The following is a 288358-nucleotide window of genomic DNA, read 5'->3' on the forward strand; positions in this document are numbered from 1 at the left end:
CGAAAAGAGTTATGACTGCAAAATCATTACAATTAATACTGAACATTAAGAAACTTACAAAACATAACAGAACTTCATAAAATTTAACCTTTCACTTTATAAAAGTCAGAAGTTCAATTGTCAGAACGGCACTACCTATCGGATTTAATTCAAACTACTCTCTAAACACAGTAGTCCGTTAAAAATACGAATTTTAAGGTAATAACAACACTAAGCTACGACGCAAGCAACTGATATGAGAAAAAGCAACAAAATAAAAATATTTCGTAGAATCTGATTGCAGCACCAACTACTGGGTCTGACTGATATGCCAAAAATTAAAAAATAAAACGCGATCGCAGTGCTGCCTACCGGATCCAGCTGTGAACCTTAGCCACCCCAAGATCAACAACACATGAATAAATAAATAATTAAAAAAACATTTTCTATCGTATCAAATTGTGAATCACAAAATTACGAAATATTTTTCTCAATTTGATCGCAGCACCAACTGCTGGGACCAACTAAAATTAAAATATTATATTATTGAATATTCGATACTGCGATGGTGGTGCAGTCTGCCGGATCCAATGTAAAACATTCCAAAATCAACAGCTACGTATAAATAAAAAATTAATTTAAAAAAAACATTTTCCAGTGGACCAAATTGTGAATCTAAATCATTCTCAAATCCCCTTGAACACACACAAAAAATTTCATCAAAATCAGTTCAGCCGTTTAGGAGGAGTTCAGTGATATACACACGCACACAAGAAATATATATATATATAAAGATAAAGTTACTCCAACTTTCCTAAGTAATAACTTCAAATTTCATATTATGAAACATACCAAATTCGAGAAAGTTGAAAATTTAAAACAAATTTTTTTCTCGAATTTTTCCTAGTAATTTGAGAAGAATTGTATTAAATTCTTCATGTTTCTAAATTAGCTTAAAAGTCGTAACATTTTACTTGAATCCAGCGCCAAGTATATGATCCCTGAACCCCCTCTTTCCTATATCTCTTTCAGACCCGTACCCCACCTTTAATCCGCAATCCAACTTTAGGTGGATTAATTTGCCATATTTATAAATCACCATACCAAATGCTAAAATTTGTTGGTCTAGTCAATTCCAAATTATCCTAGTTCAAAACGATCCCATTGATTTTCTTGAGTAGATGTTAAACTTCCTCCCAATCTTGTTAGTAACATTGACATTTCGATTTGAAAAAATAATTACAAGATTTTATTTAATACACATGCAACTATTTTTTGAGGATTCTGACGTATTTTTATTTTATTATAAAATGTCGACGTATTGTATCCAAAATCCCCACAAAACTTTCAAGGTTTCTAAAATCAAGGTTAGTTTTTGATTAACCATTACCTAAATAAAATTATTGTGTTTTATAAATTTAAAGTATTTTGTTGCTGTGTAGATGTACGAATAAAGTAATAATAATATTATGGATGCCTGTCGGAGAGTATTCTAAATAGTTCAAATGACAGAATAATTTGTTTGAGTAAGTGTGTGTGTTATCAGTTGGACAGCAATGATAGAGAAGTTGCGTGAAGGGTGTGTTCAACGAACACTAATGGATCCAAATATAAGGTATGGTTGGTATGGATATAAAGAGGAATTCGCGTGGTTTACATCGGTTATAGTTTACTGATGACGTCATATTCTAGGGTCACGCCCCATTCGCTGTCCGGACCCTCTCGCACCAACCCTAACGTTTTATCACAAATATAGTAGAAATAATAATAGCAGCAGAAGAAGCAGGTACCAGGTAAAGCTAAATAAGTTATACCAGTAATTAATGTTACCATCCCTTCCATAAACGGTACGCTTTATTTTATCATACATGTTTGGTTTCGGTTAAGTAACGATGTTAGGGAATTATTTAGTAATGAAGTATCTGAAACTTTCCTGTAAAACATTTTTTCCATTCGTTTAGCCCTTTTTTTTTAAATAAAAAAAATATATATATATATTTGTTAAAAACCATTATGATCTATATTATGTTTTTAAGAAAGAACCGTAGAATTAAAGACCGTTTACTTGCATCAAATAAACGCTAAATGTACTATAACCAAAAACATATTATTTCTTTACATCACGTAGCTATTATAACTGAAAATGTTAGACCCGGTTTTCTTATTACCTCAGCTTTCGTTTTATCTCTTTCGCGGTAAGAGAATGTGTGTGAAAAAAGAGGTTTCGTTAAGATACGCGCATCTACGCACGATTGCGTACTTTCATTCTTTCGTGTATAAGCTACGTGTCCTGTTTTCTAATACGTTGCATTTTATAAAATTTTGTACTGCCTAAAATGGGTTGGACATTGTAGGCTTTAAGTCCTAAAGGCAAGATATGTTGTTGCCTTTTGGTAGTTGGATCAGATTTTTTTACCAGTATTGTGGAAACAGTTGTTGATTTTTGTTTAATTTTTTATGATTATTGAATATTAGTTAACAAATTTGTTGTCAATGGATTGCTTATCGTATCTTTTAAAAACTGTATAATCCTAATTACTATTTTTTTTTTTTTTTTGATTTATGTAAAGCGTGTATACCTAATAATGCATGATTATTATTATTATCATCGTTCTTAAGAATACTATTGTTATCCCAAATCGTGCGTTGCTAGTAGATTTAATAATCGCAACATATAAAAGCTAAGCTATTTACGAGTACACACTTTTATTAACATCATATAAATAATTCGTATTGTTCCTGTTTGCTAGATATAGTACGGGTAGTGGTAGGGATCTACCATTTAATCAGTGATTGAATAGGTAATTGGTGTTGATGAAAATTTCACTTAAAACCAAAAAAAACGCGGAACAAAGTAACACGAATATGATGTAGATACCCATGATGTGGATGCACCTTCACGCGCACGTCAGTTTTATTTGTTACGAACTGTTCCTGAGACTTTTTTAATTTTATTTTTTGTTCCTGTATTTTACTTATAATTAGTCTTAAGTTTATGTTTTTTCTTTCGTTATACTTATGAACTGTGCAGCTGTACAAAAAACTTATTTTTTCGTGGAGTGAATAAGCAAAGTCGCTTGTGTGGGTTTCTCTTCTCAACCGCGAAACGTTTAATATAATAATAATGATAATTATAATAATTATAATGATAAACATTTCTTATCTGTAATAAAGTTTTTAGAATAAAAATACGGGCAAAATAAACTAACGGATTTAGGCTGTACAGTTCCCCTAAATCAGTGATTCTTAACCGGTGGTGCGGGAGAATCCTCTAACAATATACATATATTATTTTTGCGATATTTGAAAAGTAGGTATTTGAATTTTCGATGACATCAACCAATTGTTTTTTGTTTAAAAACGGTTAGATAGATTTAGCTGCGTCCGCTCCCACTGCCTTACTCTCTACCTGAGTTTATTACTGTTTCTGTATCATCGCCAGTTTGTTGAAAAACGTCTTGAGACGGACACGTGTACGCATTTAAATATCTGATTATTTACATTACTTACCTATTTAATACATTCGTATTGATCAGTGACTCAAGCCCAAATAGGATACATCGATAATACAAATGTAAGAATTTTTCTCACTAATTTAAAATAATACACCCGAGCCACAATTTATTCATCCGTGCTATATAAAACCGTGTTATACGAGGTTAGGGTGTATTTTTGTTATTTTTTATACGTTATTTCTAAATAATTTAATTGATTGTAGTGAACCCTGCTATGTCAAAAAAACGCCAATGGAACGACAAGTATGTTGCTTATGGATTCACTTGTACAACAGAAAAAGATGGTACGCAACGACCTCAATGCATCTTATGTTCCAAGATATTTTCAAACAGCATTCTCAAACCATCAAAGTTATTATAGCATTTCAACAATCTGCATGGTGGTGAAGGTGCAGATCATAGCATGAAGTCAAAAAAGGCTCGATTTGATACCAGTGGTACTATCTTAAAATTATGCCAGCCAGCAATTCAAAAGCCCCTGTTAGAAGCGTCATATCAAGTGGCATATTTGTGTGCAAAGAAAAAAAACCCACACGATCGCTGAGGAGTTAATAATACCTTGTGCATTAATATTAGCTGAAACTGTATTGGATTGTGAAGCGCATAAAAAAATTCAGCAGATTCCGTTATCGAACGATATAATTCGATCGCGAATTCAAGATCTCAGTAAAGATATTTTACTACAAATAATAGAAGACATAAAAGCCAGTCCAATAAAAGTAAGCATACAACTGGATCAGTCAACCGATGTTGATAATTGCAGCCAGATCTTGGAATTTGTGCGATGGGGGTGCGGAGACCTTTTTTCAGATTCCAAAGGGTGCGGCTCACTTAAAAGGTTAAGAAACACTGCCCTAAATCATTGGAATTTTATCGACCACAGCGTTTCAAATGATTTTCAGCTTCCCTTAATTTTTTTTCTAATGTTCCTTGTTTGATGTGAGACGTAAACGTTTAAACTCGAAAAATAAACTTATTTTTCCAAAATACCTTTTCATTATTGTCATCTTGAACAGTGTCAGCCGTAACGTCAACGCAGAACAGACGATCAGCCTTCGTCGTTTTTTCATTATATATTAAATGTTGAGGATTCATTAAATTTTCTTTAAGTAAAATAAAATAAAAATCGGTACTTGGCCCGAATTAGCCGTTACACTGTTAGTACTGTAAGTAAAAATTTTTAAAAACGTACGCGGCGATTTTTTTTTAAATTTTCTTCCGTATATGTTTTTATTAAGTAATCAAAGTATATTATGTATGTCATCGTATCAATTATTCTGTTCGTCGAGAAGACATATCGCTTTGTTATATTTGTGTGCTTACATGATCATACACACACAGCCTATTTGATGTTTAGGAAAATTCAACTACAAATCTTGTTGATTGTTAGCCCCCATGTGTGTTTGGATTGTGTCATTCCTACCTAAAAAGTACTGTAATTTGCACACTCATTTCACTAAACATGTTTGTGTTTAATCGTTGACGTGTTGGTTTGCAAACGGTTGTGCAATGGGAATTCGCGTATAAATAAACGTAAAATTTATTCGTAAGTTACCGAAATAATTTGCATTATGTGTTCTCAGAAAGATAGTCTAGAAAAATTATTCTCATATTAACTTTTACATTTTTCTTAATTTATTCGGGACCTGTAACTCGCATAACAGAGATAATTTGGCTGTAAAATATTTCCGTAGGGAATTTTTGTATTTTCTGTCTCTTAATTTCGAATCTGTAAAAATGCCGAGAACGTTCAGTCGGGCAAAAATGGACAACGGAAGAGAATTGTTATGCAACTACTAATGCAGCAGGTAATAATTTTCCTTATATATGCTTTACGTATTTGTAATGAACGTTTGGACGTGTCTTATTTACTTCGATTGTAATTGAAATAATCTTAATTATTTACAAAACTATATTAATTTCATTGTAATATTAATAATGGTCAATGCATATTGTCCGTTTTTAATACAAGGTGTAATATCTATTACTTCATGCAATTACTTCTCTGTTCGATTACACAGAACATTGCAATTTAATTTTTAAAAAAATAATTAAGTTATTCCAACTTTACGTTCAGTTTGTTCTGAAACGGGAGATGCTCCCGTTTTTATTGGTAATCAAGAGATTTCATTTGATTCAAACGTCTGGTGGAAAATTTACTGTTTGTCTTGATGCTTTTTCATAATAGTCTGAACGTGTAAATTATAAATTTATGGAGTTTGATTGCTTTTATTTTAAATATTGAATCGTTACAAATTATTTTCAGATATATGCAATTTATCGAGTCAGCTTCTATCCGGGAATAGTTTTTCACATGCTTTCCTTCTGATTATGATCACACGGCACTTTGTTACTGATGTCACTACATTAATCTATACTGGAGACATGGGCTTCGACGTCTCGGTATGGCAAGAATTTTAGTTCGGCTTCGTAATATCTTGAGTAATTTATAGCTTTTGAGTTTAATATTCAAATTCCTAGTAGTAGTTCATAATTCAATTTTCAAGTATTTATATTACGTAAAATAAAAAGTATAAATAACAATCCTGGAAGGTCAGAATGTTTTATCGTGATTTTGAACAATATTAAATTATGTAAGAGTGTTCTTTTTACAAAAAACCTTTTTTACTTATTAAAATATTTTACCGGTTGAAATTGTACGTAAAATTTTCCTTGTTAACCACAGCTTTTTTAGCATTACAATTTGTACAGTTTTTTCTGATGAACATGTGGCAGCATTCCAGTTCTAGTTGCTTGCACTTTATGTTGCACTTCTTTTTTTTAAATTCTGTTCGCTAACAATGTGCTAAAAATTATGTTTTTAACTATGTACTAAAAATAGGAAAAGACGGAATCCTTAAATCACATTTAATTGAAAAATATCGATTCTATTAGAAATGTTTGTTTATGTATTTTTCAAATAAATCTTAAACTAAATTAGATTTATTATAAGTAAACTATAAAATAAAATACGTAAATAATTTTTTTCATAATTGACATATTATCTGAAGTAGAGGGTGTGTATTTAACGATATTAATAAATGAATGATTAATTTTCTTTATTTTCGAATATACCATAAAGAAAAATACCCGTGTATTTTCTAAATAATTTGTTTTTCTTTTTTCTGAGTGATTTTTTCTGAAAAAATATAATCATCTAGAATATGTCATTTCAATTATAAAAAGGTTCTAAATATTTAATGAATATTTGTAAGATTCGAACCCTTGTAAGTTATACTGCATTCGTCATTTTAAAAGGAACGACTACACCACTCAATCATTAAAATAAAATATTATTTGTTCAGCTTATATTATAAAACTGTTAAAAGTAATAGCATAAATGAAATTTCATCCTTCAGACTGATACCGAAAATCTCTCTTCCGGACTCTATAAAAAGAACTACTGAGAGCAAGGTACTTCGATCAAGCGATTTTGTTTTGAATAAACGAAGTTTGGCTAATTCAAAAAAATCGAGTAAGAAGTTATTCTGCCAGTTATTACGAATTTATTAGAAACTGTATTTACCCAACAGGTTTGATATTGTTCCATATTTATATCTTTACTTATTCGCTCAAATTAGATATTTTTCTTGTCAATTTGAAGAAAAAACCAACTAACTCATAAAGCGATAAACTGAGAAAATTCAATAGTGTTGGAAACCTTAGCTTGTTCATAAATAAATTATTTGATCGTATAAATCGATCGATTTGTTAAATTGTACAAAATAGTCGGTAAAAAAGTGAAGATTTTTCTAATATAATAAATTACTTTCATTGCAATACGGTTTTCCAAACAAGTTATTCATAGATGATAAATCTATTCTCCGATCGACTGAGAGATGCTTAGAAACCTACTGAAACACTTACATGTTAGTTTTTTCAGATCAGATTACACATTGATCGGTTAATTTAAAAATCCTTTTATCTATTTCGGTTACAACTTTTACTAATTTTAGTTCCGGACTCTTTTACGGGTAAATTCTGGAATACATCGTCTGGATAATTAAGGATCATACTTTCTCGATATTGTTAATTAGTTTTATCACTCTTTTTTTAATTCAGTTAAAACTTTCGTTCACTGTTTTGTATTGACGATTCCAGTTATGTATTGTTTAATACTTCTTCCATCGACTAGCACTGGTTTTCCTTTTACTCCATAACGGTTTTACGTTTAACAGTAAAATGTACTTGGAATATATCTCAATATTTTGCGTAACGGTTTGTGTAGCTGCGCCTTTTAGATGTTATTGTAGTGTACCAATATTATGATTATAAAATAAATGAAATAAGTTCCTTAGGTTTAGATTAAAGAAGATTAAAGAAAAACAAACCAACATACTCAGCGTTTATAGACCTAGAAAAGGCATTCGATACCGTAGACTTGAATAAAATGTTCAGCATTTTAAAAAAATTAGGGTTCAAATACAGAGATAGAAGAACAATTGCTAACATGTACAGGAACCAAACAGCAACAGTAACAATTGAAGAACATAAGAAAGAAGCCGTAATAAGAAAGGGAGTCCGACAAGGATGTTCCCTATCTCCGTTTCTTTTTAATCTTTACATGGAACTAGCAGTTAATGATGTTAAAGAACAATTTAGATTCGGAGTAACAGTACAAGGTGAAAAGATAAAGAAGATACTACGATTTGCTGATGATGTAATAATTCTAGCTGAGAGTAAAAAGGATTTAGAAGAAACAATGAACGGCATGGATGAGATCCTACGCAAGAACTATCGCATGAAAATAAACAAAACAAAAGTAATGAAATGTAGTAGAAATGTAGTAGAAACAAAGATGGACCGCTGAATGTGAAAATAGGAGGAGAAAAGATTATGGAGGTAGAAGAATTTTGTTATTTGGAAAGTAGAATTACTAAAGATGGACGAAGCAGGAGCTATATAAAATGCCGAATAGCACAAGCTAAACGAGCCTTCAGTAAGAAATATAATTTGTTTACATCAAAAATTAATTTAAATGTCAGGAAAAGATTTTTGAAAGTATATGTTTGGAGTGTCGCTTTATATGGAAGTGAAACTTGGACGATCGGAGTATCTGAGGAGAAAAGATTAGAAGCTTTTGAAATGTGGTGCTGTAGGAAAAATATATAAAAATATACAATATATTTGGAAAAATATACTTAAAAGAAGAGACAGACTTATAGGCCACATACTAAGGCATCCTGGAATAGTCGCTTTAATATTGGAAGGACCGGAAGAAGGAAAAAATTGTGTAGGCAGGCCACGTTTGGAATATGTAAAACAAATTGTTAGGTATGTAGGATGTAGAGGGTATACTGAAATGAAACGACTAGCACTAGATAGGGAATCTTGGAGAGCTGTATCAAACCAGTCAAATGACTGAAGACAAAATAAAAGTTCCTTAACTGCTTTTTTAAAAGACCGAAATCGCTGTTTGGTTAGAATTCCTGTTCGACACGTAAATCATACACATTGACCCATAATATCATTATATAGCTTTTATTTATTGATTACTTAATGTTGCAAGTTGTTACGTGAACATATTTGTTAGTTTTTTAAATAATATATCTAAAACGTATAGAAAATTTATGTTTGAATCTACCCTTTTTATTTTATTCTCAATTTTTAAGTTGCAATTTTTTCAACCAGTGAACAATAACCAACCCCCTATTGCCCAAAGAGATAAGAATGATATTTATGGCATGTTCTTGTACAAACTCAGGCCGATCATTCTTGAAAAATGCGGTTAATTGAACACCAACACCAAAGTATACCGGTATCCGTGTATTTTTTATTAGTATTAAAGTCGTGTAAAAGTAACTAACGTTTACTAGGATCTACATTAGCACTGCAATTTTAATTTACCTACTTATTCAGATGCTCATATTTATTCAGCATTAATTTAGTTACGGTCTCGTGGATCTTAGCTGTTCGTGTTGGTAAGTTATTGTGCTATTAAGATAGTATGGGGTGGTTACAAAGACGTGTGGAACGTTTTGAACGCAAATTCAAGCCGGCGTTGAGTGACGCGCCATGAATAGGAATGGATTCCATAACTAGATAGTTATACGAGGCGCCTCGGTTTTGTAGCTTGGTCTAGCCATTGCCAACCACTTTCGTGTGTAATCGTCATTATTCAAAATTATTTACCACACTTAATTGCATTAAAACAAAAATAGAATCAAATTATATTATTTAATTGAAATATTATTATTCCACGATATTGATATGATATTTTTTTTTTTATTGTTATTTATCACTGGTGAAAGAATTGAAATAAACCTAACGTGTTTACATGGTATAAATTAAATTATACATATATTTCTGTGTTTTTTTCTCTCTTTCCGCGATGCAAATATAACAGGTAAGTGTATTTTCTCGTTATAATTTATAAAACAATCAGTATTATAACATAATGTACAAGTAATTTATTCTAATAATTCCTATTATTTATTATCGTGTAATACCTTATGTTATAACCAGAAATTCAAGTGGCACAAGTTATAATTTTTCGTTTTTTTTCCTGTTTAGTTTCCGGGAATCACCGTCAGGTATTATTACTTAAGAGAATGCTATGTATGAGTGTAAGTGAAGTGTAGTCTTGTACAGTTGACCATTTCTGAGATGTGTGATTAATTGAAACCCAACCACCAAAGAAAACACCGGTATTCACCATCTGGTATTCAAGCCGGTATAAAAGTACCGGTACGTGAAAAAAAGTACCGGTATCGGTAAAGTAAGTGCCTTTACTAGGATTTGAACGTTGCAATTCACGAGTTCGAAATCAGCTGATTTGCGAGGACGAGTTCACCACTAGATCAAACCGATGGGTCAAGGTACTAATTATACTGATTTTGATAACGTAACCTTTGACTTCAAATCAACCAATTTTATGGCATAACCGTGCAATGCTTATGTTTTTTACGATGTTAATTTTTTCTCTTTAAATGACTTATATTATTTTGGTAATGTTTACTTTTACAAAGATTTCTCTTTCATTATTCATAAATTGTATTTTTCAGCTAGTCTGTATTTAATTCGCATCAGTTTGATCGACTATACACTTTCTTCAACGTCAATAAAAAAAAAATTGAGAAAATGTTGTTTAAATTGAAAAAAACTTGTTAAATAAGATTATTTCCCTTAGTGCAGATTTAGAAAAAGCAGGTCAGACACTTAATTTAAACAAAAATCTTCGCATTGCACAGTCAAATAAAAATATTGCAGTAATCTTTGCAGGCTTCAAGAAAGCATACCACTCAATAAATAGACAAACCCTTTTCAACATCCTTACAAATTTGGAGTAGAAAACAAATTAATTATTCTCATAAAGGAAACGCAAATAGGGACGAAATCCAAAATAAAGTTCAAAGAGAAACTTTCAGAAGCGTTCAGACTCCAAGCAGGAGTAAGACGGATTAACACTCGTGTTGTTTAATATAATACAAGAAAAGGTAATTTGGAACGGCAAAAACCGTTCAAAGAAAAAAACCAGTGAAAAAAGTAAGATTAGGACCCCAATATTAAGACTTCTCAGACATTTCCAGACATTCTCAGATGATTTAAAAAACGGACGAACAAATCAACACATTGATGGAAATGGCTGAAAAACGGGTCTACGAATATCTTTCTTTAAAAATACTCTGCTAATATCTTTTCTTGAAATCCATGTCACTCTTAGTTTCTTTTGTCTCGGCTTCTATGATTTTGCACATTTTTTTTATTTTTTGGCTCCACATAAATTAACATTTTATTTTTTATAACGGTTACCTCGAATTGTGAATTTTATTTCTGTGAAAATCAAAAATTGTGTTTTGAAGTTAGATTAGAAAATTTTTGAAGCTCGATGACATTAAATTAAAAATTAGCCTATTAGCTCCATCCGTAGCGGAGTAAAGCGGCAGTCTTGTTTTTCGGAAATAATAACTTCCAGGTTATTCTGTTAAAAAGAGGTCTCCCGTTTAGGTAAAATGTGATGGAACATACTGTTAAATATTAACCCTCCTCCTATGTAAATATGGGTCATAGGTCCATAAGATGTGTGGTTACTTACACTCATAATAACCAGATAGTTACTCATATTGTCTGTGCGCCAATTAAAAAAAAAAGAAATTTGAGACCGTGTTGAAATTAAAATTCAGTATTTATAAAACTTTTGTTGCAATCGTAATGTTTCCTTTTTTAATAAAAGTAATTTACTTCTTGATGTAGTTCGATATAATTTAGCGATTTAGTGAATGAACGTTTCCAAAAAAAGGGGAAAAAACAAAAAAATAAACATCAAGCCCGATTAGATAATTTAAAAATAAATAAATAAAAAGAACATATCTGCGTACTGAATTTAAAATTATATGATTTCACCTCACAACTTTTAAACACCAAAGTTCTGTAGTTAGTCTTGCCCAGTATTAACCCAACCCGTATCGAGAAAGCGATCTCAAAGAATCTCTACGACCAAAGTTCGCTATTAACAAATTTAGTTATAAGTAATGATGTGTATCAGCAGATTGTAGATTTGGAATGGCAGCAAAGATGGCTGGATGCAGGGGTAGCTAATTGGACTAGATGATTAATATTATTAATATAAATCAGCCTATGTGTATGTACTGTGTAGAACAAGATGATTTTGAGCATCCCATTTTGAGCTGCCACAAATGGCTGGAGTTAAGGCAGTATGCAGGTATTAGAGGGAAAACGCCGAAGGAAACAGTCGATTATATGCTTGACAGTGAGGTAAAATGGAAAAAGGTTGCTGATTACATAAGAACAGTTTTAAAGCAAAAGAGCATAGATGAAAGAAATATGGGGTACTAGTTTGTTAGGTGGGGCCTCAGCAGTGAGAGGCAGCATGCTGAGGTGTGCTGGTTTCAATGATCTGCTGAGGATTCCTTGGGTGTGTTTGGTAGGAATAAAAAATAACAAAAGATCCATTGGCCACACCACGGCATTGAGGTATGGTGTGGTGCCATAAAGGACAAAAATGAAAGAAACCTCAAAAGAGCCACCGGTTAGCCCGACCTGCCATGCCGGTATATTGCCGGTAGGTGGGGAGGGCTAATTAGAGTAACGGACACTCCCCTGGGTGGCGTAATACCATCAAGTCGGTCCGGCCCAGGGGAGTAGAGGGAAGATAAAAAAAGAAGAAGATTGTAGATTTGGAACCGGTAACATCACAAAACAGCTGTCATGACAACCGATCTGGTAATTAGTTCACTTATCCGATCGCATAGTTAATATTATTAGTATTATTGCATGTATTGACTGGAACTCTGTCTCAAAATAAATTTATAAATTTTACCTTATTAAAGGTTTCACGGTAAGTATAAATTACGTTCTGTAGCGCTTTCTGAACAGCATAAAAGTCATTTTTAAATTCTAAAATTTCGCGACATGCCCCATGGAAAGAGTAACATACCGGTTGGGAACCACTGCACTATATTATATCAGGGTTGAATCGACTAAACTATAGAACGTGCATGGTGTTATGTGTAAATATTTTCAGTCTTAAACTACTCGTATTTTATCGGAGGGTTTTTCAAAGGGCTGTTTTCCTGTATTTTTAAATCTCTTTAAATATTTATAATATTCTTTAGATAATAATATGGTTAATAATAATAATATATACAGCCTTCCTACTTATATATATATATATATATATATATATATATATATGTATACGTACACACACAAGTATATATATTTCTCCAATATAAATTTGTCTTAACGATTTTTCAAACGAAACTATACATTAAAATTAATCCCTTAGAAGGGATTTCTGAAAGCTTAGTGAAATTTTACTGTCTTAATAATTAATTAGTAAACATGGTTGCATCATGCATGAAATGAGTGTTTAGTAATTTATCCGATAAAAGTTATCGGATGTAGCCTATAATTCAACTTTATTTTTTCATTCAGTTGGATTTTATTATTCTTTTATACAGAATTTCTACCGACGAACAAAAAGCTTGCCTTTGAAATGATTCGCATACTTACACCAAGATTTACGAGATATGCTTAATAAAGAAAAATAATAAGCAGATTAAAACTTTAGTGTGAAATAAATGTTCATGTATTAATAAAATTTTTTATTTGTAAAAATATAAATGTCATTCCTTAACTATTTGAAACAAACTGTCAAGCTTATCGGATACTCTTTTGGATAGAACCGCTCATCTTTTTTCTACTTATTTTTTTTTTGTCGTCAGCAATAATGAAATCACTTATGCATTTGAATCATCCTGGTCAAAAGAATGTTATCAGAATCTTAATCAGAAATTTCAGATGAATGTATCTTGTACTAATTTCGTCCGGAGGAAGATATCTAGAAAAATTTAATAATAATTTTCTGATGTTCTATGGCTTAAATTTTTTAATTGGAAGGTGAATAAACAAAACGTACTTTTATGTGAGGGTTTGTTCTCTAAACTCGATTTCGGTATCGATACTTCTTTAACTGTATTTCATAAGAAATAAATATTTCATGAATGAAATTGTAACTGATTTTTATACAGTATAAAAAAAACCACGATGACATTTTCTGTTATTTTGATTTTCAAAAGTAAGTTTATATAAATTTTATTTGGTAAATTTTATATAAATTTTAATTACGTTATAAAAAATATCGGTATTTTGTCGGTTTGTTGTTAATTTTTGGGAAATATTAAAGAATAATGATATTGTACACTTAATTTTAGTTTAATATTTAAGTAAATAACTTACATTTTTTAAAACTTTTTAAACTTAAGTTTTTTTTCTCACATATGTGAGAAAAAAAACGCAAAAATATATTTTAGTGGTTATAATACTTTAATAATAATCCTAGTGACAATAATAACTTTCAAATGTTAACTGTAAGATTTTTTTTATCTTTTTTTATAAAACCTTTTTATTTCTTTATATAAAGCTAAGCAAAGTAAAAACACGAAGCAAAGCTAAACCGCTCATATTTAAGTTCAGCATTCTATTTACTTTAACCTCCACCATATTTTGCTGGATTTATAATGCAGAAAATAAAAATTACCGAGATGTACGTGTATATATTTGTTTTCAGTAATCTTTTTCGATATCTGTTTTATAATTTACTGAAGGAATAAATTATTAAATATATATTTTACTTTCTGTACCTACAACTTCGTCCCTTTGTAATTTTTTTTTAAAGAAAAGCCTTTGTAAATATAGTGGAAAGGCCAATTTTTACTCCTAAAGCAAATAGCTTACGTATCCACTAGACTGTTGACGTAAACATGATCTAGAATAGAGGACAGGTTTATGATTGGCAGCTGTTACCCCGTAATCGCCATCATTGTCCGAAAGGTCAAATTTGACTACGAACAGTAAAAGAGCAAGCGTTTACTACATAAATAATGATGAAATATATTACTTATGAAATTATATTTTATTAATATATCTACTTATTGGGTACAGTAATAGTAAACCCCTAGACTGCCCTAGCATTGTAAATAATTGTTTGTACTCAATTATAAACTAACGTTAACATTATGAACTTAATGTTTATAATATTTTATATATATATATATATATATATATATAACTATAAATTAACGGCATAGATGAAGTCCTACGCAAGAACTATCGCATGAAAGTAAACAAGAACAAAACAAAAGTAATGAAATGTAGTAGAAATAACAAAGATGGACCGCTGAATGTGAAAATAGGAGGAGAAAAGATTATGGAGGTAGAAGAATTTTGTTATTTGGGAAGTAGAATTACTAAAGATGGACGAAGCAGGAGCGATATAAAATGCCGAATAGCACAAGCTAAACGAGCCTTCAGTAAGAAATATAATTTGTTTACATCAAAAATTAATTTAAATTTCAGGAAAAGATTTTTGAAAGTGTATGTTTGGAGCGTCGCTTTATATGGAAGTGAAACTTGGACAATCGAAGTATCTGAGAAGAAAAGATTACAAGCTTTTGAAATGAGGTGCTATAGGAGAATGTTAAAAATCAGACGGGTGGATAAAGTGACAAATGAAGAGGTATTGCGGCAAATAGATGAAGAAAGAAGCATTTGGAAAAATATAGTTAAAAGAAGAGACAGACTTATAGGCCACATACTAAGGCATCCTGGAATAGTCGCTTTAATATTGGAAGGACAGGTAGAAGGAAAAAATTGTGTAGGCAGGCCACATTTGGAATATGTAAAACAAATTGTTAGGGATGTAGGATGTAGAGGGGGTATACTGAAATGAAACGACTAGCACTAGATAGGGACTCTTGGAGAGCTGCATCAAACCAGTCAAATGACTGAAGGCAAAAAAAAAAATTATAAGTAATTTTTTGTTCGTAAGTAAGATAGGTGAAAATTGTAGACGTATGTACGAGTGTTGGCGTACTTCAAAATTAAACATATTTTTAACATTAAATTAGCTACTTTAATTAAAAACTTTTGACCGGATAAACTGACTGATTTTAATGAAATACTTTATAGACACTCGTGTAAAAATTTGTTGGTAAAATTTTGGAGCCAATATCTTTAGGGAGTTAGGTAGAGTTTTTTGGAGTCAATTTTCTCACCGTTTTGCAAATACAACCTACTTTATATTAAGTTCAGTACGTACATAACTGCTTATCTTACCATTTAAACAAAAAAAGTCCCAAAATTTCCCTTTTCCCATAAATAGAAAAAAAGTTATTTTTTTATTTCTTGCATATTTTTTATCCAAATATTTGTCTTCCTAGATATAGTAGTAGTAGTACTAGGTTGCTAGGGTTGCAAGTAAACCCTCTCCCCCCCAAAAAAAAAAAAATTAAGAGCAATATTGGGGACGGAGAAGTAGATCAAAGTTTAAAAACATCGATTTTTTTTTTAAATTTCTAAAAACGTTTTTTGGTTTATTTTCATATATGTATAATAGTTTATTCCTCCTATATATAACAACAAATAACTAAAGCCAAGATTACAATTTTGTTGTCACCTTTTTTAGTAATTTGGTTAAAAAACCAGATTTAATAATCCATTTACAACCGTACAATGAAAATTGCATTATCTGCATAACATTTACAAGTAAGTAAAATTGTAAACATAATTTTAAATCTTTACTGTATTTTTGGCATCGTCATGAATAACCGAAAGGTTTAATTTGATTCCGAAAAATACGAGAGCAGGTGTTTACTACATAAATGCCTCACCGCCAAACGGCCTTTGAGGAGCATCATCGTGGTCTTCACCGCGCTGAACGTCATCTTATGTTGATAACCCCACAGTTCAAGTATCCTGCAAGGCTCGGAGTTCAGTCTCCCTCCGCGAGCATCCCTCGATCAGCAGGATCCCCTCGTTAGCATAAGCCACCACACTACACCCACCGGGTGTACCTCAGCCGAAGAAGGGAGTCAAACTCTACCATCCACAACAAAGAACCCAACACGCTGTCCTGGGGCATCCCTTAGACAGTGTCTTGCTAATCTCATAGTCACCCTCGCGGAGCAGCACATCGTGATGTCTGAAGTAGCTTTGCATTACCTACAATTCACTCACAGTACACCCTCTTTTCTGTAATTTATTAATGGCAGAGGGCCATCATAGATTGTTAAAAGCTCCGCAAATGTCCAGGAAAATACCCAGGACTTAATTCACCAAACTGAAAATACAGTACTCAATGCCTTAAGCACACCATCCACCGTTATGTCATCAAAGCCAGGGGCCTTGCCCCTCCCCAAACCGCAAATGGCCTGACGCACTCAGCCCCATAACCTCCCCACTGCATCTCCGCAAAATAGGGCAATCTCACGTCGAACTCGCAGATGATATGCAGTCTCCCCAACTTCGTTGTCATCAGGCAATCATCAGGTCATCTAAACGTCTGCGTAGAATTTCAGTTTTATCTGAATGGACGTAAAATTTCAGTTTTCTGTGCCAGGACGACAAAGCGGACAGAAGAACGTCCTTTCATGTCCTAAAACCTTATACACCATCCCCATGGATCCTTGTTCCTTTGCTCATTCACAAAGGGACGTCATGAATCTATCTAAGCAGCACGAACTGTATGAAGATAGTGGGACCTTCGGTCGCTATACTCAGCAACGAGCACCGCTCGTCGTTCAGGATCACCCTCGCGTTGAGATGCTCTCCCTAAACGACAGATGATTCGTTTCAATTCAGTTAATTCTCCCTACTCCACGTTGGTGCGAGCCTCTCACGACCAGAACTACGGGGAATAGAACACTCAGCGGCATCTATGAAGGCCGCCGAAAATCTTTCTGCCAGATCCTGTAAATCCAACTTCTCCAAACTCCGATCCAGAACACGAAGCCGGGCCGACAGAAAATCAGCAAACTTTCTCCAGTCGGTATGCCTTGTAGGAAACGACCCCACTGAACTGGAACATTACAACGATAGCTCCTACTCAAGTCACCAGCAGTCTCATATATAATCAATCGATGATCACTTGAGAAATAATCAACCACCTTCCAGTAACAAACATTGACAGGAATAAACCTACCAACGGTGACATCGATATTTGTTCCACCAAACGACCTACGTCCATCAACCATACCTGCGTGTGTGAACAACTCACCAGAAACATTAAAAACTCACCAGAAACATTAAAAATTAAAGCATAGGATGCAACCTATGCTGGAATATGAAGCCCTCAGTTAACTCACGACCATTATCAGTAAGTCCGCTATGCCACAAGTGAGACTTGGAATTTGCGTCCGTACCAATTTTGATGGGATTCAGACCAAAGAATCTCAGGATCCTGCCCCAGACCTCAAGAGTCTCAGTCAAATAATTCTTCCTTTCTAAAGGATCGGAACGCAGCAAATTACTGCGTCCATAAATCAAACAAAATAAATATAACCGCCATTCCAGAGAAATAATTAACTGCCGTTAAAAGAAATATACATCAGCAAGGTAGTTTCATCCAGGTTCTGCGATTGGTAGGGAGATACATAATTCTCCCGCTACCTTACGTTCCGTCCGTCCCAAATTAACATGAGCTGAACTGGTACCCACCCGAAGAGAGTTTAATAAAATCTCAACACGTTGATATTGCTGTCTACAATATTGTTGTTATGTCTCATAACAACCTTTTTTTCTATCTGACATCCCTTTTTTCGCGCTTATGACCTAAAACTGGTTTTCCACTATTCTTTTGTACATGCATGATAAAGTATTTTATACCAGCAGTCAGGCCCGTGATGTTTTTTCGTTTGAATGTAGATTATAAAACTATTTTCAAGGAATGTAAACTAAAAATTTATCATTCTGTATGCAATGTCGGATGTGTACGAATTGTTTTAGATACACAAACGATTACTTATTTTGTCGATCGATAAGTAAAATAGCCATCTGAGTGTATTTACTGTGCTTAAGTATGTAATATATACTAAAAATATATAATAATTTACAACTATTGTTCAGTAACGTCATCCAGTATTCGATATTTCTTCAGCATCAGAGTACATTCTTACAGATAACGTATATACTGAGCTCGTTTACCGCCAAGCAGTTATCCAATGACGTGAGTGTCTTATTTTTTCTCTTTTGTGTTTTAGTTATTTTTTATTACGGTTTTCTTTGTATATTTTTTTTATTAAAGCTCTTATCATTTGTTGAAATTGTTTTTTTAATATTTCCATAATTAAAAAACCGGGAAAATGAAGTTATACGCGCTATCTATATATCAGTCTATCTCTGTATAAAGGAACTAAAAATAGATTTATGTGATTTTCTGAATGTTTTGATAATTCTTTTGTCCACATTACAAAATGGTTAAACCTAACATTTTCCTAGGTAATCGATTTGAATTATGTAGCAGATTATTAGATTACGTATAGTTGTTTGTTATTAGTTTAATGAAATTTATTTGAAAAGTCCTTGTGTAAAAAGGAAGTGCAATGTGTCCGTTTGTCCTTTCGATTCAATTCGCCTGTCATGCGACTGACTGATGGATGAGTTGCAATCGCTAAATTAAATTGCTATCAATTCGGTATACAGCTCTTTTTGGTGCTTTATTCAGAAGGTCGATTATATTATAGCATTGAGGTGACAAAGAATGAAACTCCCTTCTCATTCTGCCGTCCATCCTGTGTAGGATCTGAGTCGTTTGATTTTTAGCCGAAAGAGTATACTCATGACTCTTTTACATACCGGATCAAGTATGAAATTCACTATTTAATCCGCTTACTGGTATGATGTACCCGACAAAAAGATGAATGAACGAGAGAATGAAACGGAAACCTTTTTTTCATCATTTACGTGTATTATTTTAATAATTAACTTACTTTGATATCATTATAAAAGCTATTTTAATGATTTTAATGGTAACGGAACTGTATAAAGCTTTAACGAATTGTTCTTTTATTTTAGAAAAAGAAAAATGTAATTTTTTTATTCTATTTTCATTCGAACTAATATTCGAATAGCTTATTTCTTTAAATCAAGATTGTATCCTCTTAATTAAAATAAATACGTTTTTCCGCGCTTGCGTGTCTGTGCCGTGTATTGATGAATTATTTAAGAACAAAATAATTTATATTGTAATACGGTGAATTTTGTGGAACTTATTCTGTTCATCTTTTCTTTTTTGGGTAAAAAGTAGGTACGAAGGAAATGTTTATTGTTGAACGGCGAATTTTGCTGAGAGGAAACTTAGCGAAAATTTGCTTCACCATAGACATCGGCTGTCTTCGTAACAAGCCACTACTACCATTTAGCCGGATGAAAATTACAGAATCGTCTAAACTCTTACAGTTATTTTTTACAGTGTGAGGAAGCTTGCATGAGATGGACGTATTGCTTTCCTTGTTTGAGAGTGAAAGTACTTATATGCAGTCCGGTAATTGTATTTCAGAAATACAGGAATTGTGCATAGAATAGCTAACACACAGGAATTTAATTATACTCGGTTCTTATTTTTCTTAAGCAGTCGTATAACTTACATTAAAAGGTATCACGTTTATTTAAAATTTACGAACTTCACAATTAAAATTTGGTTAAATTTAGAGAACCTTATTTATAATATTTGAACGCAGCCGTTTATGTTATTCTGTGAAATAACTTATTTCACACTAACTCTATTTCACAGCAACGGTAACTTGCACAACAAAAAATCGATACTGTTCGAAACTGTTTAGCCACCGTTTTGCCCACATGTTAATTGGTGTAAGAAAATCATGGATCACCTTTTGCATGTAAACTTTATTCTCAGGTGAACGGTTTATAATTTTGATACTTCCATACTGCACGCTTACGGGTGAGGTTTTCTTTTACGAACCCTTTATTTTGTCTAGGGGAACAACTTTAATTTTAGATAAAAATGTATTTAAGCTGGTCAACGCAAATTCATTGAACATTAATGACAACATATTTCTTAAGACTGTGAATAGGATGGGCATTCAGTGCTTAGAAGCGTGCTATTTTACTCTTTGCTTCGTTCTTAGGTTCCTTCATATCTTGTTTATTCTCTCATTATCATTATCTTCGACCCCTTGTTTCTCATTTTTGGGCCATGCTGAAGATGTGGGTTCCTTTAGAGCCAATGCATTATTATTTGTATTATTTGTAGGAGGGAGTCTGCCTGCGGACTGTTCCAGGAAGTCCTTTCCTGTCGGGATGGCTCCACTGTACGTCTAAAATGCTCTGTATTATTTAACGAGTACTGCCTATCCGACCCAGTAAGCCGGCCTCATCCTTCTTAAACTCCAAAAAAAATCTTATATCCACTTCAAAATTTTCCATTTTTTTACGTGAAATGTCTTCATTTTCTCTTAACTGAAGAGGTAGTTGAATGGTAGTTGATAAATATCGGGTCAGATACTTATTGGAAGCGTGGAATCAAGAGAATCAAACGTTTCTTCAACTGTCTCCTTTAAGTCGCTAGCTTAAAGATAGAAGTAGAAATTGTAACCACATTATTTGTGCATTAGAGGAAAAGTCAAGTAATGCCATAATTTAAGGGGGCATATTAACCGATCAGGATGTACTTTAGGGTTGGGTATTTAGGCTACACCCACAAAATATGAGCATGAATATGACGTAAATATGAGCGTGAAAGTTTGATTACCCGTCATTACACTTATTAGATCTTTATTCTACTACATGTTATATCCAGTTGAACGTTTATTGTTCAATTACGTACAACCACTTGTAGATATATTCCAGGAATGGACATGGGTCTTTAAAAAAACTATACATTTTAGGGGGACTTATAATTTTCTTTTAGGATAATAAATTTTTGTTGCGGCTTCTAATTTTGTTTTTCTTTGAAAAACCGTTAATTAAACCGTAAATCCCATCCTCGCTCTGGTCCTGGTCCTGGATAAAAATACTCCCATTTTCTGAGGATTGTAAGCGGGATCGTCGTATCTGTCGATACGTTTCTATGCCCCTCTTAACATTACGAATTAACGGCCCATCCGAATTTGTTGAAAGATTTTGTTTATGTACATAAACGTTTCGGTTCGTATTATAATCGTAATTGTTGACCCACCATCCATTTACGGAGCTTGGAATTAGTCTTGGCTCTGCAGATGTCTGTAAAAACAAGTTATAATGTTAAAGGATGTTCATCTTTCTGTTGAAATTAGAAATCTCTGTAATTACGATCTCAACAGCACAAATAAAGCAAACATCTGACCGTAATCTACGGTTTACATATTATTTTACTTTAATAAGATTAATTATTAATTCTAGTTCAGTTATGATTAAGTAACTCCTACATTAAATTTTTAACTTTATTATTTTAAGTGCCTTGATACATGTAATACATTGGAAAATTATTACACGTTTTAAAACCTTTCCTAATTTCCATAGCGATAGTCACTATCTTTGAATCACTTAGTCGAATAGTGTGTATTCTTGATTATGGATATTTTATCTTCTATTGCTTTTTATTTAAAAATTAACATATCTGTTATATTTATTTATGTAAAACGTAGCGGTTTTGTCTTTAATGTTTTAATGTCTGCAAAAATAGAAGATGAACCGCTTTCTAGTGAATGTTTGAGGACAGAGGTCACGACCTCGAAATAGCACGTGATCTTCAGCTGAACACGCGACTCAACAAAGAAAAAAATAAGAAAGACCTCCTACACAGACATCAGAGGTCATTGTACCTAATGATTTTTAACTGTCAAAATCTTATGTTCCTATTACGAAAGTTTAACAAAATAGATTCGTTTGTATAACGCCTTTTGTAATTATAGTTATTTTATTTCAAACTATAAGTTCTTATAAACATTTTTTATTATATTTATTTTGGTTAAGCTTTTAGGCTTAACCAAACTACTATTATTCTGTTGATGAACAATTTTCCAATTAATTAAATTTTTTTAATCTCTGTTTCTTCAATTCATAAAGACGTATGATAAATGATAGCTTTTAAACTTCGTATGTTCTTTTAGAATATAATTTTTTTTTTTATTTTGACTTAGAAACGTTTCCTTTATTTTTTGCTAGTAAAAATCATACTTTTATATTAGGTTAGTATACGCTTAGAATTATCTTTGAGACAAGAATTAGTCGCTTCTACGTAATCAGAAGACTAGAAATTAGTCATTGATAGGAAACAAATGCTGTATTTTAATCAGAAAGGTTCTTTTGGCACCTAATCTTTTCAACACGTAAACCATTGTCGGTAAAATGTGAAATTAGTGGCAGATTTAAAATTTAATTGGTTGTGTTTTTTTCTTTATGTAAATGTTGGAACTTGAATTTATAATTGCATTGATTTCCCGCAAATAAGTTGCATCAATAAAGATGACCATCTTATAAAAATACATTGTTTTGTTTTACCCTTCTATTCGTATTGTACGTAATTTCTACTCGTGTAGGTTGTTAATAAAAGAATGTAATTTTTATGATTACTGTGATGTATTATTTACTAATTTTTAACCAGCATAATAAAAGATAGGCGACCATCGTTAAACTTGAGTTGAGCATAATGCATAACATTATTTTTGCAGGAATTTAGATTCTTTCACAGCTCGTGTTTATTATTTTTTGTTCTTAGGAAGTTTTACGGGACTTTTGTACAGTATTATTATAATGCTGATATCATCTACTGCTTCCAGTATAACAGTAATATTATCATCAACACAATCAGATTACATTGGTAAAAATATTGATTTTATATTCTGCAACTTACAGAATATATATTTTTTTACAAATCCATATAAGTACTGTTTATTTTTCAATGCAATTTATTTTAATGATTATGTATTCATGACTTGTCTACATAAAAAAAACTCACTTTAATTCTACAACCATTAACTGTATACTTTTATTTACAATTGAAAATACAGTTCAGTTAGACAATTTTACTAGTAACTGATTATGCATATATTTATATAAATTCTTTACTGAGCTGATTGTTGTTTGTAGCGTACATAATGTAACTAAATGTCAAAATATTGATTAATTACAATAATCTGCGTTTTATAAATGTAACCTTTTTCAAAAAAAAATAATAAATTGACATAAAAAACTGTAATTACTAGAAAAGAATAGTACTTTTTACATTTTTTGTTACAAATTAACTATTATAGTGAATTTTGACTTTTAAATGTTTTGTATGACAGGATGGGAATGTATCAGAGCTGTTTAAAAAAGTTAAGCATCCAGTTTATATAAATTTAAACAACTTTCAAACCGAACTCTTTTTTCTCTATAGGGTTCTACATGTAATCTATCCATTTTTACATGATTCTGTTGGAAGATTCTATTGACCATTTTCTTTCATCTGATTATTTAGTTAAAAAGACTAACTTTATGTATATAAGATTTAACCTTATACACGAGTTATTTTTTTGTAGAGTAAGAATTAAGTCTTTGCCTAAAATGGTACAGAATTATTTTGGTTATTAATTTTTAATGAAAAGAAACGTAAAAAAATAGGATATAAAAAAGCAAAAAATTGCTGTAATTCTGCAACTACGTTTTGGTACTGATGTTTATTAAGATTCGAACAGTGCACTCGTTGGCCATTACATTGTACCATTAGAATTATGTGTTCATGCATGCGCGTGTGTGTGATTAAGTAACTATAGAGCTTTGTCTGCCAGGAATAGGTAAATGTTTCATTATTATTGCAAAATAACCAAATAAATTATTTGGTTGAATTACAACTTATATTATAAAAACAATAATAATAATAATAATTATTATTATTATTTTCACCAACACAATCACATTAATGAAAAAAGAAAAAAAAAGGAAACTGTCTAATAACTAATTACATTTAGTGTTTTTCTGCTATTAATTATTATTTGGGTGCCTTGCACATATTCGTGTTTTTCAGTAATACTGAAAAAAATTTTCTTCAAATGCAACTAAATTCACCGGACTATAAAAGATGATTCTGGGACTTATCAATGGCGAAAGGTCATACGGTAGACTGGAGTGTTGAAGATAAATGTTGAATTCTTTTAGTGCTTTTATTTGAGGAGGCTTAATGTTTAGTTAAAATGATAAAAGAGCTTTGGAATGATCGTGTGAGAGTGAGTGAGTAAGCGAACGAATCAGGTTTTAAATTAATTCATATTGGATTACTATGTTGCACGCTTTGTTAAATGAAACAAAAAGGTTTGATCACATTTAAATGTGATGATACGATTCAGTTAAGTGTATGAAAAAGTGGATTTTGTTGAAGTGGCTGACAGGAAGGGTGGAGTCAGGGGATTGCAATACTACAAAAAGCTCAAAGCTCAGTTTACCTTTGAATGGGTGATATGGAGAGGGATGAGTAGCAACGTCCTAAGCAGATTAAAAGCGATTAAAATTTCCTGTCTTCATCTCCTCTTAGCTTTCCTTTCTCATCCGGTCAGATGTTTACGTTGCTGCATATTTCTCAACAGCTGCGTGTTAACTGAGTAACTTAGGCCTAGGCCTCTTGGTATTTATTTATTAATTTCTATAGATTAATTCAAACAATGCTACTGTTAGTATTATAAATAATGATGATATATTTTATTTTTTATTGTAATGCCATATTTATGGTAAAACTATTTATACAGATATGTATGCTGTTTAGACTGGTAGCCACCTTGAAACCAGTAATGTTGACAACACCTTATATTACAAGACTTAGCAGCTCTGGAAAGATTTACTAGGCTGTGAGTTGATTTGACTATACTACTTACATTGAAGACAATGGGGTTTAGCACTTTGTACCTAATCGATGCAAATTTTTAAAAAAATTGATAACTGTATACTTTAAACACAAAATGAATTTTCTAAAACAAGAGTTAAGATCACCTATGTTAAAAACGATCTTTGTTCAGTAATTTAAAGAAACAAGTAAAGCCAAAACAGATTAATAATTGAAAGTGACATTCATTTCAATTATTAATTTTATTGTTGTTTATTAAAGCAAAGGTATAAGAAGATAGATAATAATAATCATTTGAGTGGTGGTATTTAAGCATCAGTTAACATCTAGAATAACTGAATAGGAAGAAGTAACATTTCAGTCAGTCCATATTCAAATGTGTTTTAACAATTTTCCCACAGATCTTGAAACAAATAAATTTTTTTTTTTTTTCTAAAAACTTGCTTAAACTTGTGTACCCCTACAAAAAAACTTAAATTTTTCTGATACACTCAAAAAAATATGTGAAAATTATTTCCGGTGAAGGAAAATTCATTTATTCTAGGCATTAAAATGTAGATGCTTAGTTACCATCATTGAAATGATTATTATTATCTATCTTCATATGCCTTTTTTTTTTAATAAACAACAATAAAATAAATAATTGAAATGAATGACACTTTCAGTTATTAATCTGTTTTAGCTTTACATGTTTCATTACATTATTGAACAAAGATCGTAATTTTAACCTTGGTGATCTTAACTCTTGTTTAAGGTATTCTGATCTAAGAAGATAATTTACGTATCTGTTTTCCAGGAACGGAAGCTGTCGGGTTTTACTGTCAACAACTTCAACCATTACCATTGCAGGATGATGATAAGTATTATCTTCTACACCATTTTTTTTTCTGAAAGCGATTGAGCAAAGGTTTAATAGTCACTTGATTGATTTTTCAAGAGGATCAGAAAATATATGCAAAAATATTTATTGTGTTATTCATTCATAATTATTTAAAAAAATTAAAAATAGACTAATTTTAAATTTCTACATCACAAATACTTCTCAAAACAATTATAACTTGACTGTTTTAATTAAAGGACTTGGAAGTTTTCTATTAAAGAACTTCATTTTTTAAAACTATGACATGATCCATGCTGTGAACACCTGCAGTTATTACACTGGCCCAGGTGGCGCAATTAATGAAGATGCATAAAAACTATACTGCCCTGCATTGCATACTATTCATTATAAACTTTTTTTAATTATTAAAATTATTTTGGTTGATATTTTTGTAAAAAATTATTGAAAACATTGAATGTTTTAGTCAAAACACATACAAGCCAATTTCCATGGCGAAGTAGTAGCATCTCGACCTTTCAACCAGAGGTCCTAGGTTTGAATCCCAATTAGGGATGGTATTTTTCATACGCTATAAATTCCACTTTTACATGCTCACATACAAACTTCTTTGTAAGCTTCTGTGGTAATTAATTCATCGGTAAAAAAAAACTGTGTAAATAGAACATTAATGTTGAAAAAGAGTTTCCTCTTTTGTCACAATAAACCTGATCGTACTAACATCATATTATGCAATCCATTGCAAAGAAAATGTTAAGTTCAGAAAATAGTTGTAACTAAATCTTGATACAGTAAATGTATCTATTAATATAAAAAAATATTGTTATTTAACATATATTTAAGGAACATCATGCAGATCTTTTTACACAAAATAAACAATAGAATGCATTTTTTTTTTTTTTTTATGTTTATTCCATACTAAAATCTATTTCATTATACTTCCACTAACTAACTATCAATTAAAATGATGTCAGTAATTACTAACTTTTATATATTGTCAACGGAAATGAACTATATTCAAAATTTTGAGTCAATAAGTATTTGATTTTTTTTTTTAAATTCGATTGATTTATGATGTTAAAATTATGTTTCTTTATAGTATCAGTCATTTTATTTTTACCAATGATTACTAGTGTTCTTCATTCTATTGATATCAGATATGATATTATGGAAAATGCACTTTGGATCATATTGTTATTTTGTTTCATGAACATGAATATACGTGTGCATGCTCATTTGCATGTTCAAACTGTTTGTAATCCATCTTAATCTCATTAGTATTAACAAGTACTTTGCATTACATGAATGTAATTATATATTTATAATTTTTTATTTTCTTTTAGTTGCTGTGTTGATACTACAATATGCTCTTAATGGATGGAAGGACCACTACGTAGAAGTACTGTAATGGATTTGGAAAGAATTCCTCAAATTTTAAAACTGCTGTCAGCTTTGACTAAATGATTATGAATTTTCTTTAGCACTAAATTTAGTTACAATGTTATTCCCCTTTTTCACTAATTTTTTATTCTGTTTATCCAGTTTTCACTAATATAAAGTATTGTTTCTTTTTTTATGTTTTATGCACTGGCAAAATTTTGAGCACTTAATTAGCCTAGTGGTTCAGTAAATGAAGAAACAACATTTTTAAGATTTCATGAAACAATTTAATACTGAATATTCATTGATATATGTTTTGTTTTGAATTGGATGCATCACATTGTTTCTTTATTTACATTGTTTTTTATCTTTTTTGTTTTCATTCCAATGTTTTCATTGCATGATTTTTCTTATATATGTTAAATAACAATATTTTTTGTATTAAGATATATATGCTGTATCAAAATTTAGTTACAACTATTTTCTGTTAATAACATTTTGTTTGCAATGGATTTTATAACTTCATTATTTACTTTACTGCTAATTTATTAAAAAAAAAAAAGTCCTTTTACGTATAGTTATGTATATACTTGTTTTGAGTATTTTACAAGATTAGAGAATATATATAGTAGTTCGTATTTAGGGATTGTAATATTACAATATGTTATTGTAATATTACAATTAGTGGGAGTAAAAAAATTGATAATTGTATAAAATATGCAGCTCAGATTTTTCACATTTGTTATTTACTGAGATATTCAAATTTCAGTATTACAAATCCCTAACTCAGAATTATCAATAAATATGAATTCTAATTTTTCCATACCTCATACTATGCATTTACACCAAACTGTATATTTTAGAGATCTTATTTTAATTTTTACCGCAACATTCATAAGTTTGGTTAAATAATGGAGGTTCATATTTTATGCATTAATATTCATATTTTGTTATTTTTAATTGTTTGACATTTTATGGTTATTTACTATTGAACCTACTGTATAAAATATTGGTTATTGATAAGGTTTAAATTGTAATATAGTAACATTTTATCAATAGCTTTTACTGTTGATTTATTGCTGAATATTTCAGAAACAAAACTAACATTGCTTCTTATCGTAAGATATTATTACTTGTTACTAGCAATTGCAGGCTAACCCCCAATTACTAACTGCTTATGAGAAATGAATTTAGTAGAATATAAAAAATTTGTACCTGACTGGGATTTGAATCTAGGATCTGCCTAAAAGGCAGAAATATTGCCATTCTACTATGTTTAAAAGCAAAATTTAAACACAGAAAGTTACACAACAGAAGAGACAGAAAGGATGAATGATGTCACTGTATTTAATAACATTATATTCCAGGCATTTTTATTTTGGTGGCTGTGATCATATAATACTTTATCGATCAATTTTTGATAGAAGAGAATTGAAGTTGTTGCCCAGCCATAATTGATTCATTATAAAACCACAATTGAAAAAGTATTAAAATACCCATTAGTTTATTAATTGTGAGAATATTTATTAGAGTGCTATTGACTAATAAATGTGAAATATCAATGGCCAGAAATTCAAACACTCAGAAGTGTATATTTCCCCAAATGGTAATTTGATATCATTAAAAATGAATGTTAATTAATAATAATACAAATTTTAGATATTGCAATGAATACCATGTACATTATAATTACACTGATAAACATAATTTTGTTTCCTAACACACGATACATGATTTTAATCTGTTTTTTTTTATGCTGAAAACAAATATAAACTCAGAATCTTACTACATACTACTCACCCTTTTTGAAAAATTTTTAAATTTTAATTTTAAAATTTTTTCACTTTTCAAAGTATAGTTAGCATTTTAAGCTCCTATATTGTTATTTGGTTTTTTATTGTTTTACTTTGTTAACTTAATTTGTAAGCTATAAATAAACAAAACTAGACAAAGAAGTAAATCATATCATAGTCACATATTATGACATCATATCTAATACTGATGAGTGAGTACAAATATAATTTGTACTTTCACTGTAAAATTGGTGATCAGGATAAGATGTGGGCTCCTCATATAGTATGCATTAATTGTTCTGTTTATTTAAGAGGATGGCTAAAAGGTATACAGAAGATTTTGCCATTTGGTGTACCTATGGTTTGGTGTGAACCAAAGGATCATGTATCCAGTTATTACTTTTGTTTAACAACTGTGTCTGGAATTTCTAAAAGTTCTAAACATACTGTAAAATATCCTTCATTGCAATCTGCAATCAGGCCTGTACCTCACAGTGAAATTATTCCAATTCCTTAGCCACCTGTGAATGTATGTTTTGAAAGCAGCATGAAGAATCAAGTAATACTGAAGAAGACAATGATTTTGATTTTGAATTATCTTCCAATAAGCCACATCTTATATCACAAGGTTATCAAAAAATCAAGCTGAACTGTTAGGATCAAGACTGCAAGGTTGGAATTTACTTCAAATACAGAAATTTCAGGCTTTCAAAGCTGATAAAAAGAACTTTCTCAGTAATTTATTGATGAAAATAATTTGGTTTATTGTACTAATATTGATGAGCTTATGTTGCACTTAGAATAATTTCATAAACCTGAGGACTGATGCCTTTTTATAGATTCATCCAAGTATAGTTTGAAAGTGGTTCTATTACACAATGGTAACAAATAACCTTCGATACCAATTGCTTTTGGTATTAATTTGAAAGAGACATACGATGTGATGAAAGACGTTCTTGAAAAAATAAATTATAAAAAACATAGCTGGAACATATGTGGTGATTTGAAAGTTATAGCTATTTTATTAGGCACGCAATTAGGCTATACTAAGTACATGTGTTTTCTTTGCAAATGGGACAGCTGAGCTAGGGATAAACATTATGTTTATCTACCAAAGAGTAGAAGAAACGAGACAACGTAACTCCAAATGGGAAAAAATATTGCTCACAAGCTCTTAGTTGAACCCAAAAAAATTTTACCCTCTCTCCATATCAAGCTAGGATTAATGAAAATGTTTGTAAAAGCAATGAAGAAGTATATGAAGCCTGGATTTTTGTACAGGCAAAAATTTCTGAACGAAATAAAAATGAAAAAGTAAGTGAACGAAAAATAAATGAAGGAATATTTTTTGGTCCTCAAATAAAAGAGTCGGTCAAAGATGATGTATTTAACTCGGATTTTAAATAATGTAGGAAGTGCAGCTTGGACTTCATTTAAAGACATGTGCGAAAATTTTCTCGGCAAACAAAAATCCGACATTACCACGATATTTTTAATCAACTTCTTACTTCATAGAAAACTATAAGATGCAATATGTCTTCGAAGATACATTTCCTCCTCTCATATCTGGATTTTTTCCCAGAAAACCTCAGAGATGTAAGTGACAAACACTGTGAACATTTCCACAAAGACATTTCGGTGATGGAAAACTGATATAAAGGGAAATGGAAAATTAACATGCTAACTGATTACTGTTGGACATTAATCATTCTAACACAGGTATGTCCATGCAAAATTTATAAATTTTACAGATTTCAACTATATTTTCCCTTAATTTTTTTTGAAGCGTAATTTATTTAAATTAAGTTGATACAAAATTTGTATTTACAGATCTGTAATATATGCAAAAAGCAATTCTAGAAATGATATCACACTTAGATGAACATTAAAAATTTTGTATGGGAGAGAAATTTGATTAATTTTGGTTTGATTATTTTAAGAATATCAATTTTAATCAGAGGTTAGTAAATTTATATATATCTAACTTCTTCCAAGCCAAACCTGAATAGTATAAATATTGTACAAAGAGTTTAAATATTTAGATAACCATTTATTTGTTTCGTATAAATATTTTTTGTTACATCATTGAAAAAATTATTTTGTTTTGATTGTTGATGTGTTACCTGCTGATGATTTGTACAGTGAATAGTTTAATAACTATAGAAATATTCAATTCTATTCACACTGAAATTCAGATTCATATAGTGAGCAATACGAGGAAGATTTTAAAGTAAAAGTATGAGTAGTACTGATCCTCATGGCAGGACTAGAATCGAAGTGAATAGTGCAGTGTGTTGTACGAATATTGAACTCACTCACTCAGTAATCATCTTGACTCACCAAATGCAATTCAGTAGTTTCATTTATTTTCTCCCTTTAACCTGTTAAGATATGAACTCCCTTTCCCACAGATTTAACTTTAAAGAAGTCCAGTTATCTCATTCTATGATATGCCTTTACTAATTTTGAAAAATTATAATACAGATCATACTATCAATCTGATAAGATCAATGAAGATTCTTTCTACAAAATATTTTGTTATTTAAAATAAAACATTTAATTTTTTCTGATAATTATAAATTTTATTAACTATCACTACTGTTTATTTTTACTAGTACTTCATTTTCATTGAATCTGATTGTTAGTCTTGAAATCTTTGTGTGAAAACAGGTTCCAAAATTTCAATATCACATTAATTTTCAAATTATTGCCATGTAGCAGTCAGGATGGTTGTTTCTCAATCAACCATCTTTAATTTGGCGAAATATTTTAAAGATTGAATTACAAATATTGAGCATTCAATAATAAATAAATACAAAATTTAAGTAATTTAAAAGTTACATAATTTGTAACATAAAAAAAAAAGAAAATGTAAAAAACTTCTAAGGTGTAAAACAATTCGATACTGATATCCTTTGTAAGATACATAGACCAAACTTGAGCAGCTGTAGCTTACAGTTTGTAAAGGAAAATATCTAATAAAGATATAATTTCTTACAATGTGATTGAATAATTTGTAATTCTGTATTTAGTTTCAGTTTCTTTATTGTGGTTTTACCTGTGTCTGGGTCTTGTGAAATATTTGTTCTGTAGTTTTTTATATTATTTTATTTATATCCAGTCTTACAGGAGCATTGTAATGAACAGCATCTGAATGTTCTCATTTCTTACAGTTAAATTTTATAGAAAGACTGGTTGTGTAATTCAAATTATTTAGTAAATAAAGAATAATCTAAATTTGTTGATCTATAGGTCGTAATGGTTCCGAATGTAAACTAGGAGATCTAATTTCTCAGCAGTTTTATTAATTTTTATTTTAATAATGGACTTTGTTTTTATTGCAATAAACCATGTATGATTTTTTTTCTTTTGAGAGGAAAATCTGTTAATTTTGTTATTAATCTATGTTGTAAATCTTCAAAAAATGAAGGTGCAGTTCAAAGAGGTAGACAAATTCTTCAATTCTATATAAAGTGTGCTATTACTCATGTATTCAGTGAAAGGAAAAATACTTCTTCAAATTGCATAACTACGGATTTATTTATATTATAAAACTCTTAATAAAAAACAAATGTACTTTGAGTACTTAAGACTTTTTATGAAGTTGTTTTTGCTTTTTACTTTTAGAAATATTTATGTATATAATGTTGAATAATATTGTATTTTAAAATTATATTTTTTTTAATCAAGAAATTAGTATTTAGATTCGAGAGTTTATGAACTCAAATACACGATTTAAAATAGATATGTATAGTGCATACGATAAAAGTGAATGCTTGTGTTGGGAGAAGGTCAAGTCTGCATTACTACCAAACCTGAAAACATTTACACACATCTAATAGAACTACAATATTAATTGTGTTCTTTTATTTATGCACATTTAATTTATTACTGTTTTCATGTTTTATTAGTTATAATTCACTATTACTATTCATAATTAGTATTAATAATTCAATAAATAAAGATTGCAAAAACAAGAAATTTAATGTAGGTGTATTTTTAAACTAAAAAAATGTTAACTACTGCCTTACTGTATATTGTATTCATAATTACAATAAATTAGATGTACAATTTTTACAATATTTAGAATTTTTCAAATTCTTTATTTTTTATAAGATTGTGTTCATTATTATTTATTGAACACATTTATTTTATTTGTTGATTGTCTATTATTATTATTATTATTATTATTAACACTTACTTGAAATTTGCATTACATGTCCAGTTCCTGTGCATGTTCACCATCTTCTCTGTTTTCATTGGAACAGTCACTTCTACTACCACTGTCTAGATATACGATAAATTTATTTATCATTTTGCTTATTAGCATTTATTATAAGCTTATTTTGCTTTTATCCATCTTCTAATATTCAGTTTCAGCTTTTTTATATGTTCACAGTATGGTTTCCAATCATCCTTATTCATTTCATTAATTTATTCCACAGCTAATTTTTTAATATATGACATTAAAAATGTTGTGCAACATATTTTTTCAGAGCTGACCATACCATGTCAATTGGATTTAAATCAAGACGGTAAGGTAAAAGTCGCAGAACCTGATCTGATGCCCATTTTTTTTTTTAAGGTCATCAAAATGGTACTTAATTTTTGAATTTCTATGTGATTTAATTGTCATATAATTTTAGTTTTAACATTACTTTATTAAACTGAATTTGTTCTTTTCTAACCAGTTAATCTTGCCACCTATCCTATCATTTGAATTCAGATGCTTCTCTGTAGTGAACTGTAGTATGGAGCATTATTGATAACAACCACTGACTGAGGGGGAAGATTAGGAATTAAAATTTTTCAGATGCCCACTTCATGAAATTGTTGTTGACACTGTCATAATAGTTACTACTTTTTGAGCTCATTTCCTAAGTTAACATCGCGTTCAGAATAAACCCCATTTCTCCTCCAGTGTGGATTATGATTAACCAATTACCTTTATTAATTGGCACTTTTGCTCCTGCACCATTGTCATTCGACCAGGATTTTGCTGTCGAATGGGATGTTAATATATATGATTTGTCCAAATAAACAATCAAAGAATTTTCTTTTCGGCAATTGGCCATTTTTCTTAAATCCTCTTCCACCGGATGTCATCTTTCTCAATCAAAAGTTTCGTATTATTATCAGTTTTACACCACTTAAACTTTTACTCTTTCAGGATAGCTGCTAGTATAGTTCTAGAACCTTTAAATTGAATATTCTTTTGAAGTTCTTCGCACAATTTATTTAATGTAGGCAGTTTATTATGTTTTGCTTTAAACTCGTTAACTGTTCTTCTTACAACGCCTTGATCAAAACTGTCTAATCTGCTGACTGATTTTGAATGTTGTTTACACTTTTTTGGTGTGATGAATGAGCACGACTGCGATTCAGATTTAAGAAGATCCTGCTTTTCTTTTCAAAGTTTTTGAACTTATCTTGAAATCCCACAAGCTGCAGCAGTTCTTTCTTCACATTTTTGAATGCAAATTAAATGTTTATTATCCTCTTATTTTACTAACTTTATCTCTTCTTTCCTCCTAAAGTCGTATACATTATTAACGGTTTCACAAGCTTGACTACAGAGTTTTTTCTTCTTAACTATGGATTTAAATTCTGTCATTGTAGAAAAAAATTTACTAACAAAAAACATATGAATTCATTAACACTCAAAATACTAACCAGCACCCCACACATTACAGAAGGAAACAGCTTTACCATTCACACCAGAACACGCAAAGAATTGAACTAAATCAGTTTATTGAAAATGAAAAGTAAACATTAATATTGAAAATTATGCAACAAAGTGAAAAAAAATTATTAGCTTATTCTATGAATACATATAAAATGACTATGCTATTAATAAATTATTATAATTTTTAGTGTATAGGCCTATTGTTTAATGATTATTACTATAAATATCATCAGCAATATATTTTAGCTATTTGATTTTGCTATCTCAGTTTTAGACAAACACCCGGCGCAAGGCTATGGACAGTTTGCTTCAGAGCGTTTGTTAGAGGTTAGTAATAGCGTGTGCGCATTTTATTCTGTAACTGGGTTTGTGCTGTCAACATCAGTGCTTGTACAGTCAGCAAAAGAAGTGAAACACATAATTGTGTTTATATTAGGTATTTATATTGTGTATATTATAAGTATGTAATTTATAACATAAATTTATTCTATTTATATCAAATTGTAAATATTTCCCCTAAAATATCATGCAACTAGAGAAGCTCTTTTTAATAATTCTGACTATGACTGTATCATCTCTGTAGCTGACTGAGTTTTTATCCTTGATGAAAACTATTGATCTCTATATAACTAGATAGGGAATCCTTATGGCCTAAAGTACAATTAAGTGTTCAATATTGAAACACACTCCAGTGCCGCAGAATGAGCGGCTGGGAACTAAATAAAACCATTGTACGCTTGCGCAACTGTAATCGTGATGGTAGGGATGTTTATTATACTCAAGTCAGATAACCAAAAGAACAGTCATTTCGCAACACAAGCAGAAATTTAACAGACAGTTGTAGAAAATTTATATAGCGATCAGTTATATAGTTATATAGAGATCAGCGTTCAAAATAAAAATCAGAACACTTCTACTGCATTAGTTTGAAACGGTAAAACGTGGTTCTATCTATACTCTTACACTTACCTCTGCGCATGCACCATTTTATTTTATTTCGTTTTATCACTCATTTAGTGGTGCTAGTTGCTTCAAATTTACCAATTCCAATACATGGGATCCCCTATTCAGTTATATAGAGATCAGTAGTAAAAGCATATGCATACTCCTCCTTTTGGAGGGAGTAATTTTAAAATTTACACAGCTATGTCCAATTGCCAATAATAAATGGCCGAAGTATAGTAATACACATTACAAGTGGATATAAATAAACTCAAATGAAATATTTTGATAACCTTTATTCATATAACATGGTCATTCAATTTATGATTCACTTGATGGCAGGAGTGTAATAATCTATTAATACAAGTATAAACCATTCGTTTCTGCACTATATGTAGTAAGAAATACAAGTACACAGAATACTTTAAAGAAATTATTGTCTGAAATTAAACAAAATAATAATAAATTTTAATTGTGAAAAGAATTTTTGCTCTTTATAAAAATAGTCAAACACACTGTATTGCAGTATACTCAGTTTCTGAACAAACTTAATGTTAAAAGAAAAGAGTAACATAATGCCCTGCACAGTGACTTGTGTACCTCATGCAAGCAAGCTTTTATTTTCATTGTACACACTGTATGTATACAGGTATGTAATTAGATCAATTTACTGTTGATATTTAAACATTTTATGTAATTAAAAATCAGACAAAAAGTTTGTTATTTATTTTACTTTTTATTACTAAAAATCAAAATTAACCATAACTGTTCTTATAAAACACATTAATTATTTATGCAAATTTGAAGATAGATTTTCCCATCATGAATTCTGTTCTATTATTATCTCATCTATTAAATGAGTAATTCTTGTTATCTGACCAATATTACAAAGAAAAGTAAATTTCAAAATAATCCTGAATGTTATATATTTTAAAACTGACTGATTGTGAATCAGTTGCAGAATTCCTCCGAGAGAAATTAACATATTTTATTGTTTTATTAAACAAGACAACTGTTATTAATGCTTAGCAAGGATTCAGTGCCTGTTCATGTGACAGGCACCTTCTCACAAATATGATTTTGTATTTGATTACTTACAGAATCTTCCTGCTAGCTTCTAACTGAATCACTTCATAGTTCACTTAAGCTTATATCTGGTGACCTTATGCTTCATCCATAATAAGGTCATTAATAACTTAACTGGTTTATTATAGTCTTTCCGTATTACCATAGGGTAGAAGATTCTGTGCATCAGAGTTAATTATATATAGTGTTTTCTAAAAATTTATAACAGCAAAAATGGGTAAAGTTAACTTATGCTTAGGGAAGTTTTTGTATTTAAATAATAATGTTGAAATCAGTGTTTGCTAACTGGTAATGTCAATTTAATAATTTGATATATTATTATTCTATTCTGGTATTATTATTCTTTTACTTCCTTAGTTTATATGTATTATCACATATCTTGGCTGCAGAAGTGCTTTTGTTTTTGGATGCAAGAAATCATGATTCGTACCTAAAATTTCATGATTTATTATTTATTTTCATTAGTTTTCATCCATATAATGACAACATCAATATTATTGGGCACTTATTGATTAACTATTGGTTATTAACAAACTGTTAATAAGCAGCAGTTATGTACGAGGTCTGTAAATAAAGTAATGAGACTAGTTTTTTGGGCAGCCAAAGTGGCTACACTGTAAAGTTACTAGTTAACATAGTTATATGAACAGTTGATTTATATAGATATTAATATTTATAGTCTATTGTTGCCATGCAAGACGTAAACAAACTTTTAGTGAAACGAGTTTTTGTTTGCGTTACAAAAAGGAGTGATACTAATTATGAGCAACGTTGTGCAATCCAGTTTTATGTTAAACTCGATGAGAATGCTACTGAAACTCTTTCAAAATTGAAAAGGGCGAATGGAGATGATGCTCTGTCATGAGCCCAAGTTTTTAGGTGATTTAAAGTATTTTCAGATGGCTGGGAATCAGTTGTGGATGATCCACACACTGAAACGTCAAAAAGTGACGACAATGTTGAGCGAATCAGAGACTTTATACGATTCAACCGGAGATTAACTGTCAAAATGATTGCAGAACAATTGAATTTAAACCATACTACAGTTCATGAAGTTTTGGCAAATGAATTAGACATGAAAAATGTTTGTGCAAAACTGGTCACAAAAAACCTCACTGTTGAACTGAAAAACAACAGGGTGGAAGTGTGCTGCAATCTTCTAGGGTGAATTGAAACTGATTCTGATTTTCTAAAAAATGTTATTACCGGTTATGTATCTTGGATTCGAGTATTTGAGTACAACCCAGAAACAAAACATCAGAGTAAGGAGTGGCACACTTCAAACTCACCATGTCCCAAAAAAGCAAATCAAAACCATACTAATTTGTTTCTTTGATAGTAATGGCTTTGGCCATAAGGAGTTTTTGCATACAGGACAGAGTGTAAATCAGTAAGTTTACCGAGAAATTCTTGAAAGACTACAGAAAAGAGTTGCCCGCGTGAGACCAGTCATCAAAGATAACTGGATCATGCATCATGACATTGCACCTTGTCACACTGCACTGTCAATTAATGAATATTTGGCAAAGAGAAACATTCCTGCAGTTTCTCAGCCACGTTATTCACTTGACTTGAGTCCCTGCAACTTTTTCCTGTTCCTGGCTATAAAAAAACACCCCACAGGACACCATTTTAGAACAGTAGAAAACACAAAAAAAAATGTAACCGACCATCTGAAGGATATTTCGGTTTCTGAGTTCCAGCACTGCTTTCAAGAGTGGGTGAACTGTTTGAAGCGTGTGTGGCTTTTCAAGGGAAGTATTTTGAAGGTGATAGAGTTCATGTTAAATTGGATTGTAAATAAAAGGTTTTTCTGGACCATTCTCATTGCTTTATTTATAGATCTCCTGTATAACAGTTTGCTTATCATCAGTTTCTTGATAAGCAAACTGTGACTTTAGTCAGCTTTAAGAGTCTAAACTATAATTTGCAAAACTGTTCTGTCATGCACTTAGTTTTTTGAATTTTACATATAAAAATGGAATTAATTGATGACTAAAATAGATTAATGTTAATGTAAAATTATTTATGTATTATAGGAATACACTTTCAAAGATTGAATTTAAAAAATAATCATTTGATATTTTAAACTGAAGCTCTTAACTTAATTTTGCACATTGAATCCAGTTAACAATGATGATTTGTTGAATATTTGACTGTTGGATACAAATTCTCAACTAATGTAACCATTAATAGGTAATACGTTTAGAATTATTAATAATTATTTATGAAATAGCAATACTTTAGTTATTAATGAACTAATTGTGTCTGTCAGCCCATAGATCAAGTTTGCTGAACTACAGACCTCCTAAAATCATTTTTAAATAATTCTTATTGCTTTCAAATTTGTGGTTTGTTATCAAGTTCTGAAGTTTTATAGAATTTTTATAAAATAATGAGAAGGACACTGAAAATTAGCTTGCTGAATTGTTGGGACTTCATCAAAGTATTAATCTTTTATGCAATTGAAATCGAAGAATTCCTTATCTGCACCAGTGGTTATGGCATTATTACAGACAATAATATTTTGTTACAAAATGAATCATAAATTGGCAATCATAATTTCAACTGAATAACAACACACAGTTAATATACATCTAGCTAAACTTAACAAGAAAGCTGTATTATTATAAAAATAAATATTTCTAAAAAAAAGACCTTATGTATAAAATTTTATTGGAAAAAAAACAGTTATATATATAAAATATATAAATATATTTATATTGTTATTTTCTCCAGTCAATTTTCCTGCTACTGTCAGGTCTCTCTCTCTCTCTCTCTCTCTCTCTCTCTCTGTGTGTGTGTGTGTGTATTGTGCGTGTGTGAAAATATAATTACTTCTATCGGCTTGCCAGGCCTGATGTAGTTGCATTCTTATTGCAATGTAAGTAAATGTACCAGTATAAACATGTAGTCTGGAACAACTCAGGTCGACCACTCCTGAGACTTGTGTATAAAAATATACTATATGTATATATATACTTAAATATAAAGATACCATGTATATAAAAACATTTTTAAAAATTTAATATGATCAAGCAGGTTTTTTTTAATTTTTTACACTCTTCAGACAGAATATGAGGATGACAGTATTTTGAAAGCTGCAGTAGATGGCATCACCATCTATTTTGATAGTTATGCATAATTTAATGTATTTCAATCAGTATAGTAAAGTAAGTTCAGTTAGATGAACAACATCCATAATTGCTTTACTTAAAAATTATTTGACTTTAATTTTAATTTTTGATTGTTAATTTTAATTTTATTTTATGTCTTGATGATGTCATATTTTTACATATGTAAAAATGTTTACAATTTAATTTTAATTTAATTCTTAATGTTAATTCAATTTTGATTAATTTTTCTAACTTTTAAATTTGTTTTAATATTTAATTTAGTTGAATAAAAGTTTAAAAAGATTAAAGATTTGAAATTTTAAATAAAATAAATATATGCATGATACATTTTTATATTTTACGAAGTTTGTAATGTAATTTGAGATGAATATATAATGCTGTAAATTGTCAAGAGATGCTGCGAGTAAATTGTCAAAACGCTCCTTTATATGTAGTGGAATAAGGTAAGTCATCCTTCTTTATTTATTTTGTACTTTGGTTGCAAAAAAATAAATATATTTGTATATAGTACAGAGGAGTATGATTCTTGAAAGAATTAATTTAAAAAATAAATAAATAATTTTATGTATATATATATATATATATATATATATATATATACATATATATAAAGTATATTATTTATTTATATATATATATATATATATATATATATATATATATATATATATATATATAAATATTTTTTTTTACATCTTATATATATATATCAGATGTAAAAAAAAATAATAATCAGGCTTTTAATTTATTATATCTCTTGAATGAGGTGTACAGTATTGATTTTAGACTTGATAAAAGCAAAAAGGACAGTTTTAGTTGCACTCATGTCCATAAATTTATTCCCTACTTTTTCACTTGTAAGTGGCACTAGCAAAGATGGCGACTCCTGAATGAAAAGCCTTCTGTGCTTTGAAACTTGTCAACTGTGCTACGCATGCTTTCACAATCAAAATGTTACAGCATGAAGATGACTCTTGATTCTATACTGCTTAGTTATGAGTCAACATTAAATATTAGTGGAAAAGTTAGCGCACATAATGCCTGTATCTGGAGTAAGAAAATCCCCATGAATTCTTACAATATGAATTTGGCACTCCAAAATTAAATATTTTCTGTTCAATATCTTGATGTCAAGTTTACAGGATTTACAGTTAAACTGGTTGTACGAGTTTACAGCGTAACTGGAGTTGCTTTTTTGGACATGCTGCATACAGTCTCTTTCCTCAACTGCAAGGTGGACCAAAAACCTTTATTTGGCAACAAGATATGGTGCGCCTCTTCACTGACATAATTCTCTGTGGGATTGGTTGAATGATATTTTCCCCAACCACTAGATTAATCTGCATGGACCCGATGATAGAGATTGTTTGTAGTGGCCTTTAAGGTTACCCGATTTGAACTCACGTGATCTTTTTCCTTTGGGGTTTAATAAAGGATCTTTAGTATGCACTTCTACTACCTTACTGATCTACCTGATTTTGAGGCACAGGAGTGAAGCAGCTGTAACTTCCATTACTCCAGACATACTGGTTAAAGTATACATACAGGTAATACATACTGGTTAAAAGTATTGGACAAACTCTCCTCTTGGTTGAATGTACTGTGTGATGAAAGGTATTCATATTGAACACTTGTAGGGAAAAATTATAAAATTACTCTTTAATTTTATTCATTACTGTAAGAGTTACAGAGATATAAATACTTGTAAAAAAATCCCAATATTCTTTTTTCTTTTTTGTAAACCGTATACAAAAAAAAAAATTATATATATATTTAATATTTAAATAAATTTATATGTATTTTTATAATAAATTTAAATATATGAATAAAAATAAATAAAATAATAATTGCTTTGACATATTTACCTCACTGTTTTATGTTTACTAGCCTTTTCAGTGTGAACTATTTATTTTGTCTGTTTGGTTTTATATATCTAATCTTTTTTCTTAAGCTTTTATTTGCCTTTCTAAATGGTCTTAACTGATCATATTTTAAGAATTATCAGTATGAATTATATTAATGTCAGGCGTGATATATGTGAGAGTTGTGTATTGGGCATGGTAATTAATTTTATATGTGTTAAGATATTTGGTGAAAACAATTTTTGAGTGAAAATATAAATATAAAATATTTTGTATTCTTTAAATTCTCTGTAGATTAAAGCTTGTAATTTAAAATATTTTGTAGCTGATTGTTGCAAAATAAAAATTCAAAATTAAATGAATTATTTAAGATTTTATTCCCAGTTTTAATATCATTTAGTTTCAAGTAGAAAAACTATTGCAAGTGAATATTTTTAAAAAATCACAAGTTTGCAAAATATTACATTATGTTATACAATCAGTGCTCAGTAGGAGTCAAACATACTACATTGAAATCCTCTATGGTAATAATGTAATTTGAAGAAATTAATTTCAGTAAATCAGTTACCATTTAATTTAAAAAGTTAATGTCCAACTTTTAAACATACTAAGAATCATAAAAAAAACTTATTTATTTTTTATTGTTCTCTTATGTTAGCAAGCTAAACTGACATGTCACATCCTTATGACATGTCTATCCTTTATCTGTTAGGACATGTCATATCCTTATTTTTTTTGTCTTCAATCATTTGACTGGTTTGATGCAGTTTTCAAGAATCCCTGTCTAGTGCCAGTCATTTCATTTCAGTATATCCCCTACATCCTACATTCCTAACAATTTGTTTCACATATTCCAAACGTTGCCTGCCTGCAAAATTTTTTTTAACTTCTACCTGACCCTCCAGTATTAAAGCGACTATTCCAGGATGTCTTAATATGTGGCCTGTAAGTCTGTCTCTTCTTCTAACTATATTTTTCCAAATGTTTCTTTCTTTATTAGTTTATCGCAACACCTCTTCATTTGTCACTTTATCCAACCATCTGATTTTTCACATTCTCCTATAGCACCACATTTCAAAAGCTTCTAATCTTCTCTTCTCAGGTACTCCGATCATCCAAGTTTTACTTTTTGTATTACTTTTGAAGCTACGCTCCAAAAATATACTTTAAAAAATGTTTTCCTGACTTTTAAGTTAATTTTTTATGTAAACAAATTATATTTCTGACTGAAGGCTCGTTGCCCCTGTGCTGCTCACATTTTATGCTCAGCATTTTATATCGTTCCTGCTTTGTCCATCTTTAGTAATTCTACTTCCCAAATAACAAAATTGTTCTACCTCCGTAATGTTTTTTCTCTTCCTACTTTTATATTCAGTGGTGCATATACATTATTTCTACTGCATTTAATTCCTTTCATTTTGTTCTTGCTTATTTTCATTCGGTAGTTCTTGTGTAGGACTTCATCCATGCCATTCATTGTTTCTTGTAAATCTTATCCTTATAAAGAATATCAAAAATTTCAGTTTTCCAGCATTTTCAGAAACTGGTTTAGATTTTCTTACTTTCCACCTCTAGTTCTACCAGTTTGTATTAGTTTTTTTTTTTTTGTGTGAAATATTTATAAAGAAAGAATAAAGATGGAAAAAAGTCATTTAATTTTTGTTGATACCTGTAGTTACATCCAAAGTGGTTTGTTTGTTTTTCCACCTCATAATATACTTTGTTGTACGATTACATCAGCTGTTTTTCTCTTTCATTTTTAAGAACAAAGAACTGGAATTCTTCATTTTTAATTATTCCTATTATCTGTTTCCAACTTAAAAAAAAATTTCCTCTGTGAATTTCATTCCTTTTTTTTATTTTGTTGAACCTTCAACAGTGTATGTTAATTAGATCATGTAATCGATCTAATTTCTCTAAAGAACTATTGTTTTAAATAAATATAATCTTGTGTTATTTGCTGACATGAGAATAATATTTATTCTCCTGTTCGTGTGTGATATGAATGTTAGATAAACTTAGATATTTTTACCTAGATTTTCAAGAAAATTTGATTTAATTTATCCCACTCCAAGAAAAATTGCATTATTATTCAATTTTGCCCAATTTTTTGATCATCTACATTTATTATAAGTACTAGTAATGAAAAAACATGGTAGTTGTTTTTCAGTTTATGCATAATAATTTTGTACTGTAGTAGAACATTTATGTAATTTTCATTGTTAAAAGAAAATAGATATTTAATTTAGTAGCTATTATTTATTTATCCATTTTTCTGAGGATTATCAATTATTTCAAATAAGTTTATTTTTTAATTGTTTTTTTTTATTTTTGTTTTTTGTTACTTACAATAGTATGTTGTTTAGTTTTTTCTTTAATTAGTATGGACTAAATAAGTGTTTAATTTTACTTTGTAAAGGAGAGAATTTTAATTAATTTTCAATTTGATTAGTGAACTATAGGAAAAACATTGATGAAAATTCTGTACCTTGTTATAAATGGGCCTGAATCCTTGCTCAACCTGTATTCAACAAAGGTGAGCAAAGTTTCAGGTGTGTTTATTACATGTATCAGCATCTGATGATATTCTTAAGGCTGCAAGAAATCACCATTAAGTTTTTGAAAGCAAGAAGCGCCTCAACAAGTGTTAGAAGACTATAATCGGATTCACTTTTTTTTTTTTTATTGTTTTACTATAAATATATTTGTTTTTTCCTTGTTAGAATCATTATGCTCATTAATAATAACTTGTGAAGAGAATTGTGTTCTATAAAAACAACATTTTAATTTTTCAGAAAATATTACAAAAAGTTAATTACATATCTTTAATAGTTATCTATATTTTTTTTGGTTGTATTAAGTGGTTTGATTTAATTTTAATTTTTTTAAATATTTAATTCAGTGATGAATGCATATATTTAAAAGTACAGAGTGATTTTTTAGTCCTGTTACCCAATTTTAAATGTAACTTAAGAAAGTGAAATTTAGGTGGAATAAAAAAATGTATTTGTTACTTACAAAAGAGATTTAATAAAAAGCTATTACTTACATAATTGTTAAAGAATATGCTCAAAATGCCCACCCCTTGTGGTTATACACACACGGACTCTTTTCAGCATATTGGCAGAAACCTTTTTAATAGTTGCATTGGAAATATTCGTGATTAAGTCTGTAATATTGACTTTAAGTTCATTATCAATAGTGTGAGGATTGTTTTTGAAGGCTTTGGACTAAATATAGCCCCACAAAAAAGTAGTCAGCAGATGTGAGGGCTGGGGACCTTGGAGGTCATAAGCCCTTACTTATTATTCAATCATCAAAGAACTGTTGCAGAAAATCCATGGTTTCTCGAGACGTGTGGCATGTAGCGCCATCTTGCTGAAACCAGCAATACCATTCTTGAGGTTCCAGGAAGGACACAAATTGGCGCACAATATTCCTGTATACTTCACCATTTACTGTCTGTTCGAAGAATATGGGTCCGACTATATGAGACAAGATATCGCACACCACACACCAATTTTTTCAGGATGCAAAGATTTGTCTTGTAAAGCGTTAGGATTTTCAACCGCCCAAATTCTACAGTTTTGACTGTTCACATAACCATCGAGATGGATCCAAGCTTCATCATTAAAGAGCACTGTGTTTAAAAATTTGATTCCGTTATCATTTACGAGAGACCTAAACCAACGGCAATATTGCAATTGCTTGTTTAAATCTGGAGGCTGAAGCTCTTGGACCAATCATACACGATACAGATACAATTTCAATTTTTTAGCGGCTTTCTGAACACTCGAATATGACAAACCGACTTGCGTGGAAAGTTTTCGTAAACTTTTCCGTGGAGAATTGAGCAATCTTGTTTTAACATTCTCTAAAACGTCATCTGTCAAGCGAGTTGGTCGACCACTATGTTTTCTGTCGCAAACACTACCTGTCTCTCGAAATTGGTTAGCTAGCCTAGAAATTGACATTTTTTCTGGCGGAGGAATACCAACAAATTTAATTTGAAATAATTCTTTTACACTCACATACGATTTCGTAGCAAAATATTGTTCAAGAATGAAAACTCGTTGTTCTATGGTAAAAGACATTCTGTTCGTAACACAACCAGAAACGTCACAAAAGTTTACACAGCTCAAGGAGAATCAACGCACACTGCCGTATCTATACCGGTTGAGTAGCACTAAAAACTTTGTGTCACAAAACAAAATTTCCCTTCTTAGAAAAAAATTGCCAGACATTAACAATTGGGTAACAGGACTAAAAGTATTATATTAAATTTGATTATTAGTTTAATTTTTTTTTAAATTCAGTTGATAATTAAATTAGTAATTCTCTATGTTGCGATGGAATTGGTAATGATGTAATTTACTCAGAATTTTCAGGATAATTATTTTAGTGTAAAGTTATATTATTTGAAATAATTATGCTGAGAGAATATGCATTACCAGAAATCATAGGAATTGTGGATAGATTACACATTGTTATTAAGGTGAGGAAGGTTTCTAGATTATATGATTAATGAAAGAAGTATTACTACAAGTTATAACTTCATTTTTAAATCAATATTTCTTTCATCAGCAGTCATTTTTTTACTGGCTTGATATGCTATTCTGCAATTCCTTCCTTTTTGTGCTATTTTTTAATGTCCAGATATGTACATCTGCATCTTTGATCACCTGTTATGTATTCCACTTTAGCCTTCCTCTTTATAATAACTCCTTTATGAAAAAATCAACTAATCCTGAATGTATTAAGAAATTAAATTTGACGAGAAAAAGATTTTTGAAATCTTTGTTTATTTTGAAATAAATAGAAGTAATGAATCAATTGACTTACAATTCAAGAAATAAATGAATAAAAAAACAGTTTTTGATCCAAACATTTTTGTTATAGAAAATTGAAAAATAAATGAAAACTTTTTTTTATCAGTTGACAGATTATGCATGAATCACTTCTTAGATGATTTTTCTATAAATTTTTTTGTTCCATTGATCTTAAAATATTTTTATTTTCTACTAACATCAGCGTAACTTAAATTCACAAATATCTTTCTCCAAAATTCCAAAAGTCTTAATTGTTTATCCATTTTTACTTCTTACTGTCAGTATTTTTCTACTGTATATCATTATACTCCAGACAAACATTTTAATAATATTTTTCTTATCATAGATCTAAGTATATATTCATGGTAATTTCTTTCCTCAATGAAAACTTTTGTTCTGCCAGCCTGCTTTTTGTGTATTCTTTGTTATGTTCATATTTTATAATTATACTTCTTAAATAAAACTATTCAGTGTTGTGTTAAATTCTCAGTTTACTTCCTCACAATTTAGTAATTTTTTAATTTTTGGTCAAAAAATATTGTTTTTTGATTGTTAATAACTGTAGCAAAATAAAAATAATTAGCAACTGTAGATTCTGATAATAAAAACAGTTCACTCTGAAGAAGAAGAAATTACAGTCACATTAATTATTCCAAGCACAAAAAAGAAGTGATAAATTTCCATTAATTTCAATAAATTGGTATATACTGATCTTAGAATGCAATTTGTTGAATTATTTATCACTTTGTAAGTTGTTATGAATAATGTGAAAAATCCTTTAAATTTAAAAAAGTTGATTTTCATTAATATTATTAGTTTTTTTAAAGGAGGAAGAATTCAAATGGAATTAATGAGTAAATGTGCTGTATCTCTGATATCTATATAAGGTTGATTAAATTTTTTGTGATTTTGTAAAAAAGAGAGGATTGATTATAAAGTGTTATTAGCATGATGAATTTACAAATAATTCCTAGTAGAAATATTTATTGCCACACTGTTAGACGTTAAGAGAATTTAAATGTTTAAAAGATATTTGTATAAAATATTGTATCTGCTGTATAAATTATATTCATTTATTGTCTATTTTTAAATTAATTAATATTACTATTATTATATTGATATCTTCGTTAAAGTGAATTAAATTGAAGTACTACTCATCATCATTTGCTTAACACTTCCACGCATCGCCTGATACTTGCTTCAAACCTGAGATGATTTGAATGCAAGGTGAGCAAAGTTTCAGGTGTGTGGGTGCGAATTGTAATGCTTCAGTAATATCATCAAGGATTGTTTGATTTTTTAATTTTTATTGTGTTGAATTAGATTTAGAAAACTGTATAAATGTATTTACTATAGAGAGTATCAGTAGAACCAATCAAGGAACAGAAAGTAAAAATTAATGAATATTCATCACTTGGTTGGATTTTTACAATTTGTAAAAGAGATATTTTGATGAACTGTGTACAGTACTTGGTTATAGTTCTGTTTTTCTCTACTATAGTTACAATTTGAATATTTTACTGTAGTACTTGGTTATAGTTCTGTTTTTCTCTACTATAGTTACAATTTGAATATTTTACTGTATCATTATTAACCATAAACCTTATGCATCAACCTGTATGAAATTCATCACCCACTGAGTGAAGTGTTCAATAATATAGCATTTTCCTACAAGGTTATCACAAAATGGTTTAAAGTGTTGTAAAAATGGACACACAAATTGAGTATATAACTGATAGGGAAGGCCATCAACTTTGATACTGGATGGCAATGTTAAATGCGTACACAATATGTTTCTTGCAAGTAGATGATCTCAGTGAACAAAATTGTTGCCGAATTGGATATTTTGAACAAAGTGTGGACAGCATCATTTCTTAAGTGTATGAACTGTTAATGTGTGCTAGGTGAGTGTCTTATTTATCAACAGAAGAGCACAAGGAGAAATATTTTCATACAACTCTAGCATTTTTGATTCATTATGAAGGAAGACAAAATTGTGACCAGAGATGGGTCCATCATCCTTCAAATGAAACAATCACTTGTTAGAAGTTTCCTCATTTCCCATTTCTGAAAAAGTAATAAAATTTTGAGATATTTGATATGCTGAAGAGAGATGTTATGCATATTGAGGTCATGTCAAAGGGTTCTATGATAAATGCTGAGTCATGTAGAAGAGATTATGTAGAGACCATATAGAATCATCTTGAAGAAATGAGAAAAACAGTTTAAGATTAACACCTTAAAAAAACCATTGAGTTATTTCAGAGATGGTAGACTGTACTGTATATGTCAAACAACAGGGGGTTTGGAATGCCTATCACTAATGGCTTGCAAGACATTCATGGAATCTGAGCTGACAAGTACATGTTGGAATGTTGGGCTAAGTCTATTTAAGGCCTGGTTAATCACAAACAGCTCTGTGATAAAAACACTGATGATACTGGGAAGCCAACACATATGTCCTGTCGCCAACCAACAGAATTATCGTGTAAAGCGCCTTCTATGTAAACTGTAGCCTCTGGATTTATGCTATTTACAGTATTAAAAATTTTTTCATCAGATATCCGGATTCGTGTCCTTCTTTTGAATTTGACCCAGACTAAAGCAGTAATTCATGAGAAAAGGCTGCCGAGGAGGGTAATATCATTGAGTAATAAGCGATAATGGAGGTAATTGTATGTCTAAAGCCAAGAAAAGGTGCTGAGCTCTGATGCCTAGTGAAGCAGTAGATCTCAGATGTTCCTGATATTGATTGATATGTGAGTTGGTGAACACTACATCAAAGGTAGGATGATTTGGTTGCACTTTAATGCATACTATATGGGAGTAGATCATTTGGGTTTGTTTATTCCACAGAGATGGCTCCCACTTTCCACTAGTAGACTTGCCACAGGACTTGAATGAAACGCACATCTAGTCAAACAGATAAATGAATGGTGGACTGCATTGAGCATTTTTAGAACGCCTTGGAGACGAATATGCCAAACATGTAGTCTATGCAGGAATGGACCAGAGAGACATGATCAGCTAACCAACAAGTATTAGATAGAACTATCAGAATGTCTAGAATTTTTAGACATTTTATGTTCAGCTTCTTTAAATGTGTTACTCATGTCAGCTGTTGGTCAAACCACAATCCAAGAAATCTGGTGACCCACATGCGCGGCACAACTGGTTCACCATGTAAAAGCAGTTGAGGGTCAACATATTTCCTCAAGCATGAAAAGCAAATGAATTTCGTTTTCACCCAAATAAACGTGAATCCAGTTGTTTAACCAAATGATTCTAAACGAGTAGTATTTGAAGCAGCCGTTCACCAGTAGCTAAAGCTCTAGATGTTATGTAAATTGAAAAATCATCTACAAATAAAGAACACAGAATAGGCTTTCACACACAGTATGTTATAGTATTAATGGCTATGGCAAAAAAAAGGAACATTTAGAAGACTTCACTGTAATATTTCATATTCTAGTGTGAAATTTTCAGATACCATCATTCCAACTCAAACTCAAAAGGACCGACTATTGAGGAAAGAATAATTAGTACAGTAGTATCTTATTTTCAAAACCATGACATAGAATTCTTCTGCTGTGGTAATAAATGTAAGAATAATGATGTTGAAGCAGTTACAAAAAGAAAAGATGACAATCCTGTAATTAAGAGGTTTGATATTACTAATCAAATTTTTTGAAGACTCAGAAAGACAGCAAAGTTCATTATTAGAAAAAAAATTTCATACATGATATGAAAAACAGCATTAAAATCTTTTTTGTTCTTCCTGTTATTGGTATTATACAAGTTAGGCAAATCACTTGCTTAGGAGTTATATTTGGTAGGAGGCTGTTGTGTATCATCTGCCCTGGATCATAGCATTGTACTCACTACACCTAAAGATAATATTTGATCTAGAAAAATCTACATTTATTAAAAAATTAAATGTAACAGTTAAATGTTAGAAGATATATACCTGAGAATAATTTATTAGATGTCCCAGATTCAAATCCAGGTAGGGCAAGGCAATTTTCATATATTACAAATTTCCATTTGGACTAATAGCTGTATCAGTTGAGCCTTAATCTCAAAAAAAAAATTGTTTAGATGGAGCTGTAGCAATCTTTACACATCCACTCGAGAACAAATTGTTGGATTTTTACTTGCATCTACTTTTATAATAAAGAGACATTAATCTAAAGTATAAGTTTGATCTACAAACCTTATCATAATTAAGAAACTTAATTTATTATTTAAATCAGTTGTAATAATTATTACTTAAGATATGTTAATTAAATACTTGTGTTTATTGCTAATGTTAATTAGCTTCTATGTTAATAAATGACTTTATTACAGGTAGCTGTGTTTATTGCTAATGTTAATTAGCTTCTATGTTAATAAATGACTTTATTACAGGTAGCTGTTCAGCTACCTGTACATGGAAATTATGAAGTTAAGAGTAATTTTTAAGATTTGACTAGAGCACCATTTAAAATTATAAGTTATAATTTGTTTATATATGTGTACGCATTATTCTTTTCATTTACATTTATTTTATTTGTATGTTAAACAGATTTTGTATTATTTGTAATATAAAAAACTGATTGGTAGAAGAATAATTTGAAAGAAAATAATTATTCATTATTATAAAAAGCATTAAACTTATTAAGTAGGTTATACTGTAGGCTTACTGTACAGTGCCCAAACCTAGTGGATGTGCCCCCTTTGTAGTCAGCAGACATACAGGGGGTGAGCCTCCCTTTCAGTCACATCTTCTACAACAGGCAGAATATTGTAGGCCTACTCCACAATGCCCTGATCTACAGAGTGTAAGCTCCCCCTTTCAGTCATTGGACCTACTGGGGGTGAGCCTCCCTTTCAGTAGACTCCAACAAGCAGTCCTATTCTACCAAACCTGGAACTATAAGGTGTAAACCTCCCTTTAGTCACCTTGTACATCAGGCAGGGAATACTGTAGGCCTATTCTACAATGCCCAGACCTACAGGGTGTAAGCCCCCTTCTCAGTCTACCAAGGGTGAGCCTTCCTTTTAGTTGTCTCCTGTGACAGGCAGTGGAAAAACACTAGTTCTATTCTACCGTACCTGGAAGTACAGGGTGTAAAACTCCCTCTTAAATGCCCCATACAACAGGAGGAAATACCATAGGCCAATTCTTAATACCCAATCCTACAGGGTGTGGGCTTCCTTTCAGCTTCCTCCTATGACAGGCATTGAATATTATGGGCCAATTCCTCCTACATTTAGGTGAAATTAAAGTTATTCACTATTACAGTTTGTAGAACAAACATTAAGGATTCATCCCAGTTACCAAAAAAATAATGAAATATTAGTGGGTGTAGGAAAGCTGTCACCTATGGTTCAATAGCAGTTGTTTCAAGGATTTACTATGGAGGGGTACAAAGTAAGTTTAAAAAACTTATTTTGTCCAAAATACTTTTAGAAGATTCATTTGTACAAATCAAACAAAATATTAAATCGTAATATTGTTAATTATTCTAAACAAAGGAGGCCAAATTGTTACAAGTAAATAGAATTCTGAAACAGTAAATTTATTTGAATATGTAACTGTTAAACAGGGTGTACACTAGAAAACGAGAATTGAGGTTTGTGCAGATATAAAAGACAGAGAATTGTGCATATATAAAAAATGAAAACATGGAATTTATCATTTCACCTTTAGGAATGATAAAAGTAATAAAAGAATATTCAGTTTTTATAATTTTCAATACTGTAAATATATTGTTGAATTTTAATATCAAAGAGAAGATTTTATATTAAATTTTCATTAGTTAAACAACACCTACATTAAAAAAAATAAATTTACAAAGAGAAATGAAAGTAAAGGAAATCATGAAAATATCAAGAGGGAAATTTTAAATTTATACTTGAACAAATACTGACATGCTAAAAAAAAAACAAATATGTGTTTTTATTATGATATACCAACTGTAATAAAAGAGAAATGATTCAAATGGATTTTTGCAGAAAATTATCTAACTAATCATCATTAGGTCCTTTAAAGCATCTTTTATCATTGCACACTGGTGTTTGATATAATTCAAAGGAAGGTGGGAATAGTGCCATTAAATCATTAGGTTTCTTTACAGTTTCAATCAATATAGACCATCAGTAGTCACACCATATTTGGATATGTTTTTCATCCAGACTTACAAGAATGTACAATTTAATTTCTCAGAATACAGAAACTGAATGAAACAAACATTTATTAAAAAATATTTTCCTTCATATCTTGTGAAATCAAAATATGATAGGATTTTTCTAAAGCAAGACATGGAAAAGGTATGATGGATGATTTTGAGCAGCTGTAAAAAGAAAACTCACAATCCTGTAACTAAGAGGATTGATACTACTTCATCAAATTTTTTGAAGGCTCAGGCTGGAAGCCTTTGCTTTCTGCCTGAGCCTTCAAAATGAATTAGAAATTGAAGAAAATATCATATCTGGTATGAAAAACAGCATCAAAAACTTTGTTACCCTTCGTATTATTGGTATGTAAGCTAGGTAAGACATTTGCCTAGGAGTTATGTTTGGTAGGAGGCTGTTGTGTATCAACTGCCCTGGATAATAAAATTGTGGCCATCATACCTAAAGATAATTTGGTCCAGAATAATGTACTTCCATTAAGAAACCAAATGTTACAACTAAACAGTTGAATGTCAGAAGATATATAACCTCATCTAAGGATAATTACTTAGATGTCCTTGGTTTGAATAAAGGTATGGCAAGGCGTTTTTCATACACTGCAAATTTCCATTTGTAGTAATACTTATACCAGTTTAGCCTGTAATCTCATAAAAAATAAAATGCTTCAATTGAACTTTTTCAAGTCGATTTACAAACCACTCAAGAAACAGTTACTGGATTTTTACTTTCCCCCTTACTTATAATAAAGGGGTATGAATTTAAAAATTAATGTATAAGTTGATCTATAAAACCTGTCATAATCAACAACCTTAATACATTTTAGTTTTTTAAATATTTTATTAAATTTATTGTCATTTAAATTAGTTTATTTTAGGTAAAAAAATTATTACCTAAGAGGTATTCAGAATTTCTCCATCACAACACCTTTTTGTTATTTTAAATGTTTTGTCATCCATTGGTCCATTGTAACGTAAACGCTTCTAGAGCACTGTAAATATGATTGAACCAAATGAGCTAACTCAAAGGGTAGTGTTGCTACTGTTATGCAGGTTCAGAGTTCAGACATGTGTAGACATATACAAATGTGATCTAATGTAGGACACATTCATCAGAAGAAGCCAGCTGTGAGATAGGTGAACCAGTAAACACGTCATTGTGAGTGATTTGTGTGTCTGAATTATTGTGTATTAAATATTTACAACTTTATTTCTTTTAATTAGTCGTTAGTTACAAAATGCCTAGAGTTTGTTTAAATCATCCTGACAATTTTTGTTATGTATGTGATGAAGTGACGTTCAAGTCCCAAAAGGCAAAACCTAAATCCATTAGTAAAAAAGTGTTATGAATTTTATTTTGGGTGTAAAGTTGAGGACCAATTAAGGGCCTGGGTCGCACATATCTGTTGTTTATCAGGTAAGCACTCGCTGCATGGAAAAATGGAACACGCGATATGCCATTTGCTATCCCTGAGATTTGGAGAAAACCAAAAGATCACTCTTCTGACTGTTATTGCTTCTTAACAAACATTAAAGGGATTATGGCAAAATCAAAACATACAGTGGTGTACCCTAACTTGCAATTTTGCAATAAGACCAGTTCCACACTGGTCTTATCTTTGGTATTTGGCCATACCAAAGCCTCCAGAACATGTGGCATTAGATGAAGAGAATTCAAGAGTCTGATGGACGTAAGGAAGAAACAGAAATAGATTCTGGTGATACAAATTTTGAGCAAAGCAGTTCATCTGAGCTCATTTGCTGATCAAGAAAATCTTGATCTCATACAAGATTTAAAGTTATCCAAAAAACAGTCTGAAATGCTTGCTTCTTGGCTAAAACGATGGAATCTTCTTTAAAAGAATACAAAGATATGTATGTATTTATCGTAATTGTCATTCTGAATAAAACAGTTTAGTGTTCTGTACGCTGGTCGTACAGAACAAAGTGTCTCTCATGGAGACTGTGTAATGAACATCACCCAACTGAATTGCGCTTGTTCATTGATTCCTCTAAGGTTAGTTTAAAAGTCGTGTTTTTGCATAATGGCAATAAATTTCCATCAGTACCTGTGGCTCTGCTAGTATGAAAGAAACATATGAAAACTTTAAATTTATATTGGAAAAGCTTCAATATGCAGTGTATGAATGGAATATTTGTGGTGATTTGAAGGTAATTGCAATTATTCTTGGTCTGCAGCATGGTTACACAAAGTGTTGTTGTTTTTACTATGAATGGGATAGTAGGGACAGAAAAAAAACATTTCCTTAGAAAAGAATGGCCTTTCATTTCATTAGAAGGCGAATCACTCATTATTGATCTGAAAATGTGAAACATGACCCATTGTATAATACTAAAAATGTGCATACACCTTTGTACATATCAAACTAGGATTAATGAAGAATTTCATCATCGCCATGGAAATGTTACCCAGTTTTTTGGTTAATCGAAAGGCCAAAATTACCGTGACATTGTCAACGATCTCATAACATCTTATAAAAATTTGGGTTGTAATATGTCCTTAAAAGTACACTGCCTGCATTCACACCTGCATTATTCCTGGAAAATCTTGGTGTAGTGAGCGATGAGCACAGGGAGCACTTTCATCAGGAGAATTCAGCTATGGGAAAGAGATATCAAGGCTATTAGAATCCTAATATGCTGGCCAATTACTGTTGGCCTATCACATGGGACACTCCACAAGTGAAATACAGCAGAAAATTGTCATTTCTTACTTTATATGTGAGTCAAATGTTTGAATACTGTCTAGTTAAGATTGCATAAAGTATTAAAATGTTTGAAATTTTAAATGTCTGTCTCTCAGAAACCTTGCATGATGAGGAAAAACCGATATCATATTTGAATTCTGGGAAAAATATACTAGCAGAATCACAAAAATAATCAGAGGCAAATCTATCAGAGGCAAAAAAAATTATTTTCCTTCTCCAGTATTACTTGTGTTTATTATTAATATTAATTGTTATGTCATCTTCTATGTTAATAAATTACTTCAGTCTTATCAATATTTTGGTATCTGTATATGGAAACATGAAGTTATAGAGTAGTTTTTAAGGTTTGACTCTAGAGCAAAATATATACTTATACGTTATAATTTGTTTTATTTTTATTTTACACTTTATCCTTTTTTTTTTTTTTGTTCCCTCTACTCCCCTGGGCCGGACCGACTTGATGGTATTACGCCACCCAGGGGAGTGTCCATTACTCTAATTAGCCCTCCCCACCTACCGGCATGGCAGGTCGGGCTAAGCGGTGGCTCTTTTGAGGTTTCTTTCATTTTTGTCCTTTATGGCACCACACCATAAATCAATGCCGTGGTGTGGCCCATGGATCTTTTGATATTTTTTATTCCTACCAAACACACCCAAGGAGTCCTCAGCAGATCATTGAAACCAGCACACCTCAGCATGCTGGCTCTCACTGCTGAGGCTGTCCACCCCACCTAACAAACTAGTACCCCATATTTCTTTCATCTATATTCTTTTGCTTTAAAACTGTTCTTATGTAATCAGCACCCTTTTTCCATTTTACCTCACTACCAAGCATATAGTCAACTGTTTCCTTCGGCGTTTTTCCTCTAATACCTGCCTTAACTCCTGCCATTTGTGGCACCTCAAAATGGTATGCTCAACATCATCTTGTTCTACACAGTACATACACATAGGCTGATCTCTTTTGGCAATTTTATAAAGATATGCATTGAAATAACCATGCCCTGTTAAAAATTGTGTAACATAATAATCCATTTCACCGTGACGCCTACTTGTCCATATTAATATGTCAGGTATTAATAATCTAGTCCAATTAGCTACCCCTGCATCCAGCCATCTTTGCTGCCATAAGTTATATATCTCTTCTTTTACTTCATTATCTGTTCTGCCTAAGTATTTCTCAACTCTGTATTTAGCGATAAGATCTATAGGGAAAACTCCAGAAATGACACAGAGGGCCTCATAAGAGACCGTTCTGTAGGCCGATACAACTCCTAAGAGTACCCCTCTGTGTATCTTCTTCATTCTATCTCTATTCCTTCCAATATTGAATGCTGACCACCATGCCGGAACGGCATACAACATTGCAGAAGTCACTGTCAACGCAAGAAGTCTTCTCTTCGAAGCCCTTGGTGCTCTCTTCTTTGACATTAACGCATTCAAACTTCTCATCATTCTTTCTGCACTATCACATATTTTTAAAACATGCTCATACATGTTCTGTATGAGCATATTACACATTGTGAGCAAGTCACAATTACATTATAAATGTAATGGTGCCATCATCACAGTCAAAATTGATTCTAGGTTATGGGACAAATAACTAAATATTTTGTTAAAATACGTAAATAGAGTTTATGTTATAGGTTGAGTTGTTTACATTATTTCTTTTATGTCGCTGAAAAAATTTTTTATTTAAATTTTTGTTATTAAGGAAGAGTCATCACAATTAACATTGTCAATGGATTATTAAAATGTTTCCAAGATTGTTATATAAATGAGTCAATTAACTAGGTAGAAAATTTTTTATTCAATTTATGATAATTATAAAGAAAAAGTGAACTACTATATCTTCACTTTAATTAATTTTATCTTCACTTTTATTTTTTTAAATGATTTTTATGCATGCCTGATATTTTCGTGTTGATCACCAAGAATATTTTTAAAAAAATTTAAATACTTAACATTCACTTCTGCAAAGTTATAAGGTTGATCTACAATTCTTTTGATACATGTTTAAACAATTAAATCAATAACATTTATTTTTTGTGAATTGTACCTATTCAGTATAATTCAGTTGGCATTTTTCTCTTATACATTGTTTGTATGATTATTATGTCATATTTCACCTCTTTTTATGGATCTATCTCGCTGTTTTACTGAAATATTGCTTTCATAAAATTTTATCACACCTTTTAGATCTGTGTTTCTTCATATTCTCTTTTTAAATTTTTGTATATTTTTTTTTATTTCCTAATATTTCTTTCTAAAAGCTAAACAAATTTTTTTCTATATTATGTTCAGCCATTTTAATGATTCTCTGTTTCTCACTTTTTTCTTTTCTGCCTCTGCCCAAAACTCAATTAAAACACCTAGTCTTAAACTTCATCATTCAGGTAGTTATTTTTTTAATGTTAAATGTCATCCCAACTTCTTAGAAAGATATATCTAACCATGTTCATGGTTAGATATTTTTCATTGCTGAGTATGAGAGAGCAGAAAATATTCATGATAAAAGAGAAAGTATGTGACTTAACGACTAAAATTAGTTTCTATTTTTTATTTAACGGTAATAGTAGTTCTATTTTTAAGGTAAGAAGTTAAATGGTTAAGGGACTGTGATTTCTATTTATTCCTAAAGGAATGAAATAAAATATCTGAAAATGTAAACTAGAATGCAGGATAAATAGATGTAGTCAAAACAGTAACAACTAAAAAGAATTTTAGATTCACATGAATGAAATCTTATTTAAGATAAAGTGCTGGCCACAACTTATCTGGAAACAAACTTTGATTCTGTATTTTCCATTTCATCATCTTGTTCTTCATACTGTTTTTCATGCACTTGATGTTGTTTACACTGCTGTTTTTTTTACTAATGTACTTGTTTTTGCATTATTTGTTTCATTTTGTTCTCACTTGCCTTACTAATAAATGTTATTAAAAATAGACCAGTTTTACAGTTTATCAATTTTTCTGGTTTCATTTTTACTTCTTTGTACAAAGTAAAGGAAGTATTGTGATTGCAAAAAAATTCGGTTTCAGATTTCAATGGAAATATCCATTTTGACTAGTTTCAGAGTGACATAAGTAAGTATATACGTATATATCTCATATAACTAAAAAACGATTAATTGTAGAATATCGAAATTTGGATTTAGGACTGTTGTAGCATCTAGTTGTACACCTCTCCTTTTGATTGCAATTGACTGGACCAAAAGTGTCCAAAAAGCCCAAAATCCAAAAACTTTGGATTTTTTACTTTTTCTTAACTGCAGTAATAAGCCCTCATTGAGAGCTTTTCAATGATGTATTATAAGTGGTACTTATTTTCATTGGTTCCAGAGTTATAGCCTAATGAAATATTTCTTACAAGGGGAAGGCACATCGATTCGAATCCAACTTCATATACATATATTGTTTATTAACCTTTGTTTTTTTTTTTTTTTAATTTAAAAGTATTGATTTATTAATAATTATTAACCTCTGATTGTAAAAAAAGATTTTACAATAAATAATAACAATAAAAAAAATATGAAAAAAAATCACAAGTTATGAGTGAAATAAAATTTTATGTACTTTTTATTTTAATTCAAAAATGTTTACAGAGGTTAATAATTATTAATAAATCAGTATATTTAAATTAAAAAAATTTTTTTTTTAAATATAGGCATATGAAGTTGGATTCGAACCATTTTGTCCATGGTTACAGATCCAACATGTTCTCACTTACATCACATAATTACTTGAGCAAAGTGATACAAAATTAGTATATAAACTAATATAAAATACTGATATGGACACCACAAAAAATGTGATGCAATGTGGTGTCCACTACAATGCAATTGTGTAACTGTCGTCCACCTTATTAAGAATTGGTGGATTTTATCTCATTTTAAAATGAAGTAAGGTTCAGTGCAGCAGAAAATGTGTATATGTAATTTAATAGGCATACATGGAAGTCATGTGATGTCCACATCAGATTTTTTTTATTAGTGGTAAATCATATAGTTTTAAAGCATTAGTAGTAATCTTTCTTTCTCTTTATTAAAAGAGCTTCCAAATTTTTCTGCTTTAATTTACAGCAACTTGTGTAGTTCATCATTCAAATTATTTTTCTATACAACAGAGAGAGAGAAAATGAGTTTTATTTACTTACATATTTATTTTTATTGTTTACCATTTCACTCATTTTCGCTTATTAAAAAATTTGTGTCATATTTCCCATAAAATCTGATTGCATATTGTGTAATTTTCTATTAAATAATAGTTGATTAGTTATATTTTACAATTTATCGATTATGTTTATCTATTATCCATTATTTTTAATTTAATTATATATTCACAGCCTTTATAAGACAATGATGATTATGAATTTGAGTGTAAATAAATGCTAGTGTTATTATTTGGCATATCATTTAAATAGAATGTTTGAGTCCTCCAATAAAATAAAATACATATTGAAAGTTTCTCTTGCTTATCAATGATCTAAACTTGTACTCTCTAAATTTATTATGTTATTAGCTTCCTGTTGCAGCTTCGCCTGTGCTACATGGTTACTTGCATTTCCCATAACGGTCAATCTTTTTATTTTATGTTTATTAGTCAATTAACTGGAGGAAGATGCAGCCAGTCACACGTAGTAATGGTGGCAGTGGCAGTGGCAGTGCTGGTTGAGCCACATACCTTCACACCTATTAAAAAAAATTGAAATTAAAAAAAATCCTAAAAATGGTTTTTACATATTTATCTGAATAGCATCCAATTTACATAGTATCTGATTTGCAAATCCAAATCTGCTGAATATCATCTCATTTACTATACTTGGGATTGGTAAAATTTACAATCATTGTTCAAAAATGTTTTTACCTTTCTTCATCCCTTTTCAAGATTGAATTTCAAAAATCTAGAAATTGGTTTATTGGCATGAAGATTACACTCACCAAAATTCAGGTTGATTTCTTCATTTGTTACCAAGAAATTAAAAAAATAACAGGTTTTCAAAAAAATTTCAAAAATCAATTTTAATCTTTGAAACTCGAAATGAAACTCAAAAAATCTAGAAATAGGTTCCGGTTCAGAGATGATGATAATCCATTTCAAACCCAGCTCACACTGTGACAGCACTCACAGTTGACAATTCATTAAAGTTTCTGCTTCAACCAGCAAATTTTCATAACTACATTATATAAAGGAGTCCAAAAAAATGTACTCACTGTTTGCTAGTCTATATCTCATAACAAATTTAGAGTTTTATTAAGGTACAACCTGACATCTTGATGGTAGTGAGGCAGGGCTGCGTCTTGTTGCTCATAAAAAGTTCATCACCATACAGGTTTTGGATGGCAGGCAAAATCCTTATCTGAAGCATATTAAGATACACCTCACCAGTTATGGTACCCTCAAAGAAGAAGGGACCAATCAAACCAGACAGATAGACCAAAGCATACAGCAACCCCCAGTAGATTCACTGCCCTGTCCACATGAGTGTGAGGATTTTCAGGGGTCCAGTAGTTACAATTGGGTGGTTCACAGTACCATTAAGTTTGAATTGCTCCTCGTCAGTCCACACAAACTTTCCTGCAAATTCCTCATCCTCGCCAACCATGTGCTGAGATCATTCACAGTACTACATCCTTCGATCTGGGTCATCCTCATTCATCGCATGTAGCAGTCTTCGAATGTACACTTTCCACCTTGCATTCTGAAGAATGCATCTTACACTTGACAGCTCATCCCACTTTTATGCACTCCCTGGTTCACTGATTTTTGCGAAGGTTGGGTGAAATGGTGCAACACCGTAGCACTGGATGCCGGACTTGTAGCTGATCGTGGTCAGCTGGAACTTTCTTGTGCACAACTTTTAACTCTCTGTCACTGCCATTGTACCTTGTGAATGTTCTCGTACTTCCAGTACAACTTCAGTTACAGCCTTGCGTTCAACAAACGATAAGCGAACCTCAGCCATTGTCGCTTCTCTTCTCTCTCTTTTTTTTTCTGTTTAGTCTCAAGAACCACCGTAAGGTATTACTTCAGAGGATGAGTGAGTATGATATGTGTGAATGTAAATAAAATGTAATCTTGTACAGTCTCAGGTCAACTATTCCTGAGATGTGTGGTTAATTGAAATCCAACAACCAAAGAACACCGGTATCCATGATCTAGTATTCAGATTTGTATAAAAGTAACTGCCCTTAGTAGAATTTGAACCTTAGAACACTTGACATTGAAATCAGCTGATTCACAATGATGAGTTTAACCACTAGACCAATCTGGTGGGTTGCTACTCTACTGTCTTCTGTTGCACTGGTTAAGATGACTGGCTCACTCCACCACCAACCACCCACACATGCGCGGCATATTGCCAGCTCTGCCTACCACAACAAATTTAATGCCTTACGCTACATTACATATTAGATTAAAAGTCTTATTATTTAATTACAAACAGCAAGTACATTTTTTTGGACTCTTATATATATATATATATATTTTTTTTGTCTTCAGTCATTTGACTGGTTTGATGCAGCTCTCCAAGATTCCCTATCTAGTGCTAGTCGTTTCATTTCAGTATACCCTCTACATCCTACATCCCTAACAATTTGTTTTACATATTCCAAACGTGGCCTGCCTACACAATTTTTCCCTTCTACCTGTCCTTCCAATATTAAAGTGAATATTCCAGGATGCCTAAGTATGTGGCCTATAAGACTGTCTCTTCTTTTAGATATATATTTCCAAATGCTTCTTTCTTCATCTATTTGCCTTAATACCTCTTCATTTGTCACTTTATCCACCCATCTGATTTTTAACATTCACCTACAGCACCGCATTTCAAAAGCTTCTAATCTTTTCTTCTCAGATACTCCGATCGTCCAAGTTTCACTTCCATATAAAGCGACACTCCAAACATATACTTTCAAAAATCTTTTCCTGACATTTAAATTAATTTTTGATGTAAACAAATTATATTTCTGACTGAAGGCGCATTTCGCTTATGCTATTCGGCATTTTATATTGCTCCTGCTTCGTCCATCTTTAGTAATTCTACTTCCCAAATAACAAAATTCTTCTACCTCCGTAATCTTTGCTCCTCCTATTTTCACATTCAGTGGTCCATCGTTGTTATTTCTACTACATTTCATTACTTTTGTTTTGTTCTTGTTTATTTTTATGCGATAGTTCTTGCGTAGGACTTCATCTATGCCGTTCATTGTTTCTTCTAACTCCTTTTTACTCTCGGCTAGAATTACTATATCATCAGCAAATCGTAGCATCTTTATCTTTTCACCTTGTACTGTTACTCCGAATATAAATTGTTCTTTATATATGTTCCTGTATATGTTAGCAATTGTTCTTCTATCTCTGTATTTGAACCCTAATTTTTTTAAAATGCTGAACATTTTATTCCAGTCTACGTTATCGAATGCCTTTTCTAGGTCTATAAACGCTAAGTATGTCGGTTTGTTTTTCTTTAATCTTCCTTCTACTATTAATCTGAGGCCTAAAATTGCTTCCCTTGTCCCTATACTTTTCCTGAAACCAAATTGGTCTTCTCCTAACACTTCTTCCACTCTCCTCTCAATTCTTCTGTATAGAATTCTAGTTAAGATTTTTGATGCATGACTAGTTAAACTAATTGTTCTGTATTCTTCACATTTATCTGCCCCTGCTTTCTTTGGTATCATGACTATAACACTTTTTTTGAAGTCTGACAGAAATTCCCCTTTTTCATAAATATTACACACCAGTTTGTATAATCTATCAATCGCTTCCTCACCTGCACTGCGCAGTAATTCTACAGGTATTCCGTCTATTCCAGGAGCCTTTCTGCCATTTAAATCTTTTAATGTTCTCTTAAATTCAGATCTCAGTATTGTTTCTCCCATTTCATCCTCCTCAACTTCCACTTCTTCCTCTATAACACCATTTTCTAATTCATTTCCTCCGTATAACTCTTCAATATATTCCACCCATCTATCGACTTTACCTTTCGTATTATATATTGGTGTACCATCTTTGTTTAACCATTATTAGATTTTAATTTATGTACCCCAAAATTTTCCTTAACTTTCCTGTATGCTCCGTTTATTTTACCAATGTTCATTTCTCTTTCCACTTCTGAACACTTTTCTTTAATCCACTCTTCTTTCGGCAGTTTGCACTTCCTGTTTATAGCATTTCTTAATTGCCGATAGTTCCTTTTACTTTCTTCATATATATATATATAGAGGTACTTTATTATAAAATATATATATATATTTTACAAATTTTCGAGATGAAATATATCTAGAAACATTCTCAATTATGCCACGAAACATGGGTAAAAATTTAGTAGCCATAGATCAGGTAGTTTTTCTTTTATTTTTTTTTACATATTTGATCACTAATAGCATCCATAGTATGTTTCTTTTTTGTATATCATGCAACTATGAAGACTAAATATTCACCCTATATTATTACAAATACAACCATATACATTACATATACTACATAATATTTAGTCACTCAAAATTTTGATCCAGAGCTATAAGTAATAAGACTGATAAATAGTGTTTCTGATTTGTAACTCCTTAACTTTGCCATTGTGTAATTTTACTTAAATAGTCAAATTTGAAACAATCATTTGGCTGTTACAGAATTATTAAATAAAATTTTTATTCTATAGAAACAATAATCTAACTAGAGGTTATTTATTTATATTTTTGATTGAATTCTTTATATTTTAAATGAAAAATATTTGAAGTTAAATTTTATAAATAAATGTATAATATTTATCATAATGTTTAACTGCATATATGATACAGTATTTTAATTAAAAATAATTATTTAATACTTTAATTAATCAGTGTATCACAGCATTTACAAGCTTAACTATAATATTAATATGTCATCAATTTAAAAGGAATTATTCCAAATCAGTATAAGTGTCGAGTTGACGATACATGTCATAATGTATTGTTATGGTAGTTCTTAATGCAGACATCAATAATATTGTAATGTGTCCACAGTTTGACAGAGATATTGAAAGACAGCATGTAAACGTTTTCCTTACACAGTTTATTATTCTTAAGGCAGTCCAGATTAACTATGATCTTCATTCTTGGACTGCGCTGAATTCTGTAAAATACGTCATTGATTCTGTTTATTATGGTGTAAAGTCCTTCCCAATTGGTCTGAAGTTAAAGACATCTTCCGATTGTATTTCTTGGATGGTAGAGATACAATGTTCTTGAAACCCCGACGAATTTGCCTTTGGGTCAAATCTTGCTTCACTGGCCTTCAATTATTGATTGCACTTAACTGTGTGATATTTCAAAAAAAAAAATATTTTTAACTCAACAGGAGAAATTATTAATTCTGTATAAATATGATAACAGAAATAAAATAAAAAAAGAATATTATTTGTGAAAAAATAAATTATTTTACTATTAGTTTTATTTTACCGAGAATTTATTGGAAATAATTAATATTTAATAAATTCTTCGTATTTAAAAATATAATCCACAAATTAGTGAGTAAAAGTTATAAAAATTGTTTTAATTCACTACGCAAACAGAACAAAATTTTTAAAGAAAACAAGAAAATGGAATTTAAAAAAATAATAATAATAAACATACAAATAAATCTACGAGAGGTTAGCTCCAAGGTAAAGACCGTTTCATAGTAAAAAAATTTATTCTGAAAACTTTATAAATATTTTTTATTTCTCTTAAACTATATCTGTATATAATCGTCACATGAATTAAGACATTTATTGCAGTGATACATCAGCTTCAATATACCCTCTTCATATTCTTCTGCCGCCAGTCCATTTAGCCACTAATTAACAGCATTTTTAAGTTCATCGACACCCGCGAATTGCTTACGACTCAAAAATTCTTTCAATTTCTCAAACAAATGGTAATCAAAAGGAGCTAAGTTTGGACTATACGGTGGGTGATGATAAATTTCCCATCCAAATGTTCTCAGTAGATCACGTGTCGGACCCGCAACATCTGGACGTGTATTATCGTGCAGCAGGACGACGCCGTCGGTCAGCCGCCCACATCGCCGATTTTGAGTGGTGCGTCGTAATTTTTACATAGAGTTTTACAGTAGGCTTCTGCATTTATAGTCGTTCTACGTAACCCACCGGGTTGGTCTAATGATTAACGCGTCTTCCCAAATCAGCTGATTTGGAAGTCGAGAGTTACAGCGTTCAAGTCCTAGTAAAGAAAGCCAGCTATTTTTACACGGATTTGAATACTAGATCGTGGATACCGGTGTTCTTTGGTGGTTGGATTTTAATTAACCACACATCTCAGGAACGGTCGAACTGAGAATGTACAAGACTACACTTCATTTACACTCATACATATCATCCTCTGAAGTATTATCTAAACGGTAGTTACCGGAGGCTAAACAGGAAAAAAAAAGAAAGAAAAGTCGTTCTACGTGGTGATATCAATTAGCACACATCTCAGGAACGGTCGAACTGAGAAGGTACAAGACTACACTTCATTTACATTCATACATATCATCCTCTGAAGTATTATCTAAATGGTAGTTACCGGAGGCTAAACAGGAAAAAAAAAGAAAGAAAAGTCGTTCTACGTGGTGATATCAATTAGCAGTATGCCAAACCGTCTCTTACAGAGCGGCATGCAAACTGGTCGAGGAAAGAATAAGAATCGGATGGATTAGTTGCCGGGCGTACATCCGGGAAGATGAAGACAGGTGCTACCGTTGTTGGGGCACGGGCCATAGAAGGCACAAATGTAAGGGCCCAGATAGGCTCGATTTGTGCTTCAACTGCGGTAGCAGAGGTCACAAGATAGCGGATTGTCTTGAACCTAAGCAATGCCTCGATTGTAAGAGCGGTGAACACAGGACTGGAGCATGGCAATGTAAGAAAAAATTGCATGATTAGGACTATGTTAGCGAATGCCAATAGGAGTATTCTCGCTCACGACTTAATTAGTCGTGTTGTTGCAGACAAGAACGTAGACCTCCTTGTGGTCACCGAACCCAATAAATATGAAGCTGCCAAACTTGGATGGACTGTTGATATGTCGGGAGATGTTGCCATTATGGACGTAAGTCATAGTATACAATGGAATTTCAAGTTTAGAGGTAGTGGCGTGGTGTCTGTTGAGACCGAAACAACTCTATTCGTGGGTGTGTACAATTCGCCCAACATTGCGATCGCGGTCTTTACTAACTTCATCGACACTTTACAAGGTGTGATTACCAATTCAACCAAGAGGATCGTAATGTTGGGTGATTTTAACAGCAAAATGGTGGCGGCTGGCAGTCGACACACCAACAGGAGGGGACAGATCCTTGCCGATCTCCTGGAAACTGCCGGCTGCATCTGCATTAATGACGATACGCCCACGTACGTAGCGAGAGGTCATCGGTCGGTGCTTGACCTCACCATCCTGGACTGTAGATGGAGGAGGAATCAGTACCAGTGGATGGTTCTCTCAGAAGATATAGCGAGCGATCACCGCGCCTCTATCTTGGATCTGAAAGACGTAGATTTCAGGCGTGAAGTGCACTACCCCCCACCGAGATTCTCATCAGTACAAATAGAGCAAATCGTCAACAGGACTGCAAGTAGACTGTCTGATAGACATCAACAAACCTGAGGCTTTATCTAATATAATAAAGCAGGAAATGGACAGAATGGCAGCTAACAATACAAGGAGGCGCTCCGTATATTGGTGGACTGCTGAAATTGAAGCAATGAGACAAGAGCTCCAGTCCCTTAGGAGAAGGAAACAACGTATTCTTAGAAATAACAGAGAAGGGTACCAGGAAATAGCCAATAGATACCTCGAGGCAAGAAGAACGCTCAATAAGGCTATTAAGAGACGTAAAAAGGATTGCTGGATCAGGCTCTGCGAAGAGCTTGACAGCAATCCCTGGAGCCAGGCATATCGTATTGTGACCAAAAAGTTCGGGAGACGTATGCCTATCCTCAATAAGACCAGTGTTGCAAGGGAGGTAGCCAGGTTGTTCCCGCATACAGTGCCTGATATCGTGAGATCCACACCTTGCGACAATAGAAGATTCACCATGGAAGAGCTACAACTTGCGGCGAGGAGTTTGGCAACCAAAAAGAGCCCTGGTCCGGACAAGATTCCCGCGGCAGTGATCAAGGGGCTGGTTCAGAAGGCTCCCTGGGAGATGCTCGAGATTGCCAGCCATGGCATGGAGAACGGAGACTTCCCCGACTGCTGGAAGGAGGCCAGAGTGGTATTCCTACCTAAAGGCACCTCTTCGGAGGAAGATATAACCTATAGACCCCCTGAGCCTCCTTAACATGATGGGGAAGCTAGTAGAAAAGATGCTGGCTCGCCGCATCATCAAAGAACTAGAAGAGGGAGCCGGAATCAGTCCTATCCAGTACGGGTTTATGCGGGGGCGATCCACCGTGCAGGCTATCTGCCGAATTTCGGGATGGGCCGACGAGGTGAAGAGAGGCACTTGGCGAACCAGGAGAATTCCACTGATGCTGTCACTAGACATAAAAAACGCGTTCGGGGTTATTGGTTGGGGTCATGTTAGTGACGCAATTGCGGCTAGGGGCCTCAGCCCGTACCTGCGTAGGCAAATTGAATGTTACTTGTCCAACAGAGGATGTCTGGTGGAAGCACAGGAAGAGACAGTACATTTTCAAATGCACGGTGGAGTTCCGCAGGGCTCTGTTCTGGGGCCGTTGTGGCTGGTGATTATAGATGAACTCCTTCAGAAGGAGTTTCCTGTCGGCGTCCAGGTCCTGGCTTATGCAGATGACCTTGCAGTCCTCGTAGAGGGAAGGACGGTTGGAGGTGCAGGAGAGGGTGTATGCGGCCATCGACAGTATACAGGAGTGGTTGAGGTCCAGGGGTCTGCAACTGTCTACGGATAAATGCCGGTGTATTGCCTTTACGGGTAGAAGAGTGCTAGAACCGTTCAATATTTCCATCAACGGTCATGCTATAGAAGAAGCGAATAACATCAAGTACTTAGGAGTTATCCTCCAGAAAAACGGTAGATACACCGAGCACATAGTCAATGTATGCAACAAGGCAGAAAGGATGATAAAAAGTTTAAACATCATTATGTCATCGCAGAATGCCCCTCGGGCCTCAAAGCGCCGTTTACTGGCGACCACCGTCGTGTCTTCGCTTATGTATGCCGTTCCGGCCTGGTGGCGCTCTATCGCCATCAGGCGCAACAAAGAGACTGGCGAGGACGCACAGGTGTGTGCTCCTAGGTGTTGTGTCCGCATACAGGACAGTGTCCTATGCCGCCCTGTGCGTGTTATCGGGTACACCTCCTATTGACCTAATCGCAAAAAAGAGGGTGGAGAGGGCACAAGGCAAGCCAGAACAAGAGGTCAGGGATGCCGTTTATAATATCTGGCAGGAAAGATGGTCGCAGGAAGCTGTGGGTCGATGGACGAGAACCCTCATCCCCAACATCAAGCCACGGTTGTCGAGAAGATTTGGTGAGGTTGATCATCACCTATCGAAGTTTTTTACAGGACATGGTTCCTTCAATAACTACCTGCACAAAATAGGCAAGAGAGAAGAGCCAATTTGCAACTACTGCAACGAGATAGATGATGCTGAGCACACCTTTTTTGAGTACAATAGGTGGGACACACTTAGGCACTCACAGGTATAACTCCAGAGACAACAATAGACTACATGCTAAGAAGCGAGTCAAACTGGAATAATTTTGCTAGTTTTGTTAGACAAGTTGTTCTACAGAAATACTCCGATGAGAGAAGACAAGGTGTTGGCTAGAATAGGACTGGGTGGACAGCCTTGCTGGTGAGGTCCAGCATGCTGCGGTGTGTTGGCACTGATGAGCCACCAAGGACTCCACGGGTAACAGTCAGGCAACAGCACACTGAATACTGAAGGGACCCGGCGCCGCGTCGCGGCGAACTGGGTCTGGCGTGGTGTAATAATGTGGTGTATTAATTGCCCTTTTGGGTCCCCAAAGGGGCAATATTGATAAAGAACTCTCAAAAAGAGCTAACCGGTAGGCCGACCTGCCTTGACGGTATATAGCCGGTAGGTGGGGAGGCCTTTCTTTTTCCTGTTTAGCCTCCGGTAACTACCGTTTTAGATAATACTTCAGAGGATGAATGAGGATGATATGTATGAGTGTAAATGAAGTGTAGTCTTGTACATTCTCAGTTCGACCAATCCTGAGATGTGTGGTTAATTGAAACCCAACCACCAAAGAACACCGGTATCAACGATCTAGTATTCAAATCCGTGTAAAAATAGCTGGCTTTACTAGGACTTGAACGCTGGAACACTCGACTTCCAAATCAGCTGATTTGGGAAGACGCGTTCACCACTAGACCAACCCGGTGGGTTAGGTGGGGAGGCCTATTTGAGCTTAAAGACACTCCCCTGGGCGGCGTAATACTAACAAGTCGGTTTGGCCCAGGGGAGCTGAGAGAAAAAAAGTATGCCAACCCGACTGCGGCCATTCAATTGCATCGAAGTGGCATTCACTTGACTGCTGTTTTCTCTTTGGCGTGTAATACGAAATCCACATTTCATCGCCGGTAACAATTGAATTAAGGAACTCATCACCTTTTTCTGTGAATCGCATAAAAAATTCCAAAGCAGATCCCATTCGCATTTTTTTGTGACGTTCCTTTAAGAGGAAGGTTTGTGCACGTTAGGTACACAAACCTTTCTGAAGCCTGTGCGATCGGTAACAGCTCTTGAAACATCAGGAAGAGGAAGGGCCAGGTCGGAAATCGTTGAGCGACGAATTTTTTTCTTATTTCATCATCGCCGCGTTTCAACAAGTCCTCTGTGATTATCGAGGGCCTCCCCAAATTTTCTTCATCGTGCACATTAATTCTGTTATTTATACTCTTAAAAAAATAAAGTAGCCCGTTGTTAAAACGAGCAACCCCATCTATGATAGTGCCATTTCAGTTCTTGTTTTCTCCATATGATTCTTGAAACTGCATACGGTAGTATGTCTGGTACACCACATCGAGGCTCACGCATGAAAGCGATGGTCTTACTGTTTAACTCTCCATTAACCGGAAGACGGAAAGATTCTTGAAACAATCTTACGGCATCTTTTACTGCTTTTTCATCAGTTAGGCTAACATTATCTCCTTTGAGGTATCCATAGTCTAATAGAAATTTATTAGAATCAAATTCATCCGCAATTACAAAAATGTTTGTGACGAAGAACGTTATGAAGTGAATGATGTTCATCTTACTGAACTGGTTTAAAGAATAAACGTTGCAAATGGAACGTTTCATTTAAATACGTTCCTAAATCTTATTGCTTAGAGGAGAAGGGATAATTAAACCTAAAATAAAAACAAGTATTTCTTTTAAAAGTTATTTATTGATCTTTAATAAACAAAATACAAATACATATTTTATTTGACGTTAAATTCTAAATACAATTTTATTTCAAATTAAAATTTATTATTCTTCACTCCAGTCTTTTTCATCTTCAGGAAACATTTGAAGAATCTTGATGTCCGGATCTTGTTGCATGTAGTTGGGTAAATCTTCATAAATTTTAGGCGGAACGTATTTTCCGTAATAGTCAATAATAAACTGTTTAGGAAGGTGACGGAGAACGTCACGTCCGGGACTGTTTAAATAACACTCTTTCGCTTTTTCCATAGAATTTCCCACCGTTTCCAGCATATAATAAAATTTACTTTGCTCACTCCACCACATGTGTAACCATATAGCTTTTTTCATAGCGCAATCATGTTTTTCACCGAAAGGACACACTTTATTTATTGAAGAACCAAATAAATCTATAGGAGGGCAATCGTAACCGTCAAGGTCTTTTACTACACACCGTTTATTGTTTATTATTTGTTCTAACACTTTTTTCTCTTAATACCATATTCTCTTAAACAAAGTAAACGAAAATTTTAAAATACATCAGCTAAAAGAAGAACATCACATTTTAAATAAAGATCACTATATTCACCTAAATTTTTTATATTGAAATGACTCCAAACAGTTTTAGCATGAATATAATCGTCTTCATCAATATTTTCTCCTGTAAGCGAACTAAAAAATTTCTCTTTAGGTGGTAGCTGAGTATCTTCTAAAACTTCCCAAGAGCTAGTATACTCATAAGGATAAACTCCTTTTCGAGTTACAAGATGGAGTTCATCTGGTTTAAATGATTTTTTTAAATGAAAAAACTTTTCGGGTTTTTAGTTAAATGTTTTAACTAAATAATCTAAACTAAATGACATAAATCGGATTGAATCAACGAAACGAATAGACATATGGTTACCGATAGTTTTTGTAAATGAAATATACTTCTCAGTAGTATTCGGGATTAGATTTATTCTTTTTTCATCATATCCTAACTCTTTAACAATAAAATGCGAATCATAATTTGAGCTGTTATGAAGAAAAACAGGAAGAGATGTTTGATTACGTCTTTGTAAATTGCATTTGTTACAAAGAGCAGCTCTATATTGACCTGTTAAATGGCAATGATCGCGAACTGGAATAACCTGCGAACTGAATTTAATTTCACACATCTGACAAGAAACTGCAGAATCGAATGCGATTTTATCTTCGTCAGTAAATATAATTTTTTTATTAATTTTTAAATATTTATCAATTTTTAAACAAATATCTCTAAGCACCATCATAAATTTTTTAGTGGCATCTTTTCCTCTATATAAGAAAGGAGTCGAAGGTAAAAAATTTCGAATAAAATCTGGAACTGATGGATTTGAAACAAAATACAAACAGAAACTCATTGGAATATGGTGTTCTGTAGATACAGTAAAAGATTTTTCATTGCTGGGATAACATGTTGAAACAGGTTTTAATATACATTCAAAATCAGGATAACAAACAATTGGCACTGCAAACTTATGATGAAAATTTTTGAATTTTAACATAGGAGGGCAGCCGTTACGTTCAACCTCGGGGAGAATAATTTTTGCTGGTGCATTTACTTTACATTTTTCTATATGTTCGTTCATTTTTATAGTTGAATATTTATCAGTTTTATAAAATGTAAAACATCTTTTGCAAATAGTAATCCTATGGTTATTCTTGGTTAATTGGAAACCGATCAATCTTTCAAAATTGGTTATATAACAATAATGAAAAACTTCATTGTTGGTTAAAAGTAGCAAATCAAAATGTTCATTGCGTTCTTTTAAACACACTTTTAATGGAAATATTATTCCTTTCTTATTAAATGAATATACATTTATAGAAACATTATTTTTCTCTTCAAAAATTTTTATTTCTCCTAATGGTGTAGGAAAATTTATTCCGTGAAAATCGAATTTACCTAAAAGAGCCTTATATCGCGTATCTACTCGCTCTCGATGAGTACCTTTTACAAAACGACAAAGAATAGACCATTTAAAACAAAATTCATCATTATTCTTAATATTAATAACCGCATGATTTTGTTGCAGTTTGTTTGGTAATGGAATGTAACATGAGCCTCTTAAAGGACGAAATTTATTTACTCTTACTAATATTCCATCTAAAGTAATAAGAGTCCATCCACTCTGTTTTCCTTCAAAACTAGCTTCCTCCTCAAGCAACTGTTTGGTCGCGTCCTGAATAGCATTATCTATATCATTTATACTGTATATGTCGAAATTACTAGTTTTAAATCCTACATCTTTTATATCACCTGTCATCGGCTTTTTGTACGTTAATTCTATCAATATATTAAATTTTACAGAACCATAACGAGTTAATGATTCTATTAATATTAAAACAATATCTTCACTAGCATTCTGCAATGCTAACCATACATCTGAACACACATCATTATCATTTTTATAATAATAGGTTAAAAGATTGCATGCAAATGCATTTTCAATTAGAGTAAACTGTCCCATATGCTGAACTGCTTCCAACCTAACTCTTTTATATCTATTATCAATTTTCCTGTTTCAATCCTGCAAAAAAAAGAAATTTTTTTAATAAAAAATTAATTATAATCAAATAAACATTTAATTTTTTTGTTGCGTATGAGAAGAAACCTTTACAACCGGTCTAACTACTTTTTTATACCCGTTTTCAGCTTTAAAATTATCACATGCCTCCGAAATAATATCATTAATTAATTCAAAACATTCATTATTTTCATTAATAACCATTTCCAATTTAGTTTTGATTCTTTTGTACCTATCCTTAAACGATAAACCTTCAATATCATCCGTCTCAAACAACTCTAGCCTCACCAAATATTTACCTTTTTTTGCTAGAGTCCATGCTAAAAATTGTTTGTCATTTAATTTTATCTCAATTGATTGAGAATAAGTAAAAGGTTCACGTTGCGGTATGGCCTCCTCGTTAAAAGTGTCTTCGATTGTTCTTTTTCTATTACAAACTTTCATATAATTCCAGATTTCATCCACATCAGATTTTAAAAATTGTGGCTTTTCGGAATCATTCAATCCTCTCGCCCCTACAAGAATCTCACTACAGGGTAATGTTTTTTGTAATACATCTAAGATACCAATTTGGTTATCGTCATAAGCACATGGTAACATTACCCTAGTTCTGAGTCCTTGTATATAAATTTTTAAAATTTGAAATAAGGATTTTATTTTTATTGATGGATGTGTCGTCACTTTCTCTTCCGCCCTACGTAAAGCTTCTTGCCATAAGGTGACAGAAATCAAATCGTATGAATAAAATAGCATAATAACATCAATTAATGTTATTGATAGTTCATTCGGTTCTGGGTTAATCTGCAAACCAGCTGAAAAATGTTGCAAACCGGATGGGCCCGGTCTAGCTTCATTTTCTGCAACTTGGGTAGCTTCTACGCCGTCGTTTACTAATTGAATATCCTCTTCATCATCCGTAATAATCACCCTTCTTGCTCGACTCATCTGTTTAAAAACGAATTCATTGTTTAAAAATTTTTTAAATAAAATTTCGTATATTTTTCGAATTTATAATTTGTTCAATCTCATCAATAAGAAAATTAAAAATATTTTTTGAAGAAATACAAAAACTAAGAGAAATGCAAACTGATACTGCAGCAAGTTCGCTGGGTAGAATATTATCAAACTCAACACATATCAATTCATTTATAATAGCATGTGATAAATACATCATATTTCTTATATTATATTCACTTATGATCTTACTCTTAATCACAATTTGAAGTACAAAACTATGTGGAGTAACAATTGCAATTTTCCATTGTAAACACTTCAAAATTTTTAATTCATAATTAAAAATATCATTTTTACTATATAATCCAAAAGTTAAACTAATTAATTCGCTTACTGAAAAATAATTGTATGCTTCAATATATTTCGAACTAATAAATAAGCAAACACAAGCTATTAACTTTAGTTTCGCACTTTCAACTTTTTCTTTCGATAAAAACTCATTTAAATAAATAATTGCATTAGTAGCTACACTGAAATATGAATTTTTCTTATAACAAAGATCTCTTATCCAATTTTTGATATTAACTACACTGTCTATATCTAAATTTTGATCAATTCTTGTGGTATATAGCAATTGGTTTTTAATTAATATTGAAAATACCCTATTTGATGTTAAATTTTTATCACACATTGCTAAGACTTCATCCTGACATGACTCTAGACAAAATAGCATGTTGCTGAAAATAAAAAGTTATATCATGAATATTTTAATTATGATTGAATTTAAATTTGATTACATATTAAAAAATAATGCTGAAAAAAGTTAATTTAAATTTGATTGTATATTACATATTAAAAATAAGCAATTCCATTCCAGCCTTCACAATGCAGAAGATGATATAATGTAATGAATGGAATGGAATTTTCCGCTTCTACTATTACTGCATTAGGGGTATTCTCTTTCTCTTCATCATCACTAAGATCTAATGATTCCCCAACTACATATACAGAATAGTCAGGAAAAAGTCTTTGACAATCATCAAATATGTCCCCTATTTCAAGAAATTCAATCGGAACAATGTGCCATTTGGTTTTAGATTCGGATACGATATCCTCACATTCACTACACACGTTTTCATCACTTTAATCAACCTCGTCTTCATCACTTTCATCAACCTCTTCGTCAATTTGAAACATATCTTTAACGATAAATTCTTCTTTTTTTCAGTAAACACATTCCTAAACTTACCTTTATTTACAATAAAATAGATTTATCTGAAAAAAGGATAAATAAATTCTGTTTAAAATATATGAATTAGAACAGAATTATTTTTCATTTAAAATAACTAGTACTAAAAATATTTTAAAATAACTATTTAAAATAAACTCACCGTTCAAATATAATATTTTCTCCAATATAGAACAAGTTATTGTAATATGTAATATATTACTGTTTATTATATTTCAATTTGAATTAATAATTTTATTTAATCTGCAAAGAAAACAATTACATTACTATTTATTTTAAACTGGAATGTAAAATAACAATTTATTTAAAATACATAGACTGGAACAGAATTATTTTTCATTTAAATATTGTCTGAAAAAATAATCTAACATACAAAAATATTTAAAGTACTGGAAGCTTATTATTTTAATTTTATAATTTAATATTTAAAGTGCTGAAAGCTTATTTTTTAATTATATAATTAAATATTTAATTAATTTTAAATAAGTTTTAGTTACCTCTTTAAATGAAGATAGATGATGATAAAAATATAATAGCGAATAACGTAACACAGTCACAATATAGAAAAACTTGGTATGAATCCGTTAAAATTTTAGCGGTATTTATATGCATCGGTTATCATTATCATTGCGATAACTTTGAAAATAACAATGCATTGACGCAAATGCATTATCAGTTGACTTTCAAACTAGTAAACAAGGTTAATGCAAAGTCAGCAAGCACGTGTACATAAAAAATATCACGTGACTATCACGCGGTTATCACGTGATAAAAAAAATCACGTGACTGTCACGTGACTATCACGCGGTTATCAAGTGATCCAAAAAAATATCACGTGACTGTCACGCGGTTATCACGTGATCCAAAAAAATATCACGTGACTATCACGCGGTTATCACGTGATCAAAAAAAAATTGGTGACGTCAGTGACTTTTGTGACCTTGTCCCAGAACTGGCATTTCTACACTACTAAAGATTTTGTCAAATTCAGCAAAATAATCTTTTCAACACAAAAGAAGAGCAGCATCTGGAAAAGAATGAAACGAAATAGGTGTTCTACTTCGATAGTACGAAGTTAAAAAAAGTTTAAAAGTTTTAAAAATATATAACTTTAATGTAACTGTGACTGCGTCTAGGAAATTAACCTCTGTTTTTGGAAACAATAAAAATAAAATTAAACCCGTGGAAGGAATTCGTATTTATAAAATAATATGTAAAAATAGAAATTCAATTAAGGATATGTAAGACTGATACAGCAATATAAAAGGGTTTGGCTCATTATAAACGAAAAAGACTAGACAAATATATCTAATTCTGCATTTTCCTTAAAATTAATCACAAAATAAACTTAAATAAATTAATCGATTAAAATTAATTAATTTAAATAAATAATTCGCAAAATTAAAATTAATTTATGGAAATAATGGTTTTAAAAAAAAGTAATCTTATTTTATAATCTATTATAATCTTATTTTACTTCGTATTACAGAATGTCTTATTTCAAAACGATAGGAAGCCAATATTTAATAAACTTTTCAAATTTTGTAGCTATAAAAATCTGATTGGAGAAATTTTCAATCGTCAAAAAATTTCTTTTTTTGACGCAATTAAATATTTACAATCTCTTCCCGAAGAAGTTAGCCAAATACCATGTATGGAATGTCTTGTTCTACAGAAGAGAAGCATGAACAATGAGAAAGTTAGAGAAGGACTGAATTGAAGTTTTAGAGATGTGGGTATGGAGAAGAAGGATAGATAAAGTAAAATAGAAGTGAGGAATGAGAAAGTAATAAACAAGATGAAAGAAAAAGACACTAATGCGGGATGTAAACAAAAGAAAAGAAAACCGATTAGGATATATGATTAGACAAAGTATAATTTTGATAACTGCACTGAAATAGTCAATTCAAGGGGAAAGATGAAGTTAACAGATGAAATGAAAACTGGAAACTATAAGGGAACGAAGAGTGAAATGAAGGTAATAGTTGTGCGAGGGACCTGCGAACAAGCAGAACACCAGATGATAATGATGATGTTGAAGTTGTTCCTTCGGAATAGTGAATCTGTTCCGAAGGAACAATGATTTAAAGGAGTGAAAATTCATCAGCAATTAACTCCACTTTATTCCGTTTATTCTGACTGGCACCTTGTAACATTTGTTGTTACAGTTTGTTTTGGATCGCTTCCCCGTGCTGTAAAACTTGTATTTACTGCTATCGGTAGCGATATATTGCTTCAACAAGTACAGCGTGCCTACGTTCACGTCGTCGGGGCTGACAACGATCAGCGGCTGTCAGTCAACCTGCGCTGCTGTGGGGTTTAGGCAACACAGTTGAGTAGTGTGTCGCAGAAGTGCCACTGTCGGTTAAATAAGGACGTTTCCTTTGTTTGGATCGTGTCCCCATTTGAATAGGTTCGTGAGGCCAGTAAAATTTTCTGATCATCTGGAACGTTTGGGAAGCGATTTGACTCCGACCTCACCGGTGGTCTATATTAGGAACTTCTAAGCTTTGACTTTTTCGAGTGGGGTTGCGTGAGAACAGGCTGTCTTCCTCAGAATAATAAGCCGAACGCTCAACTGTCTTGTAGTAGGTGTTAGGTTTCATTCAAACTGCAGCTGTAGTGCCTGGCAGTGCAGTAGTTCTATTGTTTTAATAAGCTGCGATGAAGCAATCCGGGGGGAGATTGCCTCAAGGATTTGGTTGGTTTAGTCAAGGACTTAGTTACCGGTGACCCCTTCCTGCCAAGAAAGTCACTAGGCAGGTCTCCGCCGAGGCCACGGTCCTCTGTTAAGGAGGTTACGTAGTTCTCCACGAGAGGGGAAGCCCTACCCTCTTGTGTACCTGCGGATTGCAGGAAAAATCCGACCAAACCTCTGTGACAAGCTGTGCGGGAAATACTTCGGTAGGAACCGCGCAGGAGGACAAGGCAGTGGAGGGCAAGCCAAGGCTGAGAGGTAGCTCCTTGCGAAGTCGAGGATGGTGGAGTACAACGGTGCGGTGTTCGGCTCTGTCCCGGAGTACTCCGGGGCGAAGCCTCACTTGAAGCGGTCTAGCTCGGGATCCGAAGGGATAGGGCGGATCCAGGGTATACGGTACGCATGGGCCAAAATATCCTCAAAAAAGAAGTCAAGGATTTCGGTCGAGTTAAGACAGCTGTGGACTAGTACCTTTCGGAATGTTCCTTGATGATTGCTGAACTGGCGTTGAAAAACGAAAACAAACCTCCAGGGCACAAACCGAGCCCTTGATTTAGTCATTTCTCGACTGTCGGGCAAGGTGGATCAGGTGGTAGAAAGAATTAAGGCCTTCAAATCAGAAACGAGGAGGGTCTTTGACGAGATCCACATTTCTCTGAAACGGGTGGAAGAGAAGGTAAAAAACCTGTCTCCTTCGCTGCGGTAACAGCTGCACCGGGGCCTAAGCGGGTTAGTTCCCCGCCGCCAGTTCAGGCGCCGGCTATCAAATTTAAGCGGGCCACGTCAAGGTGGTCCCTGTGACGCCTGGTCCGGGAGCTTCGTCTGCGATGACGGAGCTGACCCTGAAGAAGGTTCTGTACCCGCGGAAGGAAAGGTACCAGATTTCCCGGGTCACAAAAACAAGGGACCATAGAGTCACCTTAGAGGTTGTTAATGAGCAGCAGGCGAAGCGGCTGCAGGAAGCCGACGTTCTTAGGAAGAACGGGCTGAAGGCTCAGTTGCTGGCCGAGTGGAGGCCGCAAAAATTGGTCTACGATTTGCCAAGGGCAACGAAGGTAGAGGAGCCCGAAATCCTCAGGGCTATACACAGCCAAAATCCTGTGTTGGATTTCGCTGTCGAGGAGTTCCTCAAGAAGACCAAGGTGGTTCGGCAGTTGGGTTGGAAAGAGACCGCAAAGAGCCACTGGTTAATTGAAATCTTGCCAAAGATCCGGCAGGTCTTGGTGGCCGGTGGTCGGCTGTTCCTTGGGTAGACCTCTTGCAGGGTTGTCGACCATACAGAAGTACCCTGGTGCTTCAAATATCAAGGCTTTGGGCACAATTCTCTCCGCTGTAGAACACAGTCGGAGATATGTGGTAATTGCTCCCTTGCTGGGCACAGGGCAGTTAACTGCCCTAATAAGACCGCGCCAGCAAAGTGCGCTCCCTGTGCCTTGGTGAGAGGCTTTGATGCCGGGCACCGGGTCGGGGGCAAACAATGAAGATCGCATGATATAACCCGGGCGAAAATGGTAAACAATACGGAGTATGGCGACGCCTGAATTGGGGAAAGCTTTTGAGGACGGTCATCTCCATGTTGAATGCTTGCGCCTAGGGCAGTTAAACATGCATCATTCCCGAGCAGCCACCAATTAAGCCATGAGGATCCTTGAGGAGTACGATCTCGAGGTTCTCTTGGTCTAGGAGCCGTACGCGGTCGGGGATAGGGTGGTCGGCTTCCACGGGGTTGATGTTATTCAATCTCGTGGGGGACGGCCACTCTCTGCGATCGTGGCCGGCTCGGTCTCGTTGGGTATCTTCTGGATGCCCCAGTTTTCTGATGAGCGGTTCACCGTTGTGCAAGTCACGAGGGGTACGGTCGATGTCGTACTGGTGTCAGGATACTTCCAGCTTGGATAGAGTATCGATGACTTGTTGGCCTGTCTGGGGTTCACCAATCACTGACCCCAGAAGCGCTGGTCTCGCACAGTTCGTTGAAGCCAGGAGCCTCTACTCGCTTAATGAGGCAGAACAACCGCCTACTTTCTCTTCCGAACTGGGGGAAAATTACACCGACGTCACCTTGGTGACGGGCGATCTGCTTAGGTGAACAAGTAGTTGGACTGTTTGGCCCGAGGCCAGTGTGAGTGATCATAGACTTATAACCTATGAGATCGCTTACGATGGCGGTCCAAGAGCTCCAGATTCGGATCGCTATAACCTAAGGGGCCTGGATCAGTACAGGCTGCGGCTGCCTTCCAAGAGTTGGAATGGCGCATGGAGCACTGGGAGGAGGTGGAATTTGATGGCTGAACAATTAGCCCGGGCCATCAAGACTGGCTGCGATAGGGTCTTACGGCGGCCTCAGCCAATGGACGGACCCTGATCGGAGAGTGCCTGGAGCCATCATGATCGCTGTTTCCGGGGAGCCGTCTGTTAAACGCAGGCGGAAACCCGGGAAAAAGTGGTGGTCCTCCAACCTTAGCGTGCTGCACGCAAGAGCTAGTTCTGCTAGAAGAAGATACCAGCGTCGCCCCCTAACGGGGATTATCGTTGATGACGTGCACGCTGAGGATCTGCGGATCTACCGGCGCGCCCGTAATGAGTACGTTTATGCCATCAAGGAAACCAAACTCAAGTTTTGGCAAGACTCCATGCGTGAGTTACAGCGCAATCCCTGGCAGTTCGCGAAGTCATGTTGCCGGCCAAAGCCATTACACGTGCTGTCCAGTGTTCGATGCGGGTTTGGTGGTTGTGACCACACTTTTTGTGGTGACTTCAGGCGTTCTTGGATACATTTTTCTAGATGCTCCGGAGGGTGAAGCAGAAGTCGATGTTAGGGCGGGTAAGAAACACCATTCTCTGGGGTATGGGCTGAGGAACCCGTAGATATAGACCGAGTGGTTTCTCGAATGGCACTGTGAAAGGCACCGGGGATTCACTAATTTGACTCGGATATTTTCTAACATCTGCTGCCTGTCATAAGAGAGCCGCTTGGTAGACTGTTCCTGGGGTGTCTAAACTGGGGTTGCTTTCCGGCTTGCAAGGTGGCTTTGGTGAGGGTGCTCTTAAAATTAGGAAAGGATCCGCGTAACGTCAGCAGTTATCGACTCGTCAGCCTCTTGCCGGTAATCGGCAAGTTGCTTGAAAGGGTGGTTGTGGAACGGCTCTGGGACGGTTTATCGATATGAACTCATTTCTAAATCGAGGCCAGTATGGTTTCATGAAAGGGGTTGGCACCGAGGATTTCATCTTAAATGCTCTTGCCGAGGTGGATAGCGCCGATTGTAAATATGTTTTGGTAATTTTTATTGACATAGAGGCAGCATTTCCTTCCTTGTGTTGGAGTTCTGTCCTCTATGAGTTGGAAAGCCGCAATGTTCCCGTAGCCCTGCAGGCCGTAGTACGTGACTACTTCTACTTTTCGGATCTCACGGCTTTGTTTAAGGATGCGCATCTAGTTGTGAAAAATCCGTCACCAGGGGAAGCTCGCAGGGCTCCGTTCTCGGTCTCTTGCTGTGGAACCTGTTATTCGACGGATTTTTGTGACTGACATTCCGGAAGGGGTCACGGCCCAGGCTTTCACCGATGACTGTCTCCTGTTAGTTCGGGATAATTCACACCGCAGCTAGAAGATTGAGCGCAGGCGGCTTTGTCAACCGCAGAGGGCTGGATGGACACTCAAAATTTAAAGATTTCTGTGCCCAATACGAAGTTTATGTTTCTCAAGGGTGCAGACAAATTATCACACAGTCGTAACCCCCATATTAAGTATAAAGGCTGTGTAATCAGCCGAGTTTGAGTTCATAAGTAACTAGGTGTTTTGTTTGATGAGAAGTTGCTGTTTAGCAACCACAATAGGCAAGTAGCGGCGGACCCCGTCTCTGTGATTCACAAGCTTAGGAGGATTGCTCGAAAGGATTACGGACTGTAAGGCCGTCATTTGTACATGGTGAACCAAGGTATCTTCGGAAGTATGACCTCTTATGCGGCGTCCGTTTGGGCGCATAAGTTGGAAAGAAATCAAGCACTTATTCAAAATTTAAGGAATGCCCAGCGTAGAGCCTTAATTGTATGCACTGGTGTTTTTAATACAACCTCCTACGAGGCTACGGCTACCACTGTATTTGGAAAGGCTCTTCCAATCGATTTAGTGGTGAAAATTCGGGCGGCCATGTGGAATTTGCTATCCGAGAGATATGGCTGGCTACCAGTCAGATAAGGCTCCAAGCGCTTTAATAGTGGACAGGTACTTGCTGGCATTCAGCGGCCTAGGCGTGGAAGCGAATTGCTGTCTTTGACAAGATAAATTTGGTTATTAATTGGCATATATGTTTTAGTAGTTGACGGGGTGCGCCTATCCATTTTAGTGATATATGACAAGTGGGCGATGGGACACGCAATCGATTGGTGTATGGTATCACGCTTTTTCCGCTCACGCTTTTAGGTTAGCTCTAGGAGCTAGTTAGGACACTGATCGCTAAACTGTTTCGTGGCTCAGTAGTCGTTTATGGCACAGACATTCGGTCTTACGCTTTAGGGCGACCGAATGGGGTGGTGGCGAGAGAAATGCCAAGCAAACCAAACATCTGTTGTTGGATTATAACGAAATAAACACTTCGTAGCGTGGAAAAAATACAATATGTGACTGGGACTCGAACCCAGAATCTCCGGATGAAAGGCAGAAAACATTAAATTGTTATTACAAACAGTATTACATTTTGTTCATGTGAGAAAAAATGTATTTGTTTAATTTAATGTTCATGCCATCTTTGTTTTTCTTGAGATAGGTTTTATATATTCAATTGATATAAGAGGCATGTAATCTGAATTATAGATGTTTTAACCTAAATTTACACTTTCTTAGATTGCCAAAAGCCACAATTATTGTTTGCATTATTGACTTTTATTATAAAAATAATGATTAAAATACTCGATTTTGTTATATTTTGTTAGATATGTTTATCTGTAAATTATTTATTTTTCTTTTATTTATTTTCTTAGCTCATGTATTAAAAAAACAAGGATGAAAGTCTATTTTCAATCCATGTGGGCGTTCTACTGGAGGGATCGGGCTGATTTTTTTTATTGTGCTCGGGATGACCCACAGATTTGTCATCAAGCGTCATCAGACACCTAACTTGAGTCATCTCTGATAAATTCATCAAAAAACCCTCATTTATTTCTTAATTGAGGAACTTTTCGAGGTTATTAGTCACAGAAAAATCACTTTGAAGGTCTATCGATGCTTTCTGACATATCTGCGGGCCATTCTAAGCAGAATAAAAATAAATCAGCCCTATCCATCAAGTAAAATGTCTGGATGGGCTGGAAACAGGTTTTGAGCATGCATTTTACCTGTGGTAGGAAATAAAGAAAAAAACAAAGGGGGTTGGGGGTGAGACGTATTGTAAAATGGAATAGATTTTTAGCCGATTTAAAAAAAAAATATATAACATTACTCTGTAATAATAACGGTAGCAGCTAGGGGCCACTAGTACGTATTATTTTATTATCTGCTAAAGATGATTATTTAACAATTGAAACGGGAATGTAATTTTAGATATTTTTTAAAAAGCTTTTTATTAACTTTTTATAGTTTTTTCAAAGTTACTTCTATTTAAAAAACTAACATAGATCCAAAAAATAAATAAATAAAAAGATCGAAAACTTTTTTTTAAATTTATTTTAAAAAAATAATACATTTTGATATTTTTGCAAGAAAATAGAGTCTGTATTAAAACGAATCACTTAGACTAATTTCCGATGGTTTAGAGTCTACACAAGTACGCGTTTCATATTACCATAAAAATAAAACTGTCTTTTATTTTACCAACAAAAAAAGAGACATTAACTAGCTTAAATAATTAATCTAGTCATAATATTTAAATTAAGAAATTGGTTTTATTTTTAAAAAATCTGATGTGGACACCACATAACTTCCTTGTTCGCCTATTAAATTATACATACACATTTTATGCTGCACTTCATTTAAACTTATTTCATTTGAAAGTGAGATACGATCCTCCAATTCTTTAAAAATAATTTTTTATATTTTTTATTTCATATATATATATATATTATTATTGAATTATTATTTATTGTAAACTTGTTTTACAATTATAGGTTAATAATTATTAATAAATCAATATATTTAAATTAAAAAAAAAAAATGAAGTCAGATTCGAACCGATCTACCTTCCCCTTGTAAGATCCAAATATTTCATTAATTAAACTTTTATTCTGCTATAGCTTTGGAACCAATGAAAATAAATACCACTTATATTGTTAAAAAGCTCTTAATGAGGGTTTATTACTGCAGTTAAGAAAAAGCCCAAAATCCAAAAGATTTGGATTTTGGGTTTTTTTGATTCAGTCGATTGCAATGAAAGGGAAGGTGCACAACTAGATGTTACAACTGTCCTAAATCCAAAATTTTAACATCCTACGGCTAATCGTTTTTGAGTTATGTGAGACACATACATAGTACATACAGACTTCATGCTGAAACTAGTCGAAATGGATTCAGGGGTGGTCAAGTGGATATTTCTGTTGAAATCTAAAAAGCGAAATTTTTTGCAATCACAATACTTCCTTTACTTCGCACAAGGAAATAAAAAAAGAGTAATTTATATGATAAAAATATTAAATAAAACTCATTCCTCTATACATGTACAATCAAAACCACACCACACCCTGATGTGAAGTGGTCACCATGTAATAAACTAATTAACAACTACGAAACTTAATTTGCCTTTGACCCTCAAAAGTTACAAGTTTTCCGACAAATTGCTTGATAATGGAGACTTTATTAAATAATAGTTTAATTTTAAGATGTTAAAACGTTAAAAGTTAAGATGTAGTTAAGTAAAAGTGCGTTAAAAAAAAATAATAAAAAATGGCATTGAAAATTTCATACAGTCTTTCACACAGGCAAAATAAACATTGTGTTATTCAAAATATTAAACATTAATATGGAAAACTCAGATTTTCCGATATTGTGTAAATCTTATAAAGTGAAAATTTAAGTCCATTTTATAAACATAAAGGTAAATATTGAAATAAAATATAAAATAACTGATTATCAATTAAAAATAATTGTATAACTTTATGAGAAATAAAGTATTATTTTTAACAAACTTCAGGGGTATTAAGAAAAAACACTTAACCATTTCGAACACCCGTGCAAAACAAAAAATAGGTTCCGAGTATAAATGTTCTATAAAAAATAAGAAAAAGAAAAATGTTCTGCAGGTAAGCCAACAGAATGTGAAAACTGAAAGAGGGGACTATCGGTTCCATGAAGAATGTTGCGGGGGGTGGAGGTGAAATAGCAATCAAAACCAGTTAATGCCTATCAGACACTCACAATCATCAATTAAATTCTCTATTACTTATATATTAAATATTTCGGCTACTGTGAAGTAACGGAAGAGGAGTCAATTTTCGTTTGTGTTTAAATTCTAGATGACATTTGTATTGGATACTCATTCTTTTTTAATAGGAGATATCTTTCTTCCAGTTTGATGAAAAATTGCTTGAAGTATTCAAATTCATTGTCATCATGAGTTTTTCAAACATGTGAATTTATTTAATCAAATCTATAACAGTTTTATGATATTTAAGGTTGACAATGGTTGTAAGTATAGAACTAAAGGCAGGGTTGGGGATTTTAGTTAATTGTTAATCAGTTAAATTAGGTAATCAGGTAAAATAAGATGTGAAGAAAAAGGATTATAAAAGTATGTAATAAAAGAATAATACACTGTGACGGTTAGAGAAACTTCCAGAAAGAATAAGAGAGAAAAGATGAAAAAACAATCTAGAAGAAACGAAGAAGAGATTCTTTCTAAGAAGGACTTACAGAAAAGCATAGAAGGTGTGGACAATGAAAATTACTACACTGGAACAAATAAAGGATTGACACTACTGGTCAGGAGATATAAATACTGCTTGAGATCAGTGAAGTGACAGTTTTTTCAAGTTCAAGTTTGGTACAATGTGCGATAAAAGAGATCATAAAAGTGTTTAGTAACAAACGAGTGAAAAGAGCAAAATGAGTATTCCATTTTGGACAATGATTGAAAACAATCAGCCATTCATTGAGCTATTTATAATTAGGAGTGAAAGTGACAACCCACTGGGTTGGTCTAGTGGCAAATGCGTCTTCGCAAATCAGCTGATTTAGAAGTCAAATCCTAGTAAAGGCAGTTACTTTTATACAGATTTGAATACTAGATCGTGGATACTGGTGTTCTTTGGTGGTTGGGTTTTAATTAACCACACATCTCAGAAATGGACCTGAGACTGTACAAGACTACACTTCATTTATACTCATACATATCATCCTCATTCAAACTCTGAAGTAATACCTGATGGTAATACCTGGAGGCTAAACAGGAAAAAAGGAAGGTTATATGTTTACTATTAAAGTTTGGTAACTGGAAAAGGTACTATTTTATTTCATTTTGAGAAGTGTCAGTGGTCATATTAGTTGCTCAGCCTGCATATTACAAACAGGAGAGGGCTCTCTAGTGACAGTCCAATTGAAGTAGTTTGCTAGAGTACTAATAAAATGGCTATCATCTTTTGGTCTCTACATATGTGGCAAGAATACTTTTCATAGTTAACATAATCAGTAAAAATTTCATATTGTCATATGTCTAGGGTTACCATATTCTGAAATGCCAAAATACTGACTCACTTTCAGCCGACTAGCTCATTATAAACATAATTTTTGCCACAAGAATGTTAAGTTTTACCTGTAACTTTAAAGTTTGCTCTTAAAACATTATAAGAAATGTACTAAATTGCATTAAATGTGATTTTAAGCGAGAGTACTCATACAGTATCATGTTGAATTCATTTATATTTTTCAGTTGATCTGATACTTTTTAATAATTCTTTCTTTGAATACAAATAGCCTGAATACAAATATCTTTACATATGAAATGTCTAAAATTGAATTTAACAAGAGCAAGTCTTTTCACAGATTGTATATTTAGCATGTTTCTTTCCTTGGTTCATTGCAATTTTTTAAGAGAAAAGAGTCTTTCAACATTTACATTGTGAGCTGGTATAACAAATAGGAACTAAGGCAATCTTCACAATCTCTGTATACTGTTCTTCACTTTTACAAAATTGAATATTGTCATACCATTTTTTTGACTTGACACTGCTTTTCCATCATATGAAGCAACAAATTTTACAAATTAGAAAACTGAACAAAACATATCAATTTTATACCACCCTCCATCAAAAAAGCTATGCATTTCTCTACACTGCCTGAAGAAAATTCTTGAACACTTAACCATTTAAAACAGGAAATTTTGTAAAATGATTGCATCCACATGTTTAAATAGTCTAACAACCCTGATATAGTGATTGTTTCCTCATTGGATTCAAACTTTTAAATTTTGGATATTTAACCATCATTTTCCATTTCCTTTAAAATATCCTTCACTCTTTATGGGATGAAATTTTGGTTTTTTTTCTTAAAGGAGGTTATGCAAAGATGACGACAGTATTTTCATCACATCAATACCACTGATAAACATAATTTCTCTTACATAGCAATACATGATTTTAATCTGTTTTTTTGATGCTGAAAATGAATATGAACTCAGAATATCTCTCACCACCATTTTTGGAAAAATTTTAATTTTTAATTAAAGAATTTTTTTGTATGTTTCAACGTATACTTAGCATTTTAAAGCTTTTAATTGTATTTTGTTATCTCATTTTTTATTGTTTAACTTTGTTAACATAATTTGTAAGTTACAAATAAACAATACTAGACAAAGAAGTAAATCATATCATAGTCACATATTATGACATATCTAATACTGAAGATTGAGCCTTCATGGACAAGATTAATTATGTTTGTGCAAGTCAAAACATGTAACTGAAAACACAGTTGTGTTGTTTTTATTAAGCACTGGATTTAGGAATGAATTAATATTATTCAGTCTTATTGCTGTCTTAAGTTTGTTAACAGTGCAGTGTCATAATGCCTCAAAATTGTGTAAATGATGTGGATGCCTTTTGTTATGTATGTTGTGAGTTTACCATAAAATCAAATAGAAAAACATTACACCTTTAATTAAAAAAACATATCATCTGTACTTTCAGTGTAAAATTGATGATCAGGATAAGACATGGGCTCCTCATATAGTATGCATTAATTGTTCTGTTTAGTTAAGAGGATGGCTGAAAGGTTCACAGAAGATTTTGCCATTTGGTAAACCTATGGTTTGGCGTGAACCAAAGGATTATGCAGCCAATTATTACTTTTGTTTAAATGTGTCTGTTATTTCTAAAAGTTCTAAACATACTGTAAAATATCCTTCATTGCAATCTGCAATCAGGCCTGTATCTCACAGTGAAATTATTCAAGTTCCTGAACCTGTCAATGTGAATGTATGTTTTGAAAGCAGCAATGAAGAATCAGGCAGTACTGAAGAAGACAACAATGATTTTGATTTTGGATTATCTTCAAATAAGCCACACCTTATATCATAAGGTGAATTAAATGACTTGGTTTGGGATTTAAATTTATCAAAAAAACAAGCTGAACTGTTAGGATCAAGACTGCAAGATTGGAATTTACTTAAAATAATACAAAAATTTTGGGCTTTTGAAGCTGACAAAAAGAACTTTCTCAGTACTTTATTGATGAAAATAATTTGGTTTATTGCATAAATATTGATGAGCTTATGTTGGACTAAGGACAAGTTCATAAACCTGAGGACTGGCTCCTTTTCATAAATTTGTCGAAGTATAGTTTAAAAGTGGTTCTACTGTACAACAGTAATAAATATCCTTTGATACCAATCGCTTATGGTATTAATTTGAAAGTGACATACGATGTGATGAAAGACTTCTTGAAAAAATAAATTATAAAAAACATAACTGGAACATCTGTGGTGATTTGAAAGTATAGCTATTTTGTTAGGTATGCAGTTAAGCTGTACTAAGTACATGTGTTTTCTTTGCGAATGGGACAGCCGAGTTAGGGATAAACATTATGTTACCAAAAAGTAAAAGAAACGAGACAACTTAATTCCAAGCGGAAAAAAATATTATTCATGAGCCCTTAGTTGAAACCAAAAAAATATTTTTACCCACTCTCTATATCAAGCTAGGACTAATGAAAAATTTTGTAAAAGCAATGAAGAAGTATCGTTCCAAATTTTTGTACATCAGGCAGAAATTTCTGAATGTAAGTGAAGGAAAAATTTAAAGAAGGAATATTTGTGGTCCTCAAAAAAGAGAGTTGGTCAAAGATGATGTATTTTAACTCAATGTTAAATAATGTAGAAAGTGCAGCTTGGACTTCATTTAAAGATGTTTACAGAATTTTTTTCAGCAAACAAAAATATGACAATTACCATGACATTGTTAATCAACTTCTTACTTCATACAGAGCTATGGGATGTAATAAGTCTTTGAAAATACATTTCCTCCACTCACATCTTGTTTTTTCCCCCGACAACCTCAGAGATGTAAGTGATGCACACGGTGACATTTCCACCAAGACAATCCAGTGATGGAAAGCCAAAATATAGGGAAATGGAATACTAACATGCTAGCCAGTTACTGTTGGACATTGATTTGGGATGTGCCTGAGGCTATTTATAAAAGAAAAGCATCAGCGAAATCATTCTAACACAGGTATGGCCATGCAAAATTATAAATTTTACAGATTTTACCTATATTTTACCTTAATTTTTTTTGAAGCGTAATTTATTTAAAACTAAGGGTAATAGAAAAATTGTATTTAAATATCTATAATGTATGCAAAAACGCAATTCAAGAAATATCACACTTAGAGAAACATTAAAAATATCCTTTTTTTGTCTATCAATGTAAATAGAACTGTCTTTTTTCAAGCCTGCTGATATTTAAATGAAACAAACTAATTGATTGGTAGATTTTACTTAAGGGGTCATTAAAAAATTAATTACTTTGGAGGTTTGTTTTGTGATAAAAAGAAAGACTTCAGAGCAGGATACATTTTAAGTAGTCTTTGAACTGGAGGGTATGAGAATAACCATTGTGTTTTGCTGTGATTCAATAGTTGCTGTTATTCTTTGTCCATAAAGTGAAATAACTCTTTGAGAAACCAATTATTAAAAATGACTGCAGGACACCCTACTCTAACCAGCGACTAATTGTTAGACTTCTTTAAGTTAGAAATTTCCATTACCTCTTGCAAGACCCCCAAACATTGTATTGTAGTTATTAAAGGCAATACATTTACTTTAAAGCCGCAGAGTGGTTAGTGTTTCACTGACATATGTAGAAATAGTTTCTGCAATTTCATTCTGTTTACTTTCCACACTGACCACTTTAATCTGCAAACCATCATTTTTGTAATCAAAATAGTAAATCATGACTAGAGCACTTTTACACTTCCATAGTTACCAGCATCAGTTTAAACACATATAAAGGGTATGTCTGCTAGAGATTTTATTGTAGTTTCTATGGAATGTGGAGCTGAAACAGAATGTACGACAGCTTCTGTTTTGCAATATGACACTTTGGCTGCAATTTTAGAACCAGGAAACTTTTTTTCAACAATCCTGGTACAAAGTCCATGGAAGTACAACTATTGTGATGTATAACTAAGTGGAATGCAGGGCACCTTCAGTAGCAGTAACACTCGGTTCTAATTTTATATTTAGCTTTATAAAATAGTTTGTAACTTCTTGTAATGAACTTGCTCCCCTAACGCACTTTAAATGTTTCTCTGTGTCCATATGATCTGTGTTCTAAGTCTGATATTTCATACTGTGCAACTGAAACATATGTTCCTGAACTAGATATGGTGCATTCAACCTCCCTTGATGGCATTCTTGAAAAAGCATGGGAATCTTTCCTTATATTTGTCACTAAAAATTAACAATTCCTTTACTCATTTTCCAGATTATCTGAAATAAATATCAAAACTGAAAATTATAATTGTAATCCAAATAAAATTTTAGGCTAAGTAACATGATCATGAAACACTACAATAGTTGAATAATTAATTTTACCCTGGATTTATATAATGCTTTCTATTTAGAATGTATTGACCTTCTTGGCTGGTTAATATGAAGAAAGCATATCGTATAATGAGAAATAGTATCACGTTGCACATAGATTTAACCATTTATATATGCTCACAATAGACTAGCATAGCAAAGCTTGGCAGAAAGAATCGGAAGTATAAATACGGAAGGAAGGAAAAGAAGCCATCATGATGCAGGACTACGAGAGCAATTGTCATGCCAAGATACCCAACCACTACATTTCTCATTGAGGGCTGTTACCAATGCTGTAGACCAAATTAGGAAGACAATAGATTTGAACTTAGAAAATGTGGATAAATCAGAGAATTAAGGAAAATGTATAGACTGAAATTTTTACTTCAAAATGCAGACATATGTTAACCCTACATACACCTCCTTCATTTGTTCTGCATTAGCAACTGGAAGTGATGGTTTCTGATTTCCAAAGTAGAGGATGGTCTTCAAACTGTTCTTAGAGAACAATATCCACTCTGTTAAACAATCACCATGCGTAGCATTGTGATGCTTTCCTAGTAATTATAATATATAAGTTACATCATTGCAATACACAATTTTATCTTTATATAACTTAATTTTATTACAGCACATTTTATTGTACCTTAAAATGAGATACAGGGTTCTTGGACGGATGCTAGATGCATTACTTAAATTTAAGAATATTGTGTTTAATTACAACTGACGAATCGTACATTCCTTTGCGACTTAAACTTGAATAAAGTGTTTTTAATAGTCAGGTTAACCAAAACAATGTATAATCGAATTCAAAATGCCTATACCTAAAAATTATATATATATAATACAAAAAAAAAAAACTTTACGTAGTATTTTTTGGGGAAATTCAGGAAAAAATTGAGCAAAAGACAAAATTCCCGCACGCTTAAGAAGATAAGCTGATAACATTTCCAGTTTTAGAAAATATAATAAATTAATATCTAATAGGTGTTTTTTTAATTATCTTAATAATTATATTATATATTAATTGTAGCCTAAGTATACAATCATTTAAAAACTGTGTGTTGTTCCAAATAAAAACAAAATTAAGTTTGGAATACGACTTACTGGCGAATATTTCTTTACAAGCGTGTAAATTATCAAATCACATTAGCTATGGTGCATTAATAGTTTCTTTCTCACGAGGGACTATTTCGAGTCCACGGGTTGGTAGAAAGAATTTTGTTTCCGTTCATTCATGGTATGTAACGGGTATCTTATTGCAACTTATATTACAAGAACTAATTTTCAATAAGACTACAATTTGTTGGATGATACCTGGATTTTTGTCCAGTGCAGGTAAAAATCTTAAATATAATCTGAAGTATTAAATGTAATTTACATGATAGGCTTTAATTTTGTTTTGTAGTTAAATTGCATGTTTGCATTCAGTCGAATGGATGGGTTATAAATTCACTTAAATTTTGAATCGTTCGAAAAATTGTTTTCGTAAAAGCCATGTGTTGTATTTTGATTTTGTTAACTTTGTTTTTTTAGCCGTAGTTGAAAAATGAAATTTTCATTATCTATTATATTTGCATTTTTTGTCCAGCCATGTGTTACGAGTTTGGTCAATTACTATGTTTGTCCCTACAGTAATCACTTTATATGAAGTGAACCGGTGACGAAAGTTATTTAGTGTAACCTTTTCTTTTTCTGATTAGCCTCTGGAATCACTGGAAGGTATTATTTCAGAGGATGATGTGTTTGAATGTATTTAGTGTATCCAGACCAACTGAAAAGCTTATTGTAAATTTTTTCCAACATGCTCGTCCAGTTATAATATCCAATTTTAAAAAACTTAAAAATGTTTGAATACACTCAATAATCAGAACTTTTTAAATTATCACTTCTCATGTCAGTTGCTCCAGACTAATATTTTGCAAATATTTTGTAAGGCTCAATTTGGAACAAGAATTACATAATTTTACAGGCTTAATTAAGGAATTAATTAGAAATTACTTTTTGTATTTATAAGTGATGGTATGGAAGTATATGAATTTTTTAAAATTTATAAACATATACATGATGTACAAATGTACAGAACTACAATTTAATCTTAAGCTAGAAAAAAAGGAGGATAATGTTTTTAATTATTTGCAATTTTTAAGATTTCATTAATCAAAAGTTTTGGTAGCGCTTGGTTCTTTTATAAACTTATGCAATTGTTGCTAGTTTTGATTATACATTACACAAACTATTTTCACAGCTGAATACCTACTGGTTGAGTCATCAGTTGTGGTATGTTCTGTATCAATATAATTTAAATATTGAATGCTAAATTACAACTGTTATTGAAGCATGTTTTTTATAATAATTCAGCATTACAGTGTTTGAGTTAAATCATTTTGATTCTATGATTATTGATTGACCTAACTTAGAATTTATAATAACAATTATCATATTTAGTTGGTCGATTACATGCCACACATGTAATAGCAAAATATCTGCTAATGATTTTTGAGTGAATTTAAAAAAATTAAATTTGAGGTTTATTATGAGGAAGCAGTCGTTATATGCTACAGAAACTTGGAGTACTTCCTTCAATGCTCATATGTTCATACTAAGTAGTAATAGTACAATATCCAGCAGCTTTTTTCTGCAGGTATCGTGTTTTTTAATGAACTAGATTTAAATGAATGATTAATGATAATTAATACATACTGCTGGATTCTCTAGCAAAAATTAGCCACAATTACCTTTAATTAAATATATTGTAATTAACCTATTTTAATGAATTGCAACTATATTTTTTTTAAGTGAATTAAATGTCATTTGAAAGAAAATGATGTGAAGAATGTAAAAAAAATGGTTGCCAGCTCTTGTCAGCTGCAACCTCACAAGTTGCCAGGTGTAAACAGGTATGTTATTGTTAATTATCTACATTCATTGTGTTTGTCAAAAAAATTATTTACTAAATTGAAGTTTAATTTTTTCTGATTTAATTTTTTAAACAATAACACGTGGTTGCCTTTAAAAAATGGCTGCAAGTAGTGGTTGCCATTATTTGAACTAATTTCTTTGGATGAATGTGAACGAAAGAGAAGGAATGCACATATTGTTTCATGTTATAAACAAGAACATAGCGCGACTATCGTGTATGGAACAACTAAACTTCAAATTTTTTTGAAAACACGTTGAGCGTAAATAATTAACAATAACATACCTGTTTACACCTGGCAATATTGAGGTTGGAGCTGACTGAGAGCTGGCAACCATTTTTTTACATTCTTCGCATCATTTCTTTCAAATGACATTTAATTCACTTAAAAAATGTAGTTGCAATTCATTCAAATAAATTAATTACAATGTTTTTAATTAAAGGTAATTACAGCTAATTTTTGCATGGCAACCCGGCAGTAGTGTATTAAATTATCATTAATCAATCATTCATTTAAATCAAGTTTCATTAAAAAAAACAGATACCTGCAGAAATCAGCTGCCGGATCTTAAACTATAATATTTTATTTATTCTTACATATTATTTTGTTAATTAACTTATGGAGATATATTATTATAAATTAAAAGTTAGGACAGTTAATAAATGATAATAAAAAGTCATAAAGGGCAACTGATTAACTCAAGCACTGTGCTATATTATTTTACAAGCCTCAATCCCAGTTGTAATTTACCATTCAGTATCAGTGTTATATTGCTGACAGAATTATTATTGACAGAACATGTCACAGTAATTTTTAGCAATTTATCAACTTAAATATTTCAACATTATTTTATCATACTTGATATGCTTAGGGTCAGGAAAACACAAGATCTGAATGTCAGAAAGGAGTTTTGGATATTGGATGACTCAAGCAAGGTCAAAGTCTGTGTTGTGTTATAAATCTTCTAGTCAATTAGCAATCATTTTTTGAGTTATGATGACCTGCACAGATGCTGATCTGTTCTGTGGAGACATAAGAAAAGAATTAGAATTAAGGGTACTTACGTATTAACGCCACCGCAGCTACAGCTTTTTTTAAAAACAAATTAGTCAATCGGATTTTGGTGGAAAATGGGCCGATATAGAGTTTAGCATAGATTCAAAACAGTCTCTTTATGAATTTTAATAAATGGTTATTTTTATTTAATTTAACCAAACTAAACCTACGCTCGCTTTGCTCGCTAACCTTGACTAATCAACATTGTAATTTTTTGAGTATTTAATAAATTCAGTAATTATTGTTATTTAAATAATAAATAATTGCGTAAGTTAAGTTTGGTTATAAAATAAATAAATATAAATAACCATTTCTTAAAATTAATAAAGAGACAATAAAATAAATACTAAATTTTAAATAAATCTGTAGCTGCAGTGGTGTTAATACGTAAGTACCGAATTAAGATTAAGGTTAGGATACTAGAGTGAAAGAGTAAGAAAAGTAAACCATTAATAGTCAGTATGGAATCTGAGTCAGTCGTTTATAGCTGATGGTGCTCTCATAAGGTATTATATTAACCATTGTACTCCTAACTAATACTATGGAAAATGTGATAGTCTCTATATCAATCTGCAGGTTCATTTTTTCCACTCAACTGGACTGTGTACATCATTTCAAAATTCTCAACAAGACAGAGGGTGGATATTCATCTGCAAAGCCCTGAGAAGGTTGACATCATGAGAACTAACTACAGTGACGGGTCGTTCTCATACAATTTACAGAGAATTATCAGAAGAGATATGACAGCCATTTAATAACCACACTAAATAATAAACTTTCATTGCTACAAAAACAGGCTATTTCATTGAAGAATAATTAAAATTTTGCTACAATTTATTTTTTCTTTGATAGTGTTTACAACCAATATAAAAATAAAAATGAATTCTTGTAAAAAGATGTAGGCTACTCATTGAAATCTCAGTTTGGGTAGGTTTTACAAGCATTTTTGAATCAAAATTTTTAGATTACTGGTATTGGTTAAGTTATCATTAAAATACGACCTATCATTAATAATTTAAAAAAAATGTTTTAAAAATATTGAAAACGCCATCTTTTACAACATGGGGCTAAATATAAAAAATGATAAGTGCAAAGAAGACAAGAAACAACCCCCCTTGGAGTTCTTATTTAGCGATTCAAAATGGTATCCGTTTTTAACAGGTTTTTAATGATTTTTGAGACGTTATAATTTTTTTATTAGTACAATACACAAGAAACATTTTTATTTGCCGTAAACATGTACAAAAATACTATAAGTTGTGCAAATTTGAGATTTTATCACCAGTCCCATCAGAGTTATTTGAAGCCAAAATTTGAATTTAAAAAAAAACAAAAAATAGTTTTCAAAAATTCATAAAAATTCAGGGGAAGTGTATCACCATTAATATTATTTATGGTAAAATTACTAGCATACACAAACATATAAAAAAATAATTCAAACTGTTTGCCATCCCTACCTCTAGAAAAAAAATTACCAAAAGTGAATTTTCACAGTTTTTCTTGTTCAAATTTATTGGTAATTTTACCATAGAAAGAAGAGAGGTAGGTAAATAAACCACTGGACCAATCTTTTACCTTTTTCAAAATGAATAAATTACTTTTTGTTTCATCCTTCCAGGACTAATAATTTTTTAGTGATTTTTTTTCTTTAAACCCTACAATCACAAAAATAGGTGTGCACACCATAACAAAAATGGCCACCACAGGTAAACTGGTGAAATAAAAAATAAAAATAAAAATAATAGTTTAAAAGTCCTGAAATGTGTAGGAAACAAGTGGGTAAGTCAGTTTTTTTAAATTGGTCAAGCAACCAGCTTTTGTTTTTTGGGACACTTCAGATGAATTGACCTCATGATTCATAATACCATAATGACTAATAAGTAGGTATCCAGCTGTGAAAGTAGTTTGTATAATCAAAAGTAGCAATTATTTCATAAAATTGAGGAGGTTGTCTTCAGAATCCTGGCAAAAGGCATCTCAGGTTTGTTCTTGCCTCTGTAAGGAGGATGCCACTAATGGGCATATCACATGCATTCACATTGGTGTACTACCAGGAAACGAACTCTTTAAAACAAAACACATCTGTGTCGAGTCTTCATCTGTTTTTTTAAATTTTGATATAAATATCAGGGTATGAAGTATCACCATTATTAATTTTTTATAATTGCTTATTACAATGCGCCAAATTCTGCTTACATAAGAGTAATCATACTCAGTGCAATAGTTGATATTTATGTTTTTAAGCCTTTAAAATTAAAGGCTTGATTCTAAAGCCACAAACAATAAATCTTATAATTTTTAGAAAATTATGAATTTAACAATCCATGAAGAGTTTTGTGTTGCTGCAATCTCTGTGTATTAACATATTTTCCATTTTTAGGCAAAAATTTTTTACAATCTGATGTGTTTTTGTGTGTAGCTTCTATATAGGGTTGTTCATTATAAAAGTTGATTATTCATCCCGTTTGTTTACACTCCTTCAGCAATTTTAGATTATATTTCATTAAAATATGCCAGAGTTTGATATAAAGAAAAATGGCAGAAGAAACTTACCATCATTAGTATTAGGATAAATTCAGGATGGGTTCATAAAGAAAGGAAGAATCTACTGAAGGAAAATGAAGTACAGTTAGGATAAACTAGAAACCCACTGGGTTGGTCTAGTGGTGAACACGTCTTCCCAAAACAGTTGATTTAGAAGTCGAGAGTTCCAGCGTTCAAATCCTAGTAAAGTCTTATTTTTACACAGATTTGAATACTAGATCGTGGGTACCGGTGTTCTTTGATGGTTGGGTATCAATTAACCGCACATCAGGAATGGTCGAACTGAGACTATACAAGACTGCACTTGCATTTACATTCATACATATCATCCTTGTTCAACCTCTGAAGTATTAGCTGAAAGGTAATTCCTGGTGGCTAAACAGGAAAAAGAAAGAAAGGATAAACTAGAGGGAAATATTCTGAAGATATTTGTTTAAAAGGTGAAAGAATGATTTGTAAAATAAGAAGATAAGTAGTTTGAGAAAAAAGTGAAAAGTTTTCTTTAAAAGGAGAAAGAGACTTAATATTAATGCCTGACCTACGTGGTAGTATGGTAGTTTTTCATCTGGGAGGTCCTGAGTTCAGATATTCAGATATGGGGATTTTCATATATTAAAAAATATCCTTTCCATATTCTCTTGCACAAATATTGTGATAAATTAGTTATCTAAAAAAAAAGGAAGTGATTTTGAGAATTGGTTGTCATACATTTAGGTAGAATGTAAAGGAGTAGTAAAAACGATTATGCTATCAATGCATCCATGAATTACATTGCTGCTAAAGGAGTAGTTTACTGATTATGTAATTTTGTGTGCGCTTAGCTGGAGTCCATAATTAACTTAGACTCTTGAAAGGGAGATAAAGACAATAAATGATGTCATGACAGACAGAACAGTGAATGTTTCTTCCATCTGCACCAGAATAATGGTACAGTCAAAGCCATTAGAAAATACTAAAATTGTGTTTTTTATTAAAACAAAATTGAAAAAACCATTGTTTAACAATTTGTGTAATTTTCCATGAGAATATTCCCATTACAGTAAAAATAAATAAAACTTGCCACAATATAAAATGGGTAAGCAATTTTAATTCAGTATATATTTTATAAAACTTTGTTTTAAATTGTTTACTTATTTTAAACTGTATATTTTATTTGTGATATGCATTTACTTATTTTATTAAATATGCTATTATATATGCTTTTAAAACTTTTCTATTTATTAATATAACTTGCATTGTTGTAATGTTTGAGTTATGCATAGAATTAATGACTTGATTTTTACTAATAGACAGATACTAAGATTTCTTTTGGTTATTCTATTTTCATTCCCTAAAGGTTTTCATAACGGTAAAATTTGTAAGAAATCAGTAACATCCATTTCTTAAGGTTATTCATTAATTTCTGTATTAGTATCAAAACGTATGATTTACTGAAGCTATATTGCATTTATATACTTGTATATAATCATACATGAATAATATATAGTCTAAATAAGTATTTATTCATTCAGCTTAATAGCTGAAGTCCTTTCAGCTGAATTCTTCATTAATATACAGTCTTGATTTTCACGTGAAAATCTTAATTATTGCAATATATTCATTAAAAGATTTTTTTTGTGCCGGTCTTAATATACATATTAAGTTTCCTCTTGAAACTTAACTTATCTATTTTAGTTTTTATCTTTGCATACTCGATTCATTTATCCCAGATACCTTAATAAATTCATCCAAAAATTATCCTTATTGATGATTTTTGCTGCAAACTTCTCTCTACCAGCCCATCATAAAATTACTTTTTTCTGTTCTCTGTCAACTTATTTAATTTACAAATTCTTATGCAACACTATATAAAAAGCCTCTATTCTTTGTTCTTTCTGCCTTTCCAATTATCCATTTTTCACTTTAATGTACATGAATGAGACCTAATACAAATTTTCCAAATCTTATTAACTAGAAGCTATGTTTAATGTAATAATAGTCAAAGACTAAAAATTAAAAATGGTAAGATTATAATTTTACATTCTGTAACATTGTAACATGAGAAATTTTCTTTGCGGTTTGTAGTAATCAGCTGAAATTATTACTATTGAGTTAAGTTTATTTTTATTTATTGTGATTAGTGTCATAAGTATAGAAAACAAGATTGAGTTTTTATGCTTCAATGTTGGTAGAAAAATAATAAGGATACTGCTGCCATCCGTGAAGCATTCTATTCAAGATTTTCTAATTTTTCACTGCTGACACATTAATGTTTGGACTTTCTTTAACATAAAATTTTACAAAAATAGGATGGTAAACAATTTAATTCTCACAAGAGTTTGTGTGATTTGATGCCTTGTTCTATGGAAGAAAGTGGATTTGCACTTTGTTCTATAGAATTATAGACGTGGTATTCTTGAAATTCAAATGACCTGGAAGCATCTAAAGTTTTCGATGGTAAACATAGTGGAATTTATAAATCAGGATAAAAATTCTGAAAAAAATATGTGGTAAAAGTGCTGCCACAAACATGTAAGAGCAGAAGGATGACACATTGAAGACTACATGATGTGTATTACACATTTAACCCTTTTTATGACCTGCTAGTACTTTAAACTTAACTTTTCTCTACCAGGCATCTGAAAAAGTCACTTAAATTGAAGAATGTGATTTATCTATTTGCTGTAACATTTGAAAAATATAGTGAATATCGAATTTGTAGCCGTTATCATTAAAGGCACCTTATTGTCAATCATTTATTGATTTTATATTTTAGATGAGTTTATTGTTTCTTAAATTATTGCTTTTTATTTGCCCCTACTAACTGCCAACAATCATCATATTGTCAACAAATGCCTTTTTTATTACTCTAGAACTTTAATTTTCATTTTTATCTTACTAAATTATTATTGTTGCGTGTTCGTGGCTCGACCAGGATATTGAGAGACTAATAACTAAAAATGTTTATAAATATGATTTATTACTCAAAGAACATGGAAAATAAGATAAATAAATAATAATAAAAAACAACAACAGTATTAATAATCATAATAAACGACAATAATAACAATGAATAAATTGTGTAAAAAAATAGCATTTCAAATATGGATAGGATTTGTTTAAAAGTAGTTAAATCATAAAAACCAGAATACAGTCCAGTTGATTAGACATAATGTTTGCAATTATTAACACCCAATATTGCATTAACAACAAAATCACTTAATTCCATTCTCTACACATACCTTGGCTGTTTACAATAAACGCTACACTTTATGAACGTACACTTCATTCTTTATTACACACTGCCATCTCACAGTTGCATTGAACATGTCTTTTCTGAACTACTTGCCTAATACTCAAATGTCCCACTCATCCGAACAGTATATATATATATATTCATATACATACCCTGACCTACAGAACTGCATCAGTCTTTAATGGCTGAAGTGTGAGAATTATCGTTCATGATTTTACATTTTCACATAAATTCCTACTCTGGTCCAGTAACTCTTTTCATCAAACAGCTGTTGAAGGTGTGGTATGCCAGTGACAGTATTACAAAGAACAAATTGTTAAACGGACCCGGTAGCCTGAGAATGCCTTTTAGTTCCCTTCTGGATTCCTTGCATTTATTATTTTCTCATACTTTCTTCTTAATGGGAAGGAATCGTTACCCAGGTCTGCTCTTGTTGCAGTATTTATATATTTGTTAGTATTTGCCCTTCATGGGTGGCAGTGATAATTATTTTATATTAACTCTAAAGACTAAGCAAATCAGATTTTGTAAAATAAATAATAGAACAAATAAAATAAAACATTTTTAATAGTTATTGCCAAAATATGTTAAGTCTTCTTTGTGAGCATCTTCCCTGACTACTGTTCTCACCCTGGAATCAACTGATATTTTTTTTTTTTAAATTAAGATTTTGTGTATTAAGAATGTAGACGAAAGGTGTGCTAGATTTGAATTAATACCTTCATTGGTTGTTATGTTTTTACTTGTTTTTGTATTATTATATTTCAGAAATGTTTCATTATGTTCAGATTTTTTACATTTCAGTGTTTGTTGATATTTTATTTGTACTGTAAGATAGTTGACGAATATTGACTCTTATGGTGTGGTGGATGACTTTTAGGTGTTCATTACATCTTTAACACTACATCCTGTTTTATCAGTTCAGAATGTACAATTGGAATATTTCTGTTTATGTATTCGTGGATCATTGTGATAGTTTCATGATTGTGTAATGATTTGTTTGTTTTTCTGAAAGCTATGTTGCATCCAGATTATTCAAATTTGAGAGTTATTTTCTGTGATTATGTATGTTATTTTTATCTATTTTTTTTTTTGTTTTATTTTACAGGGGTTATTTTTTTTCAAGGTCCGATCGGTCACGAAATTAAAACCACAGTCAAAATAAAAAATTTTGTATTTGTAACAAGTACTTACATAGTTACGCTATTTCTCTACATTGTCGCCACTCCAATTTAGACATTTGTCGTAGTGTGGTACCAACTTTCCAATACCCTTGTCATAGAACGGAGGCACCTGTTTTCAGCCATGTTTCTACGCTGGTCTGCAGCTCGATGTCAGTGCCAAAATGTTGTCCTTTTAGCCAGCGTTTCATGTAAGCAAAGAGATGAAAATCGGATGGAGCCAAGTCCTGGGCTGTATGGAGGGTGATCAAACACTTCCCAACGAAAATGCTGCAGGAGCTTCTTTGTTACAGCTGAAGTGCGCGGCCGAGCATTGTCATGGAGAAAGACAATGCTTGATTACAACATCCCTCTCCGTTTATTCTGAATTGCCCTTTGTAGACGTTGAAGAGTCACGCAGTATGAGGCTGCAGTGATGGTCGTGCCACGTTCCATGAATTCCACCAAGAGAACTCCATTCCGGACCCAGAACACAGTAGCCATACACTTTCTGTTGGAGAAGGTTCGCTTGAACTTCTTTGGTTTACTGGGAGAATGAGAATGCATCCACTGTTTGGATTGTTCTTTTGTTTCTTCAGTTTCAAAATGGACCCGTGTTTCGTCCTGTGACAGTTTTGTTCAAACAATCTTCTCCTTCATTGTGATAGCGCTGGAGAAATGTTGGGGAGGCGTCCATTCTCATTGTTTTGTGATGGTCGGACAGCATCTTGTGAACCCATCTCGCATACTTTGTGGTACTGAAGTCTCGCTCACAATGGTGTAGAGAGCTGATCTTGAAATTTCAGGAAACGAATCACAATACAGAAATTGTGAACCGATGATTTTCTCGAATTGCCTCATCCACTCGCTCAACGAGATCATTGATTGACACTCGCTTCCTTCCCTGACCACCTGCATCGTGAACATGTGTACGTCCTGCTTTAAAGTTCCTGCACCATTGTCGCACTTTGCTGTCACTCATTGAAGTTTCACCGTACACATTACTTATTCGTCTATGAATTTCAGCTGCATTGCACTCCTCAGCCTGAAGAAATCAAATTACCGCACGCACTTCACACTTGGCGGGAGATGCTATTGTAGACGTGTTTACGTGCTAGCTGCGTGTTCAGAACTAAACGAAGTGACGTGGCATGATTGAAGGCCATGACGCTGTGCAAAGGTTCATCTGATTTTTGCACGGGTTTTTATTTCGTGACCGATCGGACCTTGAAAAAAAAACCCTCTTAATTTATTCTATGTCTTGAGTGTCAAGTATATTATTGATACCTGTGTACATGTTTTTGTTCTAAATGATAGATTTAGGGAAATAACAAACCAGAGAACTGAACACATAGTTCAAATCCAACCACAATCCGTTTTAATCAGATTGTTTATATATATATATATATATATATATATATATATATATACATACACACAAACACACAGTATATCTGAAAAGTTCCCAAACTAAATAAAATAAAAATACAGATTTAAAGGTAAACGAATTTACTCGCATCAGTCCTCTAGGTAGAACCCTTCTCTAGTTATGCACTTGTTGCAGCGCCAGTAGAGCCTGTCAATTGCTCTGGAGAAATCAACTTGTGGGATCACCTTCAGCTGCTCTGCACAAGCCCTTTGGATGGGCGGAATGTCATCGAAAAAGAGGTCTTTCATCCTCAACTCGAGTTTGGGGAACAAAAAATAGTCTGCTGGAGCCAAGTCGGGTGGGATAAGACGGTAATTTGATTTGCTGCATAATAACGTGTTATAAAACTGTTGCCATGTGTGCCGAGGCATTGTCATGCAAAAAAGTCCAGCTGCCCAAATCTCAGTACTCAAGCCGGATTTGACGAATGTGATGCATCAGACATTTCATTACTTCCAAATAGAATTTAGAATTCACGGTGTGATTAGTTCGGACAGTTTGACCAGTTGTGCATGCACTTCTGCAAAGTTTTCATCGTGAACAGTTGTTGATGGCCACCACTTCATTCATTGTCATCCAGCAACTCTCTACCGTCTTTAAACTGCTTCCACCACTTGTATGTTGTAGTACGAGATGCGGCCTCATCACCGAATGCTTGCTGTATTATAGAATAAGTTTCAACAAAAGATTTTTGAAGTTGAACGCAAAGTTCACTTGACTTCCTTCAATTTTGAAGAAGTTGCTGAATAACACTGCTCCTTTGAACCGGGCGTTAACTTTTAAGTAGATCTATGATAGCCCTGTTTCATCATCAGTAATATGAATAAGAAATTAATGGCTTACATTTTTATTAATGGATTGTCAAAAACACTCTGTTCATTTTTTCTTATCTTCAGATGGTGGTCAACGAATCAAGGTAGCAAATTTTTTTTTCATTGAAGTTATTCACTGAAATTTTTATGTAAGAAAATGTGAAATTGAGAAAATAAGCTACATCCACTAGTCTACCACTTACTTATCTTTGTAATCATCATTCTATCTTTATAATTTTCATTGTTGATTTTTGTTTCATTCTTCAATCTCATTAGAGTATTGTCCAGAATTGTCTTTGTCATGAACATTGGATCTACCCTAATTAGTTATAATGATGCACCCACCGTACTCTCATACGTGTCTATTAACCAGTTTACCATTTATTATTATCTTTTTTGCTGATTAATTTCCAGGATGAAATTTCTTATATTTAAAAACTGGAAAAATCAACATCAACTGTCAACATCAAATTTCATATGTAGTGGCATGATTTTATACTTTTACAATCATACTCATCTAATAATGTTATGTAGTGCACTGAAACTGCATTTAGCATTACTCTCTTACTTCACATTCCTTGCTTAACCCTGAATGCACTTTTGTCTAACTTAACTTTTATCCATTTTTGTTTAACTTAGGTTGTATGGAAGCTGATTCATTGCATCAACTGTTGTCATTTTCTTTTCACATAACACCCTTAACCCTCCATCGGTCACTTAAAATTTGAATCGCCGACTCTCGCTCAGCAGAGGGTTACGCAATTATGTACAAAATGTAAAGAAAATGTTTATTTCTATAATCAAACTTTTATAAAAATCCAGATATATGTTTAACACAAATAGTATAATATAAAAAAAGGTTTTTTATATTATAAAATGTATATATTATTTAGTTATTGTGAAAAATTACATTTACAATTATTATACGAAATAAACGTATTTTATACAAAAGTATGTAAAAACTATGTATGAAAATAGTATAAAAAATCTTATTTATTACAAATACAAGTGTAAAATATATATGTTTTAGCACAATTATTCAAAAATCAGGAAATACAAATTGTAAAAGGAAAATACTTAAAAACATGTATAAAGCCAGCCATCAATTAATTGTTTTGATTGTCATTCATGGCTAGGTTGACCAAAAGCAAAGCCTTACAAAGGCTTAGACAGATGAATCACTGTCTACCAGTATTTCTTCATCTTCATCACTGGAATTAGCGCACACTACTGTACTGCAGAATGCTCTCTGCATATCAAAAGTTTGCACTAAACACACCTTGTCTTCGACGGCTGATTTTTCTTATAGCTGCAAAGGAAGCATCGCCCCGAAGTGACTACTTCTGGTGGTGGTTCATGTTGTTGATCTACTTGTTTGCTGATAACCCAGAATCTCACACATCCGTAGTTTCATTGGCTTAGGTATATTTCTGTAAGAAATTCTCTGTTCACCGTAATCTTTGCACAAGGTGAAAGCTAGCTCTTGAATAAACTTTCTTCTAAAGATAGTCTGGTTTACATTATTTTTCAGAATGATGTAACTGTTCAAACATCCAATATATAGAAGGGTGTAAAACAGCCTCATCGACCATCGATTACAGACTCTGGCAGTTGAATAGCTTTCCTTATATTTTTCAACTGTGTCCACTACTCCTTTGCTTGAATTGTAGAACAAATTAATTTCTGGCTTTCCATAAGAGCAAGAATTCTCAGTTGTGTCTACAGTATCGGTGTTATGCATTGATGACAGCAGGATTACATCTTTGTTCTTCTTTGCTTTAAATGAAACCATTGTGTAGTCTTTCTTAAAAACAAAACATGAACTTCCTACAGAATGTTGTTTGGTATCGATGATCTTTCAAAAGTCCTTCACAAAGAGGTATGGATGTGAAAAAGTTGTCAACAGTCACATTTCTACCCGAACCAGAAACCGGTTCAGTCACAAAAGGTCCTTCAGGTTGTTTCCCTACATATACCTCTAAATTGGCGGTATAAAATGTTTTTGCACAAGCCATTGCATAAACTTTGATCCCGTACTTGGCGGGCTTGTTTCTCATATACTGCCTGAAAGAGCATCAACCGTGGAACGATTCCAGCATTTCATCGACAGTTACAAATTCACTTACAATGAAATGTTTCTTACATAACTCGACAAAGTCATCGAGCCAATTTATCGATTGACTTTCTATTTTCTCGCGTCGTGATGTCGTCAAACCTGATACATCTCAATAAAAATTTGAATCGGCTTAGTGACGTGATGCATCTGAAAAATTCTACACCAGTCCAGTCCCATCAGTGGCCCATAGGTCTTCTAGAATTAGATTCCTGCTACGCATTACCCCTGCCATATACAGGATACCAATAACAGCTCTCATAATATCTCAATTGGATTAGTTGTTTTGCCAGTCTCGTTCTCTAGTAAACTTTTGTTTGTTTGCGTTTATATAAATATTTGTGTAGCCCATTATGTCTTTGATTGTTTCATCAGGGAAAAAAGGTTCCACGCCTCAACAGGAGACTTGGCTTCTTTTGCACTTTGGGCCACACATCCCATCCTCATCCGCAAAATATTTCTATTGGGCGTTTGAGCCTGCGCACTTTGATTTGGGTGTAAATCCCAGAGCATTTTCCTACTTTTTCATGTAAGCTGCATTACCGTTTTGCCTAGTTACAATAATTGCAGATTGCCGTTCTTTTAACGGAATACATTCTATGTCATCAAAATCATCTTCATATGTAATACCATTATTGATATTGACAAAGTCGTCTTGCTCACCTGGTAATTCATGTACTTCTTCGTTTACCTCTTCATTTTCATAACTGGAGTCCAAAGCCGTATCTTCTACATGTTCTTCAGGAAATAATTCACGAGTAAAACTCCCAGTGGGCCTAGATACAATTGCAAAATGTTCCTCTCTTTCTACGCTAGCTAAAAGTCTGGCAAGTCTTTCTTCCTCTTTTTCCATTTTCAAAAACAAAAACTAACAAAAATTCACTACATAACTTGAAAATATAAGTGACCTAAAAAAAAAACTCTCGCACACCGAGGTTTCATTTAGGTTTGCAAAACACAAATAGACGCTTGCGGAAGTTTCATCCACATTTCTAAAACACAAACAGACGCTCGTGGAGGTTTCGTCCAGCCTTCTACTACTTCACTTGTGATACTGACTTTGAACGATGATTGGGAGTGGAGGGGCCTGTCAGCTATTCCTGGGAAGAGAGTTGCCAATGTTACTAATGGACAGTGCTGCCAACTCCTAACACATTTACCCAAACAATTTTACCTGTAGGAAACCTCTGCTTAGCGACCGATAGAGGGTTAAATTTAGGACCACATAGGGTTTTTATTTTACACCATGTTGACTGGTGTTTTGAATTATTATTATTAGCCAAAACAAACTTATTTTTAAAATATTTTCTTATATTTTAAAATTTTTATAAATTTTGAATATTTTATATTCTGTGTTGGATAATCACAGTAATCATGTTGCACTGTGTAACAATTTCTCTGTATCTTGTATTATATGTTTTGTAAGAAATTTTTTCTTTAGTTAAACTCTCTTGAATTTTTATACTTTTAAGCTATCATGTTTTACTTATTATTGTTTATTTATTTTTGTGCATACTGATGGATTAATTTTAAAAAAAGCTAAAATAAGGAAAATGTGTTTTTTTTTTTGAATATAATTTAGAAAAACTGTTATTTATTTTTAACAGGCTTTGTGTTTTGAATATGTATACATGAAGAACTATTTGTAAATGTATGCATGAAAAAGGAAACTTGTTTAATCTGTAGAACAGGAAATTCTATCCTTATATGCATTCTAGGTGAAACAAGTGTTGGGTGGACAGGAAACATCAGGTCACCTGATAATTGATGTTGGTGAATTTAAATTACTATAGTATTTCATTGGTGTATGAATCAATATACGGTATATTTGTACTCGTATCTTGGCATTTCTTTATGACACTGGTATAGTACCTGATGAGAATAATTAGATTAATGTAACATTATATTTATAATGTCATTGCATATAAAATGTTTAAATTAAAATCAAACTGCCATCGATTGTTATAGCATATCTTTTTTATATTTTGAGGACAACCAAGATGGCAGGAAGAGGCGGGAGGGGTGATATGTTACGGAAGTTGTTGGCAAAAATAGAAAACCAAGAGGTGATCCAGCCAGGGCCATCTTCATCTACTGCTATTTCACCTGTTCCTGTTGTAAAAGAAGTAAGGTTTATATATTATATCTAAACTTTTGTAGATTTTTGTTAATTTGTGTCTTGTAACATTCTTTATTGTGTTAGGATTATTATCAGCTCTTATAAAAAAGTAAACAAGTGGAGAGATAGCTCTAACTGAATAATGTCTCATGTGAGTATAAATCTAGGGTTAGTTTTACAGCTTTGAAAACTCTTCAGATTTCTTTCTGTACTACCCAGTTGGAATACGAGGTTTGTAAATAAAGTAATGAGATTAGTTTTTTTTTTTTTTGGCAGCCAGAGTGGCAAGTTACTAGTAAACATATGGTTATATGAACAGCTGATTTATATTAGGTATTAATATTTTTAGTCTATTGTTGCCACATGAGATGTAAATAAAGTTTTTGTGAAACAAGTTTTTGTTGTGCGTTACAAAAATGGGTGATACTAATTATGAGCAATGTTGTGCAATCAATTTTTGTGTTAAACTCTATGAAAATGCTACTGAAACTTTATCAAAAGTTTATGAAAAGTGCATATAGAGATGACGTTCTGTCATGAGCCCAAGTTTTTAGGTGGTTTAAAGCATTTTCAGATGGCCAGGAATCAGTTGCAAACGAACCGTGCTCTGGAAGACCATTTACATAAAAAATTGACAACAGTGTTGAGCAAATCAGAGACTTGATACGATATGACTGGCGTTGAATTTGAACAATACCACAGTCCATCAAAATTTGACAAATGAATTAAACATGAAAAAAGTTTGTGCAAACCTAACTGTTGAAAAACCCTAAGAAAACCTCACGGTTGAACAGAAAACAACAGGGTGGAAGTGTGCTGTGATAATCTAGGGTGAATTGAAACTGATTCTGATTTTCTAAATAAATGTTATTACTGGTGATGAATCTTGCATACGAGTATTTGAGTATGAACCAGAAACAAAACGCTAGAGCAAGGAGTGGCACACTGCAAACTCACCATGTCCCAAAAAAGCAAAAATGAGCAAATCAAAACTATGCTAATTTATTTCTTTGATAGTAATGGCACTGTCCATAAGGAGTTTTTGCCTACAGGACAGACTGTCCGTATATCAATATGTTTACCAAGAAATTCTTGAAACACTACAAAAGAGTTGTCCTTGTGAGCCCAGCCTTCAAAGACAACTGAATGCTGCATCATGACAATGCACTGTGTCACTCTGCAGTCTCAGTTAAGAGTTTTTGGCAAGAAAAACATTCCTGTAGTTTCTCAACCACCTTATTCACCTGATTTGAGTCCATGCAACTTTTTACTGTTCCTGACATTAAAAAACAACTTCAAGACACCATTTTGGAACAGCAGAAAACATTAAAAAAATGTAATTGACCATCTGAAGGATATTCCGGTTTCTGAGTTCCAACACTGCTATGAAAAATTTAAAAACTGTTTGAAGCATTGTGTGGCTTCCCAAGGAAACTATGAGGAAAAATCAATTTATAAATGGGATTTTTGTTCCTGAGCATCTGTGATTGGTAGGACTGGGCCTGCACTTCTAGTATACTTGGGTGGGGTCATTAGGAGTTGGAGAGCCGGCCGTTCCACACTCTCAATTAATGTTTCAGTAACACTTACAATGTCTGAACAACAGGTTCAAGTGACAGAAATTTTCTGGAGATTGACTACACAGTTCGGGGACCAAACATTGTCAAGGACTCTTGTGTTTTGCCTGGCATAAAGAGTTCAAGGAAGGATGAGAACGGGTGGAAAATCAGGAACACGATTGCTGCCCTTGGACCAGCATTGCAGATGAAAACATTTGCATGGTTTTTGAGACATTCCAGAAGACAATCGACAGGTAAGAGTATCTGAAATTGCAGAACTAGTCAGAATAAGTTATGTGAGCTGTCAAGCGATCACAAACGACCTACAGTTCCGTTAAGTGTGTGCCAGATGGGCCTTTTCATCACAGATCAGAAGTTGAGACTTTTGGAGGTCTGCCACAGGCTTACAGCAAGGTTTGCAAAAGAAGGTGATGCATTTTTGAGTCGGATCGTCATCAGTAATGAAACGTCGGTCCACCACTACACTCCCAAGTCGAAACAAGCCAGTACGGAGTGGCGGAGGAAAGGGGAGGCAGCCCCAGTGAAAGACAAGACTTGACTGTAAGTTGACAAGGTTCTTTTAACTGTTTTTTTCGATCGGTGATGCATTTTGCTTATTGATTTTTTGCAGAGTGACGCACAGTCAATGCTACTCACTACTGTGAGTTGTTGAATGATGTGAGGGCTGTATATCGCCGCAGAAGATGAGACCAACCGATTTGAGAGGCTGTCCTCCTTCACGACAACTCCAGGCCCCATACTGGCAGCTCTATAACGGTCTCAAAACTAGAAGAAATTTACTGGACTCCACCTGATCATTCTCCCTACAGCCCAGACCTATCGCCCTGTGATTTTTATTTGTTTGGGCTGCTTAAAGAAGCTCTAGGAGGGCAACGATTTGAAGATGATGAGGGCATTGAGGGATTCATGCACAATTGGCTCTTGACGCAACCATCTTCATTCTATGATGCTGCAATAAAAACTTTCCTTCCTGCTGGAAAAAATGTATTTCTAAAGCAGGAAACTATATAGAAAAAATAAGTTATATTTGCCTTTTATTTTTCAATAAATTAAAAAAAAAAATCCCGTTTATGTTTGACTTATCCTTGTATTTCAAAGGTGATAGAATCCATGTATAATTGGATTGTAAATAAAAAGTTTTTCTGAACCAGTCTCATTATTTTATTTACAGACCTCGTACATAGTTTGGAATTTTCTGTACGACTGATATTTAACAGATTAAAAGCATGTTAGCTTACGTTGTCAACAATGATCTAAACAGAAACGGCAGATAACCCCTACTGAGTGAATATATCTTCCCTGATACTATTTATATGATAAATAACTTATATAAATTTTAAACTTATATAAAATTCTCTTTCAATTATTTTTATATTATTGCAAATCAACTAAATCTTATGGTTTTAGCAAAAAACTGCTTCAGTTAATCATTTTTAATTGCACATTATGCCACTAAAAGTTTATTTCATTAAAATGAATGATTTATTAATATAAATTTTCAAACACTGGTTACAAAAGTGTTTGAGAAATTGATTTTTTGCCTGTTTTTAGGATATCTGCACAAAGAATTCCAAAAAAAAGAAATGAACCCATGATTAGATGTAGAGAATCAAAGTTAGTGATTTACTGGAACCTGAACATATTTTGCATAAATCTATTTAAATGCAAATGGAAATGTTCAGTTAGGAAAAAATAGATTCTTTTAAATCAGACAGGGCAGGATTTATTGTATAATATTGCTACAGTCAAGTAGTGTCAGAATCACAAATATCTTAATAATGAAAAAAAAGGTCATGAATTGCTTCAAACATTTATTTCAGTATTTTTTGAAGACATGGATGATTTGAAAAATCAGTAAAGAAAAATAAAATTTTTGATGGGTTAAAAAGCAGAAGGTAAAAAGGTTTTGAAATAATTATAATAAGTTAGGATGCAAAGAGGCCTGTTTAGACGACTTCTTAATATTTTAGTTGAAAAAAAATTGACATTGCCAGTCTCATGTTACCTGATCATATGTCTATTTTTGTTAGTGTGTCATGGTTGATGAAACTACTTGTAGAACATTAATAAAACATCTTGAAGAATAACTTGATAGCAGAACAGATTTCGTAATCATAAATACAAAATTTTGATTTTTTGTTACTACACCAAATAAAGGTACGCAAGATAAATAGCTGAGAAGTTTTTACAAATAATCAGTAAATATGACACTGAATACTTTATACTGGCTCATTTTCGATTTAATTGAATCTGTCTAATAAAGACAATGAATATCAATGTTGTGATAGTTTAGAAAATCAGAGTTACATCATTTCTAGAGCTCATCAAGTTTCCCCAGCAAATTTTTCTAAAAAAAAATAAAATATTTTTAAAAAGAGCTGATCAAATTCTTATCAGAACACTGGAATACTAATGAGTTAGTGCCATTTATGAGAATGAAGTTGGTGGATTAAAATTGTATTGCTATTATAAAGTTAACGACGCAAAGATTTTTAAAAATGGCCCAGAAAATTATCTTTTAAAAAAGTATAGCTGTTTATGAAGCTGATGCAACAGTTTGGTCTATTGATTCAGTTAATGTTAATGGACTATATTCAGAATACAGAGTGGATATTACAGATGATAAAAAATTTTTTTTTGGAATATATTAATTTAATAAAAGAGGGATAATAACTGAAGAGTTATTAGATTGGTTAGGATATGATAATTTTTTTTTTGTCTTCAGTCATTTGACTGGTTTGATGCAGCTCTCCAAGATTCCCTATCTAGTGCTAGTCGTTTCATTTCAGTATACCCTCTACATCCTACATCCCTAACAATTTGTTTTACATATTCCAAACATGGCCTGCCTACACAATTGTTTCCTTCTACCTGTCCTTCCAATATTAAAGCGACTATTCCAGTATGCCTTAGTATGTGGCCTATAAGTCTGTCTCTTCTTTTAACTATATTTTTCCAAATGCTTCTTTCTTCATCTATTTGCCGCAATACCTCTTCATTTGTCGCTTTATCCACCCATCTGATTTTTAACATTCTCCTATAGCACTGCATTTCAAAAGCTTCTAATCTTTTCTTCTCAGATACTCCGATCGTCCAAGTTTCACTTCCATATAAAGCGACACTCCAAACATACACTTTCAAAAATCTTTTCCCAACATTTAAATTAATTTTTGATGTAAACAAATTATATTTCTTACTGAAGGCTCGTTTAGCTTGTGCTATTCGGCATTTTCTATCGCTCCTGCTTCGTCCATCTTTTGTTACCATTGAATAATCAGTGATAGCTTCTTTTATACTACAAAATGTTTGTTCTGCTTTTATGAACGACAAATGTTTTAAATCTTGTTTTCAATATTTACTTCATTTTACAGTTGAGATGGTTAGAAATTATGAAAAGATAAATTAAATATTAAAAAAACAGTTGATTTCCAAATTGCTGAAGAAGAGTCCACACAATACCTGATAGATAATTTTTGGAAGAAAGTGACGTTTTAAGAAATATATTATGTGCTGGATGGATTGGGCTTTGGAGTGTTGGTGATGCAAATATGTATTCTTTAAAATCTTGGAAATAAAGAGAATAAAGAGAATTATGTTTCCCCTTAATGAAACTTATGTTACAAAGAATTGTGAATATAAAATATATGAATGCCATCCTGCAGAATTGTTACAAAAAAAAAATCAACTTTTGGAAAAGATAAATTATTAAAATCTTTGAAATAGATTGTAAAAACCAATCTAGATGATGAATATTTTTAGATGTTGAACAAAGACTAGCTAAGGAATAAAAGCTGAAAAAGAGAGGTACAAAGTGAAACAAGAACAAAGAACCTAAGAGACCAACATGAGAAGGACCAACAGGATATTGCAACTAATGTTGTTCTTTAAAAGAAATTCTGGAAAAAGTATTTCGCTCAGTTTGCACTGAACTGTGTCAAAGGAGAATGGTACCTGATTTGATGTCATTGAGAAGTATAGAATTGTGCTGACCAACAGTTTTTGAATGATTCAAGATATGTGTATGATTTGTTGGGTCGTCATGCCATATGTAGAATACATTGGTAATGGGTTGAAATGAAGATATAGAAGACTTTATTTGATTTACTAGAGGAAATACTACTTTCTTGACAAAAAGAACAGTAGGTTTACTTTAGTGGAAATGATGATCATGTGATACATATGAAGACAGTCTTTAAAGAGGAAAATGATGCTTGTATACTAACAATGGAAAATTCAAATGCATTGAATATTTAATTTTAATTCTTTGATATTTTTATTTTATTGCTATTATTTTTAAATACACTATTAAAAAAACAAAAAAAACATTCTAATGAATAGTTACAGACGGTTGATTTCATGAACATTAAAGGGAAGAAATTATGCCATTTTCTTGAAGTAAAATGTTTCACTGGTTTTTAGAGTAGGAGAAACATATGGTTGCCCTTCATTTGTTACCATTGAATAATCAGTGATAGCTTCTTTTATACTACAAAATGTTTGTTCAGCTTTTATGAACGACAAATGTTTTAAATCTTGTTTTCAATATTTACTTCATTTTACAGTTGAGATGGTTAGAAATTATGAAAAGATAAAAATTGACAGATTTAATCTTTTCTTTACAATTAACTTGAATTCAAAAATAATGTAACTACTAAAGTGAGGGATGACAAAAAAATATTCTTCAAAAGTTAAGAGTTCCTGGATTTCTATTGTCCACTTGATCCAGTTTGAGATCAGGTAATAGCATTTTCTCAGAGGATAATTCATATACGACTGTCTTTACTTGTTTACAGTTTATTTTGTAGATTTTTTATGGTAAGAAATGGTCATGTACTATCCCTTCCTTATGTGATACCAGGTATTTGGAATTGTTCAATGAATCTTTTACGGCATTATTAATATAAGATGTTACTCTAGGAAGTGAAAAGTTTTTGAACAGATTTCAAATAAGTAATGATATTGTCTGTATAGAAGTAAATAAGATCTTAATTTAAGTAAAATTTGTTTATTAATTAGAAAAAATTAATTTTTGTTAGAATTAATGTGTAGCATGGCTAATTAAATACAATTATGGATTTGCCTCAAGTTTGTTGAAATTTGGAATATTCCATAATTAGGACCCATGTTATTCATTACATTTGAAATTATTCATCGGAATCAGCCAATTATACAATCAGCCAATTTAATATTAATTAGATAAGGTTAGCGAGCGAAGCGAGTGTTGGGTTATTTGGTTAGGTTATGTTGATATGTGAAGTGTAGTAAATGGAATTGTTACTTAAGAGGTTAGGTTACTTAACCTAACCTTGACATAACTAAACTCAAATTTTACTTAAACAAGTTAAAAATAATGTATATTGCACATTTACCAAAATCCCCCCCCCCCCCCAATACTTAAACTTATAAAATTAGTCGAAGTGAATCTAATGTTATTCTTAACTTAATTTCACTGAAACAAAATTATTTAGTATGAAAATAATGTGTATTACACTTGTACAGTGCTGCATTACAGAATTTTTATGTGAGGGTACTGTGTAACTTACAAGGAATGTAACTTCGTTGAAAAGCATTTCTGATGAATAATTCCAGTTGTAACAAATAACCTAGGTCCTAATTAAGATACATTTCAAATTTCATGATTGGAGGTGAGTCCAATAATAGTATATAATTTTTTTAATATGATTTATTCATATGCAATCATTTGCTAATTAATTTGCCAATTTTATTGGTCTTCAGTGTTAAATTGTATATATTTTTCAGGTAAATTTAAATCAGGTTTTGGGTAGAGGTTATACACAACTTAGACCTGATGTTGTGGTACCAAGTGTTGCAAATGATCCTTCACCATCTAAAATCTCTCCAGTTACTGGTGCTGTTGCTGCTCCCGTACCTGTGGGTCGAGGAATTAACCTATTATCAAAGTAAAAATAACGTTTTATTCAATTCAGTTTCCATAATGTAGAGTTTTTTTGTGTTTATTATACTAATTTTTAATGCTTGCTTTCTTGATATACTTTGTTTAATTTAGAATTGATATAGCCTCAATATTTCTACATAATTGAATCTCTGCTTTTGGAAGTTTTCTGTGGTGCAATAAGTCTAATCTGCACTAAACATTATACTTTGGTTGATACTGAAAGAGATATCTCAAAAATCTTAATTGTCAACACAAAATGTTGAAGATTGAAACTACATATTTTTGGGGGAAACTAGAGAAATTTTCATGATTTCATAGAGATTACTGGGGATATGGAATGACTTGGAGAGCCTTTGCCTTTTTTTTCTTCATTCTGTTATTACAACCAACATTGCATTACCACTCTTAATCCTAAATCTGGTTTTCATTGTCAATCTACTTTTAATTATAATAAAATGAGTTCCCAAGTGTTGAGAGAATGGACTTCATATTTAGTGAAGGAAAAATCATATTACAATAACAAGATGATGGGAAGGGGGAAATGAGGTGACAATGAGGTTTTGTTAAAATTATAAAATTAAAACCACCAAATACAATACATTAAAAAGATTACCAACTGTAGTCTTTCAAAGTTAATATTTCATTGAAAACAGTTGAAATTATAATTATTACACATAAAAAATATATGCATATAGTGCTTTGTCATCTACTATTAACATCTCTTTTTCAGAAACGGCATGAAATTGAGAGTGATAGTTCTTATTAAAATATGGTACTATCGTATCAGTTCTACCAAGTTATGTAATGAGTCATTGTATTCTGTTTGCTTATTTATTACTTTATTTTTAAATTTATTGATATCTTTCAAGAATATAAATTATAATTATAATAATTCTATATTATAATTATTCTTAAATTATTATTTATTTTTACTATTTACAGATTATTGTGTGTATCAGTAATAATTGTATTTTTTTTTTATTTATAAAAAGATCTTATATTTCAAAATTTGCTGTTACGTCTTAAAATTATTGAAGTGCTCTTAATGAAAGATTGTGGTTTTCCTCCAAACTCAAACACAACACACACATTCTTTTGTTTCACATTTGTGTCCAGGATTTATTTCTTCTTATGTGGACTTAAATTGCATAATAGTTTGACTGTCTTGACAAAAAGTTATGTTACTAATGCTGTTTCTGCTACGAGAGGTTATAATATCCCTCGCTTAAAAGTTCTGTCGCTACTGTTGCTAAAGGTGGTTTATTTAATAGAATTTAAGTAAATTATTTATATATAAAATAAAAGTGAATTATTTACTTACTGCAATTATTCTGTATTATCTTGTGTATAACAATTTATTCCTGGATGCAGATATTCATTTATGAATGTGAATGATATAGTAAGAATGTAAACTATAAAAATCTGTTTTGAATTAATTGATTAAGGCCTTCAACTGAAAATTGGTGTTAAGCAGAAAAACATCTGTTCTTGTAATAGTTTTAAAACTGATATTAGTGAAAAAAAATTTTTTTTTTCATTATTAATCTGATGTCTTGCAGACAAACATTTATGACTGACATTAACCGTAGATGCATAATGGTTCTCTTATTATTTATTATACAAGGTGTTTCTATACAGGTATAATAATAATAATAATAATATACAGGTAATTTCATGTATTACTATACAGGTGTTTCTAAAATGGCGAGCTGGCTACACTTTTTCAAATACTACATGTAAAACTAAACAAAAAATATCCTTAGGAAAAATGGCAATTTTTCCTTTGTTCTCCCTCTATCTACCATTTTGTTGTTTTTATATAAAAATTTATAACAGGTTTGGATAGAGGAATTGCATTAATATGTGGTAAGCGTCTTTGTAATAAAGTTTTAAAATTAGCAAAAATCAGTACTTAAATACCTTCACAAATTACAAAATGAAGATCATGTTTATTTTTCAATTCATTATGTCTCCATAAATAATAATTTTATCTAAATGCATGTTGTTTTTTAAAACATTAAGCCATTTTTTTTTAACAAAATAATTTATTTTTTAAAATCATTTACAAATAGTCGAGTTATGGCAGAAAATTGATGTAATTTTGAGTCTTTAAATGTCCTCTACTTGATGTTAAATTCGATTAAATATTAATTGTTTTTATCTATTGTTAATTCTAGTATTGTAAATTAATATCAAATTAAATAATAAATTTTCTCACAATAAAATTTAATATTAAAAAATAATAAAACAATTTATATTAATTTTTCACTTTTGAATAATTTTACTCGGCGACTATTACTGCTGATCATGTTAACAATGTAAAAATGCAATGCAGATTATTTAAAAATAAAACCATATGATCTTAAAGTAATTTAAACTCGTTGTTTATTTGCGAGTGTTTAACATTGTGTCATTGATTTATTTTTTTAAAAGTATTTATCATCATGGAGTTTGAATATTCTTTTGCAGAAATGTGTGACATGCATTTAATGTTTGGTTTAGCAAACTGCAACAGGGCAGAAGCAAAAAGACTATGAAAAAAGATTTCCTAATAGGCGTGTGCCAAATGAAAAACCTTTTGGAAGACTTCACATACAGCTTAGGGAAACAGATTCATTTACACCAGGGAATCACGACTGGTGGTAGACCAACGAGTACTAGGATTATTGAGTTAGAAGAAAGTGTTCAAAATTGTGTGGCAGAATCCCCTGATAAAAGTACACATTCTCTGGCAATACAAGAAGGTGTGGGCTATGTGACTGTGTGGCAGATATTAAATGGTAGACTGCCGATGATTTTCCACATAGATTGACTTTCTGTAACTGGTTTTGAAAAACATTAATTGAAGACCCTTTATTTACAACAAGGATTTTTTTCACAGATGAAGCTTCTTTCAACAGGATTGGTGTTAAAAAGTATCACAACCAGCATATCTGGAGCGACGAGAATCCTCATGGTAGCTTCCATAGTAGCCATCAACAAAAATTTGCCTTGGGCAGGTATTTTTAATGACTATCTTTTGGGTCCTGTCATTCTAACAAATCATTTAAATGGAGAAAATTATCTTGCTCATTTGACCGAAGATCTTCCACATTTGTTGGAAGACCTACCTCTACAATTAAGAGGAAATATGTGGTTTCATCTCAGAGCTTCAGCACATTTTAGTCAGTTGGTATTAGATTTCCTGCATGAAACTTTCCATGAAAAATAGATAGGCCGTGGAGGGCCAGTACCCTGGCCTGCCCAATCACTTGCCTTAAACCCATTGACTTCTACCTGTGGGTTCATTTGAAACATAATTTGTATTGAATGTAATACTCAACACTGTCAGTCTTCAACAAAGGATCCAAAATTGATTTCAAGAAATTAGGAATATTCCTGGAATTTTTGAATGGTTAAGACAATCTGTCTGAAAAAGACTGAAGACTTGTGTGTGTAATTTCTAATGGTGGGCACTTTGAACATCTCTTGTAACTTCTAACAATTGTTTACTATTATATATATATAATATATATTATAATATATATTTTATATATATATATACTAAACATTCTACAACAATTAATGTAAGATTATCACAGGTAGTTTTATTTTTCTAATTATTAGGTCTGTTATTGTGAGAAAATTATTACTTAATTTGACTGATTTACAATTTTAGAATTAAAAATAAATAAAAGCAATATTTAATTGAATTGAATGTAAAGTGGAGGACATGAAAATACAAAATTACAACATTAATTTCCTGCCTTAACTTGGCTACTTGATATATATATATATATATAAAAATATAAAAATTTATACTTTTGTTTAGGTTATTGTTCATAAACAGTAGGTGATTACCCTCAGCTCTTCAAAATCTAAAGGAGGATCTAACTATTTTCAGTATATATTATTTTTAGATAATTAAATATAGATAAACATAAGTATGATGTTTAGCGCAGTATTCTCTGTTGGTAGCATACGAATATTGTTTATTTAAGGCATAGTTACTTTTAACTGGATTGATTGTCAGTTGTATCAGTGTATTGACTGAGTACAATTAATGTTTTTAATATCAATGTGAGGTTTCCAACTGCCTAACTACATACAGTTGGTCTCACAGCTGGCTATGATGGAGTATTATTAAAAAAAAAATCTGATGTGGGCATCACATGACTTCCTGGTATGCCTTTTAAATTGCATATACACATAAAATTTTATTTCATTAATAACTTCTGATATTTTTTCATATTTTTTTTTTTATTGTTATTGAATTATTACTTATCGTAAAAAAAATTATAATCAGAGGTTAATAATTATTAATAAATCAATATATTTAAATTAAAAAAAAAAATATATATATATATAAAAAAAGGAGATGAAGTCTGATTCGAATTGATGTGCCCTTCCTCTTCTAAGATTCAAAAATTGTTTTAATTAAAATTTCATTTGGCTCTACTCTGAAACCATTGAAAATAAGTACCACTTGTAGGAGAGCTTTTCAACAATATCATAAGTGGTACAATATCCTACGACTTTTGAGTTATGTAAGTACATATATACATCCATCCATATAGAGTATGTACGTATAGACGTCATGCTGAAACTAGTCAAAATGGATATTTCTGTTGAAATGTGAAAACCGAAATCTTTTGCGATCACAATACTTCCTTTACTTCATACATGGTAGTAAAAAATTATCTTTAATTGCCAGGTAAAAACTAATTTTGTATTGGCAAAAATCGGTGACATCCTAGACTTACAACCAGATTGTGCTGTAAATAAAAAATTGTTATAAAATTATGTGATTTACATCGGGTACTAAAATCGCCCTACAAATTCATTTTGCGCTGAAATTCATTGCTATTAATCTATTAAAAAGAAGTTAAAAATAAACTAATTTTATGTTTTAACTCATTTAATGTCACTTCAGATTATTATGACAACCTAGGTCGACTTAATGGAATTTTTTTACAGTGGTATCAAAAGGAATTTGTGACGAATAGTTTGTATTTTTAAGTGAAAAAAATTATTTAATATTAATATCAGATCAATATACATATTTTTTATTTATCCTTATTCGTAAATCAATTTTCATCAAAAATCAATTTTAAATAAATCAATTTTCATTAAAAAAAAATTAAAAATTTTCATTAATTATTTTCATGTTAAATCAATTTTCATTATATATTATTTTTAGATGTGTGTTTTAATTATATATAGGTATGATGTTTAGCAATATGCTCTGTTATATCCTTCCAATATTGTTTATTTAAAAATAGAAAGTTAATATTTTTGAAAGGTATTTAGTTATTAATATTTTATGATTATTTTTCAGCGTATGTTCATCTAAAATTTGGTAAAAATAGATTCATAATCTAATATTTATGAATTTTTTCCTTTTATTAGATTAAAATTAGATGCTGAAAATGTTGCATCTAAAACACCACAAACTGCAGCAGAACCACCTACTACACATTTAAAAAGAATGTCAATAGCGGACAGACCTCCAGAAATACACAAAGGAGAGAGTGGTAGAAAGTAAGTTTGAATACATTTCAATACACTTCATTTTCTAAATGTACCAATACATTTTTAAATTAATTGTATTCGAAGTTATAAGAGAAGTAATTAAATATAATGAATTGTTGATTTTTTCCTGTTGTGATAATAATGTATTTGATATGCACGTATTTTTATAAGTAGTGCTGTTGGTATTTGCTAACTTTTCTGCATTGTTTCCAAAAACTGGGTTGTTATATTATTTTTTTGGAAAATTTCCTAATTTCAACTTAATTTATTAATTTGTTTGCTATCAGAAACTAGAGAAGAATTCAACATTGAAAAATGTATGTAACAAAAATTAAAAAAACTGGCTTAGCCAAAAAACAAACTGTTCAGATAAGTGTTTCATATAAATTGAATTAATGAAATTATATAATGCAAAATTATATAATAAAATCATATAATTGAAATTTTTATGAGAGGTGAAACAAGATTATTTGAAAATTTTATTTTTAATTGAGACGTGGAAATAGATGTTAAGAAAGTTCTATTCTGTTAATGCAAGATATTTAAAAAAAGGTTGTGCTAAAATGTTAATTATTAATATTTAAATAAAAAATTACATAAATAAAAAATAAATTCACTTTTTTTGTGAATTTCATAATAAATGAAAATAAACATGTTTGAAAGTTGCATGTATTTACTTTTACATATATATGACTTGTAATAATAATTACGTGTCACTGTTTTTTTACAGAAAAAAGGTTTTAGTTAATTCATTTCTGAAACTAATTCTGATGTAATAATTTATGCATTTAATTGAGATAACTGGTGTTTTGAATGTATTTTATTATGGAAAGGAGCTTAGTAGTCAATGACGCTTCTATCCAGGGCCTTGCATCAAAAATTAAGTGATTTTTAGTTTCTGAGGGCATAGTACCCTGGATATGACCCATTAATCAGGTGTCTGGGTCACTGGGATAGACACACATAAGATACAATATCTCAAGAAATGTTTCATATCCAGTAATGAAATATAGGACCTTGTAATTTGCAAAGTAGATACCAGGTCAGGGAATTAATTGTCACATATTAATGCCATTGAGAATCTTTGTGCAGGATATATATGCCAGTTGTAATACTTGTAATACTTATTGTAATACTTGTAATACTTATTGTAGCCCCATCTAAAAACTGCTGTACTTATACAGTTAAATTTACAGTTAATAAACAGGCTCAGATTTATATCATTTATTGAATGATATAAATGGACAAGATATTCCATTAATAACTAGCACATAAATCTTTTTATTTAGTCGATGTCTTGTTAAACTGCATTGAATGCACCTGCAACTATTTTGACTACTCTGGTGGTTATAGTTCTGAACAGTCTAGTAGCATTATAATTCTATTGATAAGTGAAATAAATGGAAGTTTGATGGTTTAGTTTAAATAACCTGCACTTTTATATTTTGTTTAAAAGTGGATTCTTTTTTCCCCAATTGTGGCAAAAGACTACAATTGAATCAGATAATCTGTACTGAAATGTAACTTTGGAAAATTGTCATAATGTATTATGCTTCTGAAATATGTTGCATCTTATATACTATATTTTTTTTATTATTATGGTTAGCAACTGCAATACTACCCAGTAATAATGATTGCAAATGATATAAAATAATAAAACTTAACACTGTTAAACACTTATAAAATATTGTGACTAGTATGAGACATAATTATTTCCTTGTTTTAAACTATTAAACAAAGTTTTATGCTATTGCACATCTTTGTTATTTTAAACCCAACTTGCTGAACAACCTCTGTTTATGAAGAACCAAGCACAGTAACCTAAAAACAAGTTTTCTGTATCTAAATTACAGCTAAAATTATTTACAGCAAATAAGTTACTTCAGTTACATAAATTAATGAACTTATAATCTCATTGAAAAAACTTCAATATAGTCTGTCTGAATAGTTCCAGATAAATGGATACTGAATAAGTGAAGTTTTACAACATATTAAATCTTGGTTGCTTCTAGGCTAATCTCCACCCTGAATAAATTCTTATCATAAACAGTCTCCCTGTAGAGTGATCGCCCTTTCTCTTCTTTTCCTTATCCTTCGTACCTTCTTCCTGTGATTGGTACCACCTTCTACTGACTGGCAGAACAATTATAATCTTAGGGCTCAGTGAGGTAGTTACTATGTGTGGAATTTTTTGGGAATTAGCTTTTTTGCCGTATGTACAAAAAATCTAATTACTAGCTGAAGTATGTGTTGAGCATTCCAAAATTTAAATCTTATTTAAATTAGTAGCTAGATAAGATATTTGTTGTAATTGCGTGTATGTGGTAGTGGTTTATATTTATTGTACTATATCTTAAGGTGCTTCAATTTAAGGTCAGGTAATATGATAAGAAAATATTGTTTATTTTTTGTAAAATATTACTGATTATGATTAGTTTGTTTGTAGCTTGTAGATCATTCATAAAATATTGTTCTATTGTGAAATAAACATTATATAATAGAGGCATACTTTTTTTTTTTTTAAACAGAACTTGTATTACTGCAAATTATGTTAGATTAATTTGTGAACCGAACAAAGGGATGTTTGAATATTTTGTACGTTTCACTCCAGAGGTTGATGCTATGAAAATGAAGTACGATCTATTAAATGAACATAGAAATGTTATTGGGGAAACAAGAACGTTTGATGGATCTGTATTATATTTGCCTGAAAAACTACCCCAGAATGTGAGTGCAACAATCACTAGTGAAGATACTTATGTTTAGTAACATATTTTTTTTTTCTTTTGTGTACTAGGGTCATTCAAATATTAACCGGAATTTGTTTACATAGCTTTATTGATATTAGATAAAATACAAATAAATTACCTTATCTTTCTACACAATTTTCTTCAACAGAAATAAATTTCCTCCACCCGATAGGTAGGGTTGGGTCTTGATCCTCTTATCAAAAAGCAGGGTGCCCCAACATTCAATTGTGCACATAATGCGCAACTACAGCATCCGTCTTTGAATATTCTCCTCCTAAAGCTTCGTTTAGCAAACCAAACATGGGAAAATCACACGATGACAAGTCTGACTGTGTTCAAGAGATATCCATTGAATTTTAGCAAGTTTATCAAAAAGTCTGAGCTGCTACTTGGGCTGTGTGTTGTTGCAAATCAGTTACTGGCATTGCTTTTGTGATAAGGGCCCTGATTACATCTAACAACTAGTATGCTGCATTTACCGCTCTTCTTTCATGCAGTAAATAAATCAGCAGAACCCTTTTTTAGTCCCAAAACACAGTTACCAGAACTTTTCCAGCTGATGAGCACTTCTTGGCCTTGATTGATGCCCCCTCCTACTTTTCCACCACTCCATACTAGTTCTTTTGCTTTCGTGTAGCGGTGAATTCACATTTCTTCGCAGGTTAGAATATGGTCCAAAAATGCCTCTCCTTCTTCCTCAAAGCGATTTTGCTGACTGATGTTTTTCCAGCAACACTCCATGCTCCTAATATTTATCCTCATCTGTGATGGAATTTCAGCTACGGTTACGCGGTAGTCATCTTCTGCAAGGTTACTAACAGCTTAAATGTTGTCATCATTAACACTAGTTCGTGGATGAAATTCATCCACTGCATCATGGCTGCTTCAAAATTTTTTGGCCCAATCAAATACTTGAGTTTTTGACATGGTAGCATCTCAGAACTGCTGGAATAGAGTCAAAATTTCAGAAGATTTGACCCCTTCATTGGCGAGAAATCTGATTATAATTCGTTGCAGAATGAACAGTGATACCTCCTGTTCAGACATTCTGCTATTGATGTGGGTGCATAACCTATGGGCATTGCTGGCCAGTTACTCCTTTCCACATGTATCCAACTAATTAACTGCATCACCATTCACAGTTCTTCCTCGTTCTGCGCAGCAAAATTCCAATTAGATTTGAATGACCCGTGTAATGAATGTTATAAACGAATGTGATAGTTTAAAGTATTATCAGACTATAGTTTGGGTCTTCGTAACATTTTTTTTAGATAAAGATTGCTAAGACTAGTATTTAAAAAAATACAAAATCAAGTAATGTTTCTTAGAGCTAAAATGATTATTTGCAGAACGTCTTTTTGTATTAATATGATATTCATGTCTTAATAGGTCCTGTTTCATGTCTCATTCATGCCTGATTTATGCTCACTTCTTTAAACTTTCATCTTTTAGTTCTTAAAAAACTTTGTAAGAAATAATTTTCTTCAGCTTATTAATATTATTTAATAAAAATAAAATCTTGGTCACAAATTGTAAATTAAATTAGTTTTTTTTGAATTCATTTTTAGTATCACTATTTTAAAGTGATGCCCTTTTAACAAAGCTTTTAAAAGAAGCTTGAAAGATTGTTTAAATTTTAATATTTATACAGAACTGAATGTAAATTTTAGGAAAAGTAAGTAAATTTTATTTTTATTTATTCAGTTACAGTATAATCTTTGTTTAACATAAAATTATTTATTGAATGAATGGAATAAATAAGTTGCCAAAATGTAATAAAATTGTTTTAAAATATTTTTTTCTCAAATTTTGTTACATAATTATCATTCAAAGTAATTAATCAGTTGTTAAATGTTGAATTTAATAGAGGAATTTAAACTAAATTAACTATATAAATTCTATAATTTAGTTTTTTAAATTCTGATATATAAAGTAAGTAAACCAAAATGAAGAGTGTTTGTTTGTTGGTCAATTTGATGTGACTTGTTGTCATCTGCCTTTTGTAGAAGATTATGTAAATTTATGGCTATAAGTTATTGTAATTATTTATTACATTTTTATCATTGCAGTTGCTGCTAAATATGTTTAGTAATATGCTTTAATAAACAGATTATTTATGTACAAGATATTTCCCATATATAAATAATTTATATCAAAAGGCTGCTTTTCAGTTTAATCTTATTTCATTGTAATATCATATGATGGCTTACACTAATTTAGCAAGCAACTAACTGCATTGATAAAAATTTAATAAATAATTATAACTGTTCAAAGTTAAGAGAGCATAAACATACGGAGGCACAGAAACTCAATTGGGAGTGGCATGTGAAGTGATGTGGGTAATGCTAAGTACGGTATGGAGAATAGTGGAGTGCGTTAAAGGAAAGAAGAGGGAATTCAGTTGCCTTCTTGCATTTGTGTAGTTGATCCATATGTTGTTACCGGCATTTATAATCAGTATTTTTTAATACTATTTTTTTATAAACAGTTTTTTCAAAACTAATTTTGTTCTAATAACAGAATTTTTAAGTACTTAATCTTCCTAATGCCTCATTCAAGATGCAATCTTAGATTAGGAAGAGGAATACCTCTAAAAAGCCAAAGCAAATATATAAAAATAAAATTCTACAGCAAACTAGTCAAAGATAAGGCAGGAGTGGTACGTGCAGAAATTCAAGCTTGCATAGCCGACCTTTGTGGAGTATCTATTCATATTAGGTGTTAAGTGATAACAGAATCAAATAAACTGGGGGAAAATGAGAATTTTATTACCTCAGGAAAAATTCATAATAGAATGAAAATGAAAGTTATTATCGACAACTTCCAAAAATGCGTATTATGAAATATCATATACAGTTTCCATATACAACAAAGCCCTGCCAACATTGAAAAAGTTATTGTTTTAAAAACTGAACACCCAGATGAATTGGTCATGATACTGTAAGGAAAATTCTTAAGAGTTATGGGTTTTAGATGAAAGAAAACTGAAAATAACAGGAAAACTTTATATAACAAGATATATATATATATATATACTAAATGAGTAAATTATCTAAAGAAAATGAGCATTTAAAGATGGGAAGGAAGACCATTACATTAATTTTTTCAGATGAATCTTATATTCACTTGTCACATGGGAAAAGTTATGGTTGGACTGATGGCTCAAGTAAAGGCCATAAAACACCTATATCCAAAGAACTAAACTAATCCCAAATCTTCCATGTCGATTGGTTTTGGTAATCGATAATGCTCTGTACTACAAGGTGCAGATTCAGACTGTAAAAAACATGAACGGTTAGAGTGGCTTCGAGACAGAAATATTCTGTGCTCAGCAGATATGTTAAAAACAGAACTGTATGAATTAATAAACCCTGATGATGTGAAAAGAGTACTACTTCGATGAAATATTGCAGAATCATGGTCACAATGTAATGAGATTGCCACCCTACCATTCTGAAATGAATCTGATTGAGTTGATTTGAGCAAAAATAAAAATTCAGGTAGCAGATGAAAATGTCTCTAGTCAGAAAAATGTAAATAATATAAAAGAAAACTGCCAGCAGAATATTGGAAGCAATGTTGCAAATATGCATTAATAGAAAAACAAATATTATAAAACAGATTTCAGTTGTTGGCCTGCAAACTGAAAGTTTTACAGTTTGCGTTAATGGTAGCGAAAGTAGTGATAAGAGCACTGATGAATCAGAATCATCAAACAAGGCTGACACAGATGATGCTAAATCTGTTGATATGGATTGGATTGAGCTGCTTGATTAAAAAACATTGTCGAATCTAATTTATTATCTCTTGTTAATTAAATAAAAATAAAAATTGTAAAAAATAAATGAAATTTCAAAAAGCAATAAAAATTGTAATTGTAAAATTAAAAAAAAAGAACTAACAAGATTAAACAAAAACAATTAGCTGATTAAACAAACAATAAATATAACAAAAGAGAAACAGTCAGATGCTATTTATCTGACAGTATGCAGCATACTGTTAAGATACACACCCACATAATACATAGTCGCATGTTTGTGAGTGTGGCCGATCTTCCATTCCACTGGTGTATACCAATCCATCTCCATTCTGCTCATTCACTTGTTTGTTTGCACTTTCTTAACTTTGAACACTATAAATTATTTACATAATATTCTACAAAAGCAGATAATAAAAGAGTAACATCAAATTGTCTGATGAACACACCTCTTCATTTTTGTTTGCTTACTTTATATATATATCAGGATTTAAAAAACTAAATAATAGAATTTACACATTTTATTTAGTTAATATTTCTTTATTAAATTTATCATTTAATGACTGATTAGTTTTTTCCTTTGAATGATTATTATTTAACAAAATTAGAAAAAAAATGTGTAAAACAGTTTTATTACATTTTGGAAACTTACTTTTTCCATTTATTCAGAATATAAATGTTCTACAAACGTGTGTCTTAAAGGTACTGTCCCTGAGAATAAATAAATTTTTGTTTAAAAAGATATGATCGTTTACACAATGTCTTAGTTGAAAGGGTGATAAAACCCTTCTAAATCTTTCTTTCAAAATATCTTTTGAAGAAGGGTTTTCTTAATGGGGATCGTGTTATCAAAAAATTAAATACTTTGTTACAAAAACGTACTGCTAGAGAGAATATCACTTAACATGGGTTGTGTTTGTGTTAGTGCCTGTCAGTGTTCACAGTTTGAAGTATCAAATTGAAGATTTAATAATTCAGTAACTATAAACAATGTTTGTTGAAATTCTAGAAGTTCAGCATAAAAATATTAACAAAAATTAAAGTATTGTTTTGCATTCAGTTTAAAATTATTTTACATTTATTGCGATGTTATCATTACCCCAACTAATTTATTGAATAATTTACTAGTAACTAGCCAATGCTCGTTAGTGAAAGATTTTTAGTGAATTTTTCATCTCCAAAACATTGGTAAATTAATTCAAGTAATAAGTGCATGCTACTTTTAAATTAAAATAGTGTTTATTTACTTGATACATGAGTATTGATTTTCTGATTATTTTTTTATGTTCCAGTAATTTGTGATAGTTTATGTGAAGTGAAAGTGTAATTTAGTGTTTGTTATTAACATCATCAATTAATAATTATAATGTGTAACGTATGATCTCTCTGAGGGTTCTAGAGATTAACACCATTCTGTTTGTTCTTGCTAACATTAGTGTTTGTTACTATTCAATTTTTTTTATCATTTTCATCTTTGAATGCCCTCATATATATAACTTGATTCTGACCGTACTAATTTATAATTTCCTAATGAAACTTAATAATTCACTTATAATGATCAAGACTTCTGAGCAATATTAAATTATTCACTAGTCTGTTTACTTGGTCGATGTGTAGTTTCATTTCACTATTTAAAATTGCATGAAATTATTTTTTTTTAATTTGGTATATCCCTTGAGAATTTTACAAAAACTTGAATTCATATTTTACAGCTTATTTTAAAGTATCTAACTTTTTTCATTGTACTTACCCGATTTAGATATTTTCTATGACCTTTCCAGTTACCACCATTTCCCAAATAATATCTGTTTTAATCAGGGATGTTGCTTTTAAGAATTAAAAAAATGTATATATTTGTTTTGATGAGCTGAATAAGAAAATTAGTATATGATGAAAAACAACTACTGTTAGTAATAGATGAATTGATAATTGTAAATTAAGAATGCATTTAAATGTTTTGACTAGTATGGATGATCACCAACTTTTGCTTGAAAATGTTTAACTGGGCACATTATCTTATGAGCAGCATTCAACAAAACAATTCTTTCAGTGAATGTTATTAAGTAATAACTTTCACGTTGACAATAAGTTTTCATCTGCAGCAGTTAATTTAATAGTAATGGTTATTTAAATACTTAGATCATATCGGTTGTAATAATGGTTATTCTTTTTTACTTTTCATGTATTTCTCCATTCAGCTTATCAAAAGAATGTATCAGGTCTTAAAGTATTAAAAGTAATTATATCTGAGAGGTACTATTTAGCTTTAGAAAAAACTGATACTGAAGACCCATCAAATGAAGAATGCTCAAGTGGAGTGAGGACAGTGGGAAAATATTAGCTATTAGGAGTTGGTAGAGCATGTTTTTATAATTTTTTATGCTTTTTATAAAAGCAGATAACCATGTTAGTTTAAAAAATAATCAAAAAGGGGTAATTAATTGTCTTAAGTTTTTGGAAGAAATATTTCAGTAATTAAATGAAATTGCATTTGATTGCAACTGATTTTAGGGATAAAGGGAATATTATGAAGAAAAATGATCAAGCTTTAAGTAATTCAAATTCACCTGTAATAGTGCAACTACAAGTACAATACTTACCTGTTCAAAGACTACTTTATTTTTTATTTTATTCATGTCGATACAACTTCTGGAAAAATGCACATAATCAGAGTTATTGAACTGTGTGGGCTCATATTCTGTGAAATGTCTGTTGTTATTATTATTGGTTGGTCTATTTTTGTGGGTATCAGAAAATTCATTTTATTAAATTGATATAAAGTGAAAACTTGTTCAAACAATTTGAATTTACAAGTTATAATCGAATCATCAAAATTTTTTGATATTATACTAGTGCGTGGAAATTGTAGCTTCTGATCTTCAACAGCAATATTTTCTAGTGATGTAATCTTTTTTTTAATTTTTACTTTCCTGGCTATAGTGATATATGCTGCTACAGTAGTTATATAGGAAAATATATAGATCAGTAAAAAAATAAATCTAAAAAAAACATTTTGTGTCTTGAAGACAAAAAAAGTTGTAAAAAAATTTGTTAATATTTAAATTTTCAGATTTTAAATAAATTGTAAATAATCTGCAAAAAAAAATTTTTCTTACAATGTTCCAAAGTCCAAAAAATCAATTTTTGTCAGATGTTTGTACATATTGTGTATATATTTGCCTGTATTTGGTCTCATAAGTCTGGACCCTGTAGACCGATTTTCTTCAAACTTTGTTGACTAGGGTAGACTGAAGGGTACTACTACCTTTGGAGAGAAAGAATGTATTAAATATTGCAAAAATTGGAAAAAAGGGTGGAGTATCTAGGCAGAAATAAAATTTAAATTATTACTGGGCCAGTTTAGCAAAATGTGTTTTTACTTGCAGAAGTAGAATTTTTTATAAAGACATAAATTACTTAAAATCTTTATTTAATATTCACCCCTCCCCAAAAAATGACTATATAAATTTATCTTTTTTTTATTAGCGACATCTTGCTTCAGAAAAGGAGTTATGGCGGTATTTTTTCCATCCCACTCCAATGGCTGTGGTAACAAGAAATATTTTTTTTTAATTTTAAAAGATTTTTATAACAGTATTTTAAATTTAAATTAATCTGCAATTACCTATTGCATTTAAAAAGTAAAAATTTTAATTTTTTGATAGCCTTTGCTCTTTAGTATTTCTTTAAAAAAAGAAATAGACATGTTTTCACCCATTCCTAGAAAAAAATGACCATATTGACCAACTTGACCCGGATATTTTTATCATCTGCTGCCTGTTATAAGAGAGCCGCTTGGCAGACTGTTCTCGGGATACATAAACTGGGGTTGCTTTTCAACTTGTTGGAAGGTGGCTTTGGTGAAGGTGCTCTTAAAATTAGGAAAGGATCCGAGTGAGGTCAGCAGTTATCGACCCATCAGCCTCTTGCCAGTAATTGGCAAGTTGCTTAAAAGGCTGGTTGTGGAATGGCTCTGGGAAAGCATCAATATGAACTCATTTCTAATTTGAGGCCAGTATGGCTTCATGAAAGGGGTTGGCACCGAGGATTGCATCTTAAATGCTCTTGCTGAGGTTGAAATCACTGGCTGTAACTATGTTTTGGCAATTTTTATTGACATAGAGGCAGCATTTCCTTCCTTGTGTTGGTCATGTTGTTCTGTCATCTATGAGTTGGATCACCACAATGTTCCCACAGCCCTGCAGGCCGTAGTGTGTGACTATGTGTCAGATCGCACGGCTCTGTTTAGGGATGCGCACCTAGTTGTGGAAAAATCTGTCAACAGGGGAGCCCGCAGGGCTCCGTTCTCGGTCCCTTGCTGTGGAACCTGGTATTCAACGGATATTTGGGACTGACATTCCTGGAAGGGGTCACGGCCCAGGCTTTCGCTGATGATTGTCTCCTGTTAGTTCGTGGTAATTCACGACCGCAACTAGAAGACCGAGTGTAGATGGCTTTGTCAGCCGCAGAGGGCTGGATAGACATTCAAAATTTAAGGATTTGTGCCAAAGACGAAGTTTATGCTTCTCAAAGGTGGAGACAAATTATCATACAGTTGCAACCCCCATATTAAGTATAAAGGCTGTGTAATCAGTCGAGTTTGAGTTTATAAGTAACTAGGTGTTTTGTTTGATGAGAAGTTGCTGTTTAGCAACCACATTAGGCAAGTAGCGGCGGATGCAGTCTGTGATTTGCAAGCTTAGGAGAATTGCTCAAAAGGATTACAGACTGTCTGGCCGTCTGTCTATATACACGGTATACAGAGGTCTTTGAAAGTATGACCTCTTACGCGGTGTCTGTTTGGGCGCATAGGTTCTATAGAAATTGAGCACTTATTCAAAATTTAAGGAGTGCTCAGCACAGAGCCTTAATTGTATGTACTGGTGTTTTTAAAAAACCTCCTATGAGGATACTACTGTATTGGGAAAGGCTCTCCCAATCGGTTTAGTGGTGAAAGTTTGGGCGGCCATGTGGAAATTGCGAAGAGGCAGGGAGGCCAAGGTATTTGGGATGCGGTTTCGAGTCGGGCCAGTACTGGAGCTGAACAGTTAATGCACCTGTTCTAAATTTTGAACAGTTGCCCATCTCCCGCCTTCGAAGGAGGCTTTACAGCCTTGCGATGGAAGCATGGCAGCAAGAATGGCACACCACGACTAAGGGAAGGTCCTTGTATAGATTTATACAGGATCTGGGGGGATGGTATGCCTCTCCATCATTTTTAAGGGCAATGGGAGCCTGAGTGCTCTCCAACCATGTAAATTTAAACCAATATTTGTTTCAGTTCCACCTGGCTGCTGATGAGCTGTGTGTCTGTGGGGAGGTCTAGTCAAATGAACATATGATGTTTGACTGCCCTGCTCTTGGGGCGGGGGGGCAGAGACCAAGCCACCCTAGAACTTAGAGGTCAAGGGGAAAATTGGCCGCTCATAAACTGCAAGGCAGTGTGGTGAGAGCCGCATTGTCAGACCATGTGGGAGTTCCTCGATGAGGTTGTGTTGTTCAACCGACATCGGTAGATTAGTTAAGGGTAAAGTATAATGACTGCTACTGTGGGAAGCTAATCCAGAGATAATGGCTGGCCACCAGCCAAAGTTCCAAGTGCTTTAAATAGTGGACAGGTACTAGCTAGCATTCAGTGACCGAGGCGGGTCAGGAAATTACTTTCTTTTTAATATTTCTAATACAAGGGGTGCGCCTCCCCAGTTTAGTTTTATTGTATGATAAGTGAGCGGTTGGGACACATAAGCAGGTGGTGTATGGCACCTCGCTTAGTCCGCTCACGCTGTTAGGTAAGCTTACTAGGAGCTATTAGATTATTGGTCGCTAAACTGTTTTTGAGGCACAGTAGCCGTTTTTGGCACGGACATTTGGTCATATGCTGCATGGCGACTGAATGGGGTGGTTGCAGGAGAAATGTCAGTTAACCAGTACCCCTTCCTAGAAAATTACAACTTAGTTTATTTAGAATAATTTTACTGTATCTTTTAAACAATTTTAAAGGTTTGTATTTTAAATTTGTCACCAATAAGGATTATTTAAAAAAAAATTAATTTGTCTAGAATGCTTCCCTTAAGTATGGGAGCCTCCAAAATAATATTTTTTTGCAATTTCAAATTTTTTATGCTGAAAACATTTTGTAAACAAGTCACTAAAAATCTTAATACCCCTCTTCCGATGGGAGAGCTACCAAATTAAAAAAAAAAATCAAATCTTTTTTAAAATTTCTATTTGAATTTATTTAAAATAATATTTTAGTGAATTTAATCATTAAAATAATCTCCTGATGTATGAGCCCCAAATTTTCTTGTCAAAAACACATTTTTTGATCATTGCTTCAAAGATTAAAATTAAAAGATTTAAATATAGAATGTAAATTTATATTTAGTAAAATAAACATTTTTTTAATCAATAACATTAAAATTTATTATGAGATTTTTTTTTAATGTGATGAAACAACTGAGCTAATTGAAATTTTTGGTTAATATTTTGTATATCATTCATATGTTACGTTTTCTTTCATTTTATTCTTTACTTTCTATAGTAGCGATATTTGTTTGTTGTTTTACAATGTCAGTATTAGAAAAGCTGATGGATGTCCTGGTGTTACAAATAACACCATGACTGACTGTGTGCACACACAGTCAGTAAGAAATTTCCTCTTACATCGATTGTATATATACCTGTATGAACATAATGTGTTCTCTGTGAGGAAAAATGTAAAATTTTGTTAATTATGTGCTTGTTTTGCTATTCTATTCAGAACTGTTGACAAAATTAAGCTTGTTTTGCTCAAAGACCATTTGTAGGATCAATAGTTTTGTAGTACAAAATATAAGTTTCTGTAATCATTGTAATAATTTATTTTTTTTAATATTGTCATTTATACATCCATTACAACTTCCCATACAGATAAATAATGTTGATTTTATTTGTGCAGGAAATGAATTTGCTATCGACAAACAAGCTGGATGGATCAGCAGTTAATGTATCTATAATATTTCAAAAAAAGCGAACATTGGGTGAATGTATTCATTTTTATAATATACTTTTTAAACGAATTATGATTATGCTGAATTTAGTGAGATTTAATAGAAGTTTCTTTAACCCTGCTGAAGCTGTCTCTATACATCAGTATAAGTAAGTTACTGTTTTTTAAACGTATATTTTATAGTAGAAGCATGTTGATTTATTGTGTAATTTGTCTTAATACTTTAATTCACGTATTCACTGTCTCAGAACATTATGTTTGTGAATGCTGAGGTGGATTTGCAGTAAATTATTTACTATAATTAGAATTATGTGAATGTCAATTAAAACCAGAGAGTTATGCAATAATTTATATAGATTACTTATATTTCATAGGTTAATTACCCATCCAGTAAATATTTTTCCCAGGTAAAAATAATTTGAACTGATAAGTTTAGTTAAGATACCGTTAATTCACTACAGTTAGCATTTCTGCACTGCAGAAAGTCACTAGCAATGAACATGTTTTATTAAATAAAGATACTATAATTTATTTGATTAATAAACTTCAAAAAAATTCATTTATCAAGTTTAATTATTATAATCTTGCCGGTAGATTTTGGAATTTGCTCATTTCATTTGCTTTAAGAAAAACATGAGGCCTCTTTATATATTCTTAATTTTTTTCAGAGATTAAGTCAGAATGCCACTGATATTTTTTGTGCTATTTATAATTTGATAAAACGTTTTTAATTCTGAATTTAAAAAAAAGTTTATGCCGTCTCATGATAAAAATTTGTGTAATTTTTAGAGGTTATGAGTGAATAGATTGTTAATATAGAAGGCCTGATTTTACTCAGTGGGTAACTTTAGATGTAAAACTTAGAACATCCCCTCAACAATTCAGATTTATCCTATGTGATTTCTGTTAGTGCTGTTGGAGGCAGTGGGAGGACGTCAAATCCAGAGTTACAATGAAGTAGGCTTGTGATCCGTCCTCAAATTTTTTTATGAAGTCCACATTATTCTCATTCATTGAAAAAAAAGTAGAAAAAATATTGTAGAAGGAAAAAATTTTGCAGGCAGGCATCGTTTGGAATATGTAAAACAAATTGTTAGGGATGTAGGATGTAGGTGATATACCAAAAAGAAACAACTAGCACTAGATAGGGAATCTTGGAGAGCTGCATCAAACTAATCAAATGACTGAAGACAAAAAAAAAGTTGAAGATAGGTTGTTATGATTATTTTTATCTTTATAAATATGGAATTACTCTTTCAGCTGTGTAATATTACTTTAATTTTGCAAAAAAAAAATTATCTTAAGTGAAAATTAACTCTTGCATCATCTTATAGACCATTATTTAAGATTTAGCATTAATATGTGTCATTTGTGTTGTATTTCTATGTTCCTGGAAAATGCAGTCTCCTGGATTAGTTTTTAACTAATGAAATTTGTTTTTTTTAAATGTATGCAAAAAGACCTCAGAATTAAAAAAAACATTATAAAATGCCATGTAAAAATTTTGTTTAAATGCTTGAATTTCTTGAAAACAATAATGAAAATTACCTATATACTTTGTAGGGTTTTATTAGTGTAGTTAAAAATATTTGATATTGATGTATAATTATTTACTTAATTTTATCAATTTACAAAGTATAATTGATTACTGCAATAAATTACTAAAATTTAAGTCTTATATAAAAATTAAAACATTCAGTTTCAAACATAGACTGTATTATGCAACCAAAATCATACCAATATTTTTTTTTAAATATAAAAATATTCAAAATACTTAGACAAATTTGTTTATTAAAAAATAAAATAAGTAGCTTAATATGTAACAGCTATATGAAACTGTAGCTGACTTCCGTACAAGTTGGTGACTGATAAAAAAAGTTGAAACAATAAATTACACAGGTCTGTGATAGTAAAATTGCCTAGAATCTGTCTAGTGATTTCAATAGATTTTATTGGCGCTGAAATGGGAAAACGTTTAAAAAAATTCCATCATGTAAGGTTTCTTCACAATTTGTCATTTCATTTTCTAACTATAGATATTAACCTATTGTAAAGGTTCATTTTCTAAAACTTCATTTGTAAAATGAAGTTCATTTTGTAAAATCATAATTTTTTTTATGAATGAAAATGGAAAAAGCTGATATTCTGAATAAAAATGTAGTGGATTTATGATAAAGAAGTTGAAAGTAATAATATATAAGATACATACAGCTACTACATTCTTGTTACTCTTTGATCATTTTCCTGTTACTGCATGTGTGCCTCCTCACCACTACCACCATCTGCTATTCTAGACAAAAAATTAAATTCAGTACCTTTTTTACAATTGTGTGCATTTGTGCTATTAGTATATGACATCTTCATTCATTTAACTTATAATTTTTTTAAATATATTCTATAACTTTCTTTATATATTTTAACAAGACTGATATAACAGACCTGAGTAACGAATTCCTGCCAATTAAGAAGAAAGTAGTAATGGAAGGAATCCAGAAGGGGACTAAAAGGATTTCTGTTTCTAATAAGTCCATTTAACAATCGTTCTTTGTAATACTGCTCCCTAGTACATGGTCAACAGATGTTCAGTGAGAAGAATTACCGGACGAGAGTAGGAGTTATGGAAAAATGTAAGGACTTGATAATAAGTCTCACACCTCAACATTTAAGAAATTTGGGTCTGGTTCTGCAGGTCAAGAGGATATGAGTATAAATACTCCAGGACCGATGAGTTTAGATCAGTTTAGGCCAGGAGATTGAGTCAGTAAAGAAACGAGTATAAGTTCGACACGCGATTGAAGTGACAGTGTGTGTGTTTCCAGTGTAGACAGTGGGTAACTACAAGAAGTTGTTTGGTAAGTTACTGATTGACAATTAGAGAAAGGAAGTGTTAAATAGGAAAGGTATTTGCAGTGAAAGACCCTTAGACTAATCTTATCTTCATAGTAATACAATACCAGTTGTTAAAGGTGTAAATATTAGTGGTCATTATAATGTCTTTTATCAACAGGACTGAATTCTGGTTTTTTTGTTTAACTATTAGTAAATGAATCTTGCCCTTACTTGAAATCATATTTTGTAGGTAATCATTGTTTATTATTATTGATTTGTCTTATTTTATTTTTGCTCCTGAATTAATTGTTATATAAATATTTTCAATTGTGTCAGTCTCTCAATATCCTGATTGACCTGTGAACACGTGAAAAAATATATTTATATCTTTTTTGTACCATGTTTTTATTAAATTAAATTTCAAAGGCATCAAGAGGCTGTATCAACATGTCTCTACTTGCTTTGCTAGATTTTTGGAAACTCTACTGTCAAAGAACAACAAAAAAAATTACGGAATTTGTAAAAAGGTATATTTTGCATATCTGGGTGTGAAATTAGAAGACCAAGACTATCTTGGGCTCCTTATAAGGTTTGTTCAATGTGTGTTTAAGAGTTTCGCCACTATACAGTGGTCACAAACAGAAATACAACAGTATTGCCATTAGGAGTGCCTACGGTTTGGAAAGAACCAACCAATCATAGCCATAATTGCTACTTTTGTTCATGTACAGTACAGGGATTCAATTTAAAAAACATAATGGACACTTTATCTTTCGTTCAGTGATATGTCCTGTACCTCATGGACCAGATATACCTGTTCCTTCACTACCAGATGAATTAGATGATATATGGTGAAGAAATGGTTTCACAGGCCTGTGCCAATGAATTGGATGATGAAAATTTTGATTATGATTTGGAAGTGATGAACCAAAACTGTTGAAGCAATCCAAATAAAATGATTTGGTGAGGGACTTATACCTTCCTAAGGATTCTGCTGAACTTTTAGGCTGAAGATCTTCAAATCTTTTTTTAGGAAAAGATTTGTTAGCTAGTGACACCACCTTTTACTGGTTTAGGAAGGAAAAAAAGACTTGTTCAATATTTTTCTAAAGAAGGTGCATTAGTCTACTATAGTGATGTATCTGGACTCATTGAACAGGTCCATATTGACTACAAGGTTTCTTAATGGAGACTTCTTTACCAGTAGGGAATTCTGTTCATTTGAAAGTGTTATAAAAATTTTGAGTTACTTTAAATTAATTTTTGGTATAAGGATCAACATTAGACAGTCTATACCGATAAAATTGTACTTTCTTTGTTACTTGATCAAAAGTGGTTAGACCAAATATCCATGTTTTTTTGTGCTAGTGGGATAGTTGTGATAGAAAGCAGCACTATACTAAAAAAGGAATGGCCACAAAGAAAAACCTTTAAAAGTTGTCATAAAAAACATTGAAAGAGGAAGTTTAGTAGAGCCAAGCAAAATTTTGCTTCCTCCATTACTTTTTAAATTAGGATTAATGAAGCAAATTGTGAAGGCATTGTAGCAAGATGGGGAGTCATTAAAGTATTTTGCAATCAGTTTCCAAGTTTATCAGAAACAAAGATAAATAGGTTGTTTCTGCTGGGCCATATTATAAGAAAGGTTTATGAAAGATGAAATATTTGAATGTAATATGGAGGAAGCAGAAAAACAAGTTTGTAAAGCCTTCAAGGATACAGTTATAAAAAAAGATGAAGATTATAAAAATATTGTTACAAAATATATTAGAAAGATTCAAACATTTGGCTGTAAAATGACTCTAAAAGTACATTTTATACATTTTTACCTCGACTACTTTTCTGAAAATTGTGCAGTAAGTGAGTAGCAGGGGAAAAGATTCCTCCAAGACATAAAAGAGATGGAGAGGTGATACAAGGGAGATAGAACGTGATCAAGAATGGATCTTAAAAAGGGACCTGCTGCAAGACCACAAAAGAATAAGCAACAAAAAGAGCATTGAAATGAAGAAAAATATTTTGTAAGGAGTGTGGTTCTAAGGACATAAGAATTTTACTGTAACCCACCGGGTTGGTCTAGTGGTGAACGCGTCTTCCCAAATCAGCTGATTTGGAAGTCGAGAGTTCCAGCGTTCAAGTCCTTGTAAAGCCAGATATTTTTACACGGATTTGAATATAGTTCGTGGATACCGGTGTTCTTTGATGGTTGGGTTTCAATTAACCACACATCTCAGGAATGGTCGAACTGAGAATGTACAAGACTACACTTCATTTACACTCATACATATCATCCTCATTCATCCTCTGAAGAATTATCTTAACGGTAGTTACCAGAGGCTAAACAGGAAAAAAAAGTATTTTTTTGTGTTTTCATTAGTTTTAATGATATTTTAAAGTAATCTTGTTTTTCATAACACTTGTGATAAATTCTAAATTTAACTAAAAATTAATTTTTATATCTTTAAAAAAAAAAATGTGAAGCCTTTTAGTGAAAAGTTGCTTATGTGATGGAGAAAAGTCATATTTGGATTCAGCACCAGAATTACCTAAGAATCATCTGAAAACAATTTTTTGGTCATTAAAAAACAGACCTGTGTTATTCATCCAGTTTGTTTTTTTTTTTTTTTTTCAAAAACTAAGCTTCCATTTTTTATTTATGGTAGAAGTAATTCCTGTAAGTTTATTACATTTTCTGGTTTCAGCTTTATTGTAACATGAAATTTATTTCTCATTCAGTAAAAATGCTCACTATTTTTATGTAACGCTTACATCTAAATTGTGTTTACTATAGTGGCAACTTCAACAACATAAACAGCTGGTAAGGTTAATGTAAAGTTAATTAAAGAAATAAATTAACTTAAAATAATTTTGCTGTAGCTTTGCTATTTTAGTAAAATAACAAAAATAGAAAGTAGGTGTGTAATGTGATTTTATGTTTTTTAATTTCTATAATTTTTCATATAACAAAAATGTTAATAAAAGTAAAAATATGTTTTCTGTTTTGCATTTTTTAAAAAGTAACTATATTTTGGTAAGTAATGTATATTTTGTTTTGGTATCATGTTATGTGTCAACTAATTTGTGAATCACTTGCTGTATAATTGTGCCAATGCTCGTTAGTGAAAAATTTAGAGTAAATTTTTCATTTCCAAAACATTGGTAGATTAATTCAAGTAATAAATATAAAATATTGCTTTAATGTTAGAGTAATATTGATTTACTTGAAACATGTGTTTTAATCTATTAATTATCTTATTTAAATTATTTGTTTGGGTTTTTTGGTTTTGTAGTTATTTCCAGTGATTTTTATAGTTCTTCTAATTTACAAGTTTGTGTTAATTAATACACATGTTTCATTATAAGTTACTGATTTCTCTGGTAGGTCCAGAAACTTGCAGTATTCTGTCTTATAACATAGATGGCAATGTTTATTAATTTTCAATAAATCTTTTTTATTTTTTTGTTTAATCAATTTGTTCTTGGATGTTGTGTTCTTCTCATTCACTTTCAATCCTTTCATCTTTCACTTCATTAAGCGTTTGTTTGAAACACTGTAGGTGTTATGCTTATTCATGGAGGTTTGTTATGTACTGACTTCTATTAATTTGACTTGTATGTGGGGAAAATCAGTAATAGGTTGTAAATTGTTGTATGATAGTTGAAGGTAGTAGTAACAGAAGTGAGAAGATTCTAAAGGTTCTTTTGGTGGTAATTGTGCAATCTGTCTTGATGATATTCAGTTAGCTGTTGCCAGTAGAAGATGCTTATGTGTACAGATAATTTTAAATGGCAACTCTGCCAAAGGAATGCAGATCAGAATAGCAGCTTACTGTTTACATTTTGGACACAAGGACTTCTTGCAAAGGATATCCGGAAAATGTTTTCTGTTGATACTAAAAAATGTTTGTAATATAAATAAAGTGATGCACAACTAAGTAAATTCTGTTGAATTTAAAAGTTTTGAAAACTTAACCTGGACATCCTGATCAAAACCAACTTAACAAAACCAACAGAGCTTCTGGTGGACACGATTCATTCTGATAGGCAAGTAATGATGGATAGCATCAAATCTTTAATTAGGTGTTCTCGTGGCTTAGTCTATACGCATAATTTTTTGAATATCTGAAAGTGTGTGAACCCAGACAATTGCCTGAAGAATATGAAATGAATGTGCTTGAAATGTCTCTGTGCACCAATGAAATATAAGAAGACACGTTTAACAGGATTGTTGCTATGGTGGGGAGTGAATTATGTGTAACCAGCTAATCAAAACATGTTCAGGCAAGGAAAAATCCATCTTTACCTTGATATAAGAAATTCAGTGCCACCCACAGCTGATAAGAAGGCTATGCTTATGGTATTTCAGGATTCACAAGAAGCGTGTTACCTCATTTTGAGGTATTGAAATACTGCGTCATATTTTGAAGGGGCTGTTCTGTTTATATTCAACAATTGTAAGAAAATAATAAAGTTTATTGATCAGAGGTGTGTACTTTACCACAGTGATTGCAGACCTCGTACAATTTGATTAGCTTAGGAAAGAATTAATGAATTAGAACAGAAACTCTTTAATGTGTGCCTTACAATCCCACACGTACCTCAAAGAACTGTTATCTGGTTAGTTAGCTAAAACCTCACCAACACAATAAAATGTTTTACAGATAATGATGATAATTATGAGGTCTAAATGTTGCTGTTACAGAAAGATTTTTATGCAGCTGATTTTGGACTGTTACACAAGCCTGCAATGTTATGTTTTTTTTAATTTTTGATAATTGATTCTTATGTATTTTTTAGCACTGAATCCAAAAATAACCTTCATTTTTTTACTGTAATGTCAGGATTTTTCGCAAATTGCAAATTTCAAAATTTGTAAAAATTTAAAAATTGCGAAAATGTGATTTTTTTAATAATAAATTAATATAATATATTCACTTACACTATGCATTCTTATAGCTAAATAGTTGAGGAGTGGTCTGAATAGGATGGTGAGGGGGAGTCAGTGACACCTTAATTTCTAATGAAAATTGCCACAAAATAAGCCTTATTTTTATCATAGTGCATTTTTAAATTAATTTAATTAATTTTTATGAGGTACGTCATGACTTAGGAAGCACTTCCCTTCTTCGCCCACTCTTAATGACGAAGTATATGAAATTCTTTGATTTTATTCCATGTGTCAAAGTGTCTTTGGATGGCTTATAGAATATAAGCCATATAGAACATAGAAGGAAAGGCACAAAGCAGCTGCTTTGTGCCTTTCCTTCTATGTTCTCTATAGGGTTTAGCTCGGTGCAACATCCAGCAGTAGTTACTCATCATCGTATTAGTCCATTTTCCTTGATATCCTGATGAAATCTCTTGCCTATCTCTTCACTAACGGCACTCAGATTTTCAGGAAAATAGTCTACATGTGAATTTAGGAAATGAATCAACCTTGAAGCTCAGGGAACAGCCTAAATTTTTATACTTCTGTAGCATTTACTCGACGATTAATTTGAAGTTTGGATCCTTCTTATTGCCCAGATATTTGGTTACTATTTCTTTAAAGGCTCGCCAGGCTTCTCTTTCTGCAACTGCCATTTATTTCTCAATATTACCATCTTTGAGAAGTTTTCTAATGTCAGGACCAGTAAAGACACCCTCTTCTTTTAGTTTGGGGGTTAATAAGACTAGAAATTTGTCATAGATGTATTTAAAAAATTTACCTTCTTTTGATAAGGCTTTGATAAATTGCTTCATCGAGCCTAATTTGATGTGCAAAGGTGGAAGGAGAAATTTATTCAGATCTATGAGAATTTTTCGGAGCACATTTTTGTTGCAGGTTCTAATGTGGCACTTTTTGGTCAATCTTTCCTTATCCAATGATTTTCCCTGTCTGCTATCCCATTCTGACAAAAAACAAGGAAACTTTGTGTACCCTTTTTGCTGTTCTAGAAGCATCAAATTATTTTGAGATTGCTTCACGTAATCCATTTATGATTAAGTCTTCAATCAGTACTTTCGTACGGATTTTTAAATTGAGTCAAAAGTACACGTAGATCAGTGCAGAAGACTAATTCTCCTTCTTCCTAAAAATATGTAAGAAAATCTTTTTCTCTGTATCTGAAACAGGAAAGTGAGGTGCCAGCTGCTAGCGGGTTTTTCTCTTTAAGCCTCAAACCAGGTAATTCTGAATTTTCTTTTGTCAGATGTAAGTCATGAACCAAATCGTTAAGTTCAGTCTGTGAATAAAGCTGTGGTGCTCAGCTATCTCTTTACTGCCTATTTCAGGTAAATTTTCTGGTGGAATTGGCACTGGTATGTCTGGAAGATGAGAAACCGTGCGTAAAGTGCATGACATATTTGGATAGACAATTCTTTTTTTAATGTGAACATCAGTAGAATAAAAGTAAACTATCATTGGTGTGATTTCGTGGCTCTTGCCACACCATTGGATCTTCAAATCTGAACACTTCTTGTTCACCCTTTGACCACCATCTGTCCAACACATGCAGCAGATGTAGTGGGTTGCCCAAGTTTTGTCTTGATCTCCTATTTTCACAGTGAAATATGTGAGGTATCACTTGTTGAACAAAACTGGTTGTATTTCTTTTTTGCCTTTCTGCCATTAACTCACCACAAATGTAACAAAAAAAAAATCTGTAGAATTTTTGCAGCCTCTTAAAGCAATTTTGAAAACGAAAAATTTGTGTTATGGCCTGAAAATATATTCTCCACTGACAAAAACCAGTTTATCATGCAGGATGGAAAATAAACTGTATTTATGCATGCTGATTGTTGAAACAGCACTGATAGTAGTTGGACGATGCATGAATGGCATGCATAGCTGCCACTAAACATGTTACACCTTATTAAGTCCTGTCACAACCTGTCGGCCAAGCTCTCCCACCGTCTCATCAACTTCAGCCCAAAACCCCTCCCTCCTCATCAGATCACTCAGCTGTGTAGCTATAAGAATGAATAGTATAAGCCAAAAAGTAGAATATATTATATTAATTTATTATAAAAATTTGTCTTATTTTTTTAGCATCACATTTTTGAAATTTTTCAACTTTTTAGAAATTTTGAAATTTATAATGAAGGTTATTTTCAGATTCAGTGCTAAAAAATACATAAGAATCAATTATCAAAGTTAAAAAAATATTCCACAACCCAAATTTTTTGCAGGCTTGTGTTATCAGTGTTGGTGAAAATTATGTTGAAAAATGAAGTAGATTTCAAGTAAGTACCTAGTTATGTACATTTTTAATAGCCATGTGAGATTTATATACAGACTTCTCAGTTCTTATTGCTTACTTTGACTATTTATTTATCAAAATGATTCTCTGTGGCTTTACTGTTTCTAAGTGTGTTCTTGGCTTTTTTAAAGTTTCCTGTTTTGGTTGTGCATCAAGGACAACCTTAAAAAATGAAAATAAAAATAGTTTGCGTCCGGATTTAGGATACAAATGTTGAAGTGTAGAATAATTAGCTGACTGATTTTGTTAAGTTTCTAGTGTATTCGTTCATCACTGCAAGATCAGGTTCTTCTGTAACGCCAGCAGCAAAGTCAGAGGTTATAAAAATTTGCATCTGCATTTTAAGCATTATTACTATTTAGGTGGATTTTAAAAGTTATTTATGCTATTAATTTAATATGATTATGCATATTAACTTTTTTCAGGTTAGAGATTTGGCCAGGATTAGTAACTGCTGTAGATTTATATGAAGATGGTATTATGCTTTGTTGTGATGCATCTAACCGTGTCTTAAGAAGAATCACAGCGTATGAAATAATGTACGTATGAAAATGTTAAAAATAATTTTTTATGTATCGTGTGTTCAGAAAGTTGTAGCTCGCTGGAATTATGCAAGTGTAATGACAAAATTTTCCTAATTATTACTTTGTATTTTTATTTCATTATTTTATAAAAATGGATATTACAACAACTGGAGTAGTTTATAAAAATGACCTCAAGGATTGGTGAAAGTCACCTTCTCCAACATCAGTACTACACTGCATACATTTCAATTTGTTTTTAAACACTTTAACCAGCGTATGTACTGGAATGTTTCATATATATACTGTAATTGTGATTTTTAGTTTGTTAATCGTGTGTGGTCTGTTGTGATACACTGCTTGTTTTGCTGCCCCCCCCCCCCACATAAAAAGTAATCTAAGGGAGTCAAATCAGGTGATCGTGTAGGGCACAAATCCTTTGAAATGATTTGTTCGCTATTGACATTTTGTAAAAGTCATTAACTGGTTAGCCGTGGTGCCATCCTGTTGGAACCAACTGTGATTGATTTCTACTTCTTTTAACTAACTAATGAATTTGTTTAAACAACACAATAAGATTAACTATATTTTCAAAAAATATTGGACACGTGATGTGCATTCTATTCGTACTGACCCAGGCTCCAATTTTCACTTCACATGTAAAAGATTACTGGTGTAATTCATGGTAGTTAATTGTTGATCACAGTGATGTATTTTGTGAATTAATACACCCTCTCAGATGAGACCGTGCTTCATCTGTAAAATATGTAATGTCTAGGATACCAACAGAATTTTGGTAAATAAAACGTTTAAACCGTTGACAATAATTTAGTCTTTTGGCATAATTTGTAGATTTCAATTCTTGAACATATATACTTTGTAAAGGTAATTGTTAATTTTTTTTTCTTACATCTTTGTGTGGCAGCAAGTCTGATAACTTGCCGCTATGCCAACTTATACATTGACTTTGATTGACTGTCGGCCATAGTGTCTGAAATATCGAGCAGTTTCTGTTCATTTAGTTTAGGTGGTCCTTCACTTTGATTAGCATCTTCAACAAAGCCTTTCACCTGAAATTTTTCATTAAGAGTTGGAACTGTATTGCAGTGAGGAACAGGAGTATTTAGAAACTTTTTAGAATACTTGTGCTTCACTGAATCAGTATACTTGTCGCTTTCACAAAAGACGTGTTCAACATGAAAAATGCATTCCTGTACCAAAAGAACAAATACGTTTTCTGCAACTATTGATATCGGTAAACTAAACAACACAAACTGCAGCACGTTGTCATAACTCAACAATTGACGTCTCTGTGTTTATTACTGAGCAACAACCAACAAACCTACTCGGCAACCGACCTAACGCTAAAAGAACAGAACGCATCACATAATTCCAAAGAATACTGCACTGTGACTTTCTGAATGCATTTTAGTAATAATATTGTTAAGTATTGTTTATTCCATTATCTTGAAACATTTTAGAATGTTTCAACCTGATGCCTAAGGTAAAGAATAATTTGTTTTTTTAGATAAAGATTTTTGCTACATAAAATTCTACAATTGTTTTTAAAAGATCATTGTTAGTTTAGGTAAAAATTTTTCATTTATAATTTTCAGTGTATATGTTTTCAAACATTATAAAAAGAGTATTTATTCTGTTCACGGGAATAATTAAAAAAGAATCAGTAGGATTTATATGTTTAAAATTTTTTATTATGACCCTTTTCAATCCTTTATAAAGGATTTGAGGATAGAAGAATATTTTTATTGTAAAACTGGTAGCTGATTTGTTCTAACAATTGGCATTCAGGAGAAATGCTAATGAATTAAAAAATATCTTTTTAAGTTTTATTTATTTTTTTAATTAGTATTTTAAAATTCATACTGCTTGAATGTATATAGATATTATTTGCCATTATTACAATAATTTTGTAGATTAGAAGATGTAAATTTCAAAGGGTACTTTTATAATAAAGTGAATGCAAACCAAGAAGTGAAGTGAAAATCAGTGATGGATCAGAATATTGGTCAATTTAATTATTATTCAACTGATGAAAAGGATAGAATGTGTAATAATGGAATTTTTATGGAATGTTGCTAGGTATTCTTTACTTGACATATGTAGAACTGAATCTATTCAGGAAGAGTAATTGAAAGTTATGTAAATATGAACTTTGTGAATACTAAAGGATTAGAAGCAATATGTCAATCAAAAGATGCAGAATAAAAATGCTACAAAAGCAAAAGAATACCTAGCCATATTCCGTAAAAATCCCTTTTTGCACATCATTTTACCTTTCTCTGTTAATGACATTATGATCACAATTATGATCCATAAAGGATTATTGGTAATTCCACTGTCTTATACAGGGTCATTCACGGGAACCGGTTTGTTTTTAAAGTGGCATGTTTTGAGAAGTGGGTTGTACTCGGGCGTTCATGGTGGGAGGGGCACATGGCTGGTGTTTGACGTTTCCTTTGTTCACAGCATTTACATTTTAGTCGTTGAAATGGAGCCGTGGACGCTAGACCAACGCCTGTACGCGTATGACAGTTTTGTGCGAAATGACGAATCCGTAACTGCTGTTCAGCGAGATTTCCGCCGTCAGTTTAATATCCATCGTAATGCAAGTGTCCCTTCTTGTAACACAATATTGCGATGGGTAAACAACCTTCGAACAAGTGGTTCAATATTGAAGAAAAAACCACCGGGTCCCCAACGAACTGATAGCACTCCGGAGAACATCGAACGAGTAAAGGAAGCCATTGTCAGAAGCCCACACCGCTCTATTCAGAGGCATTCAGCAGCGCTTCAAATGAGCACAAGTACGGTAAAACTAATTCTGCATACAGACCTGCATTTCCATCCTTACAAGATAGCCGTCGTGCAACAGTTAAACGAGCAAGATTTCATGCAGCGATTACAATTTTGTAGACAAATTCTTACCATTTTTGAAGAAAATGAAAATTTGTTATTGTTAATGAGTGACGAAGCCCATTTTCATCTGAATGGCTTCGTCAACAAACAGAATTGTCGGTATTGGGCAGAAAGAAACCCGCATCAGCTTCACGAGAGACCACTTGATAGCCCAAAGGTGACTGTCTGGTGTGCAATAGGAAAGGTCAGTGTTATTGGACCATATATTTTTGAAGAAATTGACGCTGCCGTAACTGTAACAGCTGATCGTTACGTTGCGATGTTAAATACGTTTTTCATCCCTGAGTTACGAAACCGGGGAATCGATTTTCAAAATGTGTTATTCCAGCAGGATGGAGCTACAGCGCACACAGCGAGGGCAACGATGACTGTTCTCTGTAACTTGTTTCCGGGACGGATTGTTTCCAGATTCGACGACATTCCTTGGTCCCCCGACTTGAGTAGTTGTGATTTTGTTCTGTGGGGGTTTCTGAAATCGCGTATGTACGGCAATAAACCACGTACATTGGAGGATCTAAAGATCGCAATTCGTAATCACGTCACCCAGATTGATGTAGACATGCTGCAAAGAATTGAGGCAATACAATGTATTGCCCAAAATGGACATCACTTGCCGGACATAATTTTTCGTTCATGTGTAAGTAACAAATGCTTTGATTTAACAAGTGTTTCAGTACCAATAAAACTTTTTTAAAGTAAATATTCAATTTTTTATTTTAAAAACATCCGGTTCCCGTGAATGACCCTGTATAATAAATAATTGGTACTAGGCTGTTGGGTGACAAAATATTGACCATCAAAAAAAATCATTTAATTTTGTTAATCTTATTTACAAAATATATGCCAGTTTCATATGCTAAGGAACAGCTCTGGTGTGCAAATCTAATTCGTAGTGGTTTTGCTGATGGAACCTGTCTATACTAAATAGAATTATTCCTTTAGCAGCATAATTACTTTTATTTTTATTGGCATATATCAACTTGATATTCTTGTATTGCTAACGAAATTCTTCAAAATTTATTAACAAATAGTGTCAGATGTTTAAAGATTGATATTAGCATGCATTCTCTATTATTCAGATGACATGGACTGTACATAAAAATAAATTATCTTTTGATTATAATCAATTATAATCATTATCAAAAGATAATGGAATTAACTTTTAAAAGTTATAATCAAAAGTTAATGGAATTTCGCTGGACTGAAAATATTTTCTGTTGTGAATAGGATTCTGGTGAATACAGGGATGAACTAGTGGATTATACAATTAAAAAGAAAAATTTGGTAGTGTACTTACCAGAACCCCATTTCATTTTCAGCAGTGGATTTTACAGTACCTTGTTAGCAAATTTATAAGCACAGAATTTTTGTCTTTTGTTAGCATGTACAGTACAGTATACTGGCTTGTAGAACTGGTTTTGTATTTTAATTTAGGAACTGTGATAATTTTGAAAAATAATGAATTTCAGTACCTTAAACTAATATACTTTAATAAGTAAACATTTAAATTAACCTAACTCTACTTTATTACTGATCATTATGTAATTAGTTTTTATTGTAAGAAAAAAAAGATTAGTTATTTTTTTTAGTCTGTTCATTCTGGCTTTATAAATTATGTTAAACAACTCTGAACTATTTGCTGTAAGTGAAAATTCCTGAAGGTTTAATAGGGTGAATAATGCAGCACTGTATGATCTAGTTTTTGTATTGTTCGTTATTGTTAACGGTCCTCGTCATCGGAATTGCTTTTGTCTTCGTCAATTTTCTCTCAGTGGTGGGCAATAAATTCATCTATCTTCTTTATGTTAGCCTCAGTTTCTACTAAGTTTTCCAATCTTAGTAGATTTTTTAAATAAAATTAAAAAAATTTTATTAATATCTTCGTTGTCATTTTTTTTTGCATATTACTTTTATTTGAACCACTCCCTTTCAACCATTAAGTTTTTAACTCTTTTTTTTTATTTTTTTTAAATTTCATAGTATGATTCTTACCTTTGCCAGATTTTTCGACTAAGTTTCTAGAAGACAGTTTGTCTTTCTTGCTGGCTTCGATTACTTGTGATTTTTGTATTTAAGTTTAACACAACTCTTTTATTCAATGTCATACGTGTTACATACAGTATCCCGAAGAACACTAAACTAACAGTTACACTGTACAGTACAATTAAAAAGCATCTGAGGACTTTAGGTATTGAATTGTAATATGGATCTGTAAAAATAAAAAATTAAAATGACAAATTCAGTGGATGAATGGAAAACAAAAATGCATGCACATACATTCATAGTAAAGAAGATTTTGTTGTAATGAACAAAAACAACACATGGATAAGTTACGTATAGTGGCATTACATAATTAATTTAAATAAAGATTGTGACTTAAGATAGGGAGTTAGTCTGGTGGTTAAACTTTTCGTCGCAAATTCAGCTGATTTTTGAAGTCAAGAGTTCTAAGATTCAAGTCCTTGTAAAGGCAGTTACTTTTATACAGTTTGGAATGCTAGACTGTGAATAATGGTGTATCTAAAGTAGTCAGAAATCTTTTAGCACAATACTTTAATTCCATTTCAGCTTAAAATTGTTTCTCAATCATAAACTGGGTATTCTGGATACATATATTGTCATCCTGATAATGTCGTCGGTGGTGTTTCAAGAGTAGCATGAATGTGCTGTTCTGGAATCTGACAACTGTCCTTTCTAGGGGGCCAGTGATAAGAATTAGCTGTACCATGAGGGTGCATAAAAATAATGAGGGCATCATGTTCTTAAAAAAAAATGTCACATATATTTCCAATTTACCAACTATTGTCATACATGCAAGCCAAATATTGGTCTGGTTGCAAGCTGGTTAGTGATATATGCTTTGAGTAAGTTTATCCGTTTCATAAATATTAGCTTCAAATACTGAAGTATCATTTGAGACTGCTGACTTGGATTTTAGCTCTGTTAACTGGCTTAAACTGGTAGTTCTTGTTGCAGCAATTGTGTGACCACTACTAAACTGGCTTTTCTGTTCAGGTTGGATTCTCTCAACTTCTCTTGAAATAAAAAAGAATCTGATTCCTGGTATATTTTTTGTACAAAATTCAAATAAGTCTCTTTGTGTAATAAATATCTGGTTTTCTATATGTTGCTGAAGACTCACAAGTGCTGCTAATCGTCTTGTAGTACCTCCAGTTCCATCACAAGGTGATTTTTCATAGCTAGTACCAAAGAAGTTTCTATTCAGCTGTTATCCCAAAGTCTTCTTCATGGTGGCACAAATTGATAAAATTCTTGAAAGTTTTGTATTGAGCAGCTGAACAATTACTGAAGTAGTGCATATTCTTTATTTCAGTCACTGTCTTAAAGTATTTCATCAGTTCAGTCAAAAATCTATCAGGATATGATTTGTCATTTAAATTTTCTTTCGATTGTTTTAAATATGAACTTTGATGTTTTATAACAAAATTGTGGATAGTCAGGCAAAAGACCTTTAAGGAAAGCTCTTCAATAAAATTTTCCATAGTCTGTGTCTGTATGAATCCATTGCTTGTGTTCTATTAGTTCCTCCAAGTCATAATCTTTAAGCTCATCTAATAAATAGGGACTCCCAATTTAGTTTTTCCAGTACAATGTTCAAAATGTTGTAGCATGCAATCCTTAGATTCTAAGCTGCAGATAGTTTTCTCAATTAGTACCTTGTAGTCATCCTTGATGGATATTGCAGCTATCATGAGCTTAACATTTTGATGAGTGGTACAAACACAAACTGAATGTGTGGCAGCAGCACTATCTGTGATGCATCACTTTGGCATAAGTTCATAAAATTTTGAGAAGCGAATTTCATGGCCATAAAGTGAGCAATAAGCTACGAAATCTCTTTTAAATCGCACAGAAGTAGATGTATCTGCACGTGGACGTTTTCACCATTGGTCCTAACTGAAACAAAATTTTTCATTTCTGGACAGCGGGAAAATTAATCATCTTCAAAAAATTTGAGGGATCTTTATAATATCATCCTACAATTTTTTCCTTCCTTTTTCCCTGGTATTGTCAAAATACCAACTTCAGATTTTAGCTTCCTGGCCTGCTTCACCATTTTCATTGAAATCTGGAATTCATCAGCTATTTTGTCAATACTTTAGCTACTAGGTAGGTGCCAATGTCAAAATCTGAATTTGTGGGCAAGCTGAGATCAAAATCAGGACTTGAGCTCTTCATCAGCTCTGGATTTACAGATCTTTACATCCTTGACTCTGCTTACTCTTTAATGATTGCATTTCATCAGTAACACTCAAACCAGCAGCAGTAGCTGCTGCTGCTGTAGTAGCAATAGCAATAGCATCTTGTGTTCTTCGTACCTTCTGCTTCAGGTAGCCTCTTGAATCCCATTTTGTGACATTTTTAAGCTTCAAAGGAGAGATTCCAGGTGGTGACAGTGAGGCATCCATTCTTCCAGAAGCCTCTAGCATTTCCACATCACTTGATTCTGATTGTGGTTGATCATCCTTTGGTTGAATCTCTTTGAGCCAATTCTTGCCTATATCGTGGGCATAACTTTTGACCTGGTTTCAAGTAATAATTTGTTAAAGCTTTTTTTTAATCTGTCAGCAGAATCAATATCAATAGGCTACAATCCTTTGCTGGTTTTTTGTGACTCTTTTCCAATTGAATTATAGCATTCCTTCTGTAGGAATTCTAACTTCATCAGCTAAACAACTTTATGATAGGAACATATGTTAGCATCCTCATTAAAGCTAATTCCAGATTGCCGCTGTAAAAGTTCTTTGTCCATTGGTTATAGTTCTTTCACAGGCAACAAAAAAGCTTTTTCATAATTAAACGTTAGACATATGGCATTCAGAACCATCAGGCTTGCCAAAATGGCAGGGGCTAAGAACTTCACTCATTTTAAAACAATTCAAAACACAATTGGAGATAACAATAAATGTCAAAACTGATTATAGAAGTTATTCACTAACAGCTATGCTAATTCTTAAAAAGTTGATGATTATATAAATAAATAACATTCAAAATAAATAGCATTCTACAGTGTTAGAATAAATGGAATTTTCCAGAAATTTCATAGAATTTTTTGGAGAATGGAGTTTCCCAGAATATTTCAGAACTTTCTATAATGTTCTGTAGAATAGAGCTTTTTAGAACATTTTATAAAATGGAATTTTTCAGATCAGCCTAGAAAGTTCTGCATTAGACCAAAATTTTCTGGAACACTGCAAATTTTTTTCAAGATATTGAAAATTTTTTAACATTCTTTAAAAAAATCTAATAATACTTTGAAGCATTGAATGTTTTTCTACCTTCAGCTGTAATTAACTAACTAGAAATGTCCACAGATTAAAAATCTGTCACATGCAAAAGATTAATTATCTTTGAAAAGTTTTCTTACCTACTATAATGTACAGGTCAAAAAACAAAATGCATGGATTATGTTGTTTAAAAGCTGCCCTTTCCACCTATTATAAAATTAACAAAATCTGAGAAGGTTTACCTGATATATAAGCCTTTAAGTTGGGCCAAAAACCATGTCATGACCAAACCATCAAATCATGATCAAATTTGGTCAAACAAATTTGATCATGACATAAGATTCTTCTGTAAAGTATTAGATAAGGAAATATATTAGCTCAAACTTTGACTTCCAAAATGTTGCAACAAATTTTTGGGTGATTTCAGCTGCTATATTTCAAAACCAGGTTTCAGAAGAATCTTGTGACTAACATATTCAGATATAGCATAAAAAGTTAACCAACAGTACCAAAATTCGAATCTGTCTTTATTATTGCCGTCGAAATTGTTAGTCAAAGATAATAATTTTTACATGTGTCCACAAACTATAAGTACCCCTTTTCCAAAAAGCCACAAAAAATCAGCCGTAGCAGATAAAGAACTGCAATTTGGTAAAATGGCATTTCTGACCATGGGGAACCTCCACCAAAAATTTGATGATATTTGTAGATGGTCAACTAAGAATGATTTTCAAAACTGGATCACTTGACATGGAATGATCCAAATTTGAAATGCTATGTGAATGTGTTTCACGTGAAGAAAAAAATTTTATGGTGTTTGATTAGGGATGTTAAGTGAAGATCCTAGTGTGTTAATTTTTTCTTTACATGAGTCTGGTATCAGAACAAATTTTGTAAGGAAAGGTTAAAATATTGCAATGTTTCAAATTTCCTCATGTAAAGTCCATCATTTATTGGGGGGTGGGTTTCAGGATGTTGTGTACCCTTACCTTACCTAACCTTGTAAGACTTACTAGATTCAAAGAACGGATTCCAAAGTTATAATAGGTTTTCTCATAATCACACTTTATTATTTATTAAGTTTGGTTGAGGTAGGGGAGAAATATATAATTACTACTAGACTGTTTCAGTCGAGCAGATTTAAGCTTTTAAATAATTATCGAATCCTTCACATATGTTCAGTAGTAGATTATCCTGAACAAACAGACTTAGTTTTTTGTATGTAGATCCCCATGTCTTTTTTTTTATAGATATACTGAACGTAGTTTGTGCCTAATGCTTGACTGTTTGGCTTTATATGAGAAAACATTTTTTACTTAGGCAAAAAGAAAAGCAGATATCACAAATTTTTCTTGTGATAAAGATGTGTAATATAGTATCAGCATGATAATCAGTATTAAGTGTTTGCTGTTAATGCATCTTTTAAAAATGTAAAGTATTTTGTATTAATGTATTCATTTAATTGCAGTTTTATATTTATTAATTTTTTTTTTAGTAGAACTTTTTTTTATTTTATTGATGACCATTTCATATTATTATTGTCTTTAATATATACTGGTGTAAAATCCTTGGGAAAGTAAAACCCATTAGTCAGGTAACAGGGACTTTTAGGGTATGTAGCATAAATATTTTAATTTTAATATAATAGATTGATTTTTGTATGTTATTTATGAAAAAAAAATGTGAAAAATAGTCAATTGGGGATAACTTGAACCCTTTGTTGTAGTTTTAAACATAATGGCCAGGGTTTTGTTTTGGAATAAGTCTGCTAAACATCATGTCTTTCAACATTAAAGAAAAAATTTCTTTTTTTAAAGGAAAAGTACGATTTCTTAAACACTGATGTAATTTCTAATGTGACCAAACATTTGTTTAATTTTTATGGTGGTTCAACTCAAATGACATATGAGATGGATGAATACTAACTTATTGAATTCACTATATATGTGTGTGAACACTTTTGTGTTCAATTGTGTCAGATTTTGATTTCAGATTCAGATTAAACTTGTTACAGATTAAAAAGGTACATGAATGGCTATGATCAGCTATCGCATTCACCTCAAAATGGCCAACAAAATTAAAATTTTGTAATTATCATTACGCAATAACAGTGTATAAGCTATCAAGTTTGTTCAAATGCACTAATGTAAGGTTTATTAAAAGGCATAAAATATATAATGTCAATTTTTTAAATCAAATCCAAGACTCCCCAAAGTTGCGGGAAAACTTATTTTTAATAATTTAAAAAAATAATATTCCGTAAAACCATAAAAAACAAGAGATTATATTAATTTAGCGTATCTAGGACCCCAACAGAAATTTATTAAAACCATAACAATCATTTTGCACCACTTGCAGATTTAAAAAAAAATGTTAATTTAAAATTAGAAAAATGTGTAATTTTTTAATTATAACAGATACTGAAAGGAACTGTCATGTAAGACTACAAATTGTGTTTTGGTCAGCCATCAAATAATAGTCTCATGACCTAAGGGAACTTTAAAGCATAAATATCATACATATAAAATCTATAAATAGCAGTTGCATTAAATCAAGCAATAATTCTCAAATATAGTATACAAATATTTAATATGTAATAATATTAGTTAAGTGAAAGTTAGAGATAAAAACTTTGTTAGAAATGAATTATTATTATAATTGAGAGAATAATAATGTTCGTTCATGAAAGACTTTTACTAGACTTTTCATTGATAACTGGTCTGTATTTATAAGAAATAAAATTAGGTTTTATTGCTTAAAAATATAAAAGACAATAAAATGTGACTAATATTTTACTAAGTTTTACTTTTAAAATAAGTAGAAAACTAATTATAAATAAAATAATATTCATAGTTCCCTAGAAGTTTACTTTTGTAACCTTATGGAATTATTTATAGTCTGTAAACTTGAAAATATATTGTTATTCAGAAATGTTTTAAAAGAAACAGAAGTACAAAATGTAATAAACATTCTAAGAAGATATTTATCCGAATTTATATGTTGTGTTGTAAAATGGAAATTGAGTAATTGTGAAGACCATTTTTCTTGGTATGACAATAGATTTCAAAGGGTTAAAGTTTATGAAACAAATTAACTGTGAAAAAAATCAAAAGAAAAAGTCTACCAAAGATTTCTGATACATACACTCGGTCAAAGTAGTCTCACCTTGCAGTAAATTTATATGACTAATGGTTGATTATTTAATATTTTGTTTATTAAACGAGTTTTCAGTCTGGTTGAAAAAAACAAACATTTTTCACAGATTGTTTTTTATTCCATAAAAACAAAGCTACTGTTGCCAAAACATGTGAACAAAACAAAAGTAGTATTAAATCCATACCTTGCATGTAATAAATTTAATGTTGATCTGCCTGTAAAAAAAAACTACTTGCACTTTTTTACACTTTTATAATGGTGTGTAATATACTTTTCTAAATTTTGTACCAAAGTCATATTCTTCTGTACAAAAGTGAAAGTGATGAAGTAGAAGAAATCTTAATCTAATTTCACTGTTAAAAATAAAAATAAGAAGAATGTTTTTGTTTGGAATAACTGAAAGTGTTTAAAAGATTTTTTCCATGGTTGTTTCATTTTGGGGTTCTCATGTCATGTCTGATGCTTGATAATCTACTTTTTTTTTATTAACATGTTTTCAGTTAGGCAACAAGAGATAAATATTAAAAATTAAAAAATACAACTGCCAAAAAACCATTGCTTTTTAATATAGGATAATTAAAGAGTGTGTGGGTGACAATTTTGTATATAGTATGTATATACACATGTGCATGCGCATACACACACCAACATACTCACACACACACACACACACACACACTCACTTCACTTTTAATGTGAAAGTCATTTTCACAAATTGTTTACTTTTTTCAGAAATAATCTGTAACAAATATTTAAGTTAATATTTAATAAAAAAAAATTATTTTTAAAAACTTATAGTTTTGTTCTTAATTTTATTGAATGTTAGTTAATTTGTGTTTTCCTTCTATTAGACAAACTATTCTTCATGCAGATCCTACTAACTACAAGGATGAAGTTTTCAAAGCCTTAATTGGTAAAAGTGTTATGACTGACTATAATAAAAAACTTTATAGAATTGATGACATAGATTTTACTAGAAATCCTACTCAGACATTTACAAAAGGCGATCGAGAGGTAAATAAGTAATTCTTATTCAATCTTGTATGATTTTTTAAAAATTTATTTAGTCAATTTATTAATACTGCCTGATGCTTGGCTGTTTATATTTTATTATATATAAGCATGCTTTCAATTGGGCAAAAAGAAAAGCAAGTAGTTTTCACAGATTGTTTTCTTTATAAAGTAATCTGTAGCCCATAGTACTTGTACATTAATTTATCTTTTAATTTATTTTTATTTTTTGACTACATTTATCAACATGAGAATCTGAACTGGCTGCCATGCCTTGTAACTTTTAAACACGTACAAGGGAGTTAGAATATAGTCAGTGTTAACTTAGATTCTAATGTTGCGGGTTGTAGTACTTACATTAACCATCTTGATTTTATGTTTGCTTAATAATATTATTAATATTTTGTTGTTTCCATTTTATTTAAAATCAACCATGTTTTGGCTGTTTAATGTGTACTGTATTGAAGTTTGCAGGCCCTCGACAGTATTAATACCTCCAGGTCTATGAACACACTTGTAGTAGCAGCCAACCCACCGCCTTGTTCATTCAAGCAAAATCGTTTCTTTTGTCTGAACTTTCTACACTCTTCTAGAAATTCTTTTTATCGATTCTTTATTGTTATTTCTGGATTTTTCTTTTTCAAATTTTTTATTTATGTTTTTCTTATTTTGATACTTTTCATTACTTAAAGCTTCTCTACTCCTTACAGTATTTAAGTGATTTTTATTGATTTAACCTGTACTGTATTTAAAAGTCAATGTTCTAATTTCAGTATTTGTGATCTTTATTGATTTAATCTGTATTGTGTGATACAGTTTAATATTCTACTTTATTTCAGTAATACCTGAGCACAGATTATTCTCTGACTTTAGTCATAGAAGAATCTCTCTCTTCTTTGGGATTGGTATAGATTCTTAAATTCTCAAATGTTTTTAACAAAATATTTTATTTAAAATTTAAAACTAGATGACTGTTTCAGTTGTTAAAACTATCATCTTAATAACTATTTCTAAAACTCTGTCTTTGTATTTTATATGGCAGTTGAATCTTATGAACTTAATAAATATTTGAATAAGCTTCATAAGTTGAGAAATTTTTAATTTCTACTGACATTTTTTTTTTAAATGCGGGAGGGTAAAGCTATTCTCAAGATTATTTTTTTAAAATTTATTTATATTTTATGTACTATTTCCTCAGAGTCTACTGATGATTACAGTAGGGAACAAAAAATAATTTTTTTTTGTCTCAGGAAGAAAAGTATCACGCAAGGTTTTTGAGAGGCAGGCATTTGTAATTAAAAAAACATTTTAATACTTTCTGCATTCTTAACTACACAATATTCAAATATTTGATTTGCTAGAAAGTAAGAAATTTTCTGTTTATGATTTAAACAAACTCTAGGCATTTTGTAACTAATGACTAATTAAAAGAAATAAACTAGTAAATATGTAATACACCAATAATTCAGACACACAAAGCACTCACAATGATGTGTTTATTGGTTCACTACTATCTCACAGCTGATGTCATTCTGATGAATGAATGAATGTATGCTACACTAGATTACGTTTGTACATGTCTATATACGTCTGAACTTTCACAACATTAGCAACGCTCCCCTTAGTTAGCTTATTTATTTCCATAATATTTACAATGCTCTAGGAGCTTTTACTTGACAATAGATTGATGACATAGATTTTACTAGAAATCCTACTCAGACATTTACAAAAGGCGATCGAGAGGTAAATAAGTAATTCTTATTCAATCTTGTATGATTTTTTAAATTTATTTAGTCAATTTATTAATACTGCCTGATGCTTGGCTGTTTATATTTTATTATATATAAGCATGCTTTCAATTGGGCAAAAAGAAAAGCAAGTAGTTTTCACAGATTGTTTTCTTTATAAAGTAATCTGTAGCCCATAGTACTTGTACATTAAATTATCTTTTAATTTATTTTAGTGTTAAAGTATAGTATAAAGTATTGGACAAAAAAACATTATAAATTTAAAAAGAATTAAAATAAAAAAAAACTGTGTGAGGGAGAAATTCTGAATACGTATTTTAAAACAGGATATGTTGATCAATGTTATTTGACATAATTGATACGCCTTCTGATTTTAAATTGAAGTAAACTTTTTATAATAGTTTTTGATTATTTACCTTTTTTTATTTTAAATTTATCATTATTCACCATCTGTATTGAAGGGCTGCTTTCTTACCTGAAGTATGATAGTGTAATTATGATAAGTTTTTTTGTAAATTAATAGTAAAAAATAAATTAAAAAATTTTAAACTGTACTGTGAAAATAACTGAAGCTTATTTACGCAGTCCTATGGGTTATGCATGACGGTCAATCAAAATCTTCAAATTTTATTGTCTTAAAAACAATATCACAATCCCACAGAGGATTATAAGGTAAAAATACAGTTGTTTAATTATTTCACGTTTTTAAGGTTTTTCGTCATGGGTTCTTAAAAATCTTTAATTTTTGTTTTTTTATTTATTACATTTTAAAGATTAATCGGCCTGTGTCCAACAATGGGACAGTTACAGGCTGATAATGATGATGAAAGTTTAGTATACTTGACCAGTGCAAATTATTTAATAATCCACACAATACACACAATTACAGACACAGTACACAATTTGATGCTAATAGAAAATAAACTGCAACAAAAAAGACCCACTGTACTGTCTTCAATGTTTCAAAATGACTATGTTTTGGAGTTGGGTTGCAATTTAGCAAAAAAATTACACAAGATATTTTTTTTATAATTGTTTACAAAAATATAAAAAAAAATAAATTAATGAAAATTGCTTCTTGTTCTGCCTTCTGTAACTCGTTGAACTTAAAACCATTTTTAAAGCAAAAAGTTTTTTTTTTACAAAAGTTTTATTTTATTAATATTCACAAAATTATAAAAAAAAAACAAAACTTTAATTATGCAAAATCTGTAGACAATTTTGTTTCCCCCCCTGTAATCCTCACCCCCTCATCTTTTGAATTGAAAATTTAATAGCATCAATGTCGCTACAATAGAAATATTATTGCCAAGTTTGGTGAAAATTGATCAAGTAGTTCTGGTGATATAAGGCGATTTACATGCCAACATACATACATTGCTTATTTTATTGTGAAAATTTTGATGCCATTTTTCGATTTCCTTAGGGGTCAATTTGTCAACATTCAGTGAAAACCAGATATGCCCAGTTTTGAACGATCACCATATTTTCCCTTCTATATAGCTGTAACTTCACTATAGCTGCTATATAGACAGAAAAGTAAAAAGATATATATTGCTTAATCAAATTTTATATTAGATGTGCACTGATAATAATTATGTACTCTTTTATGTGTTTGTTTTGTAAAAATATTTGAACTGCCTTATTGTCTAAAATTAATTTTATATTTTCGTATAATTAAACCCTTCAAAAGTTGTATATATATATATATATAAAACTTTTTATTAAGGTGCCTGATTTTTTTACTTGTTGCAGATTTCTTATATTGATTATTACAGAACTTCTTACAATGCTGTAATTATGGATCACAAGCAGCCCTTATTAATTCACAGAATTAAAAAAAAAGGCCGACCTAATCAGGTTTGTATATAATCTTTTGTTCTTTTCAGTAGGGTGTCAATTAGTGTTTTCTATTAGATTTTAAAGAAATGTTTAGAGAAACTGTCAGTGTATTTTTAGTTCCCTTTATTTTCATTCCTGACTAGAATGTAGAATTAAGTTCGTAGTTAGAGTGTCAAGCTTAGAAATAGTATGAACATTATTTATCATAATTTTCCTTGAAAAATCACTAGTTTAAAACATGAAAAGGTAGAAATCCATACTAGAGCACTTTCAAAGTGTTAACTTGATCACAATCTTAAATACAGAGAAATTGGATATGTTATTTTACGTAAGTTTTCACAGTATAAATCTGTGTTTTTATACACACATACACATAAAACTTGCTGTGATGAATGTTGTTTAAAATATTACTGTTAAAAACCAAAGTTAAGTGTTAAATCTTATTTAGATCATATAAATTTTATAATAATGAAATATTATCTTGTGTGATTTGCTTTGAGTAAGTAAATTAGAAAATGGAAGATCATTTTTCAGATTAACAGGCACATCGATTATGAATGTATACTTAATGTAAAACCAAGTTGCAAGTTTTTGTTCATAATAGAATAAATGTGTTATACACATCATTAACAAATATTTGGAACTTAATTATATGGCATAAAATATAATTTTTTATCTCGCTTAAAGTTCATAATTAATTAACATTTCAAAAATAATCTTTTCTTTTTGTATATTTGTCATTTTAATTAACTCTAATTGCTTTAAAACCAATTTTAGTATTTTCCCGTCCTTTGCTGTGGAGTTTTATCTTTAACCTCAGATGGTTGGACTTTGATTCCTAGGATCCATTCATGGTATATTCTCTTGCAACATCTGTGTACCTGTTTAAAAATTTTGCGTAAATTTTTCTTGTCAGTATCTTCAGATTTTCTTACCATGGTTAGTAGTGGTAACATAGTTGTAGAGGTAATGTTTGTCAGTGCAAATTTATTTTAATTATTCAATGAAATCGTTGTCTTCAATCAGTTAGTTGTATTAAATGTTCAATTACCCCTGTTTCATGAGTAAAATTATATTGGGGAGAAGGAAAAATATTTATTTCATTTTTTTGCTTATTTGGGATTATTTGCAATAGTAACAAAACGTAAAGTGAAATTCTGGATGAAATTATGGTAGAGAGAGCTGTGAAAGAGGCATGGGAAGAAGGTATATTAATGTTAACTTCCTATCATGTTATCCTCCATACAACTGCCGATGGACATTACATCATGGGATGAAATAGCTCTTCATCAAGTAGCAAAATTGAACATGTGTCTTCTATAAAATCATGTTTAACTCAGATTTATTATCTACTTTTACTTACCTCATCTTGTAATTCCATCACAATTAGCAGTATAAATGCAAAAGTGGCATTCCATCCCTCATTGGATGCAAAATGACTTCTTACCTTTGAGTTTTGGAGTTAACTGTTTCTGCTGAGCAGGTTCTTTATTCTTCGCTAAACTTTATTAAACCGATTGCAGTGAAGAATTCATACTGTAAATCTTAGTTCTCTCCGCAATAATTTTATCAATTACCATGTTGAAAATTATATAGTTTATGAGTAGACTACCAAACCCCATCAGAAAATTCTGTAAAAGATAGTCTGTAATCAGTAGGTTTGGACACTGGATAACAATGTGTCTGTCAGAATTTGACGCTTCAAATTCTGTGGCTTCATGGTACAGGTTGGTGTTCTGTTTTGGCTTCCCTTCTTTTTATGTCTTACTGTTTGACTCATTTCTATAGACATTGTGTTTATATTTGTATTTGTAAGATGTGTCCAGTTCTTTCATATCTTTGAATCTTTTTTAATCCTCATATGAATAATCTATTATGTCAAATTACCCCTTTCGGCAGCTATAAAAAAAAGTGTTTCTGTGGACTGCAGTTGTCTCAAATTGTACTCTCCAAGCACCCATTCCTATCTGCCATGCATAAGATTAGAGCAGTCATTGTTTTATTCTGTGTAATTTGACTATTTACAGTAATCTTTTTTTGTGGATCATTGTATTACAAATACCTTTAAATCTATTAATTTTTTTTTAGTATCATTGCATTCTGAAAGTAAAAATTGCAAAACAAGTAATAAAAAGAAATTGTTGAATGTGTTCAAAAATCGTCTCGGAAATTGTAATTTTAGATCTTTGTCATCTGCTAGTATTCATATTTCAACTAAAAAAAAAACAACATTGTGAAGTTTTTATGAAAATTATGTTTCTTCTTGAATAACTGACAGTGTTAGCTTAGTTGACCATCATATATGTTTTGTTAAGAAGTGAAAATAAAATGATATTGTGGCTTTTATTGACCCCAGAAAGAATTAGTAATTTTGATTAATAAGAGTTGCACTGTACTAAACTATAACTTTTTTTTTTTTAAGCAAGCAGTTGAACAGTTAATTTGTTTGATTCCTGAACTGTGTTATATGACCGGACTAACTGATGAAATGCGAGCTGATTTCAAGGTAATGAAAGATATTGCAACGGTAACAAGAGTCACACCTAATCAGAGGCAGCATTCATTTAGGAAGTTCATTAAAAACATTTACGGTAATTGACATATTTTTTTATATTAGCATTATCTGTGCTAATGTTTGGGTAGTATAGCGTTATTGCTTATTAATTTTTATTATAACATTACCTATTACCAGGCAGGCTGAACAAAGAATTTTAAGATATTTTTTGTGATTCTGAATGAATTGTCAATTTTTGGAGAGATACATTGTCAGAATATAAGTGTGTCAAAAAATCCACGTAAATATATTTCAGAATGCAATTGTAAAAAAAATCAGTCGTAGTTATCACCATTTTTAAATATTGTGATCATATCAGTCAGTATTATATGTTTTTTGTTACTTTAGTTCTTTAGTTTTGACTGAATATACTTTTATTGATTTATATTCTTATGTGTATGATAATGTTTGAAAAATGTTTGTTGCAACAGCTATTGATGATGAAAACCAATCTGTTTGATATAAAGTTGTCTGTGTATTTGTATTATAATTGCTTGCTTGACATTTTTATCTGCCTTAAAATTAAACTTACTTAATTTTTAAAAAAAAGTTGTTTTTAGGTTTGTAGTACAATATCTTTGTTAAGTGACTAGTAAATGTAGAAGATTTAGTAAAAAAAAATTGTAGAGAATTTAATTCTGAGAAAATTAATGTGAATACAGCCAATAAAAAGTAAATAATGAAGCAAATAATAATAATATAATAATAATAATAATAATAATAATATTGAAGCAAAGTAAACGAAAAGTAGACCGAAAATCTTATTATTCTTTCTGTACCTTATAAACATTCTTTTTAAAAACAAACGCTAATTACTGAAAATAATTTTAAAAGAAATAAAAAAAATGTATAAAACAATATTTTAGCTTTGGATATAATTTACACAGATAAAATAAAATATATATATATAAAACTAAATTGAAATGTATGTTACTGTAGAAATAGTTTTAAAAATTCTACTGTATATGTTGGCAATACTAACAGCTGGTCAACAGTGAAAATTGTGTACTTCATTTGAATCTGTTTTCATCATACAGATGAAGGAAGTGTAATGTTATATCATAGTGAAAAATGCCATCTTAATTTTCTAACAAGGAATATGCTGATGTATTTTTTGTTTATGGATTTTGTAACAGAAATTCTGAAGATGCTCAATGTGAATAACAGGAGAGATTTCCTGGAATGCAGATTCCAAATATGAAAACGTTTTGTCATATCAGCATTTTTAAACTAACAGGTCATTTCCAATTTGTTTGTTTTCTGTTAAACGCCAAGTAAATCATCATGTTAATAATGAACATTTTGTGATTCTAAAAATTCTTGTAGAATTCTAAAATGCTAAAAATGGTCATTTATGGAGTGAAAACAATCCACGTGTTTTTCTGGAAATTAGTTTCCAATATAGATTTCACATTAATGTTTGGTGTGGCATTATTTATGAAAAAATTCTGGAACCATTTGTTTTCAATAAAAACCTCGTGTGAGATGCATACATTCATTTCCTGAAAAATAATATGCTGGCTCTTTTGGAGGGTGTACATTTACAAACCAGATTGCAAATGATTTTCCAGCGTGGTGGAGCAATGCCACATTTTTCTTTAGTAGCTAGAAATTACTTGAATGCTAATTTTTTTAGCTGGATTGGATGTGGTAGACCAATCAAATAGTCACCATGATCACTGATTCAACGCCACTAATTATTTCATTTGGGGCCATATGAAAACGATATTAATACCAACAGAAAGTTCATAGTAAAGAAGAGTTACTCATTAAAATGCAAAATATTATTGAATTTATATGAAATGATCCTGAGATTATACGGAAAGCCATCGGAAATATTATACGTCTGACAGAGTGCTGTGTACATTGTGGAGGAGGGAATGTTTAACTATTACTGTAACTGAGGTATGTTATTCTGTTACCATTTACCAATTCATGTACTTTATATTTTTGTTTTGCTATATTATGAATAATGTTATATAAAGAAAGAATACGATTTTTTGTCTGTTTTGCTTCATTGAAAATCAGTTTTTATAGAGGTTTTGTTTACTTTTTATTGGTTGTATTTATGTTAATTTTCTCAGAATTAAATTCTTTAAAAGTTTTGTTACTAAATCTTTCACATTTATTAGTCATTTAACAAAGCTATTGTACTACAAACCTAAAAAAATTGTTTTTTACAACAAATTTTGTGTTTTACGTTTGATATCTTAAAAGCTACTGGAGTGAGAGTTCTGGCACGTGTTTTATCCTATTTCTCAGCTCAAATTACATAAGAAACCACCAACTTTACTCCTTAATTTGGGTCTCAGAAATTACAGTAGGGTTTCTTTTTATTAGAAGAGCTGAAATCTAGGTGAAATCTTTCGCTAGCTGTATCTCAAAAACAAAGCTTTCCCAGATCAATGTTTCAATGAACCTTTTTTCATTATCTTCACCAGTAGAACATTTCCTGAAAGTTTCTCAGTTTCTTCGTATGGCACCTGTATTTAAAAAAAAAAATTGTGTATGTTAATGTCTTGGATGCATAATATTACAGTTACTGTTATTTCCGAGTAATAATTCAAGAAATTAGCTTTTAAATGGTGTATAATTCTACTAACTTTATAGTACTGTTTTGAGTTTTGCATCCAAAATAATTAAAAAAAAATATCTGTGCAAAATGTTCAGTAAATAAGTGCAAACATAAAATTTGTGTTATTGCTACTAGAATTGAGGAAAAGTATAGTTACATTTAGATGAATTGATTTTATTCAGTGCTGCTGTAAATATTTACATCATGCTTGACTAATGTAAGCTACATTGACATACATTAAATAATTCACAAATTTCAGTTTTTTATGAGATAACATATAAAATAAACTGACAAACTTTAATTGAACTCAACATCAGTTAACAAAAAAAAGATTCAGAATAGTAACGTGTAAGTGAAATTTTGTAGAAATAAAATAGAAATAGCACCCCCCCCTAAAAAAAAGCATATATATATAAATAACAGAATGAACACCATTGAATTTTATCATTAATATTGCAGTGTGTAATTTTCTTTACACATAAGAAAATGTTCTATCAGGTATATGCACTCATTAAATGCAGTTGTCTTAAATGTTTACTGATGTTTACAAAATTATTATTAAAAAGCAGTTGAATGAAATCAGTTTTTGAACCAGATTGAAATAATAAAAGGAAATAGTAATGCTTGAAATTATAATAATGCATGAAATAAAAAGGAAATATCAAGTAATGGTTACAAAGAAATTGAAAAGGGAAGATTATAATATTTTATTTATGTCATTATTTTACTTTTACTTTATTAGTTGTAGGAAGCTGAAAATCATTATTCTTTGATGACTTGGCAACTTTCAAGTTCCTCTTTTATTTATGTGACATTTTTAAAAATTGAGCTGCTGTGGTTTTTCTTTCATTTATAAATTGATTTTTAGAGATTTCTTGAAAAATTTCATTAAAAAATAATACTTGTTTTATCTAATTATGAGATAAAAAGCTGTGAATTTGATGATACAATCACAATTTTCTGTAAAATTAAACTATTGTTTTCCATAAGATTGTTCTTTAAACAGATTTAAAATTTAATATAACTACATCACTTTACTGAAACAAAAGATGAACCTTTTTTCTTTTTTGGAAGGACTTTTCCCTCCAAAAAAGAGTCTGATAACTATTGGCATTAAAGAATTCTTATTCCTTGGAAACATCAAATATTTTTGTACACTAAGTTACTTAAGCACAAGTATTACAAATGTACATAAGAGGTACAATTGGAAGGTTTTAAGACAGATGTTTTAAGGCAAATGCTGCTACTGCTCAATAGGAGGGAGTAGTTTTGCCTTCAGGTGTGGAAAGGGAAGCCTGTTTTCTCCTTCAGACATCTATAAAGATCACTGCAATTTTTTGTTTAGTAGATAATGACATCTTGATGAGTGAAGACATATTTTCAGTTGTGGGCAGATTATTGATTTTGCAAAATTATGAAAAAATGGAACAGTGAGTTTATGTCAAATTTTGTTTGAAAACTGGAAAATCAGCTTCAGAGGCTTATAAACTATTAAACAGTTTTTGGGAATAAATGTCTGAGCCAGTCAAATGTTTTTATCTGCAATAGATTCAAAGATTGCTGCAAATCAGTTGAAGATGACCTCCCTGCTGGCTTTCCACTTCAAAAATCAATGAAAACATTGTAGAATTCATGGATTAGTTAGTGTGCTTTCTTTTACTGTAGTCCTAAATTAGGGAGATGGCTGATGAACTGAATTTAATTCTCTACAAGCTTCAATAAATTTTAACTGAAAATTTGAACATGTCAGATCTTCAGTTAAAATTTAGTGTTTATGAAATTTATTCCAAAAATTGTTGTTACACCAGCAGAAACAATACAGAATTGATGTCCCAAAAACTGATAAGTTGGGCCAAAACTGACCCTGATTTGTTAAATAGGATAATTACAGATGATGTATCATAAGTTTGTGTGGGTATGTCCTAGAAACAAAATACAATCTCATTACTGTGGAAGGCCCCAAGTTTATCACGACCTAATAAAGTCTGTCAAATGTGAAGATCATATTGGTAGTTTCCTTGATTCTACAGGTATTGTGCATCATAAATTTGCCTCTAGGGGGCAGACAATCAACCAGTATTACTATAAAAATAGGTCTCAGTGTTTGCACAGAAATATGGAGAAGAAAAGGCTTGCCCTTTGGTGAGACAAGAATTCCATCCTCCACCATGACAACACACCGGCTCATCATGCATTCTCAATTGCAGAATTTTTGTCTAAATTCTTGTACTTCTGCAGCCACTCTATTGATTTATGGTCTAGCCTTTGATGACTTCTCCCTGTTTCCTAAATTGGCATTTTTGCTGAAAGGGAACCAATTTCACTCAATTGAAGACATCCAGGCAAGTACAGAGAGGGTTCTTAACACTGTTATGAAAGAAAATTTACAGGAAAGGTTCCAAAAATGGAAACACTATTGTCACAAAATGCTGACTAAACTGATGTGTTTAGTCAGAAGGGGATTACTTTGAAGGAATCCATCACAATAGCCTGTAAGTATTTTCATTTTGAAATTACGAGCTCAGTCTTAAAACTTTCCAATCACACCTCATATTATAATAATTTATGTTATGTATGTTGTTTTTTAAATTTCAAATCAAAACTAATTACAATATAACCTTATCCATCACCCTTTCAACAATCAATTCTGTCAGCAGCCAGAGCCAAGAATTAAACTTTCTGCATGTTGCTTTATTTTATGTCCCAATTGTTTTCTGTTAATCTGTACAATTTCATTTCTTTACTGAAACATTTTTCAAAAAGTGAATGAAGCCATCTATAAAAGCAATCTTTTGATTAACTTGACGTTATGCTCTTGTGAAACATTAAAAATTCAAATGTATAATTTAGTCTATTAATTTATTAATAAGTAATCTTTCATGTTTTACTCAACCAATCTGGGCATTTTCAATCATTTTTTAACAATTAAATGTTACGGTTTGTTAAAAAACTACTATTCTGTTAGTTTGAAAGAACTGTTTCATGTCAGCTGTTTTCTTTTTAAATTCTGTTTTATTAATACATCAAATTACTACTGTGTTGTAGTTTTTCTTTGTGAATAGACAAATTTTGTTTACAAGTTAAATGTATTTTTAAAGTACTTATGACCAGTACTTAACAAGGTATTATGTTGCTGCCATGATTCTAACTTCTGAGATAGTAGAGATTCTTCTGTACTTTTAAAGTTCTTTTTTCATTTAAAGAAAAATTAAGAAAAAATATTTGATATTTAGAATGGAATTAAATGTTTTGAAATTTAAAAAAAATAGACTGAAACACAAGGAAAGGAAGTTATTCTCATTATACAGTAAACAGATGAAAGAATAGAATAGGTGAAGAAAGGTGTATATAGAGAAGATAATACTGGATTAAAAAAAAAAATTAAGAATAGAGTAACTGTCTCAGTAGAAAAAAATTATGCTATCATATTCTGATGACATTTTTTTTGGCAGAAAACAAACATGAGTTAGAATATACTGAATAAGCATGTTTATTGCTAGGATATAAACTTGCTTTGAAAATAAATAAAACCAAAACAAAAATGTAATAAAAAGAATTTAATGAGGAGTTAAATCTTAATATAACAGAAGTGTTACTTAGGTTAAAATTAAAAAGGTTAGATGAAGTAATGCAGATGTAAAACTGATGTAGACAACACCACATGACTTCCTTGTATGCCTATTCAATCACATATGCACATTTTTTGCTCCACTTTATTTAAACTTATTTCATTTGAAAGTGAAACATGAACCTCCAATTCTTTAATAAAGTGGACAGTTATACAATTGCTGAAATATTAATTTTTATTAATATCAATTATTTATACGATTGTTAATTCAACAATCTTTCATGATATTAGGATAGAGTAAAATCCCCTTTATTACTTGTATTACTAGATCAGTATTATTCATATCTTTGAGAGTTGCTGATTAACAAAAGTGTCAGATTTTTGGTGTGTCGTGTAAATAAAAGTTAAACTATTCCATTTAGTGATTTCCTGGTTCCGTTTAGTGATTTGTATTGATGGTTACAAATGTTAATTTCGACCTTACGGTGAAAATATTCAGTTTTTATTATTGGATAATTTCAACCTTATGGTGGTAAAATATTCAGTTTTTATTATTGGATTATTTGGCGAATAATCAAAAATGAAGAAGAAACAATCATACAGGAAAAAGAAAGATAACAAGAAGAAATATATCTCAAAAAATGACAAGAAGATGAATATGAAGAGGAAGAAAATGTTAAAAACAATGGAAGAGTAAAAAATTAAGAGATGTTAGTATAAAGAGGGAGAAAATGTTAAAACCAAAGAAAGAATAAAAAGATTATAAGATGATAAATATAAAGAGGAAGGAAATGTTAAGATCAAGGAGAGAATAAAAAACTTAAGAGAGGATGATGAATATAAAGAAAGAGAAAATTGGAGAAATTGTACACAAATTAAGATCAGAAGGATTATATCAAACCAAAGAGCAATTAAATGATTGGCAACAAAAAACAAATAAACAGAAATCATGATCAACTCTCACTTAGGGAGAATGTTGTATGACAATATCAGAGGATTAATCAAGTAAAACATCAGAATTTTTTGCAATTTATTAAAGATCAGGCATGTATGCCTCAGTTTATATATTGTTTTTGTGAGGGTCTGTTTTTCAGTCGCTCTTTAGTTAACTTTAATGTAGATAAAATTAAACTAGAAAATCCAAAAATAATACGATTCTAAATTATTATAATTTTCAATTAATATTAAATAATCAGATGTTTCACCAAATCTATTACAAACACACATAATGTAATAATGACTATTAAATTATATACATATTTTTAAAAGTACATAACATTTTATTTCACTAATAATTTATAATTTGTTTTCACATTTTTTTTATTTTTATTGAATTATTATTTATTGTAAATTTTTTTACGATCATGGTTAGTAATTATTAATAAAGCAATATATGTAAATTAAAAAAAAAAAAGTCTAATTCAAACTGATGTGGTGCCTTTCCTTGTGAGATATAAATATTTCATTAATTAAAATTTTATTTGGCTATAACTCTAGAACCAATGAAAAGAAGCGCCACTTATGATATATCATTAAAAAGCTCTCAATGAGGTATTACTGCAGTTAAGAAGTCCAAAATCCAAATTTTTTGGGATTTGAGCTTTTTTGGACACTTTTGGTTCAGTTGATTGCAATCAAAAGGGGAAGTGCACATCTAGATGTTAACAACAGCCCTAAACCCAAAATTTCAACATTTTACAGCAAATAATTTTTGAGTTATACGAGAGATACGTGTGTACATATATACAGATGTCACACCAAAACTAGACAAAATAGATATTTTTGTTGAAATCTGTAAACCAAAATTTTTCATGACAATTCTTCTTTTACTTCCTTTACTGCTTTTTACTTTTAGGAAGTAAAAAGCAGACTGGCATAAGTAAGGAGAGCTTTCTCCTTCCAAAAAATAAGTCATGTTGGAATAAAATATAAATTTAAAACTTAGAAAGAAATCTTAAATATAAATTTAAAACTTAAAAATCATAAAAATAATTTTGTGGAGTGTAATTCTTTATGATAGTAAAATTTGGTCAGTAGGAAAATTAGAAAGTCAAAATTATTCAGGATTTTGAAAAATATAGGGTAAGTTAAAATTAGTGGGTCATTAAAATTTTAAGATAGTTGGAGTGGAGAGAGATTTGTGACTAAATTTTGTTATGGATGAACTAGATTGGTGGGCTATGTATTAAAATGTCAAAAGTTTATTTAATGTGGGGAAAAAGAGATGTGTAGAACGTAGATGGTTGAGGAAAACTATTTTAGTGAAGAAACTACTGAAAAATAATACTAGCACAATATTTAAAGTATTTTTACTTAGGTCAATGCAAGTGATAAATTTTGTATGTTTGTACTTTAAGGATAAATTATACAAATACTATATGACAAGGTGAAGTTTATATTCCTGGAGGAGCACAGCACTGTTTATTTGTTTGGCTACAGACAGAGGTGGAGATATAACTGAACAATGCAGTCAAGGCTGAGTCCTACAGAACAAAGGTGACATGCTTGTCAATCTGTTCTAAACAAGAAATGTCCGTTTGAAATAGATGACTGTATTTTTTGGAACTTGTAACTTACTTTCTGATTATGGTAATAGCACGGTTAAAAATATTCATTTACATTATTGTATTCATAAATGTAATAAATTTAACGTACAGTTAATTATAATTTAATTAAATAAATGTTTTCACTAAAACTGTACTTCACAGCATTATATTCCAAGCTGATAATAATTTGTAGGAATGTCAGCGTGTCAGTAATTATTTATGATTAATTGCAATTGACCATTAGAAGCAATAAGTTATTATAATAAATTAAGTGAAATTTAGTTATTTGAAATGTAATGCAATATGTTTTGTAAATTACAGCAAATCCAGATGCATCTGATTTATTAGCAAGGTGGGGTTTATCATTAGCAAAAAACACAGTTGAATTAACTGGTCGATTGTTACCACCTGAAGACTTATATTTTGGTAGACATACATGTATAAAAGGCTCTCCTGAGGCTGATTGGGGACGTTCTGCTACTTCCAATCATATGTTGACTGTGGTAAGCTATCTGTGTAAGATTAAGACTAATTTACAAGTAAAATTTCAGTAGTATTACTTTATTTGTTAATTTATTAAATTAATAAAATAAATAATTACTTTATTTTTATTTTCTTTAATTACCATCATATTTATATCCATGAGCTGGTTGGCCTTTTCCATTTTAATATTTCTGTAGCCTCTCCTAGATCCTTTCATCATTTCAAAAAAATGTACGAATAAAGTTTAAATAAAAAAATATTAGAAACAAGGTGACTCCATCAACAAAGATCTTCAATGGAGTAGTTGAAACACCTTTTGATAATGTAATCTGACAAGGGAAAGATATGAACATAAATAATGGTTAAATGTATTGAAATTTGCTGGTGATGTGGTTCTATTAGTGAAAAATACTGAAGAAGTTACAAATTGTGGTGGAAGAAACGATAAGAGACAAAGTTGAGATAGGTTTCAAGGGGAATTTAAATGAAAATCTAATGTATTTTAGCTGTAAAGTAGACAGAATCATAAACAATGATGAACATTGAATCTTAAACAATTGAGATTATAAGTAATGTTATTTTCCTAGGACAGAGAATTGGGAAGGATGGACGGAGGACTAAAATTATCAAAAGAATTAATTTAGGTTAGTCCATGTTTACTAAATGCAAGTTCTTACTTCATGCTGAAATTGTCATACCGATGATGATTTGTGGCTGTGAAATATGCTATCTTTACAGGGAAATCGGTGAGAAAAATTAGTAAATATGTGAGGATGTTTGAAAGGATCATGTTCAAGTTTTGGTTGAACATTTTGTGTTTATTACCCATTTAACAGTGTCATTGGATGTCACACATAAAAAATGGGTTTTTACCTTAATTTATTGGTTTTCATCCCAGATTTCTCAAAAACTACTGTCAGATACAGTTCTGAGAACTGTTTTATTCAATTTTTCAGGTTAAAAACTAGTGGCAGTGGCTATAGTGGTTGAGCCACAGCAATCCCTTGAAACCACAGAAATATATCCAAAAACCTTCTCAGTTATGCCGAGAAACATGAGTAAAAATTTAGTTGTGATTGATTGGGTAGTTTTTTGTTTATCCCAAAACAAAAAAAAAACTTTTTTCTCTTTGTGTGTGTGTGACATTAGATTAATTTGTTGAGATTAGCTTTATAAATTAATCTTAACAATATGATAATTGTTAAGATTACATTAATTTACATAACCATTCTGTATTAAAAAAATTTACAATTATTTTCATAAAATTATTTATTGTTTCAGGTCGATTTACACAAATGGCAGATAATTATGACTAAACGTGATAAAAAAGTTGCTAGTGAATTTGTTGATATGTTACGACAAGTTGGACCCCAGATGGGAATGGAAGTAATTTCCCCTAGTGTAGAAGTAATAAATGATGATAGCATTCCAACATATGTCAACAGGTTAAGAAAATTAATTAGAAGTGATCTTCAGATTGTTGTGATTATTTTTCCATCTTTAAGAGATGATAGGTATTCTGCATGCAAAAAATTATGCATTGCAGAGACTCCTATTGCCTCTCAGGTGATTTTATAATCTTTTTGTGTATTCATTTCTTATACGTGTGTCATCTCTATATATGTGTGTTATTTTTATTATTTTTGCATTTAGAACTTGTAACTTATACTCGCAATATTTTTTTCTATTTAATTCATAACAAGCAAAGGTATAGAATATGATTTGGAAATATGTAGAATGTGAAGATGCTGAGCTCGATAAGAGTGTAGACTCAGGACTTTTTAGATAAAAGATAAAAGTCATTGTCATAGAGTGATTACATTAATTTTTTAAAAGTTGTTATATAGTTTCTTTTCACTATGTGTATTTTTACGCATTACTGACCATGTTTATTATTTGTTTTTCATTAATCTCCTTTTATGAATGCGGCTGAAGTTGGAATTAATGACAATTGAATTATGATTTATAGGCTATTGTACTACAATAAAACCGATATTTTTCATTGACAAAAAGAAAAAAGATGTTATTTGTTAGCAGTTATATTATACAAGAAAGATAAAGAAATTATTTTATTTAAAATTAACAATCTGGAATCTTGACCACATAAACAGTAGAATCTAATGCCATTATTTTATACTTTCTTCACGTTGTAGATGGCAGAATATAATAATTAAACGGCCCAATTGTTTATGTTTTAACCACATCATTTTCACTACTTAGCAATTTGTGTGACTTGTGTTAACCAATCAGTTATGAGCAATAAAATGTTTACAATTTCTTTTAATGTTATGAGTAATTATTTTAATCATGCACTCAATACGTGTTAATTTGGTTTTATGCTGTGTAGGTCAGACATTACTGAAAGTACATTTTTTAGCATTAACTTTCATAAATTTTATGTTAAATTATATTCTAAGCTCTATATAATGAACAACTCAAGGTTCCATGACAGATTTTGTTATTGAGGAATTTCATTACAGGGAAACTTAAAAAAGATCTTGCATTTTGTCTGTATCTGCTGTCTTTTTGTACTAGGAAAAATAAATAAGGTAAAGAAACATAGGGGAATACTATTTTCTATTGAGGAAACTATTCAGAAGATCTTTTAGAGAGAACACATGTGAACTCAGTACAACTATATTCGACTCAATTATTTAGATAAAATTTAAAAACATTTCTTACTTTACTGCATTTTTAAAAACCTATACTAATTGTTCATTTAGTTTTAAATTTCTTACTTATCGCTTAAAATGTTTACTCACTTCTGAAGAAACACATTATTTTTATTGTCTGTATCTTTTTGTAATAATCATTTTTAATGTTATTTTATATATTTATTACTTGTGATGAACTGTGGCATTTTAAGTAGGTTAGTACCAACCTTATAGCGCTTCTAGGGTGCTTTTGAATTAGGGTTAGGGTATTTTTATCCATATCTTCTTAACTTTCTTCATTATCACAGATAAGAATATTTTCAATGTCACTGTAGTCATTGTCACTGAATGCTACTCTATTGGTTAACTCATTATTAACTGTTGGATTGTCCAATGTTAACTCATTAACATTGGACTGTCTTTCTATTCATTGAGAGGTAGATCATCATTCTTTCTCATATTCTTTGTTGTCAGAAAAATTCGTTTGCAGTGCAAGTCAGGTATGTTTAAACGTATACTTTACAGTTGAGAGTGTAACAAAGTCCCATGCTTTGACAAGAAGGTACCGTACAAATTAAATTTAATGTTATTTTTATTTCTTAAATTAGTTAAAGCATTATTTTCTTTCTGTAGTGGTCTTTTGGGTATTTGATGACACACTGTTCATTACTGGTAAAAAAAATTAATTTGTTAGAGTATTTGGTTATCTACATGTGTACAATTATCCATTAATAAAAGCATCCTCCTAGCCTTTTTTGGTTAATTCAGCATCCTGTATCTGTATTTCTTCTTCAAATATTACAGCAGTTATTTGTATGGTTTTGTTTTGATATTTTCAAATAAAGATTTCATATTTTAAAAATATTTAGGTTTTTAGATTTTCCTGACTAGTAACTGCCGTTTTTCAGTCCCTGCCTTAATAGCGCAAACAACAGTCACTTGTGTAGGCAGAAAACTAACTAAATTTTACTACTTTTCATCTGTAAATTTTAAAATTCTTTTTGGAAACATTTAAAAAAAGTCCCATTTCATCCTTAAATATGTAGATTGTTTTGATTCCAGTCATCAGTAACATTAATTTCAACATCTTTGGCTTTGTTGCAAATTTTAAAGAATGTTAATTTGATGTCGTTTAAATTTATGTAGCCAACCATTGTGGATTTCTTTGAATGTTTGTATTCTTGATTTATTTGTGAAGAATTCATTTTTTTTAGTATCGGTCTGTTGATTACAAATAGCAGATTTCATTGATTTTGGAACTACTGTAGTTGAGCTTCATCTAGTTGTTTGTGGACTGGTGCTCAAATTTTTTTTGTAAGTGTTTCCCCTTTGTTGTGCGCCTTAAAATAGTGTTTCTTTGTTGATCTGTAGTATTGCTAGCTTTGATGAAGCCAGTTTGAAATTATGGCAAATATCAGCTGGCTTATACTACCCTTCTCCAGCAATTGAATAATTTTAACTTTTTCTTCCACTGAAAACATTTGCTGGCCATCAACGAAGTAAAACTTTTACCATAATACACAATTAATGTACAGTAAAACATTACGGTCTTTTAAAGTGCATTTAACATAGCATTTTAAAGTTCAATATGACATAGAAACTGTTTACAGAACAGTAATTCCTGTTAGCATAAAGGAAAGATTGAATAACAGGTACCATCCTGACATGTGACTGAATAAATTTTTAGTGTTAAAATTTGTTTACAGTAAATGGAAATTCTAAAAAAAAATTAGAAATTCTAAAAATTGGGAATTGCAGAACTGCAACATATGACTTCATGGGATTTTCCAGGTACAGTAAAACTGTAGAAATAGAGTTTGCATACTCTTTTCAACAAGCTGAAGAAATATACAGTAGTGTTCAGAAATTTCAGTGCATAGTTGAATGCAAATTGAAAGCTGCAGAAATGAATGATTGAGTGACTGAGATAGATTGACTAGGTAATTCATGCTCTATTCACGAAATTCAGTACCTGGACTAAATAATTAAAAAATTCCCATTTCAGTCTTACTTAAAGTTTCTACTGTTTTTCATTATAGAGAAAGTTCAGACTTTTTTTCATTAACAGAAGATGAAAATTACACTGGCTAGAAAATAATTATGCCAATATTTTCCTTAATGGGAGCTTCAATTGTAATTTCATCCAAGAGTGAGAATGTACTAATCTCATTTGCTATTTCACGAGATTAGAGCTGCCTGGTTGGATTTTGAACACCTTGCCACCACTCACCCAAATAGCATGTTACGTTCAGTTGACTTATGTTACCAATTAAATGTCTCGTGAATTGTTCTCACTAGAAGACATGAACTTTACGAGTAAACATACAAAATAATTTTGTAAGTGAATCAAATAATCAACATCTTTTAATGTAAGAATGTTCATTTGTTTGTAAATGTTGCTCACAAATGATTAAAATCCATATATTACAGCTATATGATCTACACACCCTATCCTATCAGCAGAAACTCCCTTATGTAAAATGCCATTACTGCTGAAGAAACAAATTAGCATGGTTTTGATTTTTGATTTACTCATTTTTGCTTTTTTGGGACGTGACTGATTCCCGACTATCTGAAAATGCTTTAAACCACCTAAAAAATTGGGTTCGTGACAGAGCATCATCTCTATACGACCTTTTCAATTTTGAAAAAGTTTCAGTAGCATTCTCACAGAGTTTAACACAAAACTTGATGGCATACCATTGCTCATAATTAGTATCACTCCTTTTGTAACGCACAACAAAAACTCATTTCTCGAAAATTTTGTTTACATTCCACGTAGCAATAATAGACTAAAAATATTAATACTTAATATAAATCAGCTGTTCATCAAATCATATGTGTACTAGTAACTTTACAGTATTGCCATTTTGGCTGCCAAAAAAAACTGGTCATTACTTTATTTTAGACCTTGTTTGTCATCACTCATCATTGAGTGCAAGTACTTAATTGTACTTAAAGTAGAACACTCTTAGGAAAAAAATTTAGACATTAAAATTAGTAACACTTAATTTGATGCAAGTATATAGATAGATCTAAAATTATCTTAAGTTAAACCTTAATTTTTCTTCATTTAATTTGTAAAAATACAAAAAAAGTTAAATTTATTGTCTTGCTGTTGGGTGTGATTTTCTAATATCAGCTTAAAATTCTTTAAATATGTTGTATTCTTTACTCCAAATTAAAAGTTATAGGAGTGGTATTATTTATATATAACTTATACAGTGATGATCACGTATTTTATTTTGTGAAATTATAAAATCTATAAAAGTAGCTACCACACCAAGCAAAATTAAATTGTTTGTTACTGAACCTTTACTTTTCTTAAAACTTACACTTCACTATGAGATATGTATGGAAGGTAAGACTACAATGTCTGTAACTCTGAGAGAAACAAAATCAATTCAATTTTAAAGTTGGCCTTTTTCTGTGAAAGGGAAGTCCAGGTGAAGAAAACTAGCCTAGCTGGAGATCAGTAGCTTGATTAGTAATGTCAAAGCGCATCTACATGAACCTGGCAATTCCTGATCTTGTTAAGTGTGAAGTGCAAGCCTGCATTCAATATCGTTGCATTATTAAAAATGAAAAGCCGCCAACATCCACCACAAAATTTGAACAGAGAAGCAGAAGACTTGATTGAAACAGATGAGTTTGTTGACAAACTGATAATTTGCCAAGATCGCAATTTGACTACTACATGAAATCTGTTCAGCAGTCAGTTGAACTGTGTTGTATGAAATGGTAACTAACCATTTGTTTTTTCAAAAACTGCACGTGATGGGTACTGAAAATGTTAACAGAACAAAGACAAATCAAGTTCATTGTGCTGAGGATTTTCTCCAGTGCTATGAGCTTGACTATGAAGAATTCCTTAACTCTATTCTGACTGAGGATGAAACCTGTGTAGCTCACTACACACTGAAATCCAAAAGGCAATTTATGAAGTGGCAGTATACTGCTTCCCTTTTGCCAAAATAATTCAAAACGCCAGCAGTCTGTGAAAAAAATCATGGTGAAATTTTTCAGGGATTAAAGAGGAATTTTGCTTATAAACTTTTTGAATCCTGGTCAAAGCATGCCAACATGCTGCAAAATGATTCATCAGACCATTCAAAACAAAAGAACAGGGCAGCTGACAAACGGAATGTGTGTTGTACAATTACACTCTGTCACACAACGTATGCAAGACAGTTTAAATCCTCAACAGTTTTGATTAGGATATTCTGAACTTCGTGCCACCTAGTGATTTTATTCCTTTCACTCTTTTGAGAGATCATATGGGCAGAAAACACTTTTCAACTGATAAATAGGTGATGAATGCTGTGTCTGAGTGGTCAAAGGATATGGTAGCAGGATGTGTGAAACAGGAGTACGAAAGGTGATGCCTCAGCTGACAAATGTTTGGAACTGAATAACAGGTACGTAGAAAAATGGCAGTATACTTGTGAAATATATCCTATAAGTTTCATTAATAAATATGCATTTTTCTATTTGTAAAACATTGCAACCTTACTTTCCAAACATCTCTTGTATATACTTGTATATTTGTCTCATTGTGACATTAGACTCAAAATACTCAAGTATTAACATGAGTGACATTAGTCTCAAAACATCACATGCCTGTAAGTGGTCGATTTGTTTGTGTGTTAAGCAGTGATTTCCTTTGCCATGTTGTGATTTTTCTTGCCAAAGTACATCATATTGATGTTGATAGGAAATTAAATACTGGAATATAAGTTAGTTTTGTGTAGATTTCTGTTGATGTATTTTATTTATATTTTAGAAATTACATAAACTGATTGAAGTTTTCCTACTAGATGTATCCACCAAAGAACACTGGTATCCACGATCTTGTATTCAAATCCGTGTAAAAATAACTGAATTTACTAGGACTTCAACGCTGGAACTCTCGACTTCCAAATCAGCTAATTTGGAAAGACGCGTTCACCACTAGACCAACCCGGTGGGTAAAAGGACTTGCTAGACTTTACTTTTGAAACTGGCCCCAGCATTATAATTGCTTTAAGGCATTTCCCTTCTGAAACTCAAATTATTCTCAACTAATTAAAAATTTAATGCTAAGCTTATTAAACAGTAGCAGCTACAAGTGTGTAACAAGCCATGTCTAACAATTCTGGTAGACTTGATCATTGCTATATTCCTACTTTGATCAGGATGCAGTGAGACAATTTCTTAAGATAAATTTATTATGTGAAAAATATGGTTTTTAAATTTGTCAATGCACTGTTTGATTACTAAAATTGTTATAGTATTGTTTATTTTTATTACATGTTCTAATAATAGTGTCTTAAGATTTTGACTAAAATACTTTTCTGTTTTTTTTTTTTAGTACTCTTGTATTTAATTTTTTTGTTTGAATAGGTCATAAACTCAAGAACAATCTCGCAATATAAAAAACTACGTGCTGTTACTCAGAAAATTGCTCTACAAATGAATTGTAAAATGGGTGGTACATTATGGGGTGTGAAAATACCTTTCAAACATGTTCTGATGTGTGGTATTGATACTTATCATGATCCAGCTAGAAGTGGACACAGTTGGGGCGGATTTGTAGCATCAATGAATGAAACTATGACGAGGTGGTATTCTCAAGCTTGTCAACAAATGCAAGGAATTGAATTAATCGATACTCTCAGAATGGCCTTACTGGCATGCTTGAAACGTTACCACCAGGCAAGTTTCATTTTAAACATCAGAAAATAATTACTCTTAATGTCGCCATGGTGCATGTAAATTTGTTATTTTGTGTTTTTGCCAACATTTTTTGTAAACTTAATTTGTAGTTATGAAACAAAGAACGAAGTATCATTTCAGTTTAGTATTGGTTTCTTAAATCTACCTTGGTTTTTGTTAATCCATAAAAATGTTTTTATAGAATGTAATATTTACTAGAAGGTATTTTCCTAGAATGTATTTTATATTTTACTAGTTATATCACAATGATTATATAAAGTTATCAAAAAATATAAGATGATAACTACACACTACACATCACAAGCAATTAAAAGAACTAATATAGTTCCTAATTGAAAATTAGTGTTATGTAATGAAAATTAAAGTAATATATAATTTATTTTTTCTTTGGTTAATAACTACAGGGTAGACCTCAATTAGTTTGCTAATTGATATTATTTATATTTATTAGAATTTAATGCTACTAATGACATTCTTCAGAACCTTCTGATAACAGGTTATTCCACAAATGAGAAAATGAGATTGGCAAATATTAGAAAAGTTCACTTTGATCAAGAAACATAAAAATGAATATTCTTTAAATATTAAATTCTCATGGTAAAACTATGAGGGCCATTCAGAAAGTAATCTCTGTTTGGTTATAAATATAACACAGTTGTAGGTAAATACATTTTATTATATACATTTTAAAACTAAATCTTTCCTCTACTTTTCAACATAATTACCATTTAAGTTTAGGCATTTATTGCACCTTGTCACTAACTTAGAAATTTCACCTGCAAAAAAAAATCTTCCAGTTGTTCCTCACTGCTTTTCCTTACTGACCCTTGTACACCCCCCTCTCCCACTTAAATGAAAACAGGACTTTTGTTTTTAACATTTATTAGTACAGTATAAAAATACAAAACATATTTATTGATGTTCTATGTAGTCTCCATGAATTTGTCACATTTTTCCTAAAAAAATGTAAGACATGTCATGAAGAAATAGCAAAAAAGCGTATCAAAATCTAATTTTGATCTCTAATTATCTGACTGCATTTTTGTTCTTATAGGTGGCTTTCAGTTTATTTAAGAGTTATCAGAGTACTGTGCATTTAGCATATTTCCATTTCAGCCTTCATGAAGAAAGTAAGACTAGCAATGTGACACGTACCATGTAATTTACGAATGTGCAGAGACTAATTGTTGGCTTGACATTATCAAATCGACATTAGATCTTTGTGATAATTGGAAAAACTAGGCCAAATGGGTAATTGTTGAGAATTTCATTGCGTACCTGGCAAGAGAACGGATTACCGAGGGAATTTAGGTTTCCACCTGGTCTTTTCTGTCTTGGTTTTGTTGTTCTTGTGTTATAACTTTTGATGTTTTTGTAATGTTTTGTTTATTTAGTTTTATTTTTATTTTTTGTTTTGTGTTATGTTGTGGTTGCGTATTGAACTCAACTTCAAACCTATCGGATACATAGTTGCATTTTTAATTTCAGTTCCTGTCACTCAGTCTTACTAAAGACTCGACTTAGATGTGTTTTGTTTTAAAGAGTTCATTTCCTAGTAGTATACCGATGGGAATATCACATGTGGTATTCTCATCTGTGGCATCCTGACTGAGACAAGAACAAGGCTGAGGGATGCCTTTTGCCGAGGTTCTGAAGATAATCTCTGGTAAAGCCCGTAAGGACTAGGTATGAAGGGAGGGTGGCGTGATGACTGAAACTACCACATGAAGGGTGGTGTCTTCCCCTATGGGGTGAGGATGTTCCAGGTTCAAAGGTCAGTTGTGAGTAATTTCTATGACTGAAGCATTTTCACTTTTAACAGGTTAAGGCTCTCCATATTTGCCAATTTTGACTCATCAGTGTTATAGTAGACCCGTAACTCATCACAGTGACTATTCAATGTAAAAAATTATTTCCCTCATTGAAATTGTTCGGGATCTTGTATCAAATTTTCTTGAAAAGCCTTTTTTTGATTTTTGGTCTAAAGTCTTTAAACCCTTCTTGCACAGTCTTTGTTGAACCCGAGGTGCTTTTTTATAATGGGATTGATGCTTTTATTATCAATACCCATTTCAAGTAATTTCATCAAGCACTAGGTGCCAGTCATCTTCAGTGAGGTCATGAATTAATCAAATATCATCCATCACTCTTGTCTTTGATCTCCTATTATGAATCATTTTAATACAGCTTTGTACTACCCTTTAAATTTGCTGGTCCAGTCGTAGATTTAAGTATTTCACATCATATTCCTAAACTGCACATACAGTCTGCCAAAATTTTCTAGGATTTGACGACCTCAGTCATGAGAAACTTCATGATAATACATTGAATTTTATAATACATTCCATTGATAGTGAAACCTTTTGCTCTGACATGACACTACTGATCATAAATCTGAATTACATGGCAGCTGGATTGTCCATCCTCTCCCACATCACCCCAGTTTTTGTGCTAGCCTACTCATGTTTGTACACTAGCCATAAAGACAACAGGTAGGTTTATACTTGACGGACCCTCATTTCTTGTTTCATTTATCTACATCATATAAAAAAAAGTGAAAATAATTTTTAATATAGCACAATCAAACGATGATTTTTTTCAGGTCAATGGAGTTTTTCCTGAAACCATTATTATCTTCAGAGATGGTGTTGGTGATGGGCAGATGAATTATTGTGTGGAACATGAAATTCCACAGTTAGTGAATTCATTTTTATCTATAGCTAGTACATACAATCCAAAGTTAGCTTTCATTGTTGTTCAGAAGAGGATAAATACACGATTATACATGCATGTAAGTGCTATTTTTGGATTAATTTTTTATTCCCTTTTGTTCAACATATTTAGCAAATTATTATTATTAATCATTAAAACTACTTAAAATTTTACAATTTTTTGTTCTTTCAAATAGCTTTTATTTTGAACGAGTGATTTTAATATCCCATTATTCTGATTTAATAATAAATTTGTCAGTTGTTTTATAAAATGAAACATTTTTAGCTGATTTTCCTTGTAAATAAAAATTACATAATTACATTTTCTACTGGGGTAGGTTACATTTACATTTTTACATTTACATTTACAATTACATTTTCTAGGTGACTGAAATTTAATGACTTATTTGTTTCTTGGCCAAAAAATAATTTTTTTTTTCTAGTGTGGCCAAAATCAATTTAATTTTGTATAATATTATACTTTATATCATATTCCATATTATATAGGTGAATATTACTGTTTGAAAATGATGAGATTTTGAAAAATATTCTAGTTTTGAACTTATTGCGTTTATCAATAAAAATTGGTAAAGTCTAGAAGCTTCTTAGATACCTAAAACATATGCAGTAGTTTTAGATCAATCTTTTTCCTGTTTAGCCTCCGGTAACTACCGTTTAGATAATTCTTCAGAGGATGAATGAGGATATGTATGAGTCTTCCCAAATCAGCTGATTTGGGAAGACGCGTTAACCACTAGACCAACCGGGTGGGTTTAGATCAATCGGGCTGGCATTATTCAACAAAACCTTTATCTGGATATCAGGTCGTATCATTCGGTTTATCTTCAAGCAGTGAACTACAGTTGCATCATTCGAATATTTAAAGAGTATTTTTACAGGTGGAAATGTGAGAGAGTACTAGGATATTTTATCACTATCTGAAAAAGTTTCAGATCATGCAAGACATCAAATTCAAAAATCACAGTGCAGTTACAATTCTGTGAATGAATGCTTGCAAAGATAAATGAGAACAATGAGATGATCATTAGCAAATTATGAATGTTAGGGGAAAGCCTATTTCCACTGAATGGGGTTTGCCAGTAAACAAGGTTTTCATTATTGGGCCCAGAAAAATCTTATTTGGCTACACCAGAGAAATTTCCCAGCAATGAGGTTGTTGTGTGGTATACTGTGTGTGTTGTTGTAACAGGCTCATATATTTTTTGATAATAAGGATGGGCTTGCAACTACTGTCACATTTTTTTTTATATATAGTCATACTTTGGAAACCTTTGTAATGATGTAAAATGTATTCATTTTCACAAAGATTGAAAAATAATGGTTCCACAAGAGTGATCAATATGAGCAATATTGGTAGCAGCTGTTTGCCGATTGATAACTTTTCAAGAAATAGTAACATTTATGCCCTCCAAGATCTGACTATGAACAATTTCTTTTTTCGTGATCACTTTCAAAGGAAAGTATATTGTAGTTGATCTGCTGTGACAGAAAAATTGAAAACAAAGATCCAAGAAGAAATGTTTAAAGTTTCTTTTGAAATATTATCAGACCAAAAAAAATTTTAAAATCTCACTAAAAGACAGCAGAAATATTGCACAGATATAGAACTCATCTCAAGATGTCATCTTTAAGAAATAAACTACGAGTATGTTAATCTTAAATAACAAACTTTGTATTATTAAATTTCATAAATAAATTTATTGTATGTTATTTTAAAAATATTTAGTTTATAATATTTCTAATTTTTCTGAGACCCTTTTTATTGTGATGCTTACTAACATTTATCGTTGATTGTTACTGTCTTCAACAGCGTATTCATATTTTTTGTGTGCATTCTAAAAACAGTAAACTAAAAATAATGGGGTAAAAAAGATCTTAGCTGAAAAAAATATTTCAGTTAATGAAGTGTAAGATTCCACTAAAATGATACACATAGATGTATATATATATTTTTTTTTTTACTCAAATTAATCTTTTTAAGATTTATATATTTTCCTCTGTACTGTACGTATCATATTTTAAATTCTATAATGTAAACCACCTAGTACAGAATGTTGAAATAAACTTACCTTACCTTAATGTTATCATGAAAGCACTTACATGGGATCCCACATCCTTAGTCATGTTTAAATTATTCAATTAAATTGCATATTAAAAATGAAAACTACTAAAATAAACTATCTACATGATGTAATGTTTCTTACATTATTGTAATATTAAAATTAAAATTAAAATTGCATATTAATTTATTTCATAAGTGCTGCTGACTGCAGTTTTTATAAGACTGTCTTCCTCAAACACTCTGATGATTTATCAAATTGAGAGTTTTGTTTGTAGTGCGTAAAATTGTTTTGGTAGATTGATGAGTGGCAGTGAATGAGTCTATAGGCATACCAACAGAATGCTTGCATGAATATTTGGACATGAATAAGCTGTGCACTAGATTTCGCATTTGCTCAAGACCAACCAAAACAGTAACGAAAAGACATTTCAGCACAATCCAGAGGAATTTTTATGTGAGACTTGAATTCATCACTACACTCCTGAAAGAACAGCAGTCAAAGCAATGGGTTGGAAAAGTCAACTTGCTCCCAAAAAAACAACTTTTTGTGCGAAAAAGTCATGGAAACTTTTTTTTTTTGCCAAAAAAGTGCTTTTCCATCAAGACAATGCTCCAGCTCACACCAGTAATTGCAATGGCAAAAATCTACGAATTACGGTTTGAATTGCTCCAACACCTTCCATGTTTACTTGATATGGCTCCCAGTGACTATCATATGTTTCTTAACCTAAAAAAAAAAAAAAAAAGGCTTGGAGGGTAGAGATTTTCAACCACTAATGAAGTTATTGTTGCCTAGATGATAATTTAAGGGATTGGAACTGGCATAAGTGCTGTTTTGTAACACTGGATTAAGTGTATAGGTCTTAATGGAGACTTAAAATATAAAGCAAAAAAATGAACCCAGAAAATGTTTTCTTATCCAGGCTTAGAACTTTCATCCTACCCTTGTATATATTAAAATATGTATTTGTATAAAGAATTGATTTGACAAAGTTGATATCGTGATGCACTCAGACATGATATCCTGTTATCATTTGTCTCTTTTAACACATTCAGTGCCAAGGGTGCTTCTAAGGTGGCCGATGGGCTATCATCTCGCTGCTCGATAGCACCGTAGAAGTGCTCTGTGCAAAGCTTCATTATAGCAGTGTTGTCATTCGCAAAGCTTCGTTATAGCAGTGTTGTCATTCGGTTATACAGTTAAGTTTTATTTCTTTGGTGTGTTACATGTGTTTGTAGAGAATGTGTAATTGCACTTGGCCTAAGGTTTTTCTTATTCTTTGAGTATGGCTGACGATCAAATTGTAATTCCTTCACAACCAAAGAGAATATGTTTATCGGCACAAAAAGTTATGACAAATTATGAACTGAAAGTGAGTTAGAGTGCGATAGTAGTGACGAAATGAAAGATGTAACAGATAATAATATTATCAATATTATTGATGTCGTTTAATATATAAATTCTGAAGAATTTGTTAGTGATAATAATAGTGATGCAGTTCATCCTGAAGTAAATAAAATTAAAATGCAGTCAAAAGAAAAACTGAAAATTACATGGGCTATCAGACCACCTTACTTAAAGAAAATCGACTTTACTGTAAATTCTGGTATTCTTCAGAACATAGTTATAGATTGTTATATAGATATAGATTGTTATATAGATATAGAACATAGTTATAGATTGATAGTTATAGCTATAGATTGTTTAATTAATCTATTTACAGGTGATGTGTTTTTTTATCTTATTTTAAAGGAGACAAACCTATTTACTAATAATTTAAAAAACAAAATTTTTAAATTCAACAAATCAAAATCCCCAAATTCACCTATATTATCTTGGATAGAGCTAAAGAGGGAAGAGTTGCAAATATTTCTTGGTCTTCTACAATATATGGGAAATGTTACATTCAATCGTTTGAAGGATTATTGGTTTACACATTGTATGAGACACCTTGTTTCCTTAATTACACGGGGAAAAATAGACATGACAATTTTTTGAGGTACCTACATTTCTGTTAAAAATTTCTGTCTCCTAAAAACAGGAGAAGTTATAACTGACCGTTTGTATAAAATAAGGCCCTTATTGGAATTATTTAATAACAAAATTAGTGCGCTATATTATCTTAAAAAGGAATTGTGTTTTGATGAAACAATGATTTTATGACATGGTTGTTTGCTCTTTCGTCAATATATAAAAAACAAAATCCATAAATAGAGTATCAAACTTTTACTGATCAAACCTGATAGAACAATTCTGAAAATATCTGTCTACACTGTCATTAAGATGATACGGGTGGATAGGGCTATGCTGCTAATGTCTTACATCTGATGTAAGAAAAATTAATGTCCGGACACTCAATTTACATGGATAATTTATTCAATTTATCTAAAAAAATTGTTAGAAATGGATACATACATGACAGGTACTTTTCAAAAAGATGGACTGGGGAATCTGTATGCCAGTATTCAGAAGGGGTAGGAATCCTAAGTGTCGAGACCAAAGAGATGTCATGTACTTGTCCACTGAATTTGGAAACAAACTTATAGAGACCAAAAATAGAAGAAAATCAAAAGAAAATGAAACTAATAAATAATATATGTTGGGCATAGATCATCAAGATCAGATGTTATCATATTATCTGTGCCCAAAAAAACGATACGCTGGTATAAAATTGCTAGCTTTCCCGTTATTGAGATGATGTTACTAAATTCTTGCAAACTTTATTGCAAGTACAAAAATACCAAATTCCTTTTCGAGATTTCCAGTTGGCTGTAATAGAGAAATTGTTACCCAAAAGTTCATCACTGGAGGAAATAAGTGCCAGGTCCAATTGCTCAAGGAAATCATTTCATTAGCAAATGTGAAGATAGTGAAAAACAGGTTTGCACACTTATGAAAAATGCTGCCAATGTGCTAAAAATGGCAAGCAGAATGATATAATATACATATTGTAAGATTTGTCCTGATCATCCTGATTTGTGCTTTGAATGTTATGAACCACACCACACGTATATGTTAGGCCTAAATTCTATTTTTAATATTTTTAGATATGAAACTTTAAAAAAGATATTTCTACATTCTGTGCAGCAGTTTTTAAGTATAAAGATAATAATTAAGTATAATGGATTTCATTCATGATATTTATTGTTTTATTTGTATAATTAGTTACTAAGTTTTTCAATGTTATTCCTGGTAATTCAATTGTATTAATGATTATTGTTTTTTTTTTATGGGCATCGACTGCTAAGGTCATTAGCCCTTGTCATATTCTTAAAAAGAGGTTAGTATCACCATCAGGGGTGTCATATGTAAGAGTGTAAAGGGTCCTTACATTTTATTTAAATACACAAACACAACACTTATGGGGTGTAAAAGGTCCCAATATTAAAATTTGAGATAAAATTCTCAAAGAACATAATTAAAATATAAATCAATACAATACAATGCCATCATCTCCTTCTACCTGTTTCGTTTGTTATTTTATTTAAGCACCCTCGGGGCAACCAGTACCGCCGTTAAGCAGCATATCAGTCGCCTCAGGATGCCGTGGCAGTTGACTTTCCCCTATAAGCAGTCCCATAGGACGTAATGCATCGGGGTCCTCCCAGCGTCATAAGAGCAATCTGACCACCTGATCAGGACGGCCAAAAAGCTGCTCAGCGGGGAGACTACCCTTTCTGGTCCTGACCTACTTGGCTACACGCATGCATTGCGCTTACCCATAGCCTCGCGCCCTCAGTCCACCCTTGAGGGTCCCTCATGCCATCATTGGACGCACCCCGACTCACTGCTCTTGCATGCAGGCGCGCCAGGGTGGCCTAGGCAAGAGGACTACCTCCCGTCACTATACGTGCCACGCTTCGACTCCCTTATTTATATAAAACTACCTCTTAGAGATTCTTTAACACAGCTTTAAATTTTTCCATTTTTACAGACTTTTAAGAAGTCCACTGGCGTGTAAATAAGCAACTAGCTTTTCTTCATTTCCATTATTCAGATCACCAGCAATATCATTTCTTAGCCGGAACCTCTTTCTGAGGTCCTCATATATTGTACACTCTTCTATTAGATGCTTAATTGTAAGTGTTTTATTTCAAACACCGTACATTGGTCTCTCTTCGCCAGCAACAAATATGAATTTGCTAATTGCGTGTGACTGATTCTAAGTCTGGTCACAGCTACTTGTTCACGGCGAGTCAACTTAACGTCGCTTTTCCATTTATATGGAGAAGTTTTCACTGAGTTTAATTTTGTATTTAAACTCCTCCAATCAGTACTCCACTTGTTTCTTGCTATGTTAGTTAGACAGTTTTTAACATCTGCCACGCTTACAGGAAAAGCATCCACAAATCATCACAGATTGTTGCCTTTCTGGCAGCTTCGTCTGTGCTTTCATTACCTGTAATACCAGCTTGCCCTGGAGTCCATACAAATACGCATTGCCGCCCTTGTTGATTTAGAACGTACAAAATGGACAGGTTGTTTGCAATTAAGACATCCTTAATGTTTTTGTTCCGAATTGCAACAAGTACACTTAAAGAAGCGGAACACATTAGCACTCTCTCTTCGCAATAGTGTTCTATGTAGCGAAGAGCTAGCTGTGTGGGAGTAAGTTCTGCCTTATAGACACTGGCAGTTTCCAAGAGTGGGCTTCTCCATTTACATATATGGAGCATCCAACACCATGTTCGGTTTTAGAACTGACAGTATAAATTCTAATATGTTCTACGTAGTTACTGACTGTTACAAAAAATTCCTGTTGGATGATAACTGCTGGCTATTTTTTTTATTTCTCCCTGAGAGAGATCCAACCTTGTATTTACCGCTGGCAAGAGCCATGGCGGTATTTCTCTCGTGGAAAATACTAGTGTCTGGAATAGCAATTTCGCGTTTTCTTCTTAATTCGTGGTAACTAATTCCGGCTGGTCTGGAATAGGTAGCACGATGTTCGTATAATGCAGCCATAGGATGATTTTTAAAAAGTATGTTATTTATATGGGCAGGAAAATCCCATACGTTTGCTGCATATCTTAACAAAAGGATCTCTCTTCTATAATGTAGTGTCATTATTTCAGCTTCGGACATTAGACTAGTCGTCGGACTTGTGCGGAAAGCGCCTGTCGCATATCTTATTCTGCTATTATGAATTACATCTAACTTTCTTAAATGCAACTTCCTTGCAGATGAATATACAATACATCCGTAGTCTAGTTTCGATTGAACTAATGCTTTATACAATCTCAATAATATCTTTATTTGAGCCCCAATTAATGTTTGATAAACATTTAATAATGTTAAGGGCTTTTTTGCATCTATCACTGAAGTCCTGTATATGTAATCCCCAGGTAAGGGATTTATCCAATACTAGTCCTAAAAATCTAACATTGTCCTTATATTGTATTGGATTATTGTCAATTGTCAACGTAGGACGTTGGTGAGGAATTCTCTTTCTACAGAAGTGTACACAACACGTTTTTTCTGGTGAAAATTTGAATCCATTATTCCTCAACTTCGTTTAGAGCGTCAATCGCCCGTTGTAATTTGTATTTCACCATAGCTGTCTTATTGCTGGCATACACAATTGCCAAATCATCAACATAGATGCTTTCGCTGATTTCTGCTGGAATGGCTAATATCAATATATTAATGAGAATTGTAAACAAGGTACCGCTCAGCGGCGAACCTTGTGGTATGCCATTTTCCAACATTCTTTCAGATGAATATTCATTGTTGACACGTACTTGGAAAGTTACGGCCGTTCATATAGTTGCTGAGTAAAACTCCCGACACAATGTTTCCTTGTAATAAAGCTGTTGTATATAATATTCTCTAAGTTGATCATTTGATCTGTGGTAGAGTGGTATTGCTGAAAACCTGCTTGATATAGTGATATCAGGTTTTCTTTTTCTAAAACCCAAACGAGTCGATTATTAATAATTTTTTCGAGTATTTTTCCCATAGCGCACGTCAAAGAAATGGGATGATAGCTATTGGGATCTGTTAAATTTTTATTTCCTTCGGTACTGGAGCAACATGTGCTTTTTTCCACTGCTGCGGGTACATTCCATCCCGCCGTATTTGATTATACAGTTCTTATAATCTGCGTTTTGCAGTGGTATTCAGCTGCCTGATCATATAATAATGGATTTCATCCCGACCACTAGCTGTAAGATGGCAACACTGTAAAGTTACTAGTAAACAAATGGTTATATGAACAGCTTATTTGTATTCGTTATTAATATTTTTAGTCTATTGTTGCCATGTGACAACAAACAAATTTGTCGTGAAATGAGTTTTTGTTGTGCATTACAAAAATGAGTGAAAGTAATTATGAACAACATTGTGCAATTAAGTTTTGTGTTAAACTGTAAAAATACTACTAAAACTTTTTTCAAAATTGAAAAGAGCATATGGAGGAGATGCTCTGTCACAACCACAAGTTTTTCCGTGGTTAAAAGCATTTTCAGATGGCCGGGAATCAGTTGCGAATGATCCACACTCTGGAAGACCGATAATGTCAAAAACTGATGACAACGTTAAGTGAATCAGAGACTTGGTATGGTATAACTGACAATTAACTGTCAGAATGATTGCAGAACAATTGAATTTGAACCATATCACAGTCCATCAAATTTTGACAAATGAATTTGACATGAAAAAAGTTTGTACAAAATTGACCCCAAAAAACCTCACTGTTGAACAGAAAAACAACAGGGTGGAAGTGTGCCACGATCTTCTAGAGCGAATTGAAACTGATCCTGATTTTTCTAAAAAAATATTATTGGTGATGAATCTTAGATATTGAGTATGACCCAGAAACAAAATTTCAGAGCAAGGAGTGGCACACTTCAAACTCATCACATATAGAAAATCAAAAATAAAAACCATGCTAATTTGTTTCTTTGATAATAATAGCATTGTCCACAAGGAGTTTTTGTCTACAGGACAGATTTTAATCAAAATGTTTACCGAGAAATTCTTGAAAGACTGCAGAAAAGAGTTACCCGTGTGAGACCAGCCATCAAAGACAACTGGATGCTCCATCGCACTGTCAGGTGTGACAATACACCTTGTCACACTGCAGTCTCAATTAATGAGTTTTTAGCAAAGAAAAATATTCCTGTGGTTCCTCAACCACCTTATTCACCTTAGTTGAGTTCCTGCAACTTTTTCCTGTTGCTGACATTAAAAAACATCTCAAAGGACACCATTTCGGAACAGTAGAAAGCATGAAAAAAATGTAACTGACCATCTAAAGGATATTCCAGTTTCTGAGTTCCAACACTGCTATGTAGAGTGGAATATCATTTGAAGCATTGCGTGGCTTCCTAAGGGAACTATTTCAAAAGTGATTGTAAATAAAAGGTTTTTACCAGGTAAACCAGTAAATAACTGGTTTTACTTTATAAAGTAATGAAGCGGGAGTTTCATTACTTTATTTACTGACCTCATATGTATTATTTTGTATATGTATTTACATATTTTTTGTATTTTATATTTTTTTCATAGGTATTTTTTGTTATTTTAGCTGTATTTTGTTGGTATTCCATGCAAAATTTCAGGCAAAATTAATAAAGCCAGTCAAATATATAAATTTCTTGTGTGATACACAGTATCACACAATAATAGTATAGTGTTCTTTAAGTATGTTTGATGAACTCATTTAAAATTAGGTATGTTATTAAACTTAATAGTTTTTTAAAATTGTCATTGATAGTATTCAGCATTATTTGTTACTTGTGCAGACAAGTGGTGGATCTGATGGTGACTTTTGTAATCCTCCTCCTGGTACTGTAATGGATAATACTGTGACAAGGCGACACTTTTTTGACTTTTACATAGTTTCTCAGCATGTAAGACAGGTAATTTTTTTTTTTTTTTTAATTTTGTAATATGTTGTAAACCATCATTATTTTTCCTTTACTATTATATTGAAAGGCAGAATACAACTTGTAGATTATGTATTTATGTTAATATATTATACAGATATAAATTTTTTGAAAGGCTTTTGTCTTGTATTGATAATTGAAATTTAATTTGATTAATGGACTGTAGAATAAACACTGAATTGAACATAACAACTTTATTAACAAGAAATGATACTAACACTTTTAACAAAAGAATATTGATACATAATAGTTGGCGACTTGGCCATGTTGTGTATTGCTCTCTTAGTGCACTAACAATTAATGAATAAAATTAGGAAGAAAAACATTATGTAAAAAAGAAGGAAAACTAATATTTTGTATCACGTGGTGTACAAGACTGTAGCGCTACTGAGTGGCGCTACTTGAATAGTTCGATCTTATGCAAGCAACGCAACATACCGCCCACCAGAAATCGATATGATTTCTCACTTAAATAAAATTACTGTTTAACATAATATTAGTCACTGGTGGGTAACGGGCATAATTTTGTCACTGGCCTTTTAAACACTCCTAAGGAGTTTCGAACTGTTACCACATGAACTAGATTGTCTGGACCGGGATAAACGTTCTCAACTATTCCCAACTTCCATTGAAGAGGAGGAATGTTGTCTTCTTTTATTAGCACCAGATTTCCAGGTTTCAGAGATGGTGATTCAGATTTCCATTTAGAGCGTTGCTGAAACTGAGATAAGTAATCAGCTGACCGTCGATGCCAAACATGTTGAAAACATCGCTGAACTAACTGCCACCTGTTACGCCTGTTTATAGGGATGTCAGTTAGTTTATGATCTGGCAAGGAAGTAAGTGGGCCACCTACAAGAAAATGTCCAGGTGTCAAAGGTTTTGGGTCGGATGGGTTGCAAGATAAGGCACTTAAAGGTCGAGAATTAAGACAAGCTTCAATCTGAGTCAGAATAGTATTGAGCTCTTCAAACGTAAAGGCTACATTTCCTACCACATGTCGGAGGTGAAATTTTACTGACTTTACAGCTGCCTCCCAAAGGCCTCCAAAGTGAGGGGAATTGGGAGGTATAAAGTGCCACTGGATGCCAATTTCAGATGCAGAGTTTACTATTTTTTGTCTCACGTGGCTATTATTTAAAAATGAGTACATCGAGCGAAGCAAATTATTTGTGCCCATGAAGTTCGTTCCATTATCGCTATAAAATTTTGAACATAGATCTCTTCTTGAAGTAAATCTTCTCAGTGCTGCTAAGAACGCATGAGTTGATAAATCGCTGACTAATTCCAAATGTATCGCCTTTGTAGAAAGACAAATAAATAGAGCGATATAACATTTTGTTTTTATCTTTGAATTCCGCCCACCATGCCGAATTGTCAGAGGTCCGGCATAATCTATACCAGAGTTCATAAATGGTTTGTATGCTACCTGAGTGTGATGACTCGGCAATTGACCCATTAATTGTTGACTGTTTTACCTTAAACCGGATGCATAATAGGCACTTGTGCAAAATTGATCTGATGAAATTTTTACCATTTATTATCCAGTACCTCTCACATAATTGAGAATGAACCAATTGAGGTCCTGCATGTAACATTCTCAAATGCTCGTTTATCACTATTAAGATTGGATTTGAGTGGAAGAATAATCGGATGCTTGCCATCAAAATTCAATTGAGATAGTTGCAATCTTCCTCCTACTCTTAAGCAGTTCATGCTGTCTAGGAATGGATATAACGAATACAATTTACTATCTTTGGAGATGCTTGAATTGGTGGTCAATTTCTTGATTTCAGTTTGCAAATAATATTTTGGGTATGTATGATACAACATGTATGTAACAAAGTAGATTCCTTTTCCTTAACTGATAAGACATCTCTATTGATACTATTATCTTTAGATTTCAAAATTTTAAAAAATCTTATACAATAAGAAAGCGTATTTATCATTTTTTGTAAAGACGAAAATGAGTCTGATAAATCTGACAAATTTGTGGTTACCGCAAATGAAGTAGATATATTGCGAAGTTCACTTGAACAATCAGCTTCTAAGTTAGTTTCATCAAAAGGTTTATGATTCCAGTATTCTTACGGTTTGTTAAGCCAAGAAGGCCCATACCACCATAATTGATTGATCTGTAATTCAACTGCGTCGTTTCCACGAGAAAGTACATCAGCTGGATTTTCATCTGTAGAAACATGTCCCCAAACACAGCCATCGGTTAAGTCTTGGATTTCTGAAACTCGATTTGCTACAAAGGTCTTCCATTTTGTTGGTAATGCTGATATCCAAGAAAGTACAACTGTAGAATCAGTCCATAAATAAATTTTATTTATAGTTAATTTAAGTACAGGGTTTACAAAGTTAAGCAACCTTGCCATCAAGAGTGCTACACATAATTCCAATCTTGGAATAGATATTTGTTTTACTGGAGCCACCCGTGATTTAGAGCAAAGAAGTTTAACTGATATATTTCCAAAGGTGTTAACTGAACGTAAGTATATACAAGCTCCATAACCATCTTTTAAAGCGTCAGAAAATCCATGTAATTGTATATCAAATATTTTTCCAGTACACTTGACTAATCTAGAAATCTTAATTTGCTCGATGAATGGAAGTTTTTTACAAATGTCAGACCATTTATTAAGAAGATTTTCTGGAAGTTTATCGTCCCATTCTAGATTTTGGAGCCATAATTGTTGCATGAATACCTTACACTGCATAATAATTAGACCTAACAGACCAAGGGGGTTGAATATTGAAGATATTGTGGCCAATACGGGTTCTTTTAGTAAATAAGTTGTCGGTTTTTACATTAGTTGAAAAACATAACGTATCTTGAATGAGGTTCCAAATTAAACCTAATGGATCGATTCCCTCGCTAGAAAAGTTAAATGTATGGTTTGAATCATCGGTTTCGGATACGGATTCCAGGAGAGTTGAGCTGTTAGAGCACCATTTACGTAGGTCGAATCCCGCTTGCTTTAGAATCGCTGTTATTTCACCTTGCAGTTGCACGGCCTCAGTTAAATCATCAGTACCAGTTTGTAAGTCATCTACGTAGAATTCATGACGTATCACTTCAGAAGCCTTAGGAAATTGTTTTGAGTTTTCGTTGGCCAGTTGTATAATGCATCTTGTGGCGAGAAATGGCGCGGATGCTGTTCCAAATGTTATTGTTTTTAGTTTGTAATGGCCAATTTCTTCTTCACTAGAATTTCGCCATATAATCCTTTCAAGATCATAATCCCTTGGATCAACCAGTACTTGTCTATACATTTTCGCAATGTCGGCGGTCATAGTGTATACATGTGTTCTAAAGCGTAATACTATCGATATTAAGTCTTGCTGCACAGTCGGACCTACCATGAGCGTGTCGTTAAGGGATATTCCATTGTCAGCCTTAGCTGAGGCAACAAATACGACTCGTAGTTTGGTGGTACTACTGGTTTGTTTGAATACTGCGTGATGTGGTAGATAGTATGGTCTCTCAAAGGTATCATTGCATGTCAAAGCATCGTTTCTTGTTGGTTGTTCAATTACCTGCATGTAATCGAGTTCAAGATATTCCTTAATAAAATTGCCATAGTCCTCTTTAAGATTAGTGACTTTGTTTAATTTCCTCTCTAATAACAAGAATCTGCGATGCGCATTGTCGAAAGAATGCCCAAGGGGTGTATGGTTTTGTCGTCTGGGTAATCTAACAATGAATCTGCCATCTTGATTTCGCTTGATGTTTTCCAGAAAATGTTGTTCGCACATCCTTTCTTCTTTGGTGCGAGGAGTAGTTTTAATCTCCTCCAGTTCCCAAAATTGTTTTAACTGATTATGAATATTTAGTTCTGAATTAATAAATAGTGACGTTATTTTAGGCGGGTTTTCAATTTCATCAGTTGATGGTAATCTACATGCGACTATCCAACCTAATGTGGTTTCTTGAATGACTGGGAAGTTCTCAGTTTTCTTTATTCGACGTTTCTTCATTAAATGTAAATACAATTCAGATCATATCAATATGTCTATATTACCGGGTGTGTTAAATTGATAATCCGCAAGTTTTACAAATTTTGGAAGGTTCCACGTACTCTTATTGATGGGTTCGGAGGGCATAGAACTTGTAATGCTAGGTAATACAAAACATTTAATTGTAGTTGCATATTCTTGATAATTTGAATGTAACTGAACGGTAACACTGTATTTTACGGTGGCTGAAATGTTATTTATTCCATGAATTGGTAGATATTCCCGTTAACGCTTTTATTGTAAACGCTGAACCCGTGTCTTCAGTAATGAAGTTAGCTTGCGAGCCTGCATCAAGCAACACCCTGCAAGGTTGTAGCGTTTTTTGTGAATCCTTGACACCAACTATAGCAGTGGCTAGTAAAACTCGTGTCGTGCTCTGAATCTTTAAACTGCAATAGTTAATGCATACGTTTGGATCAACCTGAGCTATCCCTTTAACTGTGTCTTCTGTTTTATCCTTAGAAATAGTGTTAGATTCCTTAACTTGGGAGAATGCATTGTTGAGCAAGATTGAATGATGTTTACGCTTACAGTATTTATAATAATGATAATTATAACATTCTTTGACATTGTGGTTACTATTAAGACAGTTAAATCATAATCTGTGCTTTTTGACGAATGATATTCTACCATTTACTGGCAACTTAAGAAAATTCGTACATTTGTAGAGTAAATGAGGTTGCTTACAGTAAGGACATTCCGAGTTTGCTATACTAACTGCATGAGCATGAATTTTCTGGGAAGACTTAAAGTCTTTGTCTCTCTTAAATTGATTGTATTGTTTCGTGCAACGCGAATCTACCGAATATTTTTGAGAATTGTTACCTTGGGACTCTGAAACAGAACTTTCTAAGATTTGTCTGCGCCTTTCTAGGAAACTGATAAACTGATCGATATCCGGGAAGGTATCAGTCGATATGGTGGATTCCCAGGCCCGTATAGTTGCTTGGTCTAAGCGCTGGACAAATAATTGGGTTAAAACCAATTCTGGATAATTAGTCTTGAGTTTTAATGCCTTTAACGCATTTATATTACTCGATATTGTATCAATAAAATTAGATATGCCAGATGCAGATTCCTTTGGAATACTCTGAACATTAAGTATTTCACGAGCATGTATTGAAGCTATAAGTTGCTTGTTGGCAAACCTAGTTTCGAGTAATTTCCAGGCGACTGTATAATTATCAGCTGTGACCGATAAGTTTTTGATTATTTGTAGAGCGGAATCAGTTAACGATGATGTTAAGTAATAAAATTTTTGAATTACAGTTAAATTTTCGTTGTCATGAACTACTGCACGGAAAAATTCACTAAACGTTAACCAGTCTTCATAAGAACCATTAAATTTCGGCAAATCTATTTTTGGTAGAATAATAGATTTATCTTTTTTATGATGGCTGCAGTTAGAATTTAAGATTTTTTTGTAACTTTGATTTAAGAATAAGAAATATTTCTTCCACTTCTGCCTATCTGCATCTTCATTTTCGTGGTTAAGTTCTAAAACGGTTTGCACCTAATCATATTTTTGCCAAGTTGTTTCTAAATGATCCAGTTTGACCTTTACTAAACAAAGATCTGGTTTTTCAGACTCTAAAGACTCTGCAAATGTTTTTATGCGTGTAATAGTGCGTTTAAATGTACCTCGTTTACGGCAGTTTTGATTCATTTGAGTTTCTATATCTGTTGTAGACATATTACTTAGATTTGGTAGTTAGGAAGTTTGTAATTTGATAATTAACGTAGTATAAACATGCTTAACAACTAACAATATTGTAATAAGAGTGACAAGTCAGCTTACCAGTAACACCTCGTAATATTCGTACATTTTTATAAAAATACAGCATTCAGATCGTTGATTTATAAGTCCTAATTCATAGACATTGTTCCATCATTGTTGAATCGTATTTTCACTGATAAATATCCGGGTCGGCGGACCAATATATATTGTATTGATAATTGAAATTTAATTTAATTAATGGACTGTAGAATAAACACTGAATTGAACATAACAACTTTATTAACAAGAAATGATACTAACACTTTTAACAAAAGAATATTGATACATAATAGTTGGCGACTTGGCCATGTTGTGTATTGCTCTCTTAGTGCACTAACAATTAATGAATAAAATTAGGAAGAAAAACATTATGTAAAAAAGAAGTAAAACTAATATTTTGTATTACATGGTGTACAAGACAGTAGCGCTACTTGAATAGTTCGATCTTATGCAAGCGACGCAACAGCTTTTATTATTCTACATTTGAAATTAATATTAACTACTTTAACATTTCTGTATGAGGGGAACCATACTCACTATCTCCTGTGAACAGTGAGCCTCTGCTCAACATGTTTTGTGAACACTTCTCAGATTGCTATCTGAAGAGACTTCTAATTGAGACATACTAACTCCACACATGCCTGTAACAACCACAATTAGTAACACTGTTTTTTTTAAGGTGTTCATAAAAAGTAACTCCTTAATTTCTAATTATTTTTGAGCAAAAATTGTACTGTTCTGAGTTTGATTGATCCTATTCCATAATTTGTGTCTTTTGTAATGATAGGTTCCAATTTTTTCTTAGATTTATTTCTTTTATAAAACTTTCAGAGAAGATTTATACCTTAACATCCCATTAAAAGTAATATTTCTGATAGGAAAAGTAACATTTCTGAAAGTACTTCTGGTTTTATTGCTGTGTTTTTGTGCCTTATATTACGGTTTTTAGATAAGAATATTTTGATATAAACAACTATTTCTTCAGTTTCTGCTATTACCTTAACTGTCTCTTCACATTTGAGATTGATATTTTTTTCACTATAATTAAAATTAAGTTTTCTTAATATTTCTAGTAATTTGTCTTGAATACTTATGGTGCATTTTTGTCATTTAAGATTGTTTGTTTTTTTTTTTAATTAAATCTACAGACCTACTTTTACTGTAGTTTCCTTGAGAAGTTTTAATCTTAATTTAATGTTGTCTAAATTATTTGCAAAAGCTAGATTAGACAGTGTATAGATTCGTTAGTCCTTTCCAGCTTATATATTTTTTGACTCTGCATACTTCTTTCAACTTTTTCCGTTCTCTAAACCAAAGTTCTCTAAAGATAGTCCAACCAGTTTTTGAACTTCACTTACAGTTTTGAAAGGTTTCCCACAAATCTAAACTTTTTAGGTTGTATTTTTTAGTCTTAATTATTTCCAGTGTTTTACCTAACCTAAATTCTTTCAAAATGTTGAAAAATGAATATCAATAGAGTCATTAGCTTTCTTGAAATCTACAAAAATCAAGTTTACTTTTTTATTAGCTGGATTTAAATACCTAATTATTTGTTTTAAATTTTAAAAAAATGTGTGGACAAGATCATCCATTTTTAAAACCAGCTTGATATTCTTCAATCCGATTATCCAATTGTCGATTTAACATTTTTGAAGAAAGGTTTTGGATAATAATTTTTTTCTGTTGGTAAGAAAGAAATTTCTCTGTAATTATTTATGTGTTATTTATTATCTCCTTTTTTAGGCAAAGGGTGATTAGAGCAATTTTCTGAATCTGTTCATTTCCAGATTTTATCTTTATGATTTTAGCACCTATTTCTTCACTAGGTTTTAAAGTTTTTGCGGTTATGCTATTTTCACCTTTTCTTTTTCTGTTAAGCCTTTAGAACCGCCGTAACATATTATTTCAAAGGATGAATGAGGATGATTTACGTATGATTGTAAATGAAGTGTAGAGTCTTGTACAGTCTCAGGTTGACCATTCCTGAGATGAGATGTGTGGTTGAAACCCAACCATCAAAGAACATCTGGTATTAAAATCTGTATAAAAGTAACTAACTGCCTTTACTATAATTTGAACCTTAGAACACTCGACTTCAAAATCAGCTGATTCACAATGATGAGTTCACCACTAGACCTCATCTTGGTGGTCTTGTTATCTTCACCTGGAATCTTATTTAAATTTTTTTTATTTAATGTATCTTTTAATTGTTTGATTTATGGGGTTTATAGTTTTTATTTTGAAAACTTCATTTTTACAAATGAAGTTTTTTAGTTGGTTTTTCACAATATAGGAGATTTTAAAAGTAGTTTGCTAAAGGTTGACAATTTTCTTCTTTGTTTATGGCTAACTTATTATTTTCTTTCTTAATGCATAAGGATTGAGGTATTTATCCACTTATGAGATTTGTAAAAGTTGTAGTAATATTCTTTCATTTTTTCAAGTTGATTTTTCCTCAAATTTATTTTTTTGACCCCTTATGATTTTTATCGGTTTTTTCTTTTATTTTTATAAATTTATTTTCTGATTTATTATCATACCATTTGTTTTCAGGGTTATGCGAGTGTTGTATCATTTTTAGTGTATCTTAACCCTTTTAAATTAATTTTAGGTTTTGGAATAGATCTCTTCTGAACATAAAGATAAAAATCTTGTAGTGATTTTTTTTTAAATCTAAATTTGAGAACTTTTTTATCTTTGATATTTTTAATTTAGAAAAAAATTTGTTTATAGATTAACACTCCTCCAGTTCCCAAAATTGTTTTAACTGATTATGAATATTTAGTTCTGAATTATTGAATAGTGACGTTATTTTAGGCGGGTTTTCAATTTCATCAGTTGATGGTAATCTACCTGCGACTATCCAACCTAATGTGGTTTCTTGAATGACTGGGAAGTTCTCAGTTTTCTTTATTCGACCTTTCTTCATTAAATGTAAATACAATTCAGATCATATCAATATGTTTATATTACCGGGTGTGTTAAATTGATAATCCGCAAGTTTTACGAATTTTGGAAGGTTCCACGTACTCTTATTGATGGGTTCGGAGGGCATAGAACTTGTAATGCTAGGTAATACAAAACATTTAATTGTAGTTGCATATTCTTGATAATTAGAATGTAACTGAACGGTAACACTGTATTTTACGGTGGCTGAAATGTTATTTATTCAATGAATTGGTAGATATTCCCGTTCACGCTTTTATTTTAAGCGCTGAACCCGTGTCTTCAGTAATGAAGTTAGCTTGCGAGCCTGCATCAAGCAACACCCTGCAAGGTTGTAGCGTTTTTTGTGAATCCTTGACACCAACTATAGCAGTGGCTAGTAAAACTCGTGTCGTGCTCTGAATCTTTAAACTGCAATATAGTTACTGCATACGTTTTGGTCAACCTGAGCTATCCCTTTAACTGTGTCTTCTGTTTTATCCTTAGAAATAGTGTTAGATTCCTTAACTTGGGAGAATGCATTGTTGAGCAAGATTGAATGATGTTTACGCTTACAGTATTTATAATAATGATAATTATAACATTCTTTGACATTGTGGTTACTATTAAGACAGTTAAATCATAATCTGTGCTTTTTGACGAATGATATTCTACCATTTACTGGCAACTTAAGAAAATTCATACATTTGTAGAGTAAATGAGGTTGCTTACAGTAAGGACATTCCGAGTTTGCTATACTAACTGCATGAGCATGAATATTCTGGGAAGACTTAAAGTCTTTGTCTATCTTAAATTGATTGTATTGTTTCGTGCAACGCGAATCTACCGAATATTTTTGAGAATTGTTGCCTTGGGACTCTGAAACAGAACTTTCTAAGATTTGTCTGCGCCTTTCTAGGAAACTGATAAACTGATCGATATCCGGGAAGGTATCAGTCGATATGGTGGATTCCCAGGCCTGTATATTTGCTTGGTCTAAGCGCTGGACAAATAATTGGGTTAAAACCAATTCTGCATAATTAGTCTTCAGTTTTAATGCCTTGAACGCATTTATATTACTCGATATAGTATCAATAAAATTAGATATGCCAGATGCAGATTCCTTTGGAATACTCTGAACATTAAGTATTTCACGAGCATGTATTGAAGCTACAAGTTGCTTGTTGGCAAACCTAGTTTCGAGTTATTTCCAGGCGACTGTATAATTATCAGCTGTGACCGATAAGTTTTTGATTATTTGTAGAGCGGAATCAGTTAACGATGATGTTGAGTAATAAAATTTTTGAATTACAGTTATATTTTCGTTGTCATGAACTACTGCACGGAAAAATTCACTAAACGGTAACTAACCAGTCTTCATAAGAACCATTAAATTTCGGCAAATCTATTTTTGGTAGAATAATAGATTTATCTTTTTTATGATGGCTGCAGTTAAAATTTAAGATTTTTTTGTAACTTTGATTTAAGAATAAGAAATATTTCTTCTACTTCTTCCTATCTGCATCTTCATTTTCGTGGTTAAGTTCTAAAACGGTTTGCACCTAATCATATTTTTGCCAAGTTGTTTCTAAATGATCCAGTTTGACCTTTACTAAACAAAGAGCTGGTTTTTCAGAGTCTAAAGACTCTGCAAATGTTTTTATGCGTGTAATAGTGCGTTTAAATGTACCTCGTTTACGCCGGTTTTGATTCATTTGAGTTTCTAAATCTGTTGTAGACATATTACTTAGATTTGGTAGTTAGGTAGTTTGTAATTTGATAATTAACGTAGTATAAACATGCTTAACAACTAACAATATTGTAATAAGAGTGACAAGTCACGTTGATTTATAAGTCCTAATTCATAGACATTGTTCCATCATTGTTGAATCGTATTTTCACTGATAAATATCCGGGTCGTCGGTCCAATATATATTGTATTGATAATTGAAATTTAATTTGATTAATGGACTGTAGAATAAACACTGAATTGAACATAACAACTTTATTAACAAGAAATGATACTAACACTTTTAACAAAAGAATATTGATACATAATAGTTGGCGACTTGGCCATGTTGTGTGTTGCTCTATTAGTGCACTAACAATTAATGAATAAAATTAGGAAGAAAAACATTATGTAAAAAAGAAGTAAAACTAATATTTTGTATTACATGGTGTACAAGACAGTAGCGCTACTTGAATAGTTCGATCTTATGCAAGCGACGCAACAGCTTTTATTATTCTACATTTGAAATTAATATTAACTACTTTAACATTTCTGTATGAGGGGAACCATACTCACTATCTCCTGTGAACAGTGAGCCTCTGCTCAACATGTTTTGTGAACACTTCTCAGATTGCTATCTGAAGAGACTTCTAATTGAGACATACTAACTCCACACACGCCTGTAACAACCACAATTAGTAACACTGTTTTTTTTAAGGTGGTCATAAAAAGTAACTCCTTAATTTCTAATTATTTTTGTGCAAAAATTGTACTGTTCTGAGTTTGATTGATCCTATTCCATAATTTGTGTCTTTTGTAATGATAGGTTCCAATTTTTTCTTAGATTTATTTCTTTTATAAAACTTTCAGAGAAGATTTATACCTTAACATCCCATTAAAAGTAATATTTCTGATTGGAAAAGTAACATTTCTGAAAGTACTTCTGGTTTTATTGCTGTGTTTTTGTGCCTTAAATTACGGTTTTTAGATAAGAATATTTTGATATAAACAACTATTTCTTCAGTTTCTGCTATTACCTTAACTGTCTCTTCACATTTGAGATTGCTATTTTTTCCACTATAATTAAAATTAAGTTTTCTTAATGTTTCTAGTAATTTGTCTTGAATACTTATGGTGCATTTTTGTCATTTAAGACTGATTGTTTTTTTTTTTAATTAAATCTACAGACTTACTTTTACTGTAGTTTCCTTGAGAAGTTTTAATCTTAATTTAATGTTGTCTAAATTATTTGCAAAAGCTAGATTAGACAGTGTATAGATTCTTTAGTCCTATCCAGCTTATATATTTTTTGACTCTGCATACTTCTTTCAACTTTTTCCGTTCTCTAAACCAAAGTTCTCTAAAGATAGTCCAACCAGTTTTTGAACTTCACTTACAGTTTTGAAAGGTTTCCCACAAATCTAAACTTTTTAGGTTGTATTTTTTAGTCTTAATTATTTCCAGTGTTTTACCTAACCTAAATTCTTTCAAAATGTTGAAAAATGAATATCAATAGAGTCATTAGCTTTCTTGAAATCTACAAAAATCAAGTTTACTTTTTTATTAGCTGGATTTAAATACCTAATTATTTGTTTTAAATTTTAAAAAAATGTGTGGACAAGATCATCCATTTTTAAAACCAGCTTGATATTCTTCAATCCGATTATCCAATTGTCGATTTAACATTTTTGAAGAAAGGTTTTGGATAATAATTTTTTTCTGTTGGTAAGAAAGAAATTTCTCTGTAATTATTTATGTGTTATTTATTATCTCCTTTTTTAGGCAAAGGGTGATTAGAGCAATTTTCTGAATCTGTTCATTTCCAGATTTTATCTTTATGATTTTAGCACCTATTTCTTCACTAGGTTTTAAAGTTTTTGCGGTTATGCTATTTTCACCTTTTCTTTTTCTGTTAAGCCTTTAGAACCGCCGTAACATATTATTTCAAAGGATGAATGAGGATGATTTACGTATGATTGTAAATGAAGTGTAGAGTCTTGTACAGTCTCAGGTTGACCATTCCTGAGATGAGATGTGTGGTTGAAACCCAACCATCAAAGAACATCTGGTATTAAAATCTGTATAAAAGTAACTAACTGCCTTTACTATAATTTGAACCTTAGAACACTCGACTTCAAAATCAGCTGATTCACAATGATGAGTTCACCACTAGACCTCATCTTGGTGGTCTTGTTATCTTCACCTGGAATCTTATTTAAATTTTTTTTATTTAATGTATCTTTTAATTGTTTGATTTATGGGGTTTATAGTTTTTATTTTGAAAACTTCATTTTTACAAATGAAGTTTTTTAGTTGGTTTTTCACAATATAGGAGATTTTAAAAGTAGTTTGCTAAAGGTTGACAATTTTCTTCTTTGTTTATGGCTAACTTATTATTTTCTTTCTTAATGCATAAGGATTGAGGTATTTATCCACTTATGAGATTTGTAAAAGTTGTAGTAATATTCTTTCATTTTTTCAAGTTGATTTTTCCTCAAATTTATTTTTTTGACCCCTTATGATTTTTATCGGTTTTTTCTTTTATTTTTATAAATTTATTTTCTGATTTATTATCATACCATTTGTTTTCAGGGTTATGCGAGTGTTGTATCATTTTTAGTGTATCTTAACCCTTTTAAATTAATTTTAGGTTTTGGAATAGATCTCTTCTGAACATAAAGATAAAAATCTTGTAGTGATTTTTTTTTAAATCTAAATTTGAGAACTTTTTTATCTTTGATATTTTTAATTTAGAAAAAAATTTGTTTATAGATTAACACTCCTCCAGTTCCCAAAATTGTTTTAACTGATTATGAATATTTAGTTCTGAATTATTGAATAGTGACGTTATTTTAGGCGGGTTTTCAATTTCATCAGTTGATGGTAATCTACCTGCGACTATCCAACCTAATGTGGTTTCTTGAATGACTGGGAAGTTCTCAGTTTTCTTTATTCGACCTTTCTTCATTAAATGTAAATACAATTCAGATCATATCAATATGTTTATATTACCGGGTGTGTTAAATTGATAATCCGCAAGTTTTACGAATTTTGGAAGGTTCCACGTACTCTTATTGATGGGTTCGGAGGGCATAGAACTTGTAATGCTAGGTAATACAAAACATTTAATTGTAGTTGCATATTCTTGATAATTAGAATGTAACTGAACGGTAACACTGTATTTTACGGTGGCTGAAATGTTATTTATTCAATGAATTGGTAGATATTCCCGTTCACGCTTTTATTTTAAGCGCTGAACCCGTGTCTTCAGTAATGAAGTTAGCTTGCGAGCCTGCATCAAGCAACACCCTGCAAGGTTGTAGCGTTTTTTGTGAATCCTTGACACCAACTATAGCAGTGGCTAGTAAAACTCGTGTCGTGCTCTGAATCTTTAAACTGCAATATAGTTACTGCATACGTTTTGGTCAACCTGAGCTATCCCTTTAACTGTGTCTTCTGTTTTATCCTTAGAAATAGTGTTAGATTCCTTAACTTGGGAGAATGCATTGTTGAGCAAGATTGAATGATGTTTACGCTTACAGTATTTATAATAATGATAATTATAACATTCTTTGACATTGTGGTTACTATTAAGACAGTTAAATCATAATCTGTGCTTTTTGACGAATGATATTCTACCATTTACTGGCAACTTAAGAAAATTCATACATTTGTAGAGTAAATGAGGTTGCTTACAGTAAGGACATTCCGAGTTTGCTATACTAACTGCATGAGCATGAATATTCTGGGAAGACTTAAAGTCTTTGTCTATCTTAAATTGATTGTATTGTTTCGTGCAACGCGAATCTACCGAATATTTTTGAGAATTGTTGCCTTGGGACTCTGAAACAGAACTTTCTAAGATTTGTCTGCGCCTTTCTAGGAAACTGATAAACTGATCGATATCCGGGAAGGTATCAGTCGATATGGTGGATTCCCAGGCCTGTATATTTGCTTGGTCTAAGCGCTGGACAAATAATTGGGTTAAAACCAATTCTGCATAATTAGTCTTCAGTTTTAATGCCTTGAACGCATTTATATTACTCGATATAGTATCAATAAAATTAGATATGCCAGATGCAGATTCCTTTGGAATACTCTGAACATTAAGTATTTCACGAGCATGTATTGAAGCTACAAGTTGCTTGTTGGCAAACCTAGTTTCGAGTTATTTCCAGGCGACTGTATAATTATCAGCTGTGACCGATAAGTTTTTGATTATTTGTAGAGCGGAATCAGTTAACGATGATGTTGAGTAATAAAATTTTTGAATTACAGTTATATTTTCGTTGTCATGAACTACTGCACGGAAAAATTCACTAAACGGTAACTAACCAGTCTTCATAAGAACCATTAAATTTCGGCAAATCTATTTTTGGTAGAATAATAGATTTATCTTTTTTATGATGGCTGCAGTTAAAATTTAAGATTTTTTTGTAACTTTGATTTAAGAATAAGAAATATTTCTTCTACTTCTTCCTATCTGCATCTTCATTTTCGTGGTTAAGTTCTAAAACGGTTTGCACCTAATCATATTTTTGCCAAGTTGTTTCTAAATGATCCAGTTTGACCTTTACTAAACAAAGAGCTGGTTTTTCAGAGTCTAAAGACTCTGCAAATGTTTTTATGCGTGTAATAGTGCGTTTAAATGTACCTCGTTTACGCCGGTTTTGATTCATTTGAGTTTCTAAATCTGTTGTAGACATATTACTTAGATTTGGTAGTTAGGTAGTTTGTAATTTGATAATTAACGTAGTATAAACATGCTTAACAACTAACAATATTGTAATAAGAGTGACAAGTCACGTTGATTTATAAGTCCTAATTCATAGACATTGTTCCATCATTGTTGAATCGTATTTTCACTGATAAATATCCGGGTCGTCGGTCCAATATATATTGTATTGATAATTGAAATTTAATTTGATTAATGGACTGTAGAATAAACACTGAATTGAACATAACAACTTTATTAACAAGAAATGATACTAACACTTTTAACAAAAGAATATTGATACATAATAGTTGGCGACTTGGCCATGTTGTGTGTTGCTCTATTAGTGCACTAACAATTAATGAATAAAATTAGGAAGAAAAACATTATGTAAAAAAGAAGTAAAACTAATATTTTGTATTACATGGTGTACAAGACAGTAGCGCTACTTGAATAGTTCGATCTTATGCAAGCGACGCAACAGCTTTTATTATTCTACATTTGAAATTAATATTAACTACTTTAACATTTCTGTATGAGGGGAACCATACTCACTATCTCCTGTGAACAGTGAGCCTCTGCTCAACATGTTTTGTGAACACTTCTCAGATTGCTATCTGAAGAGACTTCTAATTGAGACATACTAACTCCACACACGCCTGTAACAACCACAATTAGTAACACTGTTTTTTTTAAGGTGGTCATAAAAAGTAACTCCTTAATTTCTAATTATTTTTGTGCAAAAATTGTACTGTTCTGAGTTTGATTGATCCTATTCCATAATTTGTGTCTTTTGTAATGATAGGTTCCAATTTTTTCTTAGATTTATTTCTTTTATAAAACTTTCAGAGAAGATTTATACCTTAACATCCCATTAAAAGTAATATTTCTGATTGGAAAAGTAACATTTCTGAAAGTACTTCTGGTTTTATTGCTGTGTTTTTGTGCCTTAAATTACGGTTTTTAGATAAGAATATTTTGATATAAACAACTATTTCTTCAGTTTCTGCTATTACCTTAACTGTCTCTTCACATTTGAGATTGCTATTTTTTCCACTATAATTAAAATTAAGTTTTCTTAATGTTTCTAGTAATTTGTCTTGAATACTTATGGTGCATTTTTGTCATTTAAGACTGATTGTTTTTTTTTTTAATTAAATCTACAGACTTACTTTTACTGTAGTTTCCTTGAGAAGTTTTAATCTTAATTTAATGTTGTCTAAATTATTTGCAAAAGCTAGATTAGACAGTGTATAGATTCTTTAGTCCTATCCAGCTTATATATTTTTTGACTCTGCATACTTCTTTCAACTTTTTCCGTTCTCTAAACCAAAGTTCTCTAAAGATAGTCCAACCAGTTTTTGAACTTCACTTACAGTTTTGAAAGGTTTCCCACAAATCTAAACTTTTTAGGTTGTATTTTTTAGTCTTAATTATTTCCAGTGTTTTACCTAACCTAAATTCTTTCAAAATGTTGAAAAATGAATATCAATAGAGTCATTAGCTTTCTTGAAATCTACAAAAATCAAGTTTACTTTTTTATTAGCTGGATTTAAATACCTAATTATTTGTTTTAAATTTTAAAAAAATGTGTGGACAAGATCATCCATTTTTAAAACCAGCTTGATATTCTTCAATCCGATTATCCAATTGTCGATTTAACATTTTTGAAGAAAGGTTTTGGATAATAATTTTTTTCTGTTGGTAAGAAAGAAATTTCTCTGTAATTATTTATGTGTTATTTATTATCTCCTTTTTTAGGCAAAGGGTGATTAGAGCAATTTTCTGAATCTGTTCATTTCCAGATTTTATCTTTATGATTTTAGCACCTATTTCTTCACTAGGTTTTAAAGTTTTTGCGGTTATGCTATTTTCACCTTTTCTTTTTCTGTTAAGCCTTTAGAACCGCCGTAACATATTATTTCAAAGGATGAATGAGGATGATTTACGTATGATTGTAAATGAAGTGTAGAGTCTTGTACAGTCTCAGGTTGACCATTCCTGAGATGAGATGTGTGGTTGAAACCCAACCATCAAAGAACATCTGGTATTAAAATCTGTATAAAAGTAACTAACTGTCTTTACTATAATTTGAACCTTAGAACACTCGACTTCAAAATCAGCTGATTCACAATGATGAGTTCACCACTAGACCTCATCTTGGTGGTCTTGTTATCTTCACCTGGAATCTTATTTAAATTTTTTTTATTTAATGTATCTTTTAATTGTTTGATTTATGGGGTTTATAGTTTTTATTTTGAAAACTTCATTTTTACAAATGAAGTTTTTTAGTTGGTTTTTCACAATATAGGAGATTTTAAAAGTAGTTTGCTAAAAGTTTGACAATTTTCTTCTTTGTTTATGGCTAACTTATTATTTTCTTTCTTAATGCATGACGATTGAGGTATTTATCCACTTATGAGATTTGTAAAAGTTGTAGTAATATTCTTTCATTTTTTCAAGTTGATTTTTCCTCAAATCTATTTTTTTGACCACTTATGATTTTTATCAGTTTTTTCTTTTATTTTTATAAATTTATTTTCTGATTTATTATCATACCATTTGTTTTCAGGGTTTTGCGAGTGTTGTATCATTTTTAGTGTATCTTAACCCTTTTAAATTAATTTTAGGTTTTGGAATAGATCTCTTCTGAACATAAAGATAAAAATCTTGTAGTGATTTTTTTTTTAATCTAAATTTGAGAACTTTTTTATCTTTGATATTTTTAATTTATAAAAAAATTTGTTTATAGATTAACACATAATTTATTTGAAATTCTCTTAGGTAAGGATTTGGAGAAGTTTTTTTTTTAAGTTAAACATTTTGCAGAGATCTGTTTGTCATAGATCATTTTTATTAGTTCTATAAGCTGGAGATATCCCAACTGTTTTTTGTAGGGATTTTCTTTACCTCTTTGAGCATTAAGTCTCTGATTAGAATTATTGTGGTTAAGGAACATCAAGATTTGGTTTTCTTCCCAATATATTTCTACTTTATTTTAATTTCTTTTCTTGTCTTGGTTTATGGGAGCATGAGAATTGAAGAGAAAAATTTTGTGTTTATTTTTATGTCTAATTGGTAAGAGTGATCATCTTATAAAATGATTTGAAATGTACAATATTTTTAATAATTTTGGGAACCACAAAAGGAGCTCCTGATATTTTAAGTTTACTATTATTTGATATCTTGACTACAAGTTTATCTTAAGTATCCTGTCATTTTTATTGTCCATTGCTAATTTCTCCTTAAATTTTTTCTTGAAGAGCTGCTATTAAAATTTGGTTATTTTCAAAAAATTCTAGTCTTGCAATTTTCCATTTCTAGGTAAAGAATTTATGTTCATAAGGTTCCAGGATTAAAACTAAGGTTGTTAGCCATTTTCTGCATTTTATTTTAAGTTTGAAACCTCAACCTATCCAGGAGAGTGTCGAGCTTAGTATTCTGACCTTATTAATTTTTTACAGAAAATTGGTCTGTAATTTTTTTACTCTGCAGAATCACGTTCCAAAAGAATATTTATTTAAATTTTTAATGTTTGTTCTTTTACCACAACTGTAAGGCTAGGACGATGAGTTATGAGCAAGTGGGTTGCAGTGCAGTTTTACATTTTTAAATTAATATTATTCATTTAAGAAAACAGTGTGGTTATATTACCTATGAATGACAAATAGTATGTGGTTTGCTGCTCAGATTGAAGCTATACAAAATTATTTCCTTTACAGAATGGTATAGAAATATAAATCTGTTTGATTTCACACCATTGCAATGGCCATATTATTATCATGGGTTTCTTCAATTTCTGGGAGGGCACAGAAATTATTATTACAGGTATATTAAATATTTGGTTTATGGTCAAATTTTTATTCAAAAATGTTATGGTGGCTATTGTTTTTTTAAATATATTTTTAATCATACAATTAGTTGAAGTTTATTTAAAATATTACACACTTTTATGATTAAACTTTTAATGTTGATCATTTATTTGTTGTATTTATTCCATAGAATAAGCTTAGATATAAAAAGGAAGATGATTTCAAAGATAAAAAACAATACCATACTCATCAAATTTAATGAAAATGAAATAAATAATCTACTGTAATTGTATACAATGATAACAGGATCAGAAAAACTACAAATTTAACTTGAAAGATTTTTTAAAATTTTAATTTATAACCTAATCATTAGTTTCAATTTCTAAAAACAGGTGCAGTATTACAAACTGATAATAATCAGTTTTATTAAATGATTAGAAAGAAACAGATGTTTCCTTGTTAAAGTGTTTATTTTGACACTTCGTCGAACGCAATAGTAATTCCTATAATAACACATTCTTGAACATATGTAAAAGGAATTGGAAAATAATTAGTTTATTATAATTTAATAGAAAACCATGGTATTTTTACTTTTTTTTTGTCTTCAGTCACTTGACTGGTTTGATGCAGCTTTCCAAGATTTCCTATCTAATGTCAGTCATTTCATTTCAGTATATCCCCCTACATCCTACATCCTACATCCTATATCCCTAACAATTTGTTTTACATATTCCAAACGTTGCCTACCTGCACAATTTTTTCCATCTACATGTCCCTTCAATATTAAAGCATCTATTCCAGGATGCCTTAATATGTGGCCCATAAGTCTGTCTCTTTTAACTATATTTTTCTAATGCTTCTCTCTTCATCAGTTTGTTGCAACACTTCTTCATTTGTCACTTTATCCACCCATCTGATTTTTAACATTCTCAAATAGCACCACATTTCAAAAGCTTCTAATCTATTCTTGTCTGGTACTCCAATTGTCCCAAGTTTCACTTCCTTATAAAGCTACGCACCAAACATATACTTTCAGAAATCTTTTCCTGACCTTTAAATTAATTTTTGATGTAAAGAAATTATATTTCTGACTGAAGGCTCGTTTCGCCTGTGCTATTTGGCATTTTATATTGCTCTTCATCCATCTTTAGTAATAGCAAAATTCTTCTACCTCCATAATCTTTTTTCTTCCTATTTTTACATTCAGTGGGGTCAATCTTCATTATTTCTACTACATTTCATTACTTTCGTTGTTCTTGTTTATTTTCATGTTGTAGTTCTTGCATAGGACTTCATCCATGCCATTCATTGTTTCTTCTAAATCTTTTTTAGTCTCAGCTAGAATTACTATATTATCAGCAAATCGTAGCATTTTTATCTTTTCACCTTGTACTATTACTCCGAATCTAAATTGTTCTTTAACATCATTAACTGCTAGTTCTACGTAAAGATTAAAAAGTAACGGGGTTAGGGAACATCCTTGCCAATTTCCTTTTTTATTACTGCTTCTTTCTTTTTTTCTTTTATTTTACGATTATTACTGTTGCAGTTTGGTTCATGTAAATGTTAGCAATTGTTCTTCTATCTCTATACTTAACCCTAAATTTTTTAACATTTTGAACATTATCAAATGCCTTTTCTAAGTCTATAAATGCCAAGTATGTTGGTTTGTTTTCTCTTTAATCTTCTACTGTTAATCTGAGTGCTAAAATTACTTCCTTTGTCCCTGTACTTTTCCTGAAACCAAATTGGTCTTCTCCTAACACTTCTTCCACTCTCCTCTCAATTGTTCAGTACAGAATTCTAGTTAAGATTTTTTATGCATGGCTAGTTAAGCTAATTGTTCTGTATTCTTCACATTATCTGCTCCTGCTTTCTTTGGTATCATGACTACAACACTCTTTTTTGAAGTCTGACGGAACTTTCCCTTTTTCATAAATATTACTCACCAGTTTGTATAATCTATCAATCGCTTCCTCACCTGCACTGCGCAGTAATTCTACAGGTATCCTGTCTATTCCAGGAGCCTTTCTGTCATTCAAATCTTTTAATGCTCTCTTAAATTCAGATCTCAGTATTGTATCCCATTTCATCCTCTTTGATTTACTCTCTTCTTCCTCTATAACACCAGTTTCTAATTCATTTCCTCCATATAACTCTTCAATATCCACCTATCGACCTTTTTTTTTCATATAAGAAACCATCTTTGTTTAACACATAATAAGATTTTAATTTATGTACCACAAAATTCTTTATTTTCCTTTATGCTTAGTCTATTTTACCAATTATCATTTCTGTTTCTACTTCTGAGCACTTTTCTTTAATCCACTATTCTTCCACTAATTTGAGCTTCAAGTTTATATTATTTCTTGTTTGTAGTTCCTTTTACTTTCTTCATCACTAGCATTCTTATATTTTCTACGTTCATCCATCAGCTGCAATATATCATTGGAAATCCAAGGTTTTCTACCAGTTCTCTTTGTTCCACCTAAGTTCACTTCTGCTGATTTAAGAATTTTTTTTAACATTCTCCCATTCTTTTACATTTTCTATCTTATCTTTTTTACTCAGACCTCTTGCGATGTCCTCCTCAAAAATCTTCTTTATCTCCTCTTCCTCAAGCTTCTCTAAATTCCACTGATTCATCTGACACCTTTTCTTCAGGTTTTTAAACCCCAATCTACATTTCATTGTCACTAAATTATGGTCGCTATCAATGTCTGCTCCAGAATAAGCTTTGCAGTCGAGTTGATTTCTAAATCTCTACTTAACCGTGATATAATCTATTTGATACCTTGCACTATCGCCTGGTTTTTCCTTATTTATGTTCATCTATTTTGATTTTTAAACTGGGTGCTGGCAATTACTAAATTATACTTTGTGCAAAACTCATGAGTCAGTCCCCTCTTTCATTCCTTTTGCCCAGCCCAGATTCACCCACAATATTTCCTTCCTTGCCTTATCCAATGCTTGCATTGCAATCTCCAACTATTATTACATTTTCATCCCTTTTTATGTGATTAATTGCTTCATCAATTTCTTCATATGCACTACCTCATCATCATCATGGGCACTTGTAGGCATGTAGACATTAACAATCATTGTTTGCTTAGGTTTTGATTTTATCTTTTTTACAATGATTCTATCGCTATGCATTTTGAAATACTCTACTCTTCCCTATCTTCTTGTTCATTACGAAAGCTACTCCTGCCTGCCCTTTATTTGAAGCTGAGTTAATCATTCTAAAATCACCTTACCAAAAGTAGTTTTGTTCTTCCCACTGAACCTCGCTAATTCCTATTACATCTACATTAAACCTATCCATTTCCCTCTAAATTTTCTAACCTACCAACTTTTTTTAGACTTATAACATTCCACACTTCAACTTGTAGAATGTTATTTTTTAATTTTCTGGTAACCCACCAGAAATGGGGGACTAGTTTACCTATGGAATATTTTACCAAGGAAGGCACCTCCACCTTTGTTTCCCAGAGTTGTGACTAGGTTAATGTATCCAGCATGCAACCACATGACAGGATGTCTGCGAGGTTATCCCTTTAAGGAATGTGCTTCCGTAAGCATTACTTAGATAGGTCTTGAATTTCGCAAACTCTATTTGTGACGAATACCTTCCATTGATTAGGAAGTGATGACAACCAGTAAAGTGCTACTTTAGAATCCGACCAAAAATGTATTGAATCAAATCTTATACCTAAAACTTACCCTTATTGAATAAACGAGATAATAGAAGAGCCGCATTCAGCTCTAACCTAGGTATAGAGATTTGCTTGACTGCATCATAAAAACTATGTAATTGATAACTCTTACTAAAACTAATTTAAGTAATCTAGGAATCTTAAAATTACTTGAAGATTTGAGCTGAGAATACAGATAATTCCATTTTTCAGCTAGCAGAGTGGGAAGAACTTCATCCCATTGAAGATTAGCGCACCATAACTCTTGTATGAGCACTTTAAACAGAACGATTATAGGAACAAGTAGTCCAGGGGTCGAACAATGAAGAAATGATTGACAAAACGGAACGCTTGCTATAAGAAGTATTATTATCCCTTTGTTTGAATTGATAAATGAAATCATTGCCTTGAGGATTCCAAAACAATCAAAGTGTCTTGATATTTTCATCCTTATCTAATTTGATGAAAGAATCAGAATTGTCAAATATCTGGAACATTGGAATGGCATTTATGTAGTGAAAATCCATATTTGCTAAGCAATAACAAAACATTGTATAATTGTTTCAACTGATCGATGTTGTCACAACCAATGAACAACTTGGCAAGCTTGAGGAAAAAGGCTTCATTTTGATTGGAAATTTCAGTCAAACATCTTGCTAGAAAACTTGAAGGTGCTAAACCATAACCAACAGTCTGTAAGTTATTTTTTCAATGATTGATGAGTTTGTATCATCATACCAAAGAATTCTTTGTGATTAAAAATCTTGAGGATTAATGCAAATTTGTGTATACATTTTATGAATGTCTCCTTAGCTGTGAGTTCTAAAATGAATTATAATTGAAAATAAATCTTGTTGTACTACTGGACCTGTAGCAAGAATTGAATTGAGTGACTGGCCATTTTAAGTTTTCAGACTTCCATCAAATACTACTTTGGTAAGTGGTGGAAGATTCAGGAAATACTGCGTGATAGGCAAATAAAAGGTTTTAGATGGAACCTTGGACTGAGATGAATCTACAGGTTGCATGTGATCTAATTCTTTATATTCTTTCATGAAATGTAAGTAGTCTTCTTTGAGTTTAGGATTTTTCTTAAATCTATGCTGTAATAAATTGAAACTATGTTTGGCATTTGCAAACAAATCTCCTAAAGTACAATTTTCCTTACAAGAAAGAGATACAACAAATCTGCCTTTGTCACCACGAAATGTTTTTCACAGAAAGATTCCTCCTTGGTCAGTAAACGATTTTCTATCTCTTCGGATCTCCAAAATGATTCTAATTGAGAGGAAAGCTGTTCATTGCCGACAAAAAGTGATGTTGAATTTGAATTGTTTTTCCACTTACTAGGTTTTAGAGGGATTTGACAAGAAACTTTGAAACCAAGACTAGTTTCTTGAAGTATAGTCTGATTGGAATTATGAATTAATTGAACAGGCTTTAAGCAACAAAAGATAATATTGAGTGCTTAGAAGAATGTTGATTTGCCCAGGAATATTAAAATTAGGATTGGCAAGAAAAAGGTGAGAAGGAATTTCCCAGTCAGTTTTACATTTACATAATGATTGGGTAACAAACCTGTAATGGATGGTATTACATGACATTTCAAATTAAAATCTTCGTATCTAGAATTAATATTTAAATCAATACTTAGCTTACATTTGGTAACAACATTACTAATTACCTGTGATCGGCATGAGAACAGGTTTGGTTTGAAGCCGAAGTTTGGTGGCAAATCTTTCAGTACAAAATGAAATCATCGAAGTGGAATCAAGTATGACCCTGGCTTGGATGAAATTATCTTTTTTATCTTTTACATTGACTACAGCTGTTGCAAGTAAAACAGACTTGTTAGGTTCTGATTTTAAAGTACAATATGAACTATTAGTTGAAGGAGCTTGATTCTGCTTAGAAATTTATTTGCTGCATCTTGCAGCGTTTTATTTAAATAAATTAGTGTATGATGCTTCTGTGAGCATTTTTTACATTTATGATTGCTTGGGCAATCTTTGACAATATGTTGTTTACTTAAACAATTAAGACATAATTTTTCTTGAAATACAAAGTTTTTTCTTTAATTAACAGTATAACTTAAAAACTTATCACATCAATACAATGTATGGTTACTAGTTTTACATAATGTACACATAAAATTATTAGTATTATTTACATTAAATACATTTTTACTAGAACTAGATTCTGAATAATTATATTTTTTGCCGCTAAATCCTACATTAGGCGGCTGTGGTTTTTGATTACTTTGAATCATATCTGTGGATTCAAGTAGTTTATGCTTACATTCTAAGAAAGAAATGAGTTGTTCTAACTTAGGAAATTCATTATTTTCCAATGTTTTTTCCCAGTCTCTTAAATATTTAAATTTAAATTTTGAGTAATTAACTGTATTATAATAAATTCTAAATCAATATTTAGATTCTTCAATGCATTAATATTTGATGGTCAACAAACTTAGCTAAATTTTCAGAATTTTCCTTTTGTATTGTTTTAGCTTGTTTAACTGCAATTAGCCTTTTGTTGTAACGATCTTTAAGTAGTTCTATTGCAGTTTCATAATTTTCAGATGTTACTGATAAATTTTTTATTACGTCAAGAGCCTTGCCTCTTAAGAAATTTGTAAGTTAATAAAATTTTTCAACATTAGAAAATTCTTCTTGATTATAAACTAAACTATTAAAAAGATCAAAGAATTTATACCAAGCCTTCACATCACTGTGAAAGGGCTTAATTTGTATAGGTTTTAGAGAAATTGGATTATCACTTTAGTTGCATCAGTTACCTCTGAAATTTTAAAACGATTTTCTAATTTTTTATGTTTTAATTTAAGTTTGTTGAAAATATTATCATATGTGTGCCTATCCTGGCCCGGAGGATCATGAGACGTGTGGTAGATTTTAGAGCAAGGTTGGACTGTATATGTTCATAAGTGAACAATGATAACATGTAGATAACATGCTTCTTCTTGAATAACAGTTTAATGAATTGTCGTCTTGACAGTTAATGATAAGGTGTAATTGAACATTTAATACATAACTTTACCCGTATAATTAAACTTAATAACACATAACTTATACACTAATCGTTCATGAGAATATGTCCATCTGGACTGAAGGTCCATACACCTGCTCTGGATCAGATTCTGACGTAGAATGCTAATACCAGCTTAACTCTCCGTTGAGCATAAGCACCCACTAGATCGCAGTATCAGACGGCTCGACGTGGAACAGAACAACAGCTGTAGTTTTCCATTGATTTTAGCTGCGCAGTATTGAGAAGATTGAGTGAGGTTGATATGGCCATTTAAGTCCTCCTGACCTATGCTCTTAACAACTACTGAAAGAGCTACTGCTGCCCTCTTTCAGAAATCATTCCTTATTCTGGCTCTCAACAGATACCTCTCGAGAGAGGTGCAACCTCTCTCAATGGTGGCTGGCACCTTCGGTGGTCCAGCTACTCTATATCAGTGAGCACTCAAGCCCCCTCACAATCGGCAAGGTATCATGGTTCATAGAGGAAGTTTATTTACAATAAATATTAAACACCGATGCCTATAATTAGTAAATATAATAATGGAAAAAGTAGTTTTATTGTGGAAATTAGGCTGTTTAATAGTCTACCAAATAATATGGAAATACTGTTAATAAAAAAGTCACTATAAAACAAAATAACTTATCAGACGGAAAATCGAACTTTTCTGGACCAAGAAAAGCAGACCGAACTGGTTATACGAAGTACAGAAAGACATGGAGGAATTAGACATAACCCGTGAAAACCTAAAAACGAAAACCGGAAACTATGAGGAATTAAAAAATAAAGAAACAAGATTCTTATCAAAACCCAAGAAAACAATAAACCGGGTGTACTCTGAACAAGAAAGTGCAAGAAGATCTGAAACCCTTAGAAATTACTGGCAAAAAAGAAAAGCTGAAAAACAACAAATCAGCAAGAAAAGAAAGTGATCACTTATGGTCTTAAAAGTAAAAAAAAAAATAAAAAAATAACTGAAAACATGGGTTAAGTTGAATGTTCAATATCAATGACTTCTGTGAAATAAAATTTTATTGCATTTCCCGTTGTTATTGGAAAATGATATATTTGTTATATTATTATTTTTAGTTAAATATCTCACACAGGTTACTTATGCGTACAACCTTGGTAGATAACATGTAAATGTAATATTTGGTGGAATAAATATATATAAAATATTTGGTATAATAAATAAAAAAAATCTTTATTTTTGAGTGAAACACTAAAATCTCAAAATAATTTAGCATGAAATAGTCGTACACACATCCAAACATATTTTTCTTACTTCATTTCAGAATAAACATTTTAAGCATTAATGTTATACTATTTTTTTATATATGGCGTTAAGGACTTCATATTCTTAATCTGCTAGTACATGTAATTTAAATACAAACTCTCTTTAGAATTTCATTTATTTTGTGATTGGTTTTTTCGTTTTATTCATCTTGTCGTACAACAGTTTTATAGAATAAAATTGGTGTTAAAGGTAGAACTTTGCTGAAGATCTATGTCATCTAGGTCTATGAAGATCTAGGTCATACCAATGAACATGATATTTTTTTGAGGTAATTTGGTGAATTAATAAAAAAAAAATTGACATCAAATATTTTATTTCCTTGAAATGAGAAAATGACTTGTTCACTAATTCCATTAACCTTTCCTCAAAATTTATACAGTGACGGACAAATTAATCTGAACACAGTATTTTTAACAGAAAATTTTATTTTTAAAATAAAAAATATTTAATAGCCAAACTTGTGTAAATTTAATGGTTTATGTATCCTTTGTTTTTGATTATCTCATCAATCCTTTTTGGCATTGATTCCACTAAGGTAGAACAATGATTTTTGATTTCTTCATCTTGAAGCCAAACCTGTATCACTGAAATAAGGTCAATTTTTGTGCTACAATTCATTTTCCCAAGTCTTCTCTTTAGTATGGCCCATAATTTTCAATGAGATTGAGGTCGTGGAATTGAATTGCCTGGCCACAAGAGAACTCAATTTTTTTGATTTTTGAAGAACTCTTGCTTTCTTTGATGTGTGACATGGTGCAAGGTCCTGTTGGAAAATTAGTTCTCGGCTCTTCCTGTATAAGTGGGACTATTTTTCTTTGGCATATGTTAATGTATTGGTCATTTCATCATCCCATTCACAGGCATAAGTGCTCCTGGTCCTTCATGTATAAAACATCCCCAAAACATCTTGGCTGGGTGTTGAAAGCTTGTTGCAGGAGTGCTGGCATAGTACTCTTCTCATTTGCTGACTCGACGAATGTAGGCTACTCTCCCCTTTGACAAAGAAATGAGTCTTGTCTGAGAAAATAACTTTTTTCCACACCTTAATAGTCCAGTCTTTATGTTCCTTTGCCCATTGAAGTCTTTTTGTCTTCATAATCTGTGTCATCCGAGCAAACCTTCCCGCTGTCAACAATCTTCTACAAACTGTCATATCAGAAACATTAGTTCGACTGGTTCTTAAGTCCCTATTAAGGTCAACAGCTAACAATCTTGGATTAATTTTGCTTTTTCTTATTAGTAAATCCTGTTTAGGCGTAGTTTTCTCTTTCCGTCCACATTTTCATTTTCTCTTTGAAGTGATGGAACATGTTTCCCTAAACCTTTTCACAATTTCATTTACAGTACCTAAACCCACACTACACTCACTGGCAATCTGTCTTTGAATCATTTTTGTGTGTTGTGACAGAGCAACAATCTTTGACTGCTTTCACGGGGTTATATCCATTGTATTAACTAGAAACAAATAACAAATTTATAACAGAAACTCACAAGGTCACCAAAAACTAATTTATAATGAATTAGTAATTCTGATTGTTTATGAACTAACAACATAACTTGGAACACCAAACGGCAAGCAGTCTGCTACAGAATGAAAATTTCCTACAGTAGAACAAAAATTTCCTTTGTTCGCTGCTGTGTTCTCTAATGGCCTCTACTTGTTTAATAAGGTTGTGTTCTCTAATGACCTCTACTTTTTTAATAAGGTATTTAAAACTAGTAGTAATAATCAGTGATCCTAATGCTACTCTTTGTTGTGCTTTAATTTTTTATTATCACATTTCAATAGGCACTTTTATTCATTAAGATGGTCTGAATATGAGCTGCACATTTTTCATGGCTATATTTTAATAGTTTTTTTCTAGTTATTACATATTTATCTCTAATACATTTTATCTCTCTGTTATTACATTTTTAACGCCATATCTGCATTGGTTGTTGCAAGATCTTCATTCTGCAGGACAAAGGTATTTTTAAATTGGAAACAGTTTGTCTCATTATATTAGATGTAGCCAAGAAAATGTATTGATTTTACTTTACTGAAAGCTAGGCTTTCATTCCTTGTGATTGTAGTGAATTGGAAACAATCAGGTATAATTTCTGGCAATACAGTAGAGTCATGCCAGCTCAGGTGCTATTGGAGGATCATATGTTAATCATTTGCATCATCGGTAGATGGTGATAAAATTGAAAAACTTTTGAAACAGATTCTTTGTAAGAAGTTAACACTTTTAGCTTGATGTCCAGAATGTGATAATGAAACAGGATGTAGGTATACATGTGAACAAGAAAAAATTACAACAGAAATTAGGAGGCGGTTACTAAGAAAATTTCCCTTGTTTTGATAATCCATTTATTTATATATTTTTAAAAATTGATGTATAGTAATGTATTCCTTTATATAGGATTTTGATATTGTGTAAATTTGGCCACATTTTTACCCATCTATACAGTGCTTTGTTGCAAATCTGTCCCATTATTATAACTATCAAATGGTTTAGATTTGTTTGTTAATTTGTACCTAAACTTTGATGCCTCACTTAAGTTCTGTGGCTTTTGAAATTTTGAATTGATTTAAAGTAGCTACCTCATTGAAATGCCATTTACTAAGCGATATCAACATATGATAATTGTTTATCAGCTTAAACAATTTTCTTAACGCTTATGAAAACTTACATCTCCACAAAGTATATTATATATTATTTATATTATATCAACTTTGTGGTATTAGTTTTGCCTTCTTGGCTTGTTTTAGTAAATTTTTATTATATGGTTAATATTACATTTATACCCTGTGTGGTTTATTATTTTGAAGTTATTTTACCCTTTTAATAACTACCGGGCGATGATAACGCGCAGGCGTTTTTCGCCCACAAACAAAAAAAAAAGCACTTTACTTTGTGGAGATTACTTTGTGAAGTTAGACAGTAAGTTAAATGTTTTCAAAACTAATATTACTGTCATCGTCAATCATCATTATTTAGCAATTCTTTATGTTTTGTAATAAAAAATCCTGTGAAAAAAAATGAGAAAAATGCAAATCATGAAATTAAATTTTTTAAATTAATGTGAAATAAGTTATATTTATAATGTTTATTTACTACTTTTCTGGCCTTTTTTACCCATGCTCAGAACTTTTCCTTCTTAGTAGATATCATTGTTTTCACCCACAATATTATTGAACACAAACTAAGGGCTGATTAAAAGTTATCTTAAAATCATGAACTACGACAGCAATTATTACATATTATTTGGCTTTAGAGCAAGCATAACTTCAATAGTTGGCTAGTGTAAGTTCAAAAACAGCAACAGGTGAGGATGAAGGAAAATAGAGAGGTAAGCCAAGCCATTGTTTAATGGAGGAATCCGTGTTAACTGGAGGGTTGAATGGAAAGTGAAGGCCAAAAAAAAATCAAAAGGAAAATACACTCGTCTGTAATATGGTTTCAAGGTAAAGTGGACTTGGACAAGGTAAACTTTTGTCTTGCAACGTATCTCACAAATTTACTTTCAAGAATTTGAAATAATAGTTCTTTATAATATTTTGTGACTTAAATCACCAAGTAAACTAATAATTGCAGGTAAGCCTTTTTGTATTTTTATAAAAATTTATGATCAAATTTTTTGGGGGATGCATCCCTCCCTTCCTGCCAAAATTAAATATAAAAAATAACCTAGAATAATCAGAATGATAATTAACACATATGAAACCTGTTAAACCATTTAAAAGAAGTTAATTTGGTATTTTTTTCTTCTGTTAACAGGGTACAGTCTCCCCAACACATTACGTTGTTCTTCAGAATACAACAAAGTATACTCCTGATCAGTTACAAAAGATAACGTACAAAATGTGCCATTTGTATTATAATTGGCCAGGTACAATCCGTGTACCAGCTCCTTGCCAGGTAATGTAGTTTTAATGCATATTTTAATTTTACACGGTTCAGTTTGTTAGTATACATTTATATTTGTCTTAGTCAAATAGTGTCATTCAGAACAACATATATACATGGTGTGGCAACATATTTTACTGATTTGAATTAGGCGCCAGGAAACATGGTTTGGCCATTAGAGGGTTGGTCTCATTCGAACAGGTGGGTCAGGAAGTTTTTTCTTCCTTCCACTTCATTACTGAGAATGCAGTGGACGAAGGAACAGTGCATGTTTGCCATAGAGGCTTACTTTTCTAATAGTCGCTTGATCATTGCCACACAGTGAGCATTCCACGCATACTTCAAGATTGCCACCCCTTCTCGTTGGTCTGGTTGGCAATCAATTGTTGTGTGGACAAACAGACATTCAAGAGAACTGGCAGTGTTGAAAAGAGATCAGGGGAATGGTCCGTGAGATCACCCCAAAACATCAAGGTGATAAGGCAGTCTTTTTTGCAATCTCAATGGCGCTCAGCATGCAAGCATGATACTGCTCTTTTTTTTCCAAGGCTTGACGAAATGGATTTTGGGGATGTGTGGTTTCAGCAGCAGGTTGGAGCCACAGCATGAACTGCAATGCATGTTTTGCAGGAAAACTTCCCTGGGCGCCTGATCTCTTTGAGGCACAATCTTCAGTGGCTCATGCGCTCACCTGATTTAGCCCTTTGTGACTATTTTTTATGGGGGTAACTGAAATTTCAAATGTACATCGATCATCCAAGGACCCTTGCTGAACTGAAGGAGAATATTCGCCAGCATTGCCCTTGCTATGCGGAAATAGTAAACTGATGCTTCTGAATTATGGTAAATCACTGTATTGCCAATGGGGTGCAGCACTTGTTTGATGCAATTTTCAAATGGTGTAAAAGTAAATTTCCAGTGTTGTAGCATATGATGAAAAAATAATTACAATGATACATATAACATCTTTATTTTTATTGACCCTTCAAATTAGCAAAATATGCTGCCATATCCCCTGTATTGGTAAAAAAGTAAAAAATTATCATAAATTAAGTATTTATGAAAACTATTTTTATACAGTGAATTTTATGTAGTTATTGTAAGAAAGCTCTTAGGCTGCTACTTCTGTAAATGTAATTTTTTAATTATGTTTAAGTATTTGTGTATGCTTTTTCAGGTGAAACATGACAAAAATGTAAAACTGGAAATCTAGTTTTTATTATAAAGAAGTTTACTTAATAATTTTTTTTTTTTAATTGTCTAACAGCACAGTAAGGTACTTTTTAAAAATTAAGATAATGTTTAGCAATTTGAAAGTATTATGTGATTATTAAAATTAGTTGTCACTTTACCTGACTCGTGCAAATAATTGTGATTTACCTGGAATGTTCTTCGTTTTAGAATAAGTTCATTAATCAGCCTGTTTTTATACATGTTTAGCATTTTACTATGCACTATCTAAGATACTCAATACTTGATTTAAATAAACAGTAAAGACATTATTTTAGTAAATAGTTTAAAAACATTTTTCGTTTTCTTTGTATTGTAAAAAACAGATTTTAACTATCAAACATGAATTCAGGCTGTGTGAAACACACAAATATGAACAATTTTTTATTCTGATTAAAATAAATTTTTTTTTTGTCTTCAGTCATTTGACTGGTTTTATGCAGCTCCTCCAAGATTCCCTATCTAGTGCTAGTCATTTAATTTCAGTATACCTCCTACATCCTACATCCCTAGCAATTTTTTTTATATATTCAAAACGTTACCTGCCTGCACATTTTTTTTCCATTTACCTGACCCTTAATATTAAAGCGTCTATTCCAGGATGCCTTAATATGTGGCCTATAAGTCTGTCTTCTTTTAACTATATTTTTCCAAATGCTTCTTTCTTCATCAATTTGCCGCAGCACGTCTTCATTTGTCACTTTATCCACCCATCTGATTTTTAAAATTCTCATATAGCACCACATTTCAAAAACTTCTAATCTTTTCTTCTCAGGTACTCCAATTGTCCCAAGTTTCACTTCCTTATAAAGCTACGCACCAAACATATACTTTCAGAAATCTTTTCCTGACCTTTAAATTAATTTTTGATGTAAAGAAATTATATTTCTGACTGAAGGCTCGTTTCGCCTGTGCTATTTGGCATTTTATATTGCTCCTGTTTCATCCATCTTCAGTAATTCTACTTCCCAAATAAAAAAATTCTTCTACCTCCATAATCTTTTTTCTTCTTATTTTTACATTCAGTGGTCCATCTTCATTATTTCTACTACATTTCATTACTTTCATTTTGTTCTTGTTTATTTTCATGTTGTATTTCTTGCACGGGACTTCATCCATGCCATTCATTGTTTTTTCTAAATCTTTTTTAGTCTCAGCTAGAATTACTATATCATCAGCAAATCATAGCATTTTTATCTTTTCACCTTTTACTATTACTCCGAATCTAAATTGTCCTTTAACATCATTAACTGCTAGTTCTACGTAAAGATAAAAAAGTAACTGGGATAGGGAACATCCTTGTCAATTTCCCTTTTTTATTACTGCTTCTTTCTTTTATTTTTCGATTATTACTGTTGCAGTTTGGTTCATGTAAATGTTAGCAATTGTTCTTCTATCTCTATACTTAAACCCCAATTTTTTTTAAAATGCTGAACATTGTATTCCAGTCTACGTTATCAAATGCCTTTTCTAGGTCTATAAATGCCAAATATGTTGGGTTTGTTTTTCTTTAATCTTCCTTCTACTATTAATCTGAGGCCTAAAATTGCTTCCCTTGTCCCTGTACTTTTCCTGAAACCAAATTGGTCTTCTCCTAACACTTCTTCCACTCTCCTCTCAATTGTTCAGTACAGAATTCTAGTTAAGATTTTTGATGCATGGCTAGTTAAGCTAATTGTTCTCTATTCTTCACATTTATCGGCTCCTGCTTTCTTTGTTATCATGACTACAACACTCTTTTTTTGAAGTCTGACGGAACCTCCCCTTTTTCACAAATATTACTCTATAATCTATCAATCGCTTCCTCACCGAACTGCATAGTAATTATACAGATATTCCGTCTATTCCAGGAGCCTTTCTATAATTCAAATCTTTTAATACTCTCTTAAATTCAGATCTCAGTATTGTTTCTCCCCTTTCATCCTCTTCAACTTCCTCTATAACACGATTTTCTAATTCATTTCCTCCATATAACTCTTCAATATATTCTACCCACCTATCAACTTTGCCTTTTGTATTATAAATTGGTGTACCATCTTTGTTTAACATATTATTAGATTTTAATTTATGTACCCCAAAATTTTTGTTAACTTTACTGTATGCTCAGTCTATTTTACCAATGTTCATTTCTCTTTCCACTTTTGAACACTTTTCTTTAATCCACTCTTCTTTCGCTAGTTTGCACTTCCTATTTATAATATTTCTTAATTGTCTATAGTTCCTTTTACTTTCTTCATCACTAGCATTCTTATATTTTCTACGTTCATCCATCAGCTGCAATATATCGTCTGAAATCCAAGGTTTTCTACCAGTTCTCTTTTTTCCACCTAAGTTCACTTCTACTGATTTAAGAATTTCCTTTTTAAATGCTCCCATTCTTCTTCTACATTTTCTACTTTATCTTTTTCACTCAGACCTCTTGCGATGTTCTACTCAAAAATCTTCTTTACCTCCTCTTCCTCAAGCTTCTCTAAATTCCACAGATTCATCTGACACCTTTTCTTCAGGTTTTTAAACCCCAATCTACATTTCATTATCACTAAATTATGGTCGCTATCAATATCTGCTCCAGGGTAAGTTTTGCAGTCGAGTTGATTTCTAAATCTTTGCTTAACAATGACATAATCTATCTGATACCTTGCAGTATCGCCTGGCTTTTTCCATGTGTATATTCTTCTATGATTTTTGAACTGGGTGTTGGCAATTACTAAATTATACTTTGTGCAAATCAGTCGGTTCCCTCTTTCATTCCTTTTGCCCAGCTCATATTCACCCACTATAGTTCCTTCCTTGCCTTTTCCAATGCTTGCATTCCAATCCCCCAACTACTATTAAATTTTCATCTCCTTCTATGTGTTTAATTGCTTCATCTATTTTTTGTATACACACTACCTCATCATCATCATGGGCGCTTGTTGGCATATAGACGTTAATAATCGTTGGGGTTTAGGTTTCAATTTTATCCTTATTACATTGATTCTATCACTATGCATTTTGAAATACTCTAATCTCTTTCCTATCTTCTTGCTTATTACAAAACCTACTCCTGCCTGCCCATTATTTGAAGCTGAGGTAATTATTCTAAAATCACCTGACCAAAAGTCGTTTGCCTCTTTCCACCAAACCTCGCTGAATCTTACTACATCTACATGTATCCTATCCATTTCCCTCTTTAAATTTTTAACCTACCAACCTTTTTTAGACTTCGAACATTCCACGCTCTGACTCGTAGAATGTTATTTTTTTAATTTTCTGGTGACCCCTTCCTTAGTAGTCCCCACCCGGAGACCCAAACGGGGGACTAGTTGTATCTAGTATAGCTTGTGTTTCTCCTATGAATGATGATTTAGTCAGTAAGTTTTTTGAAGTATGTATAAATTGACACGAGTAGTTGCCTTAAGCAAGAGATTTATTTATAATTGTCATAATGAGAAAAGAAAAACCGGATATCTTAATACTGTAGACATTCAAGGTTTATTACTAACTTGTATCTGGTTAGCACAACAAGAGATATATTGTCAAGAAATTACAAATCTTCAGTCAAATTCTGGCATTTCTAAGAAAAGTGAACTTCTTCACCATCATCCTTTTCTTGATACTGGTGATGTGATAAAAGTGGGAGGACAATTAGATAATGCTGATGTTGATTACGATATCAAACATCAGATTATTCTGCCACCAAAACACCATCTTACTTTGCTAATTAGCAGAGCTGAACATATAAGATTATTGTATGCCGCATCTCAGTCGTTAGCGTCACCAAGACTCAAATACTGATTCCAAGAGCACGAACGGTAATCAGGAGTGTTATTCATAATTGTGTGACATGCTTTCGATTTAAGGCAGCTACAGCTAAACAGTTAATGGGTCAGTTGCCCAAACAAAGAGTAGAAATTAGTCGTCCCTTTCTCAACTCAGGAGTTTACTATGCAGGACCATTTCAAATCAAGTATGGCAATCCAAGAAGTAGAATTATGACTAAATGCTATATTGCAATCTTTGTTTGTCTGTCGACTCACAAAGCAACATGAGTCTGTCGACTCACATAAGCAACCATTCCCCTCAGCCGAATGGCTGTGGGGAGGGGTTGCTACTTAGTTAAATATAACTACTTAGTTAAATATACTTACTACTTAGTTAAATTACTACTACTACTAGTTAAATACTACTTAGTTAAATTACTACTACTTAGTTAAATTATAAAATGGTGGACTCTATAAAATGTCTTCATTTCATAAGCCCCTGTACTTTCATATAACTCTTGATTATGGAATACTGTGAGTTATTGTAATACCCAAGAATCACATTTTTAAAATGTGATTATTGAGTGTTATACAATGTTATACATTTTAGTGAATAATAATAATACAGTATAATTCCAGTGAAATATGTAAATTGTAGTTTATTGGACATTTTATTTTTTTCAGTATGCTCATAAACTGGCACAACTCATTGGGCAAAATGTGAAGAGAAAGCATAGTGATTTATTAAGTGACAAACTGTTCTTTTTGTAAACATTTGACAGTTATTACTTACATCATGGTTTTAATAGCAATTCATATGCTGAACTTCAGACATAGATTGTGTTGTCCATAAGTGTTAACTACATCATAATTTGTAATTTTTATACAAAAAGGAACGTATTGTTAAAAATGTCTGAATCAAAAGAAAATATTTTTATGTGCAATAGAACCTTGAAAATTTGATAGGCCATGATTAATATAATAAAAATAGCTGTGATATTGTTAATGAACGAACTGTTAACGAAGTGTTTATACTTATATTATTTCTACATTCTTTTATTATAATGAAGTGTTATAATTTTATGATAAACTAAATAGTTTACAACTGTACAGAAATAATGTAAGCTGATTCATTACTAATTCAGAAATAATTATTTTGTTAACTTAATTAAAAAAAGAACAAAGAAAAATAACTAAGAAATCTTAAGTAGCGTTATAAAACAATCTCTGCGATTTCCAATTAACAACATATTTTTTTTGGCTAGTGAATTTAGAATGTAACACATGTTCATGGTCTCTTCATGAACAAAGTCTTACAAATAAACAAGTCCTTATCAAATAAGGTTGAACCAGGTATCCTTTAGTCTTGCAGATTTTTTTTTACAATTATAGAGATGAAGAAAATATAAATATAGAATTCGTTTCTTAAAGCAGAATGATTATAAAGTCATTTAAATTTCTTTGTACTGCTAGAAATATTATGTAAATTATATTGAGCCCATATTCTTTTTCAATTTTTCTGAGTTGTACTTTTTAATTTATTACATAAAACGTAATTCCTTCATTGTGTAATTTTATATATCTTAAATATTTTTGTCTGTTTTAGAGCATTATGTTTGTTTTCATGTGTTATGTTTTTAGAACCAGATATTATTATCATAAATATCTTTCAATTCAGGTGATCATCTTGTTATGATCTTACTGTAGCATAATTATCAATTTTTTTTCTTGGACCACAACATACTCTAGCTTAGTTACACGGAGTCTGTGGAATACTTTGCCAAGCATCAATAGTGTTATAATTTATGTTCTTCATTGCCCTCTGAAATTTAATTTTCACAGAAATTTGATTTTGCTTAAAAATATTCAAAATATTTCATTTCAGATTTTAACATCTCTATCCTAGTATTGACCAAGGTTTTGTTAATAAGTACTGTCGGTTAATACTAGATTAGTGATTGATTGTAGAAAAGCAACATTTAATTTTAAGGTCATAAAAAATCTAAATTTCTATAACTACCATATATTGGTTATTTTTAGCACTGTGTTTTCAATTCATTGATTGGAATAAGACCAAATAAGGTTAACAAGATTAGAGAAAGTGGAAATGAATATTGTTTGCAGGGTTTATTTTGTTCTGTATATGTTGATTAAGGATATTGTCAAGGAATTGTCTTTTTTTTCTTCTTTTTTTTATTAAAAGAAGTCACCGGTATGACCTTGTTATTTATCTTACCAAAATAAAATTAAATTGATGATTGTGTATATATATATATATATATAATAATTATAAAGTCGATATTATTTATTTGCTTTAAAGTCAATGACCATCCTTTTTAGATATTTCATCAATAAGTAATAAAACATTATCAGCTATCAAGCTTGACAAATTATCAAGGTTCTATAATATATATATATATTTTTTTTTTCATATTAATTAATAGTAAACATTTACAAAAATTAAGTTAACTGTTAAATTAAATATTAACTATAATACATATATGCATTAGTGCTACACTTAGGTACCACACACACACACCATATATTATATATATATATATATATATATATATATATATATATATATGGCAGTTAATTATGTCAATGTGATAAAAGTATAGATGTTTTGATAAGCCGTTTTTTTTTTCTGTATGTTCTGATTACGTAAGGAGAAGGTTGTTTCCTTTTTTATTATAGAAAGTGAAAAAAAAATTGGCTCCCATGCCATAAATATGTGTATCTTGAAACAATCATTATTTATATGTAGGACGTTTAGGAAGTTAAATGTTAAATAAATAAATTTATATATATATGAGGTGAATGTCACTCTGGGTTGGCACTGTGTGATGCTGCATTGTCTCCCAAAGGCAGGAAGTTAATAAGAGGTGGCCCCTTCATGTTCTTTGTTTAAAAGCTCATAATGAAATATGTGAATGCAGCCTTTACCAAACAAGTAATTTCCCATCCATTTCTACCGGATGTGTATTTTTAGTTTGTGAGTGTGTATATAAAATTTAATTAATTATGTCAACACTACCAGATACAGTCAATCAAAAGTAAGAACACTTGCTCAACTGGAGTGTTTTCAAAATAATTAATGAGCAGTTAAAATTACAAATTGCACATAAAATATCAGCATATCATATTTTGTCATCTAAAATAAAACCTCCTTTATATACCATGGTATAATAGTGTGTGACAATACTTAAACGATTTGATTATAATTGTTTACAAATTTAAATCATGTTTATCATTATTAAATTTGTTTTTTGTATTGTTTCTTATCAATAGATTATTAATTTTCTTCTTAAGGTATATTAATATTTTCTGCTCTAATTCTTTAATGTTGATGTGGATGTTTTTATGAATATATTTAAAAATTGTATTTCCCATCAAAGTTAAAATCTGTAATTGGGTTGAGTAGATATCTAAATTAATTGCATTTTTTTTTATAATGTGCATTTTTTATTTCTTGTTTTATTCTCTATAATTGAATATTATTGATTGTATTTTTAGCGTTTATATTTATGTTTTTTACTTTTAATATTACATATTTCGGGATTAAATAGAGTTGTAAATGTATTTTATTAAATATCTCCATGACAGAGTGGTAGGTAGCATCTTGGTCTTTCATCCGAGGTCCTGAATTCGAATTCTGGTCAGGCATGTTGTTTTTCATATGCTATAAATTTAATATTCCCATGCACAAGCTTCTTTGTAAGCAAGAAAGTGTTATTACTTTTAATATTATAATTAATAAAATTTTATATATATATATTTTTTTTTAAATTGTTCCTTTCAGGAATCATATTCTCATGCACTATACAAATTATATTAATCCAGATCAACCCAAGTACAAAATTAATAAAATAAAATAAAATAGTATGACACCTACCTTATTCCATAATCCAAGCAACAGTGCTTTCATGAGTACCACGTATCATCAGCTACTCTATAATTTTTCAAATCGTTTATTGCAAATTACACATTAAAATTAAAAACCCTATACTATACATGAGATTTAAAATTGTTAAAAGATATTTTTCCAATTAAATAAAACAGAAATGAAACTATAAAACTTTCTGTTTTTATTTTTATTTTAAATTTAAAAAAAAAATTTAGTTTTGTATCTGTTTTGATTTAATTGAAAAAGGATCTTTTAACAATTTTAAATCTCATGTATAGTATAGGGTTTTTAATTTTAATGTGTAATTTGCAACGAACAATTTGAAAAATTATGTAGAGCAACTGATGATGCAAGATACTCGCGAAAGAGCTGTTGCTTGGATTGGAATTAGGTAGGTGTCATCCTGTATTAATTTATTAATTCTGTACCTGGGTTGATCGGATTAATATATAGTAGCATGCAAATTAATCCATAAATAGGTGTGTTATTTAATAAAAAGTAATTTTATTCAGAAACAAACTCTACCTTTACAGTTTGTGAATATCTAGAAATTATCCTTCTTTATTCTTCGTAGTCACTTAACGTAAACGATTAGGCGTCGATTCAACAACTGTTCTGGACAATTCTTTTTTATTTCTTTATCGTGAAACTATACCGACATTATTTCTTTTAGTATTGCCCAAAGATTTTTCAATTGGGTTTAAGTCTCTAGGGGGTTGGTTGCCAGGCTACAGGTGCACTTAATATTTGTTTTTTGAAAAAGTTTTCAACTTTGGCAGTATGGCATGGCACCGAATCTTGTTTGAACACTACATTTCCTTTTGGGAATTTGTTTTGAAGTTGTCACATTCCTTCAGAAACTTGATAAGCCATAATTTTTCAACATACCATCTACTAGAAATAATGAACAAGAACCTTCAAATGTCAAAATAACCCCAAAATCTTCTTTTTTTTTTTTAGATTTTAACTGAGTGTTGGAAATAAGCTACTCTTGTATTTTTATCTGATGTTTTTCTAATGTAGTAATGTTGTTACTGAACAACATGCCCCTGAACATAAAAATGTGACTTGTCAGAAAACATAACATCTTTCCAGTCTTCTTTCGTCCAGTTAACTTGTGTATTGGCCTACAAGAGCCTTTTTTTTCACATTGCTGGTGTTAAAAGCTGCTTTTTAGGTGGCCAATAAACTTAATGTCCAGCTGCAAGAAGTCTGCATCTAACAGATGTCATGTGTAAATCTGTTCCACTGGCTATGTTAATCCAAAGCATGCTGCTGCTGACTTTAACATAAACTCCTCAACCCTGAGTGGTTTTCCTTGAATCATAACCTCTTTGTCTTTGGTCTTATCTGTTAATCCTCCTGATTTGTTCATCTCTTGTCTTAAGGTGTTATGACAATGGAGATCAGGCTGGTTATTTGATAATCAGTTCTTAAATTAAATATGCCAATTTCAATTCCATATGTGTGGCATATTCTCAGATATGTGGTAGCTAAGGTCCCCCATACCTTATACTTTTGACTCTCATTCAGATCAACTCTGGGTCTCTTTGTTGCTGGTTCAATGTCCATGGTTCAGATAATGAAATGTATTATGAGGAGCTGTTTTGCTAACTGGCTGCTAATTCTCGACTTAAGTTCACAGCAGATAATTTTGTATCAAGTTTACTTTTTCTCATTAATGTTGGAGTAGTTCTTTTTTACAGCCACATTTCCCTTTTGCTTTGAGGTAAAAAAGAACCGGTTTCTTTAAATTATTTAAAAATATCATTAAACTATCCCTTGTCCAACACCGCACTCTTATTTGTCATTGTGTCATCTTGGTATATTTAGAAAGAGAAATAATTATCGAATGTTTTCTTGGGTAGATGCAAAAAAGTACAAAAATATGATTTTGAAATAAAAAATGAAGTAAACTTTCACAAATATTATTTGTAACATGAAAATTGCTAAATTGCCCAAGAACAATAACCTCATGTTACACAGACAACTTGAAGAATGTATATGATCAAGCAGTGTACCCAGAACAAAGAAATAAACAAATATTTCCTGTGTAGATTAATTTGCATGCTACTGAGTATATATATATAAATACCAAAAATATAATTAACATACATATTAGCGCTAGTTATTGTTATTCATTTTATAATAAATCAGGGATACCACCAAGGCATTTTATGATACCTTGTGTTCTCAATGAAGTTACGAGACTGATATAATATTTTTAATCTCGTAAAAATTTCTAGTTCACACAAAACAGCTTAAAATGCTGATGTCCAGGGCTGTGATGTTCCTTTATCTCTCTTGTGCTTTATATCCTTTGTGCTAGGCTCTCCATAAGCACAAACCTGACTTTTTGAAACAAATAGAAATCCCAGGGGAAATTAGAGTAAATGGGATGCGTATTAAAAAACATGAATGTTTTTGTGTGATAAAATATATTTTTTTAAATGTTATATACAGTAATATATATGATATGGTGTAAAATTAATATATTTCTCATATTCTTCTAATTTTCTTTGAATATTTTTTTATTGTTGGTTTTGTTGATATTTCTTTGAACTACTATTCATCATACTTCCTGTTGGAACACACTTAATGTTGTACATTAATAGAATATGCTCAGACCTGATAACTTCAGTTAAATTGATTTTTGTTCGGGTCATAAATTAATTAAAAATTTATGTCTTTTAATTTATAATATTCTATGTTACCATATTCCAGCTTTTTTTTGACCGATTCATGGATGTTCTGTTAAAAGTATTATTTTTCTTATAGAGATAGAGCTTTCAGTATCAAACTATTTAAGTTTCCTTAATCAGTTATTTTATAAATTATGTTGACACATTATTCTTTTATATCCAGTTCAAAATTAATTGCTGTCAAATACTTATCACATTTCAAACAGAACAATGTCTTGTTAGATATAAATGTTGTCCTATTAAATTAGTCGCATTGCATTTACATTAAAAATTTGGTGCTGTAAAATATTTTACTTTACTAAATTTTGCTGTATTCATATTTAAATGATTTTTATTATTTTATTTTCATTTTCTGGTGTAATTGAAATAACAGTTTTCTTTATCAAGAAAATCTACACTAAATTATCACATTTAATTATATTGTTTTTTATTGTTAATGTGAAAAGAACTACTTTTTTGTCGTATGTGTTCAACAGTTGTTGCATAAAAGTTGTCAAAAGTGTCATTTTAATGTCAGTTTTGTATTTTTCATTAATGAATTATAGAACCTCCATTTCTATTTATATGATTCTTTGCATTCCTGTTTGAATATATTCTTTGTTTCATTTATTTATTTATTCTTTTTAGTTTAATTTATTTTGTAAAAGAATTCATTAGATTATATGTAATGTATAGAAAAATAAAATGAAGTAGTTTCATGTTTTTGATATAACGTACTTTTTTTTGTTCTATTAAAGAATATTATTATTGATGTATACTTTCATATGTATGTGTCTTCAAATGTAAATAAAATAAGAAGTGTCTTACAACTTCTTATGCTCCTGTTTTAAAATTTTGTGTTTTCAGATTGATTTGTTTTAAAATCATTCTGAATACTCTGTAATTTAAGGGCAGTCTAGATCTCTTACTCAAGGTTAATTCATCTTTTTTGTGACCAGTCGTGTTTCTACCTTTTTCCAACAAACAAATAAGTGTAGAGCTTTTATTTGTATATTAAATTAGAATTCAAAATTTTTACAGCTTTGTGTGTGTGTATGTAAAACTGAATTTTGTGCAAAATTTAAAAAAAATATATTTTGGTACCAAAGTTTCAGTAATAAAAAATTTTGACTATTATTTTTTAAGATTTATAAAAGCTGAATAAACAGAATTAAGTATTCGAGATATATGCTATAGGATTCTCCACCCTTTCCTTGATGCATTTTCCTAGTAATGGGGGTCTGAAAGATATTTAAAAACAGGTAAAATCTCATTCATAATTTTTGGAATGTGAAAATTCACCTTATGGTTGTAAAATTCATTTGTTTTATGCCTGATTGTATTTACACCACGTTCCAGCAGTGGTGGATGCCTGATTGTATTTACACCACGTTCACGTTCCAGCAGTGGTGGAGTACAGTTATTAGATGATACGTGATTTCAGCCCAAATAGCTTTCTGCATGGCTAAAACACTACCATTATTATCTTATGGCCAGGCCATAATACTTCTGTAATTACAGTATAACAGCATCGGTAGCATATTTTTTCCATCTGATAATCTTATGTTTGATTTGAGATCTCTAAATCTAATCCCATTCTCTTTTCTCGTGCTTTAAACAGGCTAACTTTTTAATTTCAGTATCCCATAAGGTTTATTTTGAATGACATTTAATATGGTTTAGAGTCGCCATTACCTAAGAATTTTCTATATTTTATAACAAAAAAATTCATAAAAATAATTCTGTTTGTAGAAACTTAATTTGGTATCATTGGCAGAGAGGAGATTCAAACTAAATTTTGAACCTAAAAAAACAAAAAATCAATCATTTTTTTTTCGATCTAGACTTCCCGGAACTGATAATAATTGTTACTTATGAAAAAAGTTATCTATGCTGGAAATCAAAATCTAGAACCTTTATACATATTAGCTTATATTTACTAGCTGAGCCATTAATGCAGTTAAAGGATAGTTAATAAAATAAACCAACCCATAAATTGCATTTAAGATTACAGTTGATTGATTTTTATAATTAATTTGTTCTTATTGCATTTTTAATCATAAAGATTAATTTATGTAGCATAAAAGAACTATTTTATTGTAAATAGTTTATGATAAAAAGTTTTAGTACAGATAGTTTCTATAGTAAAGAAATTATACCGTTGTAAAAGAAGTAGAGGTGTTCAAAAAGTGATGCAATCTTATGGGAAAATGAGTAAGTTATTACAATAGTTGATGAAAGTGGCTTCCATTATACAATTCACATTATTGAATACGACATTGCACACTCTTAACATATATTGTGATGTTTGTTGAGGAATTGCAGTGACATATCATTCAGTTTCACTCTGCAATTCAAGAATGGTGTGAGGATGAGTTTAGTAAGCAGCATCCTTAATATATTTCCACAAGAAAAAGTTAGGAGACCAAGGGGTCCACGAATGCATCTTTAACACTGCAGTGGTTGCGCAGAGTGTACTATTGTAATCCATGAGGATTTTTTTTTTAATGAACTTATTGGAGTTGGGGTTGTGTAAAACACAAATTTTAATTTAACTCAACTACTTATATTGAAAATTATAATTGTTATTAGCAAAAAACAAAACTTATGGTTTTTAGAAAACAATTTTTCTTGTAAACTCCAAAATTGGTTAAATATTTAGAACACAAAATAATACATATTACATATTTAGAAGCAAAAATAAATTACAAAGACTTTTACAAAAGAGGTGTGGCTATTAAATAACGAGACTAATGCTGTAAAATATTTCATTTTAAATTTATATATATTTAGTTATTATCCCCTTCAATATACACCCCCTCCTCAAGGTCTACAACACTCTATGTTAATTTTCTATTGTTCGAAACAGTGCTTGAAGTCCTCTTCTGTGAGCTCTTTCATGACGCGTGCTTTTTCTTTCACAGCTTCAATGGTCTGAAATTTTATACCCTCTAATGCAGATTTGAACCTTGGGGAACAGATAAAAGTCACATGGTGATCAGGTGAGTAAGGTGGATGGCCTAACTGGGATGTTATACTTGGCTAGAAACATCTTGACAGACAATGCAGTATGAACTGATGTGTTGTTGTGATGAAGAACCCATAACTTGTTCTTCCACAATTCAGGTCATTTTTTCTTATTTTTTACGAAGTTCAGCAAGGACTTTGAATAAAGACAAGAATAGTTAACTGGCGGTCAGATTGGATGAACTACCAATTTTTTCAATATTTTTATCTGTTTTTGACATGGAAGAGTGACTCAGGCAAACATCATCTTCAACATCTTGGCTATCTTGGAAATGCTTAAACCACTTAAAAACTCGTGCACAGATAAACATTCATTGCCATATATTTTTTTTCATAAAAGATAAGTATCAGTAACGGTTTTTCCAAGTTTCATATGAAATTTCACAATAATTCTTTACTGTAATAAAAACACTTGTCATTTCATTTTTTTGGCAAAACAAAAAACAGATGTTATCCAAACAAAGGCCACAGCCAGACCAATACGTCTGCAGAAACTGGAGTGGCAACAATCGAAAGAGAAGGCTTCATGCTACACAGCTGTTGAGTCATATGAATTTGGCGCTTGTGCAGTTCTTCTGTAGCCGCATTAGTCTCATTATTTAATAGCCACACCTTGTATTTACAATAAAAATACAGATTATGACGAAAAACACTTTGCTGTCAATTTTTATGTAAGTTTGAAATATTTAAGTTGTAGATGATAGAATTTACTAAAAAATAAAACTTATGGTAATACATATTACACATTTACAACACAAAATAAGTGACAAAAAACTCTTGTCATCATAAACATATCTGATAACTTATTGGGAAGAATTTTTACTTAAACAATTTATACCCATACTTTGTTGGTGGTATGGACAAACCCAATTATAGCACTCGCTGTACATCTTCCTGGTCGATTTGTTATGAGCTCTGTCCATGAAGAAAACACCTTCCCAAGTCTGCAATTTTTGGTAGAGCTGGTGAAACTTTTGAGTCCAAGCACAGGTTTACCTCTAAATTTGATCTTCTTTGATATCAATTCCAAAGTTATATGCCGGTGTATCGCTGGCTTAACAAGTCAAACGCCAAATCCTGCAGAAACTCTTTGCACTGACTTCAGTGTAATTTTTATTTGCTCTAAAAATGTTTAAAGCGTTTACTCCTGCTATATTCATTATGTGAAAAAATAATGTCATTGGCTACCTACAGGAGTTTCTTGACTTGTCTTAATGCCTATACATTTTATCCAAAATATCAACACCATGTTTTGTATTATTGTTGATTTGGACTCCCTATCTTTATCAAGCAGGAAACTTGCTGGAATCTCAGGCTTGTTTTGTTTCAAAGTTCTTATATATGACAGTGATTTCTCTTTTAAGAGTTTTTTTGTCGGCTGTTATGTTCGCCAATAACTGGTTCTACAAAGTGACATTTTGTCACAGTGCTCACTGAAAACGGCCCTGTGGCTGTTTGCCCACTTGTACTTTTAACTTAGTGGTATAAAAGTTGGATGCAGATAAGAGCACAGACCTTTATGCCAAATTTTTCCAGCTTTTTTGGCATGTACTACTGAAAAGAACACCTGCCACAGAAAGCCACAAGCTGCTCGTTTATGGTCAAATAACCAGTAGGCCTGAATGACTTCTCAGAATTTAAAACAAATTTTTCAAACACTTGTTTCAGAGCAGTTCGCTATCTTTGTGTGGCGTTGTTCTCTATCATTCAGTCAGACAACCCATTAAAAATCTAAACTGATGATCACTCATAGTGGCATATATTGCCTCACATCCAGTACCATGGCTATTGTTCCACAAATCAAAAACATTTCGTTAGTTGGACTTCAGAATCACAATAAGATACAAACTGCCCAACAGAGATTTTATCCCCACCTCATCAGTAGGTTTTGCATCCGTTTCCCATATAAATTTGTTCTTTATTTTCTCAGTGTATATGTTTATCCATTCTACAATTTGCTGTATCATCAATCAAACAAAAAAATGACTGAATAGAGGTTTTCACACTTAGCATCACCTTGTGGTCCAGGCTTATGAAAATAAAGTGTAATATTGAAACATGGTGTTCATGATGTAGGTGGCACCTGGAGTTCTAAATACCAGGACTTTTTTGCCTACCAATATAGAACTCATGTCTATCAAGATGAGACTGAGGACTTTGCTCTTCTTCAAAAGAATACTTTCTTCTTCTATTTCTATATTTTGAGCTACCTTATGAGCGTTCTCAGTGTCACTATCCTAAAGTGTTTCTTCAACAAAATTTTTCTCAACTTCATATGGGGTCTTCAACACCAATTACACAATTTCGGCTTCTTCCAACCACTCCCGTATCTGTTCCTGATCATATTCTGATATTTTCAATACAAATACAACTATTTATACAAAAATAACGAAAAATTGAAAGTAACTGATTTCTAAAATTGAGATTGGGTTATTATGTAATTGGTCACATGGAGTACAATGGTAATCAGAAGGTAAGCAAAAACACTATGTCAGCAAGAAGGTTGAAACTGCACTGACATGTCTGGTGGGTAGTGATGGAAAAGTAGATGACCACCCAAGGTCATACGTACTACCAGCTATACTGCACTGTGTAACCTATTCCTTCCTCAATTAAACCAGCAAAAACAGAAGGAAACATTCTTCCATAAGGTTGCTTCATTTTTTAAACACTGTTTATTTGAGATTATTCCTTTATATAACTGCAGTACCATTCAAATTAATTGGAACATTTAATGAAAAGCATTTATTTTTTTATGATTTATTAGTAAAAAATCGTATCATAAATTTTAACAATTGATCCCCCCTTTTTCTTTATTATTTCTTGACTTTCATCGATGTTAAGAGATAGACTGCACTGATTCAACCATTTTTTTCATGTTTCTTAGTTCATTATTTCAGAATCATACCACTGAATTAATCGCAGTTGTTTTTGTTATGTAGTCTTGCTTGGAAAGTCTTTGGTTAAATATTGCTTATTAATTAAACATGGTTTTAAGTTGGTGAGTTCTTAGGCCAAGGAAGCATATTTCTCTTACAACAGTAAAATCTTCATCAATTTTTTTGGTAGGTGAAAGATACTGGAGATTTCTATAGTCGGCTGGAAACTATTCTTACATGAGTGGAACTATTTTTCTCCAAAACAAGTTTGTCAGATCTCATCATCTTTTTTACTGAACTAGTGGTCCTGGCCTGTAAAATATTACAAAGCATCCTTTTGTGTGAAATTTTTGGAGTATGAGCAAAAGTAACTTAATTTGAATTTTATATATTAGTTTACTGTATCGTCCTAGATTTCACATTGACTACTTAAAAATTATCTTCTTCCATGGCTTGATTTTCTAATCTTTTTTACGTTGTGGCCCATTGAAGATGTTTCAATAATGTTTACTACATTATTTGTCTCATTGGCTTTTGTGTTCCTCAGCCATTTTCATAGTGCTTTCTTGTAAGTGTTTATAACATAAATTAATAAAAAAAGCTGCACAAAAAAATGCTAACAGGGTGATAACTGGTCTTGAGGTTACATTTAGCAAAACATAATACATAATTTTGCTAGTTCCGATTAATTTGAGCATTACTGAATGTGTTAACTCTTGTTAATTAGATCAGTTTTTAAAGTAATAGTTTTATTTTTTTATATTTTTTACCTCTGTTGATTTTCTTATTTTATTTGTTGAAGAGGTGATTTGATAATTGATTAGAAATTTAAATATTTGATCTATATTTCATAAATGTACCATTTGTTGTGCATTAAAACTAGATTGTAGCATAATTCCTTTGTTTAATATGTATTGTTATTCTTATCTATAAGTATTATATTTTATTAAATTAATAAAGATTTGCAGTTTTAAAAGTTGTGTTAAATTAGAATATTACTTTGATATAAAAAAATTAAAATAAAATAAAAAAGATGAAAATAATTGTGATCAAGAAGTTGTTCAAAAATGTTTGATTTTTCCAGTACATATGTAAAATAATTTACACATTGTAGTATTTTTCTTTTTTTTAAATTGTTTATAAGATTAGTTTCCTTGTGATATTTCATTATATATTGTATTTTTTATAATTATGGTACAAATAATTTTAGTTAAGTAATTTTTAGTTTTTATAATCTATTAGTTTTAAAAATGTTTTGTAAAATAAACTTTTTTCGTATTTGTATTATTGCTGTTACTTGTACATTATATTTACCTCATGAATTAAAAATTAGATCACTATGTTGGATTTAAGCGTATGATTTTGCATTTTCTCAAGTCATGTTATATTGGTTACACTGTGTCATGTATTAGGAGATTAGAATACTTTTAACGTTGATTTTTTTTTAGACACCTAATTTATGTTCTCTTTATAACAGATTTAGATCTATTTACTGCTGTCATTGTCCATATGCCATCTCATAGGTTATTAGAATTGACTTATTAAAAAAATTACTTTCAACCAATAAAAAAAAAAAGATAAACACCTTTCTTTTTCTTTTTATAAATATACTCATTTTATGAAGTAGAAATCACTGCTAATGCGCTCAAGAATGCATTAGCAGTGATTTGTTATACATATGCATGTATAACAATTGAGAAATAATAAATTTAAATTTTATTGAAATAGTAATTTTAATACTCAGAACAATAACGAAATGCAAACAAAACTAAAATTTGTGTCACAACTACCATAACAGTTTGGAGCCATTTAGTGACTACATATGCTAAAAGAGGAAAGGGGCCAGGGAGAAGATTTCAAAATATTCTTATGTAAGATCCCAAGTAGAAATACATAGATTATTCTTTGACAACTGTGACATTTCTGTAGGTAAGTCATAAAAATAAATACCTAAAAGTGAGAGGTAAAACAGTTAACCTGTTTTATTTTCAGTTTTTATGTTCTAAGGTGTAATAAATTTAGTTTCTCTTATATTGTATAACCTATATTTGATGTATTGAAATTTTTATATTAAAAAGTAAGTAAAAGATCAATATAAATTCTTATTAAAAAATAATTCACCAATTCTGTCTTTTGGAATAGTGTTTATTTTTTTATGTACTTTTTGCATTGTATAAAGTAGGACAAATATTAAAAAAATATAATTAAGAGTTAATAGGTTTTTTCTGTGAAGCTGGTACTACTAAAACAACTTTGGCAATATTATCTGTGGTAGGCATTGAAGGGGTTAAGATTTATTTTATAAAAAGTAAAATTCAACCTGAGAAATATCTGTACAGATTATGATTTTATACATATTTTTTCCACATTAAAAAATGAGTAATCTTTTTCCTTATGGAGACTTTTGAAAATTGAAATTGCATCCTCTGTTTCTGAGCTTCACCATTCTGTACATTGTTTTGGAAATATTCTGGTACTAGATACTAAAGTATCTGCCCTTTAGACAGACTTAATAAATAGTTAAATGATTTTAAGTTACCTCTGTTCTCTTTTGCATTCCTACTCTTTCAAGTTCAGAAAGCAAGTGAACACTTACTTCACTTTGTGTAGTGGTAAATTTGAATATATCTAATGTTATGATTTTGTTCTTCACATAATGCTTTTACTTAATACTTCCTTTTGAATATAAAATGGAAATACAAAACATCTTTACAATTGCATCCTCTTAATGATAATTTCAAGGAAAATCCTGTAATACAAGTTCGTACACCTTTGTAGATCCTGTAGATTATTTTTGTATTTTTATCATATCATAAAAGGATGCAAAGGAATTAGAATCATCCTATCCATGATTAGTATCATTTTATAACCCACATTGTTGAAGAATCAGTAATATTTTGTGGTTCTACCACCAAACAAGACAAGAACCATGTAAGTTTTCGGTTCATCATTTTATTACCTATGAAACTAATCTTTTGAAGATTATCAAAATACTTTTTTTTGTCGGTGTCTTTTTACTTAGATTGAAACAAAACTGTGTAATTAAAAACATATAATTAAAACTAGAAATCTGAGTATTAAAAATTCAGGGAAAAAGAACATGCCATTTTAAGTTGATAAATCACTTTGTTAAAAGTTACACTAATTTTATCAACATAGTATTAACCAAAATGTTTGTTTTGAATCCAACAAGTTTGTGAAAATAGTCATGGTTAAACATTTACGTTAATTTATTATAGGGACTCGTGGAATAGTTAATCTTATAGTTGAAAAGAACAATATTCACAAAATCGAGAGAAAAAATAGATTTTATTATTCAAATTCTCTATTTGCAGATCATTTGGAAATATTTAAAGAGAATCACAAAATTTTTTGGAATATGTGCGAAAAAATATTCCAAAAATATTATATTGCTAAAAATAAAAGTACAGGGCAAGATAAACTACAGTTATTGTTATTGTTATTTAGATGACTATTTAACAATTGCATCCTCTTAATGATAATTTCTAGGAAAATCCTGTTATAATAGTTCGTACACCTTTGTTCAGTAAAATACAATATTTTTAACAGTAAAATCTGTTAAAATAAATATGTTACACTTAGATGTAGCTGTAGCATGACATTATTAAAACACTATAAATTTTATAAAAATAAGATAATCACACGATAATTTTATAATCACACAAACATATATATATATATATATATATATGAGTTAAGTCATATATATATATATATATATATATATATATATATATGTGTGTGTGTGTTTATAATATTTTATCTGAAATTCTTCCAATTTCAAATTAATTGAGTAATGATTTTTATTCTGTTAAAATAAGCATCATTTTTTAAAGTACATTTGTATTTCACCCAAACTCTTTCCTAATGTTTCGGGTAAAAATAAGTATGTAAAAAGTATTGTTATAAAACACATAATTCCATGTATTAAAAACATTATTCCTACACCAAATATGTCCAAAAGAAATGGATAAACTTTTACTAAAACGAATACTATTAAATATAAGTAAGTGATCAACAGCCCACTGCAAGTTCCTTTTACTGTTGTCGGTAATAATTCTCCTATTAAGGAACCTGGGATTGATAACAAACCAATTGCTGATAGACATATAAATAAACCAATGCAGACTACAGGAATCCACTGATGCATACTATTGTTGATGCTAGTATGTGTTATTAGGTCTGTTTCATTAACATTTAACATTTTTGTGTGCTCTGATAATCCAATTGTTGAAACTGATTTAACAGTGTTATTACTTATTAGACTTGGATTTGAACAAAAATATTGATATATTGTTACTGCAATACTTGTTAAACTCATGCCAAAAGCAGATGCTATTATTAATTTTCGTCTAGCAACTGTTCTAGTTAAAACACATGCGAATAAACTTATAACAAAACGCAATAATCCAGTAAAAAACAGTATTTGATATGAGTTAAGTCCAACTGTAACTGCACCCAATTTTTTAAATATTAATACAGCATGAAATACAGTACAAAATACACCACATAACTGCTGAAGCAATAGTAATGCTGTGATAATCAGCACTGGAAATATTACAGTACGAGAATTGAAATCATTCAGTCTCCTTTGTATTCTACAACAGAAGTTGATGTTAGCTGCACTATCTTCACCTTTATTTGAGTCGTTTAATCTAGATTTAGTTTCAAATAGTTTTCTTAGTTGATTTTCACACAGCTGAAAAATGAATTTATAATAATCATTAAAAAAATATTTTTTAAGTTTTTTGATGCATAAATCAAGGGGCCTTGAAGTGATGGATTAGTTTAAAGGAAGTATAATTAATGATTTGGTCATTAAGAATTGTCATTTAATAAAGTAATTATGGATTAATTATATTTAATTATATTTGTGTTTATATAAATATAAATAATTATATTGTGTTATAAACACAAATATACATTTTAGATTCTGTATACTTAACTTGGCCCTCCCACAATACTATGTTGAATGTTATTAATATTCCACATAATAATTATAATATCTAGAATATTATATAGAATAGTAAAATAATTCTGCAAACTTGTAGTAGAAACTAGTTGTAACACAATGTATTATCATTAGTGATTTTGTGAAGGGTTTTTTATTTCTGCTGTCATTAGATCATGAGGTGAGAACAAATATTTTGGAAAAATTGTAATAGTGTGTTATATAAAATGGTTTTAACCATGAGAAACTATCCCTTACATCCTTACAAAGTTCATTAGGAAAAACTTTATAAATAAACCAATTCACTACAGCAACTTTATTGGTATCTAAACTTCAAAGTGTTTGTTTCTGTTATACCTGGAAGCAGATCTCAAAATTTTGAGTCTAATAAAACTAAAATTATGATTAGTGAAATTAAAAAGAGACAGCTGTTTATCTTCTTACCTCATTGTTATTGTTTAGTCGGCGTATGGATTTTTCTGCAGTTTCTTTTTCCTTTTCTCTTTTAGAGAGAATATACAACCAGTATGGACTCTCAGGAATGAAAAAAACAATAAAACAGAGTAAAATTGAAAAAATTGTACAAAAACAAGCAGCCATGGAATGCCAGTCTAAGAACAGTGACATTAATGATACGATCAGAATGCCCATTGATGAAAATGTTGAATTCAGCATAAGCAATAAGGGTCTGTATTTTTCATGGGATATTTCAGAAATATACACCGTTGATACCGGGCACATACCTGAAAGTACAAAATGTATGATTTGGTATATATTGAGTTTAGTAAATGTGTCCAAATAATTATTTTCAAATGCATAAAACTATACATATATGAATAGGTCATACAAATTGCAGGAGATTCCTCCTGAATTTTCTACTTGAGTAAAACACACTTTTAATAAAAATAATTCAGAAAGATTACACCGAATACATAATTTGTGCCATAATCGGTTTCTAGTAGTTGTGTAAGATAATTTTTTTCAAAACAAACAACATTATTATTTCATAGATTAACTAATAAATTCACAGAATTGAATTCTTATAACTGTTAAGATTACTTACCAACAGCCTGAATACATATTTCAGCCACATTGCACATATTTGGGTAGATAAGGTTCATTCTGCAAAATTCTTGGGTTTTTGTTGATCTTTAAAGCAGCAGACATAGTTCTTTGGTACATTTTCTTTACGTTTTCTGAGATTTGGCGTAAAGTAAAGCTTTTATAAATCTGCACAAAATAAAACTGGGTACAGCCACATCAAATGATGTGATTTACCTCAGATAATCCACCAGTTAAAAATGTTTTATTCAAATTATGAAGAAAAGGCTATCATCATGTTTATTTCATTAAAGGAGCATCCTCTAAAAGTCATGGAAGCTCATTCTGAAGGAAGCTTAGCTGGTGAAAGAGGGCCATTACCAGTGAGCCCACCACTAAAAATATAGTATGAGATCTAATAAGAACATGGTTTATATACCACATCAGGCATTTATTAAAAAAATGACACTAGAAATTAGTTTTGATGGTTTCACAAGGATTGATTTGTTCCAAAACTGTTATTGTTCCTTGTATTTTTATGTCATGCATAAACATTTGTAAAGGATATTTACAGCAGTAACACATTATTTTCTATTAGCCATATATTGATACTGGAATTCGGAAATGCGTGGACGATCTTCAAGTACTTGTAGTTGGACTTGGGTATACCAACAGCAAAACTTGTTTACAATCATCTCTTAATCAATTTAATATTCTTTCCAGTAGTTGCCTATTAATATTTATAAATACCTGTTTATTAGAAATGTTTTGGTTAGAAAAATCTAGATAATATTCCTCAACAGCTTTTATAGTATTACCATTATAGTAAACATAAGAGAAATGAATATCTGCATATTTTCATTTGAAATTACCATTTTAATTTATCATTGTTCCTTTACTATATCTTATGATTACTGTTAATAGTTTTGAAAAAATTGAACTTCTTAATGTATAGCAAAACTGTTATTGCACATTTGTTAAATTATTACTTATTTGTATTCAATTTTATAAGTTAGCATAATAAAAACCAACTTAGTACAGTGCAGCAAACTCCTAGTACCTCATTGTGATGTACTGAAGAACATACACTAGTTTATTTATTAACACTATGTAGTGTTACAGCAATCTTAGTGGCAAAATAATCCATTATTAAATAGTAATAAAAATCTGGACTGAAGGTGATGTAAGGATCAAATGACATTGTTGGTGAGCATATCATTTGATTATTGTATTTTTTAAAATTGTGTTTACAATGTATTAAAAGCACATTGTAAGTACAAACCTAAAGTGAAACAAAGTAAAATATTCCTGCAAACAAAACAAGTTTTCCTCATTCAAATTTATTCTTTATTTTCACATCAACATTAAGTATTAAATATATAAATGCGAAAGTTTGTATCGGATCTGTCTGTCTGTTTATAACAACATGTCACAACAACCAACCAATCGATTGCTTTCAAATTTTCATACGTGAGCTACATTTGTATATCCCAGGGAAGATTTTAAACCATAGATTGAGGGTGAAGTTGTGGATTTTTCCTCGTCAAAATTCCATGTATTTTAGTTATTGTAATTATTATTCTGTCTTCTGTAATTTAGTTTCTTTTTCAGGTACTTGTAAAGTCTGTTTACTTTAATTGTTATTTATCAGTATGAGGAAAAACACAGTGGGAGGGGGGGGGGTGGAGCCCCCTGACTGGCAGTTCTCTATAAACATGTTAAATTTTGACAAAATAATATGAAAAATACATAATACTGATTTATTAGATGGACAGACACTGATGAAATCTATTACATTTTATGATCCCTAAATATCTGTCTTCTTAGCTGAAATAAAACAATGATTTTAAGAATCTTTCCAACATTCAAAAGCATGAGTAGTTATTAAAAAATGGGGTACCCTTATTTTTTTTTGTCAAACATTAAATGAGAATCATCACCATCTAACTGTTTAAGAAATTAAACTTTGAACCGAAATGCCAGATCTAAGACGGCAGACAGAAATTCTAAACTTTCTTCAAAGTATCTTTTGTCTTTTGTAGCTGAACACATCTGCATCTATTTCTATCTTGCTGCACACCTAATTTTTATAATATGAAACTGTTTCCAGATATTTCTAACACACTTTATTAAGTACTTACCCATTCCAATTCCAGCAATAATTCTTGCAGCACAAAGAGTAGGAACAATAGATACTGATGATGCACAACTTGTAAGGAGCCAACTGCATATAATGAACAAAATTCCAACCATAGCTCCCTTCTTCCGTCCAAATTTATCCATAATTATTCCATTTCCAAATGATCCAATTGGTGCTGATAAAGCTGGCAAACTTGCTGCATCAAAAATTAAATATTAACGATTAACTTCGTTCAAATGAGATTATTAGTTACTGATAGTTGTAAATTAGGTTGTTCTAATTAATACAAATTGATGTTTATTATTATTATATTTTTTGACTGGAATCACTTTAGTCAGTCCATTACCCAAGTCTCTTTGATGGGACTGTTTAGGCCTTGTGGTCCTCCCCGTACTTTTTCATACGTTCCGATCTTTGTACCCTTTCTAGTGTTGAAAATGTTCTTGTGAGTTTTTTCGTGTGATTGTGACACGAGTGTTTTTGTTCTTGATTTTTCTATTTAATTTTATTTTATATGTGGTGACTTCTGGTGTAAGGCTGATTTCCTTCAGATCCTCTTTTATTTCTCTGATCCATCTGCAGCCTGTCTTGGTGTTTTTCGAATTGAGATTGTACAGTCCTAGCTGTTTCAGGACTCTTGAATCTTACATTCTCATATGTCCAAAGAATCCCAGTCTCCTCTTACACATGGTATCAGTGATGGATTCTAACTCTTTGTACACAACTTTTTTGGACACAATCCACCACTGACTGTGTTTCTGGTACTTTTTATTGATGCAGGTTCTTCAATTTCTTCTTTCAATTTTCTGAAGTCTGTATGTCTTTGATAGTTTGTTTAGGTGGAAAAGTGCTTCTATTGCATAAGTGGCTTCTGGTTTTATAATTGTAGTGTGTCTTATTTTTGTGTTTATTGATAGGTATTTTTTGTTGTAAGTGTACCAGGTTAATTTTTGAGCTTTAGCTAATTTGTTTCTTCTTATTTGAGGTTTTTTTGTTTAAATTGTTTGTTATCATTTCTTTGAGCTATTTAAATTTGGTATTATTTTGATTTTTACTGTTTATGTTTACTTCTTTTAATCGTTTTCATTTTTGGGGCATAATTTATGTAAATTATCTAAAATATTAATTGATGTTTAATTAAAATAATTTAAAAAATTATTAAGTGAGAAAGATAACATATTGCATAGTTCAGGTGATATGTGAAAAGTACAAACTTTATTAATAAAAACATTTTCAGTTTTCCTTTTTACATCCTTGTACAAAGTAAAGGAAGTATTGTGATTGCGAAAATTTCAGATTTCAACAAAAATATCTATTTTGACCATTTTTGAATCCATTTTTTCTAGTTTCAGCACGACATCTGTACGTACGTATGTGCGTATATATCTCTCATAATTCAAAAACGATTAGCCATAGGATGTTGAACTTTTGGATTTAGGACTGTTGTAAAATCTAATTATGCACCTCCCTTTTTGATTGCAATCAAATGGGCCAAAATCAAAAAAAAATTGAATTTTGGACTTTTTCTTAACTGCAGTAATAAGCCCTCATTGAGAGCTTTTCAATGATATATCATAAATGGTACTTATTTTCATTGGTTCCAGAGTTATAACCAAATGAAATTTTAATTAATGAAATATTTGGATCTTAAAAGGGGAAGGCACATTGGTTCAAATCCAATATCATCTTTTTTTTTATTTAAATATATTGATTTATTAATCTGATTAACCTCTGATTGTAAAAAAAATTTTACAATAAGTAATAATTCAATAATAATAATAAAAAAAAAATATGAAAAAATATCAGAATTTATTAATGAAATAAAATGTTACGTTTTTTATTTTAAAGAAATGTGTATATGTAATTTAATAGGCATACAAGGAAGTCACGTGGTGTCCACATCAGATTTTTTTATAAGATATTTCTTTTATAATTATTACTTGTACAAAGAGAAAATGGTAAGATTTCATATTTATGGATTAAGCAGTTCAACTACAGTTTCTATCAAGCAAGATAGGAGTAATATGTTAATTATTTTATATTGTACAATCTTATACATTTTCAACATGATAAAATTAAGTTTAAATTATATAAACAATAACATTAATGACTCACTTTATAAGTACTTGTACTACACCTTCAGAATGGAAGATCTTTTCAGAAGTATAATAAAGTTTCTTCTTCAGTTATGTTGCAGATTACATATTTTTATGTTATACTTTTTTAAGATTAGAAGCTTTTGAAATGTGGTGCTATAGGAGAATGTTAAAAATCAGATGGGTGGATAAAGTGACAAATGAAGAGGTATTGCGGCAAATAGATGAAGAAAGTAGCATTTGGAAAAATATAGTTAAAAGAAGAAACAGACTTATAGGCCACATACTAAGGCATCCTGGAATAGTCGCTTTAATATTGGAAGGACAGGTAGAAGGGAAAAATTGTGTAGGCAGGCCACATTTGGAGTATGTAAAACAAATTGTTGGGGATGTAGGATGTAGAGGGTATACTGAAATGAAACGACTAGCACTAGATAGGGAATCTTGGAGAGCTGCATCAAACCAGTCAAATGACTGAAGACAAAAAAAAAAAAAATACTTTTTTATACAGCAAGTGTTCCAAATTTTGGCGATTACATGATTCAATTCCTTGAGCATGTCTTTGACTATGAATATTCTTCTTTACTCCATATTCTAGAATACTTACTACAACTGAGTTGTTGTAGATGTGAACTATCAGATTGTGAAGGATGTAATTATTTAGCTTTTGTTAAAACTGCTTGTTTTTAACTGGTTAGGAAATTACTTCATTGGGGGGGAAGTATACACTAGCATTTTTTGCTGCCTTGGCTACAAACTGCTGTAAGACCAGAAGTGGAAAGACTGTAAAGCAGCAACAAAGGAACATTTCTGAATACTACCAGATATCGTTTAAAAGCACTGGTATAAAAAAAGTTGGTAATATCCACAATGTAGATTATTCAGATCCTCATAAATAAATAAATTAGAAAGTGTTGTTCATAACTGAATCTGTACATTTTTTTTGTAATTTTCAACAATTTCTGGTTGGGAAAATAAAAAAAATAAATCTCATTTAGCCAAAGCTCTGGTTAAAATTTTAAACTAAATATGCAAGATAAAAGCTGTTTTCATTCTACTACTTACAATTTTTTTTTTTAAATCTACTTGAGTGCAGAAAACCCCTGCTTTCTGTATGAGAGAGTCAAAGCTTCTGAGGATATTTTAGAGTAAAATGTATTCTACAATTTTCTAAATAAGATGTTGAATTTAGTGAAGAAAGAGAGATGAAAAATGAACGATTCTGGCCTATTTATTGTAAGTTATCCATAATACAAAATTATTAAAATATACCTTACAAATTTTAAAATTTACTATGATTTAATTTATTTATGAAGTTATTAAGCATAAGTCATAATTAGTTTATTCCCTCCCTCTATCATCATTATCCTTTCTCATGCGTTGACATGAATTTAATCATTTCTTCAATGTTGACACTCCTCTTGGCGGTTTCACCAATTCCTTTACATCTCCTTTAGATGAAATATAAATTCTTTTGTTGGTTGTAGGCAATATTTTTATGAAGCATTATTAATTTTACATTGATAAACCATACCTTTTTTCAATAAACAACTGATTGAAGTTTTAATATAAAAAATTGAAAATGCTCTTTAATGTTAATGAGGTCGATTAAGATGAAGAAAGGTAGTTTTTTAATTATTTTATTTTTACCTTGATCATGGTGTGCATTTATTTTAACAAGGAGATGAGATGATATATAAAAAAATGCCAAGAGTTGAACCACACCTAAACTAATCTAAGAGCACCGATTTTCCAACCAGTGTAATAACATGTTTCAAAAATCTAATACCAAATATGAATCTATGAATTATAAAAACTTTTTTAATAATGTTTTTCTGGTATATAGCCTTTTGGTAGAGAAGCATGGGCCATAGAAAAAGCAGAAAGGAAAAGAAAAGAAGAATTTGAAAAGTAGTGTCTTAAGATGGTGCTGAAAATTTGGTGGTTTGAGAAAGTACAAATTGAAGAGGTCTAAGGTAAATGAATAGGTTAGGAGAGAAATTGATGGACAAATTTTTTAAAGATAGAAACTAGTTGGGTAGGACACATTAAGACAAACAGTTTATCTAATTTGGTAAATAGGAGGATATGGAGAAGTTAAAAACTGTACAGGAAGGTGAAGATCTGCTTTTAAAAAACAAATAACCAATGCTGGCAAGAAACATAAAGGAAGGCGATAATATTATAAATAGTAATGGATATTTAAAGAAAACTTAATAAGTAAAATTTCTTATATAAGTTCTTTAAAACATAAGGGCAAAAAGAGCTTCATAAAAAGTTATCTAAAAAACTCTACAATTTTTCAGCTTTGCTACTTTCTCTAATTAATTATTATAAAATAAGAAACAGGAGCTTTAACTGAATTTTAACAATAATATTACAAATAGGAAGATTGACTACTCTTTCATTTTATGTAATCTTTAATGTCTGTAAACGATGCTAACTCTTTTTAAGAATTTACTCCTTTATGTGTTTTAAACTGTAGATTATTTTCTACATATGTTCTCTGCTCATAACATAATCATAATTCATAAAGACAGAAAAAACAGTTTTGTTCCTAATACTTACTAACATGGACTACTCAAAAACATACTACCATGAAAATATGGCTACCATATTAAAAATATGTGTAGTCACATAAAAATATGTGACTAGCATGAAAATATGGAATTTTTTTTATCCCAATCAAGTTCTACGCTGATGCTCTCAATGGATCTGATTTCATTTATTCATCAGTCATTTTATACCCTTATTTTTCTCATTAAGATCTATGTTTAAGCACAAGTCTGAGGTCACAATAACTAAATTAAATTATACCAACCGATCCAAGAAGCATCTTGTTTATTCACTGGTAATTCATTTTTTTCATCCATAATTTGTGGTATAAGTATTGCAGAAAAACATTGCACAAATCCATTCTGCAGAAATATGAGAGAAATAATGACACTTGCAATTATCTGTAAAGAGATATTCAGCCCTTTTTAATTATATTTCTATATTTTTTATGTTTTTTTTAGTTATATTTCTAAAACATTCATATTAAATATAATATAGATTTTATATTTTGGCATATTGCCCAGTGTGTTGCAGAATCAGATTTGACTACAGAAATGTGGTAAATATAATGTAAACTTAACAATTCATATAGTTTAGGATTTAAAGTAGATGACAATCAATTGAAAATTGGTATTTGAGTTGGAAGATATTACTGTGAAAAAATTTCTTACATGTGCATGAAAGCTATCAAAAAATTTTGCAAAGAGAGCTAATAATTTATATAAATGAAAATTATTTTCTAACTTCATATTCAACCAAAAAATTGTGAAAGGACAAGAGCGATGAGGATGTCCATCCATTAGTTTCAAGTTATCATAATTAACTAAGATTTTAAAAATTGTGTTAGCAGTGGATGATTCTTTTATGTCATTCTAATCATGTTGGGACAGTAAGTAACAAGGAATTTAAAAAATAAAAGTATCCAAAATGTCACAAAATAATAACAATGAACATTGTTGTATTTTTCTACTGCAACTATTATTTGTGACATTCTATACCTAAATTGCAATGGGAAAATTAACAGCATTATTACTCATCAAAGTTTAGAAAACCCAATTGATGGACAGAATGGTGATAAATTACTAAACCAGTGACTGACTTTTTGCTAACTTTGACGTCCCGTCATGCTACTCTATTTCTCCATTGTACAATTAGCAGTGCCAAACCATTTCAGACATCACCAGTAGAACTGCACATCGATGTATTAACACTTTCTATAGTAGTACAAGAGCAATACTTCTTTAGAATTTGTCTTAACATACTTCAGTTACCTCACACAAAAAGGTAAACGAGTTTGGAATTTTTTGTTATGATGCATTAGTTTAAAATTAGAAAATGTTAAATGATCACAATCAAATTAAATGAGCTTTTTTACTAATCATCTTTTAGTGCTAACTACCTGATTCTACAATATTATTAACTAAAAAATTAATTGTTAATAATTAACTGTTAATTGTTGTTTTGCCACTGGCCTTAAAAAAAGTCCGAAAACCCTTAATTTTTATTTTTATTATGAGCTCTATAATGCTCCTCCATACATTTTGACAAGGAAGATGAGATGGATGAAGGAATGTGAAAAAATGGCATACTCTTGAGTCTGGCTTTATATTATCAAACAATATATTCAGTCTATGTTAAATTTACTCATTGTTTATTTTTGTTTTTTTTTTTTTAATTTAATGCCTTTGTAAATGTAATATTGTCTAGATAAATCTTTTTTTTTAATTTCAGTGAGTAAAACTTGCATATTCTGTTAAATGCCTTTGAATTTGTCTTGTTTCTATGAAGTTATTGAAAAATTGGATTTTGTTTATATATTTTATGCCATTAGTTAAAAATTTCATCTATATTTTACATCTATATTGTTATAAGTGTGAATGGATATTAACTTCTGCCAGATGTCTTATTACTTTGAGTACTTTAGTGTAGTTGTCAGCACACAAAGAAGTATGTATTAGGTGGTGTATCATGAATGTATGTTTGTGCTGAACATAGGGTGATTAGATATGTTGAGGATAAGCACATGAGTTGTTTTGACTGTGTTTCTCAGCTACTTTGAATCAAGGAAAAGTGATTTGTAGTGTTCACATTTCCTAAAGAATGGTTGTAATTTATTAGTAGATGTAAGAAATGTGTAACTTTGTCTTGTTTCCAGGTTGGAATATTTTATCAACATAGGAATACCAGTATAATATTTTATCTTCATGTTTTTCGTGTATAATATGTGAATGTTATCAAACTGTTGGAAAAATATCTCAGCCAGGAAACTAGACATGAGTAAATCATTCATGTCATCTAGATATGAATGACATGAATGAGTTTTGCTCATAAAATTCATTCATGTCATTTGAGTAGTAGTTATACCAACGTAAAGTAATTTTGGTATGTTATAGTTTCAGTTATATGTAATGTTGATGGATTTTAGTACATATTTTATATTAGTGTAGAAATTGGTCATATCAAAGATTCAGATGGTGAATGTGTACATCATTAATTTTGTCATTAAATTGTTTTATATTCTTTATGCAAGAACTATTTTTAAGTGTGGAGTGTAGTTGATCATAGGCCATTCTTGTGTAACTAACAAGTTATCATTTTAGAGTACAAACAGGATATTTTTTTTAGTACTTAATTTCATGGTAAGTTTTTAAAAACTTAATACAGTACATTTCATTTAAACAAAGTTATAAAAATTTGACTTATGTCTGAGTTGGTTTTTGTTTTAAATTATGCTTTTTCTGAGACTGCCAATAAGATCACTGAGTATTGTAGTACCAGTTTTGATGCTGATATTTGAAATAGATTTTGAAAGATCTGTTTGTATGTGTAACAAGTTTGAAGAGCATGTGTGATTTAAATTGGATTTATTCATTTTTGTATGTTTCCATACTTTTAGTTCAAGCAAGTTTAGTTTATGACATTTACTGGTTATGTATAAGATTGTCATTGTTTACTCATATTGTTGATATTCTGCAATGTAGTACTTGCTGTACTAGTTGGTTTGGAAACATAGATTCAGTGGTGGAGTGAAATGCTTTTAAGTATTCTCTGTATAACTGTGAAAAGCTCTTATTTGAAATAGAATTTATTACAGTTAGACTAGTTAACTTTTTTTAACCTAAATAAATCAAATTTGGTTATTTATATGCATATTTTGTTTATTAATTCCTCTGTATGTTTTCTTATAGCCTGCTTTTTTGATTTTGTAGGCAATTTTATAGTGTGATTGTTAAAACAAATGTTACGAATTTGATATTATTTCTTATTCTGTTTTTTTATTTGAAATTTATGTAGGATTTTATGCACCAAAGTTCTTTAGAATCCATTTACTGAACTGAACATTTTATTCTATTTGGTTCATCTATCAAGATGAACCAAACAGAATAAGGTGATTAGAATTATTTTGTATGAATGTATCAGGTGTCTGTTTTCTGTAGATTTTGTTTGTCTGGGTTCATGTTTTGTGGGTATGGATGCAAGAATTTTAAACTTTTGTTTCTTTTTTATTCATTGGTGACGGTTATGTTTTTGTGAATGTTGTGTGTTCAAAGAGTTATGATGAGTTTTATTCAACCATTGATAATTTTTGTGCCTGTTATTGTTTCTGAGAAGTTTTGTTTTTATCAAACCACAGATGGGTGCACCTTTATGTTAGGTTGAATATTAAATTTATTTTTGAAGTTGAAATTATTTTGTTTTATGGAAATGTTGAGGGTGTCTATGTTTTCAGTGATTAGTTCTTTTGCTGTATTCTTCTATTTGAGTTGGCTGTGTAAGATTGTGGTTGATTTAGAAATGGAAGTGTTTTGTATAGAAACACTTTATGTCTAATGTGACATTTGAGCAAATATTAATAAATTTGTTTACTACATTAAATTTGTTTACTACAGTGTTGTCGAGATGGACATATCATCTAATGATTTTCCTTTTGTCATGCAAGTTTGTGTGCTGGAGCATTTTAGTGATTAAATCCGAGTTAGGTTTTATAAAAAAATAAAAGTAAAAGATTTACTTTTATAAATAGATTCCTTTATAAAGTAAAAGATAAAACTTTTATAAAATAAAACATAATTAATATCCAATGACAATATAGAATTTACTGTCAGTAAGGTTAATAAACCTTTCCATTTTTCTCTCACTAAGACTGATGAACAGAAATTTATTAAATCATTAAGAAATACCATTTCTGTAGTTGGGATAAAATTCCTGTGAATTTATTTAAACAATGATTTATGACATTTAAACAGTCTTAATTTATTCTTTATTCTGATGTCTAAACAGTGGAATGTATTAATTATTTCTATTTCTAAAATGTTAAACATTTTTATGGAAACTAATTTTTAGGTAGATTTCATAAGAAAGCTATCTATTGTAATGGGTACCATGATTCAACTTCTGGAAAATTTTCACATATCTTTGCATTTCACATCCCCCAGATCCCAAAACCATGTCAGTTCAAAAGTTTATATGTACATTTTATATATATATTTCACTTTCTTGTGGACACGATAACTGCCGTAATTTTGCACCAGTCACTTTAAAATTGATACATAAAATATAATGACTCAAAATGTCGGTCAATTTCATTAATGGGAAAAATCAGACCATAGGGTTGAAAATGGGGGGCTTTTGAAAAAAAAAATATCGCTATAATTTTCTTATTAAGTAAAATATTGAATTTGTTTAAACTTCCTACTATTCTTTGTACAAGGGCCTAAAAATGATATAAGTAAAGTTTTTCAATATCACTAACAATTGGCTCAGGGGATGGAAAAAATGGGATTTTGAAGACAAAAAAATCATATCTCCCTTAATAGACACAGTATCAAATTAGTTTAAAGTGGTATTAATCCTTTAAACATTACCTAAAACTTTACTTTTTTCACATGAAATCATTGTCATATTGAGTAAATTTGAAATTTTTCTTAACTTTAAGGTGGAAATCTTTTTTATCCCCTACTTAGCACTGGTGAAATCTACCTCTGCTTTCTGGCGTGCTGAAAGGGATTTTTTAAGAATGATGTTGTGTTCTACATTAATTTGTTTATTGTATGTTACCTAAATGCCTACAGTCATAATCTACCTAATCTGTAATTTTATTTTGCATGTACATAATACCGATTAACTACTAACTAAATCTTATTCTTACTGCAAAAATACTATTGTTGCTACTGAAAAGGGAGCCTATGTTATTTAAGCCTTCTTGTAAAAAATAGTTACCATTAAATATAAAGTAATTTTGATGTGGGCACAGTTTTAATACTGGTAATAGTTCATTAATGATTGATTAATGTTATTTTTACTGATTGTTTTTTTGAGTTCGTATCTAGTATCTTGGAAGTTTTTTTTTTAATATGCATTTCTAATGCTTGGAAAACCAAAATGTTATTGTGATTTTTTAAATTTTTTGACTAATTTAATCCTATTTTTACAACGGAATGAATTTTTAAAATTTATTTTAAAAAGTTGTACAGACTTAAAATTTTACTGCAAGATGCATTCATATAATTTACTAAAGGTCAAGTAGTTAGGTTATCTTTATAAATGTTTAAACATCCAGCGAATGTAGGAACAGATGGATTATTGTTTTTTTTCAAACAGGCCTGCAGAGGACCACGCAAATATCATTTCAATTCCTTTTGTTCTGATTTTCCCTCTTTAACTCCTAGAATTCTTTTATTATTTAACTATGCTATGTTTTTAATTCTTCTGTCCAGCACATGTACTCTCTTTCCTTTTTTTGCATTCAGAAAAACTTCTACTTTCTGGATTTTTCTCTAAATTTTTTTCTGCCTTGACAATTTTTTATTTCTATATTTGCCTTATATCAGAGTTTTATATTTTGAAAATTTATCAAATATTTTTCAGTCTATCTGAATCTATTCGAATCATACATGCCACAAAATTTAATGTTATTTTGAATTGTGATTTCTAAATCTTCAAGTTTTATCATTTTTTTTCTTTAATTTTGTAAATTTCTTTATTTAACTTCATTCTGTATCTGTCTTTCTTTATTTTTTACTTTTACTACTTTATACTATTACTATTGTTGCATTCAACAACAACATTCATGTGTTGAGAGCCAGAATTGAAGGTGATTTCACAGAAATCACCTTCAATTCAGAAAGCTTTGTACCTTTTAGATGCTGCAAAACTCAGGTGGCATCGATCCAGTCAGACAGCATGTCATGTTTCATGGTGCAGGGAAATGCTGAAAAAGTTTGAAAATGAGAAATCCCCGATGTAAACAGTATTGTGATAGGTGACGAAACTTGGCTATACTATTATGACGTACTGACGAAGGGTCAGAACAAAGTGTCAGTGTTTGAAGATGAGGGGTCCCCTCATCTTCAAACACTGTTCAAAAATCCAGATCAGTTAAGAAGAGAATGGTGGCCATATGTTTTAGTATAAGAGGAGTTTTAGAGCAAGTTCTGTTGGAAAATCAGAAGACAATTACAAGGAAGTGGTATACTGAGAAATACCTGCCTAAAGTTGTCTCTTAAGAATGGACATGGTTTCTTCACCACGATAACACTCCAGCGCAATGCTTCAATGTTTGCTCTGAATATTTGGCCAGCACTGAGATAAAACTGTTAGAGCACCTGCTTTACAGTCCTGACCTTGCTTCATGTGACTTTGCACTGTTCCCCCAAGGTGAAGAACAGACTGAAAGGGAAGAATTTTTTTTTGAGTGATGATGACCTCCTAAAGGCTTGAGATACTGAGTGTACCCAGATCTCCGGCGAAACATGGCAGGGTTTTTTTGAAGATGGTTTCAAAGGATGAAGAAGTGCATTGTGTGGTGGATATTATTTTGGAAAATTATAAAATTTAAACTCATATTGCAAAACTTTCCTAGTGCTCTTTGTACTAGAGAAACTTCATTTGTAAGGTTTTGAGACTGAAAGTCTCTTCATGTGACTGGAAGTTTGAAAGTTCAAAAACTCCATCCAGAAAAATTTGATAGTGGAGTTTTTTCTTTTTTTTTTTGCGACATTGGTTTGCATGGTATTTCTCCTCCCACCACTCCATTTGGTCGCCCTAAAGCATAATACCAAATGTCTGTGCCACAAATGGCTACTGAGCCTTGAAACAGTTAAACGACCTGTCCCAACTAGCTGCTGGAGCTAACCTAATTGCGTGAGCGAACTAAGCGTGGTGCCACACACCAATCGCTTTGTGTCCCACTGCTCACTTGTCATATATTACTAAAAAAAAAAAGAAAATGGGTAGGCTCAACCCGTCGACTAATAAATTATATATGATATATAACATTCAATAAATTAATTTACATCGTCAAGACAACAATTTGCTGCCACGCCTAGGTCTCTGAATGCCAGCAAATACCTGTCCACCAATATTAAGCGCTTGGAGCTTTATTGGCTGGTGGCCAGCCATCACTCTCGGGTAGCTTCCCACAGCAGCATGGCAGGAGTCATTTTTTCCCGAAAAACTACTGATGCCGATTGAACAACGCAACGGCATCAAGGAAGACCCACACGGTTTGATAATGAGGCTCTCGCCGCTTATGAGTGGCTCATTTTCCCCTTCACATCTAAGTTCCAGGATGACCTGAGTTCTGCCCCCCCCCCCCCCACAAGAGCGGGGATCGTTCGACTGGATATCCCCGGAGTCGCACAGCTCATCAGCTGCCAGGCGGAACCGAAACCAGTATTGGTTCAAGTTTGTGTGGTTGGAGAGCACCTAGGCACTCGTTGTCCTTAAAAACAAAGGAGAGGCATCCCCCAAGTCCTGTATAAATCTATACAAGGAGCCACCCTTAGTCGTGACATACCATTCTTGCTGCCATGCATCCATCGCAAGGTTGTAAAGCCTCTTACGCAGGCGGGAGGTGGACAACTTTGAAATTTAAAACCGGTGCATTGAGAAAACCGTTGACAGCGATGTTTTAAGTTTTCATGACAATGTACGCTCACATTCATGTTGCTAGTTCTGTCGTTGATATTTTCGACAATTTTGGTTGGGAAACGCTTCGCCATTCACCATACAGCTAGCCACATGAGTCCATCAGACTTCGATTTCTTTCCAAAGCTGAAAGAACCACTGCAAGGACTCACGAGAATATATTTTTGTTTTGTATGCAATATTTTTCATCCATCCCCGGACAAAAAAATCTAAAGGCGTTAGATCAGACGATCTTGGTAGCCAGGAATGTGGACCACGACCAATCCATTTCGTAGGGAAATGATGATTTAAGTAGTGAAAACCTCACAAGAGAATTGGGGAGGTGCTCCATCGTACGTGCTGGAAGCTTTCTTTGCGTCTCAGCGCGAGAGGAATAACTTCAAGTAGCTGCGAGAATCCTTCTTGAAGAAAGTGCAGTTAGACCTTAGCATTTAAGGGGCCATATGTGAACGGTCCAAACAGCTGATTGTGAAGAAGGCCGCACTATACACTGAAGCTAAATTGGTGTTCAAAATTGCCTTCTATGGTCTCATGAGGATTTACTTCTGCCCATGTATCATCATTACATAAGTTGTTGACACCACCTCGAATGAAAATTTGCCTCGTCGGTAAACAAAACATACTTGTAGAGTTGTCGATTTGTATTACACCAGTTGCAGAACTTCAAGCGAATCGGACTGTCTCCTATTGGCTGTAGATCTTGAAGAACTGGCTGTTTATAAAGTGGATAAAACTTATTTTGTTTAAGCGTCCTCCAAAACATCAAATGCGATACTCCAACCCGCTTAGAAAGACGTATACTGACGCCTGGACTGCACTGATAATGATTTCATCAATAACAGTGTCGTGGTTGACAGATCATTCATAGCCGATACGAATACTACACAGTAAACTTGTTTCCCGAAAACTGCGAAAAGTCGCGCTAATTGCTTTGATATCTGAAATCCTACGATTTGGAAAATGTATTTCATATTTTACTACAGTAGCTGCAGCAATACCATTACATATACCCAAGTTGAATATCATATCAGCGCATCCCCCTCTGTAGTAAATACGTATGGCATTACTTCAATGGCAAACCGATCAAGTTCAAACTAAAATTCACAGAAAATCTTTGCTAATGACAGAACAGTTCACAGTACCGACATACTTAACGTACCTTACAGAATGATTTAAATTTTAATATAGTAATGCACATTGTTGATCAGCTGTTGTTATTTGATTACCAACATTAAAATAATAACACTGATAAGACAAAAAAAAAAGTTTTTTTCTAAGTATGATACCATTTCTTGAATTGCTTTATTGCGTACATTACAGATCTGCAAATACAATTTTACTATCACCCTTAGTTTTAAATAAATTATGCTTAAAAAAAATTAAGGGAAAATATAGTTAAAATCTGTAAAATTTATAATTTAGCATGCCCATACCTGTGTTGGAATGATTTCGCTGATGCTTTTCTTTTATAAACAGCCTCAGGCACATCCCGAATAAATATCTAACAGTAATCGGTTAGCATTCTAGTATTCCATTTCCCTTTATAGCGGCTTTCCATCACCGAAATGTCTTGGTGGAAACGTCACCGTGTGTGTCACTTATGTCTCGAGGTTGTCCGAGAAAAAATCCACATGTGAGTGGAGGAAATGTATTTTCAAAGACATATTACATCCCATAGCTCTGTATGAAGTAAGAAATTGATTAACAATGTGGTGGTAATTGTCAGATTTTGGTTTGCAAAGAAGAAAACTTTTACAAAGGTCTTTAAATGAATCCCAAGCTGCACTTTCTATGTTATTTAACATTGAGTTAAATTCATCATCTTTGACCAACTCTCTTATTTGAGGACCAACAAATATTCCTTCTTTAATTTTTCCTTCACTTACATTCGGAAATTTCTGCCTGATGTACAAAAATCCGGAACTATCCTTTTTCATTGCTTTTACATTTTTCATTAGTCCTAGCTTGATGTGGAGAGAGGGTAAAAATATTTTTTTGGATTCAACTAAGGGTTAATGAATAATATTTTTTCCATTTGCAGTTACGTTGTCTCGTTTCTTCTACTCTTTGGTAACCTAATGTTTACTCCTAGCTCAGCTGTCCCATTTGATAAGAAAACTTTGCAAACCACCTTAACTTTCAAATCACCTTATATGTTTCAGCTATGTTTTTTATAATGTATTTTTTTAAGAACTTCTTTCATCACATCGTATGTCTCTTTCAAATTAATACCATAAGCGATTGGTATTGAAGGATATTTGTTACCATTGTGTAGTAGAAAAACTTTTAATCTGTACTTGGACGAATCTATGAAAAGATGCCAGTCTTCAGGTTTATGAACTTGTCCTAAGTGCAACAAGCTCATCAATATTTTTGTAATAAACTAAATTATTTTCATTAATAAAGTACTGAGAAAGTTCTTTTTGTCGGCTTCAAAGCCCGAAATTTTTATATTTTTTTTAAGTAAATTCCAAGCTAGCAGTCTTGATCCTAACAGGTTTGCTTTTTTTGATAAATTTAAATCCGTAACCAAGTCATTTAATTCAACTTGTGATATAAGATCTAAGACTTGTGATATAAGATGTTGTCTTCTTCAGTACTGCCTGATTCTTCATCACTGCTTTCGAAACATACATTCACAGGTGGCTCAGGAACTGGAATAAGTTCATGTGGGGTACTGGCTGACTGCAGATTGCAATGAAGGATATTTTACAGTATGTTCAGATTTTTTAGAAATTCCAGACACACTTGTTAAACAAAAGTAACAGTTGGTTACATGATCCTTTGGTTCACGCCAAACCATAGGTATACCAAATGGCAAAGCCTTCTGTGTACCTTTCAGCCATCTTCTTAAATAAACAGAACAATTAGTGCATACTATATGAGGATCCCATATCTTATCCTGATCAATTTTACACCGAAAATACAAATTATATGCTTTTTTAATTAAAGGTGTAATGTTTTTTCTATTTGATTTTGCGGTAAACTCATCACATACATAACAAAAGGCATCCACATTATTTACACAATTTTGAGGCATTATGACACTGCACTGTTAACAAACTTAAGACAGCAATAAGACTGAACAAAATTAATTCATTCCTAAATCCAGTGCTTAATACAAACAACACAGCTTTGTTTTCAGCTACATGGTTTGACCTGCACAGACATGAATAATCTTGTTCATGAAGGCTCAATCTTCAGTATTAGATATGATATCATAATATGATATTATTTAATTCTATATAATATTATTTAATTCTTTGTCTAGTATTGTTTATTTATACCTTACAAATTATGTTAACAAAGTTAAACGATAAAAAATGAGCTAACAAAATACAGTATAGTAGCTTAAAATGCTAACTATGGGTTGAAAAATGAAAAAATCCTTTAATTAAAATTAAAAAATTTTTCAAAAATGGTGGGTGATAGAAAGATTCTGAGTTAATATTTTTGTTTTCAGCATCAAAAAACAGATTAAAATCATGTATCACAGGGTAGGAAACAAAAATTGTTTATCAGTGTAATTTTTCAAAAAGAACCTAAGAAATAATTTATTGTATTTTTGTCATTAATAAAAAAATTATCAAAGTAATTTTTATTTCTTAACTTTACTTTAAAATTTTGTGTAATTTTGAGTTTTTTTTAATGTTTTAACAGTAAATTTCGTTTTTACAAAATTTTCACATCACAGAAGAAGAATTTGGTTTTTGTTTATATTAAGTAAGTACTTGACTGACAAATATGTAGTAATGTATTGTTTCTAAATAAAATTCAAAATTTTCTTACTTTTCCTTGTATTATTCAACTTTTTTACCTTACCCCAATTAGTTTAAAATTAAATTCTCTGTAAGTTTTGTTTAAAAGTTTTATGATTTTATTACTCACTGAACAAAGTTATTGTACATCAGACATAAAAAAAACAGGGTTTTTTACCCCAATTTATTGGTTTTCATCCCATATTTTTCAAAAATTACTATAGATAAAGTTCTGGGACTAATTTTATTTGATTTTTCAGGTCAACAACCATAAGAAATCACTAATTATGCTTCTTAATTAACATACTAAAAATTTCAGTACTACCTTATTTCACCGTGTTAGCAGAATTTTTCACTAGTTGTATCTTGCAAACGAAGCACTTTAGGACATATGTTTATATGAACTTTTTTCCATTATTTTCAGAAGTAGAATAGGTTATGAAAGTCCTGGTAGAACTTCGTAATACATTCTGTAAATGACTCTATTTCTCCAGCAAAAAATATCTATGCTCACCATTTGAAGAAGAACAAGAAATATAGTATCTAATGGATATGTAGAGGGACAATTTTCATGAAGAAAGAAGATTGTGAAACAGTGATGTTAATGTCAAGTGAAGATCTGTGAATATTGTAAAATAAAACTAGTTATAATTAAATAATAATTTATAGATATTGTTATAAATGACAAATTAGCCCAACAGCCAGCCGTTAACTCATCATTGCAAATCAGTTTAACATTTGATTGTTGAAGTTGAAGGTTCAGAGGTTCAAATCCTAGTTATAAGTTAGTTGCTTTTATATGGATTTAAATACTAGACAGATTACAGTGTAACTCGGTGATTGGGGTACAATTAACTACATGGCTCAGGAATAGTCAGCCTGAGTCTTTACACATGCCAAGTCTCTACACCTCATTTACATGTCATACATATCATCCTCATCTCATTGGAGCATGGAGGAGGTTGCTTGTTGTTAACTAGTTGAACATATTGCAATGTACTTATTAGGGAAAAAATATGTTAAAAAAATACTTTATTAGGATAAATCAAAATGAAAGTAAACATAACTTTTTATTAAAGAAAGAAATGCAGGTTTCTCAATAATTCTGCAAAATATTAATAAGAATTTTGATAATAACTAGTGTGGTTTTAAGGAAGGATTAAACATAAAATCAGTAATAACCAAAGTATTTGGTAAGATGTCAAAAGACATGAATGATGGGGATTGTTTAAGTGGTATATTTTTAGAGATTAACTAAGGTCTTTGACACAATTGATCATCAAATTTTTTTACAAAAACTGTGGAACTGTAGAATAGGGGTCTGTTGCATGACTGGTTTAGGCGTTATCTATGGGTAAAAAAAAAAAATGTTAAAGTAAATGGGTATATAAGCAGAATGGATAGATAATGTGGAGTGCTAAAAAATTCTTTATGTTTTTTTTAATATAAATTAATGATCTTTGTGATCCTTTTTTCACGTCAAAAAAATAGACATTATCAACTACTTCACCATGTACTTTTCATACTTTCTTTAACACGAAGCATAATACGTTATGGATTTTAAGCAAAGGAGCACTTAAAAATATAAACTTTATCATAATAATGCAGAAGAGATAAATCTTCAACCAATTACCTAGAGAGGATCAGATTGAATATAAAGGTTAAAGAGTTTCTCAAAGAAATAAAGTTGTGGATTCTTGTTTAAATGGAATTGGGGGGGGGGGGGATAACTTAAATCCAATCTTAGAATGTAATGGGCTTTTTTGACCTGATATACTGAAACTGTTTAAGTTTTAGATTATAATTATATCTGTATTGTAAATTGTATTAATTATTTAAACTTATATTATTAAATGAGATTTAAGATTTTTATTTAGCGTTTGAATTATATTAATACATTTTTTATGTTAATATGACTATATGCACCATATATTGCTACAATTTCTAATGTTGGATATTACCTTTAGAACAGCAGCTTATCTATAATTCAGTTGGAGTTTGCATTTTTATTTTTGTCCTTTTTTCAAATTAAGTTATAATTCTAATAATACCTGCACTGTTAATTGCATTAAATATTTAAATTCTGTTGTTTTTTAATTGTATTATTATGGTATGGCTACTACTTTTAGAAGAGCTAATGTAACATATTATAAATTAATTTTACTTCTACTTTAAATTATTGTGACCGAATTTATAATTTCATAAAGACTTCTTGAAACCAGTGGTGGCATTTTCTTTTGTATCTGACTAATTTTTTTAATTTTGAAAATTAACTAATGGAAGAGTTATTTTAAAATCACTATAGTATGCATGTATTTTTGTTTTTATATTCCTTTATATATGAATACAATGTTTTCATATTATATTTTAAATTCAATTTTTTTTTCTTAAATTATATTATTAAGATTAAAATGCCATATTTGTCTTGGAGGATTTAAGTTTTGTTATTATTAACATTTTACTTTTATTTCATTTTTATTGTTCAAATTTTAGTTGAATTCCATTTGAAAATTCTGATGGCAATGATTTGATTTAAGCAGCTTATTAGAACATTTATAAATGAGTAAAAAGGAAGGAAAATTTGAGTTTTAATAATTATAATAGTAATCATTCTGGTACTGTTGAGGTATTTTTTTAATTTTAGTTTTTAAGTTAAATCCAAAAATTCATTTAACCTTTGGGAGCAAGAGATTGTACACTTTGTAGTTTATAATTTAGAGATTATAAATTGTATTATGCACTCTTACAGTGGTAGATAAATTAAATAAAAACTCTGTGAAGGCTAAACATGAATATGAATAGTACCAAAATAGTATCAAATATCAAATAGTATCAATATATCAAATAGTAATATGAATATGAGTTCCAAATAAATCTACAAAAAGAAGGTATTAATATCATGTCTGAATGAATCTTCTGAATACACAAATATCTTCACCCAGAACTTCGGTTTAATGTTTTAAATTTCAGAAAAATTTGATAAATTCTCTAAAAATGTTATTTTTCAATTTTCCATTCTGATATCAAGCAGTCATACTTACTTGTGGGTAAACATCTTGAAATGTTGGCAAATTATTAAGTACCACAGCTGAGGAGTTCTCTCTTTTATTTAATAATCTAACAACAAAAATTATAAAAGCAGCTTTAACATTCTATATACAAAAACCAAATAATAGTATTATTGTATATCTGATCTATGTTGTATTTCTTTGATTGTTTTTATTAGATTTACATTCTGTGGCATTGTCTTGGGTAAATATACAGTTTCTATGAAGTGAATTGGAAAAGGATTGATTTTTTGTAATATGTATTGCTTTTATATTTGTTCATTATATCTGTGAAAAGCTAATTTCTAACATGTTATCTTTGCTATTCTACCTCATTGAAACTGAATACACCTATAATACTGTTAATCAAACCATGCAAATTTTATACATAGCTCCTAAAATCCATAACTCAACTTACTAATATTAACAAAAAGGATATATTATAGACAAATACAGATATAGATCAAATATACAATATGTTTATATATTAAAAAGTATTTTACTGCTTGAAGTGTGTATCAGTTACAATATGACTGATAAAGATTCTTGACAATAATTACAAAAATTCATTTAGATCATACCTCCATGAATTTAGAAAACAAGTTGTATTCTAAAATAGTTTATTAATGTTTATATTAAGTAAATAACAGGTTTAAAAAAAATAAGTGATTTGGTTAAGTTTGTCATTAAAACCTGATATTTTTTCATAAAATAATAGTATTAAGTTAATGTATGGATATTATTAAGAAAATAATTTGTATTTGTGATTTCCAATAAGTTCAGTAGCAGTAATATTTATGAGAGAACTAAACCTTTATTTAAGACCAAACCTTTATAGGGAAATAATGATTGCAGTCTTGATTTTATACCGACTCTGTATAAAAATCTCTATACTATAAACTATATACAATATATAATACGAAACTATATACTATAACACAATATAAAATCTATAACTCTGGAAACAATGTTAATATTACATAAAAGGAAATGGGTAATCAGATTACTTGTATTTAGATCACAATTTTTAAGCTTGTGGGAGAAACAGCTGATCAATTTATTTTGAGAAGGCATTTGCTATTAGTTTTAGAAGGTGTATCAGTATGTATCTTAAAAAAAGCTGAAAATTTATTACTACCAGGGCATGGAGACATTTTATAAGAAAGAAAGTTTAACAGTAGAGACAGTTTCACAAGTTTACAGCAGTTTTAAAAATATTTTTAATTTTTCCTCAAAAGAATAATGCAAACACAAAAACTTTAAATTTATTTCTCATAAAGTTTAATTATATACCTACCAATGTTACTTTTATGTTACACGACTGTAAATATTTTAGCAGTGATAAGCTTATATGTAATGCATTTTTATTACTGATAATAAATATTTAGTGAAATCAGCTTATACATAAATAAACAAGCAGAATATTACATGATTCATTTTATCTTCCACTTTACAATTTTTATTCTAAAATTAACAGAAAGTACCTTCGAAGATTATTTAAAATTAAAAAAGAATCATTTACTCTCTCTAAATGTGTGTGCTTAAAAACGTATTTAAAGTAAAGTATATTGGTCTGATTAAAATTAAAATTGCACTAGTTTTTCTTACTTATCTAAGCCAGTTGTTTTTTCTTCCAAACATAGAGAATTACTTGTACTCGCCTCTTGTGACACAGCCATTAAAATATTAATATTTTTTCTTTGTAAATAGAATACAGTATTATTTTTATTTGAATATTAACTTTTTAAAAGATAAGAATCCAAGTAAAGAATAATTGATAATGGTGTTAGCCACAACAATGAAAAATTTCGCTTGTACATGACTACCTTTAAACATTGGCTTCCCCCTCTACACATTGTAAAATTCTTGGATTGCAATATCTCATGTAATTGTCTGATTTAATAATTTACTGAAAATACACAAGTATATTCTGCCATTACCTTTAATTAATGTACATTGTAATTATATAATTTAATTTATCTTAATTGTATTTAATTTATCTACAACTGCATGATTAAATTAAAATAATCTGTTTAAAGTAAGGCATACATTAATTAATATGTAATAATAAAAATCAGTAATGCTGAAACAGATTCATAAAAAATATGCCACGATTAATATTTATAAATTACCATAAAGACAAGATGTTATCACACAAAATTAAAAAGTAATATTCATATATTTATTTACTATTTATACTCAATAAGAATGTAAAAAATTACTGAGAATTTTTTTAGTACTGATGAGCAGGATTTGATAAAAAATCACAAAACATTGTTGGAAATTGAACCCAGGACTGGTTAAAAAGGAAGTCAGTTAATGATGTTTACTTTTTAATAACCAGTGTTTTAACATAAGAAATATAATGGTGTTTACTTTGTAATAATCAGTTTTTTTTTAATATAAGAAATAACAGTGAACTCTTCATGATGCTGTTCATGCTACCTGCTTGCCAGATTTCCAGCTTTTTACCTGTATAGCAAGAACTGTATGAGTACCTTTTGTCTGTGTTCAAATCCCTGTATAAATACAATTTATCTGTATAGGATTATTTTAGGTAGTGATTTAAACTTAAGTAAATCTTGTTAATGATATTATGCCAAGTGTCCCTCAAAGAAACAGACTTTCAAGGATGCATTCTACATATCAAAATAAAGAAAAGAAATTTGTAAAATTTGGTCTGAAACTATTTTTTTCATTTGTGGCTGCCAAATCTTTTTTCCACAAATTACTACTACAAATAAAAAGAATAAACTATTCTGAGATGTCAATCAGTAGGCTAATTTTGAAGTTTAAAAGTAATTTGAATAGATGAACTTAAAAAATTGGGTCCCAGAACTCTTTATATCTGTTATCTCATAATATTTTTTTTTAAACTCAATAGAAAATTGCAAAAAAGACATATGTTTGGGGTAAGTAAATTTATAAAATTAAAAAATAAATAAAAAATTTCCTTTTTTTAATTTTGGTATGATTATTGAGATTTCATATCATATTTAAAAAAATATTTGTGATTCTAAAAGTGGATTCTCTGTAATAAAATCTGTGAAAAATTTAATTTTTAAGCAAATTAATGTGATTAAAGTAAATAAAAAAACAAATGACTATTTTTAAAATTTTAATTACAAAAAAAAACATAAAAAACTTTGTTTTCATATTTAACTTAATAAGAATCATATTTATTAACACTTAAAACAATTAAAAAGTATTTAATTTACCATACCCTTTACCAACAAAGACACAGTTCAAAATATTCTACTTGGTTATTTAACCCAAACAGTGTTACATACACTATCAAATAAGTCTTTACTAATAGTGTCGTGGTTGTTCTTAAAAAGGTTAAATATATTCAAAATTCTGTAATTAGATTCTTCTTTTGATATGCGGCCTGCGTGACCAGGAAAGTGTTGGAGTATGCAGGCCGCAGGATTAATAGAACGACTGGCTTTTATGTAGAAAGAGTGGCCAAGAACAAGGCCAAAAGGGAGAGATCGGCCAGTAGGTCACCTGCCAAGAAGAATAAGACTTTGATTGTTAAGATATACAACATGCAGAGGAAGAAGACCTTCACTGACCTCCTTAAAGAAGTCAAGGAAGGAGTAACTGAGGGGAACCAAGAAATTCTCTCTGTCTATAAGGGACAGGGAGAAGATATTCTTATAAGAGTCAAAGAAGTGGAGGGCCCGGAGAAATTGATGAAAAGATTACAAGAAGGGGTTCCGGGAGTGAAGGTTGCCCTGAGGAAAATGGAACAAGTACAGAGAATCAATATTAAGGATATAGATGCCCTTATCACCAGGAAGGAGGTAGCTACGGCGGTGACTGCGGTAATCGAGATGGATGAGTAAAGAAAACAGGCCGTTAAACTGAGATATTCTCACTCAAACACCAAGTGGCCTCTCTGGTGGAGGGGCTGAGAAGTAATTACAGAACGGGCGCCTGCAGATAGGACTGGTGTCTTACAGGGTGGCCCTGGCTTTGGAACAAGAGAGTTATTATCGATGCTGGGATCTTGGCCATAAGGCGGCTTCGTGTAAGGGCCCAGGTAGGTCAAAAAAATGTTTCCAATGTGGGAAGGAAGGTCACATTAAGGTGGGATGCCGAGAAAGAGTTGTTTGCAAAAGATGTGCCGTGAGGGCCATTATGAGTGCAGCGGACAAATTGACAAAAACTGAAGGTATTACAACTAAACAGGCTTTGTATGGGTTTGTGTTGGCGGGAAGGTGGTTTTTAGTTGCTATGCCTCCCCCAACAGTAGCATAGAGCATTACAGAAGGTTTCTTGATGATTTGGCGATGGTGGTGAGGTGTCACATGGGCACTATAATCGTGCTCAGTGATTTTAACGCCAAGAGCCCAGAAATAGGAGGAGTGAACCTCAATGAGAAAGGGAGACTGCTGGCAGAGGTGATGGCGTTGCTAAACATGGTATGTATCAACATGCAGGGGGTGTATTATCTGGTACCTTCTCGAGAGGAGCATCGGAATCCGTCCTCGACCTGGTATTCGTTTCCAAGGTAATGGCAGGTGCTGGGTGATGGCAGGTGCTGGGTGATGGCAGGTTCTCGATGAGGAGACGCTCAGCGACCATCGATGTATTGAAGTGGTCGTTGTGGTTTGGAAGGAATGCCAAGAAGAACGGGTTGGGCCATGGATATTCAGGCCGTCCGAGGGCCTGAATATCCATGGCCCAACAGCATGACATTCAGCATTTACAGATGACCTTTATAGAAAAATTGGGGCAGGCACAAGAGGTCGAGGAGGAAGTTAATATTGATAACGTCATCAAGGACTTATGTACTTTGGCCCTGAATAGAAGAAGGTGCGGATGCGTGCGAAGCAGATCTACTGGTGGTGGAGAAGATCGCCGAGCTGCGGAGGATTTTCTTCCGCAAGAGGCGTATCCTCACTAGGTTACAAAGAAAAGAGGATCAAGAGGCATCCGAGAGAGCTATGCTAGAATGGAGAAATTCTACACGGGTCCTCCAAAGGGCTAAGCGGGATAGATGGAGAACTGGTCTAACTAACTGGTCTGTGCCCAGTTAGATGAGAATCCGTGGGGCATGGCGTATAAGCTGGTGACGAAGAGAGCTGGGAAGGTTATTTGCCCAGACTTCCTGAGGCGTACCTCCGGGAAACATTGGCAGTTTTGTTTCTGAGAGATGTGGCTCCAAGATGGAGGGAGCTGACAGCTTTCGGAATTCCGCGTGTCACTTCGGAGAAGCTGTGGTACGCGGTTTCTTGACTCTGCCCGAATGAGTCCAGGGGAGGATGGCTTGCCTGCGGAGGTGATGAAGGCGTTGGTGAAGGCCTCTCCGTCCACCTTTTTGGAGGTCTTCAACGGCTGCCTATCTAAAGATAGTATTCCGACATCATGGAAGGTGGCGAGGGTGATCCTCCTGCCTAAAAAAGTGGGGAAAGAGAATGGCTCAGCAACATACAGAACGGTTTGCTTGCTTGGTAGCCTGACTAAGCTGTTCGAGATTATATTGGCGAACAGGCTGCAGGAGGAGCTGCGGAGGTCAGGAAGCTTCTCTGATAAACAATATGGCTTTCGAAAGGGCAGAAGTGCAATGGATGCTGTCCAAAGAGTAATGGAAGTTGTGGAGGGGTCGGCCCTGGAATGCAGGCACGTGAGGAAGATTCCCTTGGTCATCCTCCTGGATGTCGCCAACGCGGTGAGATGGGCCATTTTGCGTCAGTTGGGAGGAAGAGGTATCTCGCTGAGGTACCTGCTGAGGATGGTACAACAGTACGTCAGTGGAAGGGAACTGAGAATTATGTCCAAAGAAGGGGAGGAGGTTGTTGTATCCATGGAGCGTGAGGTGCCACAGGGGTCAATCCTGGGCCCAATTCTGTGGAACGTGGTGTATAACGACCTCCTTCGGAAGGAGTGGTCGCCGGAAGTGAAGTTGGTGGCATATGCCGACGATTTGGCGGTGATGGTGACGGCGAAAGAATTGGATAAGGTGGTGAGGATTGCTACAGGGACGACTGAAAAAAATTAAGACCAGGCTTCAGAGGCAGGGACTACAACTTGCAGCCAAGAAGACAGAAATTGCATCGATGACAGGGAGACGGCGTATACCCCCATTTTGTATCAAAGTAGATGGGGAGGAAATTGCCCCGAAGGATGAGGCCAAGTACCTGGGTGTGTGGCTCCACAGGTCAAGGAGCTTCGCCTTCCATGTGCAGCAGGTTCTCATGAAGGCGGAGGAAATGTCCTCGACACTGATGAGGCTGATGGCCAATGTCAGGGGTCCCAGGGCATTTAAACGCAGGATGTTAGCGTCTACGATGATGTCGGCCATATTGCATGCGGCGCCGGTATGGTGGCCTTTCAGATAGAGAGAAATGTCCAGAGGCAGAACAGCGTATATATTAAGTTGGCAATCAGGGTGGCCCAACTATATGGGACAGTCTCCCTGGATGCTTCACTAGTGGTGACAGGAATGCCACTGTTGGACCTCATGGCCAAGGAAAGAAGGGACAAAACCACAGAAGGCAAAGAGGAGGTGAGAAGCCGCATTTTACTGAATGGCAGGAGAGGTGGAGGAATGCAAAAGAAGGTCATTGAAGCTATATTTTGAACCCAGAGGTAGCTGCATGGGTAAATAGACTACATGGGGGGGTGGATTTCTGGACAGCTCAGTCATTAACTGGTCACGGGTTGTTTGGGGCCTATCTCTGCAGGACTGGAAAAAGGTGTACGGATCAATGTCAGTATTGTGAAGAAACAGACACGGTGGAGCACATCTTTTTCATATGTCCCAGGTGGAAGGAAGAACTGCCATGTGACGATTTGGACTTGGCAGAGGGAGTCATGCAGTTAATGCTCTCGTTTGATGAGGATTGGACTATGTGTCCTCAGTGGTTTAGAAGAGAAGCTGCAGGAGGAAGAATATGAGGAGGACAGCGAGGATATCAGATGAGGATGGCGTTGGACGCCAGCCTTTGGGAGCGCGTGGCGGTGGTGCCTCAGCATTGTCATAACCAATGGCTTCCATGAGATGCGTTCCTGTTGCCGTCTGAGGCCAGCATAGCTGTGCAGGGTTAAGAAGAGTCCATGTGTATATGAATGCGAGGTGTGCCTGTGACGCACGTGGTGCTGAGGTTGAGCCTTTATGTCAGTTCCAGTACGATGTTGCATGAGGGAGTGGTTTTTTAGTGGGTCCTATTGAAGTAGGTGGTAAACCCCACACACCCAGTATGTACGGGCTACTGGACATTTGGTTTAGGTAAATTTTCCCTCTTCCAATGTAAAACAAAAATAAAAACACACAAGAAAAGATTCTTCTTTTGAATTAACATTTGTTTCATAATCTACTTATTTTATGTACATCTTTAAATGGTAATCAAGAAGGCTTAAATCATAGAACCTTGAAGGCCAATTAAAGCATCTCCTTGTGTAAGATTTATCCTATCTTTGGTATATGTATCTTTAAGTCTGGTTTAAGTGCTGTTTAACCTACCGGGTTGGTCTAGTGGTGAACGCGTCTTCCCAAATCAGCTGATTTGGAAGTCAAGAGTTCCAGCGTTCAAGTCCTAGTAAAGCCAGATATTTTTACACGGATTTGAATACTAGATCGTGGATACTGGTGTTCTTTGGTGGTTGGGTTTCAGTTAACCACACATTTCAGGAATGGTCGAACTGAGAATGTACAAGACTACACTTCTCATTTACACTCATACATATCATCCTCATTCATCCTCTGAAGAATTATCTTAATGGTAGTTACCGGAGGCTAAACAGGGAAAAAAAAAGAAAAGAGAAGTGCTGTTTAAGTCATGAAAATACGCAGATCTTCACAGATATGTTGAAAAAACATTTCCAGGCTTTTCTCAAGCTGTAAAACTTCTTATAGAATTAACAACTAATTTTTAAAATATACTTCATATTCATTTCCGGTAAGGTGATCTTGAGAAATAAATGGTCCAATTACATCACACTACAGTTTTCAAAAACTACTTCCAAATCTGTAAACTGTTTTTGAAATTTGGAATCTATTACTTCACATAGATTTTCACTTAATTACCAATGAATATTATTTAATTATTTATTCAACATCTGGTAAAAACAGATTCAACAGTGAACAACTTAATTTACAGTTCTGTTTTCCTTCTTCAATTACTTTCCACCATCTAACTTATTTTATATTTCTTAACTTTGTTGGCAAACCATCATCATGATAACAGCTACATTTTATTTATCTTAATTATATTTTATTACATCATGAAATGCAATCTTTTTAATGAAATATGTTAACACAATAATAGTTTATAAATAAACAAAAATAATTATGGATGTATAAAAAAAAAATTAATTTGAATGTGATTGGTTTTATTTTAATAATTTAAAATTCTGTATCTGTATTTAAAAGTTCTATATTCCGTCACGTTACTTTCTGTTGCTATTACTTTGTCTTCATATATATAGCTTTGTTTTAACATCTTTTCTTAGAGAATATTTTGCTTAGGTATGTGTAATTTGTAAAATAATAATGATCATAACAATTTTTTCTCTGTGGCAGAGTGGTAGTATCGTGGCCTTTCAAACAAAGCTTCTGAGTTCTGATCCCAGTCAGGCATCACATTTTACATACTCTACAAATTTTCATTAGGGCTAAATGGTCTTAGTAGTCTATACCCGTCAACTAAAAAAAAAACCTTTTTTTTGTACTGTTAATGTCATAACCTTTTTTTATACTTTTGTGCGGTACCATTGCTTCCTGTCCCAATGAGAGCAGGCAGGCAATTTTCCTGCATGTATTTTCCATACTTTACAGTTTGAAATACTTTAAACAAATGAAAAATTTAATTTTATAATTCTATTAATATAAAATAACGTTTCATTTACTTCTTATTGTTTTCTCTTTTTTTATTTATTAATAAATTTTTAGAATAAACCTATGTTGTTTTTAAGATATTTTTTATTTAGTTTTTGTTCAGTTTGAACTCATCCACTAATAAAGAACAGGAATAAATAATTTCTGGAATAAGTAAAATTAGTAACTAATACATATGAGAATACTTTCCATAATGTCTAAGATTTCATTTACTAAATATATTTGCAGTTTGGTCTGCTATTTGTTTTTTTCTTACTGCGTATGTAATTTATAAAAACAAATTGTTTTTCTCATATAAATTTTTAGTGTATAAAGAGTCTTTTTTTCTTTTTTTTTTACGTCAGAGGAGGGAAAATCTGTAACCAGATGCCCAGTAGCCTGTACTACTGGGTGTGTGGAATTTCCTGCCAAAGCAGGGACTCACTTAAAACCCTCCCCCTCACACAGCATGGGGGTGGGATCACCTAAGTAGATACATATCATCCCCACGTATCATATCACGCACATATCATCAAGTGTCCCCTGAGGGCACCCAGTAGCGACACCTGTAGAAGCCCCGCTCCTACCCCACCCACTCCTGAGGGCTGGCCCTCCACCATTACTCTAGGATTAAACACCAGCCTACCTTGGTTCCTCTTCTTCCATTTTCTTTGACAGTAGTTCCTGGAACTAGCGAGAACAACAACTTCAACCACCACTGAAGCTAAGCATAATGCTCTAAATTTCTTCCAGGAAGATCTCTTTCCCAAACAGTCTATTCGGAGTCCATCTTGGGCACTGTAGGTAGGTACGTTTAGCATCGTCTTCAAAATCACAATACAGGCATCCCGGCGACGCTCATCTCCCTCTTTTATATAAGTATGCGTTGAACGATCTGTGGCCAGACAACCACTGGGCTGTCCAAAAATCTATCTCACCATACTTCCTACAGATCTATTTGTCAATACAGGGTAACAGCCTGAAAGTTCATCGGCTTGTTAGGGCACTACATCATCTCTCCTGCCAACGGCCCATTCAGGAGAACCTAACCGCAGACCTGCCCATGCTCTGGTACCTTCCAAATCTCTTTTCTGCCAGGAGATTCACTGATGGCATCCCATCAATAACCAGCAGTGCCTCTAGCAAGACAGTGTGGTAGGCCTGAGCCACCCTCAGTGTCAATCTCTAGTATATTCTATTGGCTCTCATCTTATTCCTTAAGATGTCTAGAGACTGACCCCACACTGGTGCTGCATAGAGAAAAATGGAGGTCACCATCGAAGCTATTACTCTCCTTTTTGAAGCTCAAGGTCCAGCGGCATTAACCATCAGTCTAGTGACCGGCAATGATGCCCTTTCTGCCTTCTTGAGTGTTTCTTGAATGTGAGCAGTGAATCCCCTTGACCTGTCGAACTACACACCCAGATATTTGGCTCTCATCGAGGGGGTTAAGTCAGCGCCATCCATTCTTATGTAGAACCTAGGGATCCATCACCTTCTAGTCATCAAAATCATGTCAGTCCTTTGAGCAGAAACTGAGAGTCCTCTGTCCGCCAGCCATCTCACAATACGCTTTAATGTAGTGTTAGCCAGAAGCGTCACCTTTTGAAGACACCTCGCCGTCACTACAATGGTGAGGTCATCCGCATAGGTTATCATATCCACACCGGGTGGCAAATCCATTCTCAATAGGCCGTTGTAAGCCACGTTCCATAGTAGGAGGCCCAATATTGACCCCTGGGACACCCCCTTTCAATGGGCACGACGACCTCTTCATCCTCTTCTGACAAGATCTTCAGCTTCATATCCACGAGGTATTCTTGAACCATCCTAACCAAGTAAAGGGCCACTTTTCTATCATGCAGCTGATTCAAAATAGCATCCCATTTGATGCTATTAAAAGCATTTTTGATGTCCACAAAGATCATCAATAGAATATGTCTGGTGTGCCTCATCCCTCTAGCCGCCACATCCACAAATTCCATCACTCTCACTATAGCATCAACCGAGGGTCTGCCTTCTCTAAAACCATGCTGTCTAGCAGGCAAGGCAACCCGCATCGCCATTCCAACTCTTGCTCCATTCTCCTTGCCAGAAGAGCTTCAAAGACCTTATCCATAGTATTTATTAGGGATATCGGTCTGAATCCTATATCACCTTCCCTTACCCTCCGTCACTTTCCCTTACAAGACGTGCAGTTTTCCAGCTCTTCGGAATGTATTCCCTCTGTATGGCCTTGTTTAACAAGGTCAGCAGTGTCAGAGCCGACGTCTCAGCAATTACTCTGATGACATCCGCCATGACCCCATCAGGTCCAGGACTCTTATGCGGTTTAAGTTTTAGAGACCGCATATTCTAGCTCTTCTACAGTAAACCTTGGTAGTTCTTCGGCTACAACCTCTCTATATCTCCAATCTCGGTCCAGAGGAAAAATTGTCTGTACAGCATCCACCAGTTATTCTCTAGTTATTTTGGGCAGAGACCTGCTTAACCTGCCAATAAGTATCCTATAGGCATCACCAAAAGGGTCAAGTTTACTGCAAATCTCCTTCCACTTCTCTCTGATCTGATTGTTGCCCTTCTGAGGTCTTCCCTAGTTAACCTAAGCTGTGAGACAATAGTCTCATCCAATGAAAAATCCTGACGTCTCCTTTTACGTATTAAGATACGACGGAGTTTAATGCAAGTCGAACTGCTTCCCGCAATTTCTGTGTTCCCCCAGTAAACTTGTCTGTGTTTCTCTCGATTATCCCGACCACCGAGGATTTTTTTTTTGCTGAGCGTCTCATCCTTCCACCAATGGAAGGATTGTGGATTGTTGAGCGTCTGCCAATGACCACTGCCCGTATAAGTCTCTATAACAAATGTTAAGTCCAAAACAAATCCTCCTTTACCCATATGAAATGTGTGAACGCCTTTGGTATTCACAAATACCATGCCAAGAGATGCCATAATATCAGCGAATTGTCTGTCCCTCTCATCGGATATTTTACTTCCCAGCTCCTGGCATTTGGCATTAAAATCGTTTCCTATAAATACCATCCCAACCCCGCAGGGGAAGATACCCGCCTTGTGACGCTTCCGGTCGCTACACCAATCCCCCATCCTCCCACCGTTCATAGCTCTAATAGGCTTTAAAGGGAGTCGTTTTTCGCCTTCTAACTTTTTACATCTCATAGTAATAAGCACAACACCCCATGGGTCTTTATTTCCCTGGTCTTGCATAAAGAGCGCCAGGAATCACGTTTAGAAGACCTAACCTTATGAAAATACTTGGTCCTCTTCCGATGATAACCCGCAATCAAGACTGCACGCCGATCAGGATCACCTTCAAGCTGTGCAGCTCTGCTGAGCCGGCCCACAGTCCGCTTTATCGCGGTCAAGTCCCGAGTCCACCATCCAGCTACTCTCTCTCGACCCGTGCTTCTGGGAATAGACTGCTCAGCTGCTTCCACCACCGCAGAAGAAAAATTTTCTGCCAGGTTGTCTAACGGGACCTCGTCCAGACTTCGAGCAAAAACTCGAAATCTGGCTGCTAGAATGTGTGAAAAGTTTTGGCCAATCCACATACCTATGCAGGAAGCGCCTGCGCTGAACAGGAACGTCACCCCTAAAGACATAGCGCAGCTCACCTATCCAATAAAAAACTATTATCCGGTGATCAATCCCGCAATCATCGACCACTGACCAGTTAAGAATCCTACCGGAGATATCCTTGCCAATGGTAACATCGATGTTGGTACCATGGGAGGCCCTCCGCAAACCGACTGGACCGGCGAAAGTAGTCAATTGGCCAGCCACATTGAAAACATCAAAATGTTGCTGTGCGATAAAACCTTCGATCGATTCGCCACCATCATCCGTGATCCCACTGTGCCAACGAATCGATTTGACATTCGCATCAACTCCTACAATAATAGAACGACCAACCAAACAACCTAGGGCTACCAACCTAACAATTCTATCCCATCTTTCCAAATGCTGTGCAGTGGGATCCCTGTACTGAAAGTACAAGCTAACTAAAACCAGGTCCAAACCATCCACGGTAAGCTTAACAACGACATGATGCGTGTCAGAGGTCTGCCGTATGAAGACACTATTTATAAACGTCCTGCACAGTACGGCGGATTTGCTGTCACCAACGAAAAACTTATTTCAACCTGAAAAACCAGGCAGATCACCCTTGTAGAAGAAGAACATCGAGGCTCCTTTTCTCAACAACCTCACCTAACTCAACTTGGACTACGTAGGCTCCCTGGGCATTAAGTTGACCGAACCTAACCATCAAGAGAGTTGAAATACATCTCAACAACTCTCAAGTAGCAACCACACTCCTTACTACTCACCGAGTGCCTATGACTTAAGTTCAACCTTTTACATTTCACGCAAGACGAAGACTCTTTCTTTTGCAGACAGTCGTCATGCTTGTGGCTCTCCTCGCTACAATGCGCGCAGACCGACGCATACTTGCAGAACTTGGCCCTATGGCCGAACCTACAATACTTAAAGCACCGCTGTACATCAAGGTGACTCTACCCTCAGACAGAAACTTCTGGAAGAGACCAGCGCCTAACTCGAACATACCATGATACCGTGGGACATCACACTTCCCTGTCTTAGAGATCAGCCTGCATTCTTTCCTGAACGCAGCCTCATCAAAGTTGGTATTCTGATCCCTAATCAGGGTCAGAACTTCCTCATCAGAGAGACTGCGGTCTATGTCATAGATTATGACATGGGGCTTCTATAAATACTAGGTTCCTCTGTTTCCTTATTTCTGAAGCTAGATCTTCCACAAACTTGTCAAATTCTTTTATCAGTATGTTTGGGGAAATGTATAAGCTGAAGAATGACATCCTCAAACCCCATAAGGGGAGGAGGTAAACCTCCTCCCCTTATCAGTGACAGTGTACTGTCTAGTCACTATGGTGATAGTACATGTGCATTTGGAGTCCGTAATCCATCTATCATCCTTCACAACACTGAGATTAGGTTTTGAGACCAGTAGGAGGTTCATACCAATATCCCTCGCAATAGCCCACAAGAGATTATGGGATTGACAGCTCCTGTTGATATTCAGTTGCAATACTTTCATGGTTGCTTCCCTGTCTCTGGTCCTTCGCACCACATTTCCAGCAGGTCATAGGCTCCCTGCAACCAGACTTAAAATGCCCTTCCTTGCTGCAGTTAAAACTTACAGGATCTGTCAGGGCCTTGATATTTTGCGGCCTTGTAGCCCATCTCCCAAAATTTGAAATATCTCTCGTCATTAAAGCATGGGGTTACCCTACAGGGCACTACCCCTATGCAAAGCCGTTTTTGCGTTAGTTTATCTGCCTCCTCACTTTTAATCATTAACAAGACCGCCTGCATGTTAGAATGGGCAGGTCTTAACTTCATAAATTGCTTTCTCTCGTCGTCAATCTCCATTACAGCAGCCACAGCACTGATCACCTCTTTCCCAGTTGTTAAGGCATCTATGTCCTTAATGATAATTTTCCAGGTTCAAACTTTCTTTTTTAATGCCACCTTAACACCCTGGACCTCCTCTTGGAGTTTTTTAATTAGCATCTCAGGGCCTTCAGCTTCATCTTTAACTCTGATCAAGATGTCCTCTCCCTGCCCCTTATAGAGAGAAAGAATTTCCAAGTCTATGTCTGTAACTCCTCCCACTTCCCTAAGGAGGTCAGCGAAAGTCTTCTTCCCATGATCTGCCGCCCTTTACAACTAGAGTCTTTGCCCTTTCCACTCTTGCTACACTGGTACATCTATCTCTCTTGGCTTAATTTTACTCTCTTTTTCAACATAGAGACCGGTCATCCTATTAGTCCTTCTACCCGCATATTCCAGAACTTTCCTTGTCACCCTGGCTATTTCGCCCTCCTTGACTCCAAACATAACATCTAGTTTAGCTTGGAGAAAAATTTTGGCAATACCCTTCCTTAGATGTGAAATATTCTCTGCTATGGAGGAATCAGTAACAATAATAAACACTCTCCTTTCAAAGTCCTCTGGGTCATCTCCCCGGAAAACTGTGGCTGATTCCTTACAGGCAAGCAGCTGACCCACAGCCATCAAATGTTTGACACTTGGACCCACTTTAAATTTTCACTCCGAGAATCTGCTTTTCAGCTTATTAAGATCGAGTATGACAGCAATGTCTCTCTCTCGTTCCAGAAATGCCGGTTCATCCAGTTCCACAGTCTTGATGAACCATTCTCTCGTCCATTTAGCGGCCACGAGGATATCTATGTCGTCATTCTTAACGCCCTCTTCCAATTGCCGTAACAGTTTGCTGCTACCAGCATCAGTCCTGGTCTGACATGCAACTTCTCTCAGTTCCACCTTTCTTTCAAAGGGATTAGATTCAACAAATCTTTTAAATGCCCTCACAACCCTCACCTTTTCTACAGCAAGCTCTTCCAGTTCTCTGGCTGAGTGATTTTTGTACTTAGATGCTTAGTGAGCATATTGCTCACACTAAGTAATTCCTTACCATACTTAACTAATTCTTCTTGAGAGGTGTTCTCAAGATTAAATAACAACTGCTGTTCCATCTATTAAAATATACTTCTTTCAACATTTTTTAGAGTCCTTTTTACGCCGTTTGGCGTAAAGTTACCGTTATTTTTCAATGAATTCCAAGCTAGGGTTGGGTCCTGTTGTCTGTTACAGGAAAAAAATTTCACTATGTTTCGTATTTTTGGGCTTGTCTTTTGTACCTGCTTTATTATTTGTTCTCGTGTTCGACTCTCCCTCCATCATCCTTAATGACCGCGTCCATTCTTCTATCGAATTGTTTTTGACTACCCTTTTCTACACCCGTTATTCTTTCGTTCCCATACTAATATATGCACACATCTCTTGTTTTTTACACACACTCTCTCCTGTCCACTACCTGGATCTGGTTTCCCCCTTTTTTCTTTCACGCCATCTTTTCGGCAGAGTAGATCCAACATTTCACCAGTACAGTCGCCTATGGCCATATTCTCCTACAAACTTGGCGATAATATTCTCATCCAAGCAGAATCAACAAACTCGTCACTACACATCTGAGATTCTACGCATTATTCTACCACTAAACCACATCACACCTCTGTATTTCTGATACACCAGTGCGGACTACGCCCAGGATTACTGTATGTATTCATGTATCTGCATTCACGAGTTCGCCTCTTGATATTATTTGTGTGCTGCAGGCAAGTTCAATTTTCATTATTACGTTAAACAGTGACTTTATCATTGAAATTTGTGGAACATTCAGTTCATCATACCTCATGCCTTACGATTTCAAGTTTAGCTAAAAGAAAACCATTTATTCACTTAAATGCAATCATGATAGGTGGCTTACCTATTTTACATGTTGAATTATTACGATTTGTTATTGTAATTAACTCTATAATTTATTTCTGCAACTTGTTGATCGCCGAGATTAATTCTTTGCTACTTATGCACTGTATTCATCTTACTTCTCGTAAATTAACCTAAAGCAAATTATCTGATGTGCTGGTATGTTTTAGGACTTCGTGATTTTTGTATTTTCAAGAATGCTTATCTATCAAAATAAACTCCATTTATACTATTACTTATTTTAATGTGATATATTATAATTAATGTTTTCTAAGCTAATGAAATCTGTTCATTGCTAATCTTCATAGTACAGTATATGTTAGTAGTGCAACTGTTTTCCAGTTCCACTCTCTATTGATGTTATGTCTTATCTAATTTGAAAATAAGGTGTTTTATGTTCTCCTATTTTCAGGCTTTATTACATTGTGTATTTAAAAAATGTTTATTCATGTATTTTTGTATTTAACATCATTATTTATATGTTGATTCAACTGATATGTTAAGTATCATTAAGTTATGTTAATTTCATAATTTCCTTTTATGTTTTAAGGTCATGATTATAACATAAGTTAATTTGATTCACTTTCAATAAAGTCCACTTTCTTTTGGCAAATACTAGCTGTGTGTTTTTTGTTAACTTTACCCAACAAGTCCAGTTGTTGACAAGGTCTAGTTTATGCTCTAGTGTAGATTATCAACTTAATTTCTGAAAATTTAACATAAATAGAAATCAGTCAGTAGATTTTGCTAATTTCCTTTACTTATATACATAATCATACATATCCAGATAAATTTTGTGTTATAAGCACTTGGTGTATAAGCTGCATTTACCTATTTAAATTGTATAATTGAATGTAATTATTTTTACACTTTTATTTCAACATCACTTTTAATTATTAAAAATAATAATTCAAATTCTGTAGTTAATATTGTCAAGTTCTGAAGTTCATAGATATTTAAGTTCTGTAGTTAATTTTAGAAGTAATTAAAAAAGAAATAATAATTTTATTATTAATAATATCACTGCAATATTTATCTTATTTCTTCTATTTTTAATAAATAATGCATTCCATTAAAAATATTATTAATGATTGCATTAAATAAATATAACTTATCAGAGTGTAAACATTTGTCTATACCTCCTTTGACCAAAAGCCAAAGATACAGCATTATTATTATTACTTTCATAATATTTTTAACGTTATTAACTAAATAGTACAGGG

General features: G+C 31.7%; 2 protein-coding genes and 1 long non-coding RNA gene across 4 annotated transcripts in view; 2 read left to right on the forward strand and 1 right to left on the reverse strand.

Moving 5' to 3' along the window:
* Positions 1 to 27986, forward strand: part of LOC142318026 (uncharacterized) — a 314434-nt gene extending 286448 nt beyond the window's left edge. The window contains exon 8 of one of the 2 annotated variants that reach the window (XR_012754779.1): positions 27730 to 27986. This is a non-coding gene — a long non-coding RNA (uncharacterized LOC142318026). Of the gene's footprint in view, positions 1 to 26344; positions 26830 to 27729 lie in introns of those variants that run through there. The other variant, XR_012754778.1, reaches the window with a different exon arrangement.
* Positions 27987 to 93081: 65095 nt separating this feature from the next.
* Positions 93082 to 233245, forward strand: AGO3 (Argonaute 3). Its single transcript, XM_075362583.1, has 17 exons — positions 93082 to 93178; positions 109101 to 109236; positions 116570 to 116730; positions 122115 to 122246; positions 124766 to 124964; positions 135682 to 135881; positions 146228 to 146341; positions 158517 to 158679; positions 162180 to 162284; positions 164689 to 164857; positions 173831 to 174012; positions 175274 to 175558; positions 182029 to 182340; positions 184964 to 185152; positions 194902 to 195018; positions 225827 to 225967; positions 231613 to 233245. Exons 2-17 carry the CDS (start codon positions 109111 to 109113, stop codon positions 231697 to 231699), a joined length of 2682 nt encoding a protein of 893 aa, XP_075218698.1. The 5' UTR covers positions 93082 to 93178; positions 109101 to 109110; the 3' UTR covers positions 231700 to 233245.
* Positions 233246 to 247228: 13983 nt separating this feature from the next.
* On the reverse strand, positions 247229 to 272739 carry LOC142318027 (facilitated trehalose transporter Tret1-like). Its single transcript, XM_075354556.1, has 6 exons — positions 272570 to 272739; positions 270956 to 271031; positions 256493 to 256628; positions 251577 to 251771; positions 248839 to 249137; positions 247229 to 248142 (listed from the first exon to the last, which is right to left on the reverse strand). The coding sequence occupies exons 1-6, from the start codon at positions 272638 to 272640 to the stop codon at positions 247267 to 247269; spliced, it is 1653 nt and encodes a 550-aa protein (XP_075210671.1). The 5' UTR covers positions 272641 to 272739; the 3' UTR covers positions 247229 to 247266.
* Positions 272740 to 288358: the final 15619 nt, after the last annotated feature.

Source organism: Lycorma delicatula, chromosome 1 (genome assembly GCF_047948215.1).
Source record: "Lycorma delicatula isolate Av1 chromosome 1, ASM4794821v1, whole genome shotgun sequence".
NCBI classification, from domain to species: Eukaryota; Metazoa; Arthropoda; class Insecta; order Hemiptera; family Fulgoridae; genus Lycorma; species Lycorma delicatula.

Coding starts and splice junctions, on each gene's coding strand:
- AGO3 (XM_075362583.1), top strand. CDS start 109,111: ATGGCAGGAAGAGGCGGGAGGGGTGATATGTTACGGAAGTTGTTGGCA. Junction 164,858..173,830: donor GTTCATTAAAAACATTTACG/GTAATTGACATA, acceptor TGTAAATTACAG/CAAATCCAGATGCATCTGAT. Junction 185,153..194,901: donor ATACACGATTATACATGCAT/GTAAGTGCTATT, acceptor TTACTTGTGCAG/ACAAGTGGTGGATCTGATGG.
- LOC142318027 (XM_075354556.1), bottom strand. CDS start 272,640: ATGGCTGTGTCACAAGAGGCGAGTACAAGTAATTCTCTATGTTTGGAA. Junction 271,032..272,569: donor AAAACAACTGGCTTAGATAA/GTAAGAAAAACT, acceptor TTTTGTTGTTAG/ATTATTAAATAAAAGAGAGA. Junction 248,143..248,838: donor GACTAAACAATAACAATGAG/GTAAGAAGATAA, acceptor TTCATTTTTCAG/CTGTGTGAAAATCAACTAAG.